The 267,528-nt window shown below is 39.4% G+C and overlaps 4 protein-coding genes across 6 annotated transcripts; 2 read left to right on the forward strand and 2 right to left on the reverse strand.

The window, feature by feature from the left end:
• Positions 1–11,604: 11,604 nt before the first annotated feature.
• Positions 11,605–133,936, reverse strand: VPS50 (VPS50 subunit of EARP/GARPII complex). The gene is made up of 28 exons (XM_037046475.1): positions 133,790–133,936; positions 124,997–125,065; positions 113,001–113,123; positions 111,883–111,954; positions 108,531–108,584; positions 107,635–107,705; positions 106,868–106,985; positions 106,749–106,784; positions 105,322–105,404; positions 92,289–92,331; positions 90,862–90,960; positions 89,246–89,386; positions 69,058–69,190; positions 64,505–64,593; positions 58,909–59,003; positions 58,432–58,530; positions 55,497–55,587; positions 53,746–53,922; positions 50,865–50,983; positions 48,687–48,793; positions 37,599–37,720; positions 29,857–29,937; positions 23,390–23,538; positions 22,371–22,467; positions 21,014–21,172; positions 17,878–17,999; positions 15,231–15,420; positions 11,605–12,338 (listed from the first exon to the last, which is right to left on the reverse strand). Exons 1-28 carry the CDS (start codon positions 133,820–133,822, stop codon positions 12,219–12,221), a joined length of 2,892 nt encoding a protein of 963 aa, XP_036902370.1. The 5' UTR covers positions 133,823–133,936; the 3' UTR covers positions 11,605–12,218.
• Positions 133,937–140,484: 6,548 nt separating this feature from the next.
• On the forward strand, positions 140,485–182,789 carry HEPACAM2 (HEPACAM family member 2). Of its 3 annotated transcripts, none has more exons than XM_037046479.1 (9): positions 140,485–140,650; positions 148,367–148,720; positions 152,736–153,020; positions 161,357–161,653; positions 171,895–172,020; positions 172,103–172,127; positions 172,219–172,256; positions 173,465–173,538; positions 176,843–176,956. In XM_037046479.1, the coding sequence occupies exons 1-9, from the start codon at positions 140,572–140,574 to the stop codon at positions 176,954–176,956; spliced, it is 1,392 nt and encodes a 463-aa protein (XP_036902374.1). In that variant the 5' UTR covers positions 140,485–140,571. The 3 variants fall into 3 exon arrangements, with proteins under 3 accessions (XP_036902374.1, XP_036902372.1, XP_036902373.1); XM_037046477.1 differs by lacking the exon at positions 140,485–140,650 and adding an exon at positions 182,132–182,789 and having other exon boundaries at positions 148,327–148,720; positions 176,843–176,952; XM_037046478.1 differs by lacking the exon at positions 140,485–140,650 and having other exon boundaries at positions 148,327–148,720.
• A 21,662-nt stretch (positions 182,790–204,451) lies between these two features.
• On the forward strand, positions 204,452–229,416 carry LOC118987368 (sterile alpha motif domain-containing protein 9-like). The gene is made up of 3 exons (XM_037046484.1): positions 204,452–204,487; positions 223,837–224,004; positions 225,994–229,416. The coding sequence occupies exon 3, from the start codon at positions 226,015–226,017 to the stop codon at positions 229,414–229,416; it is 3,402 nt and encodes a 1,133-aa protein (XP_036902379.1). The 5' UTR covers positions 204,452–204,487; positions 223,837–224,004; positions 225,994–226,014.
• Positions 229,417–248,838: 19,422 nt separating this feature from the next.
• LOC118987369 (sterile alpha motif domain-containing protein 9-like) lies at positions 248,839–252,263 on the reverse strand. Its single transcript, XM_037046485.1, has one exon. The coding sequence runs from the start codon at positions 252,238–252,240 to the stop codon at positions 248,839–248,841; it is 3,402 nt and encodes a 1,133-aa protein (XP_036902380.1). The 5' UTR covers positions 252,241–252,263.
• Positions 252,264–267,528: the final 15,265 nt, after the last annotated feature.

Raw genomic sequence — 267,528 nt, forward strand, 5'->3', positions numbered from 1 at the left:
CTTCTGTTTGGGCTAGTAATCGGCTACGTTTTTTCCTCAAAAATTAGAAAGTAAAACACATTTAAATACATTCAGTGTAATTACTTATAACTTTCTATTTTTAACTGAAATATGGTATCAACTCTATGATTCTCTCTACCACCAGCTGCCATTTGGATTTGTATCTTCTTTGTATAGTCATACGTCCACTGAGGGGGATCAGCTGGAGACGCTAGTCTTCGAGGGAGCGTCCCCGCAGCACTGTGCCTCGAGTTCAGCGAACTGGACAGCCGCTGTGTATATCACCTGTCGTGGTGGGAGGGGTGGTGAGGAGGGCTGCGAATGAGCTCATCTGTCTTTATCTTTCAGAATTTAGTGTGGGCACATTTTCATTCCAGACTAGTTGAGTGCCTGTTTCAGTCACCTACAAACCCCTCATGGACCAACCCAGCTCTAGCATGAGGGTGTGTATCACAGCATTTTATCTTCTTTTTAAAGGTTTTATTTATTTATTTTTAGAGAGGAGAAAGGAAGGAGGAAGAGAGGGAGGGAGAGAAACAGCAATGTGTGGTTGCCTCTCACACGCCCCTTACTGGGGACCTGGCCTGCAACCCAGGCCTGTGCCTTGAGTGGGAATTGAACCAGAGACACTTTGGTTCGCAGGCTGGCAACTCAATCCACTGAGCCACACCAGCCAGGGCTGGAGGCAGCTTTTTAAAACTATGTTCCTCAAATAGGGAAGAACTGATTAATAAGGTAAAGATGATGAGAATGTTGGAAGAATAAAGCCAAATTCCTAGGATTCACAGTAGCCAGTCAAAAATGGTCACTAGGCCATAATAATGAATATATATTGTGTAATCCTCCAGCATGACATATTCTATGATTCCAATTTTACAGATAAGGAAACTGAGGCACAAGAAGGCTAAGTAATTTGCCCACGTTTACCTAGCACATTAGATTCTGGGGCTGAGTCACTGAATCACTATACACTATGTCCCTCAAGAGAGACTAGATTTTAGAAAACACCCAGGAGAAGAAATCGTCGCCTTGTGTCTGGGGACTGAAAGGGGATTTAGCCCCAGTAGAACACTGAAAGGGAAAGACACTCAGGCTAGGCGTTCTAAGACATCACTCTGAAGGAGGAGAAAGAGCCGTCTCAGGTGTGTACCCGCCCGCCTGAATATTCTGTTCATATCGCTGTAGGAGAGAGAGGCGGGTGTGTGACCAGAGTGACAAGGGGCCTTTCGGAGGTTAGAGTGCAGTGTGGCCTGAGACACGAAAAAACTCAGGACAGCTCTGGGGTTTTCACATGCATGATCGAAGCAGGAAGGAGGAAAACACCTCACTCACTGCGCGAGGTGTGTGGAGTAACATTAGTTAGATTTTCCAAAAAAAAAAAAAAAAAGTTCACCACGATTAGAAAGAGAACAAACACGATTAAGGTGAACGGAGGTCAGAGATGGATACACTCCAGCAGGTGTACAGATCCCTTCACCTGAGCGCAGACCGCCTTCCAGTGGCTATACAGGTGGTGAGAATAGCAGAATTTCAGCACCATTATATGGATGGAGGAAAGGAGCCCAAAGTCTGGAATTAGGTGAGTAACATTCTAATTTATTGGGAGGAGTTAAGCTTACCACACAACCATCTTGGTGAGCTTACTATGGACTTAAAGGATTTCAAGAATAAAATATTAAAAAATAGTGTGGGGACACATTAAAAATCAAAGGTCGTCGTCAAAAGCCAGCATGGATTCAAGTGAGGAAAGGATGCCAAAATCTTTCCACTCCCCATTTTGGGGGTGTTGCTAGTATGTTACTCCCAGCAAAGAATTTCACAAAAGTTCACATTATTTTAGCCAAACTGGGAAGACAGTGGGGAAGTAATGGACTTCAGTGCATTCCTGGTCCTTACGCACCCAGCCAGAGCTCTGATTCCTGGAGTTGCCCGGGCTGGGCCTGAGAGCTCTTTCTTTGGTTCTGTCCCACTTACATTCTTTTCTGTCCCATTTACACTTTTATCCACATGGCTGAGGACGAACAAGAAAAACCTCCCTGTCCTGACTGGGTGGCTCAGCTGGTTGGAGTGTAATTCCGACAGGCTAAGGTGGTGGATCCCTGGTTGGGGCCCATACAAGAATCAAGCAGTGAATGCGTAAGTGAAACAAAAGTGAATCTTTTGCTCTCTCTCTCCCAACCCCTTCTCTTTCTCTAAAAATCAATTTTAAAGAAAAGAAGTATTTCCTTATCACCAGGGCAGCAGAGTAGCAGTCCCCCTAAAGCAGTGGTCCCCAACCTTTTTTGGCACGAGGGATTGTTTTTGTGGAAGACAATTTTTTCACGGTCTGGATGGAGGGCTGGTTTGGGGGTGATTCGAGCTCATTACATTCAAGCTCACCTCCTGCTGTGCAGCCCAGTTCCTAACAGGCCAAGCTGGGCACCAGTCTGCGGCCCAGAGGTTGGGGACCCCTGTTCTAAATGACAGAATCTGGAACCAACAAATTCTAGACAGGCAGCAACAAGGCCAAACGTAAAACAATCATTAAATGAAAATTACATACGCTTGTGAATTAACACTTAAACCTGTATAGATGCCGAAGAGGATAGATTTTAATAGCACCGAGGAAGTTCAAGAGCTTCAGTTGACAACAAGCTCAAAATGAGTTAACATTCTGCATGTGCCCTGGTTATCATCCGTGCAGCCGCAGGCAACATCAGGGTAAGGGAGTTGGTCTCCTCATTGCCCCGCACCCCCATCAGAGGGCAGAACACGGCACAAGGGATGCAGGCCCCCCCAGAAGGCTGTTTCAGATCCAGGAAGATCTCCGACGATCAGGTTGGGAGGAAGCAGCTAGGACTGGCCTGGGAGGAGAGCTGTGAAGGGTACCCTGCCCCATGGATGCCCAGAGGTTGCAGATCCCCGTAACTCACTTAGTGGAAGGTGACCTCCAGGTTTCCTACCAGCTTCAAAATTGTTAGATTTTACTCTGGAAGTCTCCGGGTCCTTGTCATGTTGGCCCCTGGGCTACGTACCATGAGATCCCTGCTGCCAGGCCCACTGGCTGCCTCCTGGGCAGATTCACTGGATCCTGCTCAAACACGATGTCCCTGAACTTCGGGTTCACAAGACTCCTGACAGGACCCGCCTATACATTACTCCCCCGCCTCCAAGCAGATCCACTGTGGATTCTCCCAAAATCGTGGGAAGAGATCAGTGCTTGCCCTTTTTGTTACCTGTTTTTACTACAATCCTTTTCCCCCTCCCACTCACTCTACCTCGCCACATGGACAGCTCCAGTGTGATGCTGTCATTGCTAAATCTTCCCGTTTCTGATGCTACAACTGTTATTTGTGTATCGTCCTGAAGCTTTGGGAGCAGCAGCTCATAGCCTCAGCTGACCGACCCCTGCCCACCCCAAGCCTGCACAGTCACCTGTGGCGCCATCCTGTTTATCACATCGCCGTCTCTTTCCAAACTTCCTCATCATGTTCTCCTGGACATGAAATGCAAGAGCTGAAAGAGCAAAAGGAACAGTCACAGGGAAAAGAGGAGGAGTTGGATCTTTAACAAGAAGACAACAATCCATTTTGGCTTTAAAAAACACAAACAGAAAAAACCCAGATGTCTAACACCATAGAGCCAAGTTCCCATAACAACGTTCAAACACCCACCGAACGCCACTGCAGGTGGTCGGCACACTGAAAGCCCCTCCATTAGGCGGGACGAGGTCAATGGAACTTCACTGATAAAAACCATTTTGCCTTTTCTCTACAAGATGGTTACAAAAGCATTTACACCAGCTTTTAACAAGTGAATTTTAAAGATGAAGACAAAGTACTTACTGGAAAACGTGTACAGGCACTGCCAAATCTCAGTCCCTGGGTGTGTACTCATTATAAACTTGGAACTTTAACCCTGACAGACACTTAAATCTCGGAGGTGACACTGCAGCCAGCCTGCCTGCCATGAGCCTGGCCTCAAAGACTAACGAGTCAGAACAGGTAACTGATGCACCTCAAGGGAAACCAGTTTTCAAACAGACGCCCCGTTATCCCGAGAAACAGACGCCCGGCAGTACTTTTGTTCAGTCTGTGAAGCTGGGGGAGCAGGGAGACGTGTGAGCATTTGGGCAGGGAAGTATCAGGTCCTTGTAACTATACATGTACAAATGACAAAGAATTCTACTAAAAGAACTGAGAGCATTCTCCTAGCAACCTTAGGATATTGGTAACTGGCAGGGTTACAGCTCCATTAACGCTTTTGTTGGTTTTTGATGTAATTCCCTTTTCTTTGCTTCTCACCAGCATCCAAGTGTCAATTTTCCCCCTTTCCATCCTCAAAGAAGATGAATAATAAGTTGAAGAAAACATTAAGTGTAAAAAAAAATGCCCACCTGCAGAAGAACAACTTCTATTCCCAAAACATGAGACTGGAGCCGGTGAAAGGTGCTGCAGTGGGGTCACAGACACGAGACAGGAAGGCACGGGGAGGGCAAAGCAGAGAAAGGGAAAAAGGAGATTCGGGCTCAGGGCGAGATCAGAGTAGCAGGGACTCAGTGCCCCGAGTGTGGACATTTCCGTTACCTGTCAGCCACCTGCCACGCGACAGCCCCAGATTTGGAGACTGGGAAGACTGGACATCTTATTACGGGTAAGATGGTACAGAGGCGCCTTCTCCACCTCCGAGGGGGAACTGAACGGGACCCTGGGAAGGTCCTTAGAAATTCGTAGCGGCATAAACACCGACGCGCACTTCCCCAAGTCGGGACACATCACTCACCTGCAGTAACAGCCTCTGCTGTTGGATCTGGAGGCGCTCAGCACAGGAGTCCCCGTGAGGAGCAGCGCGCTTTCTGCGGAGGGCCAGCTGACCTCTCAGGGAGGGGGTGGGCGTACGGCCAAGGACTCAATACCGGGATGTGATTCAGGCAGGCAGCCTTCAGAAGAAACGTGATGAGGTCCGTCAGTGGCCAACAGACAGATGACAGCCGTGATGGAAAGAGCAGTGGATTCCAGCTCTGGTTCCACCCCTGGCAGTGTGACCTTGGGAATACTGCTCCAGGCTCCTGGGCCGCCACCTCCACAAAACACCGTGAGCACAACCACCACCACATACTGACCTCTTACTCCGTGCTAGGCCCTGGTCTAAGAACTTTCTTCACATATTTTAAGATTCTTTTCTTTCATTGAATCTCTTGGGGTGACACTGGTTCAGAAAACCAGGTTTCAAGTGCACAGCTCCACAGCACATCTGCACACTGCGTTGTGCACCCATTGTCCCCAGCAGTCTCCTTCCTTCCCCACTTTCTCCCCCTTTGCCCTGTTCCATCTACTTCCAACCCCTTTCCCTCTGGCTATCACCACACTGTGGTCTATGTGTTTTTATATATATAAGCAAACTATATACATATATAGTCATATATATATGTATATAGTTTTTTACTTAGTCCCTTCACCTTTGTTCATCCAGCCTCCCAACCCCCTTCTCCTCTGTGGGACATTCGTCAGTCTGTTCCATGTGTCCATGCCTCTGTTTCTGTTTTGTTCATCAGATTACTTTGTTCATTACATTCCACATGTGAGATCATATTGTATTTATCTTTCTCTGAATGGGTTATTACGCTTAGCATAATATTCTCCAGGTCCATCGATGCTGTCCCCAAAGATTTCCTTTTTTTTTTGTCTTTTTGTTTTCCTGCCGAGCAGTTTCATTGTGTACATGCACTACGGCTCTTTTATCCACTCCTCTACTGATGGACACCTGGTCTGCTTCCATATTCTGGTAGTTGTAAATAAAGCTGCAGTGAGCACTGGGATGCATGGGTTCTTTCAAATGAGTGTTTCAGGTTTCTTCAGATTTGTTCCCAGAAGTGGAACTCCTGGGTCAAAAGGCAGTTCCATTGTTAGTTTTTTGAAGGAACTCCATACTGCTTTCCACAGTGGCTGCACCAGTCTGCCTTCCCACCAACAGTGCAAAAGGGTTCCCTTTTCTTCACATTATCACCTACACTTGCTGTTTATTGACTTATAGGTACAATTATTATTCCCATCTTAGAGAAACAGGAATGCTCTTTTAAATTATGGCACAGAAGGGTAACTGGAGACTAAGCTATAGGGAAAATGAACTCTGCAACAGAAACCCAGGCACCAACACACATCCAGTCATACTAAGTCTGACCTAGAAATAAATAGGAGGATAGANTTTTTTGAAGGAACTCCATACTATTTTCCACAGTGGCTGACCAGTCTGCCTTCCCACGAACAGTGCAAAAGGGTTCCCTTTTCTTCACATTATCACCTACACTTGCTGTTCATTGACTTATAGGTACAATTATTATTCCCATCTTAGAGAAACAGGAATGCTCTTTTAAATTATGGCACAGAAGGGTAACTGGAGACTAAGCTATAGGGAAAATGAACTCTGCAACAGAAACCCAGGCACCAACACACATCCAGTCATACTAAGTCTGACCTAGAAATAAATAGGAGGATAGAAGTCCTCTATTTATTAACTCTATATAGAATAAGATTTACTTTTCCTAAATTAATTAAACAAAAAGTATTGGCTTGGGATGGCTTAAAAACTGCTGGCTATTGGAGTAAATGCCACCTCCTCCATGTACTGGCTGAGTGACATCAAGTCCCATGATGTTATTAACCAATGTTACCCCCATACATTTCATTTTTAAAAGCCCTCCCCCGGTACAGTCTCTGCAATGTTAGCCCTATCTCATGATGGTGACAGTATCAGAAGGGTGGGGGACGACGTCTTCTTTCACTGTCCAGACTTGTAAATTCCTCCTCCAAAAGCCTATTCCTTACCCATCCCGTGTGATGTGGAAACTGTACTGAGCCCAACGGCAAGGCAGATGGCAACTCAGAAGGGACCAGACCTGCGTGACCAATATTCCTTATTCACAGGCCTAATATGATTCTTCTGCTCAAGCCCCTAAGGCAAGCTCTGGCTCTATGCTACGTAGTAACAACTCCCACTGTTTCACCTACAGCCCTGCCCTCTTCTCCCGACTCAGGGGTGCAGCTAGGTAGAATTGTGATTAGGACACAGGCATAAGAGAAGTAAGTAGACAACAGGTAGTCAGCAAAAAAGTGTCTTGCAATGGTTACCTAAGGCCGTCATCACACCTTAGTGTAGACTCCAGAGTGACTGCTGTTGGAAACCCTGACTAAATGTCCCCGTTTAAGGCAATGATTAGTATGCTGTTTGTAGTAGTTGGACCAAAATGCCTTCAGTATAGAAATGTTTTTCCTTTATTTATTTTTTTAAATAATTTTATTTATTTATCTTTAGAGGGAAGGGCAGGAGAGAGGGAGAGAAACATCAATGTGTGGTTGCCTCTCATGTGTCCACCGCTGGGAACTGGCCTGCAACCCAGGCATGTGCCCTGACTGGGAATCGAACCATGATCGTGTGGTTCACAGGCCCGTGCTCAATCCACTAAGCTACACCAGCCAGGGCTGTTTTTCCTTCAAAACATAAGTCCTTTGGTTACTGATAGGCAGAATCAAGAGACAAGGAATAGGGAAGAAACAGTAAGATATAGGTTCTTTAGGAAAAGATGCTCAACTTCACTAGCTGTTAGGAAAATGTGAATCAAAACGACTGAGATACCACCTCACACCTGTTAGAATGGCTGTTATTGACAAGACAGGTAATGACAAGTGTCGGACAGGTTGTGGAGAAAAAGGAACCCTCGTTCCCTGCTGGGAATGTGAACTGGTACAACCACATGGAAAACGTATGGAGGTTCCTCAAAAAATTAAGAATAGAGTTACCATAAGACCAGCAACACTTCTTCTGGTATCTGCCTGAAAACTTAAAAACATGTATTCGCAAAGATATATGCACCCGAGGTTCACCGCAACCTTATTTACATACAGTGCCAAGACACGGAGACAAAGTGTCCTTCAATAGAGGACTGGAGAAAGATGATGTGGTACAGATACACTGTGGAATGACACTCAACCGTAAGAAAAGATGAAATACTGCCATTTGTGACAGCATGGATGGACTTGAGAATATTACACTATATGAAATCAGTGAGAAAATGCTAAGAACCATATGAGTTCACTCATGTGGGAATAAAACTGAACCAACAACAGCATGGGGTGGAGAGTATTAAAAGGTAAAGGGGGACAAATACATGGTGATGGAAGGTGATTTGACCTTGGGTGGTAGACACACGATGCAATATACAGATCAAGTATCATAGAAATGTACACTTCAAACTCGTACGATCTTATTAACTGATGCCACCCCATTTAATTTTTTTTAAAGGATTTTATTTATTTTTAGAGAGAGGGGAAGGGGAGGGAGAGAAACATCAATATGTGGTTGCCTCTTGCACACCCCCTACTGGGGACCTGGCCTGCAGCCCAGGCGTGTGCCCTGGCTGGGGATCAGACCAGCAACCCTTTCGTTCACAAGCTGGCACTTAATCAACTGAGCCATACCAGCCAGGGATAATATTTTTTAAAAAGAATAAAATACAGGTTGTTGATCAAGAAAATCCCCGTTGAGGATTACCAGCTCAGTTCTGAATGAAAAAATCTCCTTAAAGAGCAAATTTGGAAATCCTCAGCAGGGCAGAGTCTTCCCAGTCTCGAGACCAAGCACTGATCACTGAAGTAACTTACAAAAACGGTTCTGCATCAAAAACAGAAAGCAAAACAGAAGAGTGCTCAGTAAGTCCTATCTTTAAACAGAAATCCCAGAGGGAGACCAGTTATATCCTTCTTCCCCAACTTCCTGCCTCAACATCCCTAGCAAGTGAAAGAGAATATTGAGTTGTGGTTTTGTTTTCAACTTTTTAAAAAATGATGCCAGTATACTTAGCGACAGTCACAAACAGATGTGCTGATCACGCAAAGCACCACCCGAGCTAATGACCTACTGTCCTCTGTTCATTGTGAACGAGTGAAGAATTCTCATGTGTGAAATCCGACACAGTGTAAGCTGTCCAACTCACCAAGGATAAAACTGTTTTCGTGTCTTAGAAATATGTGGGTGAAAAGAGTTGAGCATATATTTTCTGTAATAATAAAAAAACTCTGTAAAAAGCTGTACAGGTCTTAACATTTACAAAGCTTACATCAGACTCTTAATAATTCCCTCGTCATTGTCAAGAGTTAAAAATAACATTTTGTTAACAACTAAGTCTGCACTAAAATTATTCCAAAGAATAAAGATCAAATATAAACATTTTCCCCCTGGTCCACTTTGTTTCGCTGACCACAACTTATATCTCATCTCTAGGTCCAACTTCTCATTACAAAAGATAATTATGCTTGCAAAGTAAAATGAATTATAATCCTATTTTATGACTACGTTCAAGTGAGTGGGTAATGAAAACACTATTTAATCTAATGTAAAGTTTCACTTGAGCATTTAACTAAATAAAATTTTTCAAAGGAAACTCTGCTTAAAGATAAGTACCACGTGGTCCTGGCTTCAAGAGAGATTCTATTTCATTTTGTAAATTCAGCAGGTGAGCTTACTTGTCCAAATGAACTTATAAGATCTCTACAGGTTTTATATTAATAAACTGAAGCAAACTAGCTCACTCAAATCGCTATGCATTATCTCCTTAGCATTGTTTAATGCAAGACAATGTATTTGTGGCAATAATCATTCTCAGTCAGGGAATAATTTACTGTGCTCTCCTCCTAACTTAACATCTGAAATTCTGCAAGACACTTTCATATAAAATGTCAAAGTTAAGAAAAACTCAGACACACAAAAAAATTTCTTTGTAACAGTAAGGTTTTGGAACATGTATAATTCCACTTACATTTTCAAGCTTTTCAATTATATTTATCTTAAAATTAGTTTCACAAAATGTTATATGGTCATAATTCAATGTAACTTCATAATCTGCTGTTAGGAATTTCATGATTCAAATCTCCTGCTATTGTTTTGATTTTCTTTCTCATACTTACTGAGCTACCTTTTAATGCACAAAGTAATTTTTCAAAAAAGTAGATGTCATTGTTATTCTGAAGATGAAGAAAGCAAAGTGTAGGTAAGTTAAAAGGTCTGACTAGTGCCCTGGCTGGTGTGGCACAGTGGATTGAGCATCAATCAGCCTGTGAACCGAAAGGTCACCAGTTTGATTCCCAGTCAGGGAACATGCCTGGGCTGTGGGCCGGGTCCCCAGTTGGGAGTGTATGAGAGGCAACAGATCCATGTATTTCTCATGCACTGATATTTCTCTCCCTCTTTTCCCTTCTCCAGTTCGATTCCCAGTCAGAGTAGATGACTGGGTTGTGGGCCAGATCCCTGGTAGGGGGTGCATAAGAGGCAACCACACACTGATGTCTCTCTCCTTCTTGTTCTCTTTCCCTTCCCCCCTCTCTAAAAATATATAAATAAAACATTCAAAAATAACAAAAAAAAAGGTCTGACTGTTAATTCCTAATCACCCTGGAAAACATCCTACCTTCCTGGTAGGATGATCTAGACTGAACTAAAGTTAAAAATTAAGGGAAGCAACTATAAAATCCACGTAAAGAAGAAGAAATAAGCACTTGCTAATCAACTGAGAAATAAATGAGACTAATTAGCTCTTCATGTGCTGGCTGAACATGGCATTTAAACACCAGGACCAAGCTTCTCTTGTGTCTGTTCTCTTCAAGTGGCTGAATACAAAATTGCTACCCTCCAAGTTCACAGTCTAGTCCACACACAGACATCCTATCCTCTACCGAGCTGCTTATGGGTATCTGCAGGGGCTGAGGGTAGTGAGTGGCAATCATCTCCTGATCATCTCCATGCTGGGTCACCTTTGCCCACCACATCAGCATCTCAGCTCCCAGAAGACTCACAGGACACAAGGCACCTTTCTGGGGAGATGTTTCGGGAATCAGTGAGCCATTGATATTATAGGTCATGCCCAGTAATCCTGGACCAATGCCACACAAGTTTAGACATCTTCTACTCTCTAGTCAGAAAGAACACGCAAAACATTCCTTACCAAACAGTTGGCCTGGGAAATTGATTTTTGTGTCATATACAGGGTGGGGCAAAAGCAGGTTTACAATTGTTCGTATGGAAAATAATATACAATAATTAATAAACAACAATAAAGGATAAACTGTTTCACATACTTACAACTGTAAATCTACTTTTGGCAACCCTGGTGTGCTGGTAGGAACCCCTGACCCCAAAGCAAAGTTTAGAGGAACAGGACACAGTTCCAAGTCCCAAACACTACTGCCTGCTAACTTCACATTATGACATTTGTCATACAAAGCAAGTATTTGTTTGCCGTGAAAGGCAAACAAATGACCCTATACTCATGTCTGAGTAACAGGCAGTTCTTTCAATGAGCCAGCTAAGACAGGTTTTGCTGTTCTAAGACAAAAGTTGAATTGAAAGAGAACAAAGCTCATATCAAAAATGTCCCATATTTTTAAATAAATCCCACAATCACTATTCTGCATGCTGTTCAGGCACTGAAAAGGTACCCATTATGAAATCCCTTTTTACAATTGGTTTCAAGATGTAAGATGACTAAAATTAGAACATGTAAAGAAAATTCCATTGTACTTTCATGAAATCTGCCTGCCGTGGAAAAGTATGAAAACACAGTCTCACGTACACTGGTCATGTTGGAGTACAGCATTTATTAAATTTTATCACTTATGATCACTGTATTATAGCCAAATGAAACCTGACAAATTTCCACATTTGAAAACACAGAAAAGGTAGTGATTTTTCAACTATTTGCTTACATGTACTTCTCAATTCTCATGCAGTGCTCATAATTAGAAGATATTGTACATTAAACCTCTAATATTATCATAATATTATTATTATTATTAAGAACCAAGTCTGAGGGTAGAAAAATGTCAACATAAATTCATCCTCCAAAAACTGCCTGTGAGCATACTGTCACAGTCCCCTGCAATTAGATACTTCCAGTCCATTCTCCGGTAAAATGTACAACAGTAATCATGTAACAATAGTTGTAACAAGGCAATAGTATCTTTTCAGGAAAGGAACACAATAAATGAGACTTGAAGCTGAGGAGGGAAGACCAGAGCACAGAGAAGTCATTTCAGAACACCACACGGCTCCGGCGGCTCCCACTTGCCAGCTGGGGGGACATGCACCAAGTGTCCTTAGCAGACAGTTGTCAGGAGGGCATGAAGAATTGGCTTTCACGTCACGTATGTTGAGAGAAGACCAGTGGCACTGAGGAGGAATAACTGTGTTCATTATCTTTTGGGTCTGTCTACATCATCTATAGCTGCTAGAAGTCTCTGTCTTGCTTTTTTATTAATATGGGATCCCAGGCAAACATTTACCAGATTGGTCAGCTGCTTCGTCGAGTACTCCTGCTCAAAAAAGAGAAGACCCAAACTCAGTACCCTGCAAGACATGCATCGGATCACCACAATCAGCATCTCAGCTCCCAGAAGACTCACAGGACACAAGGACAGAGGACAAGGACAGAGGACAGACAGACAGACGTTCAGTCTCAGCAGATGACAAACGCAGCACTACAAACCAGGGACGCGCCATGGACATCACAGTGCTGGCACGACAGTGACAAATTGCTGACTGAGCTGTAAGAGCAGGGAGTAAGGACGCGGGGCACACATACTCGACAGGAAGGACTGGAAGCTTTATCACAGGGTCGATAATCAGACACGCCTATGCCTCTGGTTATGCTTAAGATCATACACTTTATACTTATTTCTGTGACAGTCTTTGTTATTATCAATATACACTGGCATTTCAAATTTTCAAAATGCCACTGAGTATTTTCCAATACTCCACATTTTGCAAACACTGTACATAAAAGACAAAAAGTTCCACTCATAGAACCATAACTCTTTTCAGATACAAATGAATAAGGTAACAAAGATCAAAAAGCTACTGGTTTTTGAACTCTCATATTTTCATTGGTAGCTAGTAAGTAAAATTAAGACTACAAATACTTTGTATGCACAAATCTATTTGGTTTCTGAATTTCAGATACCGAGTGACTAGGAAGAGAAAGAACAGGGACTCAACAGAACGATTTGCATATTGATGTGGTTCTGGAGGCTGAACATCAAGAGTTCAAACACGGAGAGAGGGCGACCACCTAATTAGAGAAGAACACGTCTTCACTGGATATAACCACTAAAGACAGTGCAATTTCAAAATATAAGAAAGAGTTCATTGTAAAAACTCAGCAAACTACTCAGGCTGTGTGCCTGACCTCCGAGAGCACCTGCCCACACCTGGTGAACACTCTTAAGTAACCAGCCAGACCGAGTGAGTACAGTTGTCACCCGGCCCCAACTAGACACTGTGGAACTAGAGTTCCCTTTAAGACAGGACAGTCCCCTTGCTGGGAAATTTTCACTGAATTACAAATATCAATTAGTTAAAGCTCTTCCAAAATACCCAACTAAACATTTTAGGAAAACATAAAGTGGGCATCATTCTTGCACCCGATAATGGGCATTGAAGAGCTGATGCTTCTGCTCCTCAGCTCTTTGACACTCTTCCCCAAACTCCTTTCTCAGCGCTAACCTCGAAGTAGTTACAGCTTACTTTGCTAAACGGATCTTAACAACACTCAGCAGTCCATCTGCACCTGGCTTAGCGTTCTGGTTCTCAAAGGTCGGAGGTGAGTGGGACTACAGTGGTGACATTTTCCTCAACTCTAAAATCATTGAAAATAGGATTATGCTAAGTGAAATATGCCAGGTGGTGAAAGATAAATACCATATAATATCACCTTTAAGTGGAAGCTAATCAACAAAACAAATAAGCAAGCAAAATACAACCAGAGACGCTGAAATTAAGAACAATCTGACAGTAACCAGACGGGAGGTGGGAGGGGATAATGGGAGGAAAGGGGGAAAAGGTTTTCAGGAACAACTATAAAGGACATATGTGTCCTTTATAGGACACCACTCCCCACCCCCCAAAATGAAGTGAGGGTGGAATCAGGGGAGGGAGGTGGTGGGGATGGCTGAGGTTTGGGGGTCTGGTGGGGGGTAAATGCAGACAAGTGTATTTGAACAACAATAAAATAATTAATTTAAAAAGAAAATAGCATGTACATTTCTGCTTTGCTCTGAGAGATCCGAAACTGACCTACAAGTGGGCACGTGTAGTATATACAAAAGACTCAGGCTAATGGTCCAGGTTAAGAACCATTTCATTTTTCTAAAATGTTGAAACTAGAAAGGCTGAGCCTAATAAAATAAATATAAGTAATTCCTTCTGTCCATACCCAGTCAAATAAGATAAAACTTACACAGCCTTTACTGATGATGTTTATGGCATTAATAAATGTGAACTCTAGTTACTGAAGAAATAAGATGTGGTGAAAGTGTAACACCTCCCACACTTTCACTAAATTTGTGTTCACATATTGTCTATCTAGTCAAATGCTATAACAATCACACAGAAAAGCCCCCCATATTAGTGCTTTGGTGATATATGTTGATTTGAACTGTATCAAAACTTCAGCAACTTAAATAACACTTAATAAATTATACTTTTCCCTACTTATCTACAGGGTCCAGCAGAAGTAAGGCCTGCTTGAGTGTGATTGGTAGGGTAATCATATGGGTAGTATAATGTATGGTTTTAATTTGAACATTTCACCTACAATGCCATATGGTGTGCTTACATGTGATATTGTTATGTTACAGAATTACATGCTTATGATTTTGTAACAGAGGAGTGTTATTTGTGCTGGACCCTGTATTATATACACATAAAAGAAAAATAATCTCATCTGCACTTAAGGCAAAATCTAATGGAGGATGAAGTTACATTGAGCCATTTAATATTAATATACTCAATCATCACTACTACATGTCAGTGAGTTCAGGATGTCACTAACCCATTCACTGTGGAGCTGTAAGGTTTAAATTACAGCTGTCAATCATCTCAATGTTGTTATATTCAATTTGTCCTGATGTTAACCAACTTCAGCTTTTTTCTACAACAGCTGCAGGATAAATACAGCTAACCTTCAGACTTGGGCTATCTTTCTAGATAATCACTGTTAACAGTTCATGAAGATCTTACAAGATTTCATTAGGCAAAGGGCATTGCGTGGACACAGTGTGAACATGATAAAGACATGACCTAAGTAGTTCATGCTAAAAAAAAAAGCATTTCATTTTATATTTCACTCTCATGACTTTGAATTGTGTAACATACCAGACAGAAACAGAACAAAGGGAAAACCCCATTAACGGCCTTCCGGCTCTCACCCTGTGCTCTTTGATCCAGCGCTCCATGTCATTCTCAGTTAGGTAGTAGGCTTTAATGTAGGTCTCCACAAATTCTTTATCAGGAATGGGTCTAATATCTGTTAGCTTTTCAAGTTTCATTAAAAACTGTTGAAAATCCAACTGCATCAAGGCACGACCCTCATTACTACACTTCTTGACATTGGCATATCTAAGATACACAATAAAAAAACCATAAATGATGGAATGTTAGAAAAAGAAATCTTTAGGTACTTAAACTTTTCTGTAATCCAAACCTGGACAAATTTACCATTTACAAGGGAAAATGCACATAAGCCTTGAATCAGGCCTTGTCACTCAATAGTCATTTTATCGATCTGGACCTCAGTTTCCTCACTTCCAGAGCTAAGAAACCAAACAACTTCTAAGGTTCTTCGCTGTTCTCCATGTTCAATTAATATAATCACTTGCACCCTGGCCGAGTGACTCTGTTTGTTGAAGCACTGTCCTATGCACCAAAAGGCTGTGGGTTCAATTCGCAGGCAGGGCACATACCTACACTGTGGGTTGGATCCACAGGTTGGGGTGCACAGAGGAGGCAACCAATTTGATGTTTCTCTCTCACATCAATGTCCCCCCCATTTGAATCTATAAACATATCCTCAGGTGAGGATTAGAAAAGATAATAATAATATAACCACCTACAAGAAAGTTAAACTGATATTCCAGTTAATCTAGCTGCCAAGAATTATTTCTAAAATTAAGCTATAAATACTTCTAAGTAATCTTAGTTTCATAAAACTGCTCAACATTGTAACTACTCAATACAGAAAAAACAAATGAAATTTTTCTCCCATCAATATTCTTCAAACCTGAAAATATGTGAGCATATAAGCACAGAAAGTATACATACATATCTGACAATAAAACACTTAATGGACTTATTTTGGTATCACACATCACTGAGAAACTGTGTGTTCTAAGGCTGACTATAATAAGAATGAATGCATTAATTCTCCCATATATCACTCATCAGTGTCTCATTCTTTCAGTCAAAAATAAAACACGAAGATTCCAACGCTGAGGAATGAGATACATCCCCTAAGGAAAGTTTCAAGAAGACTAAACTTACACTATTTAAAGTGACCAAATGATCTGTTAAAAATACAAGTGAAAAAAATTAAGTGTTTATACAGAAATATAACATTTACTATTCAGTTTTCTACTTCATTAAACAAATTTATTAAAAGCACTTTTTGCCCTTGCTCAGTTGGTTGGAGCATCGTCCCATACACCAGAGGGCTGTGGGTTTGATCCCTGGTCAGGGCACACACTCTAGGTTGCAGGTTCAATCCCCCATCGGGGAGTGTACGGGATCAGTGTTTCAGTGTTTCTATCTCACATCAAATGTCTGTCTCTCTCCCTGCCTCTCTCTTAAAAAAAAAATCAATGAAAACATACCCTCAGGTGAGATTCTAAAAAATAGCAATAAGCAAGTTTTAAAAAAAACTTTCCAATCAAGATTGTTGACACAGAGCCATCTGTGACTTCTACCACTGCTGACTTCAAACCAGAGTGCCTGACTGTGGTCAGCTTGTCACTGTCAGCTTGTCACTTCCTAATGCATTCTTTTTGTAACTGAGAAGAACTAAAGAGAAATCAGATAAATAATGTGCGAAAATCCAACTGATTTGTACTTCTAGATCACTCTAAATGGGCTCTGAGAAAGTAGTTTGCTGGAAGGGATACTTCGAATGTGTTACTGACCCTCATTTGTGTTCTAGATGTTAGGGACACAAGAAGCAAGTCTCTGAGTAAGCAGAAAATTACTACTGACAGATCTTCAAAACACATGGAAGAGCTATACAGTTTAATATGGCAAAATAAAGATATTATTAACAGTGGTATAGCGGCTTTGAGGACCGACTTTGCCATCAGAAAATCAGGAGTTCGTAAGCCTTCTCTGTATTTAAAGCCTGTGAACTTGTCAGGGGACCACTCGGTAAATTACATAAACGTCCAACCACTACACTGCACACCTGAAACAAACACAATACTGATTGTCAACTGCAACTGAAATAAAATAAAATGGGAATACTCTCAATAAATAAACAATAAAATGAATTAAAATTAAACATTTTATTTAAAAATTTAAAATTTTAATTAAAAATTAGAAATAACAATAACTGTGAACTCGGACAAGTTATCTAACCTGTTCAGCCCCAACCCCGAGGCCAGGCACCCTCGCTGACGTAACAGAGAGAACAGCAGCATTATCAGAGCGAGTTTGTGTCAGGGCTTCATAACATAATCCTGTAGGTCCTTGGTTTAGGAAATGACACAGTGCTCAACAAATGTTATGAATAATCATCATAAAGATAATTATATCATTAGATAATAACAGTGAGTACCAGTTTAACTTTCAGAGAACCATTAGCTGCTGCACCCCTCACTCTCCAGCGGGCTGGCTCCAGGTCACCAGCAAGAAAAGGAAGCGCGGGCAGAGGCGGCACAGGAGGGCTAACCGCACTCCCAGGTCCGACCCAAGGTACTAGGGAGGCACCTGCTATCTGTCGCTCTCTCCACCCGACTCTCTGCACCCGTTAGTGAGAACATGTCACGTTATTCATGTATGAGGAATCAGGGAACGCTTTCACGGAACACTTACCCTTCCACAATGGTTCTATTAGCCAGTCGTATACAGTGCTCCCAAAGTATATTAGACACGGGCAAGGGTATCCGGACTCTCTTAGAAACCTCACTTAGCCTCCTGTTAAACTGCTCAAATTCCTAAGAAGACAAAAGTCATGACCGTACGTGAATATGACTGTAATGCCACATTGCTTTCCATCTTAGTGGCCAAAAAAACCAACAACTCAGAATCAAACCAAGCAAAAAGAGATAATGCTAAATTTATTCAATTTGATGTACTTTTAAAAAACCTTCATTTTGATTAAATTACGCTGTGTATTACAGAGTAGGTACATACGTTTCATCTCCAAGGACCTGTCATCAACTGATTAACGATGCTGACAATGTTCAAATGTCTTTATGTCTCATATTTTTCTGTGACTGTCAGTTACGGATTAATGGACCTGAATAATCTGTTTCTAAACTATCTTCAAGAGACCCAGTTTTAAAAAAATGTTTTTAATAACCTTTCAATTCCAAGTGAACTATTTGTAATTTGTGCTTATCTATATTCCTTAGAGAGCAATCTGGTTCAGTTATTCTCTTTCCTACATATTTTTTTGAATAAATTATTATATAGAACTGATTTGAAAGTCACATAATAGCTGCAAATTTTTAGTAAGATGAACAAAACAAAATATTTTCTATTACCTACAGAAAACTGAACATTTTATTACTTATTAGTAACTTTTATGATCACACTTTACTAAAAATAAAAATATATGTAACTAATTTAGACAATTCAAATTACATTAAAGTGGCAGGTGGTTCACCCCTCAACGAATGTGCTCGTATTTCTGGTTTCCTTGGACTATTAACATCTAAATATGATCATTTACAAAAGTAAATGCTATTGATCCTTGCTTGACATTATATTTCAAAACTTAAGAAGGCTTAAAATGACACTTTTTCCTTCACTGTCCTCCACAGAGCAGGTAAAACAGCGCTTAACAAGTCAAGACTTGACATGTGCTCAAGTTTCCCAACACCACACAGGAAGAAAAAGTCTAATTTGATCATCGCCAGTCAAGCTACCACATAATTATTTTTGTGTTATCCTTTACCACTTCCTAAATTACAATTTTTCATTATTTATTTTTGATAGTAAATTGCTTTCAGTTATTCATGAAAAAGAAGTGCGTCTTCAATCTGCTAAAGCCAGTTTTGAAAATAAAAGCTAAAAAAACAGCTGCTCTCCAGCGCCACTTCTGCCCCTGGTGCAAGCAGCACATGTGCTGCTGTCCGTGTTTCCTGCAGGAAACTCTGCCTCGGGTGTCGAGCGTTTTCATCAACACTTTAAAGATCAAAGTATGTGCTCACTATATAATACGGCATTCTACTCACTGCTAAATTCATGTGCAAGAACGCTTGTTGGTAAATGAATAATAAAACCTTTTCATTTTACTCGGGGTTCTTTTGAGGCAACAGTGCATAGTGGTGCCTTTTACCTACTGGTTTGAACTTGGAAAAGTAATAGAACAAAACTTGTAAAAGTTTATGAAAAGTTTTAAGCTGCTAAAACTGGATTCAGGCTAGTAATCTGAACAGCACTGGTTCTTTCTTAAAATACAGTATTCATGTTTCTTGGAATTAAGAATAACGGAAGCAAGCAGCCTCCCTCTGGTATGAACAGTCGCTGAGTGCAGAAGTCTCTTGTGTCTCTTGCACCCTACGAGGACCATGGTAGCACGTCATAAAAACAGAATCAACTTTCCAAAAACAGAACTGTCCAAAAAAGACAGTGTGTGATTATGTGTGAATTGCATTTATCTTTTACATTCCAAATTAAAGTTCTCACCTGAAATCCCCTGGGTGCTCCAGTAACAAAGGTCTTCCAGGGTGGCAATCACAGACTGCTCCTGCTGTCACTCGCCCCTCAGGTCTCCCAACAGCCCCGAGATGCTGCTGCCTGATCTCGCACCCTCAGACTCTGACCCGGCCCTGGGAAGGGGCCCTACACTGCTGGGAGGGGGCACACGGGATGAATCCCACTGCTCTCTCTGGTTTTGTTTACTGGTCCCAAGTTCCCAGGCTATTATTTTTTGCCTTGGAAGCAAGTAAAATGTTGGTGTAAATAAAATAAACTCAGGAGCTTAAGAAGGGCCAATTTTATTTTCACTGATGAATATGAAAGACAGAATCTTTCTGAAAGCTGGCTTTCATTCTCTCAGATGTTCTTTCCTCGCCTCAGACATCCACGTAGCNCACTGCTCTCTCTGGTTTTGTTTACTGGTCCCAAGTGTTCCAGGCTATTATTTTTTGCCTTGGAAGCAAGTAAAATGTTGGTGTAAATAAAATAAACTCAGGAGCTTAAGAAGGGCCAATTTTATTTTCACTGATGAATATGAAAGACAGAATCTTTCTGAAAGCTGGCTTTCATTCTCTCAGACGTTCTTTCCTCGCCTCAGACATCCACGTAGCTCATTTCCTCACTTCCTTCAGGCCTCTCCTCAATTCTCACATGACGAGTCCTTCTCCGAGCACCAGTAACTACATGATAGTCCCCCTCCACTCAACGCCCTGCCACTCTCTATTCCTCTTCTGGTAATTTATTTTTTCAGAGCACATAAATTCCTTAATTTGAGACTACACTGCCAGCACCTAGATCAGCACTGGGAATGTCGGGCAATCTATAAGCAGCTCATGAGGCACAGATCTTCAAAATGTGACTATAATTCTTTTCAGAAAAACTGATAAATGTAAATCATTAAATGCAAAGGTAATGTGATTTCTGGAAAAAAAAAACAACAACCTAGAACAATCAGGTGTACAGTATGATCTCTTGCCAATGAACAGACACAACTGCAGAACTATCTTCTTGTCTTCACAGTCGTGGCTACTGAGACTACATAGTATGACAGTCAGCCAAGACATGCTCCTCAAACTCCAACCCAAAGGGAAAAACCAGTGAGCAAAACAAAAAGCTACAAAGTATCCTTGAGTCTAAAAGAACACAATTTGGAAAATAAGTGCAGTCCAATGCAGGGACTCTAATTCACGATGCTAACAACGTGGTAACAGTGTAACTACAACCTCACTACTCTAGAGCTACTGCAACTGTGGGAACAGTTCTCAGTAGCATCTTCAGCCGAGATGTTGCCCAGAGTACTCGCCTTCAGCAATGCGTCCACGTAGATGTTGTGCTGCGACATAATTTCCTTTACATCCCATTTCACATTTGTCATCAGGAGCAGCATCTGCTCATAATCGATGGCTTTCCCAGCTACAATCCAGTAAATTGGTTTGCGTAGTTCACTGGCAGTTGACACTGTCTGAAATAAATTTCACAGAAATAAAAAGGAATGTTTTCTAAAAGTACCAGATTTATGAAGAGTATTTTGCTATTCCTAGTACATATGATACCTGAAAATAAAACTATTCCTTTGCAGATTTATATTATGAAAATACTGCAATTCAAGGGCAAAACTCTTACTCAAAACATAATTTTGAGACAGTCAATAAATGTGAGGACCCGGACACCACAACTTTAAAGGAACCACAGATTTTCTTGGAGACTAGCAAACGCTTCTCAAATTCTTTCGCTTCTCTCCATTTTGACCCTTACCCCCCCACCTCAGGGTTCCATCATTCTTGACTGTATTTCTGTAAGGGCCCTCAAGCCAGTCTCCAAGCCTCTAGGCTTGCCATGTGAAGCCTGTTCTTCATGCTGCCTCTAAACCACACCCTCTGAAACACACACCTGGCTCACCTGGTTCAAATCCCCCAGTAGCTTCCCAGCACCCATGGAATAAAGCCCAGCCCCTGGCCCGACAGCACTGCTTACCCCTCCCCTAGCCCCCTGCCCTGCTCTGACAAGCTGGCTTGCTCTCAGCCGCTCAGTGCACTTCGCTCTCCCTCACCGGCTGCTCTCTGTAGAAGTCCTTCCCTTAATTTGAATATACTCCCCACTCAGCTGGCCGGCCAATTTAAACATCACTTCCTCCAGACAAGCCTTTCTAGACAGCCTGCTTCCGACCACACCCCCTCTCCGCCTGCAGCCAAGGTTTCACGCCCTGCCACTGATGCTTTTCCCTTTTCATCCGTTAAATAAATTGGCCTTCTCTCTCAGTGCACCGAAAGTCTCAGTAAGTATTTAACACAGGAATTCAGGAGTGAATAAACAAATATTTTACTCTCCCTCTCCTGGGACTTAGAGACTGATCACTACTTTAAAAAAAGAAAACATCTAGCCCTGGCTGGTGAAGCTCAGTGGATTGAGCATGGGCCTGTGAAGCAAAGGGTCGCTGGTTCGATTCCCAGTCAGGGCACATGCCTGGGTTGCGGGCCGGGTCCCAGTGGGGGACACGTGAGAGGCAACCACACATTGATGTTTCTCTCCCACTCTTACTCCTTCCCTTCCCCTCTCTCTAAAAATAAATAAATAAAATATTTAAAAAGAAAACATCTAAATAACACATGACAGTCTTATCTTGCCCACAGTGAAATGACTCAAGACTGACCACCTCTGACCTGAGAGTAAAACTGCTGGAGGAAGGGCTTTTTGACCGCAGGCATCACGGCATCCAGGTGCGGCTGGAGGAACTCAAACTGTTCGGCCAAGAATACCCTGAAGGGAATAAATAACCCACCTCGTAAACAAAGCACAGAATTTAGAGCCTGCCAATACTTTTGTATAAGTAATCTTTAAGATCTCTAAGCAAAATCTTAACAATTAAAATTATTTTCCACCTTAATGAACTATCTCTTGACACGCTCATCTACACAAAAATTAAAGCTGAGCTTATCCCTGAATGTGAGCCTCGATGGAAGAAGGGTGACCCCCAGAAAGCTAATCAGGAGGCCAAGGTGCAGAGCCACGCTGCTCTGCAAGTTAAGATAGGGCCATGGTTAACACAGAAGATGGCAAAGATTTGAAAGGATTGCTTTTAAAGATCCCATTTAATTCTATACAACAGACCTGTGAATTCACAAATTTAATATTTAGCACTTTTCAGAAGTTGTCCAAACATTCATAAGCGACAGACTACCCTGGCTGAGACACAGACACGTGGGCTGCAGGTCAGGAAGCTCCTGTGCAGGAGTAAGAGTCGTTCAGGTGGAAGACTGCCGGCCCCTGCACTGTTTCCCTCCAGGTATTGTGATTCACATGAAAATTCTTAAGTTGAAATTGGCGGCATTTGATAAAGAAGTTACATGCTTCAATTGTACTAAGAACTGGGGGATTTATAAAGGTCAGGAAGCACTCGTGCTGATGGCAAGGGTCGACTATGTTTAACACTAAACTGACAATGTAACTACGGTTTCTCCAGAATCACAACTCAGTAGGAAAAGAGAAAGTATACTATAACATGATTTTTTAAAGTTTCACTTAAAGCAAGAGAAAACTTTATTTTAGGTTCTACTTTTCAAACATGTAACTAGTACTTAGAAGTGGAATTGGATAGAGCTAGAAGTCTAATTATGCAGTGCTTACTTTAATAACCTTTCCTAAATATTCAACGCCAAAGCAACCGCTTTTCACAACTTACAAGGACTCTGTGGCTACCACTCTTTCCGCCAGCCCGTACAAGGTGTCCCCAGATGTCAAGACCACTAGGTGACTGAGGTGTGGGCTCGGTACCTTCTCCTTCCTCTCTTCTGCTGCTGTGAGTGTGGCGGTAGGATCAGCTGAAACCTCCTGGAAATACAGCACGTGTACAGGCACAGTCTGAAACAGCAGCTCTAACAGCAATAAACCATGTGATTTCACCAAACCGGAGCTGTAATTAACCCATGCTCAGGCACTCAGACATGCATTAATTAATTTGGTTCCTGTTCGTCCCACCACCCCCCGCCCCTTACATTTCCCAACTACAGGAACTTTCCTTTCCATACAAAGTGAAAACGATCCAACTCTATCTGCTGCTGTCTGAGCATGACCGGAAGTAGCTAACCTGAGGAATCCATGACCTGAGAGATATCTCCTAGAGACCACAGTGAGATGCCCTTCCAGAACTTGTAAATGAGGAAAAGGAGACTGCTTCTTGAGAACTAAACTGGTAAATACCCAAAGCATGGTGTGATTAGCCATTTCACACCTGAACCTAATCAAGGTAACTTCGGTATAATCTCAAGGATGCAGGGTTAGAATGAAGTTATAAACTGCAACAGAACCAGCTGTACTACGTCTGTTGGGAACAGATTATTGATGAGAAGGAAGATGGTTAATGGGAATAAGAGAAAGGGATGCCCCCAAAGCAGGGTGTGTTGAGCTTTAAAAGATCCTCAAAGAAAATTAAAGCACAAAAATTAGACACATAAAAAAATCTAAAATGTAAATCTAGATTACCTTTTAAATACACTACACAGTCACAAATCACTGATGATTTCCTTATGAATAAAGAGACATCAAATGCATTGGACTCCGGAGTATAACTTAGGTTTACAAATTTAGCAAAATGAAAATAAAACTTTATAAAACCTCTCGAGTTAGGAAATGGTTTAATTCTTCATTAGTTCTTTTCCATGCCCTATCTTCCTAAAAAATACTGTCCCTTTTCGATCTCTAACTATTCTTTAGTTGCTTGGGGGACAACTGTGCCTCTCTACGGAGGATCGGGGTGAGGGAACCATGCCAGTTAATGAATGTTGCAGTTCCTGTATTTACTTCCTCCTACTAAAAAAAGAAAAACATCACCCCATTCCTGAAAAAAAAATCACAAAACCACATACTGTTTGTTACCAACTGGTTGCTTGTGATACTGAATTCTGGTGGATGTTTACTCATCATCTTCCAGACTGGCCACCACGTCTCAGTATCTCCTCCACTAACTCTTTGGTAGAAGCCACCTCATCTCCCAGTTACACACTGCAGCCAAAGTCATTCTTTCTTTTAAATATTTATGTCGGATCATGTCAATTCTGCTTAAAGCTCTTCAATGGCTTCCTGCCTTCCTCAGAGTAAAGTCCAAAGGCTCCACACGATTCGGGCTCTGGCTTCCTCTATCACTACCACCCTGCTGACTTCCTTCCCACTATACCAGCCTCTTTGCTGTTGCTGGAATAGGCCAATTATCGTCCCACCTCAAACTACTTGCATGTTCCCTCAACTGAAACATTTTTCCCCAAAACATCCCCTCCCTACTAGAAATTAAGCTGCATATGGGTTGAGAGTTTTATCTTATTCCCCTTCCCTACCCAAATTGTCTCCCAAACTCTCAGAAAGTGCCTGGCCTCATGTTTGATCAACAGACACTAAATAAATGTTTGCAGAATAAATAAACTCTCATCCAGGTGGCTCACTTCCCTACTCTTCCCTCAGGGATCTACTTCAATGTCACCTTCTCAGAGAGGCCTTCTCCGATCACCTAAACAAAATCATACACTTCTCCTTTTTCTACCCTTCTTTCCTAGTTCTTTCTCTTCACACAATCTAACACTAAATGAGATATTCATTTATTCTTCACCTGCCTCCCCCACTAGAGGGACCACTGGCCTTCCACAAAGTATTTAGGAATTCAGTATGAACAACAAATGAACAAATGAGAAAAACAAACAAAAATTAATAGACACAGACAACAGTATTGTGGTTACCAGAAGCAAGGGGGATGGAGGGGCAGTCAAATATATGATGATGGAAGAAGATTTGATTTTGGATGGTAAACACACATTGCAATATACAGACGATGTATCACAGAACTGTACACTTGAAACCTATGTAATTTTATTAAGCAATGATACCCAATAAATTTAATTAAAAAAGAATAAAGTGTGAAAGAGAAAAAAAACCAATAAAGATAGCTGTCCAGCCCTGGCTGGTGTGGCTCAGTTGGCTGGAGCATTGTCCTATAAACCAACAGGTCACAGGGTTGATGCCCAGGCATGGCTCACGCCTAGGTCGCAGGTTCAGCCCCAGGTGGAGTGCGTATGAGAGGTCAGCCAAAGATGTTCCTCTCCCTCTCTAAAATCAATAGGCATGTCCTCAGGTGAAAATTAAAAAAAAAGGGATCGCTACCCAACTATTGTGCAACCTGAGTCTCGTCCACTCATCACAGAGCTCTTTGCCTTCTATTTCTAACACCTCCTATAGCACTGTGTATTTTCTTAGTTTTCTTAGTTTGTGAATATCTATCTCACAGCAAGTCAAAGAATGGGGAGGAAAACTACAACTCTGAAACAGGAAAAACTAATAAAGGAATTGGGAGAAGGCTAGGGCACATGGTTACCAAGGTGGCCCCAGTGGGGTAAAAATGCCTGGCAAGCAGTCAGGCAGCAGTGTAAGCACGAAGGGTTGCTGTGGGTGGTTATGAGTTTCCAGTGGAAGGAGAGGTTCAATCAGCAGAGACGGCTACTGAGTCTATACGAATACTCTACAGGTCAGATGAGCACCGATAAACTTCCTTCTATGAAGCATTACATTCTACAAGCACAAGAGTCTCCTTTCAAGCATCAAACACGCACCCTTTTCAAGTATGGTGTAATTAAACTAACAAAAACTGACATGAACTTTCTGCCAACACTGCACAATCTCACACTCAAAATAGCTCCAGGATAACATGAATACCATACATTTATAACAACAGTTACTCTGAATTTCCTTCTTTTAAGATCAAGTATCACCATATTGACACCTATTTATAAAATTAAAAGCTTCTTTGAATTTAGAACTGGTCACTCTGGGACAGAAGAGGGAGATAGAACTGGAAGGAGATGAAGGCAGAGAGAGGCCTTCGTGTGCAGCCTGAGGGGAGTGTAGTTTACGCGCGGGGGGTCGCTGGACACGCCAAAAGCGCGGACCTAACCACCCCCCCACCTGCAAATCAAATGGGCCGAGTGCCCCCTGCTCGCCCAGCTCTTTCACAACATCACTCCTGCAGAGACCACTGGATCGCTGCCCCCATTTCAAAAGGTTTCCATTAGGATGCCTTCCTTTGTTCCCAGTTAACACTGGTATTTAGGCACAAGAATTAGGGTAATCATCTGCTCAAAGGCTAAAATTCAATGTTTACATTTAGGGAAATAATGCTTGAAGAGAGCAAGAGTCACACAAATGTAAAGCTGACAGAAGTCAATGGCATGTGCTTACTGCTCACGTGGATGGACCAGTGTTTTAGTCATACAGTAAACTCAGGGAAGGATATGCAACCTTTTGAAGACACTGAGAAATAAAATCTTAATCCAACTTCATTCTCACAGTGAATATCCTATTTTTTTAGCCTTTCCTGCCACCAGTTATTACTACTAAGAGAATCCATATTTATGAGCTTTTATGGACCAATTTAAAATATATTTTATTATCAAAGATTGAAAGTTGGCCAAAGGTGTTGAGCAAACATGTAGCATCACCAAGTGGATAGTGAAAACTCACAGTTCTGGTGCCATTATCACCTGTACCTGCCCTTTTCCTACTCTTCCCCCCCATCAGATCCTTTTTCTTAGACTTCACTTGATGTGTCAAACAAATTTTCTTAGTTTCCTTGACCTCATATGATAAATGACTTTAGGTGACATCTTTAAGAACATAATGACTCTATTTGCTTTTTACAGCTAAGCAAAACCTAGAAGATAAATATGGAAAAACAAAATAACAAAACATACTGTTAAAATTTTGACTAACACATATGAGAAATAAAAGTAAAAACACTACTTCAATCTAGTTGTTCCAAATTGGTTAAGCTATATATTAATAGCAAACAAATGTACTCAATAACAAGAAATCAATTAACATTCTCTGCCAATCTTGATGCAAATTAACAAGGTGAAGAAAAAGAACACACCAGCTTACCAAAACCTGACATCGAGGTCTAGTATATGACAAATATATTTTCTAAAATTATAAACCAATGCTTATCAGTATGAATAAAACTTAACATGCAGAACACTGAATACGAATGGAAAATTTTAGGACAACGTCTGATGTACAGCTGCAGAGGCTTGTCCTCCACAGGAGTAAAGACTAGGCAGAGAGTCAAAGGCCAGCACACCTGAGAAGCCGGGATCACTGCACAGCCCTCTGCTCCTAAGCGCTGTCTTTAAGAGATGGGAAGAGTAAGGATGTAAAGAAAAGACACCTTTAAGAGACAAGGTACCAAAGAGAAAAACAGACATATTTACTTGGGAATGAAGGTGTAGCTGGTTTTTACAAACACATTTTTAAATCTAACTACTACACCATGGTATTCAGGAAGAAGTTTATCCAGTGAACACAGAACTGGCCAGACAGACACTATCGATACACTGTTACCAGGAGAAGGGTGGCAGCTCATCTCAAAGGGCCCCTGTGTAGTTCCACTATTTACCAGATCATGCTATTTCACTATACTTCAGATGGCAAACTCTGAGGTATTAAATCCACACCCTAAGTAAGGGTCAAATCTGGACCTGTAGTTTGACCGCCATAGCTAATAACCAACAGAGATGACCGTGACATCACAGCGAATAACTCTAGGGATAAGTTACAGCCCGACAATCTAAAGGCATTAGTGAGAAACAAGAAAAACTTTAGCAACAGAGAAAGATCCAATGGTAAAGGTTATACAAAGTATCAAACAAGGATAAGCAAAATCAAAACACAGATAACTGCCAATGAGGATGAAAGCTAAAGGACTTTAGAGACAAAAAAAAAAAAAAAAAGAAAGATGGCTGAGTCAAAGGAGCTTTGAACTCTGAAAATGAAGATCAGGATTAAATGGGTAAGGCTGAGGAAACAAGCCACATTAAGCCAGGAGACACAAAACTCACAGATTGGAGTTATTTATTTATACTACAAAAATGTACTGATGAAATGCTGTGTGCCAAAGTGCTATGAAAAAATATATATATACACTTTCATATGTACATATTTCTAACTATGTGCAAGGCAAAAAGATGTCTAAATGATAAGGGAGATGATGAGATGCACTCAGGTTATTTTCTGTGCTCACCTGAGATATCAGCATGTACCTCTCACTTTATTCACCTCTCTGCTCAAAGATCACCATCTTATCACTCAGCTTCACTTTCTCCTTAGCCCTTATAAGTATCAGATACTATATCACATATTTGTTTATCTGTCTCTCTGCCTCAATAAAATACCAGTTCCAAGAAGACAGGCACCACCTCTTTTGTGCACTGATGAACTCCCAGCACTATAAAAATGCCTGGCACATAACAATTACTTCAAAAAGTATTTCTTAAAAGACTCAGCGATTACATTGCTTCATAAAAACACCATAACAGAAGAATGTACATAATATTGAGCTTATAAGAAAAGAGGAAAATGACTGCTTGTTTAGGTAAGTAAAGGAACAAAGGAAAATTTGGGGAATCCTGGGGTTAATGTAGATGCAGAGAAACATAATGAACAACAAAAATCTCTGGCTACAGTAACCAACCACCAGAAAAAAAAAAAAGTTCTTAAATGCTTATGTCGGCTTAAACACTACAGAGCATCAGCCCTGTTTTACAACCTTAACCTATCTTCTTAAAACATATTTCATCATGTGACATGGTCAAAAGCCCGGACTTCCCACAACATAGCCAACTAAACCCAGACTGGAATTTCAAAGTCGTTTACAAGGAGCCCTCACCACTGTGCAGCGCAGCCCTCCAGCACATACCAGTGCCCGTCACGGAGACCTGCCACCCTCTGGGCCAGGCCTGCTCCACCTCAAGGCCCCTGCTCAGCCTCTGAACCTCAATCTGGATGCCCTTTCTTCTTTTTCCCATGAAGCCCATGCCCGATCACCAAAGTCTAGTGCAAGTCTCACTTGCTTCTTTAGTCATTCTCTGACACAAAATTTGCACACACACCTCTCCTCTCTTGAACTTGCACTGGATACACTGCCAACACAGCACATTCTCCCATGTTTTCTCTCTCCAATTAGACTACAGGAAACTTCCGCTTTACTTCCCCTGAGCACTTGACGTACACTAAGACTCCAGCACTCAGTACACATGCAGACATACACGTGGTTGCGTAGATGGCTAATTCCTATTGTACATAAACCCAAAGAACTGGTTCCAACGGATTACTTACCATGTCAATGAGGCTCTCTTGTATTCTGTTTAGGGTTGTTCTTAGTCTACTACTACTAAGGCCTAGTCCCGTTGATTCCAGCTGAAAAAGAAAACAAAAGACGTGTTATCACTGTGGCGATAACCTTGTGAACGCTGGAACATCTAACTAACCAAAATGAAGAATCTGATGAGTTTTCCCTCACTTAGCCTTTAGAGGGTGACAAACTTTGTTTAAAAATTCCAAACATCAAGCAAAAAAAGTCAAACCTTAGTCAAGGGAACAAAAGAACTATTTACACACGTGCATTTACAGGTCACGCTATTAATCTAATGAAGTATCAGGAGAGAGTTCACCAGAATTTCTTTCCTACAAATTATTATTTTTAGTTAAAAAGACTTCATTCCACAGTATAGAATTCTCTTCACTATAACAAAGCCAAAGCATTTATAAAAATCTTCACTCAAGAAATGAAAAGTGAGACTTGACTGTTAAGACATGAAAGGTTGGTTTCTTGAATGATGATTCAATTTATAGTAAAAATTTAATTTAAAGGTAATTGTAGATACACACAGACACCTGGAAAAAATAATATTCTGTGATTCAATAAACTTAAAACTTTATTAATAGTGAACTATAAAATATATAATCTCAGTCACAGAAATTATGTGTATGTGTATATATATATATATATATATATCAAAGCATACACACACATTATTGTTCCCCATTGCTTCCTACCTAATACAAGAATAAGGTATTATTCACACATCATGAGTCAGAAAGCCTCAAGCCAAGACAGTTGTGTGAAGGCATGGTGCAGTTGAAACCTGAACTAATTTTATATGGTAACTTTGTATTCTATTTTACTAGGTTCTTTAACCTCAGCTCATTTCTTTTTTTAATTAGGTATTACAGATCATTAAATTCAACCATTTTAAGGGTAGAGTTGAATCAATTTTGGTTATTGTATACAGCCTGGCAGCCAGCAACCACCGTCAAGACAGAAGCATTTGCTCACTTTAAAAAGTGTCCTCATGCTTGTTGCACTTCAGCTCCTCCACCCCCTTTATTTAACCGCTTATCTGCTTTCTGTCCTTGCAGTTTTGCCTTTTCTAAAATTCCATATAAATGGCCCTTGTTAGTGTGGGTCAGTGGACTGAGTGCCAGCCTGCAAACCAAAAGGTCGCCAGTTCAATTCCCAGTCAGGGCACATGCCCGGGTTGCGGGCCGGGTCCCGGGTAGGGAGTGCACAAGAGGTAACCACACGCTGATGTTTCCCTCCCTTTCTCCTTTCCCCTCTCTAAAGATAAATAAAATCTTTAAAAATAAAATTCCTTACAAATGAAATCATACTGCATGTAGTCTTTTGTGTTTGACTTCTTTCTTGGGTTTAGCATGCTTTTGAGATTCATCCATGTTTTAAGTCTACTGGTATTCCATGATCTTTTATTTCTTAGTAACTAGTATTCTAAAATACGGATACAGCACAGTCTGCTCACTTATTCACCAGTCAGTGAATACTGGGTTCCAGTTTGGGCTATGTGAATAATGGCACCTTGAATATTTATGCATGGTCTTTGTGTGGACATACACTTTGTGTGGTAAACACGTAGAAGTGTTTCCAGTTCATATATATTTAACTTTGTGAGGTAGTGCCATAGTGTTTTCCAAAGTGGCTATACCATTTTGCATTTTAACAAGCAATGTATACAAATTCTATATGCTCCATTTCATGAACCAAGTGTTTGCTGTTCTCCTCCACCCTCAATTCATACGACGAAGACCTAAACCCCAATGCAATGCTACTTGGACACGGAGCCTCTGGGAGATAATTAGGGTTAGTGAGGTCATGAGGGTGTGGGGTTGGTTCCCACATGGGGATTAGTACCCTCATGAGGAGAGACACCAAAGCGTCTGCTCTCCTTCCACGGGAGAACAGAGGAGAGGCCACGTGAAGATATAGCTAGAAGACAGATGACTTTCTATTTATCCTATTAGTTACTGTATGGTGTTAAAATCTCTAGCTATCATTCAATTTTTTTCATTTTTCTCTTGAATTCTGTCAATGATTGCTCCATCTACTTAGAATCTCTGTAACTAGGCACATACACATTTATTATCATTATGTGTTTCTGTTGAATTGACTCTGTCATTACAAATCCATCTATCTGCAATAATACATTATTCAAACTGATTTTATCTGATGTTAACGCAGCCTCCTTCGGACCACTGTTTGCATGGCATATCTTTACAATCCATTTGCTTTCAAGAAAAGTGTGTTTTTGTTAAGTATGGGCTTTGTTCTCACTCCTGACAGAGATGCTGACCATCTCTGCCTGTTGAGTGTTTAGTCCATTAACACTCAGTGTGGTTGCTGGTTGGGTTTACAGCTACTATTATACACTAGCTCTCTTTAGTTCCTTGGCTCCTCCTTTCCTGCCTTTTCTGATTGCACAAGTTTTTTTGAATTATATTTTAACTTTCCTGTTGGCAGAAACAGTTAAAGTTCTTTGTACTATTTCTCACTGTTGTCCCATGGATTACAGTATCCTCTCACAGGCCATTTACTGTTAACAATGTATTGCTTTACATAATATGTGCAAATCTTGCCGTCTTATTAAGTCCATACCCCCTACATATCTTGTTATACTCAATATATGGAGCACTTTTACATTATGAACTCCAGAAAACAGTGTTAGCACTTCAGTTTAAATAACTATATGGTTTATAAAGAAACTAGGTGGAAAAAATTTTAAAAATAATCTTTTGGATTTCTGCAGGTTGTCTCTGTAATCAATGCTCTTCGCTCTGAGGTCTGGTGTTCTCCTCACCCAGCATCTTCTTCCTCCTCAGCCTGAAAAACTTCCTTCATTGTTTCTTGTATTACCTGTCTGTTGGTGACAAATTCTTATTTTTCCTTTCTATCCAAAAATGTCTTAATTTCACCTTCATTTGTAAATTGTGTTTTTGTTGGATATAAAATTCTAGACAGACACTTTTTTCTTTTCTTTCAATTCCTTCAAGGTGTTACTTAGTGCTCCTCTGACCCCCACAGGTTTTCATGAGAAATCAGCTGTTAATCAAATCCTGGTCCCTTCTATGTACAGCCAGAGATCGGTTCCAGGACCCCCTCCGATACCAGACTCCGTGGATGCAAAGCCCCTCATATAAAATGGTGTAGTACTTGCAAATAACCTATGCACACCTTCCTGTACTCTTCAAATCAACTCTAGATTACTTACCAAGCCTAAATCAATGTAAATGTTATATAAATAGTTGTTATACTATATTGTTAAGGAAATAATAAGAAAAAAAATCTGTACATATTCAGTACAGACACAACCATCACAGGCCTAACTATATACTACATAGCAGCAACATCATTTTTTTCCAGAATATTTTCAATCCACAGTTGGTTGGATCTATGGATGCAGAACCCGCAGAGATGGAGGGCTGTAGTAAGTCTGTTGTAGTTTTTAAAACAGTTCCATTAGGAGGTACCCCATTGTACTCCTCTGTGCTTACTCTGCTTGCTGTTTCTTTAGTATCTTGTATCAGCCCATTGTGGCCAATGTTTCTTCAAATATTTTTTTCTACCTCATTCTTTCTCCTGTCTCCATCTGGTATTCCAATTACGTGTATGTTTAACCATTTAATATTACTTAGCATGTTCCTAAGGCTTTGATCATTTTTTTTTTGTTTTACAGTCTTTTTCCTCTATCTTCATTCTGAATAATTTCTATTAGTTTAGCTTTAAGGTCACAAATTCTTTTCTATTATGTCCATTTGGCTGTTAAGTACTTTCAGTATTTTTTTAATTGTGAAGTTGTACTTTTTAGTTGTAGGATTTCACTTTTTTAAATTACTGTTTCTATTAGAACTTCTCATTTCTCTACAAGGATATCCATGCATTTAAAATATGTTTGTTTAGCTTTACTGAAGATACAATAGTCCATTTAAATTCCTTTTCCCTTAGTTCCAACATCTTCAAGTCAGAGTTTCTTTTTACGTAAGGATGTAGTCCACTTTTTTGGTTCTATATAATACATGTTGGGTAAAGTTGGAGAGCATCAACAATCTGATTCTGGAGATTCTGGATTCCGTTCTTTTTCTCTAATGAGTACTCTTTCCTTTGTTTTCAGTGTGTAATTTTCTTGCCTGTGCTTGAATTACAAACTATCTCTTACGCAGCAACTTCAGTCTCTGTTCATACATTCTTTTCTTAGCTTGGCACCAGTCGGTCTGCTGCATATAAACATGGTTCATGGGTTAGTCAGACACAGAGGTAGACAGAATTTGGGATCCTCTCTCTGGCTCGTTATGTTCTGAACTTTCTTTTACTCTGGTTTTACTGTTCTGGTTCCCCAATCCATCGAGACTGCAGGTTTTATTGTGCTTGCCTCCACCTGTGTGTCATGTGGGCATCAGTTAGTCCTGGAGTAAAGGCCATGAAGATGTACTTTATTTTTACAGCGGCCCTTTCCCCAACCTGCATGCTGGCATCAACTCCTCATCAGAGTCTTAAGGCCCCGTTCCTCTCCAGGAACTCCAGGTAGTTGCCCTTTGTATACCATCCACGTTTTATCATCGTTTTCTGCAGGCAGTATCATCCAGAAAGGTCTTCGTGCATCCTACCCATGAGTGTAAGTGAATTCATTCTTAAAAGCTGAGATACTGAATCACAGACTCTTTACAAAGAAGGAGTTCCATTAATGAACTGTAACTTTAAACAAGTCTCACAAATTGCTGTGAAGTAAGAACCCTCATAAGATTTACTTGGATGAGAAACAATCAGGACATCAATCCACATGTCCTAAGAATCTACTTAGTGCTTACTACTGTGCTAAGGTAAGCTACAGAATGGGTTTCTCAAAATAATGTGACTAGGAAGAACCAAAGAAAATGTAACTCAAGAGGTAAGCAATGGAAGGCTGGGGCAAGGCAAGATAAAGCAACCCTATGAGTAACATGCTTATAGATTCAGATGGATTAGATACATAAGTGAGCGTCGGTTACGACCAGGTCAGTGTACAGGAGCTTCAGGAGGAACTGCTATGAAGAGAAGGAATCCCTTAGCTTAATGCACACACACTGGTATTCCAGCCGATGACTTTCTAGAACCCCTGAGAAGCAGATGGTTATTCTTCCACAAGCAGCATCTAATCTAAATTGACTCATATACTTTCTTCTGGGAAAGAAGCAGGAACACCCTGTCTGTTCTTATCATTCTACTAATTACCTGTCTACCCCTCTAATCCCACCCACCTAAGACTCAACAGCTAACAAGGAATTTGGAGTAATTATTTATCTATTTGAAAAAGGAAACTTCTAGAATTTCTAACGGGCTTGAAAAGTTGACTTGCTTAGGAAGTAAAAGCTACCTTTTCAATATTATATTGCTGCATATGCTTATTTATGCCATTTATTCAGACTGTTGTTTCAAAATTTTTCCAAAGTAGCTAATTAAGAATATAACCATGCCCCATTTAAAAAAACTTTAAATGTATATGAAAATTAAGCAAAGTAAATATGGGTAGAATGTAAGATGAAATTTTTATACAAATTTAAAGAAAAATTCCTTTTTATAGAGATACGAAGTCTCTGTTTTGCTTTAAATAGTGTTTCTTCAGTTTTTAAAAATCAAAAACAGTAAGGTCTGAATTACAGATTGTTCTAATTAAACACATATATATATTTTCCATATTCAATACATTGATTATATTCAATATTCAATGCACAGTAACTAAAAGCTACTATTACTAAGCATAATCTAATAATAGAAAAGTCTTTAAAAGTACAGTAAGAGGCAGGGTAAATGCTGTATTTACTCATGTATACTCACTCATATGCACACTTTGTATTGGTTCATTTAATACAAGCTGTCTCTAATACAACATATGGGTAGTCACCCAGGTTAAGATGAGAACATTCTATCTCACAGCTAATTGTTTGAAAATACAGAATTCATATAATACAAACTGTTTCTAATATCACATATAGGTAAACATGCAGGTGAAAGACAGTAACCTTAGAACTGACAGTTAATTGACTATAATGAAATAGCTTTTACTGAGTCTTACAGGATTAAAAATGTTTTTAATAAAACAGTATCAGATTAATGTGTTCTTTGAAACAACAGATTTTAAATTAAATATGCAGCATACTTTATAATCAGCACTATCTACACTGGCTAACTTTCTCAGGATCTAGTGAAGCCCACTGTAAGGAAATCTATGCTAGAATATAATCGACTGGAAAGTCACATCTAAAAACAATTAGTCCCTGAAAGTTTCCAAAGGACTCTATTTTAACACATCTGATCAATGATGTGGTCCAGAACTGTTCTAGCCAATATGATAGTCACTAGCCACATGTGGCTATTTATATATAAAGATGAATTAGATAAAATGAAATACAACCTAAAACTTCAGATCCTCAGTCACACTAGTCAAATTTCAAGTGCTCAACAGCCACATGTGGCTAGTGTTCACCCTCTCTGACGGTGCAAGTGCAGAGCATCCCTTCACTGCAAATTCCTCTCGGCCAGCGCTAGTCTAAAGGCATAGCCCCGGAGACAGGACTCATCTAGAAGGCTGAAAGATTCTGACAATTAGCTAAAACTCTAGAATGCCCTTCATCTTTAACATTTATATCGTGAGTTTCCAAATTTATCATGAGGAATTAGTATACAGGGTCCAGCAGAAGTAAGGCCTTCTTTGAGTGTGGTTCTTAGGATTATAATATGGGTGCAATAATGTACAGTTTTAATTTAAACATTTCACCTAAAACATTATGTGGTGTGGTGAGTGTAATACTGTAATGTTATAGAATTACATGCTTATAATTTTGTAATAAAAAGGGGTGTTATTTGTACTGGGCCCTATATATTTTATAGTAACAAATTCTGCATCAATGCTTTGTTTCTGATTATATTAGAATTCTTTCTAAGGAAACTTTTGGAGAATTAAGAACACAGGAAACTCAGGTCCCATATTAAGAGATCATGTCTTCTATACACTTGTAATCAGAGCAAAAATATGAATATGTACATGATGAATGTAGTGATCCATTAAAACTCACATTTTAAAAGATACAAAATACAGTATATGAACAGTATTATGATATATTTATAGAACAAAGCAGCATGCTTTTGCATAGAAAACTATAAACTATCTAGGTTAACTACATAATAATCCTCAAATATCAGGTCAGTTACCTGCCAAATATTGGCTTGTTCTTCTTAGGAGCAGAAAAAGATAAACTCAGTATGAGCAGAAACACAAAAAGGAGCAGAAACATTAATTCTGTGGCAGGCAGATGGTTCAGCTCAAAGATTTTCAATTATTTTAATAAGTATTTGCCATTATCTTCCAAATGTAGTAGTGTCTGCTAAGGTTGTTAGCCAGTATTTAAACTGTCCCATTTACTGCAGAGTAATTACACACTGGGCCAGACTTAAACAAGGCAACCTGCACGTCTCTCACTGCCAAGACAACAAGGTTAGAAACAGATGCTGCATTTTTTTCTGCCAAAACTTTGAATAACATACAATGTTTATCATATAAAAGCTTAAAATTAACATATAAATAAAGCAATTAGGCAGACAGAAAGCTGGTATCAATAATTTTTTTGGATTTTTGATGGAAATTTTTCAAAATAATGCTATTTGTATGTTTCATACAGAGGGAATGAACTGAACTTTACATTAAAAGAAACATTTTTAAAAGAAATACGTTCTTTCCCCTCAAAGGTTGACTTACTGAATCATTCCGACCAAAAAAGGTATATATGGCATATAAGTAATAATCAAACAGCTGAGACATGAAATGGATGACATCAAAGGCAATTGGCTTCAGAATGTTCATCATCTGCATATATTTACCTAAAAAAGAAAAAATTAAGTAGAACAAAATTAAAACCTATTAGTCTATAATTATAAAGTGACAATAAAATACTTTACCAAAATGTTTTTAAAATAAAATCCTACATTTGTCAGTCACACCAGCCACATTTCAAATGCTCAACAGTCATTTGTGGCTGGTGGCTACCGTCCTGGACAGCAACATACAGAACAGTTCTGTCATCTTGGAAAGTACTACTGGACAGCACTGATGTAAGTAAGACCTACAAAGATTTTTTTATATCCCTATTTTTATTGTTTTTCAAATATTCATGGAAATCCAAACTGTTCTCCAAATGACACTGTACAAGCACACAACACAAGTCCTCGTTTCTTGGAGATTCCACTTACAATAATTTCTTCGAAAATGTTTATGTATAACAAAACAGAAGACAATGTACTCGAAAAAAAGTAGGGCATTTTTCACAAGCATATACACACATAGGAAAAGTAAACAGGTAAGAAGAGAAAAGACACGTGGAAGACACTTCCCATGCCCGTAAATCCCAGTCTTGTGAAACCTTATGTGGAGACCAAGAACCCTGCTTTAGCAACACATAGCTCAAAAGCTTAATACTTTCAAAATGCCAAGAACATCTACTCCACATTCCTTCCTTTGGGAGAGACCATATTCCATTTTCTTTCCTCTAAACACAATACAGTCACACACACACAAATTAAAAACCAAAATTTATGCATTTATGAACAATGTATTTGAAGGCAGCACAGGAGATAGGCTAAATCAAAAACAAACAGTAAGTTCCTAATTATGCATGTGTGTTTTTATTGAAAATAGTAGAAATATGCTCTGCTATAGAAGATGTTAAAACAGGCCATTTGCTTAATTTCCAAATGAGCAAATAATTCAGGTACTGGCTCTACTTTTTATATGGCTCTACCTGCTATCAATTTTAATTGGCGCTGTTGAAGACACCATGACTCAAGAGAAAACACATTAATGGCAGTAGAAAAAAAAAGACAAATTTACTTTAATGGAAATGTCTACTATCTAAAACCATGTCTATATTACCTAAGAACTGAGTGCATCTGTCTTAATTTATATGAGGGATATTAAATAATAGTCAGATGGTCCGGAAGAGAAAGACAAAGCCACACAAACATCAAAAAGTAATAAACATTCAACTCAGATTTTAATTTCCCTCCTATTTATGAGTCTTGTAATTGTTTCATACATCATCCTTGTTTTAAATCACAATTGAAAAATATGCTCCTAGAACATTATAGTTGCAGTTATTAAACTACAACTGTTGACACATAAAATGAGCCGCTATATTAAAAAAATGAAAAAGTAGTGTTACATTATTTTAACCCATAAAAGAAAGATGAATAGGCAGAATAAGGAAGAATGTAAATATCTAGGTGAGGCAGACCCAAAATTTAAAGCTCCTCTGTAGTCCTAAAAATAAGATCAAGCATTGTTCATATGATTAATCTTAAGGAAGGACATAAAAATAATTATTAAGAGGTAAAACTTATTTTAAATGTGCATTCAGAAGAAAAAAATAACTAGATGTTTCCCACGACACTGAAAAAAATTTAACCATTTATTCACTCAATCAATTCATGTAATAATTACTTTTGAAAGCTTACTTGCACTTGGCCTTGTGTTAAGATACAAGGAATTCCAGAGTCTCTGCTCTCACACCTTAAAGGATCACACATGGAAGCAACCATCAGGGAGCAGGTTGCCAGTACATTAGAATGTGTAAGAGAGAGAGAACTCTCTTTTCCAGTTCAAGAAAGCTGAGTAGCCTTGAAAGCCTGAGGAAGCTTATGTGCCTCCCTCAGATTACTGAATTAAAGGAGAATTTTACAATGAATTAAACCTGTATCTATGAAGAGAAGAAAGTGAAGAGATAAAAGTAGGTAGCTATAATCACCAGGAAATGAGAAATCTTGAAAAATTTGCAGACTAGGAGTTGGCCAACCTTTCCTTTAAAGACCAAAGAATAGAAAGTGTAGGCTTTGCATGCCACACAATCTCTGTCTCAACAACTCAACTCTGCCTTTGTACTAGAAAAGCAGCTACAGGTGGACTGCAATAACGAGCTGGATGTATTCCAATAAAATTTTATTGACAAAAACAGGCAGCCAGACAATTTGGCCTGCCAGCTCTAGTTTCCCAACCACTATACTAGACGACAGACAGTAAGTGGCAGCTGGTTGACAGAAAATAAAGCATGAGAGGACCACAACTGAGGTGGAAGATATTAGATAGGGTGGTGACTACTGAGGATCAGCAGGTACAGCAAGAGAGCAAGAGCTGGAAATGGAGCTGAACAATGACAGATTAACTGAAGGTCCACTTACAGAACAAACTGTACCAGTCTGCATGCCCCCCTCTACCACTCTCCTTGTCAGCAGTCAGCAGGGGTGTCCAACCTGCGGCCCACGTGCTGCATGCAGCCCAGGATGGCTATGAATGCAGCCCAACACAAAATCGTACACTTACTTAAAACATTATCAGGTGTTTTTTGTGATTATGTGTCGCACTGTATTTAACGTGTAGCCCAGAGACACCAAAAGGTCAGACGCCCCTGCAGAGTAGGGGCTGCCAGAATTAAGCAAACTAAACCAAAACAAAACTGAGCTAACTTTAAATAATAAATCAGAAAAGCTAAGGTTTCTAGTCTGAATGTGGGCACATGTTAAAATCTACCTCATTATGGGAATTGGGGATCTGTCCCCATTAAGTAAATGCTGCCAGTCAATCCACCCAGCTCTGCCCTACTCTATACAAAGTTCCCAGTCAGAATTCCCTCTGGGGAGAAAAGGCCAGTTTGAACACAGTTCTAATTACTCAGAAAGGGACATCCATAATAGCTATACAGGCCTACTATTTTTAAATAAGAATAGATAACCAAAAATCATCAGGCCCATGAGGAAAACCCAGAAAGCAAAAAGAAAAGCTAATCCCAAAGGAAATATAATAATTCAAGCTAAAGAAGAGAAACATAATAATCATGTACAACAGGAGGCCCTGACCAGGTGGTTCAGTTGGGTAGAGTCTTATCCCAGGACACCAAGGTCGTGGGTTTTATCTCTAGTCAGGGCACAACGAGAAACCACCAATGAATGGATAAATAAGTGAAACAACAAATGGATGCCTCTCTCCCTGTCTCCCTCCCTCCCTCTCCCTTTCGCTCTAAAAATCAATCAATCAATAAAACACAAAAATATATTTTAAAAACCACCATAACAGCCCTGGCTGGCATAGCTCACTGGATTGAGCGCAGGCCTGCGAACCACACAATCGCGGTTCGATGCCCACTCAGGGCACATGCCTGGGTTGCAGGGCAGTTCCCGGCAGGGGACTCACAAGAAGCAACCCTACATTGATATTTCTCTCCTTCACTCCTTCCCTCCCCTTCTACAGATAAATAAAATCTTTAAAAAAAATAAAATAAATAAAAAACACCATAATAGAAGAATATGGAGGAAAAAACAGGAAATACAGAAGGGCTCTTAAAAATAAAAAATATGATTTATAAAATAAATGCAGAAAAGAAAGTATTTCAGATAGTTCAACAAAAAGACAAGAACATAGAAAACAATGACAGACATAAAGGGCCAAGCTAAGAGGCTAAACACTTGAATAATGGAAAAGTAAAGAAAAAGAGAATAGAGGAAATGGAATGGTGAAAATTCCCAAAGAAATGGCAATGTAAGTCACAGCTGAGAAACACACAAACCTCCAGATTGAAAGAGTCACAAACTTACCAACACAAAGTGAAAAAGAACTCACACTTAGATACCACAATAGAGAATTCTGAAACATCAAGAGAGAAGTATTAAAAGCTTTCAGAGAAAGAGAGAAAAGAAATTTACCTACAATAAAATGAGAACATTAGTTTTAACTCTCTAAGAAGTAATTTTCAATTCCTAATTCTATATACAACTGAATTATATTTCAGTAAAAATGGCTGAATAAAAACATATTCAGACTGATATGAATTCCAAAAACTTACCTCTCGTCACCCATTCCTGGGCAATTACAACTAGAAGAAAAACAGAAAAAGACCGCAAACCTCCCCCTTTCCGGTGGCAAGGAGTGGTGGGGTAGGAGACCGCCATGTTTTATTACAAGCTCTTCTTCATTATTTAATGGGTCACTATGGGATGTACCACCTTGATAAAAAAATATAAAGAAGCGTGGCTCTGCGGTCAGCCTTCCCAGTTTAAAAATGCGGTCATTGGTTGAAGTGCTCAGATGCACGCCACCCTCCCGTTCTCCCCTCTAGAATTCCCTACCGGGACACAGTAGGAGGAGTGGACACAGCAAGTAGTGGGGACACGGAGAAGGGCTACCTAACACACAGCCCAGATAACCAAGAAAGCCACCTCTTTCCAAATTATCAACTGTGAGACGTTCCTATTCCTGCCTCCCAACATACAATATATTATAACCCCTTTGAACTCTGTCCAGGGATAAGAATTAATGTTCCCAAGTTCCTCCACTGGCTGTGAAGCATGCTCGTTAAGAGCTTACTGGCTCTGGGATCAGACAACCTAGATTCTACCACTTACCAGCTGTGTGGCCTAAGGCAAGGTATTTATCCCTGGGCTTTAATTATTAGGTACATAAAAAGATACTGTGAAGAATTCATGAGAAAATGCATGTGAAGTGTTTACATAGTATATAATAAGAGAGCAAGAAATCTTAGCTATTGCCATTATTTTAAAACAATTATAATTATGATGAATGCAACATATTTGTATTCTCACTCCAGTGCACTAAACTGAAAGATCAGGGGTGGATACAGGAGCACAGAAAGGCACACCACGCTGGGAATGCCACAAATGACAAATGAGGCACAAAGGAAGGAAGGTTAATTCAGCTCTAGCAATTTAGAAAAAAATGTAGGGAACAAGGAAGTGAGATCAGGGTAAAAAAATGATCAGGTCTGGTACTTAAGTCCCCAGCTACCAGCTTTTATTCTGTTGTTTGAATATTATATTTTAGCCCCTCACCCCCAAATCTCTGACATCATTTTCTTACAACATGTAGTGAGGAATGACCCTTCTTGGATCCTCCTCTCAAAATATGACGTTGTATTAAAAGCTATCAATTCAGAAAGTGTTTTAAAACTGTTTTAAAATGTTAAGTTCATATAAATAATATAAATAAAAGTATTTTTAGAGAACAAATATCAGAATGTAATCCAAATTAAACAATAACAAAATTTTCCTTAAACTTCACATGAAAATATTGTTTCTTGAAAAAAACTTTTAATTTAATTATAAAACAAGATTTTAAAGTTTTAAAACAAATATATTGTTATTTCTACATAAGATTGTATTTATGATTTCGCTGACCCTATAACTGATCCCTAGTATTTGAAATAAGTCTTCTGAAAACAACTGATATGATTACCTACATTCATAAACAAAACTACCATTTAAGCTGACTGTTTTACAATAAAAAATGTTCCTGTTTACATTTCATTTAGGACAACACAGAAAGGAACCAATGATTCTCAAAGTTTGGTCCTTGGAATATGAGCATTAACATCATCTAGAAACTTGTTACAGACCACATTCTGAGGTTACATCCCTGATCTACCGGATTAGGTGTTCTGGGGGGAAGTCCTAGGATATGTGTTTAACAAGCTCTCCGGGTGATTTTGATGCATGCTAAAATTTGAGAATCACTGGCTTAGGTCATCAAAGAAGACCAATAAAGCATAATCTTCTTGATAGGCTTTTATCTCTTGGTTTTCGAGATCTCCTCTTTACTTCCCTATTTTCTCCCACCTCTACCACTCATTCCCACACTCCTTCGCAGGCCTGTCTACCAAGATAATCCACTTCCAGGGTTTAACTTATTAATGACTCCAAAATGTATCCTAACCATGTTTATTCTCCTGATCTCCAAATCTATCTATCCAAATGCCCACAGACTACTTCTACTTAAATGTCCCACAGGTACCTCCATATGTCCAAAACCAAACCTATCCTCATCTCCCAAACTTAGTTTTCCTCTCTTTCCTCTTTTAGTTGTGGTAGTGTAACTGGTCACAGAAATCTCAAACTTAAGAATGATCTGTGGTAACAAATTCACCAATCCCATCCACTACATTTCCAAAATATCTCAAACCTGTCTCCACTATTCTACTGCAATAGCCACTTCTTTATGCAGGCTCAAGTCCTCACCATCTCTTGCCTGGGAGACTTCAACAGTCTCCCATCTAGCCTTGGACCTCTCCCAGCTTCTCCTTTACTCCAAGTCAATCCATTGTCAAATCCATATTTACACTGGCCAGAGTAATCTTTTGAAAAACAACAACAGAAGCAGCAGCCAGCAACAACAATAATAATAACAACAAAAAAAATCTGCTTGTGTTTCTCCCATTTAAAACCCCCAGTAAGTTCATGTCCAGAAGATATTATACAAGACACTCTAAAATCCAGGTCTTGCTTACCTTTCTTGCCACGTCTCCCTTGCCTCTACCTCCCACCTCCCATCATGCTTTTCATAGGCAGCCAACTAAACTGGTGTCTTCTGTGAGTACACCATGTCTTGCGCATGTTGTTTTCTGCAGTTTAGCTAGAATGCCTTTACTAAGGCAATATGGTCTATTCATCTTTCAAAGTCAGCTAGTGTATCAGCCATCCAGTGAGTCAGTCTTTTAATTTGCTACCCAAAAAGAAAGTTGACCATTCTCTGTTTTTGCCTCTTTTCTGGTTATTTACATTTATAACACTATAATGTATTTTTTCTTTTGTATGTTATTTCCCATGTTAGACTCCTTAACTACATGGATTATGTTCTATGCATGACTATCTCCAACAGCTAGCAGAGTAGCACCTGGAACAAAGTAGTAGTAAAAAAAATCTGTTGAATTTAAAATGAGTCAATTAACAGACATGGCAGAATAAAGACTAACTTCCTTAATGTAGAAATTAAAACATAATAATATCCTTATTAAAAATGGGCAATTAATATAAATAGTCCACAAATAAATGGGAATTACCTTTTGAAGCATATGAAAAGATATGCTTAACTCACTCATAATGAATACATTTTGAATCAGATGCCATTTTTTTAGCCCATCTGAAGTTGGACGAAGATACACAGTGTTGCTGAGACTGGGAAAGAGATACTTTCATACACTGTTGGATAAACTAACAGAACCTCTTTAGTAAGTTCTTTGATAAATTGAAAATGTCCATAAAAACTGAAAATGAATAAGCTCTTTGATCTAGCCTAAGAAAACATTTGTAGGGATTTGTCTTACAGCTGTATCTGTATGGGCAAAGATATTTCAAAGATGTTTTCAGTGATGGGTGTTGTTTGTAGTATCAAATGATGTGAAACAAATGTTAAAAAACAGGACTTATACAGCACATCTGCACAATAGGAATATAAAAAAGAATGGGCTTTATGCATACTAATACATGTAATATCTTCAGATATTTTACCTGTAACCTTTAGTGAGCTTAAGTAAAAAAAGCTAAAGAACACTACAGTGTGATCTAATTTTAGAAATGAGCAGAAACAACAACAAAAAAAAAACAAGGAAAGGAGATTCACATATTAAATATACTTGTAAAAGCATGTTAATACTTCCCAAAGAGATACTGAGTAGTTTTCTCTGAGGAAGGAGACCTAGAGGTCAAGGGCTCTGTTTATATCCTGGGGTATTTTAATATTTTCATGCATTGCCTTTTCAATTTAAAACACTCCATGATAAAATAACTGAAATTAATGCCCCACCTAAACGAATGTACTAATGAAGCAAGTGGTGAATCTCCTCCCCACCCCTCCTGTGTTTTCTCCCCCACATGCACTGTGTCTCAGCTATCTCTGCCTCAAATCCCTTGGATACACTGGTGAAATCCTGGTGCCTGTGCTGGTGTGTATTTTTTCCAGCTGCTGAAGTAGTAATTTTGTTGTAAAATCTGTAGTCTTTACAAGCATGAATTTTGGCAACCTATCTCCTGCCCCTCAGCCCTGCCCTACAACCACGCCTGTGAGAGCTTCCTCCAGGAGACAGACCGTGAACCCAAGGCTCTTTCAGTGATGCCAGAGTCCTCCCTAAAATTTCTCTGCCTCTGTCTTCGAGAAACCATCAAGCTGACAGGATTTTCTCTTATACATGCAAGCTTTTGGATCAGTCCTCTGCACTTATGAAACACTCCTAACAGATTTAGGTACCACCCAGGGCTGGGAAGCCCCACCAACACTCTTTTCTTTAATCTCTACCAATTATCTGCCAAATAAACACATTGAAAAGGACATTCTGAATATGCCTTTAACGTTCTAAAATGTGTCTTCCAACTACTGAACAATTAGTTCCTTCTTGTTCCCAGGAACCAAAATTTAATCATCTTATTTATACAACCATATTTCTGACTTTGTAAAGAGACATTACTTGGCCAGTTTATCATCTTTAAGCACTTTATGCAATAACTACAGGGGATGGAATAATGCACTTACTAATCAGAGACCCCTTAGTGAGTGGCCCCCTAAAGTTTTACTTTATAAATATGGACAAACTGAAGATAAAGCCATCCCAGGCACAGAGGAAGTGGCAGTCATAAAAATCTACTGCAGAAATCATGGTAGCACCTAATCCCAATTACAATGGTCAGATTCTCTTCACAGGATAAGGTTTTACTCAGGACTGTTCTGCTTTACAGGCTGACACATCAAAGACCCAGAAGAATGCAGTTTTTCTCAATTTCTACAAACCCACTGTCAGAAAACAGTGTCCACTATGTCCATCAGTAATCCTTATATAAAAACTGGTTGTTACTATCTTCTCAATTTATTACCCAGAATACATTTCTATCATTATTTTATTCCTATTCTGCTAATGAGAATAGCAGAATGCATTCCTTTTTCATTTCCTTATGCCTACCAAGAACCGAAGATGTGAATTTGATGTTTGCATTTAACTGAATGAAACATGATTTTCCCTCCTCAATTTTGCTTTATTTAGCCTTATATTTGATTTGACAACATGATGTCCTCAAGTCAATTTTGAACAGGTAATTAAAAATATATAAACAACCACTTAAAAGTAGCTCGCAGCATTTTATATTTTCTCCAGATATCTATCCTTTCTTGTCCCCAGTCCCTATAAGAGGATTACACATCCTTGTCGACAGCCCTGGAAATGGAGTGCCTTCCAGGAGCAGGAGTATACTTCTCTCTCCCAGGGTGAAGCCTGACTTGCTATGGCCAGTGACACATCAGAGGAAGTCCTGGCACTACGGAGCAAAAGCTTTAAAAGTCACAAAGTCGTGGTTCAGCTCTTGCTCTTCATCCCACGTCCAGGTTGGTGCTATTCTTTCACCTGCATCTCAGAGTGAAGAGGCACATGGAGCAGAACTAAGATGCCTGGGAATCAATACACATCACGGTAAACCTTTGTAGGTGAAAGCCACCGATGTATCAGGGTAGTTAGTTCAACATAACTAAGCAAATGCTGACTTCATTAAACTACATCATCAAGCAGTGTGTTCAGACACTGAAACCCATAGTGAGTCCAGGAGGCTAAGGAAGATGACAAGAATTTTGAGTATCTTTATCAAGGAGTACCACCTAAGGGGATTAAGCACACTGGCCCTTGAAGAATGGGGAGGAAGGCATAGGAAAAGGAAGAACAGTATTACATCCACCACACATCTAACATGTGACCACATGGAAAAACAGGATAAAAAACCAACTTATTCTTTTTGCTTTTACAGAGATTTTTGCTTACCATAAGGAAGAGATTTCTACCAACTAAACCAGCCTAACAGTACAATGAGTAGTCTGGCAAAATAACATGCTTCCAGTGACTGTGAGACATAAAATAAAGGCTAGATGGCCACCATCTATTAGGGGTCTCATGGAAAGAAATCTTTACTTCATGGGCATTTATACCAGATGACCTCTCAGAACCCTTACAATTCTGATTCTATAAAGGCTACAGTAGCCTATGACTCTCTCTTTGATAAAGAAGAAAAGCAAATTTCCCTAGCAATAATCAGCAATAAAATAGTTTTAGAATCTGTCATTTTTCTTTGTCATGAAAATATATATGTATTTTCTCTTCCTCTCAATTCATTATTACTTTTCCACTATTCTCCCTAAAGAAAGTGGGACTTCTAAAACCCATTTCATCTACCTTATCCTACTCATTAAAGAAATTTAGAAATTATCTTTAAGAACACATACCATTTTAGCACACCTAAGTATAATTAAACTAGGTTATAGGAAGTTATCATCTACATTTAAAAAAGGACAGTCAATTTTATAGAAATCCACTATAATTCCTGACTAGTACAAATGAGCTAATTTGAGAAGACATCTCTATAGAGTGTACAGATCTATTTGTGAGACTTAAAGGCTGAGATAGCAAATAAAAAGTTGAAAATATGACATTAAAAATCCACATGATCTTTGAACCTAAGTATTTTAAATACCACATTTCTTCATGTTTTTGCTATCTAAAGGTCTTATCTGTAATACGAACTACTTCGTATGGTGTGAATATGTAGCTTATAAAATACTTGTGTCTGAAAATGCCAGAGAATCACAAGCCCCTCCTCTACCTGACAGGAAGATTGTGAAGATCAATGAAGCAATTAAGTTAAAAAAATATTGTATGGATGTAAAACCGATACTATCATCATCCTACACAGACCTGTACCTCACATAGAGAATTTTTCACTACAAATCAATTGGGTTTTTTAGAAAAAATAAAATATACAAATACTAAGTAGTTAACTGAAAAAGAACAACTGACATTAATACTAATATTGTAAAATTTGGAACAATTAACATAAGAAAACATTAACATACGACGATCTTAAACCCTCCAGTGTGGTGGGCACTGGAGTGAACGATAAAAATTGCAAGAAAAATCACTTGGTAATACGAATACACTAATTTAACTGCTATAATAATTTTCTTAGAAAAGGTGTAGCTACTTACCAACAAGCCTTATTACGTTCAGTGTTGTATTTGTTAAGATGGGTGCATTTACTTTATTTAGACTGTAATCTGATTTCTTCCTGCTCTTTAGAGTTTCTCGAGAAATGCTTAACATAGAAAAACAAAAGAGTTGCAGTTAGGGTTGTCAAGTAGTGAGTCGGTACATTACCAGCATAGGCACTCTCCTTTATTTACTGCTTAGCTATTGACAAGCTTATCACGTCTCAGGTGAGAATACAGATCACCCTCCTGTCTTTTTTTATTTAAGACTTTATTTACTTATTTTTAGAGAGAAAGAGGGGGAGAAGAAGAGGGAGAGAAACATCAATGTGAGAGAGAAACATTAATTGGTTGCCTCTCACAGGTATCCAACTGGGGAGCTGGCCTGCAACCCAGGCATGTACCCTGACTGAGAATCGAACTGGTGGCTTCTTGGTTTGCAGACTGACATCCAATCCACTGTGCCACACCAGTTAAGGGCTAGCCTCCTGTCTTTACAGAGCTTATAGTCCAGAGGGAAAAATAAATTAGTAAGCAAAGTATTTATTTGTTTACTAAGATATTAGTAAGTATTTCTTTGATTGCAAGACCATTCTTGCAATCAACCATTGATAATTTCTTTAATTATCAACCATTAATAGAAGGTATGCCACTTTAAAAAATGTTCTAGGGAAATTACACATGAAATGTAACAAACATCCTAATTTCAGACTTACAAATATTTTAAAAAAAATACCTTCCTTAGGAGATACAATGGTCAAGTCTAGGGTATGGGAGGTGGGATCCAGATTCAAGGGAAAAGTAGAAGTGATACGGTAAGTACATAACAAAGGGGAAACAGCAAATACTAAGGTCAAATGTAAGAAAGAATAAAGCTTGTTCAGAGAAGCACAGAGTTCACAAGGACATCTGCTAGCATGGACAATGAGTGAGCAGAAGAAGAGATAAGATAGGAGGTAAGTAAAGGCCAGGTCACCAAAAACAGTCAAACCTACTGAGTATGACCCTTACGTTGCATGCAATGGTGACTCATTAACATTTTAACCAAATAAATGACATGATCAAATTTGTGTATAAAAGCCCTGACCAGTGTGGCTCAGTAGGGTGTTGTTCCACAAAGCAAAAGGTTGCTGGTTCGATTTCTGGTTAGGGCATATGCCTGGGTTGAAGGTTCAGTCAGGGTAGGTACAGGAGGCAACTGATCGATGTTTCTCTCTCACTTCAATGTTTCTCTCCTTCTCTCCATCTCTTCCCCTCTCTCTAAGTAAATAAACAAACTCTTTTTAACAATTTACATGTAAGAAAAAATCTAAATTTATATCCAAGAATGGATTAGAAGGGTGGCAAAATCAAAGACAGGAAGCCAAGATAAACCAACATCCAAAAGAATAGCTCTACTAAGTTCAAAATAGATCACAGACATAGATATTTAAATATTATACTCATGTGAAAACCAATAAACAAATTTTCCCAATTAAAATATCCACAAATGCATGAGCTGCTCACTTTTGAGGAGATTTCAAATCAATTAACTGTGACTAGGTACTTTGGGAGTAAAGTGTAGAGAAGATATACTTAAATCTGTCATTAAAAATAAAGTATATCTGTCGTTCATGAAATTAATTCACTCACATATCAGAATTAGTCCCACTTCACTGAGAGATGGTGACCAAAAAAAGCTTTAATCTAATTCTCCAAGTTTTTGAAGAGGACGGTTTTATCATAAGACAAAACTCAAGTACAAAATGGGATCCAAACGGAAGGCTCAACTAGGGAACACGAGTAACATGAAAGGAAGGTGGAGAGCCCGTACATTTCCTGGATTGAGGCAGAAACCCCACATATTAACAAAAGTGACTACTTCCCTCCCTGAGGTTTTTCCGATTTATTTGAAGCACAAATTGCCTCCAAAGGCAGCACTCATATAAATTGAAAGTTTGCTTTTTCTGCAAAGCCACTGATCTCTAAATCAAGAGTTCCTTATGTCCAATATTGAAAAACACATTTTTAGACTTTCAAGAACCATTTTTAAAACATATTAACTTCTGTCATGATGCTATAACTAACAGAAAGTTTTAATTTCTGGTTTTTGTTTTTTCTTACCCTTTAAAGGAAATCTTGTATGTTAAGCATGCAACACAGAGTACAAATTACCATACAATCTAAGAGCAACTGTACCTTTTCACAGGGGCATCGCCTGTCTGCTCATCCACATAATCGCGTTTCAGCTCCTCCGGAACATCACTGTCACTGTCATACTCCTGATAGGCACTTTTCTCCTGTTCATCAGACTCGTACTAAAGGAAACACAGAATATTCAACAATGGGTATGAAAAGCCAACTTTTGCTGGAGTCTTTCAACACGATAAAAAGTATCCAGTTTTATAGGAAGTAGTTACAGAAGGAAGTTCTTCATAATTTAGCTTTCATTTTCAATCAAGAATCATATTATCCTCCCATTTTCTTCTTCATTATCCTACCTTAATGAGCTCAGAAAAAAAAAAGAGAAAGAAAATACAAACACTGTACCTACAAAGGCTTGCAAGTGTCAAAAAAAATCTGCACATTAAGAAAATAAACAACAAAAGACCCTGTTAGTCCTCAGGAGAAACAACGAAAGAGGGCTCATGTGGTTTTTTTTTTTAATTTCCCCCTCCAAGTGGTTTCATCCCAATTTCCCAATTGCTAACTCATTGTAAAGAGGTTGAGTACACAATTCAAGCACACTGGAAGTGTTAATGCAGCTTAATAAGCACACAAAACACACATACTAATGTTCTTATCCCATGTACTATGATGAGATTTAATTCAAAAGCAAATTAAAAATTAGGCTTAGCAACTAGGGACCACTGAGACCAAGGACAAATACAGCAGACTTTTTAAAGGAAGGATACCTTCCTAACATTTTCATCTTCGGGGCATCATGGCCACAGCCAGCATGGGAGAGGGGTCAAGTCCATGCACAGCAAAAGGAAGCAGTGGCATCATCATCGTCACCAAACAGTGTAAATTAATATGACTAAATAATGGCTAACATTTATTAAGTTTTAACCAAATACTGTGCTCAGTGCTTCCATGAATTATCTAACTAAATTTTCAAAACAATTCTATAGAAAGTTTTATCCCCAGTTGCCAGTTCAGGAGACCAGTATGATGACAACACAGAAGGAAGTTAACCCAATTCAGCAACTATCTTCGAGACTCTCGTCTGAAGCATTACGACAGGCCACAGTAACACGTGGACCCCGACTCTCAGGGATGTATGCAGTACATGGAAGATCAGATCACACATTAATAACTGTAGACAGTGTTGCCATCTGCTCCCCCCTCCCCGGTATACACAAGTGGTCCTGATGACACTCAGAAAGACCTGGGTCTCCTGGTTATAGCGGCAGGACCGCAGGACTCCAGTACAACAGATCCTCATTTTCAAGGATTCTGTATTCGCAAATTTTCCTACTCACTAAAATTTATTTGTAACCCCAACAGTGATACTTCATGATATTTTCATGGCCACTCATGAATACAGGGTGAGTGGTAAAACTTCCGGGTCACCAACATGCGCAGTCCCAGCTGGGGGCAAACAAGGGGGCTCCCTTCCTTCTTGTAGCATCCCTCCTGCTGCAAACAAGTGCCCTTTTCACAGTCTATGCAGTGCCGTATTTTTAACTTTGGGGGAGGTGTTTTCTGCTGGTAATTTCACTGCTCAGAATGGCCCCTACGCATAATATGAAGAGTTGTCTAGTGTTCCTAAGTGCGAGAGGACTTCAGTGCACCTTACTGCAAAAACAAATGTGTCACATGAGCTTCATTCGGGCATGAGGTACAGTGCTACTGGCCATGAGTTCAATGTTAATGAGTCAACACTGTATATTAAATGAGGTATCTTTAAGAAAAAGCACACCTAAAACAAAAATACATATATTAATCAGGTGATGAAAATTCTGTGACTAGAGGCTCAAGGTACCTATCCCCGCATCTCCCCTAGGAGAGTGGTCCTTGCATTTGTTAATTCAGGGCTCATGGCAACTTTACAGAACAGGACTGTCACAAAAGTGACAATGCTGTGTGGGTTTAAATTTAGAAATCACCAGTAGAGAGGGATATTATTTCAATACTGGAATGAGTTTTAATTCCTTTCCATTTAGTCTACATTACCAAGGCAAATTTTCACAAAGAATCAAAAAACTGTAATTTTAAATAACTTCTACTTTATGATAAAAAGTGATAATGGTGTACTTTCACTACAACATTTAAAAAAACGTTTTCTTTACTAAACAAAAATTAAAATGCCCAAACTAAAATACACAGACAAATTCAACAGACTGTTGTCAAAAGCTGAACAGTTTTCGATTTCAGCTACATCAAACCTAAAACAAAAATCAAGCTGAGTGCTCTGGAAATTATGAAAATGATAGGAACCCACCCAAATGAAATATTGTGAAAACATCCTACAGGTCATGATGACGTAAGCATTCCCTTATTATACTTAAAGTAACCAAGGGTCAAAAGGTAAAATAATTTGCGAAGGGACACAGAGCTAGTAAGTTTGCCTTCAAATACTTTCCATTAACTCACCATCTCTATATTGTTTTTCGAGCAGCTCAAAGTGTTATTAAAACACCGTATTTCTAAATCCTTGACCAACCTTCCCAGGTAACTAAACAAGACATTATCCTCGCTCAGTAAAGGGACGTGGAACAAAATGACACTTAGTTGCCCAAGAGTGCAGATGAGAAAAATGCACAGATGACCTGTCTCTCAGGCATGTATCCAACAAACTAAAAAAAACATGCACTAACGAAACTATACTCCTTCTGATTAATAATCTGTTAAGAACATAAAGTTACCTGGTATAGGCAAAGTTTATCATTCAAAAGGACAATGTCAACAAAGCGTATTGTAAAACCATTACCTGTACCAGCAGCATCACAGGAACGTAAGCATACCGGTAGAAGCCGGGTGGTGAATGGACAAATCAATCTAATCAAACACCTTGATTAATGGGTACAGTACTTTTCAATAATGTCTCATAATATGTTTTTAAAACACCACATACCCCATTAGAAGCCAGGACATCTTCTGTTTCTTCATCTTTGTGGTTGGCCTGAATTTCAAACGGATTCCCACCACTGCAGTACTGCTCAAACAAGGTGACTGTTTTGGAGGAAGTTGAGGCTGGCTGCTTACTAGGTGAAACCGATGGGGAACGAGACTGTTCCATAAATTTAAATTCCTAGACATTGAAAAAGCATTCAGGTATCTTTTAGACACAGCAATAAAATTCAAGTACACAAACATCCCATCAATGTACATGTAGTTGATGGGAAAAAAATTTATTCTGATTCTTTGAATTGTCCACTTTTAAATTGTACAAGTTGTCTAAAAGTAGAAACTCAGAAATACCCTCTAATTAAATACCCATTAAATCAGATCAATTGTACTGCTTAAAAATCACACCATGTTTATTTTTATAATTCTAGGCAAGAAATAGCTATAAATTAATGAGACAATTAAAAAAAACAGATTTACAGAAATATGTATCAAGTGAACACTATCTCATTTGTGAATAGTTTTTAACATAACTAGTTCTTTGTGATTAGAACATTTAAATGAGATTATTCCTTTAAAAAAATTAAAAAGTACAAACAGTACTGTTAACTATGGGCAAAATCTTGTAGAACAGGTCTCTAGAACTTATTCATCTTGCATAACTGAAACTTCAAGATAACTACTTTAAAGAAGATAACGCTCAATGCACCTTGTATAAGTTGTCTTATGATTACACCAAGTATATGTGCACACACACAATTTGATGGTTAAACACAAATTCAAACAAAAGTATTTAAAGAGATTCTCAAATCACTGTTAGAATTTTACATAATGTTAAGGAGTCATCTTAAAATACAAATTCTAAAATAATTTTTAAATTAATGTTAAGTCTGCTGTATTTTAAAGTAATTATGATTAATCAATGTGTTTCAGTTACTTAATATTTCCACATTAGGAAAACAATTAAGATAGAACTGGATAACAAGTAAGCTATTATACAATATAAGCATAAAGACTAACCCTTATTAAATAAAATTTAAGTATTATTCTTTACATTCAGCCAGGATAAGAAAATTGCTTCTAGAAAGTCATTCCTTCCAAAGACAAAACTAAACACACTGGACCTTTGAAACAGAGATCTAAGTTTATACACTGAATCTTAACAGTTAGTATTTGTAGGACGTACTCGGTGGCACACAGAGTATTTATCGACAATATGGTTCAACCTAAGGAAGAAAATCTAATCGATTAAAGATATTTTTACAGATTACATATTCTACAGGGATTCAAGGAATCAATGAACTAATAAAAATAGATATGAGAACTTTTTTTTTATAAGAGCCTCTTATTTCTGAGGCATCTCTTTATAGGTAAATGTATAAATTGCAGCATAAATTAAGAACCCATTTTTAAGAAATGGAAAAGATCCTACAAATATAAGCATTTTCATTAAAGATCATCAAAATATAACTGATTTTCTGTAAAATTTAAATAAGTAGATCCTTTTCTGATATTGTAAGAAAAGTTATTTTAATTATGATTCTTAAGCAAGAGTTTTTCTGTATCTGTAAACTCAATTTCTAAAAATATACAGATTTTGAAATCCAAAGAAGATCACTCTTGTAAAAGAAGCTTGCTATTAATCACTTTTAAGAAAGAAAAACCACTATTCTTTAATTATTTTGTATGTGATCTCACATACGCTTTAAAAGATGACTAAAGAAAAGACAGATTTATTTGTTCTTAAGAAACACTTACATGAAGTTGTAAGATGCTGAAATTTGATTTAACAGGACAAAGTTCCCAGGTCTCATTCTCTAAAAACATTCTCAGTTCATCAAGCCTTGTTCTAAAACAAAAACAAACAAAAAAGAACACTCCAAAAAGTAAGAAGTATACTAGACACAAGAATTTGGAAAATAAAATATGATATAAATAATTATAGGAGATCATCATGATTATAATCAACTTTGAGAACCCACCCAGACTAACACAATAAATGCAGGTATTTACTTTTGTTAGTTACTTTTTGTTATTTACTTTTATCCTTAAAAGAAAAACTCTTGCATTTACAAAAAACTTCAAAATCAGATAGTTACTAAACTTAGCATATTTATACTAAATTACAAAAATAATAAATATATAAAATGACATTTTTATTTAGGGCTAAACTAAAAGCTACTCACCAAATCATATACTTAAAATATCTTCAGCTAATCATATATCAATGCCAAAAAACCCCAGAATGTTTTGGTAATTGCACATTAATGTATAATTCCTGCCACTGCTGTTTAAATTAGATTATTTGCATTTTGGGGAATATAGCAGAGGAATGATAGCTTTGGATGTGTACAAACTTAGGATCTGAACATAAAGGAATAAAACTTATATTCTAAAAGATAAGAATTCACATGAATAGAGACTGTTATTCCCTCAAATACTCACACTATTTTGCCCTAGAAAAAGACAATGGCATGCAAACTTTACTGCAACTGCCACAAGCAACGTGAGTACACTTTATAACAAATGTTCCACCAAAGAGTAAAATGCTTCTATTTTCACCTTTTTATTACACCTGCATCTCTGAACCAATAGCCTAAATGGACTCTAAGTCAGAATAATTTGGTCAAGAATTCCTTCATTCTCAAGACCCCTGACTGACAGTAAAGAACTCTGAAGAGTTTGTAGGCATACTTAAACACTTAGCAAAATTAAACATTTGATCTAGATTTCACCATGTTTCATATTCTCTTTCAGTGTTCATGTATTATGACTTGGTGATGGAGATATTAAAGTGGAATTCAGTAGACTGAAATTCATCGGTAGCTAATGTAATGACTTTTTGTTGTTCAACAGATGTACATTGACATCACTTCTAAACCACCTGTCAAATTTACCTTGCTTCATTTGAAAAACACATATACTTCAGAACATGTTAATAGTTGGAGAAACATTGGGGAAAGAGAAGAATACTAAAAAAAAAATAGATAAAATCTCTACTTTTAGTCTATTCCAATTTTTATAATATACAACACAGCAAGAAAAAAGGGCAAGATCTACAGGCAACACGTATTGAGACCTTTCAGTCGAGCCAACACCTCATCTTACAGCTAATGCAATCAGTGCCCAGGGGCGTTAAGTGGTCTGTCCAATGACAGCACACAGCCTCTTCTATGGGAAAGAAGTTTAACATGTGGTTCTAAGACAAATCCATTACAATGCTTAGTTTTTGGAAACATTCAGTAATTCATTTCTATATTCTCTAATTTCATCAAAGTGAACCCTTGTGAGGAATTTGCACTTGGATCAGAGTCTAGATCTGCTTGCCACAGATGACAGACACATTTTGACAATAAGTGAAGGAGCACACAGAATGAAAGCCAGTCAGTCAGTCAGTTTTTGCACTGCACACATCTGGTGTCTAGGAACACCAAAGGCCTCCCAGTTGTCCTGCTGGATACAAAGCAACCTTCGGAAGATGGACATCCGGCATGCCTGTGCACTAACCAGAGTCAGAGCAGCTCCCGGCTTCTCCCGAGGTCCCTCTCCTTACCCGTGTATGATTAAAAGCCCCGCTTCTTTTCTACAGCACTTTGCGTGGGCCTGGCCCTCTGTTTTAGCGGGGTTCAAGTTTTAACAAAAAAGGAAGTTACGAATTAACAACAGTGTTAGGGTTTCGTGTTGCTCCCTTACCACTGTTTTCCTGAGGTTTAACCAATTAAAAAACTGTTCTTAATTTTTAAATGTTCTCTTCATTAAATTATAAAACTCAAAAGTCCACGCTTTGGTACAGGACTGATTTCAATTTCCTTTCAAAACAAATATTTAGCAGTACAATTAGCACAGAAAACAGAAAACATACTTCATAAATTAGTCAAGGGTTTAATGTCCCATAATTACTCTGCTGACAAGGCAAATATCACTGTGACAAGGTTTTGACTTCAAACAAGGAAAAAAAAGCAGAATTTCAATTCCTAACTCTCCCTGGCACCAAATGAAAACATGAAACTCAAAACTGAACTTTAAAAATGCAGAACAAAAAAAAGACAGAACTCAACTGAAACAATAAAATGTACATAAGGGTTAGAGCACAGCCTCCAGCCAAGGTCTAATCCATGTTAGTTCTCATGGTTTAATGCTGCTTTAAGCATACAACCACATCGCTATGTGAACATTATTTCCCACCTTCCTCCCTTCCCAAAACCTTTCCTAATCCCCTGTATTAAAGCCAGTAGTGATTGTTTTGCAAGCAGCGCAGTACATAATCTCTGTGGCTTCATTCTGAATCTCTTTCTCTTAAAAGGCAGGTATGGTCCAGCACCTGGTCTGAGTGCTGTCTCTGCTGAGTCAACTTTCTTACTAGCTCACACCGTATTTTCAGGCACAGGGCAGTGACCAAACCTTTTGGTGAACCCGGATGGAATCATCATCCTTCACCCTCAAGGAAATCAGCACAGTGTTTTGAGAACCTCAAGATAAAGAATATATTAAAATGGACAACGAATAAGTAATGAGTATTTTATAAAAGTTTCATTAAAAAATCCTGAACCATCCTAAAAAGAATAAAGAACACATACTTTCAAATTCTAAAGTAACTGTTTTAAACCAGGTAATGCTATAAAATTAATAAGCATTAGACAAAAGTATTCTCAACACCTAAGTAAGTTTGTCCATATTTTATTCAAGTTCTTACCTGTGGTAATTCTTAAAATAATTGACACTTTGCTTTCTAATAGACTCTTGCAAAACTTCAGACTTGCTACCACAAAATTCTTCCCCAACTTGCATTAACCTAGTTGGATAAAAAGTTTCATGTAAATTTCAGTAACATCCTTTTTTATAGTAAATAAAAGAAGCCCAGGCCATCTTTTTCAAAGATAACATATTATAAAATTTGGATGTTTGAAGAAATTCTAAAGATCACAAATCCATTACAGCTTATAAACACCCAAAGGGCAGAAATATTTAGAGTCACACACAAACCCAGCAGAAATTAAACTGTGAATGTTCAACTGTCTTCATTTCTATGAAATAGATGAATGTTTAGAAATAGATTGAATGTTCAATGTATTTCTATGAAATAGATTTCAGTTAAATAACTGAAATCATGATTTCTTTATCATGGCTGAATGAATCAAATTAAAGAATAAGACAAGATCTCAAACACTACCTGCTGATTATATCCAAAACAAAGATGAAATCATCATATTTGAATATAGACAAGTCAGTTCCAAGCAAGTAGGTTTTTACTTTTAGCTGAACATCCTGTTAAAAAACAACAACAAAAAACAACTCAAGTAAAGCCAAAACACAGAAAATAAGTTTTTAGAACCATTTATTCTATTGTTATACATCAAAATGAGACACAAATACATACTTAACTTGGTAAAGAGTATCTATTTAGGCCAATAGCCAATATCCTTAGGGTGACATCATAGAAACAATATAATAGAGTAATAGATATGACTATCATTAACACATACACCTGCACATGTGAGATAAGAATTATATCCTCATGCAGGGTATGAAGATAATAATCATTATTTATGTATAACTTAGTAGGCTAAAAATCCCCAAAGAATCAATTCCAAATAATTAGAATAATGACAGCTATTATTTAAAAAAAGATAGTTGTCATGTATACCTGCTGTAGCACCTTAAAATGGAGAGATTCCAATTAAAATATTCAGATATTAAAAAATATAATTAGAAATAACCTGGATAAGAAATAAGACCTGAACAAACCTATAAAAAGAACTAACTACTCTAATGGGATTCAAAAGAAATTTCAATGAATTGCAAGACAGGGAACAGGATGGTAACTAAATAATGTAAAGATGTCAATTTGTCCTAATTAATGTAGAGGTTCAATAAAATCCTAACTAAAATAACCACCAAAACTTTTCTTCCAAGTAACTATTCTAAATTCACCAGAAAAATAATTCACCAGGCAATAATTTCTTTTTAAAACATAAAGCTTTGGGAAGATGCAATGAAGTTACGAGTAATGCTGGATAACTTGTACTCCCTATATTAAATATACTAAAAACATATTTAAAAGAATGCTTGTGGATGATGGTGAAGGCTGGTGTCATACAGCTAGAACCCACAGGGTTAAAAGGAGATAGTTAAATAGTTAACCACAAGCTTCAGCTGAATGGGACTAACTTTTACAGAAGAAATATTTATTATTTAGATAGCCTGTGAACGAGCAGTTATGCCTGCAGTTTTTCCCTTAGCCTGTGAAACGTCCTTGAGCTTTATCTAACTAACCCTTATAAAATAAACATGGAGACCATGTTCAGGGTCATTGTCTTTCCATCAGAGGCTGATGTTCCACCTGGCCCCGGCTTTACCTTAAACTGTTTGTGTCTTAATCTCCCTTTGCGCGCCCCACACCCCCAAGGGACCTCCTCCCTCACAGGTCGCAGCACATGCTGGCAATACACAGAGAAATCAATGTAATAAAACCCATAATTCAGAGACAGTGCTAACATATACACCAGTGCTTAGCAAACAGCAGTATAAACCACTGTTTGATTATTTACTTTGTTTCAATCATTACAAGAACTCTGCACATGTTTAACTGTTAATTCTAAAATAGCCCTGTTGAGCAAGCATATATTATCCACCTAAAAGAAGAGAAACTTCAGTGAATGAAGACGCTAATTCAAGACTTGAATCCAGGTCTGTTTGCTTTCCAAGTCTACTCTTTTCATTGTAGCTGGCTACAAAGAAGAGTCACAAATAAAGAGGGGAGAAAAGGATTATCCAACTAGTAATGAAAAAAAAATAACTAGATTGGAAGGGGGTGGAGGTGCTCTCTTTATATCATATATCAAAAGCAATAAAAATGGATTAAATAAATGTTTTTGTATGTTTTCAAAAGATTAAAAGTTAATACAATAAAAATATTATCTGAGAACCTACTAAGTGTTCTAGGCATGACTCTAGGTATTAGGGACATAGAAAGTATTACAAAGTTTAGATAAATATATTTATAATTACCAGATGAATATTTATCTGAGCTTTACAAAGGAAAGGACATTTTAAGAATAAATGTAACGTAAGTCATAAAAAAACAGATATCTGCATGTTGAAAATATAAGTGAAAATAGACAAATTATATACAAAGTGTAACTCATTTCTCACCTAATTTATTTAGAACCTGAGGAATAACATAAGCAAATAATTCACAAATCAATAGTTAATAGATTTTTAGATATTCAATTTCTCTAAACGTGAGAGAAATGTGAATTAAAACACTAATAAAAGTATAATTGACAAGATTCAATTGCATTAAAAAATAAAGTCTCTATCTTGGGGGAAAAAAGGGTTTTTTATATTTATAGGAGGCACAACTAAAACCTGATCCAAAAACATTTAAAATAAACAGATAGTCAAAGATTTACCAGGAAAATATGAACAAAATAAAACGGCAATGAGAATTCTCAACAAAATGCATTAGGACAAAAGAACTATTGTTTTTTAAATTAACAAAGGGAATTATGTACAAAGAAGGTGAGTAAAGTGGTTTTTAGCATAGGAGCTTTAATCTACATAGCTTCCAAGTATAAAAAAGCAAAAGCTGCGAGAAATAAAACAAAAACCTGTGAAAACTACAGTGATTCTGGAAGATTAAAACTCACTCAAAATTGCAGACCAAGAAAATAAAACAAATAGAGTGGAGAGAATCACAGGGGAAAAGGGGAAGGACTCACATGAACAAGTATAAAGGACACATGGAAAATAAGTAAGGTGGGGGTTGGAAATGGGAGGGAAGTGGGGAGCACTGGGGGGGCAGGCAGGGCTGGGAATATAAGACAGAAAACTGTACTTCAACAAGAATTAAATAAAAAAAACCCAAATAGAATATAGATTAAAATAGTATAATAATAAGCTTTCTTTAAATACATACAGAACCTAGTTCCCCCCCAAAAGAAGTAATGTTTCAAAGGCCCAAAGAAGAATTTTAAAAGTGGGCAGCATACTAAGATATAAAGAATACCTCAAATTCACAAAAAGAAATACTGTAACCCTAATTTTCCACAGTAAAAAGAAAAAAATGTCGTTTCACGCATATCAAATATGCAAAGATGAAAAAAAAGTCTTGGAAGACCAAAACTTTTGCACGATTAGGTTTGCACGCTGCTCCAGGAGGTCAAGGACCATGCATTCACCACCACATTCTCAAACCCACAGTCAGGGCCTTCCACACTATGTGACTGGTACGACCTTCCTTCTTAAAAAAAGTTCTGGTTGAGTCAAAATGCATGGGAAATTTGCCACAATACGCTAAAACTTTTTCATATCAAAAATCAAAATGATTATGATTTTGAGTTCAGCTTTATGTTGGAAAGCTTAAATATCTTTTTATGTTTTTCAATCTATTATTATCTCATAACATTTATTATAAATGTCTAAAAATTGTTACATGCTCACTTCTGCTTTGCAGTTTGGGACGATTTCAGATGTTAAAAATGTGTTATGTTATTAAAAATGTTAATAGCAGCCCTGGCTGGTGTAGCTCAGTGGATTGAGCACTGGCCTGCGAACCAAACGATCACGGTTGGATTCCCAATCAGGGCACATGCCTCGGTTGCAGGCCAGTTCCCAAAAGGGGACTCATACATTGATATTTCTCTCTCCTTCTCTCCTTCCCTTTCCCTCTAAAGATAAATAAATAAAATCTTTTAAAAATCTTAATAGCATATATTACATAACATTCTCAGTGGGGTCTGGGGCAATATCCCAAAATAAAGCACATTGCCCTGACTGGTGCGGCTCAAGGATTGGGTATCATTTCACCAGTTCCACTCCTGGTCCAGACAGGTGCCTGCATTGCCCTTCCCCAGGTGGAGAAGGGCTAGGGGAAACTGACCGATCTTTCTCTGGCACACACATCAATATTTTTCTCCCTCACTCTCCCCCTTCCCTTCTCTCTAGAAATAAATAAATAAAAACTTTAAAAAACAAATTACTATTCCTATAATATATGAATGTTTACTCTAACGGGATAAATAAACATTGTAAAAAGCCTAACGATAAACTGCTCAGGTTCTGTACCAAAGGAACTCAATTTAGGTCAGCTTTTGCCTGCTAAATGTGTTACCAAAAATGTTTGTTTTTCAGAGCTTTTGCTTTTTTCAATTGTATTGAGCCTCATGGTTTCAATTAAACAAATACTCAATGAGTTCCCAAAGTGTGTAAAGTCTTGTTCTGAAACTACTGGAGAACTGGGGCTGGGAATGCAAAAGGCACCTCTGAGTGGCAGAGTTGAAGATATTCTGAAGTTTGAAATCTACAACACAATAATCCATATATTCTCAGAAGGATGAAAACTTTTTCATTAAACTAGCCAAATGCTTAAATAAGTATAGTTTTACCAAACTGTATATTAATAGACTTGCCTATAACAGGAATGATATCAGGTTGCCTGACTGAATGAAAACTAGCTCCATAAAATGCCAGCTCAATATTTCAAAGTACACTGAATTACTAGAAAAATCAATGGATTCTAAATACAATTTCTACAAAGTACATTTAAAGTACTAGACAACTAAATCAGAAAAAACTCCTAGTTGAACCTGAACGCAATTTAAATGAGTATGAGATTCACAGTACTTGTAAAAATGGTAAAATAAAAATTACTTTAGTTTGTTTGGTCACATGAGAAAATACAGAAGTTGAAGCTCTTACAACTATCACATGAGTACATTTGAATTATTAAATTAAAATTCAAATAGCATATCCACTGTAAAGTTATCTAAAGTTAGAAGAAAATTAAATTATTAACTGCTATAACTGCTATACGGTTTTGAGAAAATTTGTTTCAGGATATACAGAATGGGGCCAAATCAGGTTCAGAGTTGTTTGTATGAAAATAACATAATAATTAATAAATACTAATATAAAAATAAACTGTTTCACATACAACTGTAAACTTAAATTTTTCAAAAGAATTCCTATACAACTAAATACTATTGAACTAAAAATCAGTGGGTAGGGCAAGAGAGAGTAATGGAGGAAAAATGGGGACAACTGCAAAAGAACAATAATTTGAACAACAAAGAAAGAAAGTGAAAAATACATTTTAAAAGACCATAACAAAATCAAAGGGTCTATAGCCTTCTAAGCTTCAAAGTCCAAAATCAAGAAAACAAACAAAAAAATGAGTTATCTCCAAAGAAATTACACTTTTACTTAGGAAGTAAGAAATTTTAATAAGTTAACAAATTTAATACCTGATAACAACTAAACTGCTAAACTGCAAAAGAAAAGCTGAAGAAGGTATACATTTAACCAACAAACGTGAGATTCTCTCAAGGCACAAAAATCATTGACTTAGAAAAAAATTCTTTATTCCATATTAGATTCTAACCCAAGTAAGTCACTTAGTTACTCTTTTAATTTAAAATTAATAGAAAAGGAAACACAAATACAGAGTATCTCAATAAGAAAGCAATTGCTTTAGGAAAATATGCATTTGTTTGCACACTAAAGCAAAAATTTAATTTAGGAAAATAGAAATATTTCCAATAGAGGTTTTCAAATTAAAAGACTTTTCCTACTGCCATGTATAATCAAACAGAATTGTCAACTAAATACAGAAATTAAATGACTGAATTATTCCAAAGAAAAATTAAATGATTAAATATGTGAAAATACAAATACAGAAAAAAATGTAAACAATGAATTTCTAAAACAACTTCAACATGATGGATTCTGTTGCATTTGTTTAAAAGAAATTTTTTTAAAAACCAAACCTGCCATATTCGTGTAAGTCCATGTTCTAATTTCTTTTTAATGTAGCCACGATCAAAATTGGTTTCTTCAGTATTCATATTACTCCCTTCTGAAAATAAAAGATGGCATATGTTTTTTGATTTATTTCATAACATTTTTGTTTTCATAAAAAAATCTCATTTGGACTCTCATATATTATAAGCCTATGTAAATATAAAAAATATGCTCAATACTTATACAACCAAAACAATGTCAAAAAATAGGTTGTTAGGATTGGAGCCATTTGCTAAGACAGGCAAACTCAGACCCTGAAATGTTAAGTACTTACACCTAAGACCATTTAGTTCTCGTAGGACTGGAGCTGGGACTGCAAGTTGTGCAGAGTTGCCCCAGAGGGAGGTTCTCACGGACCCGCATGCTCCCGGCCACCAGGGCACTGCAGGACCAATTAACCCCTTTATCAATCAATCTGCATGTTAACAAATTACAGATTGCAGAACTGCTCATGCAGTGAGGTAAGGACACAAACACTGTCTATTTTTCAGAGTATTTTTATCCACTCCAGATAAATAATCTAACAACTCAGAATCTTAATCAGTTCAACAGGTAAGATGGATGACCTGCTTCAAAATATATTTTTCCCTAAAAGCAACCAAAAGTACACATACGCATTTACATTTAAAAGATTCTACCTCTGTGAGAATTAACTGTGTGGAACAACGAAACGGTGAGGATATTATCTCATCTTAGCTAGCCGGGTAACCAAAAAAGGCCCTTGCATAGCCACTCCCAGATGCTCGCCTAATGTACCTCTGACCACTCCTACAGTTTAAGCCTTATTATCTGTACGGTCTGGTTATTAGGAACCCAGCAGCAAAGGGCAATGTGCCTCAACTACAGCTTTAGAATTTCATTTTAAAATGGCAAAGTGTTAGGATACCAACAGTGTCACTAGAGTTACAGCAGACGAACTACTGAGACCCCTTCAGCTCTATGAAGTGCTGTGAAGAATAATTTTCAAATGCTTCTTCCTACAATTTTATTCCTTTAATGTAAATATGAAAGAACTACAGGGTCCAGCACAAGTAATGCCCCTTTTTTATTACAAAATCATTTATTACAAAATCACAAGCATGTAATTCTGTAAAACAACATCACAGTCAAGCACACAGTATGACGTTTTAAGTGAAGTGTTCAAATTGCTGTCCGCCTTGTGCGAGATATTCACGTACCACACCAACCACACTCAAGCAAGGCTTACTTCTGCCAGACCCTGTATTTTCAGGTGAACAAATGACTTTTTAGAGTCCTAGATATTGTCAGCTGACTGCCCCACTAATCAGAGTCCTGATTATTCTTAAAGTATACAGAGTAAGGTCAAGAAATTTTAGCAAGGAGGACTAAGTATTATATATAAGACTATATACAGAGTTTTAAGTTTGACTCTATACCCTAATGAAAATATATGCATGTAAACATACATGTACATACATCTGTATTGTGTACATGTACATAATATAGTTGACAAGTGAACAATGTATGGGCTAGGGGTGCTTACCAGCTTTGCACTGAAAATCCACATATAATTTTTGACCCCCAAATTTCTACTTACTAATAGCCTACTGTTGACCAGAGGCCTTACTGATAACATAAAAGTTGATTAACACATAGTTTGTATGTTACACATATTATATGCAGTATTCTTACACACAGAAAAAAAACTATTAATAAAATAGTTATTAATAGTAACTATTAATAAAATAGTTATTAATAAAATCATAAAAAAGAGAAAATACATTTATAGTATTATATGTATTTATTGAAAAAATTCATACGTAAGTGGGCCCACAGTTCAAACCCATGTTGGTTACAGGTCAACTGTATGTGTAAACTGTTAGCCTGAAGCAAAACACACGCTTCACCATGATAAATACATACATTGTCTCCTAAGCTCTTATCTTACATCTTAGTATATGTTAATTTTGTTCCAAACTTTTCTTTTGGTCTCTCCTTTAAAAAAGTATTAGTAAAGAGAAAAGAGGTGCTAAAATGTCTTAACAATTTCCACATCTAGAAAAAATAAAGATTGCCAAAACAGGATATACTTTGTAGAAAATTGGAATTCCAGTAAACCAAGGAATTCCCTAAGTAAACTGATTAAAAAACAAAAAAAAGGCCTATGCACATTTCATCATCACCAGCATCATTATTTCTTGATCCATTTCTTTTGATGATGTTTAACAACAACCAGTTTAATCACTTTACATTTTCTCTAAATTTTAAAGTAACCCTATAGGACTTTTTGTTCATTTTGTTTTTTAACCTACCACTTTAAGGAGCAAACTGAGACCTGGGGAACATAAAGTAACTTCTTCATGCTCTCATGGCAGTCAAAACTTGAAGAAAAGTATCTGATTACAAAGCTTACTGCTTCCAGACAGACAGCACAGGGATGAGAGTACAGAAATTGNGTTGACCAGAGGCCTTACTGATAACATAAAAGTTGATTAACACATAGTTTGTATGTTACATGTATTATATGCAGTATTCTTACACACAGAAAAAAGAAACTGCTATTAATAAAATCATAAGAGAAAATACATTTATAGTATTATATGTATTTATTGAAAAAATTCATATGTAAGTGGGCCCACAGTTCAAACCCATGTTGGTTAAAGGTCAACTGTATGTGTAAACTATTAGCCTGAAGCAAAACACGCGCTTCACCATGATAAATACATACATTGTCTCCTAAGCTCTTATCTTATATCTTAGTATATGTTAATTTTGTTCCAAACTTTTCTTTTGGTCCTTTAAAAAAGGACCAAAAACTTTTCTTTTTCTCCTTTAAAAAAGTATTAGTAAAGAGAAAAGAGGTGCTAAAATGTCTTAACAATTTCCACATCTAGAAAAAATAAAGATTGCCAAAACAGGATATACTTTGTAGAAAATTGGAATTCCAGTAAACCAAGGAATTCCCTAAGTAAACTGATTAAAAAACAACAAAAAAGGCCTATGCACATTTCATCATCACCAGCATCATTATTTCTTGATCCATTTCTTTTGATGATGTTTAACAACAACCAGTTTAATCACTTTACATTTTCTCTAAATTTTAAAGTAACCCTATAGGACTTTTTGTTCATTTTGTTTTTTAACCTACCACTTTAAGGAGCAAACTGAGACCTGGGGAACATAAAGTAACTTCTTCATGCTCTCATGGCAGTCAAAACTTGAAGAAAAGTATCTGATTACAAAGCTTACTGCTTCCAGACAGACAGCACAGGGATGAGAGTACAGAAATTGACAGTCGGTAAAAACCAACTGATGTAGAGCCCTGTTCAGTACCCACTCATTTTCTCTGTTTTCTCTTTCCCTCCCTTCCTTTATTCTCCCTTCTCCAACAATACTTCTAAAAGGATAGAACTCCTTCCACAGAATATCCCTCTCATATTTTGCTATCTATATGTATAAACTTCTTATGAGTCAAGACAAATATTAGACTTACATTTTATATGTGACCAAAATTATGTTCCTCCACCCACCCAACCATAAAAATCAAACACCTCAGAAATTAGAAATTCCTAAAATAACTTGATTGACTACCTACATTAAACTGTACATAATATAAAAAATTAGTGCACTATGATTTATTTTGCCCAGATTTTTAAAAATGCTGAGCCCTGGCTGGGTGGCTCAGTTAGTTCGAGTGCTGTCCTGCACACTGAAAGTTTTGAATGTTCAATCTCCAGTCAGGGAGCCTGCGAGAGGTGTTTCCCTCTCACATCGATGTTGCTTAACGTCTGTCTGTCTTTCTGTCCCTCTCTTTGTCTCTCTCTCTTTTCTTCTCTTTCTAAAAATCAACAAACATATTCTTGCATGAGGATTTTAAAAAATGCTGATAAAATCATCTATTAATTTTTAAAGTTTATTCAATACTTAACCTTAGCTATTGTTCAGGGTAATCATTAATGACACATAATTATACAAATAAAGTAATTTCAATATAATAATTTCTCAAAGATTTGTTATTAGCTGACTATAGCATAATTTAAAGTTATATCTTTCATTCAAAGACAAATATTTTAAATATCATGTTTAATGAAATTTTTAAGTCCTGCTATATTTTCAGGAGGAAAAGTATCAGTATAATTGTGAATTCTTAGAATCTAGCTTTATTAGTACAACTTGAAAATCAGCAAAATACATTTAAAATTGAACATTTAGCATTCATTTTATAGTAAAATTAGACCAATGTCTTATCTTATTTACAACTAATTTGATACATATGTACATATATATATAAGCCCTTTCTTAAAAACTCAGTCCTATAGCTATTGACACATATTCCTGAAAACTGCTACTGCCTGTCACTTAGAAGTCCTTAGGCCAGGTCAACCCCCAAAGGTAATGGAGCTTTCACAGTAGCTGAATCACTTTCTTTGCTGAACAATTAACTTATGGTCCTCGAAATTCGAAAAGAATAGCTAGCTATTCCCTTTCTTCCACCTTACTCTAGAAATGTGGCATATTTACAATACAATTACAAAAAAAAATACAGGTAATTTCCTACCAGAAGCAGAAGTGGCATCCTCATTGTCATGTTTCTCATGCCACTCCATAGTCCTATAGTAGCTGAGCATAACTTCCCACAGAGCTTTGCACAGGTCGGCAAGGCATGGAATATAGCTGTCTGGTGTAACATGCTGAAGAAAATGAGAAGACCCAACTTGCAAATTATTATCTTTACTGTAACACAAAGTTAGTCAAAATAAAACATTATGTCAATCAAATTCACTCAAGAATTAAAGATAATCAAGAAAAAATCTTCCGTTGACATATCTAAAGAGAAAATTCAATGGCAAGAAAATTTCCTTCAAGTAGTTCTCATTTCAACTTTTAATATTCATTAAGAGTATCAGTTCACATACTATTTATCAAGCTATAGTCAAAGGATCAAATAGTCTACAAAAATTATTGAATTGACAAGTGTTCTCAAAAATGGCAGTGTAAACTTTCCCAAATGTATTTTTCCAAAGACATGCCTCTTAGCATGCAAACATAACTTTATATTCATCCTTACAGCTCAATCACAACTTCAAAAAAATGATCAGATTTACAATTCAATCATTTCTCTTGTGTAAATTAAAAACACCCTTGCCAATTTCTAAAGCATTTAAATAACATGGATATAAAATTCTATATCAAACAATAACATTTTAAAATAATGTTTATATGACATGCCTATGAAACAACATTTGGTCCCAAATGTCCCTAATGTAAATACACAAATTCCGCCCCGCCCTCTGTTCTTTGTAAAGCTATCAATCATTCTGCCCTTCTCCCCTGTAGGTAGAGCAACATCTCTGCTCTATTTTGCAGGTTTCCTATCTACAATGCAGCATTTGCTCCATCACTGGAGATTTCCTAGCATTTCTTCAGTCTGTAATCAATCCACCACCAATCATGCTGACAGAACACACAACTCTGGTGTAAAGAGCCGAATAGCAGAGTCCAAGTGTACCGTGAGTGATGCTCAGGCTATATCACAGCTGGTACTGATCTTCACCCTGTCAAAGTTTTTTTTTTTTTTTAAATTTCCATAATGACTTCTTCCTCCTCTAAACTCATTAACTAAAATATTTATCTAGCAATTAATAAAAAAACAACTCCTTTATTTTACTACTTCCTAGTTGAGATTCAGAGATTTTCTATGCTTACATAAAAGTATATTGAGTCATAGGAGTTAGTAAAGTTCCAGAATCAGAGTGCTCAAGTAGGTTTTATGCCAAGAAGGTGGATAATTCAATTTTATAAAATCTATTGGTGTCATTTACCATATTAATCAGTCTAAGGAGAAGAACAAAATGATTATCCCAGTAGATGCTAAAGAAAACTTCTGAGAAAAGGCAACAGCCATTCCTAACAAAAACTCATTCGAAAATAAAAATAGATATTTCCTTAAATGAGGAAACTCAATGAGGCATACCCACTATGGTCAGTAACAAGACAAGAATGCCGTCTGTCTCCATCGCTATTTAAGTAGCCAGTATATTTAGACTAAAGAGAACAATCAAAAGCAAAGAACGGGAAAAGGAGAAATACAACTACTTCTATATGCAAATGACATAATGATATACTTGAAAACTCCTAGAAACATCGATGATAAAACTAACTCAAACAATAAAAATATTCAGCAAGGTAGCAGGTATAAAGTTAACATGCAAAACACAATAGTGTGCATATACACAAATAATAACCATTTAGAAGATATACTAAATGAGAAAACTCCACTTACAACAACAACAAAAATACAAAATTTTTAGGACTAAACTTAACAAGAAATGCTCCAAAACTCTATGAACAAAATTAAAAGACATGAAGTAGACTTGAAAATAGAAAGATATTATTTCTGGTTGTGATGTCTCAATATCATCGAGATCAGTTCTGCCTAAGATAATGTGTAAGTTAACTAGATACCAATAAAAAAGTCTAGAAATAGCCCCCACCTCATACAAATACACAGTACGTGATAAAGACAGCCCCTCCCCTCACTCAGGTAAAGACAGCTAGGACAACAGGATAGTCAACTAGCCAGAAACAAACTCAGACCCACTCAGCACATCATACATGAGAATTAACTCCAAACAGACAAGATCTACATGTAAAAATGAAACGATGCTAACTCAAGAAGAAAACACAGAGGGAAAGACTTTCTAATTATGACTCAAAATTCAGAAGTAATAAAAGTAAAATTTGATAAATTTTACTACACAAAAAGAAAATAAATAATTTGCATGACTTTGCTTAATACCATAAGCAAAGTCAAAGACAAAGGACAAACTTAACAAGATATTCACAACATATATCTCAATAAAGAGATAATATTCCACAATTATAAGGAACCCTTAAAAGAGCAGAAATCACAGAAATTTGGGAAGAAGGCACAAACACACCATAAATAGAGACATTTAAAGGGCCCTTAAACATATGAAAACATGTTCAACTTCAGTGCAATAAGACAAATGTAAATTAAAGCTATGATTCTAATTCTCATCTACGCATCCAACTGGTAACAATTTTAAAGCTGACCACTGACAAAGATTCTGTCCTTGACTAAACTCTAGCCAGATTTCTCTAAGCCCACTACTTAACTAGACCTCAACCTTGGCCTATAAAGATTTAAACAAAATAATAGTTTTTTAACAGCTCAATATTTCAGAAACATCTCAAAAGACACACAGAAAAGAAGAAATACGCTGTGGCTGATGTGGCTCAGTAGACTGAGCGTTGGCCTAGAAACCCAAAGGCCACTGGTTTGATTCCCAGTCAGAGCACATGCCTGAATTGCAGGCCAGGTCCCCAGTTGCAGGCATATGAGAGGAAACCGATGGATTTATCTCTTGCACATGGCTGTTTCTCTCTCTCCCTTCCCCCTCTCTCTAAAAATATTTTTTTTAAAAAAGGAGAAGTACTATAAGTAACCTAAAATATATACAGGGTATGGGACAAATAATGCCCCTTTATTACAAAATCTTTTATTACAAAATCATAAGAACGTAATTCTGTAACATAACAATATCACACTCAAGCACGCAATATGACATTTTAGGTGAAAAGTTCAAATTGCTGTCCATCGGGTGCGAGACATTCACATACCCTGCCAACCACACTCAAGCAAAACTCACTTCTGCCGGACCCTGGAATTTTAAATCCATACTGTCTACACATATAACATACATGCCTAGTAAACGGTGATTATAAAAGGTAAGAAATATCCTATGGGGCAAGATTTTGAAAAGGTTCGACAAATCTGGATATTATAATACAAAAAAAGCTCAACACAACAATGTTTCACTATTCAAACACCAAAATAGGCTCTTACTCAAATCTTAATTAACATGTTCACGAAGTCTGATTTCCCATCTCATTATTATCAGCAAAGAGTGATATTTTGCACCTTCATTTTCTACTAACAATAATCTCAACCAACCTACCTGGACAAAATAAAAATGATAAAATTTAGCTTATATAACCAGTAACATCTCAGCCTTAGTTACAAATAAGTTTAACAAGACTCTAGAGGCCATTCCCAAAGAGCAGAGTAGACCCAGAAATGAATACGAGCAGCCCTTCCAAATCTGAACCACACAACAGAAAAAGGCCATCTTCTGAAAGTTGTTCAAGGGCAGAGTTAGGTAGTAAACACGAAAAAAAAGGAGTTAGATTTAGTCTTTTTTTACTAATTTACTTTTATACCTACCAGAAATCTCTACTATCAAATACCTACAGAAATTTCAACAAGATGATTTTTATATTAAAACATCAAAATAAAAATTCTTGGGAGTATCCTTAAAGTGTCATTTTGTTCCTGTTTCACTTTGATTTAGCTCTCTTACATCCTGACAAACATAAAGGGAATAGATGCTTTGACTTCCTCACAAAGATCCCAAACTCCCAGTGCTGCCTTCTGCCTCCCCTCACCCCATACACAAACTGATAGGTGGGTTGTAAAAATCAACCAACAGTTATTAAGGCCTCTATCTAGATCAGGGGTGTCAAACTCATCTTCACTGGGGGCCACATCAGCCTCACGGTTGCCTTCAAAGGGCCGAAGGTAATTTTAGGACTGTATAAATGTAACTACTCCTTACCTGTTAAGGAGCTGAAATTCATGGGCACTCAGTTCCAGAATATACTAGAAACACCCAGACCACGATACTGAAAACCAGTTAAAACCTACTGTTAGAAAACTTCCTGTTCCTTTCACCTGCCCTGTGTTGTCTTTCTCGCCTGCTACTATTCGTGGTATTTCCTCTCTATCCCTGATTTGCGCTTGTTGCAAACCGAGACCAAACCCCAAAGTTACAGCCTCCTCTTAACAATAAGATAAGTAAGTTTTCACTTTCTTAGATTCCTTAAAGCACTGTGCTGGTACCACTGAGACTTTACATTAATTAACCTTTTATTATTCTACCTCTCATCATAATTCATGTGATCTTTCTAGGTTACAAACTCTTTAAAGCCTTATTTATTCCTGCTGAGTTGAGCTGATCACTTGATTAATAAAAGCCAAACAATAACAAAGAGACCAGTTTAACTCAGTGAGTCAGAGTGCTAAGAAAACCGAGTCTCCTGTCTTTAACAGCCTCCATAAAGTGGTAAGAGGCTTATTAGTTCACAGCAGGATAACATTTAAGACCCTCCAGGTTCTTCACAATTCAGAAAGGAAAGGGAAGGAAAAAAGTGAAGAGACAGATAAACTTCCCTTACTTATCTTTTGATCATTAAGTTTTGAATATTAAAAATTAAACACCTACTTTAAATGTTCCTTAAATATTGAGAATTCAATACATAATTCATATATAAGAAAATTAGGTGGGGGCTACATATATGTGATAAGAAACCTGACAGCTGAATTCTTAGTATTCTAAAACTCACCTGGCAAAGCACTCAAGTAAATATTATTCCTTTAATTAAAAAGGTTTCTCTCTTTGACCAAATGTTCACATTTGTAGCTTCCAATGAGAAAGAAAGGAAAGGCCCACTCACCTAACCAACCAAATTAACCTCAACAATCAATGAAATGTCTCAGTTGAATTGCTTTCACATCCTACATATGCCTGAATGACACACAAATTATTCTTGATATGCTACTTTCTGGGATCTGAACACAAAATCATCATCATTCATGTGTACTGGGAAAGGGATAAAAGCAGACACAGCCAAAGAGGCATTTAAATTAAAACACATTTTCTCCCTGTCTGGTGTGGCTCAGTGGATTGAGTGCTGGCCTGCAAACCGAAGGGTCGCCGGTTCGATTTGCAGTCAGGGCACACGCCTGGGTTGAGTGAGGGCCAAGTCCCCAGTTTGGGGCATGTGAGAAGAAACCGATCACTGTTTCTCTCCTACGTCAATGATTCTCTCTCTCTCTTTCTCCCTCCTTTCCCCTTTCTCTAAAAATAAATACAACCTTAAAAAAAAAAAACAACCCAACTCCAATGGCTTCCAAGCACACTCAGAATAAAATCCACATTTCTTATTAAAAAGAGGAGAAAATAGCCCTGGCTGGAGTAGCTCAGTGGATTGAGCGTGGGCCTGCGAACCAGACGATCGCGGTTCGATTCCCAGTCAGGGCACATTCCTGGGTTGCAGGCTGGTTCCTTGCAGGCTAACTACCAGCAGGGACGCACAAAAGGCAACCATACATTGATGTTTCTCTCCCTCTCTCCTTCCCCTCTAAAGATAAATAAATAAATAAAATCTTTAAAAAAAAAAAAGAGGAGAAAAGAAACACACTTTCGAGAGTGCAATTTTGGAAATATGAAGCAAAGCCTTCAAAATGCAAAGCCTTTGGCAATGCAATTTTATTTCTTGTCATTTATCCTAAAGAAATAGTAAAAGATGTATGCAAAGATTAAGCTTTAAGAATACTTTCTACAGTGTTGTTTAGAATGAGAAAAGCAGGAAATAACACAAATATTCAAGAATAAGAAATCAGTTAATGAGCCCAGAGAATCGCTTTCACTGAAATACTGTCAAGCTATTAAAAGTTATGTAGGTAGCATTACTTTTTGAAAGGGAAATTGCTTATGATTATAGCAAGTTGGGAAAATGTTATAAAACTGTATGTACAGCATAATCCCCCTTTTAAGGGCTATTTGCATATGTACACATTAGAAAATCCAGCTCTGCATGTAAAAATATTAATTTTACTTTCTTGTTTTTGATTATCTGTATTTTCCTACATTTAACATTTTAGTTGTGTAATTTAAAATATGTATATTTTGAAAGTAAACATTAATTAATGATTAACGAAAACAACCACTTATATAACCTATATCGAACTCTATAAGACTGTGAGTGATGAAAAAAAACAAATAAATAACAGACTAGTTTAAGAAGTCAGAAAACAGAAAAAGGACAAAGAGGCAGTAAATTCTACAGAAAACCCAAAGTAAGATGGTTACTACACGTGAACATGAAATTTAACTCTGAACTCCCTGGCAGCTTCCCATCTGTAGTAAAAAGCAACTATACTACCACACTATCTGATAAGAGAAAATATATTAATTCTTCACAACAGAAAGTGCCCTGAGGATTTAGAAACAGAAACATGTTTTTGACTCAAAAGAGAAATTTGTCTTTAGTTTTCTATATGAACACACAAAAAACTATTATCTGCAATGGAGTTCTTACTAAAGACATTTACTGGCGTTCAAAAAACTGACACTGACTTACAATTCAATATTAAGATACTATTTACAAAAATGAAAATTTAAAGAATGGAACACGAGTCTAGCCGCTACTTTGTCTTCCCATTATGCACACACGTAAAACAACTGTACGTGACACAGAGAAGGTGCTCCATGTGGGTTTCTTTCCCTCCCTCTTAATCAAATTTGAAACATGTTAACGCCATACCACTTAGAGACAAAGAGGACAATTTAATTTGCTCAAGAAACATTTACTTAACACCTCCAATGTGCTAGGCTCTGAGAAAACAACTATTGAAATGATTCCAGAGAGTTTACTCAAAAGAAACCCTACATTTTCCTTCAAAACATTACATTATCAAGTTCATTTCAAAAACAAAACTCAAATCCATTAAGATCTGGAAGTGAATAATTGAAAAATGGCTGTCAGGAAGAAGAAATAAAAGGCAACCAAGTTGGAAAGGCAGAAGTAAAACTGTCTTTATTTGCAGATGACAAGATACTACACATAGAGAACCCCAGAGAGTCCACCAATAAACTACCAGAACTGATAAATGAATTCAGCAAAGTAGTAGGATACAAAGTCAATATCCAGAAATCAGCTGCATTTTTATATGCCATTAATGAACTAACAAAAATGGAAATTAAGAAAATGATCCCATTCACAATTCAAAAAGAATAAAATACCTGGGAACAAATCTAAGAATATAAAAGACCTGTACTCAGAAAATTTTAAGACACTTAAGAAATTGAAGATACAAATAAATAGAAGCACATACTGTGTTCATGGATAGGAAGAATTAACATCATCAAAATGTTCATAACCCAGGAACAATTATAAAGGACACACGGAAAAAATCGAGATGGGGGGCGGTGAAAGCAAGGGAGGGAGGTGGGTTTGGCTGGAGTGGGGGAGGTTGGTGGGGGGAAAATGCAGACACCTATTACTGAACAACAATAAAATATTTTTTCAAAACACTTCATAATCCAAAGCAATCTATACATTCAATGTAACTTCTATCAGGATTCCAATGGTGTATTTCACAGACCTAGAACAAATTATTTCAAATATATATATATGGAACCATACAAGGCCCTGCATAGCACCAGTGATTCTGAGAAATAAGAACAAAGTTGGAGGAATCACATTACCTATTCTCAAACCATACTACAAGGCCGTAGTAATCAAATCAGCAAGGTTTCGGCATAAAAACAGACACATAGATCAATGGAACAGAATGGAGTTCACAAATAAACCTACCCCTTTATATCAATTAATAATCAACAGAGGAAGCGAGCAAATAAAATGGACTAAAGACAGGTTATTCAATGAATGGTGTTAGGAAAACTGGACAGATACATGCAGAAAAATGAAACTAGACCACCTTCTAACACCACACAGAAAAATAAATTAAAAATGGATTAAAGACTTAAATATTAGACCTGAAACCATAAATGTCCTAGAAGAAAACACGGGCAGTAAAATCTTAGACATTGCTCTGTTTTCTGATGTGTCTCCTAAGGCAAGGGAAAAAAGAAAAACAAATGGAACTACATCAAACTAAGAAATGTTTTGGACAGCAAAAGAAAACATCAATTGAATAAAAAGAAAACCTGTGGAATGGGAGAACTTATTTGCCAATAGATCTGATAAGGGATTAATATCCCAAATTCATAAAGAACTCACAAAACTCAATACCAAAAAAACACAAAAAACCCCCAAACAACGCAATTAAAAAATAGGCAAAGGACCTGGATACACACTTCTCCAAAGAGGACACACAGATGGACAGTAGATATATGAAAATATGTCAACATCACTAACTATCAGAAAATGCTAATTAAAACCACAATGAGATATCACCTCACACCTGTTGAAATGGCTATCATCAATAAATCAGCAAACAACTGTTGGCGAGGATGTGGAGAAAGGAGAACCTTTTGCGCTGTTGGTGGGAGTGCAGACTGGTGCAACCACTGTGGAAAGCAGTATGGAGATGCCTCAAAAAATTAAAAATGGATCTGCCTTTTGACTCAGTGATTCCACTTCTGCAAATATATTCGAAGAAACCCAAAACACTAGTTCAACAGAACAAAAAGCACACCTATGTTTATTGCGGTATTATTTACAATCACCAAGAAATGGAAGCAGCCCATCTGTAGATAAGTAGATAAAACAACTCATAGCATATTCACACAATGGACTACTACTTGGCCATAAAAAAGAAGAGGAAAACTTTACCCTTTGCAACAGCATGGATGGACCTGGAGAACATAATATTACGCTAAGTGAAATAAGCCAATCAGAGAAAGACAGATACCATATGCTTTCACTCATATGTGGAATCTAATGAACAAACTGAACTAACAAGGAAAACAGAGACAGACTCATGGAGAGAAAGCAGGTCAACAACTCTGGGTGGGTGAGGTGGGGAGGGTGTTAGGGGCAGAGGGATCAAGCAAAAAGGAAAAAGGACTCATGGACGTGGACAACAGTGTGATGACTGCCGGGGGAGGAGGTATGAGGAGGCTCAATGGTAATGGGAAAAGTACAATAATTGAAAATAAAAAAGAAAAATGGCTAGGAAAAAATTCAGCCAGCTTAGCCAGCTTTGTTATCAACAAATAACCAATAATACCCTCATTAATGTCTTGAAATAATCTACCCAGGGAAATCCATCAGGCTGCAAAGATTTTTGTAAAAAAAAATTTTTAGCTGATGTATACTTCATAAACTTTCAAATAACATACAAAGAGTTTCTCTACAAGATCACTACTTGGTAACCTTAAATCTCTCCATAAACTGGGGTAAACACATAAAGTACGTGGAAATGGAAATGCAATAACAAAAAATACTAAATTTTTTAAGTACATAAAATGACCACTACACCTCTTTTCACTGACCCTCTTCAGAAATGAATGAGGTTTAATTCTCATTTGAAAATTCTGCTGCTTAGTGTTCTTTCTGTCCTTTGCAGTAATGTACTCATTTTTTTAAAAAACTTGAATTACTAATCTAAAAACTGTAAGCCAATACATGCAAGAAAAACAGGAAAACCAGACTGAAGGATAAACTATAAAAAGAAAAACTGTGCTACCAATTAAATTGTTTAGAAAACACTGGTAAAAAAAAGAAAAGTAAGCATATTCCGTTGCAAAAAGACTTCAAAAAGCTCAAAGCCAACTAAATTTTTAGACTCAGTGTGGTGACAGGACACAAATAACAGAAATTTCTAATGGGACAGGATGCTGCTGGCCTTAAGAATTTTGAAGTTCTCAGCTTACCACAGTAAGCAAAACAAATTTAGCCTCAGACTTCTTTATAAAAGGATACTAAAAAATTGGTTCAATTTCACTCTAGCCCATTTAGTAACAGACTGATATACTTTAATGGTTTAAAATTATCATATGAATAGGAGCAAGCAGATGATTATCTCTTTTCTTTTCCAATCTCTCTCCATTTAAAGGTACTCCATCCTGTCAGTAAATGAATGGATCAAAAAACTATGGTACATACACACGATGGAATTCTATGCCACAGAAAGAAAGAAGGAGCTCCTACCTTTTGCAACAACATGGATGGAACTGGAAAGCATTATGCTGAGTGAAATAAGCCAGGTGTTGAAAGACAAATACCATATGATCTCACCTTTAACAGGAAGCTAAACAACAAAACAAACAAGCAAGCAAAATATAACCAAAGACACTGAAACAGAGAACAAGCTGACAGTGACCAGAGGGAAGAGGGGAGGGAATTTCAGGGGAAATAGGGGAGGGATTTAGAGGAACCTATATAAAGGATACATGGACAACAACTGAGAGGGGTGGAAATGGGAGGGAGGGGGGGAGCACGGCGGGGGTGGGTGGGTGGGTGGGTGGGATGGGAGTAACAGAAAACTGTACTTGAAAAATAATTAAATAAATTTTAAAAATCACATGGGGAAAAAAATAAGGTACTCCATCCCTCTCTCAATTCTGATCAGTGTACTTGATTTTACACTGTAAATTTTAATTCATAGTGTTCCTATAAATTAAAGTTCAATTTACAGGAACTCCATCCCTCTCTCAATTCTAATCAGTGTACCATCTATCTCATTCATTTCATTTTTAAATGCTATATTTTAAACTCTATAATTAACAACCTCCTTCAACATATTGCTACTATTGTACACAGAAAACCAACTACCCAAGTGCCTTAGCTGTTTCTTCTCGATTCCAAAATCTGCCAGTCAACAACCCATACCAGTAATTTCAACCAGTGTGCTGCAAGAATTTTTAAAACATGCAATAACTGACTTATTTAGTCAGGGGCTCTGACCTCTTTTCTCTTAGACTGTCAAATAAAACAAAATGACAATAACCAACTCAACAATAGCTGTCTGCTGTGAATGAATCAAAACTACATGTATTTTTCTGTCAGACTGACAAAAAATCCTTTTTTTGTGCCACAGAATTTTAGTAATTAGTCTGTGTGTGCCATGAGATAAAAAGGGGTGAAAATCACTGTGCCATACATATTCGCTAAGGGCTCTGTTGTTCCTTTCTTACCTGACACCCCACTGCCACATATACTCTCATACTAGTACATCCTCAATGATTATTATCAATTACTTCCAATCAGGACTAAAATGACTCCTAATTGCCACATGTCAAAAATTAAGAAACTTACACTCTAATACAAGGCTCTTTCGTGAATTATCTCCCTGACCTGAGTTGTGCCACTTCTAAATCCTGGTATGTGTTCTCATCAGGAAAATATATTTATATTTCTTTTTATCAGCATATTTATTAAAATTCTAAAGGTTCCCTCCATTTTTCTTCTCCTGAGCTAACCACCTTCATTTACAGAACTCAATTGCTAAAAGTTCACATCTTTTCATCAAACTAAGTACATAACTATAATGTGAAATTCTTCCTGATCTTACCTGGTTTAAACATGTAAAAGATGACTCAATATCACAAAATAACTGAAAACTTACTTTGGTCTCAAAGAGATGTCCTCATCCCTGTCTGCCTGTAGCAGCACTGAATTAATTACTCGTAAGAAGCGGGGGACAATTTCTGGGCTTCCTTAAATTTTCGTCAAGATAGTGCCAAAGACAAGGGGCCACCTTGAAATGCATCACATTCTTCATCTCATTATTCAGCTACTGTAAGTCTATTCTTTCAAAATAAAGAATGTGCTAAACATAATTCTGTTAAGTCCTTTCCTCAAAGGAACTTCCTCCATGAAGCCATCATTAACATTTGCTACGATTCTCCCCATTTCACACTGAAACTACTTCAAACAGCTTGAACAGAAACCAAACTACAACTGTGTTGAATGAATAATAATATATTGGTATGTACCTGCTGTTCTGGGGGCAGGTGGTCCATGACTAAGCTCTAAGACACAGATGAATCATTTCTGTAATTAAATTATATATATACGCACATACACACATGCACCCTTCCCTTACTATGTCACACATACATGGATAATTTTATAAAGTACTAGATGTTTCTTGGTAGTAATTTTAATAAGCATTTACTCAAGATGAAATCAAGAAAGATAAGGTTATTTTACAGTAAGCTTTTAGGAAAAAGTGAAAGGAATTCCAAAAAAAAAAAACCTGGTAAGACCATGATAAACACCTTCAGCACATATGTTTGTTCATAAAAATTTATAAACTAAGTATAACTTTGAGCTTTATACTATATAAATGCACAGAGGACTTTCTCAAGAAGCATGAACAAAAATGTGTCTTTGACTTTTAAAAGCATATAAAAATTTAGTGGTAATAAAATATACTATATACATATAAAAATACACACCAAATTTAACCAAAGTCAAAAAGATTGAAAGATAAAAGGCTAATTTGTTTAAAATGCTTATTTTAATATTAGAAGTGACTTTTAGCTGTGGGATTTTCAGGATTTTCGGGATCTTCGGGGCGGGTATACCCGGATTCCACAGCAGCCATCTCTTAAGAAGAGCCAGCCCCTCCCTGGGGAAAAGCCTTGCCCTGTGGCAGACAGCTTGCCCTGCCCAAGAGCAAGCTGAACCATGAACCATGGACCATGAACCATGGAGTCCTGTTCATTCCTCCCTGCCCGTTTTTTGTTCTACTTTCAGTTTGGCTCTGTCTTGGTGGAGTTTTTGGTTTTCTGGCTTGCTTTTTTCTTCTTTCTTTCTTTACTCCCATCCTGCATCATAACCCCTGCTGAGAAGACAGCAACACAAAGAGAGTCAGGGGTGTCAGAGACTGCCTACAGCCAACCCACTCACTGTCCTGGGAGACAGACTGGCACTTGCCCTCACAGGAGAGCCACAGAAAACACCCTACTGGCATCTACCCTACGAGCAGACCCAAAAGCTGGGCTCTGGAGGCCTACTAGGGCACTGTCCTGCCAAGTACAGGGGGGGAATTCTGGACAGGTGCAGACTAGTGGCTCAGGGAAGGGGGAACACACCCACCATCTTCCCTGAAGTCTGAAAGGCACCTGCCATGGGAGATCCAAGTTGCACACCCCGTTTCCACCAGAAGCCCTCTCATTAATAGCTGGGTCTACAACTAGTCTTAAGATTGACAACAGGCTGACAGAAAGAGAGAGGCAGAGGAGGATCCTGTGGGGACACAAGACATTTGCTGACACACCCCTGGATCCAGTGCTGATAAAGGCCAGCTTTGCAGAACAGCTTGGCCTATCCTGGGAGCAGCAAAGCCCGAAGGGAGCAGCCACAAGCTGTGCATCAACTGTCGCTTCAAAAAAGCTGCCAAGGGCCAGACTTGGGCAACACCTGACCTTGACTTACACCAGACTCAGAAGTCAGAGTCACATTCAAAGGAAGAAATCATAAGGCAAGAACCAAACTCTGATAAGACGAATCCACTTGGTTCTTTTTTTCATTATTTTTGCTATTTTTCTTTTTCATAGCCTTTTATTACTTTTTATCTATATTTTTCTTATATTCTTAGTGTCCTATTTTTTTCTTTCATACCTCTTATTTTACTCTCCCCTTTGATTACTCATTATTCCTGTCTCCTTACCTTTTATCATTACTTTTTCTCTTTCTGTGTTCCTTCTCCCTATTTTTCTCTTTTAATTCATCACTAATTAGTCCTCTTCCCTCTTCTCCTATGTTAATCACTTTTCTTTCTTTAGATCTTTTCACATTCTTTTCTTTTTTCCCCCTTTCTCTACTATTCCATTTCTCTTTCTGCTTTTATCATTCTTTGTTCTTTTATAGTTGATATTGCTGTTGTGGTTGGGGTGGGGAGTTTGCTTGTCTTGGTGGTGTTTTGTGTTACTTTGCTTTGTTCTGCTAGCACCTACACAACAGCATTCAAGACGGAGCAGGGGCTGAGCCTCTTAGCCAGCCAGCCGGAGGGGAGTTCCCACCAACGAACAGGCCAAAAACCATCAGGACCCAAATAGGACAGGCAAGTCCACATAGCCCACACAAATAGAGTCCTAGAGCATCCAGATCAGAAGATGAAGGAGTTGGCACCACTGGGCCCCACAGGATTCCTACCTCATTCGGCCAGTCCACAAGATAGAGAGTCAAAGTAAATCAATCTAATACAATGAAACTAACACAAAGAGACAACTAAAATGGGAGACACAGAAACAACCCCCAAACAAAATATGGAGTAATCTCCAGAAAAAGAGCTAAATGAAATCAAAGAAAACAATTTATTAGACATACAGTTTGAAGTAATGTTCATTGATTGTTTATTGATACAAACTGTATCAATCTCCTTGATGCTCAAGGAGCTTAGTGAGAACTACCAGGAATTTACTGGAAACTATATCAGCATGATAAAGGCCATAGAAACTATGAATAAGAACCAGAGAGAAATGAAGAATGCAATATCTGAAATGAATACACTTGAAGGAAATAAAAGCATGTTACTTGAAGCACAGAACTGAATCAGCAAGTTGGAAGACAAGGCAGAGAAAAAACACCCAGTCAGAGCAAACAAGTATAAAAGTCCTAGAAAGAATGAGGACAGTTTAAAGAAGCTTTGGGACAACATGAAGCATTAGAATATTCACATCATAGGGATACCAGAAGGAGAAGAAAGGGAGCAAGGGATAAAAAACCTGCTTGAAAAAATGACAGAAAACTTCCCTAACTTGGTGAAGAAAGGCACACAAGTTCAGGAAGCACAGAGGGTCCCAAACAAGATGAACCCAAACAGGCCCATCCCAAGACACAACATAATTAAAATTGCAAAATTTAAACACAAAGAGAGAATCTTAAAGGCAGCAAAGGAGAATGGCTAGTAACAAACAAAGGAGGTCCAATAAGGCTATCAGCTGATGTCTCAACAGAAACACTATAAGCCAGGAGGGACTGACACGAAATATTCTAAGTAATGAAAAGCAAGGAACTGAAACCAAGAATACTCTATCCACAAGACTCTCATTTAAAATGCAAGGAGAAAGAAAGAGCTTCCTAGATTAAAAAAAAAGGATAAAAGAGTCCATCTCCACCAAACCAACACTGCAAGAAATGCTAAAGGGACTCCTTAAGAAGAAGAAGAATAGAGAGAGAGTAAAACACAAGCACAAGAGAGAAAAAATGCCAATGAATAAGTACCTATCAATAATAACCTTAAATGTAAGTGGAATAAATGCTCCAATCAAAAGACAGAGTAGCTGAATGGATAATAAAACACAACCTGCAAATATGCTGAATACAAAAGACTCACCTGATAACAACAGATCTACACAGACTGAAAGTAAAAGGATGGGAAAAATATCCCATGCAAATAGAAATGAAAAAAAAAAAAAACTGAGGTAGCAATACTTATTTCAGACAAAACAGACTTCAAAACAAAGGCCATGACAAGTGACAAAGGTCACTACATAATAATTAAGGGAGTAGTTCAGTAAGAAGTTACAGCTTTTGCAAATATATATGCACCCAATATAGGAGCTCCTAAATATATGAAAAAAATCTTGGAGGACTTTAAGAAAGAGATTGGCATCAATACAGCCACTGTAGGGGATTTTAACACCCCACTGTCAATAATAGATAGACCTTCCAAAAAAATGAACAAAAATACTGTGGCATTAAACAACACCCTAGATCAAATGGACTTAATTGATATTTATAGAACATTTCATTGCAAAGAAGCAAAATATACATTCTTCTCAAATGCAAATGGATTCTTTTCAAAGACAGACCATGACAAGACACAAATGAAGCCTTAACAATTCAGAAAACTGAAATCATATCAAGCATCTTCCCAGATCACAATGGCTTCAAACTGGAAACTGACCTCAAGAAAAAACTCAAAAGCATTCAGATACATGAAGGCTGAACACCATGTTATTAAATAATGAATAGGTTAACAATGAGATCATGGAAGAAAACAAAAAGTATCTGAAAACAAATGAATATGAACACACAGCAATCCCAAACGTACGGGACACAGTGAAAACAGTTCTGAGAGAGAAGTTTATAGAATGATAGGGCTACCTAATGAAAACAGAAAAGCCTCAAAAAACAATGTAAACAAACATACATCTGAAAGAACTAGAGGAACAACAAACAAAGATCAGAGTGAGCAGAAGGAAGGAAATACTCAAGATCAGAGCAGAATTAAATGAAACAGAGACTAAAAAAAACAATTCAAAGTATCAATTAATCCAGGAGTTGGTTCTTTGAAATGACAAACCTTTCAATCAGGTTCAACAAGAAAAAGAGAGAGGACCCAAATAAGTAAAATCAGAAATGAAAGAGAAGTAACTGATACCACAGAAATACAAAGGATTTTAAGACATTACTATGAACAACTATATACCAAGAAATTGGACAACCTGAGTGAAATGAATCAATTCCTGGAAACAACCAATCTTCCAAACTGAATCAATGAGAAGCAAAAAACCTGAATAGACCAATAACAACTAGTTAATTTGAAGCAGTAATCAAAAAGCTCCTGGCACACAAAAGCCCTGGACCAGATAGCTTCACAGGAGAATTTTACCAAACACTCAAAAGAAGAATTAACACATATCCTTCTCAAACTATTCCAAAAAATTCAAGAAGTGGAATACTCCCAAACTCTTTTTATAAGGCCAGTATTATCTTAATTCCAAAACCAGGTAAAGACAGAACAAAGAAAGAATATTATAGGCCAATATATCTGAAGAACACATAGGTTAAAATCAACAAAATATCAGCAAAGGAAATCTAGCAATACGTTAAAAAGATCATACACCATGATCAAGCTGGATTTAATTCAGGGATGCAAGAATGGTACAATATTCACAAATCAATAAACATAGTACATCATACAAACAAAATGAAAGACAAAAATCACATAATCATATCAATAGAGGCTGAAAAGCATTTGATAAAATCCAACGCCCACTTATGATAGAAACACTCAGCAAAGTGGGAATAGAGGGAACATTCCTCAACATAATAAAGGACATACACAAGAAACCTACTGCCAACATCATGGGCAAAAACCAAAAGCATCACCCTTAAGGTCAGGGACAAGACAAGCTTGTCTGCTTTCACCACTCTTACTTAACATAGTACTAGAAGTACTTACTAGCCACAGTGATCAGACAAGAAGAAGAAATAAAAAGCATCTAACTTAGAAAGCAGGAAGTAAAACTGTCATTATTTGTGGATGACATGATAGAGTCCATAGACAACCCAATGGGCTCCACCTAAAAACTCCATTGGTACTGGCATAAGAACAGACACATTGATCACTGGAACAGAATAGAGAGCCCAGATATAAACAAATGTCTTTATGGTCATTTAATATTTGACAAAATGGGCACAAACATACAATGCAGTAAAGACAGTCTCTTCAATAAATGGTGCTAGGAGAAATTGACGGATACATGCAAAAAAATGAAACTAGACCACCAACTTACACTAAACACCAGAATAAACTCAAAATGGATAAAAGACTTTAAATATAAGTAATGATACCATAAAAGTCCTAACAGAAAACATAGGCACTAAAATTTCAGATATTCCACCTAGTAGTATTTTTGCTAATATATCTCCTAGTGCAAGCAAGGGACATAAAGGGAAGAAAAATAAACAAATGGGACTGTATCATACTATAAAGCCTCCACGTGGCTAAAGAAACCATCATCAAAATGAAATGAAACCATCATCAAAATGAAAATATGTTCTCTGTATCAGAGAACATATTTTCCAACGATACATCACACAAGGGTTTAACCTCCAAAACATATTAAGAACTCATACAACTCAACACCAGGAAGACAAACAATACAATTAAAAAATGGACGAAGGACCTGAACAGACACTTCTCTAAGGAGGACATACAGAGGGCCCACAGACATACAAAAAATGTTCAACATTACTAGCCATCAGAGAGATACAAATTAAAATCACAATGAGATATCATCTCACATCTACCAAATTACTATCTTTAATAAGTCAACAAACAATAAGGGCTGGCGAGGATGTGGAGAAAAGGGAACCCTAATGCACTGTTGGTAGGAATGCAGACAGTGGTATAGCCACTGTGGAAAACAGTATGGAAATTCCCCAAAGAACTAAAAATGTAACTGCCCTTTGACCCAGTGATTCCCCTGCTGGGAATATACCCTAAGAACCCTGAAACACCGATCCCGAAGAACCTGTGCACCCCTATGTTCACAGCAGCACTATTTACAATGGCCCATGTCCCCATTGGCAGCTGAGTGGATCAAAAAACTATGGTTCATTTATACAATGGAATACTACACAACAGAAAAAAAGGAATTTCTAACTTTTGTGACAGCATGGATAGAACTGGAGACTATCATGTTAAGAAGTGAAATAAAACAGTTGGTAAAAAACAAATACCATACGATCTCACTTACAAATGCAATCTAATGAACAAAATAAATGATTGAGCAAAACAGAGCAGAGGCACAGAATCATGGAATAGCCTGACCGCACTAAGAGGGGAGTTGCGGGGGGTGGGCTGTTTGAAAGAAGGTGAAGGGATCAAAGAACATGCATGAAGGACCCACGGTTATGGACAACGGCGGAACAATGAACTACGGAAGCCAGGGCGGGCTGGGTGGAGAGGGGCGAAGAGGGGGAAAAAACTGAGAAAACTTAACAGCATAAACAATAAACCACCCCAAAAATGTAATTATGCACCTATCTCACACTTAAAATTAATCATAAAATTTGTCAAATAAACCTGATTTAGGAAGTGATTTTTAAAAGAATTTTTTAGCTCTATTAACCACCATCCATTGTCATTATCAACTTACTGCTTCATCTATCACATATTATCACATTCTTCTGGAATACTGGTTGTAGCTCAAGCAAGAGTATTTCTCCAGTTCCCAAAGGACATAACACGAACTTTTGGAAAAAAAACCTCATTAAAAAATAAAGATTAGCCTAATTTCACATAGACTCCTGGACATAACTACAGTAGAAAATTGGTATCTACTTCCTAGAACTGTTATTTTCTGAGTTGACGTAAGAGAAAACTCACGAAAGGCTCCAGTGAGAGACCTTGGGCTAGAATCAGAGACTCGCATCAACGATGACCTCCATATTGTCAAATCAAGAAATCAATACTGTGATACCCCTTTATTCAGACTCTCAGAAGCATCCAAGATAGGTTCACAGTCAATTCTTCTTCAGGACACAGTTCCTTCTGTGCACCGTTGTGATACCCTTAGCTCCTACTTCTCCTTCCACCCAGCCAGCTGCTCTTCCTCAACTCTCCCACTGGTCTCTTCTCCTCTGGTAGACCCCTGAATGTCACAAGGCTCAGGGCCCTTGAATCTCCTTTGTCTGCACCCTTTCCCCCAACTGTCTTATCTAGTATCATAGCTTTAAATACAATTCTACACGGATGACTCCCAAATCTAAAACTTCAACCCTGATTTCCTGAGCTTCTTTTATCCAACTGCCTCTTCAACAAGTCCACTTGAATGTGAACAGACATCAAACAGAATTTATGAATTTCTACTACAGACCAGTCTTCCCTGTAAAAGCAAGTAACACCCCCATTCTCCCAGTGTTCCTCATTCTCTTTTCTGCTCACTCTACATCAATCCACAGTAGGACCAATTCTAAAACAGGGGCAACTCCGTTCACTCCTTGCCTATAGACCTACGTTTCTTTCAGAATAAAAGTTAAAAAATGGTAACAGTTGCTGACAGAAACAGCATTTATTCACCCCAAAAGACTGAAAGTGTGTATAAAAACCCAGCAAAGATGACTGCGTAGAAGCACCTCAAATGCAATCACAGAAGAGAATTAAGAACCTGAGAAAGAAGAGTGAAGGAAGCTATGAGAGGGCAGATGTCCATTTGAAGCAGCTGCACTCCACAAATTGGCACTACCTCATCAACCTTTACCATCTGCATGACTGTGACGGAATCTTCCAGTTACTCTATGCAAGGAAAAGAATATGGGAGAAAAACACCTTTCGGCAAACGTATTTCTGTTTTAGTATCATCTTCAAAACATAGCTGTTAATAAAAATGAGGTGTGAATTTAAAAACTAAGAGAGGCATATGAACAGCAATTAAATTACTACATACTGTACAGAGATCCTTATATTGCAGTTTTTGGAATTTTGTATCTGTGTTTCCTGCACATAGTTCCACATAACCAAGAACAACTTGAAACACAGTATTATGAATGGCTTGAGTGAAGTGCATATGAAGTTGATCCATTGCTGTCTATGGAAAGAAAACATACAACATGATTTCATGTTATTAAAGCAAATAAATTTCCACATATTTGACAAACATAGGAAAAAAATTTTACGGACTATAGCTATAGCACAAAGATCACTATTCTTCACAGAATTATAATTGGAATGTTGATTATTTGCAAACAACCCATTAAATAACCACAACGTCATACAATTAAGGATAAATCTGAATCGTGAACACTACTCTGTTGGTCTGTACTTAGGATTGGTACCCACTCTACTCTTTCTCAAACATGTCATACACAGTCTCACCTTTGGACCCCCTCTGCCACCATTCCCTCATATTGTTCAGGATGCTTCTCAATGGTCACCTTGAAGCCTTTCCTGACCACCTTATATAAATCAGGACTTCCCATCACTCTATCCACTCACCCTGATATATATTTCTCCAGGGCATGTGTTACCACCTGACATCATACTCACTTATTTCTTTAATGTCTGTCTCCCTCACTAGAAGGTAAGCTAAGATACATGAGGGCCTACATCCAGGTGCCTGAGAAATGCACGACATAGATACCAATGCATATTTAATGAGTGAAAGGATTCCTCTAATACGAAAAGCTAGAAGTTATAGTCATATTTTCAAAAGTCTTTTAACATGTTCCTCAAAGTTACCAAGTGTCTTTTTTCTTGTATTTTTTTTTGTAGGTAGAGTTTAACACATGAAAACCAGTAAAATACATTAAAAAACAAACTTCTTTACTCAGATTTTAAAATGTAAATAGAGTTTAAGTGATTTGGTAAAGTCTTAAATTTCTTTCTAAGAGGCCACCTGATGGAAGAAACACTTACATCTATCAAGTTTAGATATTAAGATACTGTATAGTCCTATACACACAGAAGGTACAACCAACTTTCAAACCCTAGTCACTTCTTCAAGTTGTTCTAAGGAAGCCACTGCGCAGTAAAAGTAAGTAAAGCCAGGAATTGAGGGAGTACTGAGGACATTCTGGGGATAACAGAAGCCTTTGAAAACTCTGGTAAGTGCAATGTACCTGTTTTACAGACCAAGGTACAGAAGGCAGAGAAGTTTACACACCACTCTGAGGTGGTCATGTGGGCTCGTAGTCACACAGGCCTGTCTAAGAACCATGGAGCTCCACATTAAGTTCTCATTCAGGGCCAAAAGGTGAAGTGAAAGAAACCACATATCCTCTCCCACTGAATTATCTCACAATATACTTGTTTTAAAACATACATAAAATTTCGAAAATATTAAGCCGGACAAACACTTCACAGTTCAAAATAAATTCTGTAATGTTTTAATTGCACGACATACCCTCTGAACCTATATGAACAACCATGTTACTACTATGCATACAGCTAAAAATTCACTTTGTTAAATGAAACTTCAAGGACACATTAATAATATTCAGACTTAAGCAATCATGAATACTGATTTCTGATTTCAAAAAAACCAAACCACCTTTCAAAACTGACCTGCGTTTTTCCAAGAAGTCGATAAGCTTGTTGAACCTTGGTATAATGGTTGATGTCAAAATTCTTGCATATTTTAGAAAGAGCTACATCCAACTGTTCCTACGTAATTAAAAAAGAAGGCAAGAGGCAGTTAAAGAATGATGTTTTCAAGGCAATGAAAAATATCAAGATTAATTTCTCACTTTTAATTAATATCTAAATGCACTTTCTACCACTGGACTTAATAGTAAAAAACAAATTTAAATTAAAATATAAATTAAAATTCTCATTTGTTACCAACTATAATCAAGTTTTACTGAAATGTTATGTTTCTAAAAAGCCATATCTAGTATTTCCAGAGACATAAATTCAGAATATTAACTACCAAAGAAATTTTAGTTTTTCACTTTAACTCTGTTTCTTCAAATACCTACTAAAATCTTACAATTATATAAACTGAATTTGTAGGACTATTAAAAATAATAAAACAATCCTGTTGTAATCACTGAAAAGTAACTCTCAACAAAACTAAATGGACCTTAAAAGTATATACCTAACTTTATATCTAAATACATTTGTTTATAGAAATGATTTCATTTTAAAGTAATGATCTTTCTACATACATACACAAAATATTGCATATTCAGAGTGACTAAACACAGAGCTTTCAAAAGAAAGTTCTCATTAAAATATTCAGGTGAGTATTTACTCAAAGGATTTTCAAAGTATTTATCTTTACGTTTATCAAATAGTCATTCTTACAATTAGTAAATGGCTGCATTTATTATCAAAAACTACTTTCACAAAAAAGGTCATTTGAAAGTTCAGCCTCAATTTTTATAACTATTCTTATCAGAACAATAAAATATAAGAAACCAAATAATTTGTACTAAATTTATAAAAATGAATACCCTGCTTTAAAGATTGCCAAAGAAAGGGATAAACTCAGAAGACATGCAGGAGGAAAAGCAAGGCTTCGTGCTAACAATGACGTTATCTTTTCCTTTCCAGTTCTTTCATTTTCATGAATTGTATGAAACATAAAGGAGGTTAGGAATTGAGGAATTTCATTAGCCAATAATTTATCTTAAATAAATTAACATGCTAAACTAAAATGTAGTAGTTGATAGTCAAAAAAGAATTAACATGTGAGTATTCTGGCTATAAATTACATGAGAATGTATATACCTATGACTAAAAGTTTGGGGATCTTTCTGGATATGTGATATTTTCAAAAGCTGTTTCAGATCCCATAATCCAGAAAGTACTACTGCATTTACAAATAGATCAATGCTGATGACCGTGCACAGATATTGCGATTGAAAACAACAACAACAGTATAACGATCTAGAAACTGGTTATAGCACAAAAGCCAAAACATAAGATGTATCTATGCTATTCAAAAACCTACAAAAATAAAGTTCAACTTCTGATGTAATCCTTCTTACCTCAATTTGTTCTAAAGTATCTTGCAGCTTTGAATTAAGTTCACTATTGAATAAAACAGAGAGTTAGATGTGCCTATCTTTAAAAGAGACAAAATAAATGCTAAATAAATCCATGCTAGCTGAACAATCAATAAATCCACAAATCAACAGTATGAGCAGTAAGTTATGCTGCTGATTCTACAATAAGACAAGAAAGACTAATAAAAGGAGCCCAGGCTGGTGTGGCTCAGCGGATTGAGCACAGACCTGTGAACCAAAGTGTCAGCAGTTCAACTCCCAATCAGGGTACATGTCTGGGTTGCGGGCCAGGTCCCTGGTAAGGGGCATGCGAGGGGCAAGAACATATTGATGCTTCTCTCCCCCTCTTTATTCCTTCCTCCCCCCACCCCGTCTAAAAGTAATTAAAATATTTAAAATAAATGAATGAAAGGAAAAGAATTAGAGGGAGATAAGTATCATTACTAACAGCAACAGGATTGTGTGGGTAGCAAATACTAAAGAATCTACAGACAGAAAGCTAAGAATTTAAGAATGAGAAGTTGATACCAAGTTTTAAAGATAATACATATAATACAGATGAAAAGTACAATTTCAAAAAATACAATTAATTTCCATATATTAAGAACAAGAAGTTAGACAATAAAAAATACCTGAGAAGAAATCTAATAAAAATATGTATTACAAAACTGAGCTAAAAGAAGACTTAAATACATGAAGGTATATACCATGTAAAAGACTAAAACTTTTAATATAGTTATGATACCAGTTCTCACATAATGATTTCCTAGAATAACTGAAATTCTAATCAAAATCCAGCAGCATTTTTTCCATTAAATCTGACAAACTGCTTCTAAAACTTATGTGGAAACTCAGAGGGCTACGAAGAGTCAAGAATATCTTGAAGAGCAATGCAGAAGGCCATATACTAAAACAGGTAAAAGCTTATAAAGTTACAGTAATAAGACAGTGTCAACATAAAGATAAATGAACAGGTCGACAGAATAAAATAAAAATAAAGGGCAAAATGCCTGAACAGATGCTTCAGAAAGGAGATACCCAACTGGCCAATAAATATAAATAGGCACACTACACAGACATTCAGGAAATGCAAATTAAAACTACAATAAGACACCACAACAAACAGAATAGCTAAAATCATTTTAAAAAAATTAAAAATGACATCAACAAATGCTGGCAAAATGGAGAGCAAATGAAACACTCAATTCAAGGCTGGAGGAAGGGGAAATTGATACCGCCTCTTCGAAAACTACCATCTACTGAAACTCAACACATACTCTATACCACAGAAGTCCTAGATACGTATCTAACAGAAATGCATACACAACCCTTGCAGCATTATTTGTAATGGGAAAAAATACTGAAGCAACACAATTATCAATGAGCAATTAAATGGGTAAAGTCTGATAATTACACAATGAAACACTACAGCAATGAAAATGTGTCACCTAAATTTCAAAAACATAACATTGGACAAAAAATGTCAGATTAAAAAAAGTTCATACCACATGACTCCATTCATGTGAAGTTTAAAATAGGTAACTCTAAATTCAGTGACCAGTGCCAGAAGAGTGGGTACCGTGGCAGGAGAATGACTGGGACGGGCCCGAAGGACGTTTCTGGAGTACGAAAAGTGCTCCACTCTGGGAGGTAATTACACAGCCATGTCACTTTGTAAAAATTCTTTAGGTTATACACTTGGGATATGTGACTGAATCACAGTTTGTTCCCTTTAATTCTCCCTAGGTCAGTTAAAAAAAAACAGAACTGCTATTTGAATTATAATATCCCATTACTAAAAAGATCTGTGATGTCTAACAAAATAAATACAATCATAGAGAAAACATTTTAATAAAACAAGAGTAGGCATACGTAAAATAGTAAGAACAGGTGAAAGATGTATTCTGGTACACCAGCATAATACCAGGTTCTTTACAACTGCCATCCGATCGTGAACGTGACTCTCAGAGTCTAGCACAAAAGCGTATGGGGTCACCGTACACAGTTCAGGGTCCAGATCATCGAAACATACCAATAACTCAAGGTGGGGGTGAGGAGGCAAAGACACAAAAAGTCCTTTTTCTGGCATTAAGTTTTGAGAGAAAATTTTGCCAGTCCTGATAAGGGGACAGTGACCTTTTCTCCTAAGGTACAACATCCCTGTCAACACCTTACAAAAAATACAGTAATGGATTCATGGATTCCATGTGCTTCTTAGTACAGCCTTTAATACCAGCTGAGGATATCATGCCAGAGTGACATCACATATATAGACATATATAAAGCAATTTGTCAAAGTAAAAGCAATAATATATAGAGATTCCATTCTCTAGTAAAAACTGAGAGTGAGCAAAACTACATTCTTTGATAATCAACAGTATGGGACTGCTACCTTATTAGAAAAATTAAGGTCTTTGAACAGGCTTTATATATGAAAAACAGCCACAGCCACAGATACAAGTTCAGGGACTTCTTGTAGAGAAGAGTGAGATTTTACTTAAAAATATGATAGTGGAACAATTTCCGCCCAAAAAATAAAAAATGAATAAATGAATGAATAAAAATAAGAATAAGAGGTAAAGGCCCCCAAATAATACCCCTAAAAGAATAGCTATGACAGTGCCTTAGCTTTAGAAAAAAATTAAATAATTCCTCATCCCAACCCCCCAAAGTCAGCATCTTCTCCCAGAGCTGCTCCTTGTCCCATGTTCTCTCTCTGATTCCTATCACCACCACCCACTCAATCAAAGCCAAAAATCTAAAAATTATCTTTAATCCATCCTTCTCTTCATATGTAACGGGTGGTCAAATTTTGATGATTCTACCATTTCAATATTTCTCAAGTCCACCTGTTTTTCTCCTGTCTCCACTTTGTGTCCTAACTCAAGCATTATCACCTTTTGCTCGAATTATCTTAAGAGCCTCCTAGTGAATATCTGCACACAACGCACACAAGGCACACACCGGGCCCTTCAACCCAATGGTGCGTTTACTCAACCAACACCACTGACCTACAGATACCAAACACTATACAACGTCCTCCAAAAAACTTTCCGGGACAGCTCTGAGCAGGGATCTAACTTCAAATTTCATCAGTATTCTGTTTGATTCGGCAGGCTGTGTTCCCAAACAACTGTGTCTCAAAGGCTTTAGGCCAGGCCTTACCAGTCCTGCAGGCCTAACCATTTCCTGCTTCACCTATATGCTACCTGACTGGTCCCTAAGGACATGCAAGTTTGCAGCTCATAAGTAAAGCAGAAATAAAACCACATTAATCCACTGCTTTAAAACCTTTGCTGGCTCCCATTAAATCAAGGATAGGTCCCAAGTTCGTATGACATGGAAGACTCAACAACTGACATGAAGAAATAACATTCACTTTTCAGCACCTGTATTTTAGTCCTATGGGTATGTGCGACACTCCAAACAATCCCGACTTTCATGCCCTTGCACAAGATGTTCACAATAACTAGAACATACCTTCTCTGTCTCACTTGCAAATGTCCAGCTATCTTTCCAGGCCCAATCCAAATGTCTTCTTTTCCGGGAAGTCTTCCCCTGCTAAATAACTGTTCCCTAAGATTCACAATGCTTTGTTAACAGCATCATGTGCTATAGTAAGGCGTATGTGTGACTGCCTCTCTAGGCAGAGACCGTGGCTTGTTGCCCAGTGACCTCCCAGGACTAAAGAAACTCACACCTGACTCATGGCAGGTCATATATACCTGCTGAGTCAAATTTGCAGTTCCAACAAAAATGAAAAAAAATTTCAGGCCCTATCATTCCATTAGCCCCTACTTTCTACTTCAATAAATAAAACTATGGCGATGGGGGAAAAAGGAGAATATTTTAGAAGAAAAAGAACATCACTAGACTCTGAGTCTGCAGGTGCCTCAGCATGAGGGAAAAAGAGGTAAGCGGAGCTAACGCGAGCGCCGCTCCTCCATCACATGGAGCTCAGAAGTCCACCTTAGGCTGAAGACAGACACAGGTATGAAGAGGCAAGAATACCTGGAATAGTAAGTAGGTCAGAACTTGAATATTTTGAGCTTCAAAGAAAAAGAAATAGCCCTGGCTGGTGTGGCTGAGAGGACTGAGTGTCAGCCTGCAAACCAAAGAGTCACTGGTTCAATTCCCAGTCAGGGCGCATGCCTGGGTTTTGGGTCTAGTCCCCAGTTGTGGGTGTGTGAGAGGCAACCACACATCAATGTTTCTCTCCCTCTCTTTCTCTCTTCCTTCCCCCTCTCTAAAAATAAAGAAAATATTGGGGAAAAAAGAAAAATCTCTAAATTTATTAACAGGTGAGAGTAATAAAAGTTTCTTTAGTTTTTCTGTTGAAAATGGGCTTTAGTGCTTATAAAATTATCATAAAACTAGATGTTTTTTGTTGCTTCTATTGTTTATAGTTACAATGACTCTATATACTATGTATTAAGAGTTAGTGCAAGCCCTAGCCCAGTAGCTCAGTTGGTTAGAGCATCATCTTGATATGCCAAGGTCGTGGGTTCCATCGCCAGTCAAGGTACACACAGGGATCAACCAGTGAACACATAAATAAGTAGAACAACAAATTGATGTTTCTCTCTCACTCTCTCACTTTACCCTCTCTAAAGTAAACAAATTCAATTTTTTTTAAAAAGTTAACGCAAGCATGAAAATGAAAATAGTATATAGGTTTTAAATATAAAATATATAACTTACATATTTTTATTTTATTAAAAATGCTTTCAAAAACTACAACTGCAGTTTTACAACAATTTACTACTAATTAAAAATACATATATAACAATTATGTAACTAAGGAGTAGATATATTAGCTGTACAATCTTTAGAAAAACCCTTCACCATCAGTTAGAAACAAATTCAAGTCATTTCAGTCAATTAATGAAAGTATGTTAAAAGGATGTATTCAGAAACATATGGATAAATAAAAGCTACATTATTGTCAAAAATTAGTATGGCAGTTCTAAGATGGAAGGCTAAAAGCTATTAAAGGCTATTTGTGAGCTTAATGGAATGAATCAAACTATTTGAGGGGCGTTTTTACCATCACTACAAAAAATATTAAAGATACTATACTCATAAATAACTGTGTTCTTTTAAATAGCTGATCTATGACACACGCTTGCAAAACAAGTGCCAGAAAGGCTGCATATAAATCCAAATTTTATACATATCTGACCATATAAAGAGAAAAGATGGGCTGGAGACAATTAATTAGCATCGTAGTGATCTCTTCCTGGTCTGTTATCAATGGCCCACGTTACTTAAGTCTGTTCTAACATCTCTGAGCATCAGTTCGCTATGCAGAAGTGGGCTAGATCTAAAGGTTGCTACCATCCTTAAAGCTTCAAGAATCTCCTACATTGGGAACACCGGTTACCCCATTATCACATCTGTGTATATGCTTAGGTAGGATGCTAAAACTGTCAGAATAAACAAGTAAAATTCATACTTCTGAGTTCACAGTGTATGTCCATGGCCTGTGAAAACCGCAGTCTATTTAGATCAGAGGTCTAGTCTAGTCCAGTGGTTTCAATCCACTCACAGCTGGCAGACAGTTTATTCAGAAAAAAACCTGACCTTCAAACACTCTGAAGCCAGATCAACAACCTGAGATAACATGAAGTGTCTGCATGATCCTTCAAACCATGAAGCAGACTGTAAAAGAACCCCTATGATCACTCTGGATCTAGCCAGCAAATCTGTCTGCCCTCTTCGTAAATCGCTGACCTAATCCAGAACACAATCATTCACCACAGGAAAAGCTCAAAGTCCATTACTAAGGATACTAAAGATGTTCGCAACATGTCCAAACTTGATGAATTGTAATTCTAGAGCAAAGATCAAGCCCCGGAGCCAAATCTTGCCAACAGCCTATGTTTCTAAGTAAAGTTTTACTGAAGCACAGCCACAGGAATTGGCTATCTTCTGGCTACAGCGAAGACTGAAGAGTTGCAACCAAGACCTCATGGTCTGAAAAGCTTCCAATATTACTGTGTGTCCCCTTAAAGACAAAAATCTGCCAAACCAGTGCTACAGTTTAGTGGAAGACTTCTTAGTTGGTCAACTGGTCAGAGTTAAAACAGAAATATTCATGTGTGTGTTTACATGCATATTTATTTTAACTATAATTGTGTAAGTGTACCTCATTCACTCATTTCTGATTTAAAGCCAATGTCTTTTCATCTGTGAGTGGAGTTTTAACTTCTTAATCTCCCATAAGCCAAATCACAAACTGCCTGTAATTGCACGCTTCAGTTTCTCTAAGGTGAAGTAGGAACTTAAAGGAAAAACAATCCAAATGCCAAATCATATTCAGTTACTTTATATCCCCCAGTTCTTATTAGTTGTCCCATCTTCAACAAATTAAAAAGTAAATTTATTTTTAACAATGTTTTGTTTTCCCAACACATTCAACTTAACTTTCACCAACGTATCTCAGTTCATTGGTTTACTTAACATAAATAACAACAAACACAACTGACAGAAGCAGGTTTAGGAAAACAATACAATCAACTCTAGAAGCATGTAACTCAACTACAGAAGCAGAATAATAAAAACTGGCTTACTAGCCACGAGCTCCCACCGCATGCAACGGCTCTACATGAGTAGACAGTACAGTGTAGTAGAGATTAAAAGCAACAAGCTCCGCACTCCAACAGACCTAAGTTTAAATGCTGGCTGTGCCACTTATTTTACAAAACATCAATTCCTCATCTGTAAAAGAGAGACAATAACAACAACTCTGAGGAATATTTTATCAATACTAAATATGAAAAGGGAAATGATTAGTACAGGGTTTGACACGTAGTAAAAACCAAACAACTCCAAATATTATTATCATGGCCATCATCACCATCATCATGATTCAATTTTTAAAAGATAATGCTCTGGTGAGGAAGCCTTATCGAACTCTCATTTAGAATTACTGTACAGCCAGTGCTGCCTTCGCTGGCAGTGCCCAGCTCCCACTGCCGCTCCTGTAAATGGCCGTGCTTCCCATTCCTGCAGGGGTACAAGAAGTAAGCCATTCCCAGCATGAACATCGCTGATGGTCTTCTGTTTGTGTACTCTGTGCTCTTAACTGGCATATTATCCCACAGTCCCAGCTGTTAGCTGCCTGTGATTTTAAGCGCCTAGAGAACAAACAAATTTCAAAAGCTCTTGGCACCTCGGGTAACCCAGAACCTCATGCAGATAAGCACTAAATAATACTTCCCTCTTGTCACATTATCCAGGAGTAAAGAGTCTGACGTCGATGACTTTTCTAGGCAACTGGTGAAATTCAGAACATCAAGTAAAAAGAGAAAATACCTAAAGACACCCTTTACAATGACATGAGGAGGAGAATAACACCTGACCCCGTCCTACAAAACAGGAGGCTAGACGACAACTCCAGAACGCCTTCCACTTTCTAACAAGTAATTTCTCTTTCAATCATGTGTGAACAAAATTAAGATCATTTCAAAGTCTAAAAATTTACCTGCCATGTATTTCATTTCGAAAAAAAGTTCTCAGAGGCAACAGTAACAGAACAAGACAAAGCAATATACAAAAAAAGAATTTTATACAAGATGAATGCAGCTGAGTAGGACCAAGAAAAGTAAAAAATGTTCAACCGAAATATAAAAAACAGTAATGAACTTTGATTTTCAAGTAGAGACAAAGGGTTCATTTTCCTTTTTTATAAGTCCAATTACTCTATTTCTGCAGGTAATATTTATATAATCAAAATACAGCATATATGATGTATAATAGGTTAATTCTTTAGATATAACCTACTGAAAAAACACAGATTTCATTACAGTCACAAAAAGAACATAAACTTGACTAGGTAAAAGTAACAGTTTCACTAACAAAACCTGGAAGATGGAGAAGGAAAGAATTACTATCTCTTATAGATATTTTATTACAGGAAGTAAACAACTATTTATAATGATAAACCATAAAAAATATCAAAATGTATTATTTTAAATTATAATTAAATCTACCAGGAAAAATTTAATCGGCTATAACATTAATTAATAAGCTGTAGTTTACTCCAGGGAGTAGAAAAGGGAATGAATGGAGCAGAAATAAAATCCTCTACCTTTTGTTTAACACCCTTTTATTTAAAACATTATGTTTTTGTCATATGATTTTACTTTACATCACTTTTTAAATGGTGTGGTGTGGGGGAAGGAGGCAGAGAACAACCAGTTAATATAAGAAGGAGTGCAGGCAGTGTCAGAAGGGCATGGTACCCATAACTCCTTGAGCAACAAGGACTCCAGATCTGCACGCGGGTCCAGCCAGCAGAGCTGGTGACCCCACAGGTACACTCCCTGCCTGAGGCAAGGTTCCCAGGCTCCCCTTCCTGAGGCTAGAACAGAGCAGGCACACCTGCTAGAAAGGAACCAAGGGCAAGAGGGGACAAACAGCCCCTGATCCTGCTGTATTTGTATCTAAAAGATGCATTCAATATTCTATGATTTAAAGAAGTTGCACAACCTACAATTTTCATTCAACTGCCAAGATAATATGGAAAAATTAACAGTCATCCCTTGGTACCCACATGGGTTTGGGTCAAGGACCCCTGCAGACAACAAAACCTGAGGATCAATTAATTCCCTTATGTAAAATAGGGTGGTATCTGCACATAACCTATATTTGCTATAGGCTATAGCAGGCATATACCTACACGCCACTTCATTTGGGTGAGTTCAGCATGGTGCCTGAATTTGCCACACCATAGTTTGTGTGGCAAATTCAAATTTTGCTTGTTGGAAATTTCTGGAAAATTTTTTTCAAATATCTTTGACCCATGGTGGTTTGAACCCACAGATGTGGAGCCCATGGGAATGGAGGTCTATGGTAACCTACAGCACTCAACAATTTCTGAATGTCTGCCAACTTTTCGGTGCATAATCCACAATACCCCCAGGTCCACTCAAGTAGTTTCTTTCAAGTGAAATGAAAAATAATAAAGAAGTTCTGACTCTTAAAAATAACTTTTCTTGAAACTCATTTAGATAAATTTCAAGAGAAAAAGAAATTAAATGCTTCATTCAGATGTGCTTTAACGTAAACACAAAGATTCTTAAATCCCAACTATATGACTTTCTTTCAGTCAACTCAAAAAATGTCAAATAATGTAAGTGTTCCCTGTCAGTAACAAAAGTGAACAAAACTGGTGTAACAGTATCTTTTATTAAATATGCTGAAACATAGCAATCTCAAGGGAGACACAAGGTACTGAACTGGTACCCATTTTCTTTCCTTTTTCAATCAACTGGGTGCATCATTATTATTTGGTATTTTAGGTATTGAACTATATTGTCATTATCACTTGAGCCTTACTAGGTATGCACTCAATGGCTCTTTTTGAAGAAGCAAATATAAGGGTTCTGTTTCTCCCACTTTCAGAGTCACGAGTCGGCTCCCAGTTGTTCCATGTAATCTACTCTGAAGACCACAGGGTCTCTGCCTTCCACCAAAAATTTTATTTCCAATAAAGGAGCAATGTGACTAGACAAGAGGAACAAAGAATCTATCAAGAAAAAATTAGCAGTGGACAAGCACGTACACTGTACACATGAACTTGCCAGCACCACCACCAAAAAAAAAAAAAAAAAGAAAGAAAGAAAAATCACACCAGAATCTAAAAATGCTCTGAATTATGGTTCTCTTAATGGACATTTCTAAAGGGACTGTATTTCTAGTCATCGACAGGAATGAAAATAAATATAAATGTTAAAGAAAATAAGAGCGCAAGTGAAGTCGGAAAGTGATTACTGTTCCTATTATTACCAGAGTGTCAAGTAATTTCTCACTCTGATTCAGTCAGGTACAAGCAAAGACTAATATATTTTTCAGACCATAAGACGTACCTAGGTTTTAGAGGAGGAATATAGAAAAAGAAATTTGAAGCAAAAAATGTAAAATATTTAATAACATAAATAACATATTTCACCAATATAAATATAAACAGAACTCATCAGCAGCATTAACATCCATTACTCCTCCTAAATTGGGGGGAGTGCGTCTTATAGTCCTAAAATACAGGTAAATCTTGCTTTTTGCTAAACTGCACAGCTCAACTAGAGAACTCATAAACAGGTTCGATATTGTGCTTAGAAGACCAGAAAAAAAAAGAGCAAAAGAAAAATAAATGCACAGAATATGAAAGGTTCATCTAACTAATAAAGACAAAAATAAAAAGAAGTTGGAAAGAAATTCCTCTCACTTTTAAGGACTCCACCTGTCAATACACCAACTGACTATACCCATATACCCCTTGTCACACTATTGTGTCCTCCCAGTCAGAAACAAATGGCGAGACAAGAAGTGAAGGCAACAGTGGACTGGCTTAGGGAGGATGAAGGGTGGCCAGCAAAGGCAAGACTGCTGGTGGTGTGTGGGGCAAAAGACTTGCTGTGAAGGGACTGTCACCTCCACCAAACCATTCCAACAAGCACCTCTGCTGTCCAAGGCTCCCTGGGCCACCCAGACATTGTCACTAACTCACCGAGTTGAAATCACAACTCTAACAGTTTTCCCAAGAAACCCCTTACAACGGATTCCTCTGCCTCCAGTGCATTCATGCACGTTTCAGAGAACATGACAGACCACTCTCATTGGGACTTGGATGACTTGCATATGTACACAGGTTTTTATATACTGTATTTTCTAAAACAAAACTATTATTAATATAAATCATCATTACAAACTTTTCAATTTCAAACTTGACCAGGTCAGATATCTGCAGTCACACTGCCTTCACACACCACTATGTACATTAATGACAAAGTAGCTAGAAGCTACTTCATGCTAACTTGAAAAAGCCCAAGTGAGAATGACTTTCAAAAACATTTTTTATACTTAAATCCCATCCAGTAAAATATTTACTTTACCACAGCTAAAATAAAATTTCTATTTAATGGAAAAACTAAAGTGTCAACACATGTCACCAACTCCGTCAATTTTGTGCCATCAAATTTCCACTCATTCCTCCCAAGTCAATCTCTGCTACAATCCCTGCAAAGCCTTAATATATTATGTTCTCTATTTTCAGCCTCACTCTTTCCCATCAATTTTTCAATTATTCAGGTTTCTCCCTCTCAACTGCACATCTCTCTCCTCTATAAAATTTCCTCATTCTACTCTTCTTTTATGTCAACCAAATCTGTCCCCAGCAGGTCAACTCTGGCTTCTTTGTTGCCATAGAGCCAACAGATAGGTATTTTTAGTCCTCACTTTGCTTGGCATCTCTGCAACAAAGACTTCATCGTGATACCTGTCATCTCCGATCCACAACCCCTCAGATCTTGACTTGGCTGACTCCTCCTGCCCCTCCTTCAGGTCCTCCTTCATCTTGACCCCCAGAGGAGAGGGGAATCTCCATGCTTCCACTCTAAGCTCAACATCCTTCTCCCTAAGGCCCCACACCACTTGGGCCTTCTTCAGTTCAAGTCCTTCTTGACAGATTACATTCTCCAGAAAACCAGAGATCACTGGTTACATTATGTATTGTACAGCTGGTCACTATATGGCCAATTCCAAAGCAAAGCACCTGGCATATAATAAACAGTCAATAAATACATAACTGCCTGAATTATGTTCACTCAACCATAAATGAGATGCTCTCACTTTAACAGATTCATCCACAAAATGAACTAAATGTGTGCTACCCTTTTCCAGGACCCATAAGGCCTCGTTAAAATTTTCAAATACATTTAACTTATTAGAGCTAATTCTCTATTCACTCAAAAAGGACTCATGGACATGGACAACAGTGTGGAGATTGCTGGAGCGGGGGAATATAAGGGGACCAAATGTTAATGGAAAAGAATAATAATAAAGATGAAATTAAAAAATAAATAAAAGTAAACATTTTAAAAAGTGTAAATGACATACAGAATCAAAATTTTAATACTGACAGTTTAATCACTATCAAATGAATAAAGCCAAGATATCACTAGTACCACCCAACGACGTAGTTCCAAATCCAGTAACAAGTATGTTACTTCAATACACAGATTCTAAAGAAAAAATACCACAAATATTTAGAGATCATCTCTAGAGGGGAAATATCTAGCCCTAATCCTTCACTCAGCAGAGACCTATCATGACAGAGTATATTAAAAGAAAAAATTAATTCAAAGCTATATTAATATCTTGGTCTACCCATCTTTCTACTTTTCAGATACTAGCAGTCAACATGGACAGCATCATAAGTTGTGCTCACTGACAACCAGAATTTCTATACAGGAGAGACTAAGGGGCTGTATTCTGTGATAAGTATGAATTTAATTTGAAACTGGGTTTCCTTGGCAAGGACACTCTTTTCCTTAGATTGTATGTTATTTGTGATGGTTTTAGAGGAATGATGGAAATTACGCAGGGGATCAGAGCCTCCCCAAGGTAATACTGTCATCAGGAATACAAAACCTTCTTTTTAAGTCAATGAAAAATCCATTACTAAAGTTCTAACTTTTTTACACTGTGCATTCTATAAATAAACAAAAGATGCAACAGATTAAATATATAGCCACTTAAACATTACAAGCATGACTATTACATAAAGTAAGTTTCCACTTAAATTTTCCAAAAAAAAATTTCTCATCAGGATAATCCAAATACTAGAACCATCTGGATCTGAAAAACAAGCTATAGTAACACTCTCAATACTTATAAGCTGGGCAAAGTTAAGGAATAAGAATTCCCAAAAGATGAAATGGAGACACAAACAGATACATTTCTTCTCTATTACTCTATAAAAATAAAATCAGATTGGAAAGAAATTTTGGTGATATGAAAAGAAAGGGTAGGATTAAAAAGTATTTGATCTTTCACACCTTACAAATTATTATTTATAATTTTATTGAACTGCCCATTTATGAACAGGAATTTCAGTTGCCTGAAAGAACTGAGCACTTACTATTCATCTTTCATGTTTATTAACACTGTTACACAACCCCTACATTTAAAAGAGGCAACGGAAGTCAGCTTTAAAAGGTCTGCATTACCTTACCTTATGCAACTGTAATGTTTAAAAGTGCTGGCAGCTTTCTGGCATTCCAGGCACAGCTGAATAGCGCCTGGATAGTCTTCCTCCTTCGGATAACAAGAGAAGTCATTAGACTGGAAACATTTTTCCTACAACCCCTGAAGAAAATAAATGCCTGTTCATACTCTATCCAAAAGTTACAGAATCAGAAAAGTTTAAATCCTTTCATGTAAGGATTAGAATACCAACAACATATAAACAATAAAAGAGGCAATAAGGTCCAGATCTAAAATGTATGCATAGAAAAAGTATTCTAGGCCCCGGTCAGGTAGTTCAGTTGGTTAGAGAGTCATCCTGGTACTTCAAGGTTGTAGGTTCGATCCCCAGTCAGGGCACATACCAGAATAAATCAATAAATGAATGCATAAATAAGTGGAACAACAAACTGATGTCTTGTCTGTCTCTCTCTCTCTCTCAATAACTAATACTTTAAAAAAGAAAATATATTATGTTCCTTCAAATACACAGAAAAGCAATCTGTAACCATGATGTGGATAAGCCTATAAAGAATTATAAGCAGCTTCACAGAGAGGTATTCTTTAACTTTTAACATTTCTTCTTTCAGTACTGTTTATATGAAGTATCTCAAAACAATCTGCATTCTACTTGTAATCAACATTCAACAGCTGTACCACAATATTCAACATTTCTGAAACCAAGAAATCAATAGATATCATTAAACAAACAAATTTGGAACATAGTAAAATATTCATTAATGGCCTCAGGATATTTTTAACCCCTAAACAGTAATTTAATGCCAAAAGAATCTTTCATATGGATTTCTCAAACCCCAGTTTAGTGGTAACAGTTTAGGATACAGTGATTACACAGAATATCCTAAAAAAATTTTTCCTTGAGCTCGTATCTAAATTCAACAATGCAGTTCAAATCACTGGGGTTGCTGGGATGATAAAGTACCTACCCGAAGGAGCTTGAGTGTTAACAGGGACACAGGTATGTCAATACTCTTTTGTGAACCTTGCAGCAGAAGTAGATTGAGAATGCTGAGAAGCCATCAAAGAGAAACGCATGGCTCACTCAGAAAACCAATTAATATGAGATACCAATCATATCTAATGTCTGAAATATACCTTAAATCACTATGGCAGATGACAAAGGCCATTTTCTTGCTATTTGAGTGAAAATGCAATAAAATATACTACAGTTAACATTCCCACATGCCACAAACTAAACATTTCTCCAAATAAATTTTTCTAAATGAAATATATTATGTCAATAGAAGAATGCTCTGGAGCAAGTACCTTTACATGTCTAAAAAGGCTATTTATACCACATGCCAATTTAAGAAAAATGCTCATCTGAATTTTTTCACTATATTTTTATATTTAATATTATCGGGATTACCAAATTTCCAAGCCTTGTTAACTTACCTCTAGCATTTCACTTAAGCGCACGTCTGTTCTTTGCTGAAAAAACAAATATCGAAGGTGAAAAATCTATTTCAATCATAAAATTAAATTTTAATTTTTAAACAGTAACCTGTATATACCAATGTTTTTATAGTTCTCAGAGATTTCAGAAGTCCAATCAGCAACTGACGTTTCCTTTGATTTGCAAGGAGGCCTAAACTAGCTTGAGTAAAACCTTCTTTTGCAATATTCAAGTGTCTGCAAGAGTAAACAATAAATAGTTAAATTTTTCTAGTATTTTAAGAATCTCTCCACACAGAATACTACTCAACTAATAAGGTAGCATCCTTGATTACCCTTAAAGCCAGGGACATGACCGCCACTGCAGATGTATTGGAGAAGTTCATTCATTACTCGAAGTACGGTGGGTGGGCTAGTGCCAACCCTCCACTGTCGCTGCTCCGGAAGGAAAGCACAGAAACATCTGGACCAAAGGCTGACATCATCATTTCATGTGCCATGAATAAATGATAAAAAATTGGGCCTGTGTTTTGTATGTCTTTGGTTGTTTTTCTTCCATTTCCCTAGTACTTTGTTTTTATTGCTTTTTACAAAAATAATATTCTCTAAAAAGGTAGAAATTAAAAAAAAATAACTGGTCCTTCACCAGTTAGTTTGAGAAGCACTAATCTAAGCAATACAGAACAGTAAGGTTTTTAAGCCATTACTAGATTACAGACATTTCCCACATACCTTAAGGGTGTAGTTTTTAAATCATAATATATGTGGTTACTGAATGGTATTCTAGAAACCATAGTCATAATAAAAAATATCAATTGTCAGTGAGTTTCACAGTTTTTCTCGAAATGTATTCCAGTTGAAGAGCCAACACCGGCGAACGGCGTACCTTCTCCCGTTGGTGCAGATGACGGCGGCCAGCTGCAGGCCCGTCTGCAATGAGGTGACCCTCTCGAGCTCCTGCGGGGACATTGGGCAGAGGTCAGTGTTGGAGGCACTGCACTCGCATTCCTATCCACGCGCACTCTAACAAAAACTCTGTAAGAAAGTGTTTCCAAGAAGAGCTTGCCCGGAAAGTAAAGTGGCAAGAAAATACTTGAACCTGAAAACTGTTGGCATATTTTTCAATGAAATTATTTAAAACGACAACATTCAATTGATTTTCCCAATGGCAGATGAGAACTGTTTAGTAGTATTGCTTATAAGGAAATCTAGACCCAATCTGCTTTATATAAACACAAAGACTAATATATTCATTTAAAGTAATTTTAATGTTTCTACCCAACAAAGTTTCCAAGGTCATCAAGGATAGGACATATATGATTTCTGTTTGCTAAGATGATTTGGCAATGAACGTCTTCATTTGAACCCTAGTAAATATTCCAATAGATTTTGAAGTCTCTGATTTTCTAATGAAAAGACAGATTCAGCCAAACAATTCCAATTTTATCATATTTTAAAGACAGATTGTTACACTGTCATTAAGTGTTCATTATTAATAATCTAAGAGTTATAAAATACACAGAAGCAATTCTCGATGGCTGTTCTACAGTTTGGAAAACCAAAAAGGTTACTTTAGAACTAGTGATAAACACTTTTATTTCTTAAGTTTGGTAAATTTCTCCAAGTGAGAGAAACATACACACACACACACAAACATACCCCCCAAAAAAGTCCATATGTTGCTACAGAACTATACACTAAAGGATAAATTAAAATATTTCAACAGTTTCAGGAGTCACAAACATATTTTACATTTCATGAAAATAGCAAATATTATCCCACCTTTACATACGCAGGCTGCTTCTCAAGGATTAAATCCGCTACTTTTTTAGAAACCTATAGGAACATGTAATCAAACAAAGGAGTTAAGAAAAGTCATCATACTTCCTATTACATTTTATATTTTTCCATAATGTTCCATTGGTCTTCCCTATAAATTCTACAGCTTGCTATGACCAAATATATTTCTCTGGTCTATAAAATTTGTAAAAGAGGTATAATATACATCACAGCGCTTGGTCCTTAATAGAAACTCAATAAATGGTCATTGTAACTATTAATAATGAGTATTGTTACTTGATTTAACTAAGATGCACAAAAGTTTAATCATCTTTATTAAGGATTCAGGATTTGCTTTAAAAGATAAATATGTTAAGTAAATGTTTAATCAACTGAATTTACGAAGACAATATCTGGGAAACAGAGCATGTCCTCGTGCCCTTTTGTACCATGTAGGACAAAAAAATTAGTCCTTTCTTTTTGAAAAATGGAAAACATATGTCTTTTGGAATGCTATGAAGATACCTCAGGTTTTCTTAGCCAACTCCATAAACAATGTTAATGCATGCAAGTTAGAATTATAATGATTGTGAACATGAGGCTCTAATTTCACAATTTCAGGGGCCCCTACCAGACTACACTGTGAGATAACCAAACCCAGCACAAAGCACAGCACACTGAAGGCATTCAGAGAAATGTTCGCTCAAGAAAACACAATAGGCTCTCTTTCCCCAGGCCAGCTGAGAATAAAACATTACACACACATTTACACACTGTGTTACTCCTTTCACATTTTTTTTGTTAAATATTTTTTTATTTATTTTCAGAGAGAGGGGAAAGGAAGGAGAAAGAGTGGGAGAGAAACATCAATGTGTGGTTGCCTCTCATGTGTCCCCCACTGGGGACCCGGCCCGCAACCCAGGCATGTGCCCTGACTGGAATCAAACCGGCAACCTTTTGCTTCATAGGCCCGTGCTCAATTCACTGAGCTACACCAGGCAGGGTCCTTTAACGTTTTCTTAATCTGCTTTCAACGTGTGTGTATGTGTGTGTGTGTGTGTGTGTGTGTGTATACATATATATGTATATAAGTATGAATTTATATAGATGTACTCAGAAACCCATCTAATTTATAAAATTGGGTTTTCTAAAATAAAAATGGACAATGTAGTTAGTTTATGTTAGTCTGCACTGTGCCAGGCAATGTACTAAGTGCTTTTCCTACATTACCTCAATTAGCACTCATCCCAATCTACAGAAATGGGTTACGTGCTTCCTCATTTTCTAGATAAGTAGTCTTAAACATGGTAGTAACTTGCCCACAGTCCCATACTTAGTAATTACAAGGCCAGGATTCAAGCTGAGGTTTATCAAATTCCAAAGGTCACTATGTGATGGGGCAGATTCCCAAAAAAGCACCACCACATAAAGTATACAGGTGGAACAGTACATATTGAAATATGCTGAAACCAAGAGAAGGCAAAAAAGATGCCACCATCCTCTGAAAGCTAATTCAAAAGCACAACATACCTTTACTACGCAACCCTTTAATGCTCAACTTCCCTCCCCACACCAGGCTGCTATCCCAGGGAGACCCCAACATACACTGAGACTTCTGATTGAGATGCAAAAGAAAGAGAAGCAAACACCAGTCACTGCCTAACAGTGAAGTTCTGAGAACTGTGCTGTTAGGCAATTTGGTCATCCTTGTGTGAAAACCCCACAGAGTGCACCTGCACAGACCTAGCTGGTATCATGCAGCCCACCACACACCTAGGCCACAGGATACTATCTACTGCTCCCACGCTACACACCTGTCAGCATTCCACTGCATTGAACACTGCAGGCAATTCTAACACAATCATATCATGGTATTTGTGTATATAAGCATATTTAAACATAGAAAAGGTACAATAAAATGCAGCAGAAAAGATAAAGTATGTGTGCAGCACACAACACTGGTAGGGACAGAGGGAGACTGTGGAGGTAGATGCAGGAGGGAGTGTGTACCAGGAGGAAGGGCGGGGAAAAGAGAAGGGAAAGCAGAGATTGAACGAGACTAAAAGACATAAAGCCTGAGAGGAGAAATTAAAAAAAGAGAGGGGGGAGGGGGGAGAAAGAGGGAGGGAGGGGTAAGTAATAGGATTAGGGAGAAAACAGAGGTAAGGTGCCCAGGCTTCCCTCCGCCCCCTTGTTCCCAACTTGTGTCCCCAACTCCCAGCAGGCAGGCTGGGGAACAGAATGCTCAGCGCCTCCTCTATTTAAACCACCCAAAGGTAGCAATAACTTCAACATCTTAGTCAGGTCCAGCCTTTTCCTTCAACATCACAAAGCTTTTGCTTATAATCCATTATCATTTTGCAGGACAACCACAGTATAGGTGGTCAATCGTTGACCAAACTATTGTTATGTAGTTAGTGCATGACTGCATCTTCCTTTGTCAGCTCTGTTATTAAACCATACCTTAAATCCAAACAGGTAAGTGCATTACTACTGCTGCTTTAGTACTAAAGAGTTTAACAAGACCACATACCACCACTATTTAATGTTCTACAGTATAGTCTGAATTTTTTAAAAGTTCAGCCTAATGTGAGGAAAATACAGAATCAGAGTATGGTTATAGCATTAGAGAAAATGCAGGCCTAAACCATCACTTCAAAAGAGATTTACCAGCCCTGGCTGGTGTAGCTCAGTGGATTGAGCGCGGGCCTGCGAACCACACAATCGCAGTTCAATTCCCAGTCAGGGCACATGCCTGGGTTGCAGACCAGTTCCCAGCAGGGGACTCATGAGAGGCAACCATACATTGATATTTCTCTCCTTCTCTCCTTCCTTTTCCCTCTAAAGATAAATAAATAAATCTTTAAAAAAAGAGAGAGAGATTTACCAAGGCTAAGAGACTTGCCCAATGTCAGACAATTAAATAGTGATTACAATTCAGACTTTCTGAATCCTATTCCTGTTATATTCTCTTTGGACATACTTCAGCTAGAAGTAGGGACAGTTATTCTTAGGCATTAAAAAAAACAACTCTATCACAAAACTGTAAATAGTTTTGCATAACAAGAAGCCTAAAGGTACTCAGTAATCTGAAAAATAAAATTCAAAATTCTTTGATCACCTTTAGGATTTCAGAGAAAGAACTTCAAATTCTAGAGGCAAAGCTATCAAGGTAATACATAAGGGAAACTGAATAGGCATTAAATTTTGATATAAATGTATCATTTGAATCAAAGTCATGTAAATAAGATTTGTTTAGTATGTTCACATATTAGTTAAACCATAAAATCTGAAAACATGACACCCTTCTGCTGTTTCATTTACAGTTACGTCACGAAGAAATGTGTTTACTTACTGCAGCTTGCTGTTGCTTCAATTTATCTCTGTACTCCTCCAATTCTTGCAAATTGAGAACAGGAGGGAGCTTCTAAAACACAAACCCATTAGAGAAAAGTAAAATGAACTGTTTAGTTTGGCATCATCACCCATACAACTCTGACTTACAAAGTGTGCACACAATGTCACATCCCATTTGCGTCCAGTCCTCCTGTCCCGCCCACCTCTCCCACTAGACTCTTGACACGAAAGCCTGTACATCTCCACTACCCCACTCGCTGGTGCTCCTCACCCAGCCCACTGTCTCCACTGCTGCTGCCTCCAGCCTCCAGGAAAGCCCGTTACAATGGGGCGCCTGACTCCTGGGCTGGGAGACACAGCTTCCTTGCCCTGGGACAAGAGAATGTGAGGAAGTCCCTAAACACGTTTCCCCTCTGGAAAAATGAGCAGTAACTAAGCACTACAGTATGGTGGCGAAAGCTGCTGCAGTACATTCTAGATCACGCGCTGGCTCTCAGAGGATAGTGTGGGAAACTAACAAAAATGTGTGCCACTACGTAGACAGGCAACTCCACGTTAGACTACAAGTCTCAGTGAAATGATGGGTGGAACCTCACGACGAGCTGGGGAACGAATCTGTACGTGCTGCGCGAAGTACGTGTACGCACACTGTATTTGGTTTTGTCTAAACCAAATTTTACTATTGCCTTGAACTTCCTATAAATGTGAAATGCTGATGTTGTAAACATTATGTACCCCACAAGTACCCCACAGGGGTACTTATCACAAGTAAACAATTACATAAATATCCATGAATACAAGCCCTAGAGCTTGTCTAAACATATTTAACCAACACAAAATAAAGTCCAGGCAGCTCACTAACATATTATGTTAACAGTTAAAAACCAAAACCACAGAAACGCTTCCTGGATTCTACAGCTGCACTTAATTTTACTTTTTTAAAAGTAATTTCATCTTTAAACAAAGCTGACAGTTCATTTAATCACAATATGGTCATTACAGACCAATCCTGCTACCAAAAAATATATAACATCCCTAAAAAACATTCAAATCTCAAATATAATCACTGAAACGAACAGGCTTTAGATAGATAGGTTTTAATGAAATTTTCTTTACCTCCAGCTCATATTTAACAATATCAAATGAGTCTGTAGAAAAATATATTTGTTCAATACTATTAATCAGTTCTTGTTCAGCTTGAGGGTCACTAGGCTGTTCTCGAAGTTCTCGGAATTCTTCCTTTAAGAGAAAAAGAATCACAATTACAGTACTTGCAGTTTTTTAGTTCCATCTGCATGGAAATAAAATAATCATCTGTCTTAAGAGTCACAAATCTCCTGGGAACCATTCTGATCAAGGAGACAAACTGATAGAAAAAAGGGAAGTTCATGGAAAATTAAGAATAGCCAAATGCTAAAAACTACTCATCTATGGAAGAAAAAACAGCCAGTTTCATAATTCAGATTTTATTTTCAATTCCTTGTGTGCCAACTACTAGTTGAGAGAACTTGGATGTCTAACAAAAGGGAAAAACAAAGTAACCACCTGTATCCGTCATATCTACATATCAGATGCATACACGTTTTCACCATTGAACAACATTCTAAAGTCCGTGTCACCACAGATAAGCCACAGGAAACCGCACCTCCGTCACTTGGGTAACAGTCAGCATCAGAACCCTGAGCAGCAGTCATCCTTCCCTCTGCTGGAAATCCCAATGCTCCAGAAAAGGCTCACAGGTTAGCTCTGTAAGTCCATGAGACTTCCTTCAAAGTGTACTAATGCTGCAATCAGTGATATGGGCGTGAACCTAGTGCCCTGTATTTGATCAAAGGCTTCTTTCTAATGCATGAAATGGGGCTTCTATGACTTCACATAACTAAAAAGATTTAGGCAGACAACCCCCTAATGTCAATATTCTTATCCTATGCAATTTCACTTAATAGGATAAACCTTCAGTTCACAGGGAGATTTCAGTAACCCACATAGCCTCTCTCAATCACACTAATCAATCAAGACATTGTTATAGACATGTAACAATTTAGTAATCTGACTTTTTAATTCATATTAATCTCAAATACATAAGTATACAAAAATAAACTAGTATTTTAAATCATTTTACAGTCATTAAAATAATACTTAATAAAAACTCTTAATGAATTCTAACTAATTACAAAAAATTATATGGTCAACCAGAGGACACTATTTTTCAAATAGAGATACTCTATTATTTTATTGCAAGACATAGTTTCATTTTTTCTAAAAAAGCCTCATATAAGAAAAAGTCTTATACCTTGGTAATATATCTGTTAGACTTTAATTTATATTTTAAACTGGTAAACCTATTAATCATAAAATTATCTCCTCTTAGTAGATCTAAGCTAAAACATTAGAGCAATAAATCTGAGACTCGAGAATATTTAATTGTTTAAATTTAAAATTCTAGTAAATTTAAAAGAGAAGGCAAAATCATATAAAAATCAAGCCTGCATAACTAAAAGTGCATGAAAAAGAAAACGCCTCTTCAGTACCATAACTTATAAAATACACTATCAAAAAAAGACCAAAGGCACAGCCATTACCAATTTAGCATGCAATGGGATACTGTGAGTACAGTAAGAAACCAGTGGAGGCTGTATTCCTGGGGACTGGGGCGGGGGCGCATCTACAACACATTAACTGTGTAGCACCCTGGACAGCGGCTCCGCGTAACAGACCTGGGTTAAACCTATGCCACTTGAAGAAGGGTTTCCAGCTAGCCTATCCACAGGCAACCTCCCTACATCCAATGGAAATGTGAAATGACACTGAGATATAAAATGGGAAGAGAGATCAGAAGTTCCTGGCAATCTCCATCCCTAAAAGTCCACAGGCATTTGAAATAAATACCAGCTTCAAACGCTGCCAGCTGAGGCTGAAAATAAGGCCCAAGAGAGGGGATGGCACCGTTGCCTCCCCAGGAATCCCACTGCATCAGTACCAAACAAATGTACTTGGTACCACACACACACACACACCCAAAACCCTGAAGATTATAAAAATTGCTAAGACTGAAAAACATCAGGGATGGAGCCAAAAATTGAAATAGATTGCAATGAATCTATTGCAATCTATTTCACTGCAATTTTCTTTCTATTTCATTGCAATGAAAGATTGCACTTTCATCTTAAATGTATTTATAAATGCCAGTGACATATTACTACACACTGAGGTTATCCATGTACTACATAAATGATTGATCTAAAGGCAAAGGCACAGGGTTTGATTGCAATTCTGATCTTTATTAACCTTGGGCAACTTACTTGGCCTTTCCATGCCTAGTTTGTGTCACCTATAAAGGACATACATAAACAAACACACACAAACACACTCAAAATCACAATGAAACAAATATACCAAGTTTAAGACTGTTGAAGAGAAAACATGATTTCACTTAGAAATATCTCACAGTGTACGTTTCACAAATGTGATGAATCTGTAAAAAGAGTACAATCTGTATATGTATATAAAAGGTCAAATGTCATTTCTTCCCAGAGAAGTAAGCAATTATTATATCACACAGAGCAGGCAAACTCATATAATGTCAAAGAACTGAGAGTTAGCACTTGACACTCTAAATAATCTGAAATAAAGACAGGAATAAAACCAAGAAAGGCAGAAAAAGAAACAGCACACAAAATAGGATTCAATCCAAAACAAATACCCACCACTATATTCCTATAAAATACGCTCTCCTTTCACAGCTTAATGTCTCCTGTGTGAAAACATAAACCTGAACTCATTCCGACAAACTCCATTCTGTCTAGAACCCCGACCACCCTGGCACCCCTGGCACTCGTAGACTGCAAGACTGTTCCTGTCAGCACTGCCTGCTCGACGGGATCACCCATTTCTCAAGACCTGAGATTTCTCCTCATTACTCCATCACTGTGCTCTGTAGTGTCAAGGCAAAATGCAGATAATAACCACTGATCAAACTAAAATTAACTACACAATGATTTATGCTTTTTAAAAGGAATGTAAGAACAAAAGAAAGAAAAAAACATCAAGTTCTTATTTTGATAGCCAAATTTTTCCACAAACTCTTAATGAAAGATTTATTTCTTTCACCTAGAAATAGCAATAAATGTGAAATGATTTTAGGGATAATTTATGCATGCAAATTAGAAAAAAATAGAAGTATCTATCTAGATTGCATATTCTTATCACAATTACTCCATAATTTTGCCATTACATAAACTGACTGGTTTCCTAAGATTGAAGATACATAAGAGTGCCTAATTCATCACCAAAATCAGAACCAAATTTGCAAACCAATATATATATGTATGAAGCAAAATTTTATGTCAACAAAATGCACAAAAGATTTCCTACAACAAACTGAAAAGGTAAAATCAGGGGAAAAGAATAACAAAACTCCTTAAACCACATTAAAACATGTGACTTTTTAAATCAAGTTACAATAATATTGTAAGTTATAATAATAGATACTTAAGCTAAGTTGGCAATAAAATATTTCAGTCTTATAGACTGCTATTATATTATCACTAACATTTTAAAGGAGCTTATTTTTATAGTAAATTTTATGTTACATAGTAACTAAAAAATAGTATCATTAATAGTGGTAGAAAAATTCTGTAAACCTTACAATATTCAAAAGTAACTTGTCGATAACCACTATCAGCTATACCACAACCTGCCTGCCTGTGGTCATCAACTACACCTAAAATGAAAGAAAAAGTACAGCAATATCACCCCAGAGTCAAATCTGGAGTAAGACTACAACTAAAGTAATAAATTAAACTGTAACGGGATAAAAACAAAAGTTCTTTGGGGGAAAAACAACAAATCAAATCTCTTTCCCACACAATCAAGAGGAAATATCCTGCCTGCTTTCCAAGTTCTATTACCTTACCTTTCCCAGTGAAGTCATATATTTCAATTTAACATTTTTTAAATTCCCACTATGTGAAAATCCTCCACCCTAAGTAACACAGAAACAAAGATGAGTAAAATACAGGGTCTAGCATGAATAATACCCCCTTTTTATTACAAAATCTTTTGTTACAAAATCATAAGCATGTGATTCTATAACATAACAATATCACACTGAAGCACACATTACTTCAAATTATGTTCAAATTAAAACTATACATTATTACACCCATATTACTACCCTACCAACCACACTCAGGCAGGTGTTACTTCTTTCCCCCCAAACAGCTGCTGAATAGGAGGTAAGAAGAATAAACAATAATGATGCAAGGCAGGACACAGGGAGGAGAGACAGACAAAACAAAGGGCATCGAGGGAAAGTCAGTTCACATCTGAGAGAAGGGGTGGCATTCGGAGAATGTGAAAATAGGTAAAATTTCAAATTTGAGAAATTGGGGGGTATAAGGTTACAGAAATAAAGCAAAGCATATGTTAAAACAGTGCAGTAGGGAAGCATACAGTAAGTTAAGCAGCAGAGGGTAGCTTCACAGTGCAGAAAAATGTCATAGGGGAGGGCGTGCGTGTACACCAAGAGGCAATAAAATGCAGCAATTAAAAATTTTTTTAAAAATACAACATATTTTTATATATACTAGAACCATATTTTCCCTTACTAAACATTACAAAAAATAAAATATACTCAACACATATACCACTGTGCCAGGTGCTATAGCAAAATACATAAACATTTAATATTTTCTTAACATAATAAACAAAACAAGATTCTTTACAACAAAAAAGTCATTCAATATTTCAGAGGCTCTATCTTCCAGCAGTTACCATACACTGTAGGGCTGCACATAATATTACCTAGCGCATTTTTCTATTTAGATCATCTCTGAGATGAAGCTACATGAACATACATTAAAAAATGCACACCATTAACATAACTTTACAAAACAAACTGAAAAGCAATCAGAAATTTAAGTCAACATTTTAGCCAAGCAAAATGAGAATGTTTATTCCTCTCAACACAACAAAAGGTTTTGTAACAACCGAGAATCCAAGTCTATAAAACAACTGGAGCCCTCAAGTATATGGTGTTAAAAATATGTCCAGTTATTTAGGTTTTGTAAGGAAGTAGGCTACAACTTTACAAAGCAATTGGTCACTTAAAAGTCTACCTCTTAAGGGAAGGTATTCAAGTTCAGGAAAGAAAAAGAAAAGACTACAAATTTTGCATTTAACCACTACTTTCAAATTAGACAAAATACCACACTAATTATAAACACCAACCCAACTTCAGGACTTTCAATTCTTTTCACTTTTCTAAGTGTAAATACTTAGTTACAAGCAACTTAACAGTTCTAATTGCCTTATTAAAGAAAATCCTCTCTTGAATTTTGAAAAGTAACTTAACCCAATTTTTAAACCCTTAGAACAGCTTAGAAACATACTGTATCTTCAGTAGTAGGTTTTTATTAAAACAAAGAGGTGAATGTAAAATCTTCATTTCACAGGCCAGGTTTCAAAACCCCACAGAAAATTTATGAAATATGAAATGCAAACCAACTTCCATTTCTGAACTTAGCCTACTAGACAGACCTCAGCTCACACTGCACACCTCAGGGGCAGAATGCACTGTGTTGGAGGGAGTGGGGGAGAAAGGAAGAAATTTTACATTATATAGTACGAATTTGGGTTTCCTAAGAAAAATCTTATCAAAGGCTTGCTTTTTTTTTTACTGTTTGCTTTTCTTCATCAGTCAACAGAAAAGGTTTCTCTATTATAATAAATTCTAAAAATGGAAATCAGTCTTATCAGAGTTAGCATAAAGCAAAAAAAAATTTTTAGGAACCACAATCTACACAGACCTAAAAGGAAGAATGAAAGCATGAACTTTTCAATATTCAATCAGCATTATAAAAATTATAAAGTACTGAACAAAAATGGGTTTTCTGTTTCCAAATGAAATAGCATTCAAGATCACAGATACCCTAAAACCATACATACGAGAATACCACATAAATTTATAATGAATTGCCAGATGTCTGATTAGGTGGGGAAACGGCATATTTTCTTAAAGTCCCACTAGAACGACAATAATAATCCATCAAAACAGCCAGTTCATTAGTTTGTATTTGTGTGTTTTAAATAAAACATAGCTTTTAAAGCCTACCCTGTTTTTCTTCAGTCTTTCGGTGCCATCTAGTGGAATATTGGTACAGTTACAATATGAAAGGAAACTTGGCAAAATGCTTTATAGATTTTTATAAAAGGTTATAAAAATAACTAGCATTTTTAAAATCCAGCTATTTAACAGAAATACTAAAAATAATGTATTTTACTTTCTTTACAATAATCACCTTCCAAATGTACAAATACGTTTATAAAATATTTCTTTAAAGTATCTTTAAAAGATATTGATATAGATCATGAAATAAAACTGATTATATTCATAGACTGGTACTAAGTTATTAACATGTACTAAAATACAAAATCAGAAAGCAAAACTTTCATATTTGATGTTCTAGCAAATATTTTTATTTACTTCTCTTATTCAATAATTATATTTTAACAAGTATTTCCTAATTTATTTTTATGAAAGATAATAGCTTTAAAGATGGCAGATTTATTTTAAAGCTATCTTTAAAATTTTCTCAAGTTCAGTGAACACCACGAAACTATCTGCCACATGTCTGTCCCTCTGGAAGGTAATGCAGAAGAAAAGACACATCACAAATTAAAGTACAGAAAGAAAAATCCACTCTGTAATTCTTAATCTTGTTTTTCTTTCAGATTTCAAATATCTTGTCAGAGCCTCTCTCTAAAAGAAGGAATACTATCTATTCTGAGAAAAGACATCACAGCACCTCCAATGCCAGCATCTCAAGACCTCGGTTTTTCCAATTCCTTTACCTTTCGCATCCAATAAAATTCTCAGTACTAAATTCTGCTTTTTAAATGCCTCTCAAATTTAACCGTTCTTTCTCAACTTCATGTTCTTATCTTCTTTTTAATCAGCATCCCAGTGGTTCAAGTTTTCCATTCAAAAATCCACTTGTACCCTTGTTATCTTCATAACACAAATTAATCACCAACTCTAGAACACCCTGCAGTCACCTCTACCTACTCCCCACCCTCTCCCAGCCGGACCACCACGTGAGGACTCTAGTACAGACCTCTACCATCCGTCCCTTCACCATTCTGCAATCAATCTATTTTGGCTTGTCTCTCCCACATAGATTGAGGCAGAAAGTCTTATATCTCTTTGCATCTTCAAAATTTAGTAACTGTGGCTCAATAAATGGCTGCCAAATGCACAGGGTGGATGATCTTTTATCATTTGCTATTAAACAAAGGGTTAAGATATCAAAGCATCTGAAGGCAAGAGGAGCCTAATCTCATTAAGGGTTCAAAGCAACACAGCTAAACACTGTCAGCAGTGAGTGCCTAAGAAAAACTAAGGGAACGTGTGGATGCATGGTTGGATTCCCTCTTGGTACCACCTGCATAAGATACCTGTTTTAAAGGATATATAATTTTAAATTAAAAGCTTTTTATCCCAATCCCTAAAGCTAAAAAAGCCTCCTAGTCATATACTTCAACACTAATTCTGTCTCTAATACAGACACCAATATACCCATCTTCAAAAAAACTGCTCAGTACACTCTCTTGTACATTTTTATCTCTTGTATAAATATTACAATATAGAAAACATAAAATATCAGAGCTAAGAGGGCTCTTGAAAACCATCCAGCCTAACCACATCTTTTCACAGATGAGGAAACTGAATCGAAAAGCCGTTAACATGATTTCCCCATTTAAGGTGAACGTTTTAACTCACTGCTTCAATCTAACTCCCTTGACTCTTATTCCGGCACACTTTACTCATATCGGGGTAAAGTCCTAAAAACAAAGCTCTGTAATTAGTGTCTGCTTTTAGGATTATTTCATAGATGCTAAGAAGTTAAGTCAAATCCATTAACCTCACTTCACAGAAGTAGTTTAAATGCTAGGGAACATTCTGCCCAAACTCCCAGAATGCTACACAATAGAAAAGAGCAGGCAGGTACTAAGTTAATTATCTGTAGGATGGATTAAGTGTACCAACAAAAAAATACTTTCTTATATTTGGACAAATGTATTTTCAAGTTGTAACTGTAAACGGATATTTCTTTTGTCTTCCTGCCCTATATTTTTCTTTAATAAAGAAATCAAAGGCATAACTAAATTAATCAGGTAATATAAACACAGCTAAGTCCTACTTGCATTTATAAGTTAGTGCAATTAAGGCCTCAAAAAAAAAAACCCTTATCTTTACAGAGTAGTATCAGAAGGCAGTATTTCAGTATAAATGCACAAGACAATTATTAATATTAGCTTTTTCACATTTATGACATTAACCGTATGGAAGTATTATAGAAACTATTTAAAGCCTAGATATAGATTTAAAATGTTCTGAATAGTGATATTTTATTTTTTTAATCAGGATTTAACAAATATTCTCAAACACACTCCTAATAAATTCTATAACTACTAACGATGTAGCACTGTGATTATTATATACAATAAATTTTGCTCATAATTCTTGTAACCAATTACGTAAAATACCATTCAAATAATTTAGTAAGTATGTATTTCTTAAATAATTAACAAATTTGGTCAGTAAATACTACATCAATTAATTTCTTATACCCTTACCTCTGCATGAAAATCACATTAACATGAAATAGCAACCAGTTCTCAGAAGTGAAATTTCAGTTCATCACTCTTTATTCTACTTTTTCCCCACAAAAAATATCTGTAAAACTTCCATTTTTTTAAGAATAGTTCCTGTACTTCCCCTCCCTCCATTCTCATCATCAAAGACTCAATTTGGCCAAAGCTTCCTAAATTTGGCTCTACATTTGAATCACCTGGGATTCTGAAACATGGCTGACACCTGGCTCCACCCACACTGTGAATTCACTGGCATGGGGTGTGGTCTGAGTGCAGATAATTCTAACCTGCAGCAAATGCAGGCACCACTGACCTTGGCTAAAATTTTTGAAATCTGTCACAAAGTTTCCTTTCCTATAGCAAGTAAACAATCTGAATTTTTTTCTTTTCTATATTATTCTCTCCACCAAAATTGCAAATCTCCAATGTATAGACTATTATTTGACTCCCATCTTTCCTCTTAAAGTGGGATGCAACGTCATTTCGTCCATGAAAGGCTGAGACTAAGATTTCTTCCCACTTACAATTTATAGAGTTCTCAAAAAATACACCAACAGGACTCTCTGAATTACCGAGCACACCTGACGCCCTTTCGCACTCTCACATACACACACAACACACACGGGGACAGAAGTATTCGGTCACAAGAAACAGGGAAATCCTGCCATTTGCAACAACATGAATGGAGAGCACACTATGCTAAGTGAAGTAAGTCAGAGAGGGAAAGACAAATACTGTATGATCTCACTTATAGGTGGAATCTGAAAAAGTGAAACTCACAGAAACAGAGATCAGAATGGTGGGTACCATGGGCTTGGATCTGGGGCACATGAGGAGAGGTTGGTCAAAAAGCACAAACATCCATTTGTAAGATGAGTAAGTTCACAGGAGAAATTTTAAAAATTTTAAATTAAAATACATGTGTGTGTATGTATATTATGTGTGTGTGTATATCTATCTATTTCTATATATAGATATATCTCCTGACTATAAGGTAACATCTAGGTTGTGAAAAATACTCATCATTCAAGTCATAGCAAAGTATTGAGAGGGAGCCACCCTAAAACATGCCTCTTCGTGATACTGATTATTTTAAGATGGTTATTTTTAAGAAATGAAATAGTTCAGAAACTCTGATGTTCGCCCTAACTGCCTAAAATAATGTAGACAGAACAAATAATGTTCCTCCAGTTTAATATGAACTAAGTGTGATAGGGAGGAACCCAGCAATACCCACCTGACCAAAGGCCTCTGCGAGTCCCATTGTTAAAGATGGCCCAGCAAACATTTGTTTACCAAACATCTGCTTCTCTAGCCCAATGTGAAGTACCTTCGTGCCCTCTGCAGTCCCAAACCACTATGTAGTCCTCCTCCACCCTTAGCTCAGCATGGCACATAAACTCCAAATGCCCCATATGTCCTCCAGTCCCATTGCCTGGTGGAATCCTGTATGACCATGCATAATAAATATGATGGGTTTCTCCTGTTAATCTGTCTCGTGTCATTTTGATTATTAGACCAGCCAGGAGAACTAAGAGGGAAAAGGGGAAATTTTTCCCTAGCCCACACTACGCAGTATAAGAAATTTCTGAGCATGAGTCCTCTAAACTCTTCATTTCAGGACTGACAGCAAATTGTACCCATATCAAACTTAGTCTACTAACTAGAGCTTTGCCACTCAACAACTCCGATGTTCTCAGAACTACCCTGAGTAGAAGGAAGCAGCCCGGCTCACCCTGCAGCACTTGCGAGGTTTCAGAAGAGAACAAACAGCACAGGAGGATTATATAACTTTCTTAGAGTAAGGCTAAATTTCAGCTTAGAGCACTCATACTGATTTTACTATCAACTTTTACAATTTAACTAACTTCACTTGTTAGTATGTGTCAATGAGACTAATGGTCCAGGTTTAACCTTAACCTACCCACTTACATTTGTTGACCTTGTGATCCCAAACTTGTCTCTCTACCCAGAGCCAGTCACCTGAAAAGTACCCAGCATTGGTCACTGATGGGGCTAGGGTGGGAACTCAGTAAGAAGACCCTGTGATCAGAGCATCATAAACTGACTCCTGCCGCTACTGGAAAAACATCATGGCTCATGGTTTAAAGACAACAGAAAGTTCTTATGTAATACCTAAGGCAATCTAATCCAAGGGATGGACATAATACATAATAATCTTTTTTCTTAAGTCAAAGAAATATAGAGAATTATTTGACAATTAGGATTTACAGCTATCTCTAAGTTCCCAATTTTATGACATTCAGTAATTTTTCATAACATTATACAAAACTATTCAAAATGCCTCTATATAAATAAATAAAATCTTTTTTAAAAAATGCCTCTTGCCCTGGCTGGTATGGCTCAGTGGACTGAGTGCCGGCCTGTGAACCAAAAGGCTGCCATGACAGTTGGAATCCCAGTCAGAGCACGTGTCTAGGTTGCAAGGCAGGTCCCCCACCTGGGGGCGTGCAAGAGGCAACTGATAGACATGTCTCTTGTACATGGAGGTTTCACTCTCTTTCTTCCTCCCTTCCCTTCTCTCTAAAAATAAATAAATAAACCTTTAAAAAAATGCCTCTTTAAGGTTTTTGTCTGAACCACTTCAGGGTTGGCTAGAATGTTATATCTGGAGGGTATATTTGGGTCTGACCTCTAAAAAAAGCTAAGCAGTAAATACAAAATTCACTTTAGGGGGTAAGGCACCTCAGGGAAGTGGGAAATTATCCTCCTGAGCAGCTGACACTGGGTGTAACAAGAGGCCTTCTGATTGCCAAGCCGGCCACAGAAAACAGTCATTTCAAATACGATCCTCAGAATGAAAATCACAAGCACATACATTGAGAAGAACAATCTTTAATCAGTTATGGAGCTGCTATTCACAGAGACAGCTTCCAGTGGCAAGGACCCAGAGTGAGAACCAGCAGGGATTTATTTACTTAACAATCGTTAATAATTCTTCTGAGGGGAAGTCAAGCTACCTTTCAAGTAACACCTACTAAATTTGTAAACTGAGAAACTCCTATGAGTACCAAGGGATTAAAACCTAAGATATCTACAACTTAGAGCAAGTTATGCTTGAGCTACTTATTCAAAAATCTCTGCTCCATAAAAAAACATAATTAACTGTGATTTTTGGTTCAGAGTGTGACTGCGTAAAAGTATATTACTTCCCCAAATTACATCAGATAAATTAGTAAGTTTCATATCTACATATATAACTGCTTTCAGGCTAAGAATTTGATGCAATAAAAAACTGAATTTATCAAGCTTGCATTTTCTGCTTAACTATCATAAATTATACTGCATCCCAACAAGTAATAAAAGCAAGAACAAGTCCCAAGCCTCCTGCACTACAAAAATTTATCTATCTTATCATAACAATCATCTGGGTGTGGGAAGAAGTGGAGTCTGTAAGGCAGTGAAAAGTCGTGCTCGCACACGGAGACCAGTACCTTCCCAGGGGCCCGGAGACTCTCAATGGCACCCAGATCGCTGAGGCTCTCCGGGGGGCTTTTCAGACCCTTAAAAAAAGAAAATAAAAAGAACTGTAATTGTGCTGCAGAACTATAATATGATAGAACACACTATTCAAACAGAAATCATTTTAAAAACAGAAATTTTACTGCTTTAAAATATATAGAATATGTGTTCTAAAAAACACATCACTCAATACAAATCAAGTAAAGATGTACTTCTGCTAGATTAGAATAAAAATATCATACGGCACCTGAAAACTAATGAAGACTAACTTAACCATAATTTAAAAATGACCAAAAGAAAAAACTTTTGAGTGACAAAAAGCATTCTACAAAAACACTTATCTATTATTACCAAATTCACCTGGTAAAATGGTCAAAGATGTATGATTTGCAGATTTAATATACCAACCAACCGAGTAAATCAAAGATTTTTAAATAATACTAATTGCTTAAAATGTAATCCCTTGATTTTACCTGACTTAAGTATCACCAATGCACCCAATTTCTACTGCATAATTGAGACTTAGATCTCACGTCCCTCTGCTTTCTACCAAGTCCTAACCTCTTTGGTACTGGGTAATTCCTATATTCATATCAACTGAGGTATTGTCTCATTTGAGCCTGGAAAAATCATCAAGACAGAAGGAAGTTAGCAATTTAAATTTTCTTTAAAAGTTTCTTTTTAAAAATAGACCATTTAAAGCAGACACCTAAGGTTCCTATAATGTTAGTCTGTGAGCAAAAATGGCTGGTACGTGAGTTCGAGGAGAGATTTCAGCTGCAGTCTTCATCCTTCAGGTGTCCTGGACTGGCTCTTGGTTGTCCTCAGCATTCAAAATACATGGTACACTTAAGGTCGACTGAGAGCAGAACTTGCTTATTTTTAAATGTTAGAGATGTGTATTATATCTTCCCTATTGTAAAATACTACCAGTCATAGGTGTGATTTTTACGACAAGGTGCTCTGCCTCCCCCAAATGTCTTACATGACCCCCAGAATGCTCCACCCACACCCAGAGTTCTGTCTCACCTCTACACTCCCCATTTCCCTCATTCTCTCTCCCTCTCTCTCCCTCACTCACGCACGCGCGCGCACACACACACACATACACCACCGCCTAAAGAAACCAGTAACCCCCTTTCAGAATTAAATCCTCTATGCAGTCTTCCTAAATCCCTATGTTTCAAAGAACACACTATTTCTCGGTATTGTCCGTGGATCACCTCAATCAACACCACCTGGGGAACACTTGATAAAAAAGACTCCTGAGGCCCCACCACGGATCTAATGAATAGGTATTTCTGGACTAGGACCAGAAACTTCACTTTAACAAGCAAACCAGGTGATTCATATAACCACTAATATTTTAGAAACCCAGTTAGACATTTTCCAACACAACACTTCTGCCAAAGTGGTTAAGTTTTAATTATTAAATATATCTCTTTCTCTCCCAGACTGATGTCCCCGGAGAATGGAGACACCAAGTGTCATATGCCTCTATAGCACAATGACCAGCAAAGCTCCAGGAACAGAATCAACAGCAAAGAAACGAGTAAATTATTCGGTAGAAGTCCTTGGGCAAGCTCCACTCTCCAACTAATTAGAACACTGTTCCCATGGGAACATGCAATTGACTTTAAAATGAAGTTCCCAGGGCGGTTTCCTGTAATACAGTAACTGAGTTTACTGTATTACAATGAGTGAGGAAATGAAAGTATGTAACTACTCGTGGGTTTGTTTTTCCTTGTCCCAGTTTCTCACCAAAAATCAACCTAAGGGCAGGACAACAATAGTGGCAGAGAAGTCAAGGTTGGTTATAGAACTAAACTACTATATACATTATAAACCTCCATATGTATACTTAACACACATACATGATACAGAGAGATCTGATCAGATCACTGTGGAGAAGCAGGGAGGGGCCGCAGGAGGAGTTTGCCTGGGGCAATGGTAAACAGTCTAGGAAGGACTGGCTGAGAAGCTGAATGCCTCCAGAGCGCAAGGAATCACAGGCAAGCAAATCTGAAATAAAAGGTCTCTCAGAGCAAGGGACATAAAGGAAAGAATAAACAAATGGGATCTCATCAAAATTAAAAGCTTCTGCATGGCTAAGGAAAACAGTATCAAGATAAAAAGGGAAGCAACTGTTTGGGAAAACATATTTGCCAATGATACCTCAGACAAAGGTTTAATCTCCAAAATATACAAAGAACTCCCTCAACTCCACTCAAAGAAGACAAGCAACCCAATTAAAAAATGGGCAAAGGACTTGAACAGACATTTCTCCAAGGAGGACAGAGGATCCAGAGACACATGAAAAGATGCTCGGTATCACTAGCTATCAGAGAGATGCAAATTAAAACCACAATGAGATACCACTTTACACCAGTCAGAATGGCTATCATAAACAAAGAAACAAACAACAAGTGCTGGAGAGGTTGTGGGGAAAAGGGAACCCTAGTTCACTGCTGGTGGGATTGCAGACTGGTACAACCACTATGGAAAACAGTATGGAATTTTCTAAGAAAACTAAAAATGAACGTGCCTTTTGACCCAGCAATTCCACTATTAGGAGCATATCCTAAGAACCCTGAAACACCAATCGAAAAGAACCTATGCACCTGATGTTTATAGCAGCGCAATTTACAATAGCCAAGAGTTGGAAGCAACCTAGATGCCCATCGGTAAATGACTGGATCAAAAAGCTATGGTACATTTACACAATGGAGTTCTATGCTGCAGAAAGGAAGAAGGAGTTCCTACCCTTTGCAACATCATGGATGGAACTGGAAAGCATTATGCTGAGCGAAATAAGCCAGGAGGTGAAAGACAAATACCATATGGTATCACCATTAACAGGAATTTAAACAACAAAATGAACAAGCAAGCAAAATACGACCAATGACACTCAAATACGGAACATGCTGACAGGGTCCAGAGGGGAGAGGGGAGAGAATCACAGTGGAAAAGGGGATGGACTCACATGAACAAGTATAAAGGACACATGGACAATAACTAAGGTGGGGGGTAGAAATGGGAGGGAGGTGGGGAGCATGGGGTGGGGAGCGGGCAGGGTTGGGAATATAAGACAGAAAGCTGTAACTGAACAAGAATTAAATAAAAATTAAAATTAAATTTAAAAAAGAAAAAAAGAAGGGCTCTCAGACAGGTGGGCTCAGGCTTTCTTCTTCGAGGAGCCTGGATGATCCTGCTGCAGCCGCCTGCGTTTCCCAATGGACGGTGTTTTGGATGGGAAGGAACTCAGGGCACAGCCTACCGTCCAGCTGCCTGCCAGAGGGTGGCAAGTTTCTTCTTCTTTGGGTGTTCTAGAGGGGACGCCCTCTGATGCAGTGGCCTGCCATTTTTCGAAAATTGTGTAGCTTTTATATCTTATGTGGTTTTAGTTTCTAAAGTAACCCTATAGAAATAAGATAATTAAAAACTAACAGAGGCATGCTAGAAGAACTCAGGTGTTAATAGTTTAGCCTTAATTGATAGGCCTAAGTGATTAAAGCTGTAACTAAAAAGTTAAAGAGTTTAGCTTTAATTGATAGGCCTAAGTGACTAGTGCAAGTGGAAAGCTGTTATTCTAAAATTGTGAAGCTTTTGAATAAAGACTCCTTCTCTTTATCACCAAACTTTTTCATCTGGAATTTTGCCTAGAGGGTGGAGGCAGGCAAAATTTGCCTAGAAGGTGGAGGGTGGGACCCCAATTGCTATTCAGTAACTTATATACCTATCAATATGTAAGAGAATAAAACTTCCTAATTTGATTCAAAATTACAACGACCCTTAAAATATCTTTTTAAAAATACAATTGCCATGCCTTTTAAACTAACATTGTAAAAGGATAAATTTGTTTAACCAAACTAACAGAAAACCGTGGGGAAATATATTACAAGCAATATCCTTTCCCCAGAACTACTCAGTAAAAAAAAATACCTGAAATATAAACAAGTGGCATATACCAATACCTCAAGAAAGGCCTTACTTCCAAATTAGTCACCACATACAATAATTTGCCACCTATATATGGCAACTTTCCACCAAATGTGCAAAAATAGTAATGAAAACTGGAAACCCTCTGTACACCTTAGGAAGGCGGCGAATGCAGTGATTCCAGGAACGGGTCCCATGGCCTTGTAACCTGCCTGTTATTTTATTCTAATGTTCGTGACAATAACTCCGAGGCTTCTCTTTTATCAAAACAAGAAATTACACCAATATCTCAGAGCACAACATTGACACCTATATTTTAGGATTATAAATCTTGAATCCTTTGATTTGCAGTTTTATAAATTTCTAACAAATGTGATATCATTTCTTTTATCTTCACCTATGAAGGAGGAAGTCATGGTTATAATTGTAATACTCTGCCTTTATTAAATTGAAACTTTCACTATAATCATTAACCATTACTTGACTGTCTTTTATATTTGTTTTGATAATTCCCTCAGGTTAAGTTCATGTAAAATTCAGCACTTCTTTTACCCAAATCAGATTAGATTAACACTTCATACTACTTCTGCTATGTCTACAAATCCTCAATTTCTATATATAAGACCAGCAGCTTATGTCCTAATGATCAAAAGGAGCTTGGGAGATGATCTGTGTTTCCTTCTCTTTTCATCAAAATTCAACAGTCTTTATACTCAGTCCTCAGTTTCTCCTGAACGCACCCTAGTCAGACCTTCTTCCCCACCGCTCCACAGTAAGTGCTATTGTCGAGTCACTGATGACCTGCGCACTGCTCGTCGGCCAAAGGCTGACTCCCGTCTTCGCCTTACGTTGCCCATCTGCAGCATTTCACCCAGCTGATCACTTCCCCGTCTTTTAAACTCTTTACTAGACCTCCAGGACCCGCTCTATTGGGTTGCGCTCTCTATCCACCATTCACCCAAATATTTATTGAGCATCTGTTATGGGACAGGTGCTTGCTGGCATGCTGCAGACTTCTTCCCCACCTGCTCCTTTGCAATCCATGTGCTAGATCCACCTCTTCCCCAGGAGGTTGCAACACTGAATTCTCATTCTCAAAAGCTCAAGTGTGGACTCTTGTTTTATATCTATACTCACTCTGCTGGTGCTCTTGGCCAATTTATATACCCTCTATATGATCATAACTCCTACATTTTTACCTACACCCTGGATTTCTTCTCAGAAATCCAGACTCTTTTAGCCAACTGCTACTTTATCTCTCCACTTAAATATCTAAGAGGCTTTCAAATGAATGAGTCTAAAAACCTCTCTTCCTTCATTCTTTTCCTCCCTCAGCCTTACCCACTTCATTAAATGGCAGTTCCATTCTTCCAATTGCTGGGGCCAAACCATTCAGAGTTAACCTTGAAGCTTCTCTTTCTCTCACAGACAAATCCAATCCGTCAAGAAGTCCTGCCAACTCTACATTGAAAACATACCCTCAATCCAACCTTTTCTCAACACTTCCACCACTCGCACCCGGGGAAGACCCCACCCTCTCTCACTTGGATTACCACAACGGCTCTTTTACCCATATGGATCTACAGGCATATCTCGGATTGTTGTTTCGGCTCCAGACCACCACAAGAAAGTGAGGAGTAATCTTTTTGCTGGTGGAGGGTCTTGCCTTCAATTTGTAAACAACACAACATCTGTGCAATAAAGCACAATAAAAATGAGGTATGCCTAAATACTTAAAGCATAGGCCAGAAGATCTTTCTGAAGTATATGTCTAATTACAATCCTCCTCTGCTTGCTATTTCAAACAGAACCACAAGTGAGGAGAAAAGTAAGAGGAGATGAGGTCAGGATGAGGTTCTCTGTGATCCGGATCACTGCTCTGGGCCTCATCTCCAGCTCCTTTCTCCTCATTCTCAACTCGGCCCTCACTAGCCTCCCGCTGTTCCGCAAACAGGCTCCAGCCTGGGGGCCCCTGCATTTGCTTTTCCTGCCACCTGCCACGGGGAAAGCTGTGTCCCAGACGCCCACATGGTTTACTTCCTCACTTCTCTCAGGTTTTTACTCAAACCTGCCCTCCTCTGGGAGGCTTTCCATAGCACTCTATCTAAAATTGCAAATGACCCAAATTGTCAACTCCCAGGACTTCCCATCCTCTTAACCCTTGTCTGTTTTGTTCACTGCTGCATCCTCCAAACTTAGAACAGTGCCTGGTACCCAGTGCTCAATAAACATTTGTTGAATGAACTGAAAGAACAGAGGCAGGCATAATGGAGAGAGCTGAACGGCAGCTCTTGTCTAAAAAAGAGAGCACACAAAGCCCACTCTCCCACTCTATTCCACACAAAGATCCTAGAAGAGCCAAAATGCCAAAACAAAAACCAAAACAAACCAAAAAAACCCCAAGTTTCATAGATCTTTTTTTAAAGATTTTATTTATTTACTTATCTTTAGAGGAGAAGGAGAGAGGGAGAGAAACATCAATGTATGGTTGCCTTTTGTGCGTCCCCTGCTGGGAGTTGGCCTGCAGGGAACCCGCCTGCAACCCAGGCATGTGCCCTGACTGGGAATCGAACCGCGATCCTCTGGTTCGCAGGCCCGCGCTCAATCCACTGAGCTACACCAGCCAGGGCCAAAGTTTCATAGATCTTAATTTCACATCTCTTTTAATTAACAATATATTACTAGCATGTTCTATAGCCTCACCCACAAGAATCTTTGTGTATATGTAGGTGTACCACTACCTCATTTAATCCAGTAATAAATAGTACTAAACAAAACCCCCAGTGTAACTCTAGGTGGCACACTACTTTTTTATACCTTACGGTTTCACAAATTGTATAGTAATAATGATCAAATTTGTGAAGTCAAGCTTCCACTAAATATAATTAGATGACTTTAAAAATCTGTGTAAAACTCATGTTACCTCACTTTTTACATAGTATAGTTTTAGCTTTTCACACGTGTTCTCTGGCTTTTTCCCCCCTTCATTCTAAGCACAGACTTCACCTGGTCATGTCTAATACGCAGCTGATTGGGGCTGAAGTTACCATTTTCAGCACAATTTCACATTTAGGAGACACAAAGTTATTACTACTGGGACCTGGACTTCTGCATTTTCTCTCCCACTCATTATTACAAAAGATAGTTGAAAAACAATAAAGGACCAAAGTTGCTGTACAACGATAACAATGCTGACCACCCTGACTTGCACAGCAAGCACCATGACAGAGACTGAACTTAGCTGCTGCATGAAAGGCCAAATTCAGCATTCCAAGCCAGTTTAGGGGTATTATCGGTAATAATATATGAAAGTGCAAATTGTTTTAAAAGTTGGATACCAAAGTCAGGCTATTGTTTGAATTACTCAGATTTCCTGCCTTCTCACCATCTGTGCAGCCACCGAGAGGATCTCTACGATCAGACACTTTCTTGACAAGGCCCACAACTCAGTTGAGTCCTTTATTTATCTCTTTACCTCCATCACATCATATAAACATCATCACCAGGCAACCCCATGAGGTTATTTCTACTTTAAAGATGTGGAAACAGACAGTGAAAAAAGTTAGGTGACTTGCTCAAGGTCACACTGCTACTATAGAATGGAGCAGGACCTGAACTCATTCTCAAGTAAGAAATAGCATGAAATGTACCACCAGTATTCAACAAATGTGAAGGGCTGTCAAATGTTACTACCCGCTCACTTAAATCTTTTGTTAATCGTAGAACTTTTTTAGTCTATGCCCATGACATTAGCAATATTATTTGACAGGTAAAACGTCATGAAGGACTCATATATTGTTAGCCAGAAATCTACAAATTGTAACTTGTCCAGATACCTCTCAAATTCTAAATCCCCAAATAAGAATTTAATTTGGAATTTGTACTCTTTTTTTCAAGTATCAACAACAAAATAACACAAATACAAACCTTTCATTAAATGATTATCACCCACCTTTATCAAAGTTCTCAAAACCACATTCATTAAAAACTCTAATCTGAATTATCCTTCTCACATATTAAAATAATAAAGATGGCCATTTATAAGGAAATACTAGAGTTCAACTAAAATATAGCTATCTAAAACCAAGTCATGATTAATTAAAAAAGGGAAATTTCTCCCACTTCTTGCTTGAAGGAAGCTGAGGCATTATTAGGAAGACCCCAACTTTATGAGATGGGATAGAAAACAGTTTTTATTCATGAATAATAACCCTGGCAAAATAATGAAAGACTATTATTTTGCCAGAACAATGATAAACAGTAGCATTTCACAAAGAATTCTCATATACCTTAGCTTAGTGATGACCCTCGGAACTGTGATACGGAATTAACAAAAATAAATCAATCATCCTCATTTGCAGAAACTTAAGCTACAAGGTTTGGGGACTTGTCGAAAGTCATAAGGCAACCAATTCTGTCTGCAAATTATCCGCTCTTTCGAGGTCACCTCTACTGCACAGACCACAGTTCCCTAGCCAGGCCACCCGCTCAAAGACGACAGATAGCTTGGAAAAGGGAACTTCGGAAGGCAGCTGGGGCTGTGGTGGGGAAATGGCACATAGAGGAATAAAGGAGACAAAGCAAGCGCTGATTCCCTCACTAGCCTCTTCTAAAGAAATGTTCCTGGGACGCCACTTCCAGCTCGAGCAAGGCTCTGGGTTGGGGCGCTCAGGTGAGTTTTTCAGGGCGTGCACCAGCTCGCCGGACCCGGGACACCTGCCACCACCTACAACTTCGCTCTCCGCACGCCGCGGCCCAAAAGCAGAGTCTCAGCCTCTCTCCCAGCGGAGATGAAGGAGGCCTTTGCTTCCGCCTCTGCGACTCACCTGTCGGGTCATAAGAGATTTGATTTTTTGCATGTCGAAATCGTGACAGAGGTCCCCTGCCGCAAAGAACTAACAAATCACAACAAACCACCGGCCGGCTAGTCCACACACAGGGAAGCCATAGTGAGTGGTCACGTGAAGCTGCCGACCTTCCTTCCCTTTTCCTGGGCATGCTGGGAACTGTAGTCTTCCGCCAGCCGCCCACACCTCCAGGTATCACATTTCCCAGGAAGCCGAGCAGCGGGCGTCCCGGTGGACTCGGCCGGCTTTCCACTGAGCGACCTAGGCATAGCTGGTCTTGACCTGCTGTAGGTAGCTCTTGCGCAAGGCGAAAAACCAATTCTTACGTGACCTGGCATGGAGAGACGGGAGGGAACACCAAAAAACAGTATATAAACCAGCCTGATGTGATGCCCCCAGGAGAGGGACTGGAGGGGAGGAAGCCCCACCAGGTCTGGAGAGGCGGGGCGGGGAAACGGAGTCTGCAGCAAAGCAGCCGGGGCTCAGGAGAAGGCGCTCTTCAAGGGGTGACTGAGCCCTGGGAAAGGAGAGGTGTAGTCCGAGTTGTACAATGGGCGGCTGGCCAATATTAGCACCGACATTCCTCAGCCTTGACATCCACTGCAAAAACCCCTAAAGATTTAACCCTCATTTATTTTACTACCAGCGTAATCTAAGGCAAGTCAGGAAGGAAAATATAACAATAAGAACAAATGTCAAAATTCAATAAAGATCAAATTTTAAAAATGGAAACAAAAAAGATAATTACAAAGATCACTTTAAAGTCCTCTTTTCAACTTTTAGAAGGTTAGTGAAATTGAGGAAAGTGATACAGAAGTCATTTGAGGCTTAATTTAAGAAAAAACGTTGCAATTATGAGAATACCGGGGGAGGGAAGAAGAAAGCGACCCAAAGCTAACAATAATAGCTAACATTTATTGAAAGCTTTCTACATGTCAAGAAATCTAATAGCTTCACACGTATTATCTGATTTAGCCACACAAGCATCCTATGGGGTTGGTAACTATTACCCCATTTTGAAGATGAGGAAAATGAGGTGTGGAGAAATTAAGCAATTCGCCTAACATTACTGCAGATGTGCATGCAGAAACTGTAGGTCTGTTTAGCCAGATGTTTTAAGTAAAGGTTTTATGTATGAGGGAGAGTGGGTCCTAAAGCACCTGTTGAAGAGAAAGTGGCTATATGCTAAACCTGACAAGATTCTGCCCAGGAGCCTTACAAACTCAGAAGCAAAAGGTAACTGTGGAGGATGGTCTGACCGTAAAAATTCCTAACTAAAAAAAGGATTCTAGTTCAAAGGACGAAGCCAGCACCATTTGCTATTGTGGCACCATTTGCCAAACAGGCCTAAGACCTTGTTAAACGTGACTGCCATTTTACTCTTCTGACCTTATGTCCCCAGCACTGGAAATTACTGGAAGCATGAACAGAACGTGGCTGACTGCCCCCTACAGCCCCAGGCAGAAGGTAACATTGGAATAAACTGCAGCCTCATATTACAACGCCCCAACAGCCTGGGAGTCGCACAACAGCAACACCCCCCGCCCCACCACGCCCCCGACCCTTCTTTTAACCCCTCAGTGCTGGTGTCTCTCCACACCATGCCCCTCTCCTTTCTTGGAGAGTAAATAAAAACTTTATTTTCTACACTTTCTTCTCTTTGTGAATTCTTCCACATCCCGCAACACTAACTACCCTAATAATACTCCTCAGTGAGTTGAGCATTGTCCCGAAAAGCAAAGGTCTCCGGTCAGGTAGTCACACCCCAGGCTTGCAGCTTTCTAGACAAAGGTCAATCTTACCTTAAGTGAGCCTCTGTCTATTGTCTTTCTGCATCAAAAATAACATGCCTTTGGAATGTCAGAGTACCCTTTTCAGACCCCTCAGGGTGCACCCATGCATGAGATCACAGAACCCTTCGTTTTTGTCTCATTCCCTGAATGCCATGTCTATGTGTTGTGAATGTTAATTGTTAACTATCCTGTACCCACCGATGTAAAAGAGGTATGTGTGCCTCCATTTTACTCTTTACCCAGTCTCAGAGATTTTCCTGCTTTGCTTTCTCCCATCGCCTTACTCTGCAACCAATGGATTTCATGTAATCCCCACTAGGTTTCCTCCTTCGATTTCACTGTGCAAAGTAAACTGTAAAACTACCATACTCAGAAGCATTTCCTCAGTTCTTTGAGATTCCACTTCCCAGCAATTGTCAGCTTGGCTCAAATAAACGCATAAAAAAATTCTCCATAGGTTCAGATGTTTCATATGTCAGACCATCGTACCAATATTTTTTTAATTTCATTTATTTATTTTTAGTGTTTATTAGGGGAAAACTCACCAAATCCGTGATTTCAAAAATGTTTCTTAAGACAACTTAAAAAATGTTAAAGTATGACACACAACTGAAAAATATTAGGTAGCCAGTTACAGCAAAAATAATAAAAGTGGTTTGAAAATAACTGATGGTTGGGGAACACTAATATAGTGAATTCCAACTCTGAAATTTCTTTATTTGACCTCTCAGAGTCTTGTCTTCTTAATTTTTACTAATGAAGTTGAAACATTTGACCTAGGGTTTTGTAAGGGTAAAGGAGATAAGGCCAGTGGTTTTTTATAGTGGTTGTACCAGTCTACACTCCCATCAACAGTGCACTAGGGTTCCCTTTTCTCCACATCCTCACCAGCAGTTGTTGTTTGTTGATTTGGTTATGATGGCCATTCTCACCACTGTGAAGTGGTATTGTTATTGTTCTCTTTGGGGCTCTGTGTTTTAAAAAGACTGATTCTTACAGGCAGCCAGCTTTTGCCTTTCAAATCCATTCTTTATAAAATGGGAACATTTACCGACCTAAGCTGTTGAGGCCACACATTTTATTAGAGATTGGTCCAGGACTAGAATGCAGATCCAAATCCAGATCCAAATCCCCCCCAAAAAGTTTTTATTCAGTGTATTTTTTCCCTATCAGCCAGATTTGGGGAAATGGGTATTTTCTGTACCTATTTGACCCTGAAAAAGCAAAAAAGCTTTAAATTTTTGATTTACTCTAATACTATACACTTTATTTTATTTCTTAAAAAAGAAACGAACAATTCAGCCTTCTGAAAGTTCAAAGGCTGTGATTGTAATATTGAAAACATAAAGTAAGCCAGTGCTATTGTCTAAATAAACTATCTTATCTAAATAAACTATATTTTCTAATTGAACATACCCTAACACTATAGAAAATAATTGAGCTATACATGATGCATTTTAATGGCCATAAAGAAACTACAAACTTCAGGAGCACTTTTTAAAAGGTGAAGCACATTATTTCATTTCCATTTTTCAAAAATACATATATAAGACTTATATATGTATAAGTCTTATACATATATAAGACTTATACATATGTACTTATATACATATATAAGACTTATTTAGGACTTGCACACTTGCCTGAAGGCTGTTGGTGGCAGGCCAGGGCACAGTAGTGGGTAGTTTGGATGGCTCGCCCACAAGTCTTGAGGAAAGCTTGCTGGATGGTACTCGTTTTATAAAGGAGTGCTGGCCCTGTTTTTGCAGATTGGAACATCAGGCCTGAGAGCTGAGTGGATCTGATCTGGGGTAGTAGCATTAGCAGTGAAATAGGATAAGGGCATATTTCTGGTGATCCAAACAGGAGGAGACTGTAGAAGCTGAGATAAAAGCTGAGATCTTGGTTTGATTAAGAAGATGTGTTTCTAATCATCCTATGAATATCAAAACAGAGGAAAGATGTGACTGCGCTGCAAGATGATGTCACTGCGCTTCCTGAGCAAGCAGTAGCAGAAAACAGAACACTTGCTGAAGATGAAACAGTGACCTGGAGAGGAACCCAGGAAGCTGCTGCTGCATAGTCATTGAGCAGTCTTACCAGCAGACATCAGCAGACCTAGGTTTCGAGGCCGCAGCCCTGTAGATGTAGCTACGCAGAAGTGCACACCAGCACAAGCACAGGGGTAGCATTGGCCTCCTCCAGCAGCCAGCTCTTCCCCACAAACTGTAAGCTTTCCTAGGATCAGTCTATTCCAACATAAGGCAGTGCTACCTTTCCCAGTTCTTCTTGGTCCCCACTGTTCCACATTAACTTCTCAGTTCACCGTCTCTCCTTTCCAATTGTTCCTCCCATTACAAATTACTCATGTGCTACTCATAAGTAAAGAAGGTGGATGTTTGGAATGAATGTGGCAGATTGTTTGCTTTATAAAGCAAGACCAGACTTACTTACAATTTATTAAAAGTAATAAATTATAGTGTGACTTGAGAGGTGACAAAAAGCCCTCAACCTTCTTGCCAACTCTTTCCTCTCGCTCTCTTGCTCTCTCTCTTTCCACCCCCACCCCTCCCACACACACACTACCCCCAGTGGGTCCTTGCATTGCTTGAAATTTAATCACCACGGATATAAGTTGTTTTAGACTCATCAGCTTTCTCACTGCAAACGCAAATATAACTGAGATCAATAAACAGGCTCCTGGATAGAATGGTAGAGCAGAGCTCCCCAGGGGTTTACAAGTGAAATGTAAGACACTGATGGCGAGAAATTTCCTATAATTATTAAACACTTTAGGCCATCTTAACAATCATGGAAACGTTTATAATAGTTGAAGTTACAGTTTAACATTACCTGTAAAGGCTTCCTGTGTAAACGTCCTGATTTCAGATACTCCAGCAGGTGAAATTTTATACCTGCTGTCTGCCACAAGAGGGCGCTGTGTCATGATCTGCCAAGTAGCACCTTAGGAAGTCGTGTCACGCAAATAATGTTACTTTTTCTGTTTGCCAAGATGTGAAAAGATTACAGCTATGACTAATCTTGGCACTTATTTACCAATTACTTATTTATTGGTAATATTATTTATGTACCAATTATTTATTTATAATTTATTTACATGGCACCTGTTATCACCTATGTCAAAAGAAATTTTAAAATATAACACAAAAGAAACACAATAAATAAATAAATAAATAAAACGTACTCCTTTAGTTGAGTAAATTTAAAATTAGGAAGAAATCACTACATTGCATTTATTTCTCTCATTTTGTATAGGACTCAAAAAACTTCATCATGAGCCAGCACTGGGTTTGACACTGGAAAGAGCTTATTTTAATAAAGGCAATTGGAGGTTAATACTGATTTTTAAAATGTGAGGGCTAGTCCATATGAAATCTACAGAATTTCCATGTTACTTTCCAAATCGTATTTTGTACAACACAATATTAAAATTTACATACATTTCTTAAGCTTGAACTGAGAATTGGAAGACATGGGCTGAAGAGCACGTGGGATTTATTTCTAGGGGAACAACTTAACCAAAATACTAGTCAATCACTACGCATCTGACACTACACAAATGAATAAGTTTGGTCTGTATTCCAGGAGCCCAGAGGTAAAGTAAACATGCGATGAACTCACTGAGGTTAACCAGATGTGTGCCGAAGCAGACACGTGCGCAGCTCCGAGAACGGTGTGGTGCAGCAACGACCTAGGGGAGGCTCTTGCGTTTGTTCCGAAGCACGGAGACATCACCGAGTGCCCTCTGCAGAGGTTTCGGGTTTTCCGACAGTCACTCTCCCTACAGAAGCACTTATGGAAGAGCTGGGAGCCTGAACACAGAAGTGTTTCCAAACTTGGAATCCAAAATAAGTATCATTCTTTTTTTTGTTTCCTTCAATTACACTTGAGGAATAGTCTTCCTTATCTATTATCATTTAATTTCTTCAGTGAGCCTTTATGGTTAAAAATAATTTATGCAAGGAATGTTGCTTGATTTGATATGGGTTTGTTTATATACTTTTTTTTATTTTATAGAGTAGAAGGCTTGGACTAGAGCCTTCTTACAAGAAATGAAATGAAATGAGGGTTAACTTATAACTTAGTAACTGAAGCAGAAATGTTCAGGCCGCCTGCTGCCAGGGCAGTGAAGAGGCCGGGCTGGGACGCGGCGGCCCAGACATCCCAGCAGTGGTGAGACCCTCTCCAGCCCATTGGTTCATTTCCTCTGTGCTTCAGCTGCGGAGATGTGGCCTCAGATATTATCTGCTGGCATAGGCTTTTCATTATAACTCTGCCAGCCCATAATTCAGTGTTACTTAGAAACACACCTGTGGTTTGCTTTAAAAAAACAACCACCATGAAATCGTAGATTCAATAAAATCATAGCAGAAACTTGTAATAGGAAATACTACATAGAAAAATATATTTCTAAAGATATTCCGGTGCTCTGTTTTGATTCTTTGGTATAATTTTTACACGTTCCTTAGTCACTTCATGATGATTTATAACTGCTTAGCAGCTCTATGAAATAGTTCAATTTTGTGGGAAAAAATTAATTTCAAACTAATGGCACAGTTTTGCATGATAGGAAAACAGCCTTTGTCTTTCAGATTATTTCACAATATACTCTCATTATAAAAGCATACTGTTTTTCAGTAAAGTCGCCCAAAAGGATGTTTTTCTTCATGTTATCATTAATAGCTAAGAATTACTCATGAAATATATTGACAGTTACTGATAAATGCTAAGAAGCTGTTCTGAAAGTCATGAGCCCATATTCTTGCAGAACATAAAACAGGTGTTCCCACTCCCTGCCTCCTTTGTATACACATTCATTCTGTATTCAAATCACAGAAGCAAGAGGCAGGATAGGGTCTCTTACCTCACTACTAATTTCCCTGGCAAATAAGCCAACAGCTGCTGGTCCATGAACCAAGGTGTCACTAGGAACAGGACACCGTGTGCATGGGGCAGGATGCTTTCATGGAGCCCTTCGTCAGGGCCAGTGGGGCCTTTTGGTGCAAACTATACCTGCTTCTCGTAGGTAAGACACTGCAGTACTCGCGTTTTAGCTGTTGTTTGTTTGTTTTTGTTTTTAATTGTGGGCTTAAGGTAAATATTTGCTTTAGGCTGTATTTGACTCAGATCATTGAAGAACAGCTCAGAACCTTTTAAACAATAACACACTTTGTTCCAGCAAAGTAGCAGGCACATTTAGGAGAAATAAATTTCAATAAATGGATGGTTATTGTTTTCTGAGGGCTACAATCATCGTCAATAGCACTCACTAGGAAAGTGAAGATGTTCTAAAAACCTAGTAAATTTCTTCTTTTTAGAGAGTTTTTACATGTCGGTTCAATAGTCCCCCCTACATTGCATTTTGGCAAATATTGTTAGAGGCCACAAATCCGTGACGGCTTATAGTGAAACTCAAAACAATTTTTGAACATGTTTACTTGCTGTTTTTATTCAAGATATTGTGGCAAACTATTAGCTGTACTTCATTTTAAATTACCTATCTCATGAAGAATGGAAAAAGGTGGGGTTCCACACTGACAAAGCATATTTTATACCCAGTAGGGACAAATGGGTTTTAAAAGTATTATTTCTCTAAAATGCCTTCAGCCTTCCTCTTTGCCGAATGTCTATTCCTATTAAAAAACCTCTTCCTTCACCTGAATGTTTTTCACCTCGATATCTTCGTCCTCAGAGTTCAAAGGACTCTTTCCCCAACATCCCCACTCTCTCTGTGTCCTCGTCGTTTTCACCAGGCATTCTTTTTTTCAGCTTTCCTATCTGTCAGTTTCAAAGTCAAGGTTAGTTTCTTGTTTACACTTAACCCATAGAAGTTTTTAAAAGATTCTATTTCTTAAATTTGAAGAACAACTTAGTTAAATGAGCAATTTGTGTTAGCCTTCTTCAGTAGTTTAGAGCCTGGCTTTTACTGGTATATTTCATTATAGTAAATGAGATTGTTATTCACGTTTATGCCTGATGTTGTATATATCCCACATATGTGAAATGTACAATTGGTAAAATTTTTGAAAGTGTTTGCATTTTCCATAGTTGCGATTGTCCCAGGGTATATGTTGTCACACTCAAACTGATGCAGATATTATTTTTAGGAAAATCAAACAACTACCATAACTGGCTCCTTCTCTTTGCGCATGTTTCTGTGATTTGAAAGTATCCTGTGTGTCAGCGCCCCACTTACTGCTAATTTATAACAGTAGGACCACTGTCATTTCATAAGTAATCCTTTTGTAACTGGCCTGAAGAAGAACTTAGAGACAGTTCACTTGAGAAATTCAGGGAAACATGCTTTAGAGAAATAGCATGTTCATAAGTAGTTAAAGCAGGGTCTTATCCCTTAAGACCCTCTTACACAAACTTCCTTTCCCATTAGTGGTATGTTGTAAAGACCACAAGGAATGTGGGAATCTTTTTGTTTTTTGGAATATTAAATTATGTTTGAGGTTCTTTTTCTTTTACAATAAAAACTTAAAAATTTGAAGCCCATAATGTAGTTTATAGAGTCTATTCAGAATAAAACTGTGTACTTCCTTGCTATTTTTTTCTAAGTATGCAGGAGTTTATTTTCAGTCAACAATAGCTGTGTTATGCTTGCTAATATCATACATGATGATGGAGAAGTAAGTGCCAACCATTTTGAGCTACAGGTAGAGGTCACTGGGAAAGTTTGATGTTTACGTTCAACACAGGGACAGTGGCCTAAGGAGTGTTGTGTTTATGGAATCTACATACATTTTACAACATGACCTCAGGTGTTCTGTGGCACTGGACCGTCCTTTGAAATGCTACTGCTACACTGTTTAAGGGAGTCTCTGACAGGGAGATCATTGCTGTGATTGTGATGTCAGATTATTCATTGTATTAACAATGTTTCTGCAGATTAGTGTGGTTTATATGCAAAAAGCACACGAGTTTTCCTTTTTTATACTGAAAAAGTCTTAATCGACAATAATAATGAAATAAATTTTCATTGAAGTCAAAATATTTGGAATATCAGAAGGAAGTTAAAGTTTCGTCAATTTTTGTGTCATTTTTGAAGTTTATTTGTTCACACATAGGTTGACCTTCTAAAATCAATAGTTTTAGTCATTTAGGTTTTCTCAGACACCTAGAAAAGAGCACTTGAGAGATGCTCAAAATGAAGCTAATTTTTTAAAAGTTAATTAACTGCTGTTTGACGCATGGACTCATCACACCTGTAGGGGAAATGCAGCAACAGCAGGAGAGTACGAGGTCCTGTGGTGTGGAGGAAGCGTTCAATGATCTGTTCACACCTGTCCACGCTCCAGAGTTCACTGCAAGTGAGGATTGCATCATATCTGTAGAGTCACGTCTTCCCTGCAGAGGGGAAAGGTTGTAGGTGGCTGAAATACAATTTAATTCCTTGATGACATTCTTATAACTTACTACCTATGATTTATCTGATTAAAACTGGTGTAGGCGCCCTCTGCAAACAGCCATTGTCAAGCTGTGCTACACGCTCTTGTATATATTTAAATTGTCACACATATATTTTTAAAATGTCTGATGACATGACTTCATATCACTGATGTGATACCTATTGAATATATGCAGAGGTATTAATGGCAATACGTTATTTAAGGTATTATAATGTGAGGCAGTTTCTAAAATGGTCCAAAGAACTAGCTCACCCTCCATAAACAATATTGTAAGTGCCACATAAAATGCTATCTTCTGCTAAAGTGGTTTCATTTTTACCTGGGCTACAATATTCACATGTAATATCCTATGAAATAAAATTCGCTTCTCACAACTCCAGTCACAGACTTTCTAATCAGGCTTTCATACTGGGATTCAGCATTCCAGAAGTCACCCAAATTTCTGTTCTCCTAAAGCTGACACTCCACAGTACTTAAGCGTTTCCCAACCATTTCAGAGTACTACAATCTCAGTTCATCTTTTTTCAACCGCAACCGCAAAAAATAATGTAGATAAGAAAGGGTTCTTCTCCTTTCCAAAAAGAGCACAAAGGGACCTTTGCAATGACTTCCCCAAAAGACCAGAACAGACTGGCCAGGACTGTGCTCAGGGCATCTAGGGCTACGCCCCAGTCAACAGCCGTCCCCGGGCTGGGCTTCGAAGTATGTTCAATGGACCTGCACATCGATGACCAAACTGCTGACTAACCCAGCCAACTCCTGAGCTCTGTGTCAGTGGCCACGCAGCTTTTCCAGGGCATTCTCAAAGCAGTGGCGTGGATTCCTGCCATCCCCCTTGATTTCATCGGTTACAAACACAGAATTGCCCCTTTATTAAAGGATATCCAGGGATTGGCAATGTATTAAGTGGACTAAAATCTGAGATTCAATACTTCAACATTCTTTGTGCTCTGTCTCAATTAACTAGGGACGCTTCACCTTCAAAAGTAAGGTTCCTGCCGCCCTGAGGAAAGCACCTCAGAATGTGAAGAGCATCAGTGTAAGAGAGGCCTTAGACCTCACCTAATATCACCCCCTCTTTGACCTGGAGAAAACTGAGGTCTAGAGAATAAAAACGATTACTAAGGCCACTGACCCAATCAATCCCCATTTTTTCCCAAGTGTGTGTGCTTTACTAAGTCCTCACATTTGGTGAATTTTTAACTTTATTGAAGTATAAACACAGTAGCCTTTCTCTGAAAATTTACAGAATATATTCCTGAAATCTTTTATTTCAATGCAATTAGCAAGTGATGGATTTAAGACTATATAGTGGGAAGGGAGTTCAAGATAAGGAATGAATGATGAAACCCTCATAAACATTATTATGTGCACCACAGTAAAAAAGAAGACAGCCATGCACACTGCATATGGTGGAAATTACATCTTACATAGGTTAATAACAGGCCCTAGAAACCTAGTTTTTATTATTGCTTACCAGGAACTCGTCAGGAGCTTGCTAGCACCAATGTCAACAACGGGCGTGCAAAGGGATGTTCTTTTGTGCAGACAACACTTACACTGAAATGAGCTTTTTCCCATGCTGGTCTCCCATCCAAATGCCCAATGTCTTTCTAAAATCTATGACTCCAGGAGCCTCGTCCCCTCTGTCAGCCTCGGCTTCACGTGTCTCAGGCGTCACCGCTTCATGTCTCAGATGTCCTCTCATCTTCCTTTCTCTCTGTTATGATTTCCTTACAGAAACCATTACTCCTTTCCTGCAGTCCACTTTATCTCCTCTTTAGAAACCCAGCAACCAGCCCCTCCTTTTTCTTTTTCTTTTTTAAAAGATTTTATTTATTTATCTTTAGAGGGGAAGGGAAGGAGAGAGGGAGAGATGTACAGTTGCCTCTCATGTGTCCCCTGCTGGGAACTGGCCTGCAACCCAGGCAAGTGCCATGACTGGGAATCGAACTGCAGTTGTTTGGTTCATGGGCCCACACTCAATCCAGTGAGCTACACCAGCCAGGGCCCTTCTTTTTCTACAGATTCAAATTTAACATTCTTGCACTTTCCAGAAAGGAAAACAGAAGCAAGTCCGCCTACCTTTGTAACTCTTTTGTTATGGACCAAATCACTAAAATGAATGTGCGGGTACAGCCCATCATCAAAAAAAAAATTCACAAGTCAACCACAAATACACACAGAAGGCAAGGACAGAATGTAAGACACTTGTTTATTTTTCCCACAGAGTCACCTAACTTTCAGTCCATACGGTTGGTTTCTGTTGAGCAACCGGAGTCCCTTCTCCCTCTCACCTCCTCTGATCATCCTCTTTCTTCTTTCTCCTGAGTTCTTTGCTCCAACTTCCCAGCTGGTCCCAGGGTCTTACTCTCTGCTACCAGCTAGCGAAAGACCAAAACCATGAAAATCTGTGTTCCCACCTCTACCCTGGGAAGGAAAAAGGGAAATTTACTGCCAGTAGAACTTGATACCCCCGAGGAGCAGGAAAGTCTTTTACTTTCTCCAAAGAAATCATTGTACAACAGGACTTTATACTGTTCCCTTTCTAAGATTGAGACTGAGATAAAGCTTAAAGATTCCCTTCCTAGTTAGGGATGAAAAGGGGAAGCAATTAAAGATAATAAACATTTTGTATAAGAGGAAATGGAAATTGTGAAACCTGATTTAATGTGTAATTTTGAACTTATATGCAGCCCCAACACAGCATGCCCTGCAAGCCTTGGCTCTCCCTTATAAATTGTTGCCTACCCAAGGCAGCCAGAAGCAATGGCCAGGACTTGACCAAGGGTCACAAGGTATTCCAAGTTAAAGATGATATCTTGACCTAAGGTACGTTTTAGCTCCTGAATCTGAAGGTAGAATGACCCCTTCTCTCCTGTCCCATGAATGAGAGGAATGCCAGAGTGGACCTCAGAGCTGCCTTCAAGACCTGAAGAAATGTTTGATTACCAATCAGCTCCCAACGTGACCCTGAACTTCTAACCCACAGTGTCTGTGATTTTTGCCCTATACAGTCTGTAACCTTATGCCACTGGGGAGTTTGGGCTTCTGAGCATTAGCTTCCAGTTCCTCTGTCAGGTGCCACGTGTAAGAAACTCTTCCCCCCTGCAGTCTTCAGGGTTCAGTGTTCAGCTCTGCTAGCACCAGCTGGGTGAACAGTTTCCTTTTCAATAACAGTTGTAGGATATGTATTTGTGCCCAAATTCCCATCTCTTCTCACCTCAGATTTTATCCCATCTTCATGCATCTGCATTCTGCTTCATCAAGATTTCTTTCAAGTGCATCACTCCAATAGCTACAGACATTTTCCTGACCCCCTTCACAGAAAGACTCCCAGAACTGTTGCCTATACTCAAGGTCTCCAGTTTCCTTTCCATGATCTATTTTTCCCCTTACTCTTCAAAACACTTCACGTGTAAATTCCTCTATTCCCTCCCCCATTATTTCAAATGTTCCAGGTAGCAAATGATTCGGTAGCAAATGATACAGGTACCATATTGCTCCTTCTAAAAATGAGGGTTTTGAAGCAAAAAGATTTTAACTAGGACTTCAGCAACATGGTAGCCTAAACTAAGGAAGACTCTCTTCTCACTTGCAAGTACACAGAAATGCTAAATCAAATAAAACAATGTGTCACGGTTCAAGGTAAAGATAGAGAGATCTCTAAGTGCCAGAAACTTCAAAGAAACCTGCAGACACAGCAGTAAGTACCTGGGCCAAAATGACCCAGGCAACCAGGAGGTCAGGGGTTCAGGAGCCAGGGCTCTGCACTGGGCAGAGGTCCATGGCCCAGGGCCGTCCAGGACCTTCATTCCCTCCTCACGCCACTATAATCAGGCTTTCATGCCTAGTACACCCTTTCAGTATTCTCTCTTAAATGTCTAGTGAGCATCTAAAGTGAGGTTGTCCAAAACTGACTCCAGATCTTCCCCAGGAAAGTTGTTCTCCCCACAGTCTTCCCAATGATTAATTTAAGAGTTCTCCATTAATAAACGACAACTCTATTCCTCCAATTGATCAACAACCTTGGAATCATGGCTGACTCTTCTTGGTTTTATATATCTACCCCCAATGTGTTGTCAGACCTGCTCACCCCACCAGTCTTTTCTCACAGTGTCTTTTACCACCACCCTTGCCTACTTTATTGCAGTCACCTCCTAAGTGGTCTCCTGCTCCTTCTCATGCCCTTATTTCTATCTATTCTCACAGCAACAGGAGTACACCTTAAAAAAAAAGACCGTATCCCTCTGCTCACAAAATTCTAGTTGCATCCCCACTTCACTCAGAGAATAATTGCCAAAGTGTTTTCCACAACTCTAAGAGACATGGGCCGGTCTGGCCCCCACCACCTTGCTGACCTCACGTCTCACCACACTCCTCTTCCTCTCTGCTCCTTCTACCCCTGCCTCTGGATATCTCTCAAACACACCAGCCAGCTTCCTGCCTCTGAGCAGGAATAATTGATCATGTCTGATAATGATTTAATGTCACTCTCCTTGGGATCTTTGCATTCGGCAGGGCTTTGGCTAAAAGGAAAAACTTCCAAAAAGTGGACTACTAATCCATTTTGGAAGACTTTGGAAGAAGATTCTTGGGAGGAAGTAGCCCTTCAAAGTTTCTTGAATCACATAGTTTGATTACAATATGATATGACTCAGGTATTAATGTGGTCACAATTTCAAATGTCTTAAAGGTTTCATGGACTTTAGAACTAATAATCTCTCACAGTTCTCCTTTTCCCATTCTTCTTCAGCAGTTATAGATAATAACTTCTGCTTTTCCTTAAAGCAGTCATGCAAGCAACACAGTGTTTGGGTGGAGTTTTTGAAATGCACACGGTTTCAGAGACAAATATTTGCCTCTACCAGTAACCGGGACTAGAATGGTCAGTGCCTGGAAGCTGCTCTTCTTTGAAAGGCGTTACCGCCCGAACAGCTGCTCTCTGCACTGCCTCTTTAGCCTGTGAGATGCGGCTCAGGGTCTTTACTGCTTTCCTTTCCTTTGTAGTGGGCGCTTGCTCGGGGCTGAAGTTGGTGGTGCCATCACACACCGTCCATGGCATCAGGGGTCAGGCCCTCTACCTCCCCGTGCACTATGGATTCCACACCCCAGCCTCAGACATCCAGATCATATGGCTGTTTGAGAGACACCACACGATGCCCCAGTACTTACTGGGCTCTGTGAACAAGTCTGTGGTTCCCGACCTGGAATACCAACACAAGTTNCTTTGAAAGGCGTTACCGCCTGAACAGCTGCTCTCTGCACTGCCTCTTTAGCCTGTGAGATGCGGCTCAGGGTCTTTACTGCTTTCCTTTCCTTTGTAGTGGGCGCTTGCTCGGGGCTGAAGGTGGTGGTGCCATCACACACCGTCCATGGCATCAGGGGTCAGGCCCTCTACCTCCCCGTGCACTATGGATTCCACACCCCAGCCTCAGACATCCAGATCATATGGCTGTTTGAGAGACACCACACGATGCCCCAGTACTTACTGGGCTCTGTGAACAAGTCTGTGGTTCCCGACCTGGAATACCAACACAAGTTCACCATGATGCCACCCAACGCATCTCTGCGCATCGACCCGCTGCAGTTCACTGATGAAGGCAATTACATCGTGAAGGTCAACATTCAGGGCAATGGAACCCTCTCAGCTAGTCAGAAGATACAAGTCACTGTTGACGGTGAGTCCACTGTAAGTGGCCTGGGCAGCCGGGCAGCATGGTAGTGAGCTGTGACTCAGATTAGAGTGCTGGGCTTCAGGTCCTGGCTCTCCTACTTTGGGCAAATTAATTAACCCGCAAAGCCTCAGTGTCTCAGAGCACAAATGACACTATGCACCTCACAAGGCGTTCTGGGGATGGCGGAAGACATGCATGTAAAGGACATGCATGGTGCCCGGCTCCAGGTGATCCAGCAATAAGTAGAATTCATTTGTTTGCCTGGAAACTATCCAGTATAAAGTTGATAATATAATGAGATGGAGACAATTTTATTTTCTCAGTAGCAGAATGTACCCTGGGAAGAGCTCTAATTATGTCACAGGGAGATTTTATTTTGGCACACTGTGTGAGGGAGGATGAGACCTGCTTAGAGACTGTACTTAAGGAGCAACAAAAGCTGTGAGAAATGTCCCCTGAGAGGAAGCAGGGTCAGCCAACTTTCAGGCGTTCACTTTCCTTATTGAGGTATTTAAGTGGTATAACCTTCAATATACTATGTCCAAAGCCCAACTTTACATTTTTCCTCTCTAAACCCATATTTTTATTTTTTATTTTTTATTTTTTATTTATTTTATTGTATTTTTCCATTACTATTTGTCCCCCTTATAGCCCCCTCCCCACCCCTGCAATCCCCACCCTGTTGCCCATGTCCACGAGTCCCTTTTCCTTCTCATTTGGTCCCTCCACCCACTAGCCCCCTAAACACATTTTTTAACAATATTTCTCCTAAAGCCTCATAAATACCAGCTTCATTCCATCAGTTGCTTAGGCCAAAACCTTGCCATCACCATCATCCCCCTTCCTCTCACATTCCGTATCCAGTTCACGAGTCACTCCTGTCAGGCTCACCTTCAAGTATGCAGAGTCCCACCACTTCTCCCCACCCCCACTTCTCCCCACCCCCACTTCTGCCCCAGTCCCACTGCTGCCCCACCCCCACCACTTCTCCCCACCCCCCTGCTGCCCCCCCACTGTTGCCCCACCCCCACCACTTCTCCCCACCCCCACTACTGCCCCCCACTGCTGCCCCACCCCCACTACTGCCCCACCCCAGCCGCCATCAGCTTTGGCCCGGGCTGCCCTAATAGCCTGCCACCTGGCCTCCCTGCTTTCGCTCCTGCCTCCTGTAGCTTAAAATCATCCCAAAGCCTCTATCTCACTCAGAATAGAAGTCAAAGTGCTAACAATGGCCTACAAGGCCCACCATGGTCTCCCCAACATAGCCAACACCTATGTGACCCCATTTCCTGCCTCCCTTCCCCTCAGTCTGTTCTTCCTAGAACAGGCCAAAGACACTCACACTTAAGACTTTTTTGTATTTGCTGTTCCCTCTACCCAAATGGCTTTTCTCCTGGATAATAGCATGGTTTTCTCCCCTATTTCCCTAAGGGCTCAGCCGAAATGTCACTCTAACTGTGAAGCCTTTCCTGACCACATTACACGAAGTAAAACCTTGCTCCCAAAGAAGGGGAAGGGTCAGGCAAATATCTGTATTGAGTTCCTTTCACAGAACTTATTCCCACACAACATATTCTATGTATAATTTTATTATTTTATTTTTTATTGAATGTCTTGGAGTGACACTGGTTAACAAAATTCTACAGGTTTCAGGTGCACAGTTCTACAACACATCATCTGTACACTGTACTGTGTGTTCAACCCCAAGTCAGGTCTCCATCCATCACCATTTACCCCCTTTATAGCTTCTCCCCTCCCCACACCCGCCCCTTCCACAATCACCACACTGTTGTCTGTGTCCCTGAGTTTTTTTTTTAATTTTTCTTTTTTGGCTCAATCCCTCTACCCTACACCCCAGTTAGCCAACCTGTCAGCCTGCTGTCTATGAGTCTGTCTCTATTTTGCTTTTTACTTCATTTTGTTTATTTTGTTCCACATGTGAATGAAATCAGATAGCACTTGTCTTTCTCTAACTGGCTTAATATTATATATTTTTATTTGTTTATTGTTTCCCTTCCCCACAGAGAATATAAGGTCCATGGGAGCAGGGATTTTGTATTATTTTCCGCTTTGTCCTCGGCACCTAACCCTGTCACAGGCCATTAGCAGCTGCTCGGCATGCACCTGTGGGGTAAACGAGAGGAGACCACAGAGCACACGTGTGGGGGCAAACACACAGGGTGTGGAAGCAGATGCCTGAAGAGCAGACTCCAGGAAAGAAAAGGAGAAAATTTGGGGGGAGGGAATTTTCATGGAATTCTCCTGTGTAGCCCCCTATCTCTGCAAACTTTGAATAAGACATCCATTACTGGTTAATGTGTAGTAAAATTGGATCTGTTTCAAGAAATGCAATCAAAATGCCTTAATGAGGGCCTAGGAAGCATGAAAAAAATCTTCTGGGGAAACTTTCACATGGAGCTACACTATTTGAGGCAAACGGGTGATTACGATAGCAACATCTATTCTGATGACGGGTTCTCCCCATACGAGACCTTCCGTGTGTTGCCTCTTTGACTTATCTCGTACCACGTATGTTTCCACACACAGATTTATTCGGAACATAGGCTTTTTTGATGTAATAAATGTACACAACTCATTTTTCTTTTTAAATCATAGTAATCCAAATAATGCTATTCCAAATCTTTATTCTTGTCAGAAAAGATAAAAGATTAAATTAAACAAGCCAGTTGGTTGCACCCATCTCGAGAAAGGCAGGGGGAGGCTTCAGAACTGGCCAGTCGCCCCGCAGGCTCCGCTTTCAACTCCCTGCTAAGCTTTCCGATTTTCCTATCCCCTCTGGGCCCATGGTTTGGGTCTGTTTGTTTCATAATCAGTTTTCCAGCATAAAAAATTGTGTGAGTGAAGACCAATTTACTTTAGATACATCAACCCCAGTTAAAAGCTTCACGGGAAATTGAAATCTTAATATTGGAGCCAATCACCTGCACTATGTGTCATCTCAGGCTCTCTGTGAGTCATACACAGAAGATTATTAAACCCATATTTCTCCAAAATGCCGGAGAGAAACATTGATAGACTTAATGCCCCCTTTGTCTTGCCATGTCTGCTGTGTACCTCTGGGCAAGTCACCGTCCTTTATCACACAACGTCATGAACCTCAAAATTTAATGAAGGTTGCTGAAAAGGGCTGTGGGTACTTTTATAATTTCCACCCTTATCTAGCCATCTAGAGTTAAAACTCAGGGAAGAAACATACACTCATTCTTGGGAATTTAATCATTTCACAGATCTTATGTGACTACAGTGTATCAGACTTATGGCCTAAAACTGTTTTCTTAGGTCTTGAAGTTCCAGCAAGAATTTCTGTTGGATTTGTCTTTTATATCTCTAATTTGATGTAATCCCAGTAACACGTTTCATCCTACTTTCAGACTGAGTCAGTTTTGAAAGGTAGGTGTTGGTTTGTTAAAGTGGCAAATGTAATGTTGCTACGCAAATGCACAGCAATTAAAACACATAATTAGTTTGCCCACATAAAAGGAATAGTAACTAGTACATACATGATTCTCTAAAACTTTCCCTCAGTTTCCCATAAGTATAATATATATGAGCTTGATATTTTGCAAATGGTAGACAGAAATTTGAATTCACCACACCCACCCCACCAGCTGCTCTTGAGACTTAGGACAAACCCGGAGAGGGGACGAACCAGGTTGATTCTGTCTACGAGAGTAACCCTTTACGGTGTTGGCAAGCACACAGACAGGAAAGAAGGAAGCTGATATTCTCTACCACTAACTGCATTACTGTAAATGTTTTCGTTAGAAAATCCCTGAAGAGTAAGCTCTCAAATGTGGTTATTTCTGCTGCAATTTTTAAAATATGTTATTCTTTTGAATTTTTAAATTCTCTTCCTTAATTATTGCCTAAACTGTCCACAGTGACAAAGTATAAAACTGTAGAATCATTTCCCCAGCATTTAACATTTGAGAGATCTCACAGATTCTTATTATAATGTCATAGCAGTAAAACCCATTTCTCTCGCTCCGTATTGCAGATCCTGTCACAAAACCCGTGGTGCAGACTCAGCCTTCCTCCGGGGCGGTGGAGTACGTAGGAAACATGACCCTGACTTGCCTTGTGGAAGGGGGCACGCGGCCAGTCTACCAGTGGCTAAAAAATGGGAGACCTGTCCATAGCAGCTCCACCAACTCCTTTTCTCCCCAAAACAACATCCTTCATATTGCTCCAGTGACCAAAGAAGACATTGGGAATTACAGTTGCCTGGTGAAGAACCATGTCAGTCAGATGGAAAGTGACATCATTATGCCCACCATATATTGTAAGTTAAAAAAAATCAAGTTTTCCCCTGGGAAGTTCTCACAAGGGTAATCACGGAGACTATCACGGTAGTGCCATTGTAAGCACACTTCCCAGGCACCATTTTATCGTGAAATACAGTTACTCTCACAACCCTCTTTCCTTTTTTAAATTTTATTTATTTTTTAATTGGTCTTCAAATACAGTTGTCTTCATTTCCCCCCTCCTATCCTCTGCACCCCACCCATTTCCGCTTCCACCCTTGATCTTACCCCCTTTGGCTTTGTCCTTGTTATCCTTTATATATATTCCTTGACAACCCTTCCCCGATTCTCCCTTATTATTCCCTCTCCTCCCCTCTGGTTACTGTCAGTTTGTTCTTTATTTCAATGTCTCTGATTATATTTTGCTCGCTTGTTTGTTTTATTGATTAGGTTCCTGTTATAGGTGAAATCGTATAGTATCTGTCCTTCACTGCCTGGTTTATTTCACTCAGCATAATGCTGTCTAGTTCCATCCATGCTGTTGGGAAGGGTAGGAGCTCCTTCTTTCTTTCTGCTGCATAGAATTTCATTGTGTAAATGTACCATAGTTTTTGATCCACTCATTTACTGATGGGCATTTAGGTGGCTTCCAGCACTTGGCCATTGTAAATTGTGCTGCTATGAACACTGGGGTGCATAGATTCTTTTGAATTGGAGTTTCAGAATTCTTAGGGTATAACCCTAGCAGTGGAATTGCCAGGTCAAAAGGCAATTCCATTTTTAGTTTTCTGAGGAAATTCCACACTGTTTTCCACAGTGGCTGCACCAGCCTGCATCTCCACCAACAGTGCACTAGGGTTCCCTTTTCTCCACATCCTCGCCAGTGCTTGTTGTTTGTTGATTTCACTGTGATGGCCATTCTGGTGTGAAGTGGTATCTCATTGTGGTGTGAATTTGCATCTCTCTAATGGCTAGTGATGCTGAGCATCTGCACAACCCTATTTCTTGAAGTTCGAGTTGAGATACTTGCCAAGGACCTTTCAGGATACATTTTGTGACTTAGTGCATTGTATGACCTTACTGCTACTGGAAAATAGGAGCTTTAGTCTGAAGAACCCAGAGCCATGGAGAAGGCACTAAGGTATTCATCCCAAAGAAAGAAAAGTTGGTCATCTTAGACTAGGAGAGGGATGTGCTCTCTGGCTGACCAAAGGGAAAAAGAAGGTTCCTAGGCTGGCTACTCTCCCTGACCATTTTCTCAGCTCCATTCTTGGAGTCAGAGTATAGGGAGAATTATAGGTGGAGAAGACTTAATTATCCCTCAGTAAGGTGTCGAATTTCCCAGGAAACAGTAATTTTTTCAGGCATCAGAAAACCAATTTTCTTTGGTTCTTTTTTTCTGGTGTTGTTTAACCTCCTGTACTGAGTTAAGTTCATGTCATAACATCATGACCAACCCAAATGAGACCCCTCTCTTTATTTAGTATTTTCAACCCACTCATCTCTACTCCATAGCACCACCTCTAACATGTTTAATGTTGCATTCTAACTTTCACTTTGCAGTTTCTCAGCCTCCACAGTAGTGACATTTGGGGCCAAACAACTCATTGTTATGGGATGTTTATAGGATGTTTAACAGCATCCCTTGCTTCTATCCACTACATACCAGTACCACCTCCCTCCAGCTGTGACAACTAAAAATGTCTCTAGATATCACTGTATGTTCCCTGGAGTGGGAGAGAGGGGGCAAAATCTCCCTTAGTTGACAACCAATGGCCAGTCCCACTGGGAAGTCTTCTTATCAGTTGCCCTGTAGCTTCCAGCTTAGCTGCAGCTGCAGTGTGAACAGGAAAAGTGAGCCATGGCTCACAGAGGAAAACTCACCCCTGCGGCATGAGAATAGACGCGTCAGCTGGTTGAGCCATAAGGGTCGAATTAAGCCTGGTAAACTCAGAATTCAGCATCTTACAGATGAACCAGTATCTGGTTTCTTCAGTCAGAAACAGAAAGAGTTTTATTAAAAAGTGCCAAAGAGGCAAATTATAGCTTTTCACCAAGAAATACCAAAATGCCATTCACTACAAGCAAATTATTTGATTTGTTACTATCATTACTGGTAATAATATTAGTAATGGTACTGTTTTTATAGCCAAGCTTTTAGTTTTATTAATATTATTACAGTAGTTTTACATAAGCCTATATTCAGAAAACATTCTAAAAATATTCTGACTGCTGGGAAATAGATCCATATAGAAAGTATAAACTGTTACTACATGCACTATTGGCATTGATTTGGAGCAAAAAAAAATCAGATTTGGTACAGTCTATTTATTATGTAATCATATTCTTGACTAAATAAAGTTATTTTTATATGAATTACAACTTCCATTCAAACACAAGTAGCACAGACCTAAGCATTCAAGTTACTTAAGGTGCAAACAAATGTGAACAATGTGGATCAAATCTAGGGCTCTGTTGGCCCCTCCTTACATTACCCTTTATTGTTTGGTCTAAACTGTTAACATTCACCTAGAAAAGGTACAAAATGCAAAACACGGTGTTAAAACAACCAGATATTAACGACTGAATGTTAATCCCCCAAAGCCATTGTCCAACACAGTGACAGACAATAGGAAGTGAGACTGTGCTGGATCATTCCTTGTTAACCGCAGAAAACCTGACCGTGTTGGGGCCACATGCTCTAACTGGCATCTCGTCATCTGGCGAGTTCTATGGATGGCACAGTGGGTGGGAGCCTCGGCTGTGAAACCAGATGGCCTGGGTTGAAGGCTTGGTTCGACCCCTTCCTGTGCCTCAGTTTCCTCATCTCCCAATCTACACTCTCCCCAGTGTAAGAGGGATGGAGAAGACTTAGTGAAATGTTATGTATAAAGACGTCAGTGAGTGGTATAGAGGAATAACTCAGTAACATTAGCTCTTTTTTCCCTCTTGTTTTTCCATTGAGCCAAAACCATGCCAATATAATTGGCAGAAAGCCTGGATAATTTAGAAGACGCCTGCAAAGAAAAAATTGAAAGAATACCTTTTGAAAAATACTTTTCTTCCCTAAACATTACCACTTTTTAATTTAACATACTTTATTTTTCTGTATGCAAAGATTTTCTTTGCATCTGTTCTTTCTTATATTATCTATCTCTCCATCTACCTGCCTATCTGTAAACTCTGACCACGGATTTAAATAGAATATTCCTGGGGGTAATTGCATAAGAAATTCTAGGCACATGAAAATATCAATTGTGTCTTTACACTTTTGTGTTGCTACATAGTTTATTTTAATTTGGAAAAGTAAAAATATGACTTTTCTTTCAACATGTTCAAGTTCATGTTCCAATGTCATTATTATCACAGAATATGCTGATAGTGCAGAGAGTTTGAAAATGGGGAAAAAACTGATGATCACAACTGTAAATGTTAAATATTATACCTTAAATACTATACCATCTTTCCTTTCCTGTGTTATTTGAAATAATTAAAATATACCAATTTCAATATGTTCAAATTTTCAAATATATCTTCCTTTACAGACTGTACTTTCCTCTTTACATCCTTTTAGGCATACCCCATGGAAATCTCACAGAGAAACAAACTGTCATGAGTATAAACTGACAGTAGAAAGAAGGACATTGGGAAAATTTACAAATGTGGGTTTTGGTTACACATTGTAGAGAAGAATACCTGCACGATTTCAGCTTTTTACTCTTTTCAAGGGGTAATTGTGAATACAGTATTAGTTAATTTTCTTGATTGTTTGTATGTTCAAATGCAAAAGGATTCACTTGGTCAAAAGCACTTAGTGATATTCATTCACTCATTTATGCATTTATTGACTTACTCATTTATGTACTTATTCACTCATATTTTGATTTCATTCAAAAATCAAATATTGTCTTGTTTATTCTAAGCAATTACTGCCTTTAGAAAGATACATAGAATAGACCTGTATGTGACATATGATAGAAACAACTCAGGCTTGTTGATTTATGAATTTTTCTTGCTATTACTATTTTGCCCTATTTTATTTTTTGTTTTTGTCCTCTTTTCTTGGTTTGGGATTGTAAGAATTAAGTAAAATATATAACCTGAAGATTTGTCATTTATCCATTCTGTCGATGTGGCTTCAATGTGTTTGCGATCTTCATCATTCCATGCAAACTGGGAATATATGCCCGAGTTGCTGTCGTTCTCACTTCTCTTTCTTCACCTGCTGACATGCTCCAGGTTGCATCCCCTTCCTTCTCCAGAAGGGCTCCCTGCCCTGATGTTGTCGCTCCTCTTCTTTGCTGCCAGGAGGGTCGCTGTGCTCCTGCCGTGCCCCGTACACACCTCTCACGGCACTGTACTCACTGCACTGTATTTTCCTTGAGTCTCTCCCCTGGTCAGTGCCCCAGCCCCAAAGAGAAGCTCCAGGCTATTCATCTTTGTATCCCTAGGGCAATACTGGACCCAGATTAAGAGCTCAATCCATTCTTGAACGTGACTAAAATGGAACAGACTATCTTTCTTCACATCCCTTTCAAATTCCAGTGTTACTGAAAAATGCTGGGGAGAAGCTGCATTCCCATTACAAGATAACAGCTTCTTGAAGTGTTTTGGCCCTTCTGACCAAAATCTAGTTGGTTTTTTCTGACCTTTAGCAAGTTTCCTCAATAATCTAGTAAATGTCATATTCCAATATTCTCCCAAAGAGATCCATAGAATTAGAATTTCAGAATGAATCGCCTATTCTGTTCCCTTAAGGCACTGTTTCTATGACAGCTTCCTACAAGAAAGCAGGAATTATTTTTTATTCTGGCAGGAAAAAAGGATAACAAAATCTATCAAGATTGACCCTACATCTATGGGGCTATGATGTCACAATCTGGTATTGGTCCGTGTGGAATACAGGGTTAAGCCAGTAATTCAGACAAATCCCTACTTGCAGTTCATGAAATGTATATATGCCTTCCAGCTCCAGGCATAAATAATAACCCAGTAACCTGGCCTTTTGTGTGTAGCATATGGCACCGCTGCGGGGAAGTACTCTTAAGTGATAAAAAATATTAAAGGGAAAAAAAAGGTCATTCACAGTAAATACTTACCATCTGTTCCCAAGCAGGGTGGCAAGCCGCATCATGATGAAAATTTAGGTATTGTTCTCACCCAGCCATAAATTGTTAAAGAGGCAGATGATGTGTGATTTTATCATTCATTTAGTAAACAGCCATTCCTGAGGCAAAGGGTTCATTTCTATTGGGAGTTTTCTGCCAAAGGCAAGAAACTGAACCACAGTTCAAAGTCAGAATTATCCCTCTGCTTTCACCTTCAATGTCAGAGGCCACACTGGTCCAATCACTCCAAATGTATACAATTGGATTGCTTGTTCCCATGAATAATGAACTAGGCTGCATCTCAGGTAAAGGGATGGTCGTCCTGAAGTGCTAATAAAATGCAAATAACATCATAGTGTATTAAGAAGAAAACAGTTTATAAACAATGTGTAGAGTGCAAAAGATAGAACAATGATCGATCTATGTGGGAGGGAGGAAGAAAAAGGGAAGGAGGAAGGGAAGAAGGGAGGGACAGAAAGGGAGAGAGAAAGAACACAAGAAAGATCAATGGAAGATTACACAGTGAAATATGGGTATTCATTGTCTGAATGGTGAAATTACAAAGGAGTTTTCATCTTTGTGTTTCTCTGAATTTTAGGATTTTCTGCAATGCACATATTTGTCTTATATAATTAAATAAAATAGGTTACATTTGAAGAAATCATATCAGAGGCAAGCAACTGAAATGCTTCAGGTGTTAGGTTCTAAGAACTGGGAGCAGTGCCTGTGGGGACCTGGGGGAGTTTGGGGCATCTGAGGCTGACCCTGAAGAGCCAGACCTAGTATGCAGTTCAGACAGGCAGAGGGTGAAAGACAATGCCGATCACAACACAGGACAAATGGGGAAAGAGCAAAATCAAACTAAACATGAGTGTAGGGGAAACGAGGTTGCAATCATCAGATTCTTCTGTTTAGAAGCATATTTTGTTTTAAACTGGAGTGGTGTTATTAAACTAGATGATCCATCTTAATTGATCAATCAATTACGTTAGATGATCGATCAACCAGCCTTCTCTCTAAATGACTGTGGGCTTTGTCTCTACAAATCAAACCCATCCTGCAAAATGGAAGAATTACTGTTTTTGAGAATACTCTTTTATGTGGCAAGGTCCTAAGGCAATTCCAGATGAGAAAAGAAAAGCTTTGAGTAATGTCAGCACAAACAGAGTATTACTCATTTTTATGTTTGTTAAAGTATCAGGTGATTTATTTTTATAGTCACTGTCTATAAATGCTGAAACCAGTGGGAAGGCGGAGGCTTAAACTAAATGGCTATATTTTTATGACCACATTTCTCTTCTTTCTTGACCTCGCTCTGCACTGACTTCACACACAGGCTTGGGTCCCTTGTTGTTCCAAATGCCTGTCCACCCCTCCCACTTTACTGTGTGAACCAGAACCAGTGCCCACCAGCTGGTGGCCTCTATTTCCCTAATGTTCTATCTGTGATGACAGCTTGAAGGGACCATGCCCCTGCACTGGCTCCCGTAGAACCCCACATGGTTCTGAAACAGCGGTGTCCCCTGACACCATCTCACAGCCTGAAATGAGAGAACAGTATGACAGGGCTCCAGTGTAGTCCCAGGAAAGGGACATTGATTTCTCTTCACTTCAATGCTCCATCTCCAGTTCTTGGTTACTCCACACCTCTATGTTTGCTTTCTGAAGGCGGGATCATCTCATATATACGCATTAATCTACGGCTTTCCTTCCGATGTCTGTGTGTCTTTAGAAAGCAAGTATGTGTAAAGTGTATGTTCCCAGCTAAATGTAATTCATTTTTTTTGCATTCTGTTTCTGTTATGTCTCAGGAAGTTTGTTTCCCCAATGGTAGATTGGACAGAAAATGCTGATATAATAGAGAACTGGGAATCTGGGAATCTGCACCTTGAGGCTGGTTCGCCAGTTTCCAAAATAGCTTTAGCACAACGTGAATCATGGTGTTTCAAAGGTGAAAAGAACTTTAACAGCCAGTCACATAGCCAAACTTTTTATAGTACAGGTGAGAAAAATGGGACCCAAAAGTTTAATGACTTCTGATTACTTGATTAACTGAGTACACAACTGATATCTAATTAGACAATAATTTATTGTAGAACTAATAATATTAGACAAAACACTATTGTGATATAGAAGGTTATATCACTTAACATTTTTAGGGAGGCAGTATGAATGATTAAACGCATGTATTTTAAAGTCCCAGCTATGCTATAAAATAGCTATGTGACCAAGGCAAAATTAATCCTTTAAATATCTCTTCTTTCATCTTATAATGGAAAAAATAAGACCTACTTCATATGCCTGCTTTAAAGATTAAATGTGGTTGTTTATATAAATAAAGTGACTTCAGATGGCAATATCCAATACATATAGGTGTGGTCACTGAAAAATGAGCACTATCACGCCTAAAACTTGAAGTATTTGCAATGCTAGCCAGGATTTAGACTGAATGAGAAAAATCTATCTAACTGGGGAAAATTCTTTTAATCCCTCTCTTTATGCTCTAAAGAAAGCAGTGGAGAACGTATCTTCATCTGCAGGCAATCCAATGCTACAGAAATAGCAACATGCTACAGGAATATTGTAGTATAAGGAAAACACCATGGGGTATCCATGATTAAGTGGTGTATTGATGATCAATGAATGTTAATGATAATACAGATGTATTTTTTTCCAAATGGCATTCTAGGCTTACCTTGTGGAGAGGAATTTTAAACATTTGTTAAAATGTAATGAAAACCTGCACCTGTAAAATACTCCTTGTTTCGTGTGTTCCATGGGAAACTCTGTATTTTGTATTTTCATGATATATTCTGCCTAGCACTGAGAGAAAACCACAATACTCAAAGAGTGATGGTCAAAGAGAAAAGAGTGGCCATAATCTATTTTTAAAATACTTTTAAATGCAATTACCTTTTCAGAAAGATTGGATTTGTCTAACAACATTGCATATTTATGACTATATTACTCAAAAGCTTAGCACCATGATTATGACAACAGTATCTATAAATTGTATATGCTAAGTACCAAGGCTTTCATTATTTCCAATAAGTTCAGTCACATCTCAAATAACTATTATTTCCATGCATATCAGAATAAAACATTTTTAGGTCCTTATCATTTATTGAGAGTCTAAATGAAGATCTATTTGCCCACATTTAACATGAAGAATTTCATAGAAAATATAATGCTGCTAAGCTCTTCCAAACTTATAAACTATGTCATGATTATTTATGTTACCCCTTTATTTTTTTTGACTAATGCAGATGGACCTTATGGACTTCGAGTTAATTCTGACAAAGGCCTAAAAGTAGGAGCAGTATTTACTGTTGACATTGGAGAAGCCATCTTGTTTGATTGCTCTGCCGATTCGTACCCTCCCAACACCTACTCCTGGATCCAGAGGACTGACAATGAGACATACGTCATCAAGCAGGGGCCTCACCTGGAAGTCGCATCTGAGAAGGTGGCCCAGAAGACAATGGACTATGTGTGCTTTGCTTACAACAACATGACTGGCAGGCAGGATGAAACTGGTTTCACAGTCATCATCACTTCTGTAGGTGAGTGTGACGTCAAAGGCAGGGATCCCCGTGAGACCCAAATGCATGCTGGCTGCACTCCACCCTGATTTGATAACTATGTGGAAGAGAATATCATTGTGGGATGGTCAATATACTATAAGAAATTCCCTTTCCTGAGTTAACTAAGCTGTGGCTCCTCTGAAAGAAAGAAAACCCAAAACAGAATGAAGAAGGACTCTAATTGCTAACCAAGGGACTGAGAAGAAAAAGAGAACTCAATAAATTATGCATTAGGTCAGAGTTGCTCAAGAAATAAGACAGAAGCAGCAAGCTAAGGAGTAGGGTTTATTAGCAGGGAATAGGAGGAAAAGTGGAGCCAACCCATGGAAGCTGGGGAGCCAACCAAAGAGGTTAAGACTCACTGGGTTGCTCTTAGGGCTGGGTTTTTAAGTGCAAAAACCTGCGAAGGGTAACTGCTTGGGGTATCAGAGTGGGTGCTGTTTCTGCTGACCGTTCTTCTTGATATACCTTGTCAGGCTCAAGTTAAAGCTGCATCCTGTTACGTCGGTAGGCCACCCCCAGACCTCAATCTTAGCTGAGCATCTGTTTGTCCTGGGTAGGGCGGGGCAGGCAGTTTCCCAGGCTGCACTTGCCCACAGTACAGCTTCCCACCTGGTGATTCTCCGTTTCTGCTAGGCCTGCCTAGGTCTGTTACTGTGTGCTCGTCAATATGCATTCTTGCTTTTCGGGTTTTACAAACAAACAGGAATTCAGTAGAAGCAGGCTTCTATCTAGTGTTGCATTAGGTCAGATTAATACATTTCCATGAGTTAATAATCTGGTTTTCCTACTATTTGACTCCCCTTCTCACTATCTTTCATGGGCTTCCCTTCCTGTTTCATGATGTAAACACCCGAAATCTGCAGAAGTTCTCAAAGCAGATCCCTGAAACTTGTTAAGTCTGTGATATCTGACATTCTCTAGAAATCATCTGATTTTTCACGAAGTTCATGAAACCGCAAAAGGTTAAGGATCACTGTCTAAAATAGTTATGTCCACCAAATTCCTATCCTTTTGAGCCTACTCTTCTCTTTCTATTGTATGATTTTATTCCCTTGTATGATTTCATTCACTCCTATGGTTTCATGCAACATTGGTGCATCCCAAGTCTCCACCCGTAAAACTTTAAAACCCAGTTGCCTTCTAGACGTCTTCACCTTGAAGTACCAGAGGCAAGGCACAAGTCCACAAAACAACCATTTCCTTTCCCCTCAAATCACCATTCTTTCTGTATTCCATGATTAAAAGAATGGTCTTGCTAGCTACCAACCTGAGCCAGAAATATAAAAGCCAGCTCAGACTCTTCCCTTGCCTACTGCTCTGCTCAACATACAATCACCAGGTTTACATGTTCTTTTTCCTTCCTGTCCCTCAAACCCAGTCTCTTCTCTCCTTCTCCTTTCTTGTTTCTTTCTTTTCTTTTCCCTCCTTCTCTCTTCCCCACTCCTCTTCCCCCTCCTCCTCTCCCAGCTCTATCTCTTCCACCTTCTCCTCCTTTCATTTCTTCCTTTACTACCACTACTTCTACTCCTACCATCCAGTCCTTCCTGGACTTACCTTTGCAGACAAAGAAGCCACATTCCACGTGGGGACACCTGGAAGCAGGTGCGGGCAGGCAGCAATGCTCAGGGAAGCTATGATTGGAAGAACGAGTTTGCAAAAGGAACAACCATTAATATTTTCTCCACTGAGGTCTTCTCTTTCTCTGTCTTTGTAGCTGTGGTGCCTAGAATAATGCCTATAACACAGAGAGAGCCAATACATTTTGTTGAATAAATGAAGCAAGAATATAGTCTTTGTAATTTATAGGCTACATTTTTCAAAATCACCCAGGGTATGTGCATCACAATCACCCAGGGTGGTCAGATACTGTATTTCCATTAAGATACCACAGAGTTACTGGGTTAGGATCTTGCAGCTAGGATCTGAGAATCTGAATATTTGTACTGTGTGTGTGTGAGACAACCACTTGTTGGCTGTATTTTTTTCTTTCTATTGCCTTTTGAATTTATTAAAAATCTCTTAAAGAGCTATTAAGTATTATAAGACTATCACAACCTACACATTGATAAAGAAATACACAGTGAATGGAGTCTGCCCTGGATTCTTTCAAGTTGAGGGTATTCATAATTGCAAAACTGTCTGAGTATATTGAAATTTATATACTGGCATGGTGAGATTTGGGTTTTTTTATATACCATAGTCTTTTTCATAGAAGGTATGAAAAGTATATATGGTATATACCATACCATTTCATAGAAGAAAATACCATACTCTGCAGAAGAATACTACCCAGTAGAACTTTCTGCAGTAAAGTAAGTGTTCAATATCCATACTAACTAATACGGTAGACACTGGCCCCCTTTCACTTTTAAATACTTAAAATATGGTTATGCAACTAAGGAGCTGAAGTTTTATGTTATAGCATCTTTATTGATTTTAATTTAAATATAAATAGTAATGTGTATCCGGTGGCTACCATATTGGACAATGTAGCTCTAGAATTTTTACCTGAATTATGTTTCTTTGGGGCAGTAGATAATATAGTTTCCTTATTGTTCTCCCAGCTTGTATGTACACAGGGTGATCTAAGTCAGGCACTTGTTCATTCGTTTATTTAGCACCTATCATGGGCCGAATACTGGGGTAGGCCTAGAGAATGCCATTTGAAGAAACAATTCCTGCTTACAAGATGCTCGTTGACTCCATTTGGGTAGTAATCATGTTAGGAGCTAAAGTATACCTTTTGCTTTCTATTTTCTTGGATTTTTAATAGGCTTAACCAGCTTTTTTACCTCAGTGGGTAACCAAAACTTGATTTTGAAGCAAGCCAGAATTGAGTGTATAAAATAGTTTATTGGTAATCTGGATGTCATCTTAGACTTTCTCTTCCTGCTCACTGCAAGTGAGAACATGGTTAGAATATGGAGGTGTATCCTGCCTTTCCCACTGCCTAACCTTTCACCATTAATATTCAGCCACGGTATTTTCATAAGATCAGAAGCCCCCAATATTTGATTAAGGTCTTATTACCAAGGTTCAGAGACAGCTACAGTCTTAATATCAAATGACTGCCTTCTGCAAATTCTAAAAAACCTGTTCAACCTGTACAAAGACCAGGCACGTGTTATTACAGTAAATAAGAAGAGCAGGTGCTTATTTTTCAGAGGGATTCAGGGTTGTCAACATTAGTGACCTCTGTGGTTTTTAGAGCGATATTCAACCCTCAGACGTCCATAGAACTTTAAAACAGCAACGGATGGCAAAGAAAATGAGTAATATTGATGTGTCTTGTTAAGTATTTTATTTTACTTTTAAGTTTTCCAAATGAATGAACCTTTGCAATGCAGATTACCAGTAAGTGTATACCAACCTACAATAAGAAAAATGAACATCGCTTGTAACTGCCAATTGAACACTTACTAGCCACTCTGATGAGCCATCTGTATTGAGATCTGTGGAGAATTTGAAATAATTTTGAGGGGTAACATACCTGCCTTTGAGATATTTTTGGAACCAACTTGTATTTGGTGTCACCAGAATCAACTTACAAGAAATAGATGAATCTCTTTATTTTTAATGAGGCATAGAATATGGGCAACCAAAAAGTCTCAGCAATAAGATGTAGAGGGCAAAGGAAAAAGGAGGCAAAGATGACTCTGATGTCACCAATATAGAAGAAAATAACAAGATCAGAAAATAATCAAAAGTTCTATTGGGGACTTTCAGTTAGGGAGAGGAAGGCTGGAGAATGTCACAATTATCTCTGTGTTTTCCCACCTGTACAAGATGGTGCCTTCCACCACTGTGGGCTATGATTCACATCTAATTTGAGATACTATTTGATCTTTCTGTAGTTCAGTGGAGATATGCTAAAGAACACAGGGCAATGGTTAAGGCCACATGGTTAATAAGTAATAAAATAATATCCAAATTCAAAGCCCTTGTTTTCAACCACTATATAAACTGCTTTGGATTAAGAATATTAATAAGACTGTGGACTTTCTAAAAGATATGTCACGTATACAAGATAAAATGTATTTTCTTATCACCTTAACCAATTTTATGCTATCTACAAAGAGGTACTCTGGTTTGTCCATGACATGTTTATACATTCATGTCAATGAAAAAATTATAAAATATCTGTAACTAGAAATAATATCTAGAGTATAAGTTTTCAGGAAAGAATAATAAACTAGAATAATAAAATAATTTATTTTATAGATTTAAAAATTTAAATAAATTATTTATTTATTATAAAGAATAATAAAATAATAAATTAGAATCTTTATTTTAAAAAACGATAATTTTATTACCCAAGTTAAGGACTTCCTTGAATGCAGGTGTTCCCAATTACCAATTTTAATGGGTCTGAATCACTATTTTGCCATACTGTGTGTGTGTGTACATATATACATACATATAATGGAAATGATTAACATCCAAGTGTTCACATTTAATGAGGGTATTCAAATTATTAGAGTTCCAAAGGTCCATGTGGCTATAGTTTGAGATTTAGACATACCACAAATGTTTTAAATTTGTATGTGATCCTGACAAATCTATCATTTTAAATATTGATTTCTATTGCATACCTTTTTTTTCCTACCTAGTATCAATGTATTTCCATATAGCATAAACAAGGTAAAAGGAGAGAATAGCAAAATGACCCAAGGCAGGAAAATAAATGTACTCATTTCTTCCATCTGCCCAGAGGTTTCTCAGGTTAAGGTGTCCAGGAGCTGTGTTGCACTTTGGGCCACAGGAGAAATCGACTAGGCTAGAACTACATCCCCAACACCCAGACCCTGAGAACTTAGGTGGCACCGCCATTAGCATCTAGCACAGAATAACTGTGTTGTCAGGTGGGGCCATGGTGGAGTGTGAAAATAGCACATCCCTCAACATGGCACCTCCGTTTCTGTGGGGACATGAATCAGCTGCCATAATTAACGAATACACTGGATGGGAGCGAGCTTAGAACTCCGTTCTGATCCAGAAATAGGCATGCTGACTAGTAGCATATGGCCATCCTGTTTTAGGTGCAGTGTCTCCAACAGCCGGGTGGCGATACCATGGATACCACACCTCTTGCCCATATTTGCACTTAATATGTTATTTCATTTTATTTGTTTGCCTAAGGAGGGAGCAAATAGCATTTGCACTAAGGCTTTGGTAAATGAGTCGATCATGTTTAAATAATGGGGAGAATGGCATGCTATGTCCTGAAAAGTAGAAACTTCTCTAAAAGGAAAAAAAAACCACTGAAACTCCTAGAAGTGTCCCAAGCTACAGCCAGGGTCCCTGGACATTCTCTGTGGCAGTTGGGTCTGAATTTCCCTGCTGTATTATTTTCAAGCTGGGCTTCTGGAAGTACATCTCTCCTAAACACACTTACCAACAGCTGAGACCACAGCAACTCTGCCCCTTGAGTTGATCATTGACATGTTTGGCACGTTTTACTTTGTGAAAGGGAGCAAATTCCAAATGCTGGACCTGGTAAATCTCGTATGTTCGAAGACGGAATGAAGCAGTGTGAAGAGCAGAGAGCCAGGATGCGCTCCATTAGAAGGGGGCCCAGTGGGAAAGCTCATTTGTTCTGAGGAAAGAACTAGCCCTATTTCTCATCTCCAGGGCAAGGGATGCCAGGCCTTTGCCACAGCCAAGGATTTGGGCTGACAGGCGCTGCTCCCCACAAGGTGGTTCTCTGATGTAGGGCAAACAGAGGCTAAGGGGAAGAGAGGCAAGAGGACAATGGAAAGGAGTCTAAAGAAATAAGGAAACAATGGAAAAGGAAATAAGATGGATTCTCCGTAGGCCAGAATGTGCGAATTTGGTCATTTTAACACATATATATCAAAGGTGGGAAAAGAGTTTAAAATGGTGGAGATGTATCTTACCTACTGAAGGATATCCATTCATTCTTTGTCATTATATGTTAAACCTACTACCAGGCCTCAGAATCTTGGAAGAGCCTGGCAAAGAGTTGACATTTGCCAGATTGTAACTGTACCATTAGAATGGGAAGTACTCTGAAATAATAACTATTAGCATATTTTCATGTTTCCAAGAGGCAAAAAAGCTGAGACTATACTAAAACGTTTTTCTGCAGTTTTTCTCCAGGTAAAGTGCATTGCAGAAACTTGACTAGAATAAATTAACATTGGATACTTTCTTGAGGGGTCAGGAGTTAGTACATTTTGGTGAAGGCAGTCTTGCCATCAAGAAGACAGTTAAAGCGCACCAAGTCTGGTGTTAGAAAAGGTTAAAGGAAAACTGACTATGTAGGAGACTATCTGCCAATTCTAGAGCCTTTCTTTAACCACAGATTAGCAGGAAAAAACTGAACTTGCAGTAGGAAAAAAAAAACAAACACACCCCGCGCCATGTTCTGGTATCAGTTCTAGAACTTACTGACTGTAGCAAATACTTTAGTTTCTCTAAGACTATTTCTTTAGCTGTGCCTAGAAATGGTGCTTTATTTTTTCTTATTATTTTCATTATTATTAATATGATACACCTATATTAAATAAATGGGGAAAATGAATTGCAATACATTTGGTTTTATACATACATAATGCTCAACAAAAACACCCCGTGAGAATCAATTAGCTATATAGGGAATTAAAAATAAAGAGTATAGACATTTTTATTATTATTTCTAAATTATGTACTACACATCCTTTATACCAGTAAAATTATAACTTTTGTCAGCCTGGCTGGCGTGGCTCAGTGGATTGGGCATGTGAACCAAAGAGTCACAGGTTCGAGTCCCAGTCAGGGCACATCCCTAGATTGCAGATCAGGTCCCCAGTAGGGGGTGTGTTAGAAGCAACCATATATTGATGTTTCTCTCTTCCTCCCTTTCCCTCTCTCTAAAAATAAATAAATAAATAAATAAAATGTTTTTTTATTATAACTTTTGTGTATATATATATATATATATATATGCACACAAGTATTTCAAGACTCATTAATTAGCATGCAAATGGATATAGTGTCCTATTCACATAATGAACTTTATGCCNACTTTTGTCAGCCTGGCTGGCGTGGCTCAGTGGATTGGGCATGTGAACCAAAGAGTCACAGGTTCAAGTCCCAGTCAGGGCACATCCCTAGATTGCAGATCAGGTCCCCAGTAGGGGGTGTTTGAGAAGCAACCATATATTTATGTTTCTCTCTTCCTCCCTTTCCCTCTCTCTAAAAATAAATAAATAAATAAATAAAATGTTTTTTTATTATAACTTTTGTGTATATATATATATATATATGCACACAAGTATTTCGAGACTCAGTAATTAGCATGCAAATGGATATAGTGTCCTATTCACATAATAAACTTTATGCCAAACTCTCTGGCTGCCTGAAATCATATAATAGCAGAGCAACGGTGAACTTAAAACTCAGTCACGCTAACCTCCATTTTACTAATGTGGAAATCCAGAGCCTCAGAGTCAAGCGTCACTTCCACGTTGTCTAGCTCTTTGGAGAGGACACACTGTGAAGCAGGAGCACAATGCCTGGAGAAAGGCTGAGACTTCTCAAGGCGATCACCCAAGTGGCAACGTAGTTCCAGACTAAAAGGTCAGCTTTCTAACAGTGGGAGAATATAAGCTGCTCTACAAATGATTAACAAGGAGAAAATGAAAAACAATCCCAGTAAGTTTTATGAGGCTCTACACTGCGTGTAGAAATGACAAATTGCCATTGTAGTTCATTTTAAACCATCATGCGATTTATTTCTTCCACCCAGAGTTAAAAACAGTTTAACTTAAAATCTATTTAAAAATAGACAGAGGGATGTTAACAATAGTATAAGGAAAGGAGAAGCCAAAAAACTTACATGCACAACCCATGGACATGAACTAAGGGGGGTTGGGGGTTGGCTGAAGGGAAGGAAGGTATTGGGTGGGGGGCGTGCAAAAGGGAAAAAAATTGGGACAACTGTAACGGCATAATCAATAAAATATACTTCAAAAATAAAATCTGTTTAAAGGCAAAAATATTACACAGGTATTATAATCTCATAAAAAGAACATTTTAGTAGAAAAAAGCTGGGACACAATTCCTTGAATTGATATCAGAAATTTACAAACTTCTCATCTGACACGGTAAAGACTTTTAATAATAAAGAACAAGCTGCTTAACTCTCAAAGACTTTAAAGGAATATGTGAACAACATTGTATAGGAACATTAGAAGAGATAGATTGACTTCCATGACCTTTTAATGGAGTTATATATATATATATGATCTATACTATATTACAAAAAGATTCTGGAAGATGAAGAATGACGGTGTTTACGTGGAAAGCTACGGGAGTGCACACAGATCCACGGGGAAAGAAGGGAAAGATTAAGGTTCTTCCGCATCTTGGCTGCTGGAGCCCCCGGCCGAGGCCCCACGGTGAAAGATGACGAAGTGCGGGCCGGATATTTATTGCTGAGCCAAGTGGCTGCCATGCCTTCACCACCCCCACGTTCTCCAGGCTGTTCCCACCACCGCCTCGGAGTAGAAGTGAGGTGCCAGGACTGTCACTCCCACATTAAGATGGAGCGAGACGGGCAACTTCCATGATTCATTTCCACATGGACACCTGATTCCCATGATAAAGTGAAAGAGACCTGTTTACTCCCATTGGTTGGAGGTTAAACTGCTTCCCACTTTATAGATTACAGGAACTCTATGACTAAACATATTACAGTCTGGAACTAGTGTTAGCATTGCCCTGGTTAATAAGTTGTGTTAAAATGACATCCAAGTGAGGCAGCACAAAGTGTCAACAGCCTGGGGTTCCCCTGGACTCTGCCACTTACTACCTGAACTACTATCCTCATCTGTAAGAGGGGATAATAATAATAGCTCCCTAATAAAATTATTGTGAACATTTAGTGGGTGAATATGTATCAGGTACCCTTAGAACAAAGTCTGATATTGTTGCATCCACCAACCACGAGAACAAATGTCAGAGACTTTCAGGGTTTCAAAGATGTTACTTTATTGGCCAAGTTTAACCTGCGCAGGGGCGAACTCTCAGGGTGTCCAGAGACACGGTGCCCGCAAGGGCTGCAAATGAGAGTCGCGCCTAGTGCTTATAGCCAAGTCCTTATATAGGGGCAAGCAAGCAAGCATTGCACAGAAGCAGATGTGGCGGTTAGCTGTTGGCTCACAGAGCCCGCACACGGGAACAGGGTGGGGTCTGACTCAACTGAAAGGAAAATTTTGAAACTAAACAGATGGCAATCAACTTACAGGATGTTTGCTAGGGACGCAGGCTCCTTGGGGCTGAGACTATTTTTCTTGTTCCCAACAATATATTGTAAGTAAGTACTCAGATATTACAGTATGTTTTTTTAAGATTTTATTTATTTACCTTTAGAGGAGGAGGGAAGGAGAGAGGGAGAGAAATATCAATGTGTGGTTGCCTCTCGTGAGTCCCCTGCTGGGAACTGGCCTGCAACCCAGGCACCTGCCCTGATGGGGAATTGAACTGCGGTTGTTTGGTTTGCAGGCCTGTGCTCAATCCACTGAGCTACATCAGCCAGGGGTATTACACTATGTTTTATACAGGAATACTGATGAATACAGGAATGGCTTACAAAAGAAAGGGAATTTTAGTCACAACACGGGACTTTAAATATTTTAACAATCATACACACATTCTATTGTAAGAATGAAATTTCTTTGTTGGTCAAAAATTAGTAAAGTGTATTTAAAACAAACACCTCCCTTTCCACACCTTTAATTACACAGCACCTCTCTAGAGAAAATTCACACACCTGAATTATGCAAGAGTGAGATGGCAGGTGAGGGGGAATAACCTAGCATCTGGGGACGTTGGATACAATAGGATCAAACAGATCCAAGTTAAATGGTGGCAAACGCTGCTGAAAGGTATGACATCAGAAGGAAGAAGAGGAGAAGGAGCGGGAGGGGGACAGGAAGAAGAAGGAGAAAAGTGTGACGTGAGCTATTTGCTGTATCTAGCACGACATACCCGTGTGTCCCGGGGCAGCACGCCACCACAACTGATCATGGATGATCTCAGAGAGTCTACTGGGTGTTCTCCAATAAGTCCATTCCTTTCATTTCATCTCATTCATAGTCCCTCTCATAAATAGATTTGCAGTGGTGTCTCATTTAAAATCAAGTTGAATTATATGGCAATTTATTCTTGATATTCAAGAAAAATATGAAACCTGTGTTTGTCCTTTCACTCAGGACTGGAGAAGCTTGCACAGAAGGGGAAGTCGCTGCCCCCTTTAGCGAGCATAACCGGAATATCGCTCTTTTTGATTCTAGCCGTGTGTTTTCTTCTCCTATGGAAAAAATATCAACCCTCCAAAGGTAGGGTAAAATTAGAAAAAATTTAAATGGCTTTATACATGTACTCTAAAGTATTTACTATGTTTATTTTTCTTGATTTTAGTGATCAAACAGAAGCTAGAAGGCAGGTAATGTATACGTTTCTAGTAAAATAATTTTTTTCCTAAATGTGTTTTCCTCAATTGTGAAGACTGACAGACATGCCAATTTGTCTTTTAGGCCAGAAACAGAATACAGAAAAGCACGAACATTTTCAGGTAATGGCTAGGCCAAAAGGGGCTATTATCAATGTAATGTACATTAATTTGTATATTATATTTTTGATATTCACTATTATATACAATGTAATATTGATGTAATAGAATCCACATAAGCTAATATTGATAAAATACTAAAATCCCTTACCTTTGAATAGTGTCTTGACTTTACAAAGTGCTACCCCCTGCATTGGTTTTATGTGAGTCACCCAAGGCTGCAGAAAAGGTGGAAGGCACTGAGCTCCACTGTAGAGGCAAGAGAACCAAGGCTCAGGGAGATGAAGCCATTTGCTCACCATCACTGAGTTCTGCTGAATCCTATTCTATTGACCCATTATTATTTTGAAAATGCCCAGGGTCCCCCCACTTTGTTCATTCCAAAGGCAGACACGATGCTGGCAGCCTGACAGTTTTGCTGCTTCTTTGTCCCCAGAACGCTCCTCACTGCCATCGCTACTGACTGCCTACTGAGTTGTTACAAGTTAATGATGGGCCTTGGAGTCACAAGGAGCTGGATTTTAGTCCCATATATACCACTTTCCCCCAGCGTCACCTTGGGAAAATTATTTTTCTTGACCTCAACTTCCTCATCTATGTAATAAAGACATTAACTTCCCCTCAGGGTTGCTATGGGCACAAATATGTGATGTGGGTGGAGTGTCTGATATGATGCCTGGACGCTTGGCAAATATGGGACTCCTTCCTCTCATCTAGTCGGAGCTGGGAAAGGCCCCAGGGAGACCATCTGGCTCCTCCTAAGCACCTCACTCCTGTCACCTTTCAGATGAGAGTTTAGTGACCTTGACATTGTACTGTGTTGCATTTTGTAGGTATGGGCAGCTGTAGTTCTCACTAGTCCTGGTGGGCCCTGTTAGGTCTAGCTGAGTGCAGCAGGCTGAAGCCTTGGCGGTTATAGATCTCTGGTATCTGACAGTCACAGAGGACAAGCCAACCCACGTATGTTTATCTGAATATTTAATACACTGTTCCCACATCAGGCTCTGAGAAAATGGTCCCAATTCAGTTTCAGTAGGAGTGATGTCCGACACTGTGTAGAGGCAGTGTGAGCACAGGGGGTGAGGAAGTCTTAAATGGGCTTTATACACACCACTGAAAGGGACAATGAAGATAAGTTTTGCAAATGCTTAAAAACAATGATAAGAAATTGAAGCAGTTGGTTTATACGTAGCATTTGTTTTCCATTTCAGGCCATGAAGATGCTTTGGATGACTTTGGGATATATGAATTTGTTGCTTTTCCGGATGCTTCTGGTGTTCCCAGGGTCAGTTTCCCCAGTGGCTGGTTAGCAAAGAAGCAGGGGTGGAAGTGGCCCTCAGTTAAGCACGGGGCAGTGTGGGCAAGAGGCTGCATCACCGTCAGCAGCGTGTACTCACTCTGAATGGCATGGCTGGATCTTGCTTAGACTTCAGAAATAAGGCCAACATGAATAAGGGGGCTACACTAGTCCATAAACATGCTTTGCCTGGTAAACTCAGTGAAGAGAGAACCAAGTAGAAGGTCAGGGGAACTGAAGACAGAGGGAATGAGGACACGCTGGTTTAAATGTCCACATCATTGCAGTGACTGCAGCCCGCCACTTCACTGGACTCTGTTCCTCACTCCCCCTGCATTTCCCCCTCACATCTCTCGAGGACATTGCAAAGACAGCTGCTCACACCCACATCCCTGAGGGTTCCTTCTGCTCTTCAGAAGAAAGGTACCATGTAAACTCAGAGTATGCAGGCACGCATCTTTATTTTTATCCTAAAGGTACATGAGATGTGAGAGGGGAGATTTAACAGAGTTGAAGCTTTTTTTTTTCAGTCCACAAAGACTGTATCCTTTGTAGACATGCAGAATGTTTCTCTGAGCTATTCAGCTCGGATTTGTGTAGAACCAATCTTTTCTCAGCTTCCATATTCCTCTATGACAGCTCCCTTAAGGAAGGGGCCAGACACAGCCTACTTGCTTCTGGGTGTTTTAAAACTCTCTGTTGTTAGAGATGGTTGCCTTACTTGTTCAGAGAATTCTATCAATGTAAGGTTCACCCAGTAAGTGTCCTGACCATAGATTTTATTTCAAACACACCACATGAGTAATGGGAGGGGGACTGTATGGCTTTCATCCTCCTAAGAGTGAGTCAGTAATGCCAGCACCCACATCATCAGAGTCGAAAGGCAGGACTGCACTGCAAAAGCTTTGCAATGCCCCAGTCCCTGTCGGACAGGATTGGCTCAGCCACCATTCCTACAACCAAAAAGACAAAAACAAATGTTTGGTGAATCTGTTATTCTGAACGCCAGCTTCCCACTGTGGCAGAAAGCACCCCTCACAGATGTAGCTTTTAAATAAATGGGAGAGCAAAAAAGTGAAGAGCTGGTAAGACTTGGAACAGAATTTTTGAAGTCAGGGGTTTATTTTAAATCAGGCACAGTTTTTTATTCCTAGGAATTCATTAGAAAAGATTGAGATATACGTGAGAAACTTTACAGTTAGCCTTGTGATTAGTCAGTACTCAGTTTGAAGACTTTATTTGGGAGGACCTCTATTTGCTGGAAGTGCTACAATATTCAAGAACATGAGGCAGGCATCAGTAAATGAGTGGATGATAAAAAACTGTGGCACATTTACACAGTGGAATACTATGCAGCAGAAAAAAGAAGTAATTCCTACCTTTTGCAACAGCTCCATGGATGGAACTGGAGACTGTTATGCTAAGAGAAATAAGCTACACAGTAAAAGACAAATACCATATGATCTGACATGTAACTAGAATCTAAGGAACAATATGAACTAACCAGCAAAATAGAATCAGAGGCACAGAAACAAGGAATAGACTAAAAGTTGTAAGTGGGAGGAGGTTGGGACTGGTTGAAAGAAAGTGAAGGGATTAGACAAAGAACACGTATGCATCACCCATGGACATGAACAACAGTGTGGGGATTGACTGTGGGAAGGGAGGCTAGGGGATGGGGCGAAGGAGGGAAATTGGGACAACTGTAATAGCATAAACAATTTTTAAAAAAGAACATGAGGCAGAGAAATGAGTGCTTTGATGGCATATCAAAAGCCCGGCTTATGTTTGCCATAAGTAGAATAATTTAATTTGGAGCTATGCCCATCTTCAAAGCTGAAAACTCCTAAGAAATCAGCTGGGGTTTTCCATGGTGCACTTTGGGAAGAAGTGAGAAATCAACACCAGCAAGTGCAAGAGGAGGGTGAGAAGGATTAAGACTGGAACGTGCGCAGGAGGATCTGTGTGAGAAGGAGCCAGAACGGCAATTATACATGAAGATCAGCAGCAAATGCACTGGCTTGGTGAAGGAAATGAGAAATAATAATAAAACCAAGACCTGAAAGTTGAAGTTAAAAAGGGACATAAGTTGCATTATGAACTTTGGGGGTTTTAAAAAATCAGAATCGTCTCCCACATAGTTGTGGCACAGATGAGCTCCTCCTCCTCCCTGTACTTGCTACACAGGTCACTGTCCACCCAGCACCTCTTTCAGAAGCTGGACAGAATGCAGGGGCGTGAAGTGAACAGATTGATTACTACTTGACAGCTCTAATATTAGGTTAGGTGAGTTCGTCATCATCTGTAGGTTGCTTTTATCATAGCCCCTGAACACCTCTGCACCAAAGAAAATCCAGAGTTGATCTCAAGTACAAACTGTAAACCAAAATCACCCTGGCACAAAAATAATAGGACAAATCACATCTCCCAGGGCTGCCCACGACAGCTTTAGCAGGCAGAGTGAAAACAGGCAGCTCCCAGGAAAACATGAAGCTAAGGTGCCCCAGTAGAACCTAGCAAGCCACCCCCCTGGTGGAGCTACATACAGCACAGAAAGTGATCAGAAATAGGATGAAAATGGGAGTTTGGGATAAGGAGGGGAACCAAACTTGAGCTAAATAATTGGAAGGCAGTGTTCACAGGAAGAAAATACCATTAAATACAAGGAATAAGAGTTAACAAAACACAAATTCCAGTTTCAATCAAATATACGTTTGTTGTTACCACACACAAGTACACAATTATACTTTCCACATTCTTCCAAGCCTTTAGGTGGAAGCCCATGACTACATTCACATCAAAATATCTCCCTTTCTGGGTTCTATATGTGTTGGTGCCATCTTTGCTGACTTGCAGTTTGATGAGGACGTTGGTCTTGCTTTCCCACCATCCTTGCACACATAATCCGCAAATGGTGGGAAAAGGCAATTGAGATGTAATATAAAAGACAATAACATACACTCTCTGATTCTAAACTGTCCTGATATCTTCTCTGTTGCCGTCTTTTCTTCCTCTTCTATTTCCTTTACAGTACTGCCAACTCTTTTCTTAAAGGGAGAAAAAAGTGATTGCTGTGTCAACTATTGCCCTTCTGACCTCGCAGCGACGCTGCTACACTCAACACCGTAGAGTAAATGCAGGAACCGTAGCAAAGAGGAAGTGGACATTGTCGGGAAGAGAAATGGTTTTAATTTTCCACCCAACTATTTCACAGTTGTTTTCAACTGTGCAGAATAGTGGGAATACTATTTATACTACTCTGCTAATTTTTCTAATACGCCACCTTTCCTAGGTGCCCAATAGGTCTGTTCCAGCCTCTGATGGTGCCTCGGGGCAAGATTTGCACTACACGATTTATGAAGTTATTCAGCATATCCCTGCTCAACAGCAAGACCATCTAGAGTAAGTATGAACTTGCCTTCATTGGTGCTGCCTTGGAGAGGCTTGGCATTCAGCCCCCACCCCCCACCCCCACTTTCCCCAGAACTTACTGTAAGGCTCAGAAGGAAAATATTAAAATGGGAAAGCATAGCTTCTGTACATAGTTCCCCACCTGAAAATAATCTTAAGAAACAAGATAGGCAAACACACAAGTATCTTCAGGGGCCATGCATTCGGGCCAGTGGGTGAAATGGAGAGCTCCAGACCCCAGCGTTTCCCTGCGGTGAATCCACACCTGGACATCAGAGCCACCTTCTGTCCAGCACTCAAGCCACTTTGGTTATCTTGATGATTTTCCAGCGGCTGTGGTGGTTTTAGAGCCAACCACCTGTTGCTGTACTTAGGACCGGGAAAACAAAACAACGAAATAACCTGCAAAATGTGCTCCACACACTATCACCAGCCAAATGTCACACCTCTTACAGATTCAAAGTAATCTACTCCCAAACTCCCAAGTGAACAGAAGCACAGTGAGGACTGGCCTTGCACCGAGAGCATAAAACCTTAGCTTAGGTCAGTGTCAGGAGACTACTCATCCAGGGAACCTCAGAACTACCACTGAGGAGTCGTCAACCTTCCCAGCACAGAGAATCGAAACCTACAGCCCTCTGAAATAGTGCAGTGAACTTCCCTTTTTCATGGGCCTCAGCTGCCTGCAGGCATAACTGCCACAAATCATCTCCCATCATTTCTTTATGTGTCATTTATTGACTTTGAAAAGAACACCAATAACCACACACAGGAACTTCCCCTCTGGCAAAAGAAACCCAGTCCAGCAAAATAATTCACGCACACCTCTGGGTAAATACCAAAAATAACAGCTGGCCGTGGAGGAATGCCTGGGAAACCACCTTACAGGGCAGGGACTGAGTCCTGGGGAGCAACGCCGCCCTCGAAGGGCTGAGAAAGTGGCAAGAGTGCCTCCGAGGCCCCCGTAAGTGCAGGCCTTCTCCTCCCAGGGAGCCTGGGGAGAAGGGCATCAGGTAAACTAGGAGCAGACCCTGACATGTGTAGAAGCTTTCTAGCTCCTACTTTCAGTTCCAAAAGAAAGTTATTTTAAAGTGTAATTTTCATCTACTAAAAGACCACAGTGGAATTCCATGATCATTTGAAACTCTCTAAAATGATACCTAATCCTTCTTTACTTTCTGGAATAGAAAATTAAGGGATGTTTTTCTTTGTTTACTATAAGGAATAGAAGAGTTTTTGAGAGTCTGTCTGCTTCCTAGTTTTGTTTTTTTTTATCCTCGATAGAGTATGTGCTCACTGATTTTAAGAGAGAGGGGAGGGGTGAGAGAGAGGGAGAGAAACATCCATCTGGTCTCTTGTATGCACTCTGACCCTGGGCAGAACCTGCAACCCAGGCATGTGCTCTGACTGGGAATTGAACCCACAACCTTTGGGTTTATGGGACAATGCTCCAACTAATTGAGCCACACCATCCAGAGCTGTCTGCTTTCTAATTTCAAGATTGTATCCAATTAAACATTATGTCCTATTTAAATTCATCTGTTTTCCTATATGTCCTTTATTCTATGTACCTATTTTTTTCAGTTAGAAGGCAAACAAACAAAATGAAAACTTGAGATTTATGTTTTAAGTCTCCTCACAATGAAATAAATGTTCATTTTATTTTTTAATGTATTTACTGATTTGAGAGAGAGAGAGAGACCAATATGTAAACATTGATTGGTTGCCTTTTCTTACGTGCCCTGACCAGGGATCGAACCTACAACCTACATATGAGCCCTGACCAAGAATCAAACCCCTAACTTTCTGGTTAACAGGACAATGCTCCAACCCACTCACCCACACCAGTCAGGGCGTAAATGCTCATTTTAAACTGTGGAATATGACAGCTGCACCTTCAGAACACAAAATGGTTAAGTAGGTTTTGCGGAAAAAAATTGATCCCTAAATTTAAAAACCATCACCCTCTGAAACTAGAATGCTTTCAGATAACAGCAATATATCTCCACAACTTTTTGGAAATATAAACCTTTATTTCAGAAACAAACTTTAAAGAATGAAAGTAAAGCAGAAATGCTCTTTTTCAAGCATGTAAAGGACTATTCCAAGCTGCTTTTGAGGACAGGCACCCTCCAGGGAGAGTCGACCCAAGAACAGCAACGCACAGGCCGGGCCCTAGTGACCCGCCCATGCCCTCGTCCTCTCTCTTCTCACCAACTTCTTCCCTGCGGAGTCCTTGTTTCCCTTCGGGTGCCTCTGTCTTCCAGTGGTGCTCTCCCTTCCCCTTACCGCCATCCTTTGATGCCGTCCCTCTCTGATTCTGCCCTCCCCTTCTCCCCTCTGGACGACCGTCTCCCTTCTCTCAAATATCTCTTAAAACCTGCCTCCTCTGTCTCTCTTCCAACCCCTATGCAGGGGGAGCCAGTATGTTATAATGTTTTACAGTGCAATTTTCCTTAAATACAGATTTATGTTACCTATTCTAAATTTTAAAAGCAAATGAACAGTGTATTTTCTTTTTACTTCATCACAAACTGTTTTGCACTTATTTTGTTTGCAGTGAATCCACAAGCATTTCCAGGATATTAACTATGTGCTATTCAACGAGACTCCGTCTTCTGAGGATTTCATACTTTAGTGGGTTCCTATTTGCTTATTTTAACTAAAGACTAGTGGTTCTTAGCAGAATAAATATTCCTCGGAAGAATAAACATGGCCTAAACATACCGAGACCATTTCCCTCTCCTGAGTGCCTGTGGTTTCGTGCTCTAGGTCCAATTAAATTTAAAGCTCAACTTCGCGAATAATGCAGTGTTACTTACGGTTAGTGAATCTCTCCCACCCCCATCCCCAAAGTGAATGTGCCCGCTCCGGGTAAAGACTCTCAATTCACTGCTTTCTTTTACCTCTATGTGGCAGTGGCTTCCAAGACAGGTAAGACAGCCAAAAAGTTTTTCTTTAGCTATTCTAGCAGTGTTGTCTTTGTACCGACATGTGTTTATTACCTAATTGGACTGGTGTTTAAGACATTGGTAAGTTGACCCCTGTTCATATCTTAGTACGCAGACTAATTATTTGTTCATTGAACTCATGGCTGCATTTATTTAAATGCTGTCTGTGGACTGGCTGTTAGGATTTAAAAACAGGACATTCCAGAAAGTACACCTTTAGTTTCAAAAGGAAATTACCTACAGAATTTAGTGATTGCTTACTCTTTATGTTCATTAGTTTATAAATGTAATTTACTTTGTTTTTTCTTTTTTTAAATATATTTTATTGATTATACCATTACAGTTGTTCTATTCCCCCCCTTCATTCCCCTCCACCCACACCCTCCCTCCCCCACCATTCTCCCCCCCCCTTAGTTTATAACCACGTGTCTCAAGTTCTTTGGATTCTATATTCCCCCCACTATTCTCGCCCTCCCCCCTATCTATTTTCTACCTACCATCTATGCTATTTTCTGTGCCTTCTCCCCCCTTCTCCCCCTCCCACCCCCCTATTTCTAACCCTCCATGTGTTCTTCATTTCTATGGCTCCACTCCTGATCTAGCTGTCCTCTTGGTTTGCTTTTGTTTTAGGTGTGGTTGTTAATAACTGTGTGTTTGCTGTCCTTTCACTGTTAATATTTTTCATCTTCTTTTTCTTAGATAAGTCCCTTTAGCATTTCATATAATAAGGGCTTGGTGATGATGAACTCCTTGAACTTGACCTTATCTGAGAAGCACTTTATCTGTCCTTCCATTCTAAATGAAAGTTTTGCTGGATAAAGCAATCTTGGCTGTAGGTCTTTGGATTTCATGACTTGGAATACTTCTTTCCAGCCCCTTCTTGCCTGTAAGGTCTCTTTTGAGAAATCCGCTGACAGTCTGATGGGTACTCCTTTGTAGGTGACTGTCCCCTTATCCCTTGCTGCTTCTAGGATTCTCTCCTTCATTTTGGTCTTGGCTAATGTAATTATGATGTGCCTTGGTGTGTTCCTTCTTGGGTCCAACTTCTTTGGCACTCTCTGAGCTTCCTGGATTTCCTGGAAGTCTATTTCCTTTGCCAGACTGGGGAAGTTCTCCTTTATTATTTGTTCAAATACATTTTCCACTCGTGGCTGTTTCTTTCCCCCTTCTGGTACCCCTATAATTCGGATGTTGGAACGTTTAAAGACGTCCTGGAGGTTCCTAAGCCTCTCCTCATTTTTCTGAATTCTCATTTCTTCATTCCTTTCTGGTGGGATGTTTTGTTTTTCCTTCTGATCCATTCCATTGATTTGAGTCCCAGTTTCCTTTCCATCACTATTGGTTTCCTGTGCATCTCCCTTCATTTCAATTAGTTTAGCCTTCATATGTTCCTCTAAATTGTGACTTTGTTCCTCTAATTTGTGACTATAATCTACCAGTTCTGTGAGCATCCTGATAAATAGTGTCTTGAATTGTGCTTCTGAGAGGCTGGCAATTTCTCGGTCGCTTAGAGTTATTGGCTCTGGGACTTTGGGTTCTTCTTGCGCCATCTTTCAGGCTGTTCGTGCCTGTTCCATGGCAGGATCAGAGCCCTAAAGTGTTCACTAGAACAGGGCAACTAAGTCGCTGGGTTGTGACGCTGTATGTGGGGGTGGGGTCAAAGAGGGACTATGGCGTCCTGTCCGCCGCCAGCCGCCACGGCCGTCACCGGGCCCACGCGTTTCGTCCCACTGCACGCGAGTGTGCCACCGCCGTCAGCCCTCGCCCCCTGGGGCCTGCGTGGTCTGTCTCACTGCGCGAATATGCGCCTGCGGTCTGCCCCGCACCCCAACTGGTTCCCGTCTGCCTGCGTGCCTGGGTCGGGGGGCCCTGTCCTGCCCGACCCTGCTCGCTGCTGGCTCCGCCCCTCTTACAGTCCCCGTTGAACGGTTAGATGTAGTCGGACTTCCGTATAATTCAATTTTCTGTTCTTTGGCTGTGTCTTTGTTTCTCCAAACCTTTGTTGTATTCAAACTTGGTTGTGGGAGAAGGCACAGTGTTTCCACCTATGCCTCCATCTTGGCGGAAGTGCTCAATGTAATTTACTTTGAACTAGTTCAAAATAACTCATGTTATTTGCAGCTATGGAAAGGAATTAAAAGTTGTAAGTTTCTTCTGCCTTTATGATCTGAAATCTGTAGAAGAGCAGCATGTCACATATTTTAACATCTCTTTGCCAGGTGAACATTCGTGGGCAAGCAGTACACTAGAGTGAAATGATGAAGGAAGGTTTTGAGGAAAAACAGTGGAAATGTGTATTTATTCGGAATCCATGGAGACATCAAGCCCATCTAGCTCATTACAAAAGTCACTCATACAAACTGGACCGCAGGTTTCCTACCGCACACAGCATGCATTGTGCTACTGGAACGGGAACACAGCTGGGAAGACGCCCCCAGTGGAGAGTCTTTATCGTGCCGACTGAGAGAAGGAAAAGGCTGGGACTTTCCAATTTGTCTTTGTATCAAGTTTCTGTAAAAGGCTCAGTTAGTTCCAACCTATGCTTTCATCTACACGGACACTATTATATCGAACCTACAAATGTGGAAACTTTGTATTTGTAAAATTTTCAGCAGGCTTTGTTTTATGAAATTCTCATTACTGTTAAGATTGCTATATTTATTTTTTTTTACTTTGTTCCCAAATTTCCTTCTTGCTACCTGTACCACAGAATAATGATGGTTGTCACAAAACACGGCTGTACCTTCCCGTCGGCTGTCAATCCCACCCCCCCCCAATGGTATTTTTGGAAAGACATAAAACACGGAAGGAAATGACTCCCTGAAGTCTTATTTCTATTTTTGTTTGAGAAAAGATGGATCCTAATAAATTATTCTGTTTGTGCTTTTATATGGCCTTGATTCTTCGTCTTGTAGAAATTTTACATAAAAGTCAGATTATAGAATTAGATTTCTTTTCCTTATTTCACAATGTGCAATAAAGTGTAGATTATAGAGAAGTACTAAAGCAAGAATCTTGCTCTCTCACAGCTGTGTTTTGTGTTAGACTTGAAATTTTTACTGTATGGAATTGCTGATTCTGGTAAGGTCTTCCTCCTTCTACGTTACAGTATTTTAAAGGATCCATTAGAAACTAAACAGTAGAATTAGTTAACACTATTTCAGAACCCCCAAGTGAAATAAATAATTCTGGTAACAATCATCATTAGGCAAGAATGCTAGATGAAATGTACCAGATAAAACTACGAGGTAACCAAGGGTCAGGCTGCAGAAACTGTGGGAGGAAGGTGGGCTGAGGCCTAGGGAGGAGCAGGTGTACCACGTGGCACTAGCCAGCTGTCCAGGCTGCAGTGAGGTCCAGGGAATGGGGACAGAGCAGGCATCAGAGTCTTGTAGCTCTGAAGACGAAAGGTGAATATTTATATTTAATCACATTAATGTTTATGTTTAAACACATTTATGTTTAAACACATTTATGTTTAATCACAAAACATGCAAACACTGACCTGGCAATGCCACCCTTTAGGGTTTTGTTCTAGCCAAATAAAGGGATAAACAACTCAAATATCCAACTGGGGGATTTTAAAATGGCATTAATAATGTTAGATGCATACAATGGCTCATACTGCAATTATTAAAAAAGAAGATCTGTAACTATATTTTAAATTGACTTTAAAGTATGTCTCATGGCCTATTATTTTATACAGAAAAAAACAAATAAAAAAGAATAGCATTTCTCTTTTAGAGTGTTTCAAGTGAACCACTATATGAACCCTGTACCTCCAATATTTTCATAGAAACACATGGTAAAAAGAAAATTGAGACTAACCCTTTCTGGTCTTCTTTCTCTATCACCCTTATATATTTTCTGCTGAAAAAGTCTCTCACTCCTATCACAAATATTTTCTTCTCCAATTACTAAAAAAATATTTTATCTAATTAGAAAAAGAATTCATGCCCATTGTAAAAAATATACAAGAGGGGCCCCCCAAAAATAGGACTTTATAAAAAATTGTGTATTTAATCTTGGCTGGTGCCTCAGTTGATTGAGTGCCAGCGTGCAAACCAAAAGGTTGCCGGTTCGATTCCCAGTCAGGGCACATGGCTGGGTTGCGGACCAGGTCCCCAGTAGGGGGCGTGTGAGAGGCAACAACACACTGATGTTTATCTCCCTCTCTTTCTCCTTTCCTTCCTCTCTCTCTAAAATACATAAATATTTTTTAAAGTACACGTCTTAATTTAAAATACTTTATTAAAATGTGTATTTATTCTTACATGTTTAAACTTCAGTCACATTCAAATTACTCTCCATTTGATGCAATACACCTATGGAGACATTTTTTCCACTGCTCGAAACAGGTTTTGAACTTGTCAATTTTAATGCCTTTCAGTGTTTCTGCTTTTTTGTTTTGTTTTGTTTCGCCTCCTCCACATCAGCAAAATGTTTCCCTTTGAGGAATTTTTTCATCCGGGAAACAAAAACAAAAGTCTCACAGGGCAAGATCAGGTGAATAGGGAGGGTGGGGCACTAGGGTCACGCTGTTTTTGATCAAAAACTCATGAACACTCAGCCCAGGGTGGGCAGGTGGGCTCGTAAATCAACCATCATGAAGTGGGCACACTCACCTTGTGGGAGACGCCTGTACCACAGGGGGCCTGCCCTCAAGAATATAATTCCAAATGTTTTTGGGGGAGTTCTCCCTCTGTATAGATACTAAGAAATGCAGAAGGCTAACCATAAGACAATTAAAATCACCAGTAGCAGGTAGATCTTAAATATTCTCATAACCAAAAAAATTGCAATTATGTGAGGTAATGAATGTGCTAATAAACTTATTGTGGTAATATACTGTGCAATATATAAATATACCAAATCTTTATGCCTTAAACTTACACAATGTTATATGTCAATTATATCTCAATAAAGCTGAAAAAATATCATTTGTAATCTCCCAAAAATCACCTTTTAACATTTTCCTAGATTAGACATGCATATGTTTATTATATTCATTCCAGTTCCAGGAAGGATTTATGGTAACTCATATACAAAATACACCCTGAAAATGTTGTCAAAGAAAACAGGATGAAGGAACAATGAGTGGTCACAAAGGCAAGGTGAAAGCAACAATGATGTGAATAACCAAGACGGTGAATTCCCCTTCATCTCTGAGCACAGTTTCATGCTGCCGAGATCAGGCAGCTTTCATATAGGTATGTGTCTAAGCCGAAAGCAATTTGTAGCTATCAGAGTCAAAGAAAGGCGGTAATTCTATTGCAGGGCTAGGACAGCACAGGTCAGCTTCTCTGGTCACCCACTTACCCGGGTCCATCCACCTCTCCCTCCTTTCTCAATCTTGAATCTCCACCCACACTGCCCAGGCCCTCACATCTGCAGGTGGAGGGCAGATACTGGCCACAATGAGGGACGGCTGCTTCTCCACATTCCCCTTCCTGGACCCAACCCTGGAACACTTCAAACCACAGACAATCTTGAGCAGCATTTTCTTGAGTAGGTAATAATACCTGCGAATGATTCACAATTCAAAATACTCTAAAAAGTTGCACCAAGACAGCACTTTTTATTAGTTTTCGGTTCGGCTACTTTTGTGTAACACTCCAGAGCTTCATACCACAAGCCAAAGGAAATTCAAACACATATTCTTATTCTTTCAAACTCACTTTCAGTCACTTGTAATTCCTGTCATTTCTGTATCTCCCTCTGTCACACACAAATGCACAGACTGTCCCAGCCAGTGCGTGGTTGCACTCAGGCAGTGAGGACGGATGAAGGGAAACGGGAAAGGATCTGGAATCCTATTAACTTTGCCGTCAGCGCTGCATGACACCGCATGACTCACTGCTTTTTTAGTAAATGGGGTGAAAATCTCATACATAAATCAAGATTTCTAAGGAAAGTGACAAACTGAACCCAGATGTTCACCTAATTAACAAATTAATCTTTAAAAACCAGCCTAACTTCTTTTCTGATTACTAAACATAATCTTAGTTGTTGTTACAGCTTTAACTCTATATGACTGATTCTAACTTGGAACAGAACTATATTCCCAGAGAATATTATTTCTAAAGAGTGTATCTTACTGATAGACTTTTTTTGTTGCTGCTGGCTGTAAGATTGCTTTCCGTTGAGATGAGTGCGGTACAGCGGAGGTGGGGAAGGAAGATACAAAAACAAAGAAGGGCTGAGTCATGTTCAGGGGATTTACTTGAGTTATTTAAGGACAAATGTAGCCCATTAAATATTCTCTTCCATTCTGAAACAAAATTGAACTTTGACCAGCTTAGTCCAGGGAACAAATTGTGATGCAACCATTTAGATTCATGCAGTAAAGTGGTAGGGTGCTCCAATGGAACGATCCCCGTCTCAGAACTGTGTTTTGCAGGGGAAGGCCATGTTTGTATGAACTTTTGAACTTTATTCTTTCATTCAAGTGTCAGCCCCAGGCAAGACAGCCCGCAGACCCCAAATTATAATGTTATTATTAGTTCTCAGAAGGCATACACCACAAAAATGCAAACATGTTCTAAATAAAAGGCAGAGGTTTGTTCATTTCATTCTTGATTCTCGCCCCCCCCCCATGCAAGAAAACAATATAGCTTTTAGGTAGAAAAAATCATAAATTTCTAATATTTATGTAAATGGTTGTGATTTATTTTTATTTTTATTGCTCTTTGCCTTCATATGGAGATGCTACCGTCTTCCTGCTATTTAGAGAGAACAAACTGCCCTCCAGCGTAATTCCACTCAGCGCTTGAGTTCAGTTTCATGCAAGTAAATGCTACATTCTCTAACTTAAAAAAAATGAAACAAATAACCTGCAGGAGTTAGTTTAAGAACACACTAACAAGCAGTGTTTAAGCGTCCACTAACATACTCTGTAATCTAAGAACGAGCAGTGTTTTTATAGAAAACCCAGACCTTTATATTGCAAACTAAACGGGAGGCAATTAGGCTTGTTTTTATTAGGGACTAGTATATCCTGTTAGTTTAGAAAGGTTAAAAAATTAAAGTGTAAATCATAAATATGAGCTCCATTTTAAAATAAAGCAGCCACCACTGCCCTCAACCTCCCTGCCCTGTGCGTAGTAAGCACATCACACATCATTTCAATCACCAGTGTGCATCTGACCTCTGCTGACCGGAGAGGTGAATAAGTTTTTCAAAGGAGTTTATCAAATATCTGCCTAGGTGTGTTTACATACTGTATGACTGTGTATGTTTTAGTTGAAAGCAAAGGTTTCTTTCTCATAGGCAGACAAGACAGACACAGCACTTGGATTTAACACTGTTAAATCCAATCCACTGTTAACACTGTCTCCTTCCTTCTCATCTACCAAACACACTGTTTATTTGGATTACCATGTTAACCTTGAAATTTATATACAGCTTCACATCCATTATCTCAAGAACCTTGTAGGCTAGACAAGCGTGCCCACTTTACAGATGAAAGAACAAAGATTCAGGAAGTTAAAAAGACTTTCCTAAAGTCACCAACCAGTGAGTGGCTGAGCGGACCATAAACACACCTCTGGCTCCAAGTCAATGGTCAATTCCAATGCACCACACAATTTCTCTGGCTAGAGAGTGCACGTCAGGTTTTCTCTCAGCCTTATCTTGAGAACTTCACTAGTGTCAGTTAATATTGGTCACAGGGAAAACATCAATTTATTTGTTTTGGGTTTATCTTGGATCTTTCTCATGCGAACATGCTCTTAGGGAAGATGATGGCTCTATCGTTCACCGCACAATATGGCACAAACTGCCAGAATGCTTCTTCCCTGCAGACGAATTAATTCCTCCTCAGGTTAATGACGGAAGCTCCAGAGAAGCAGCACCTTAAATTCTATAGAACACCAGTTGTCCCAGGAAGTGAGGCCTTCGGAGACCCTCCACATAGCTAGCTCGTCTGAGTGTCCCGAATGGCATCCATCCCATCATACATACCTTGGAACACAGATGATAAATGAATTTTGAATTGTACTGAATTAGATGACCTGCCCTCTGTATATTTAATGAAGACACCATCTATAGGAGGCTGTTTCCAACAACCAAGTTCCTTTGAGACTGACCGTCAGGAGCACTTGATAACTTTGGGTGCTATTTTTCCTTTGGGTGCAGTTCACTAAGACCCTGTCAAACTGTCTTTCAGAAACTAGAGTTGTAACAGTGTGATTAAGTTTTATCCTCATTACTTATAAAATATCTGATACTTTATGACCCATAGGTAACTTGTCAGGATTAATTTAGGATTCCAAATAGAAATGACTGATAGGTAGTTTATATCTAAAATGAGAACTTCAATGAAAGATCTGGGTTTAAGAAATAACTATCAATCATGTTGTTATTTACACCACTTTGGCAGCAAATCACAGAAAACTCTGATTAAAACTGACTAAAATAATAATTTATTATTTTAATTGACAGAAAGTTCAAATGCACAGTGGATTCCAGGACTGGTTGATTTAATTACTCAAAAATATCATCAAGAACCCAAGTTCTTTTTCATCTCTCAGCCCTCCTGTTTACAAGATGGCTGCAGCAATACCAGAAATTACATCCAGACACCACAAAATCCAGAATATGGAAAAAGCCATCTCTTCTTATGTTATTTTCTTAGGTATAAAGAAATCTTTCCCAGCAGCCTCCACCCAAATTCCAGTAGTGTTTCCTTGGCCACACTACATGTTCTTCCCTAAGGAATCACTGGCAGGAGTGGGATTACCTTGACTGATACTCAGAATTTACTCCCCTGGAGATGGAGGTAAAGCCCAACATCCCCAGGATTACATGGCTAGGTGGAAGAAGGGTGAGTGTCTGAATAAAACCAAAATTCTTGTGGAGATGAGAAACAAGTGGAAATGGGTGCGAGAGGATGTGATTGAAAGCAAATAAAGAGGCAAACACCAACTTCAGGAAATCAAAGAGGAGCCAGGGAAGGTTAAAAAGCAGTAGTTAAGGGACTAAAAGAACTTGGAAAGAAGTATTAAGGGTGTTGTGTGTAGATTTAATATGACTTTGAATCCATTTGTTTAGGACTTAAGTGAAGTTGTTTTAATCCACGTTTTTATAAGAAAGACAAATTTAAAGGTTGTTTTGAAGTAAGTATGAAGTCGGTCTTGCCAGCATATGATCACTCTACATCTGTTGTCATTCACAAACAACCAGTACCCAGCTGCTGAGGAGCCACAATGGGGGCTTATTAATAAGAATGTGGAATGAAGCATCTGTGGCAAGGGCATATTTAGACTTTAAATAGTGAGTTTGTGAGGACTATTTGAGAGTTTTTGTTTATAGGAGATAGCTCTTCCCTAACTGAAACACTCTCTGAAGATCTTTGAGGCATTTGCTCCTCTATTGGGAAGACACTCCACAGGCAGTGGTGATAACCACTCAATGGCTTCTTCATAAAAATTAGCCCACCTACCAACACACTGGTATTTTTGTTCCCTAGCAACATGCTCTAGCAACAGGGGACTTTTACTTTTGCATTAGCAACTGGGAATCCAACACTTGGTTGGTCATAGACTCTAGAGGTGCTGTGTGTTACAAAAAGTTACACCTCATATTAAATTTGGGCTTTATTCCTTCACTTCCCCTTGCCTGAAACACTAATGTGATTAATCTGTCATTTGTTTTGTGTATGTTATTTCTTTATTTGACTTAAGAAATATTATTCTGACTGTTATTGGCTTATTATTATAATTCCCACAGTAAACCTATGCTAAATAAATTGCTGGCAAAGACAAAATCAGTGTCTGAGCATAACTTTTGCTGCTTCCTCAAAACAGAAACAAAGGATAATCTGGGCCCACTGAAAAGAAGGCAGGGAGACAGAGAAACTGGACAGGAATTTTACTGTCCTGTGTCCATAAATATCTAAGAAAGAGGGTGTCCCATATATTCTGGCTCCTGATGAGGGAGGTTTCTGAGCTTATAATGACCCCTACTCCAAACCACATTTCCTTAGATAGTCTTATTTCAGTGAAATTGTATTAGTCTAATTAATACACACTTAATACATCATTAATTAAGCTTAATTTTTACTTTATAATTTTTATAGGAAAAAATTACCCACTGGGAGCCCTGATCCTTAGAGTCAAACCCTCAATAGCAGAGACTGACCTGCTAGCAACCATAATTGGATGTTACCAGGCAACTAGATTTGCTTGATTCCATGTCCCTCAGACAACCTCTTTCTTTGATTTAGTCTCCCAAACCAGGAAGGAAATTGCCTATCATCTCCCCACTGTTCTGATGCACACACTCAAAATGCATTCACTTCATGCCTCCTGCTCTCACACATGTCCCAATCTGAACAATAATAGAAAGCTCTGTCTTCCTTGTCCTTCTGGAAAATTCTATTTTATTCCTCCTAACTGCTATTCCTCTTGGTGCAACTTTTTAGAGGATTTTGAATTGTGAATCATTCGCAGGTATTATTACCTACTCAAGAAAATGCTGCTCAAAGTTGTCTGTGGTTTGAAGTGTTCCAGGGTCGGGTCCAGGAAGGGGAATGTGGAGAAGCAGCCGTCCCTCATTGTGGTCAGTATCTGCCCTCCACCTGCAGATGTGAGGGCCTGGGCAGTGTGGGTGGAGATTCAAGATTGAGAAAGGAGGGAGAGGTGGATGGACCAGGGTAAATGGGTGACCAGAGAAGCTGACCTGTGCTGTCCTAGCCCTGCAATAGAATTACCACCTTTCTTTGCCATGCAGACACCCCAGTAATGCGCTCGTACATGGTGCCAAAGTGCTGCCCACAAAACTCTGTTGGAGCCCTGGTCACTGGCCACTTCCCCCTACAAGACAGTGGATGAAGTAATTTTAAGTAAATAAAATAACATTTAGTCCCTAGGTTATAAATGTAGCAATGATATTAGCACAATACTAGTGCATATTTTGCATTACACATGCAAAACCACAATAGTGACAATGCTTGTCATCTAATCTGCAACATGAGAGAATAGGACCAAAGAGGGCCTTTAATTTCTTCAAATACGACCCATATGATTTCATGAATTTACTAAAAATACCTGTATCTTCTTTGCAGACAGATAGATATTTCAAGGTCCAAGTCTTTTAATAAAGTTACTGCCTTTGCTTAAATAAGTGAGCCGGAAATTAGACATAAAAGGTTTTCTCCCCCCTCATTTGGGAACTCACCGTGGCATCTCACTTGCATCCTTACCATTTCTATGGAGCACTGCTTAGTGGAAGCACCAATAAGTAATTACACAGTGTGGTGTTATGTCAGTAAAATGTTCGCACCTTTTCCAGTTAGTGCTTTTGAAGTTTTTTTTTTAATTATCTACTTAAAGGCAGTGAACAAGAAATTCCCGGATAATGCAGGAGAAAACCTGGATGAGTTAAGGTATAATGATGACCCTTTAGATACGACACCAAAGCATGATCCATGAAAAAAAATGAATGGATATGCTGGACTTCATTAAAAACATTTGCTCTGAGAAAAATAGTATCAAGAGAATAAGACCAGCCACGGGCTGGAAGAATGTATTTGCAAAAGACATATCTAGTAAAGGACTGTCACCCAAAATGTACAAAGAGCTCTTAGTACTCAACAAGAAAACAACCTGATTATACCAAATGGACCAAAGGCTTTAACAAACACCTCACTAAAGAAGATATATAAATGGAAAATAAGCATACAAAAAGATGCTACAGCTCTGGCCAGGTGGCTCAGCACCAAAGGTTGCAGATTCAATTCCTGGTCAGGCCATATAACCTAGGTTCTGGGTTTGATTTCAAGTCAGGGTGTGAAGGAAACCAACTGATAATCAATGCTTCTCTCTCACATGAGGTTTCTCTCTCTCTCCCTCTCTCCCTTCTTCTCTCTCTAAAATCAATAAACATACCCTCATCTGGAGATTAAAATTAAAAACATACTCCACATCAAATGTCATCAGGAATATGCAAATTAAAGTGAAATAACACCCACTAGAATGGCCTAAGTCAAGAACAGTGACAGCACCAAATGCTGGCGAGGGTGTGGAGCCACAGGAACTCTCATTTATTGTGGGCGAAAGTGCAAAATGGTACAGCCACTTTGGAAGACAGTCGGGCTTTCTTACAAAAGTGAACATATCATCGCAATTTACTGTGCAAGATATGCAAACCGCTGCTGGGTGCTTAAAATATATTCTCTATTATCCCTCAGAATAACAATATAAAGCATTATCAGTACTTTATAGATGAAGAAACTAAAGTTAACAGGAGTTCGGTCACCCCTCCAATGTCACCAACTCCAACTAAGAAACGCCTGTGTCGCTCTCAGCTCCCTCCTGGCCAATTCGGCAAAGACTGCTTTGGGAAATTATAGGCAGCCTTCAGCAAGCTACACGTTCACTTACACGTCCCCAGCTAAGGCCTCTAGGCTTTCCAGAGTTCAATAGCTGTAGGACACCAACTATTCAATTATTTAGTGCTCAGGTGGGTTCTACTTCACATATGGAAACTACAAAAATGGCTCATCTGGCTATTTAAGCAGAATCAACAAACTAGAATCAAAAGTAGTATGTCGCTCCCAATATGTATATAATATATACTCATATGTACATGTGTGTGTATATATATATATTTTTTCTGTGTGTGTATATTCAGGCAGTGTTTCCACTGCAGTGAGGCAGACGGCAAACTTCTTTATCTGCAGAGAGAAATAGATAAGGTAGTATTCTTGATGTTCCTAGCATTGGTACCCAGAACTGTAACTCATATATCTGATATGAAGCTGGTCCCCGAATGTTGTGTGTGAGACCTTCATTTATGTGGAAACAAAAAGGCCAGGATGAAGGAAGAGTGTGTGTGTGTATGTGTGTGCATGTGTGTGCTTACTGTCTCTCTCAAAGGTCTTTGAAGCCATGGGTACTTGTTTAAACTAGTGTTAACTAGTTTGAACAGTTCGACCTACTTTATATGTCCTCTGCATCTAATGTATTTTTAACCTGAGTGGCAAGCAGTAAGGGTTAGCATTTTGTAACATACCTTTAAACAGGCACTGAAGTGAATGCTTCTCTTCACTTCTCCTCCCTTCCAAATCTCCCCATCATAAATTAGGGGTGATGAAAACATTTTCTACAGCCATTGCTAAAGAATGTTACAGAGGGAAAGCTGATTCCCATATTTTCATTTCAAGCTAAGTCAAGGCAAGCAGTATTTAATGTATGTTTCATCTGTACCAGCAGGGGCTGTTTGGTCTTGCAAGAAAAGCAGGCACCCTGTGAGCCTGTTTGCTTCTGGGTCACTGGCCTATGAAATCTCAGGTGTTGGGTAAGAAGTCACATGAATGGCAAAAATAGCCAGGCAACTCCCGCCAACACTACAGGGGACAGTGGAGGCATGCTGCATGCTAAACTATCTTTACCAGGACTTCTCAGTTTGGCATTTGTAAATTTTTATACACAATTTTCACACTGACAATTTGGAAAAGCATCAAACAAAAGTTCTTTACCTTTCTGACTCATGACTATGTTTCCTTCTTTAAAAAGAAAATTATAGAAGCAGAGTGAAAGGTTCTGCATAAGACAACTGATGTGAAAGAACAATTTGAAAGTGATGTGATGATGTACATTCCACAGCCTAGAGGACAAGATAAATGCAAATGGGCTTGCACTGTTACAGAATCTCAAGTGTGAGGGGCAGTTAAGACTAAAAGTGTAAGGCCCTGGCTGGTGCGGCTTGGTGGACTGAGCGCTGGCCTGAGAACAAAAGGGTCCCCAGTTGGATCCCCAGCCAGGGCACATGCCTGGGTTTCAGGACAGGTCACCAGTTGATGGTGTGCAAGAGGCAACCACACATTGATGTTTCTCTCCCTCTCTTTCTCCTTCCCTTCCCCTCAAAAAATAAATAAATACATTTTTTAAAAAGACTAAAAGCATAAGATTATAATGTGCAAATAAGGTGATTTACACAGAGTGTTAAGAAGAGAAAGGATTATTTTTCTGGAATTGTTTATTGTTTGTCTGCTATAAAAGCAGGTGGCTGAGACGTCCATTGAAAACCCCTTCCCACCTAGGAGTCTGGCTCTGTTCCTTCACCCTCTAGCGCCACCTGTGGTTCCAAATAGGAAAGTGTCCGTTTAAGACAGAAATTCTAGATACTGTGAACAGTGCCCTGGTTTTAAATATTATCATGGTTATCACTCAATTATATTTTGCCTTTGGGGTTTGAATGGAATAGCATTGTGGAGGGATCTGACAATACGCATTAAGAGATTTTAAAGCGTTTGGACTCTGTAACCCAGTCAGTTAGGAAATGATGAGAGACATGAGTAAGAATATTTATTACAGTAATGTTTAAAGGAATTTAATGCTTAAATAATTATAACACATATATGGGATGAATTATGGTACACACAATTATAAATACATAGAAGAAGAAAATTACCTTTAGTCAATTTCTTTTTTTTAAAATATTTTATTTATTTATCTTTAGAGAGGAAGGGAACTAGAGAAACATCAATGTGTGGTTGCCTCTCGTGAGTCCCCTGCCGGGAACCGGCCTGCAACCCAAGCATGTGCCCTGACTGGGAATTGAACCTCGATCGTGTGGTTCGCAGTCCCGCGCTCAATCCACTGAGTTACACCAGCCAGGGCACCTTTAGTCAATTTCTATCATTTTTCTCTTTTTTTAAAAAAATTTTTAGGTCTTTTATAAACTGTCAGAACCCTGAAGAGACATATAACTTTACATTGTGCAATAGCATACTAAAATAACATAATTCATAACCCCAAAAACTAAACAGCTATGTGCCTAGAATATAGAATGTATAAATATGCTGGAAGAGATTATTGTCTTTTGCCTGTTTACCAGTCAAGTCAATGAGATAAAGTTCCTACTTTGCAGGGGCAACAAACCAAAACAAACCATACATCACTAACTAGGCGGAAGCTTCATCTTTCTACAACAAAACACACACACTTCCCTTGGGCTTCTGTCCTGGTCCGCATCTCTCTACTGTCACAAAAGGGCTTGCCTAATCTCTCCGTCTCTGCTCTGGGATCTACCTCATGTCACCTAATCAAGAACTTGCACTATCCAATACCCTTTTTATCTCTTTTATATATACAGCCTTTCTGTTCAACGTGTTCCACCAGCTTTAAACTGTACTCAAGTGTCTATTACCTAAAATAATAATCATGAATAATCCCTCATTCAAACCCATGCCCTCCACCTCCTCCCTTCCAGCCAACTGTAGGCCTATTTCTAGCTCTCACTTCATAGTCAATCTTTTTAATTTTTATGTTTGTTATCACAGTTTTCACACCTGCTGCTCAGTCCTAAACTCATTCCAGTCTGGTACATGCCCCCATCACTCCATTAAAACAGCTCTCTAGCCCTGGCTGGTGCAGCTCAGTGGATTGAGCGCGGGTCTGCGAACCACACGATCTTGGTTCGATTCCCAGTCAGGGCACATGCCTGGGTTGCAGGCCAGTTCCCAGCAGGGGACTCATGAGAGGCAACCATACATTGATATTTCTCTCCTTCTCTCCTTCCTTTCCCCTCTAAAGATAAATAAATAAATCTTTTAAAAAACAGCTCTCTATAAAACCACCAATGACCTCCACATTACTAAATTCATGGATTTTTTCAGTATTCATTGCAGTGTCTCAGCAGTAGTCAACAGCCTAACCTACTTCTCTTGCCCCCGTCTCTAGCCACTCCTCTGTTTCTTTTGCTGCTCCTCCTCCTCTTCTTCACCATTAAATATCATAGCTCAGTCTTTGGACCTCTTCTCATTCCTTAATCTCTTCAGAGGCAATGTCTTATTAGCTATAATTTCAATTACCACCTATACACAAGTGAGTCACAAGCTCTAATTTCTAGCCCAGTGCTTCTCCCAAGCTCCAAGAACACATGTATAGATAGATAGATAAATAGATACATAGATACATAGATACATAGATAGTTTTCTTCACTTGTTAGAGGTCTTGAAGGCATCTCAATCTGTACAATGGTACATTAGATTTCAATGAAAAAAAATAACTAGTTACAGCAATGTGGATGGATCTCAGAAACAATGCTGAATGTCTGACTACATAGAACCCAGTTCCAATATATATAAAAAAACAACTAAGCAATATATGGCTTAGAAAATTGGGAACACTAAACTTATTTATATACTGATGAGAAAAATGCCATTTAAGTGGAAACTGAGAGTATAAAGATAAGAAGGGGGTTAAGTCCCTGAGAGTGAACAAAATGGACTTCAAAAAATTACCTCTCTTTTATTGGGGGTTCAGAGTGTTGTGATGCTGTTATTAACTATGTAATTTTTTTAGATTTATTTATTTATTTATTTTTATTTTTAAAATATATTCTATTGATTATGCCATTATATTTGTCCTTGTACAATACTTCATTTTTTAGTAGGAAGTATTGTACAAGGACAAAATCTTTCACTGAATAGTTTGAGTTTGTTGTCCAATCATCCTCCAATACTTCAGTGTGTATTTTAACAAACAAGGACATTCTAACCACAAGAACTACAACACAATCATCAAAATCAGGAAATTAACATGATATTTGTTAATGTAGATGTTAATGCTGATCAAAGTCTCACACTTCATTCAGGATTCACCCATTGTCTCAATAATGTCTTTTATAACAAAAAGACTCAATTTGGAATCATAAGTTTCCTTTAGTCTCCTGGTCTGGAATAATTCCTCAGTGATGCAATAATATTTTTTACCTCAGCACTTTTTTATGTTAAGGACCAATTATTTTGTAGAATGTCTTTCAATTTAGGTCTAATACCTCAAGATTCTTATGCTTCTTGGCAGGAATGTGTCACAGAAGTGATGCTATGTTATTGCATCCTACCAGGTGGAACAGATCAATACTGATCTGTTGTCCCATACTGATGATGTTCACCTTGATGACTTGAAATATAACTGAAAAGGCATAGTGGCCAGGCTTCTCTACTCTAATACTAGCCTTTCTCCCCTTTGTCACCAGGAAGTATTGTGTAGGGAGGGAATTTGAAAAGTTCTAAAAATATTTCTCATTGCACTTTTCATTTATTCATTTATTTGTTTATATCTGTGTGGACATACAGTTTTCTAATTCATTCAGTGGATTAAAACCTGTTACTTCATTATTTAATTTGATGCTCAAATTACCTAGATTTGGCCAGTAGGGGCCTATCCAAGTCAATCTTTTAGACCTCTAAACATGTCCACCTTTGTTTGTGCCCTTCTTTGCTTTCTGGCACAAACACTCTTCCAACTTTATCTTATACTTTTCCTGACCCGTCCCTGGAATCAGCAGTTTTACCAAGGCTCCCTGGTTCTTTATAGAGAGGAAAAGGCACCATTTAGAAGCCATGATCATTGTGCTAGTGGTGTTCATGGCTATTGAGGTATCTCCTCTCCCCTCTCATTGAACAATCCTAGAAAAGACATTCACAGCTATGCTTATTTCTATGCTTAAATATATTCAGAAGCAAGAGTTCACACTGATAACTCCAATTTTAGTGCTATATCACAAGTTACTCTCTTTCTGTATTTGTAACTCACTTCCCCATTAATGAGAAACTGGCTTTCATTTCTTTATGTAACCCTTTATTGATCAATTCCTCAATGTAATCAATCTTCTACCTCAACACTGTGGTCCCCTGCCCAGTACGGATGCCCCTCCTTCTTTCTTCTCGCTGCTCTGACTCTGGATCAACATGGGCTTAATTATCCCCTCAGCTCGACTAACCTTTGTACAGGCACCTGGCCAAAGGTCTCCCTCCTTCTAGAACACTTACTTTAGAAAATTTGTGATTTCCAATATTTTCTCTGTTTATTTCATTTGCATGTAAATATTCTCCCAGATTGTTGCCAGTTTTACAACCCAGGATTGTCATTCTCAAGCATCAGGAAACCATGTGTTTGAAATGTAAACATCAAAAGAGATAGCACCCCTGTCTCCCAGTCTCTGTGGGAATGTTACAGAACAGACCCAAGGAGAGTGTAAGATAAACTGTTATCAAAAGAACCCTCCACTAGGTTTGCTATGCCCACCACCAGAGGAAAGACGTCTCTCAATGCCAGAGATTTGTGAAAAGGAAAGGAAATATTTATTTAAAAGCTATACAGACTTAGAGTAGTGACTAAATGTCTTCATTAAAATACTAAAGTCCTTTAGAATACCCACAGATGTGCAATCCTTCCTTCTCCCTCTGCCCTAGTCTGGGGTACCATATCTCAGGGAAAAAAAGTAGAAGTCCGTGATTCAGGCTTGCAGCACCATCAGCTGTGTCACCTGCATGATCTCCAGTTAATCCAAAGCCAATGTGGCACCTTCTCATGGCCCACCAGCAAGAGCCCTCCCCTCTCTCCTTCCAGGCAAAGTCTCTCCTGCTTCTTAAGCTCTGGGGCAAAAGGGAGCACCCCAAAGCTGCAGGGTCCCCACTCTGCCAAAGCCTGATGGTTCTCGCCCACCATGGAGCCATGCCTGGATTTAAAACCCCTCGCCAATTTTCCTCTGCAGCCCCATTTTCAGCTCCTCCTACAATCAGTTATACCTGCCAGCATTCCTGTATTCTTCCAGCTTTACAGGGCTGCCATCATAAGTCTGGGCAGGCATGTCCCATGGCATGGAGCCAATCTTCTCCAAACTCTCACTCAGGTGATAGAACCGGGGGAATTTGCCTCCCAGTTACATCTTGGTTGGAGTCACTTTCATCTCCCTGGCTCAAAGCATGGCCACAGCCATTTAACATATCTATGTAACCCGTTAAAGGTAATAGATATGTTAAATGACCATGCCAGAGGATAGCTGCAAAGCTGTTGTTGTACAAAACAGCTCTCAATGGCCCTGCTCCATGTGTCCCTTCCCCCAGCTTAGCCTTGTGGGGGGAGGGGCAGTTAAGGACATCCTGTATATTTTCCTAATATTTCCTGGACACTTGAGTCCTGGACCCCATTACAAAGCCCTATTTGGGGTCCCCCTCTTGGCTGTACCCTGTTACAGAAAAGTGAAACCCTGACTTAAATGGGTGCCAACTAGCAACACCTGATGGCCTAATAATGATGATAAACATTTCCGAACTCAGGAGCTACCCATATTGCTCCACACACCCCACTGACCAGCCCACTCCCTGGTGGGGAGTTTAGTATTTTCCCCTTACTATGTACCGGAGAACTCCGCCCCCCAAAGTGGGGAGGGGCGGAGAAGCTTGTGATGCCCCAGAAATACCCTCCCATCTACTGCCACTGCACAGGGAATTATGGGGAAGTCTTCAAAACCAGAGAGAGGGGAAATGCTGCACCCTTGAGCTCTCCCTCTCCTTGGCTGGCTTTTGGCAGATGGGAGCTCAGGCTCCTGAGCCAACAGGCCTTGCTGGGAACAGGTCCCATGACTTGAGCAGGCCCAGGGTGGCTCCCCAAGGGCTCTAGGACCTGCCCAACCAAGAGCACAGTGGGTTCCATAAGAGGGTACCAGAGGGGAGGAGCCTGGGGCCAGAGGGTTGGGAAATTGGTCTTGCAACCAGGCCCACGCCCCTGCCACACAAAAAAAGTCCACAGCGGCTGTCGCCGACACACAATGCATATATCCAGTGCGGGCCAGGCAATCCCATCCCCTTTCCACAAATGAAGTTATGGGCAACTGCTATCTGCCTGTGGCTGGTGACAGTGCCAGTGTGGATGAAGGACAGGACCGCGTACCGCTCCTACTTTCCTCCAGCGGGAGCCGGGTGAGTTTCTGTGATTTGTGAAAGAGACTGGGTTGAAGCATGGGCTTCCCCATACCCCCAAATTGATCAATCTTTTATTTATTTTTTATTTTTTTAAGATTTTATTTATTTTTCTTTAGAGGGGAAGGGAAGGAGAGAAGGAGAGAAACATCAATGTATGGTTGCCTCTCATGAGTCCCCTGCTGGGAACTGGCCTGCAACCCAGGTATGTGCCCTGACTGGGAATTGAACCGCAATCGTGTGGTTCACAGGCCCGCACTCAATCCACTGAGCTACACCAGCCAGGGCTGATCAATCTTTTAATAAAACCCTTTTTCCTTCCCCACCAATCTTCATGTTATTCTTGTGCATGACAGCAAACAGCCCAATACCACTTTGTTCTGTAAAGCATCAGATGGGCTTTCTTGTGTGTTCCATTTTCCTGACCCTCAAACTCACCTGCATTCCTACACTTACTCCTCCTATTTGTCCCTAATGAGCTGCGGTTCTCAGCCCAGAGTAAACTAAACACCACCTGGGGAATTTTCAAAAGCAGTAGATGCATAGGACCTCTTGGAAAAACATATAGCTTTAGGAAGAGAACCAGGCATTAGTAATTTTAAAGAGTTGTGTAAGCATTTCTAATGTACAGCCAGGGCAAGAACATCTGGAATAAAATAAATGAACTCTTCCTCTTCCCCTTTTGTCCTCTTGCCTTCTCCTTCATTTTCAAACAGTTCAGTCCTAAAACCACTGCATGGGCAGGAAAAGGTAGACATCTGGTGGAAGAGAAGGAAAGTCTTGGCAGCCCAGCCCAGTGAGTCAGGGCCCAGGAAGGTGGCCCCTCAGAGGGGTGATCTTGGATGAGGAGTCAGAAGCTGGACAGTGTGAAAACAATATCCACTTGCAGGGGTGACCCAGTGTGGGGAGTCAGAGCCAGAGGGGGTGAGGAGGCTACACAAGCAGGTGGCAGCCCAGTGTGAGGTGACAGAGCTCAAGGTGTCTGTCTAAATGGAGGGCTGGCCTGGCGTGGGAAATCAGAGCCCAAGCAGAATAAGCAATTGTCCATCTGGGACAGTAGCCTGAAATGAAGAATATCCATACAAAAGTTCACTGGACAAGGTTAAATGGGCAATTAAGACTTTATTCAGGGCCAAGATAGAGGTATAGGCAAACACACTGTGCCTCTTTACACACCCCAAATAAGAACAATTTAGAAACAAAAAACAACCAGTACCAACAGAAAAATGAACTGTATGGAAATCCAACAATGAAGGAGTTAAAGTAGACACATTCATCCACACTGGTAAGAGGGGCAGAGTTGGGCAGTCAGGCAGAGAAGGCTCACAGGAAAATGGCAGCTGGCAGACCCAGCGAGGTGGCGGCTGGTGGACTGGGCAGTCATACATTCGCATGCAGATAAACCAGGCGAAACTGAGGAGTGAGACAGACTGTGCAACCCAGGGTCCCAGTGGGGAAATAAAGCCTCAAAAACTGATTGAAAACACCTATGGGGGTTGAGCTGCTGGGAGAGACTACCAGCCTCACAGGAGAGTTTGTTGGAGAGACCCACACGGGGGTGGTCCAAGAACATACACAAGCCCACCCACATGGGAATCAGCACCAGAAGGGTTCAGTTTGCTTGGGGGAAGCAGCGGAAGGGACTGAAATCTGACAGAGAGTGGAGCAAGCACCATTGTTTCCTCTGGAACCTCTCCCCCACATACAGCATCAGAACCCAGCAACTGGGTTTCCCTGCCCTGGTGAATGCCTAAGGCTCCACCCTCACTATGTAACAGGCGAGTCAAAACAACAAAAAAAAGGCCCAAATGAAAGAACAGATCAAAGTCCCAGAAAAAAATACAACTAAGCAACAAAGAGATAGCCAACCTATCAGATGCACAGTTCAAAATACTGGTGATCAGGATGGTCACAGAATTGGTTGAATATGGTCACAAATTAGATGAAAAAATGAAGTCTGTGCTAAGTGAAATGAAGGAAAATGTACAGGGACCCAATAGAGATGGGAAGGAAAGTGAGACTCAAATCAAGGGAGTGGACCAGAAGGAAAAAAGAAACAACCAATAAAAAAGAATGAAGGGAGAAGAATTCAAAAAAAATGAGGAGAGGCTTAGGAACCTCCAGGACATCTTTAAATGTTCCAACATCTGAATTATAGGAGTACCAGAAGAAGAAGAGAAAGACCAACAAATGGGAAACATTTGAACAAATAATAAAGGAGAACTTCTCCAATTTGTCGAAGGAAATAGACTTTCAGGAAGTCCAGGAAGCTCAGAGAGGCCCAAAGAATTTGGACCCAAGGAGGAACACATGAAGGCACATCAGAATTACATTAGCCAAGATTAAAATGAAGGAGAGAATCCTAGAAGCAGCAAGAGATAAGGAGACAGTTACTTACAAAGAAGTTCCCATCAGACTGACAGCTGATTTCTCAAAAGAGACCTTACAGGCAAGAAGGGGCTGGAAAGAAGTATTCTAACTCACAAAAGGCAAGGACCTACATCCAAGATTGCCCTACCCAGCAAAGCTTTCATTTAGAATAGAAAGGCAGATAAAGTGCTTCTCAGATGAGGTCAAGTTAAAGGAATTCATCATCACCAAGCCCCTGCTATATAAAATGTTAAATGGACTTATCTAAGAAAAAGAAGATAAAAGACATGTACAGTAAAATGACAGCAAACTCACAATTATTAATAACCACACCTAAAAAAAACAAACACAAACTAAGCAAACAACTAGAACAGGACAGAACCACAGAAATGGAGATCAGATGGAAGGTTAGCAACAGGGGAGTGGGAGGAGGACAGAGGGGGAAAAGGTAGAATAAGTAGCATAAATGGTGGGTAGAAAGTAGACAGGGGGAGGATAAAAATAGTATGGGAAATGTATAAGCTAAAGAACATATAAGTATGACACATGGACATGAATTAAAGGGGGCGAATGTGGGTGTGAGGGGGTGTGTAGAGTAGAGGGGAGTGAAGGGGGAAAATGGGACAACTGTAATAGCATAATTAATAAAATGTATTTTAAAAATACTTGATTCAATGCTATGGCAAAAGAGGGGACAGAGATTGAACTCAATTGCACTGAAGCAAAAGGTGGGAAGGTTTTAAAGCCCTGGGGTGAGCTAATGGGAAACCACTGAACTACCAGGGGAAGGCTGGTCAGTGGGAAGAGTGGGGCATGTTAACTCCTCAGTTTGCAAATGTTTTTCTGTGTCATTAGGCCGTTGGGGTTTGCTAGTCGGAACCCATCTAAGGTGGGCTTCCACCTTCCCACAGAGACTGGGAGACCCTGTCTCCAGGGAGCTGGCAGTCCCAGCATCTGCCTTTCTCCTGCTGTGGCATGCCAGGCTGCTGGGTCCCAGAGCAGCCTCCCCTACAGCCCTTCCCTTTTCTGGGGAAGGCAGGCTCTCCCACCCCCATGTGGCTTCAATTTTCAATCCCACCACCTTAGGTGCCGCCTGGTCTCTCCTGGGGGTCCCACTGGGGAGTGCAAGAGCTGGTGATCCTTTCAGGGTTCCCTCCCCTGCTCCCAGTGATCTGGTCAGATCCTCTGTTACATGATGGCTTCAGATTTGTCCTTCAGGTAGAAAGAAATGTCATCAGGTGAGAGTGATGGGGGTCAAAGTTGATAGGGGGTGGGAAGCAGAGCATTATGAATATGCTTATTCAGAGAGGGAGATGAAGCTTAATAAGGAACTATAGACACTGGGCAGTGTGCACGGTCTATTTGAATTTCTAAGCTTCAGGACTTGGTAAAAGTTCTAAATATTAAATAGATACATTTTTAAGGTATGTATAGAAAAAATAAACAATGGAAAATAGTGGTTGTGTTTGAATGGTATGATTTCCCCACCTTGTTTGTATACTTAGTGTGCCTTAAGATTCAAAATGAACTCATTATAATCATAATGGAAAAGTAACTTTTAAATTTCAAAGATCATGAAATAGATGGTGATCCAGTAAAAGAAGAATTTGGGGACACTATATGACTTTGCTAGAGCTAAGTGGTACACAGACTTGCTGGCTTAAAAACAAATTTATTTCCTCACAATTCTAGAGGCTAGAAGTCTGAGATGAAGGTGTGGCGAGGTTGTTTCTTCTGAGGCCTCTCTCCTTGGCTTGTAGACGGCATGTCCCCCCTGTGCCCTCAGCTGGTCTCTCTGTGTGTGTCTGTGTCCTAACCTCCTCTTCTTACAAGGACACGGATCATATTAGATTGGGGTGCACCCTAGAGCTCACCTTACCTTAAAAGATCTTGTCTCCCAACACGGGTACAGGCTGAAGTACTGAGGATTAGGATACCAACAAAGAATTTTGAGGGACACGATTCAGCCCATAGCAGGCACTTATATCTCACTGAGATTTTAATTGCCTCTTGGTATTTCTGATTTCTTTTTTCTGTAGATTTCCCCCACCCCACTCCCTGGCCAGTTTCTTATTCTTATGACTTAAAATTCTGTCTGGTGAACAGTTTCTAAGCAATTGGTCAAATTTGTTGATAATTTTTGAGATGTCAATTTTTAAAAATTTTACATGCGTTTAAATTCAAAGAAATATGGTCTCAAGTAAAACATGAGTTTCCTGTCTTTTGCTTCCCTATTCGTCTTTTGTCCTGAAGTTCTCCCACCCCCTCAGGAAAGATCAAATTATCTTTTCCGGTTCCTCATTCTGCTTCTGCCTTATGGAAGAATCGGGAATCCGGAGACAGGACACTTCCCAGCTCATGACTTAATCTTTAAATCAAGAACTTTACAGTTCTCTGTATTCTATCCATCAGAAAAGGAATAAGAAAACCAAGGTTAAAAGCAACTATTTCAAGTTTTTTATATAAAAGGAAACTTTTCAGGAAAATCCTGGTAAGTTGCTGAATCAAACTTTACGCTTATGAGGTGCAGCCATTTTTTAAAACTCCAGCTGTAGTCTTTATATAAATACATGTGTTTGTACACAAACCATTACTTGTAAAAATACTGAGATTAATTAGAAATAAAATGAACAAAATATATATCACTACATGTATCTGAGGCCAACTTTTTAAGTGGACTTAGGGAAATGAGAGTGTTCGTGACTGTGTATGGCGTGAGAAAGACCATTAGAGAAACAATATCAGTGAGGACGGGAATTTAAGCATAAAAGTGTTACTGGGGAGACCCAAGTTAGGGGCCTCCTGCACTTCAGTACTTGTCTCACTCAAGCCAAGTGAGACAAGTGAGACTGATCAAGATTTCCATGACTAGAAGCTGAACCACGGATCCCAATCCTGCATGGCCTAGGTTTAGAGTGGCCTGGCCTTATCTAGAAAGCCGGGAACAGGATTTTGTACTTGGCCTGTTTGGTTGATCCAAAATCAGCGTTCTCCCTGGAGCGAGATGCAGCCACCTCCTTGATGAGGAGGAAGCATGTCTAGTCCATGCCGGTTTTGAAGAACTACAGGTGCTAAGGAATTAATTATAGACTGCGTGGTAAAAAGGGAAGCATGTAGAGTTATATCTTGTCCTAATGATATCGTCAGGGCTCCTTCTAAAAATAAAGCTGCTGCTGCTATTACCCTAACATCATGTGTCCAGCCTTCAACCACAACATCTAATTCTTTTGAAAAATAACCTACAGGCCTCTTAGTGAGCCCTAGGGTCTGAAACAGGATCCTTCACGGTATGCCAGGTTTTTCAGCAACAGATGGTTGGAAGGGTTTCTCCAAGTCTGGCCAATTTAGGGCTGGTGCCTGCATAAGAGTTTCCTTTAGCTGTTCAAAAGCCCTTTGATGTTCCTTTTCCCAGTTTTTAGTTGGTACCTGCTTACCACCTTCCTTTAATGCTTTGTAGGGACGTCTGGCCTTTTCTCCAAATCCTAAAATCCACAATCTGCAATATCTTTTCAATCTTAAGGATGCTTGGAGAAGTTTCTGAGTGGTAGCTCAAGGAGGCCTAAAATGGCTTTTGAGGATAGCATTCTTTTCCCAGGGATTAGTATAAGGCCTAAATATTCTACTTTTTTGTTGTAGTATTTGAGCCTCAGATATTTATACTCCTGTCCACCATAAAATGTAGGGTCTGTAGTACATGTTTATGGCCCAGTACCTTTGTAGGGGAAGAGATAAGTAGTTCTCTACATTTAGGATCACTAGGCCTCACCCCTCAAGTGACAGGTCCCTTAAGTTCTCTGCTAATGAAACAGTGTGCAGCCAAAAGGGGAGGCCCAAATAGGGATTTGGGATGAGGTCCAGAACTCAAGGTGTCCAAAAAATATTAGGAAAATATATAGGATGTCCTCACACCTTCCTCCTCACAGGTGTGAGCTTGGGGAAGGGACACCGGGAGCAGGGCCATTGAGAGCTGTTTTGTACATCAACAGCTTTGCAGCTAGCCTCTGGCATGGTCATTTAACATATCTTTAACCTTTTAACTGGTTGCATAGATATGTTAAATAGCTGTGGCCAGGCCTTGAGCCAGGGGGATGGAAGTGACTTCCACCCACGGTGTAATTGGGAGGCAGTTCCCCCTGGTTACAGTGCCTGCATGAGAGCTAGGAGAAGATTGGCTCCATGACATGGGGCCACACCTGCCCAGACCCACGCTGGCAGCCCAGTAAACCTGGAAGGATACAAGAATGCTGGCAGGTGTAGCTGATTGTAGGAGGAGTCGGAAATGGGGTAGAGAGGAAGCTTGGTGTGGGGATTTAAACCAAGACACAGCAGCCACTGAGGAAGAACCATGTAGCTGTGGCAAAAGAAGAGGGAGAACCACGCAGCTCTGAGCCAGGGTGGGGACCCACGCAGCTTTGGTGGGGGGACCCCTGCGGCTTTGGTGAGAGCGAGGACCCCACGGCTTTGGGGGTGTACTTGTTGGCCACATGGCTTAGGAAGTAGAAGAGACTCTGCCTGGGATTAAAAGGGTGAAAGGACTTTTGCCAGTAGGCCACGAGAAGATGCCACATGACTTTGGATTAGCTGGGGTCGCAACCTGGAGATCCTGACAGCGACACAGCTGATGGTGCTGGGAGCCTGAATCATGGACTTCTACTTCCTTTCCTGAGATACAATATCCCAAATTAAGGCAGAGGGAGAAGGAAGGACTGTGTGCATCTGTGGATACCCTAAAGGACTTTGATATTTCAATGAAGACATTAGGTCACTACTTTAAGTCTGTATAGCTTTAAATAAACATTTCCTTTCCTTTGCACAAATCCCTGGCATTGACAGACGTCTTTCCTCTGGTGGTGGGTAATGCGAACCTAGCGGGGTGTCCTTTCAGTAACAGCATCTTGTACTCACCTTGGCCCTGTTCTGTAACACTAATGCTTGTCTAAATGAATGAGAGCTGTGCCTAAATGCCTGAGGGAGGACACTCCAGGTTAGCATTTATGTCCCTGTGTCCAGGTTAGGTGTTTATGTCCCTGTGAATCTGTCCATTCAAAAGCAAATACAAACAGAGAAGCTGAATTCCTAGAACACTCATCTAGCTGGGGAGGTCTGTCCTATGAGGGACCCACACTCCAGAAGATAATTCCAGGGTTTTTTTGTTCCTCCCACCTCAGTTCACTTTCTTACCACCTGGCATACACAATCTTTGCAGCTCCTACAAGGGGAATACCGATGCAAATAGAGTTGTCAGAAGCCACCTGGAGCAAAGAGGTGCAACAAACTTGGAACAGGCCAATGATTTACATGTACTTTTCCCCAGGCCATGTTTAGAGGCAGAAAAGACTTGGGGAATTTGTATAGTGGGTGTGAGTGCACTGCCTGTGAGTGGGGCTCCATCCCCAGCTCTCTTATGTGTCTCATTTGCTCCCCTGGCTGTCTAAAATAATCCAGCGGGGCTTGGAGTGTTGGGTTGTTACCAAATGAAAGTCAGGGTTCAGCTGCCTGCCACTACCCATAGCCAAATTCTGAAAGCACAAGTTGGTGAGATAGGAAAGAGGTCTTTATTCAAGAGCTACACAGTCTGGGCAGGTAGCAGACTCCTGCCTCAAAAGCCGATTCCCTCTGGAAACCCAGAGGAAAATCCAATCACCCCTAGCCATCCCAACACCAACATCCAAAGTTCCTTCTTCCATTTAAAAATACTGTCCCTCGAGAATTGCAGGTGGCCGCTGAGGGGTCACCCAAGCAGCTCAACTTCTCTCCCAGCCACTGTGAGGCTCCCAGCCCCTTCCTCAGAATCCACCAGTGTGGCTAGCACCACCACTGTTCATGTGGCTTCTGAGGCCAGGAGCTCCTGTAAACGCACCAGCCAACACATCCATGAGGTGGGTAAAGAAGGACCCATCTCTCTGTTCCCCTGGGTTTGTATAAGTTACCCACATGGGCTTGGGCCAGGAACTTTTCTCCTAGTCCAAACTTCTGCATGCTCCAGGAGGTTCTGGCCCCGACCTATACCATCTTTTCCCCAGGCTAGACCGACAGGTCTTCTCTGGCACAGCACTTCCCCCTGCCACCATCTTGGCCTCTAAGGTACCAGAAGGTTTCCCACCATCTTAACCCCCAACCAGGAACTGGAATGGAGGAGGGTTTTTCCCACAGCCAATTATTTTCATTAGCCTTATGTGTGCCCAGCACAATGTTTCCTCCTGCCACATCTCTCCCAGGGGTGGGGGATTCTGTTGTCAGGAGCAAGATAAATTGGGGTGGAGCGTTCACAAGGCACTAGCTTGGTTACCCGGGCAACACAGCCTCCCAGTGCCTGGGATGGTTTGCTGTAGTTTGTGGTTGCTTCTTGGGCTCCACACAGTTTGGCCGGGCAGGCTATCAGTATCAATTCCCCTCCTCAACACTCTGAACCCTTGTAATCTTACAAGGGCAAATGGACAAAGGTCTCATTCTTCTGTAACTATTTCCTTCTAACAAAGGGTGTAGTCTTATCTATCCTTGGGTCCAGAAAGGGGGCAGTCAAGAATGGTGGGAAACCTTTATGGTGAGAGAAGGGCCTTGCAAAGTCCAGGTCAGCGGGGTGTCCCTGGGAAGTGGTGTACCTGATGTCCAAAGGATGGTGTTGCTGGATACGCAAAGCTAGTAGATAGATGGCTTCACACTTGAAGATGGAGTTCCGCACTGAGACCTACTGTGCAAATAATCAAGTGTTTTGTGAGGGGTCAGAAACCATAGGCAGACTAATGGATCTCCATGGCCTGACCCTGAATGAGGATTTGGGTAGCACCTTCCCTTCACCACAGCAGAATAAATACGCTGAGGAAGACACCACTTGGGAAATGAGAAAGGAAAGGAAAGACTTAGCTTTGGGAGCCACTGTCCCTTCTTGAAAGAGGAATTTTAGACCTCTTTGAGGAGTGCAGGTCCAGCTTTCCCTCTCAGTACCAACCACAGCAGCAAGGTCTGAGTCCTCCTTAGGCACTGCCTGCTTTGTACACATGTGGTGGATCCAAGGCTTGATTCCAATGAACTTTAGGGAAGAGTGTGTTGTCAGTACAACATCATAGGTACCAGTCCTGGTACTTTGCTTGGCTAACTGCTGTTCAGGGCTTTGAGTCTTCCAGGTCTTTAGTACATCTCGGTCTCCCAGATGTGTAAAGGTTTGTCAGACAAATAGAAAGACCTGCAATGAGAAAACCTGTGCAAAATTGTTAGTCTTTACCCTCAATGTTTCCCATAATAGTATTGCCCACTATTGCCCATAATGTTTAATTTTTGACTCATGCTCTAAATCTAAGTGTGCTCCTAGAGCAGAGAATTAGAAGGGTTTCCCACACACTATTTCAGAAGGACTTAATGTTAAGACCACATCAGGGTGCTTTCCTAATTTGGAGCAAGGCAATAGGGAATGCCTGGTCCCATTTCAAATATGTTTTCTGGCATATTTTCATCAGCATCTTTTTAATTGTATAATTCATTTTTCTAAGTCTTTCCCACAGACTGAGATGTCCAAGATGCCTGTAGTTTCCACTGAATCTGTAGTGCCTATCCCACTTCTGAGATATCTCTTAAGTTAATGACAGTCCATCGTCACCTTCAATAATGTGAGGAAGTTTAAACCTAGGGATTGTTTCTTTCATTGGAAGTTTTGCTACCTCAGTTGCCTCCTCAATTCTACTAGGGTATGCCTCTACCCATCCAGAAAAAGTGTCCACAAAAACTAATATTCAAAGTTTTCACAAAAGTGTCCACAAAAGGCAAAAACTCAAAGTTTCCTCTGGTTTTAGTCATCTGTGTAAAGTCAACTTAAGCCTTCAAATATGCATAACCATTTACATTGTACTCCCTTTTCCACTGGGGCACGTTCTGTCTTAGGATTGTTTGTGTCACACCTCTGACAAGCTTGTGTGATCCTCTGTCTGGTCCTTTGCAAATGTGGCCTAATGAGATCCATTAAGCATCCCTTCAGTTTTTTTCCTGATATTTCCCCAAATATAGTCAAGGAATTCTTAAATCCTTGCCACAACACAATCCAACAGTGTTGGAGCATGGCTTTAGTTTCTGGGTCCTGCCATTCAAAGGCAAATAATAATTGAGCATGTTTATCTATTGGGGTGCAGAACAAGGCATCCTTCAAGTCTGGGACTGAAAACCATTTGCTACACCAGGGACTGTGGTCAACAATATATAAGGGTTGAGCATTGTAAGATGAATATCCTGGACATTATCATTTATGACTACTGCTTGAATACCCTCTAAACCTTTTTTTTAAGGGGATATTGTTTCTGCTATGAGATCTGCATTCCTTCTTTTAGATTAGTTTTTATGGGTTGGATACAAATCACACCACCCCAGGTTCCACGGGCCCAAATGGGTTGCTTGACCTACTCACAGATCTTGGGTGGGAAGAGTTTACCTCCAGGTCCTTCTGAGCAAGTTGGGAGCACCTGGAGCTGGCCAGCATGTTTCAGATGGACTTCTACACATACTTGCTGCTTCTTAAGAGAAAAAGTTACCTGTGCATGCAGTTTACAAAGAAAATCTTGGTCCAGCAGTGGAATGGGGCGGTCTGCCATGTAGGGGAAACTACACACAAGTTTTTGATCCCTGAACTGGCAATTCTTTGAAATTTTCTGGTTACTCCAGTAACCTTTACTACAGCTGAACTTTTCTTGCTTAGTTTTATATTTAGCACTGAGTACGTAGCTCCCATACATACTAGGAAATCAATTACCTTGTTTCCCGCCCTTAATTTCCCACCCCCAGGGCACCTGTGGGGAAATAGTAATAGGTCAGGAGACGTCTAGGGGAGCCCCTTGGCTTCCCCATTCATCATCAGATTCTCCTTTCCTCTCTAGCATTTCTCAGAGAGGGTTTCCATTCTATTTTTCCTTTTGAGTTTCAGGCATTCCCTTGTTCTATAACCCTCCTCCTTCTAATAGGCACATTGATTGGCACCTAATGGGTTTTTCTTCCTTTGTTTAAGGCTCCACCTCTCCTTCTGATTTCCACACACCATTCCCTAAGAAAACAGTGGCCTTCTTTAATTTGCTTTAATTTCCTTTATTCCTGGTCATTGTAAACTTTAAAGGCTATGTCGACCAGCTGGGAGGGGCTCATTCCCAAGGCCTCACCTAAACGTTGGAGCTTCCTTTGATATCAGGGGCACTTCGTCCAATAAAAGTCATGTTTACCATCTGGACATTTTCTGGTACCTGTGGGTCTGCATCAGTGTGCTTTCAATAGGTCTGACAGATCCTTTCTAAAAATTCAGAAGGTCTTCACCTGGTTTTTGTTGAATGGCCCGATCATATTCAGGCTCTTATTTACACACCCCTTTCTTAAGCCCTTTCAATATTCACCTTTTGTAATGTTCTAGGAAGTCTAGATCCCCACGATTTGGGTCCAGGTTAGGCTCTGTCAAGAGAATTGCCCTAGCTGCATTGGGCATCCCTTGGGATTCTCTGGGTGGCGGTGTTGAGCCTCTTCCTTTGCCTTATTTATAACTAGATGCTGATCACCTGCCATTAGCGGGATGTTAAGGAGAGCCTGTGCATCTGCCCAGTTGAGATCACAAGTGGCAAAACGGACGTGATGAGGTCCGTAGTTTTCTGAGGACCCTCCCTATCGGAAGAGTTGGAATTTCTCCAATTCAGTAGGTCTGAAGTGTAAAGTGGAATATGGGCCCAGTAGTAGCCAGTGGGCTGGCCTTCCTAACATAGTCCACCTGCAGGGTATTGCCTCAAAAGGAATGGTCTCATTCTGAATAGGGATGCCCCCTGTGTAAGTTAGGTGCTCTGCTGGGTCTTTGATGGGGAGACCATTCCTTCTTCATACGGAGGTGGGGCTGTTGCCTCTCTGGGCCCGATTCCAGGGGTACCTAGCAAAGGGAGGGGTGAGAGGGGGAGTCTTCCTGCTGTTCAAACTGCCTCCGCTGGGCATTGTTCAGGGCATTGATGAGACTTTCCCCTGTCTTTCTATTAGGAAGGGGTTTTGAAGCCACTTCCCTTCTTTGCATCATTAAACGGTTCCCTTTCTTTGCTGAATCCTTATTCTGTAATGGCCTAAACACCTGGACAAAAGGGATTTCACTCCGTTTGCCTGACTGTTGGCAAAATAATTCCAATTGCATGATGTGATAGTAATTAGGGAACCATTTAGGGACCATTTCACCCCACAGTCTAAAATATACACAAGTCATATAGTGTTACAAAGCCAATTCTTTCTTAGGCATTGGATAACGGCTCTACATGGACCAATCTGCTAAATTTGGCCCAGTGGGGTCCCTTCATGAGCCAGAACAGAACAGCCCCCGATGGCCTGGACATGCATACCTGCAATTATAACCACAATAAGACCCTTGGCCAATTGAGAACACATACACAAAACTTGAATCCGTAACTCCATTATTCCAAACGAGTGCGCACAAGCACGTTTTATTGTCTTATCTTCTGCCAACCCGCACCACAAAAGGTGGCCCCGCGCAAAACTCAGGGGATCGTCACTTACTCTTAGAGTCTGTCTCCTTCCTAGCCCATTTGCTCTGTGCCCCCACCCCCAGAGTTCAGGTGGTCCTTACTCATACTCCAGTTCATGACCCTAAAACCTGGGTGATCCTCACCGGCTCTTAGAGTCTGTCTCCTTCTCAGAACCATTCCCTTCCTACCAGCCAGTGATTTCAGGTAGCCAGCGCCTGAGCAGGAGTGCAGAGGAATCCTTTGAGATGGGGAAATCCCCACAGTCCCACTCTTGGGGTCGGCTTGCCACAGGGAGGCGGGACATGAACACAAGCCCTCTGGGCCTTACCAAGATCCACGGTGTACCTTTGTCATCACCAAATCTGTTATGAATGGGAATTGGGGCTCAGCTGCCTGCCACCACCCACAGCCAAATTCTGAAAGTAGAGGCTGCTGAGATAGGAAACATGTCTTTTTCAAGAGCTGCACAATCTGGGAGGGTAGCAGACTCCTGTCTCAAAAGCCCATCCCCTCTGGAAACCCAGGGGAAAGTCTAGCTACCTTAGCCAGCCAACACCAAGGCAGCATCCAGAGTTCCTTATCACACTTAAAAAAATACTGTCCTCTGAGAACTGCAGGTGGCCACTGAGCGGTCATTCAAGCAGCTCAAATCCTCTCCCAGCCACTGTGAGGCCCCACGCCCCCTCCTCAGAATTTACCTATGTGGCCAGCACCACCACTGGCCACACATCTTCTAAGGCAGGAGTTCCTACAAACACACCAGCCAACATGTTCTCAAGGTGGGTAAAAAAGAACTCATCTCTCCCTCCCCCTGTATTTCTATGTTCTCTGTATGGGCTGGAGCTAGGTAGATTTCTCCTAGCCAAAACTTCCATGCACTCTAGGAAGTTCTGACCCGCTAATTAATCCTGTCTTTTCCCTGGGATAGATTTACAGGTCTTCTCTGGCACAGCACCTCCCCCTGCCACCATCTCACCTCTAACGTACATGTGATTGCCTTCCCCAGTCCCACCTCCAACCAGGGACTGGAAAGGGGGTTAGGACGCCTCTTTCCTCAGCCAGTCATTGTTGCCGGACTTGTGCATACTCAGTACGTTTCCCCTGCCACATCTTGCCTGGAGGTGGGGGAATGTATCATGAGGAGCAGGACACATTGGGGCAGAGTATACACAAGGCACTAGCTTGGTTACATGGTCAACATGGCCTCACCTGTGCTGCCTTGGGCAGTTTGTGGTCCCTTCTTTGGCCCTACAGTCTGGCCAGGCAGGCTATGGGTATCATAGAAAACAGCCCTTATTTTTCAAGACCCCAATGAGCCAAATTTATATTACAGCAATGGGGGTTTCCTATAATGTCCTACACATCTTAGGGATTGAACCCCAGACACCTACACGAAGTCCCCAACTCATGTAGGGACAACTGAGAACTTGAACTAGAGGAAGGAGGTGCATCTTCAATCTTTAGAGCCAAGGCAAACCTGAGCATTTGGTGTAGATTTTATCCTTGTTTCTGCCTCTAAACACAGGCCTAGTATGTTTTAATACCCCTCTCCCACAGTGTTGCATCTCCTCTTTAACTCTGAAGATAAAACAGGCGATAAAACATTGCTGGTAGGACTGTACTCACTGTGCTCCAGGTGACTGGAGACAAAGGGTGAGTGGGTGTCTGAGACCCAAGTTACAGCACCAGTAAATATGTTACCAGACAGACCCAAGTTAGGGGACTCCCCCTCCTCAGTTCTTGTCTCACTCAAGAGATGAATTCAGGTGAGAGACAACATGCATGGTGGAAATGAGAGAGCAAGTTTACTTACAAAATACACTTGAGCAAGAAGGTGCAGGCAGGCATCCAGCTAATCTGACTGCCCCCACTATTGGGATTTTAGGGCTTTTGTGCTGTAGTCAACTTGCAGGTTCCCCCTCCTCCTCTCCTCTCTAGACTTTGGGATTGATATACAGTTTCAAAGGCTTTCTTCCCCAGATAGTGGAAACGACACATACAGAATTTCAAGGGCTCCCCTCCTCTTGCACTATCATGGTTTTTCTTATGATTCGCAAAATACCTGGCCATCTTATCTAACCAGGCTCAGGGCTGCTGAGTCAACGAGTGAGACACGTCTCCCCCCCCTCTGCCTTAGTTTCCTATCTATCCTGCCTAAGAGAAGACTGTAAAGAAACCAAGGGTCGTGTACAATTATGCAAAGTTCTGTCTTTTCTAACCTAAGATGTTATTAAAAGTTTTACATCTCATCAAAGATATCCTGCAGAGGCTGTTTCTCTACACAAGTTTCTCTCAAATCCATCTCATATAGCAATCTAGTTAAAAACTTAAATGAAAACAACTTCGGGAAATAAAACTTAACTTGTTTATGTATAGTTTGCTAACCATTAGAGGCCTGTGTGTATAACCCTCCAGGGCAATAGCCAGGATTCTGGATGTGTCTTCCCCTACCACCAACTGCAAGGAGCAGAACAACCGCTCAGGGCATGGATGTCTGGAGTGGGCGAGGACCCTCCCCCAGATGAGGGTGGGTGGGTACTAACGCTAGTCCCTAAGAGCTCTGCTAATTTGGTGTTTTTTGTGCAATATCTAAATATCTAAACACCTAAAGAGAGAAACATAAAATAACTCTCCAGAATGGCATCATGCTGGTCCTTTGTCAGTAATTAATGTTACTACTACCAATAAGATTTATGTTCACAGTGTTTCCAAAACAGGAGGCTGAGGGCCCCTATGAAACCAAGTGTTAATGTCATCTCATTCTCAAAATTTGCCCACACCAGTCATGGTCATTTTGATATTTACTCAGCTCCAACAATATCTATGCAGATTCTCTTACAGTTAATAAAGTACAAATTATTGCAAAAGCACTATTGAATATAGTAGATTCAAATCATTGTTCACAACTGTTACCATGTGCAAGGAAGAGAGTTGAGAAAACTTTCACACTATAAGTTCAAGAGTATTATTCAGGAGTTTAGTATATTATATTGAGCCAAGATATTGTCAATCTTTCCTTCTAACACAAAGAAAGCTCCAGAGTTGGGGGAATAAAGATTAATGACCTTATAGAGAAGAATATTTCTATCTCCCTGGTATCTATTAGCAGAATCTGAACTAAAGGAAATGAGAGAATGCTGTCACCTTGTAGGTGGCACCAGGTTCCCTACATAGCAGCCCCTACATGGGACATGGCATACAATGAGGCCCCAGCTGTGTAGAGGCCAAAGAACTGTAAGAAAAAGGGATGGACTGCAGTGGAAATGTCCTGATGGGCTGCTTCAGCTGTAGAATGTGGAGCCCAGTTTGAACAGTGTAATCACTGGCTGAACTACAAGAGAACATCTGGACTTTTTGTCCTCACAGTCCTCAAGGTATCTTCAGAGAGAGAGGTGAATGGTTAAATTACTGAACGAGAACTCTGGCAAAGGGAAAGTATTGCCTCACCAGACCTGATCAGAGTGTGTCTGCAGAAAGGGGCGAACCCCTCACCAGGGTCAGCCTCCCTGGGCAGAGGCAGCAGATGAAGACAGCAGAGGCGCTGAGGCTCTGACACCAAGGACCTGCAGTAGAGAGGGACGTCCTCTGGGGAAAACCCATCAAGAGTAATGGCCTCATTTAGAGACAGAGCAGAAGATTGAAACGGGATATTATGAAACTGGGGTACCGAGGAGGACTTCAAGAGAAAACATTTAGTAACATTCATTTCCTTCCATAAACTGTCTTTTTATTCTTTGTTACCAGGAGACTGAAGGTAGAGTTAGTTCTGGCCAAACAGGTAGCCCAGTGAAGATTGTTCCAGATTTCTGTCTGGAATTTCAGTGAAATGAAATAACTGCCCTAGTCCTTTGGCCCACAGGCACTGATAACTCAAGGGTTTTCAAAAACTCATTATTTTTAACTACTCTAAGGAAATGTTATTCATCAGATAAATTTTTGGTAAGAAACTCCTATGTTCTGGGCACTGAAAATAGTGAACAAAAAGCACAAAACTTCTCATTCTCAAGAAAAACACAGAATAATGGATGGGAAAGACAATAAACAAGACAAATAGGTAAAAATATATGGAACAGTTGCTTGTAATGAGACATAAGTAGACTTTTTTAAGCAGAAGAGAAATGCGAAATATTGGGAGACAAGATGCAGTTTTCTGTAGGTGGGCCAAGCAGTGCCTCTGTGAGAAGGTGACATTTGATAAGAGACCTAGTGCAGTGCAGCCCTGTACCACGTGGGAATCCAGGGACATTCCAGGGCAAGGAAACAAGCGCAGTGCCAGAGCAGGAGCAGGTACTGCCTGCAAGGAGCAACCAGGAAATCAGGGGGCAGGGCCTGATTAAGAGAGAGAAGTAAAAGTAAGATGGGGTAACAGGGTGCCAGGTCCTGGAAGGTCTTGAGTTCACAATGAGCTTGGCCTTCACTCTGAGTCAAGTGGAAAGCCACTGAGAGGGACTGAACAGAGTATTGTGTTATTTACATTCAAATAGCTCACTCTGGCTGCTGTGTTTAGAAGTCACAAGAGGGAACAAAAACAGCAAGAGGGAAACTAGTGAGGGGGTTCTCCTGCAATCCAGGAAGAGGAGAGGGAGGGTTGGAGCAGGTGGCGGAGGTGGGGATGGTAAACTGTGGTCAGATGTGGGACAAGGTTGGTTTGAAGATACAACTTACAGGATGTGCTCCACATTGAACATGGAATGTAGAAGGAAAAGGAAAGGGAAGGAAAGGGAAGAAAAGAGAGAAAGGGAGGAAGGGAGGGAGGGAAGAAAGAAAGAAAAAGAGTGAATTGGTTACATATTTATGATTATTTATTTTATTAAAATATTTAAATATAGAAGAGATGTGCTAGCTAAAAGATGTTCCTTTTACTATTCTTTCATATCTTCTGCATGTTTGAAAATTTTCATAGCAAACGTTAAGGGGAAAATATGTCCCATAAACAGGTCCTAAGCAACAGGCCAATCAAGTATGTTTTAATTTCCTGTGACACAATTTTGTTCATATAACAGATTCTCAACAAATACATCCTCAGTCAAAACTAGGAAAGACTGGGTATGTTCTACCTACATCTTTACTTCTTTGGAGGTGTTTTCCAGAACACGACTGTTGCAAATTCTTGAAGAAATGGAACTCATCCAACACAACCAAGCACAGCTATGCCACACTCTCTCCTACTACATAATCAAGATGATATCAAAAGTTTACATTTTGTTAAAGATTAAGCCCTCCAAAGTTTAATTATTTTATTTAAGGCTTTCTCCTTCATAACTAGCTGGCACAGAGACTGTGTGAAGAAGAAATACATAATTTTAACGTGCACTTTGTGAAATGAAACCCACTTGCTTTGTAGTTTCAGTTCTGAGTAACATCAGAGCAGGGCGTGGGCCTGCTGGTCTCCAGCCAGGTTTGCAGGAAACCTTTCCTGGAGGTAAGGATGCCTGCAAGCCACTAGGCCCATCCTCCCAGCGAGGGCTGGGCACTTTTGCTCATGCTGCTGCTTTGACTTTCTGATTGCTCCCAGAAAGAAAATTAAAGTCCTTAGGACACAGATCCTGAAATTTAGTACTCATAAGGAGAACTCTGGGGTTCAAAATGTTCCCAGAGCAGAGTAGAGGAGGTAAGGTGGAGGTCTTCTCCCCAGCTCCACCCAGAGCAACACCTTTACCCACAACAAACAAGACAATTCTGGTTCTGGTCCAATGCCCCTATACCGTCAATGGGAAAACAGGTTGGCTGGAAGGAGATACATTTTAATCATGATTTCATTTTCCTAATCACAACTGCTCTTCCTTTATTTATACTAGGTAGCTTATTGACAAATAAAAAGATACCCTGTGTTCAAAAACTATGCCAACACGTCAGGATTTAACTCAAATAGGATAATACCCATAAAAGAACTTTGTAAGCCTCAGGACAGTGAAGTATATTAGACTTCTATATAAACATTAAAAAGTCATCACCCTAGACTAGGTTGAAGACATGGATTATGCCAAGGAATTCTGTCAAAGTATAATTAAAACTTTTTGCCCAAATCATTGTCACCTTGAATTAAATACACGGCTCCCACCAAAATGGATTATAGACCATCTAAGATATTCATACGATCGAGAGAGTAAAAAATTTATGTACAAGCATTACCAAATATATAATAGCCTCAAACCATTATGCATCCTGTCAGCTTCCATTACAGGGGTGGGCAGCGGAGAAATTTTTGATGTTACAAAGGGTCTTCATCTTTCAACAAGGCAGGAATCTATGAGATAAGGTAAAAAGATCAGTTTGGGTAGGACAGATATAACTTACACCCTCTGAGACAAATGCTTTAATCTCCCAGGAGTGTTCCCAGCAGAATCCAAACAATAAAGAAAATAAAGACAGAAAACTGTCTCCCTGTAACTGTAAGTGCATAGGCAAGTCGCCCATGCACCATCTCCAGATCTCTCTCTCTCTCTCTCTCTCTCTCTCTCACACACACACACACACACACAGAGTCTCTGGGCATGTAGTGGCCAATAAGCAGGAAATCCTTCATGTGTTGCTTCATGTAGGATGCTGGAGTGTTCTGGCTAAGATAAGACACTGCCTCAGTTGTGAACAGAATAAGTCTGTGGGGAGTGATAAGAACATCCCCTGAGGAAAGTCTATTTGCACGGAGCAGCAAGAGGAGTGAGTGTAGCAGAGGGTGATCCTGAAGCCCCTACATGTCCAGTTCACTGAGGGCCTAGAATAGAAAACCCTGTATGAGAAACATGCTCATTCAGGGACTGTGAGTGAGACAGCAAAAGCTAAGAAGGGATGTTAGGGATCTGGGGCTGTAATATGCCTGATGGATACAGAACTTAAGTCTAACTTCTTTAAAAAAAATTAAACTCCAGCCCTGGCTGGTGTAGCTCAGTGGATTGAGTGCAGGCCTGTGAACCAGACAATTGCGGTTTGATTCCCAGTTAGGGCACATGCCTGGGTTGCAGGCCAGTTCCCAGCAGGGGACGCACGAGAAGCAACCATACATTGATATTTCTCTCCCTCTCTCCTTCCCCTCCCCTCTGAAGATAAATAAATAAAATCTTCAAAAAAATTAAACTCCTTTCTCACTCATTCTGACCACCTGACTGGAAGCTGGACTTGGTCCTTGTGTAATGGATAAAAAAATAAATATATTTCAAAACCACAATGAGATATCACCTCACACCTGTTAGAATGGCTATTACCAAAAAGAAAAGAAATAACAAGTGCTGGTGAGGATCTGGAGAAAATGGAACCCTTGGGCACTGTTGGTCAAAATTTAAATTGGTGCAGACACCAATGGAAAACAGTAGGAAGCTTCCTCAAAAATTAAAAATGGAACTACCATATGAGCTAGCAATTCCACTTCTCAGTATTTATGTAAAGAAAACAAAAACACTATCTCAAAAAATACCTGAACCCCTATGTTATTGCAGCATTCATTTTTTTCTTTTATTGACTCTAGAAAGAGGGGGATCAGAGGGGAAAGAGAGGGCGAGGAACATTGATTGGTTGCCCCTTGCTCATACCACAGCTGGGTACCGAACCTGCAACTCAAGCATGTGCCCTTACCAGAAATCAAACCTGCGACATTTCAGTTTGTGGGACAACACTCCAACTAACTGAGTCACATCAGCCAGGGCCACTGCAAGATTATTGACAACCACCAAGACACAAAAAGCGCCTTACTATCCAATGAGGGATGAATGGATAAAGAAAATATGGTATATACACACAATGCAATATTATTCAACCATGAGAAAGAAAGAAATCCTGCCATCTGTGACAGCATGGGTAGACCTTGAGGACATTATGCTAAGTTAAATAAGTCAGACATGGAAAGGTATATACTGCATGATCTCACTTATACGTGGAATCTAAAAAGAAAAGGAAAGACAAATTCATACAGAACAGACTAATGATTGCCAAAGGCAGAGGGGGTGTGGGTGGGCAAAACGGGTAAAGGAACGGCTACTACAAAGGCCTGACACAGCAGCGTGCCTGGCGTGTGTGTGGACAGCAAGATGAACTGGTGACTGGAGTGGAGTGGAATGGGTGGAGGTCACGGAAAGACAGTAAAAATCCGTGGAATGGGAATATCATGTAGGATCCCATGAAAGGACTTGGCTTTTACTCCAAATGAGATGAGAAGTCATTGAAAGGTCTGGGGCAGAGTGATGTGATTCCACTTAAATTGAAACAGGATTGTGTTGGCTGCTGTGTTGAAAATAGATTTGAATGGAAGGGGGTGTGAGGACATGATAGGGGGTGAGGAAAAGTGAGAAAGTAATAGGATCAATGGGTTAAAGGTCTTGGTGATAAAGACACATTAGAGTTTGAGCACTAACAGTAGTGAGTATAAGGGGAGGAGACGGCAGTTAAATGTTTGAACCTGAGATGATGGAAACCTCGTACCTATTGGTGATTCTATTAGTCTCCTAGGGCTGCTGTAACAAAGTATAACAAACTGAGTAGCTTAAACAATGAAAATATATTGTTTCACAGTTCTGGAGGCTGGATGTCTTCAACATCAGGGAATTGGTTGGTTCCTTCTGAGGGCCGTGAGGAAAAATGTGTTCCATGCCTCTTCCCCAGCTTCTGGTGGCTTGTAAGCAACCTCTGTCATTCCTTGGCTTAGAGAGGCACCACTGCACTGTCTGGCTCCATGTTCACATGGTGTTTTCCTTATGTATGTGCCTCTGGGTCCAGATTTTCCTTCTTCATAATGATACCAGTCACATTGAACCAGGGCCAACTGTAATGGTGCCAGGTTACCTACTTACCTCTGCACTACCCTTGTCTCCAAAGAAGCTCTCATTCTGAGGAACTGACACTGGAACTTCAACACATGGATTTCACGGGGTGGAAGGTTCATACAAATAAATTAGTAACGGTCATGGTAAGGTCAATAGTGTGACCATGAACGTGGAGATGGGTGGAAGTCAAGATCATTAGATGAGAAGCAGACAAGAAGGTGAAAGTCCAAAGTGCTGAAATGATCATCCACATGTCTGCTGAGCCATCACGAATTATGACAGGAATAGTGTCTGAGGGCATGAGTGCTTCCTCCCTTCAGCTGTCTACAGAACAGAGGTCAAAATGTTGCGCTGGCCAAAAAGTTCATTTGGTTTTTCTTTTATGTAACATGGCTTCTAGTAGCACTTAGTTCTTTTTAACTTCATTCAGAACAATTTGTAAGAATGTTGTGACAGCGTGAATTTAAAAAAACGTATCAAAATTGTTTTGATAAGTTTTTGTGTAGCCATTTTCATATTGAACATGGACGCAAATAAGCAACATTGTTGACATATTATGCTTTATATTTCAAGAAAGGTAAAAACAACTGAAATGCAAAAGAAAACTTGTGCAGTGTATGGAGAAGGTGCTGTGACTGAACGTGTCAAAAGTGGTCTGTGAAGTTTCGTGCTGGAGATTTCTCGTTGGATGATGCTCCATGGTTGGGTAGACCCGTTAAAGTTGTTAGTAATCAAATTGAGACATTACTTGAGAACAATCAACATTATATCATTCAGGAGATAGCTGACATACTCAAAATGTCCAAATTAATAATATTATTGGTGAAAATGAAAAATGTTTCTTTTATTTTATATAAATAACTAAATGGGCTTTCTGGCCAGCCCAATCTTTTAAAATGTATAAAAATCAAATATTCAGAAGATTCTCACAAATGAAATATTTGAACACTAAAGTCTAAAGTAACATGGTAGTCTATTTTTTAATTTTACTTATCTCCCAGTAACTTTAAAAAATCTTTCATTAGGAATCAGTTTACTAATGACTGCTTATACTACTGGCCCCACACAGTGCTTATAAACAGTGAGGCAGAGCCCCTCCCTTCAGTCTCACCTGAGGTGACAGAGACACTGCAGGGGAGACAGGAGGATCAGAGATGAGCCCCCCAGGATCCCAGGGTCAAGGAGACATCTACTGTCTGTAATGCCCTCTGCCCAGAATTCTCTTTGGCAGGAGCAGGCACTAATGCCTGTGGTTGGAGAACCACCTCACCAATACTCCTTAGACCTACCAGGTAGACCTTTGGTAATCTATGATACTATTCCTTATGCCCTAACTTTGTTCCCTCACTCTCTGCCCCAACCTGCCTCACACCCTACTCTAGCAGCCCTCCTTTAACTTCACCTGTACAATGTGCCCACTGTGCTCCAAGTGATACTCCCCTCCTACTCACAGGTCCTGGTTCCCTGGCCTTTACTGTATCTTACACAAAGTATTTATCGTAACTTGTCATTGTGATGAAGTCTTCTGAGTGTGTGTGTGTATGTGTGGCTTTTTCCTCCAAAGGACTATAAGTGCCATGAAGGAATTTCACCATTTCTTCCTGTTATATCTATTTGTCTTAGTGTGATGCCTAACAGGTACTCAATAAATATTTGGTATAATAGGTGCACTATAAATAGTTGGTACATAATAGGTGCTAAGTAAATATTTATTGGACTTCCAGCCATGACAGAGGTATAGGTAACCACAGCTTGCCTCCTTGCACAACCACAGCAAAAATTTCAACTAAATTACAAAACAACTATCACCCAGAATCATCAGAAAATCAAGTTGTATAAAAGTCTGACAACCAAGGAACTGAAGCTACCTTCTTCAGATGGGTAGTGGGGAAGAGACATAGAACAGACAACCAGAATGGGCTGGTCTCGCAAACACATGTGGTGGAAAAATGTCGAGATGGATATCAGGAGCAAGGAATCCCAGCCCCACACCAGATCACCCAGTCCAGGGTTCCAATGCCAGGAATAGAAGTCCCCATAACTTGTGTCTGTAAAAGCCATTGGGGGTTGGGGAGGCAGAAGAAATCACAGGATTCTTAGGCATCCCCTCTTAAAGAAAAAGCACTTAAGAAAAAAGATAAAAACTGTGAACATTAAAATGACAATAAATTCACAACTACCAACAATTGAGTCTAAAAAACAAAATAAGCAAACAAGCAGAACAGTAACAGAATCATAGATATGGAGATCATTTGGATGGTTACTAGTTGGGAGGCAGAAGGGGCAGAATGGGGTCAAAGGTTCAGGGATGACCCATGGACATGAACTAAGGTGGAAGAATTGCCAGGAGGAATGGGGGTGTTGGGTGGAGGGGGACAAAAGGGGAAAATTGGGACAACTATAATGGTATAATCAATAAAATATATTTAAAAATAAAAAATTAAACATTTGTTGAATGAACAAATATACAAGTCAAGGTGAAATAATACTTATCTCTGGTAATAATATATGCACTAGTTTTTGTGGAACCTGTAACATTTCTTCCATCTACCCTGTAAGTAAACAGGATTGATCATCTGAAATACATTTATAATGTTCATTTTTTCCAGGTGCTCAAAGTTCTACTACCTGGCTCAGCACTAGGTGTGCCCTACAGACTGAAGTCAGAGTGACTAATGTGATTCAGCGCACTAAGGCACCAAGACAAGTTTCATCAAGGCAAGTAGCAGCTCCTATGCCCAGTGGATGTGCACCTATAAAAGGGGTAAAGGATTTGGGTAGGCTTATGATAGTCATACCAGAAATGATGAGCATGGGTTTCTTCTCTGGCCAATCATAGGGCTGCAGGTTGAGGCCTCAGTTTAGCTCATTGTTCACATTTGACCTCCAGGAGACCTCACCAGGAACCTTTTGTAAGCAATGTATCCTAACAGATGGATCGCATTTTCAGTCTGGCTAGGTTTTGTGACTTGTTAGGAGTGTCAAACTCATTTTCACCAGGGGCTATATCAGCCTTGCTGTTACCTTTGAAGGGCCAAATGTAACTTTAGGACTGTGTAAATGTAACTACTCCCTAACTAGGGGCAAGGAGCTTGGTGCTGCCGCTGGGTAGAAACAAGGTGCCAAACAGGATAAAACAAGGTGGAGGGCCACATTTGGCCCGCAGGACTTGTGTTTGCCACCTGTGTTATACATTAAATATTTTTAAAACATAGTCTCCTAAATCTTTCACATGAAAAACTTAAAGCTTCCTAAATGTTTATATTTCCTCCTATTTGTTTTGCATGATCTTTAATGCCTTTAGTCTATCCTTATAATACTTTTGTTTATGATACTTATAATACTTTGTTTTCCCTTATTTAAACAACATTATTGATTCATCTTTTAAATTCAGATTTGGGGGTTGGAGGCTGAAAATTTCCTTTCTAGCAAAACTTCCAAATGAGGCTGAGGCTTTATGTTAATCCAGAGATACATTTTGAGAACTGCTCCCAATCTTATCTGCACCATAGAATATTCTAAAAATTTTTTAAAAGTACTAAGGCCTGAACTCCACTCCACTCTCTCTACATATTATTCAGACTCTCCGAATGTGGAGTAACCCACAATACAGTGAAGTGATACAGCAATACAGTGAAGCCACAATCAGTGAACCACAATATAGCGAGGGACGACTGTATACTTCAATGGTGAGTACCCATATAGAATTTTCTAGGTTGTTAAAATTATGTAGGTGTAAGAGTGTAGAAAGTGTTTAAGAGCATATGAAGTGTTTATAAGAGTATGGGAACGGTTAATAAGAGAGTGGGAAAGGTTTATAGGAGTGTGGGAAGGGTTTCTAAAGCTTAAAAATATATATAAATAATAAAATAAATACAATGCCACTATGCGGATTTTCACCTATCACTGGGGTCTCTGGAATGTAACTCCTATGATAGGTGAGGGATTACCGTAATTCTAATGTTGAGCCAGGGTTGAGGACCCTTAATCTAGGGTGTTCAAAGACACTCAGCTTTTGTAATTCAACAAAATGCCTAACTGTAGGACCTTCACTAGTCTCATATCAATAATTTAGGCTAAAATGATTTTAACAAAGTTAAAACTCTACTACTTTCCTTTACTCATTTCACACAAGCCAAGTAACTTTGAACTTCGATGAACTCTACAGAACCTCTGAATACCACAAAAATTAGACAGCCAAATCAATTATATAACATTTTGCTACCACATCCTCCAAAGCTCCATCTTTGGTGGGCCTAACAGCTTGAGTTCCAAAGGAAAATAGATGATGAGTTTACCAACAGCCTTGTTACTGTGTAAGAAAAATGATCAGACTCCTAGCTGTGAATGAAGTTTACTCTTCTCCAAACCGCCTCCACTTAACCCATTTCGTATTTTAAAGTTTATGTGCAACGTTCAGCTTTGGGAACCAATTTCTCTACTACTTAAGATTCTGGTTTTGCCCTACAAAATAAGAAAAAAAAGAAACTTTCACCATATTAAGCTTAAAAGGGGAAAATAAGGATACAGGGGTGTGTCACCCTAGTAGGCAGCTGCTGCTTATTTTGTAATCACATTATAATCATTGAGGAAACAAGAGCACTAATTGGAAATATAAAATAAATAAGTACCAAGCAGTTTCAAAAATCAACCTTGAACCATATTTTATATATGTTGTTTATGTAAAATTTTATATATTTAATTGACTCTGTGACTTCAGTGATAAACTACCACACTAAAATACTTCCTGTCTTACTTTTTCCAAGGAAAGAGGCTGCAGCTCTGCTATGGGTGAACAACTAAATCTACCTGAAATGACCAAAGACTGGAACAAAGAGCACGTGAAACAGTGGGTAACCAAAGACCTTAAGATTGAGGAAAAATACGGACAGATTCTGTTCCATGAAGAAGTGACAGGATTAGTCCTGCAGGAATTAACTGAAAAGGACCTTAGAGACATGGGGCTACCACGGGGCCCAGCACTTCTGATAAAGAGAGCATATGACAAACTGAGTAGTGGTCACCACAATTCTGGACAAGCAGATCACAGACAACCCAACAAAAAAGAACACCAAAAAAAGATGCAACAGCCACAAAAAGAACAGGAAAAATCAATGTCATCCAGTATGGATCATAATCTCAGCAAGACCAGAGATAACAAAGAACAACAATCAGTTCTTATGAAAGAAAATGTATTAAATGAAGTAGCAACCACAGAAGACAAAAAAAATAAGAAGCCAAAACCTGAGCAGTTGACGTGTATGCCACATCCCTTTGATCAGCCCCAGAGCAGCCATTGGTACATAGAACATTACCTTCTACCACCTGAAACAGGACCAGGCAATCTCATAGACCCCATTCATGAGTACAAAGCCCTCACAAACACAGACACAGGCACAGAAAAGGACATTAAGATGAAATTTAGCAATGAAGTCTTCCGATTCACATCAGCTTGTATGAATTCACGTGCCAATGGCACCATCCATTTTGGGGTCAAGGACAAACCCCATGGAGAAATTGTTGGCGTGAAAGTCACCAGTAAAGCTGCCTTCATTGACCACTTCAATCAAATGATCAAAAAATATTTTGAAGATAGTGAGATCAATGTAGCCAGGAAGTGCATTCGGGAGCCAAGGTTTGTGGAAGTCCTCCTCCAGGACAATACACCATCTGACAGGTTTGTCATTGAGGTAGATGTTATTCCAAAACACTCTGTATGTAAAGAAAAGTATTTCTACATTATGATGCAAACCCATGAAAATGAAACATGGAAACAAAGTGAAGAACTTTCACTGTTTGTGAGAGAAGGGGCTAGCACTAAGGATATCCGGGCCAATGTCAAGCAACGGGATGTGGAATTCAAAGCATTTTTTAAAAAGCTAAAGTCACTAGCAGTATCTAGAAAAGAAGCTGAAGAAAAGTATGAGGCCAAGGCAAATAAGAAGGAGAGTGAAGGACAAAAGCTGGTTAAACTTCTCATAGGAAACCGAGAGTCACTGGATAATTCATACTACAATTGGTATATTCTTGTAACAAATAAATGCCATCCAAACCAAACAAAGAACTTAGACTTTCTAAAGGAAATTAAATGGTTTGCTGTGTTGGACTTTGATCCTGAATCTGAGAGCAAGGGGGTGGCCAAAGCTTACCAAAAAACCCGGGTAGCAAATCTTCACTTTCCAAGTCAATATGAGGAAAAGACAGCTGCCATAAGGGAGAAAATATCTCACCTGAATCTTTATGATCAGCCCAGCTGGATCTTCTGCAATGGCAGATCAGACTTGAAAGAGGAGAGCTATAAGCCCCTAGAACCACATTTATGGCAGAGAGAAAGAGCTTCTGGAGTCAGGCAACTGATTTTATTTCTCACAGATGAAAATCTCATGACAAAAGGGAAATTCCTGGTAGTGTTTCTATTGCTGTCTCCAGTGCAAAGCCCAGGAGACCCACTCATTGAAACCTTCTCTGCTTTCTACCAAGCTCTCAAAGGAATGGAAAGTATATTGTGTATCTGTGTAAACTCCCAGATTCATCAACGATGGAAAGATCTACTACAAGCCAGGTTGACAATTGCAGATGAATTAGCAGACCACAGTGTTTCCACTTTAAATTTAGAATTGATAAACAGTACTATCCTTAAACTGAAACCAGTCACTCAGTCATCAAGACGGTTCCTGCCATCCCGTGGATCTTCTTCCGTCATCTTAGACAAAAAAGAGGAGGATATCTTGACCGCACTGGAAATTCTCTGTGAAAATGAGTGTAAAGACACAGATATTGAGAAAAACAAATCTAAGTTCCAAGAATTTAAGAAAACAAAAGAAGAGCACTTTTATCGAGGTGGCAAAGTGTCCTGGTGGAATTTCTATTTTTCTTCTGAAAACTATTCTTCAGCCTTTGTCAAAAGAGACAAGTATGAAAACCTTAAAGATCTGATACAGTGTTGGGCAGAGTCTCCTAAACCATTATTTGTAAAAGTTATCAATCTCTACCATCATCCAGGCTGTGGGGGTACTACATTGGCCATGAATGTCCTCTGGGACCTAAAGAAAAACTTCAGGTGTGCTGTGTTAAAAAACAAAGGAACTGATTTTGCAGAAACTGCAGAACAAGTGTTCAAGTTGCTTACCTACAAGGCTACCAGCCATCAGGATTATATTCCTGTACTTCTCCTGGTGGATGATTTTGAAGAACAGGAAAACGTCTATATTCTACAGGACAGGATCCATTCCATTTTGGTAGCAAATGGTTTGAGATATGAAAAAACACTGGTAATCATCTTAAACTGTATGAGATCTCAGAATCCTGATCAAAGTGCAAAATTAGCAGACAGTATTGCACTAAAACACCAGCTTTCTGCCAAGGAACAAAGAGCTTTTGAGGCCAAACTTGAGGAAATTGAAAAGCAACATAAGAACTGTGAAAACTTTTATTCCTTCATGATCATGAAAGAAAACTTTAATAAATCATATGTAGAAAATGTAGTCAAGAATATCCTAAAAGGACAGAATATCAACAGCAAGGAAGCACAACTCTTTTCTTTCCTGGCTCTACTCAACTCTTACGTTACTGATTTTACAATTTCAATGTCACAGTGTGAAACATTTTTGGGAATCACATGCACTCGTACTCCCTGGAAACCTGAAAGCATAGAAGACAAGATGGGAACCTACTCAACACTTCTAATCAACACAGAAGTCACCGAATATGGCGGGTATGCAGGTGTGCGCATCATTCACCCTCTGGTTGCCAGTTGCTGTCTCAAAGAGCTGGAAAGGAGCTACCACTTGGACAAGTGTCATATTGCATTGACATTATTGAGAGAGAATTTATTCTATGATTCTGGAATAGGAAAAGATAAATTTCAACACTACAGGCAAACCCTTCTGCTTACAAAACAGTGCAAAGAGTATGTAGATGAAACAGACACTTTGTTTTCTCCATTAATTGAAGCTTTACAGAATGATGAAGTCGAAAAGGTCTTGAAACAAAGAATTGTTCCATTCCCCCCAAATGCATACATTTGTCAGGACTTAGAAACACATTTGTACATTAAAGAGGAAGACTTTGACACTGCTCTGCATTGGACAAATGAGACCAAGAAAAAAGCCCCTAAAAATTCCTATGTCTCAGATACACTTTGCTGGGTATACAAATGTATAATGAAGTGTTGCCATCATCCCTTCTGACATCTTCTGGCTTTCCTAGTTCTCTTGTTACTTGAAAAATGTGTTTTTTATATTCTTGTCTGTTATATGTCTTACAGTCTATCAAAAATGGCCTCCAAGTGCCTATCTGATAAGAATATTCCAGTATTCTATACAGAAGGAATATCCTGGACCTCTTATACAGACATGCTTATTGCATATTAGGGGAAAACCTTGCCCTAGCCGCTGAGGCTGGCCTGATTGATTGCCAGTTTGATTCCCAGTCAGGACACATTTCTGGGCTGTTGGCCAGGTCCCCAGTAGGGGGAGGGTGAGAGGCAACCACACATTGATGTTGTTCTTCCTCTCCTCCTCCCTCCCTTCCCTCTCTCTAAAAACAAATAAATAAAATCTTAAAAATAAATAAATATTTTTTAAGAAACTTACCCTCATCAGGCCTACAGCAAAAACAAGTGGTACCATGCCAGAATCAGCTTCCTGGCTCTAATTGTTGTAAAGTAGATACAAAAAAACAGACTTTCAATCTTCAGCATCTCCAAAACATTTGGTGGTGTCACTTGACAGGAGAATGTTAGGCAGGACAGATAGCAACCTAAAGCAGAGAGGGTCAGGGAGACATTTCTCATTAATTCAGCAGTCCTGAGTCTGGTCAGATAAGATCCCAAGGAAAATCATGACAGTGCAGCAGGGTAACCCTTGAAAATCCGTGTGTGTCATTTCCACTATCTGGGAAAGAAAGCCTTTGAAACTGTATATTAATCCCAAGGTCAGTAGAGGAGAGGAAGAGGGGGAACCTAGAATCTGTTTACAAGCATAAAAGCCCTAAAATACCAGTAGTTGGGGCATTCAGACCAGCTGGGTGCATGCTTGCAGCTTCTTCTCAAGTGTATTTCATAAATAAACTTGCTCTTTCATTACTATACAAGTTATGTCTCGGCTCACTTCTTCTCTTGAGTGAGACAAGTACCAAAGTTCAGGAGCCCCCTAACTTGGGTCTCCCCAGTAACACACTTAAATTCCCGAATTTACTGACATTGTTTCTCTAATGGTTATTCCCACTCTGTACACAACCCAAAACACTCTCATTTCCCTAAGTCCACTTAAAAAGTTAGCCTCAGTTACATATATTGATATGTACTTTGTCCATTTGTATTTATAATTCATTTCAGTATGTTCACAAATAATAGTTCATGTACAAACACATGTATTTATTTTAAAGTACAGCTGGAGTATAAAAAATGGCTTCACCTTATAAGCATAAAAATAAAGTTTGATTCAGCAACTTACCAGGATTTTCCTGAAAACTTTCTCTTTTTATATCAAAAACTTGAAACAGTTGTTCTTAACCTTCATTTCTTATTCCTCTTCTGGTGGACAGCAGACACTGTAAAGAGCCTTATTTAAAAAGTAAGTCATGAGTTGTGAAGTTTTCTGTCTCCCGATGCTTGATGCTCTGACTCTGGGAGACCTGCAGGCAAAAGTGAAATGGAGAAGCAGAGACAAGCAGTTTCTCTTTCACTTGAGACCATATTTATTTGAATGTGAAAGAATGTAAAATTCTTGAAAATTGACATCTCAAAAATTATCAACAAATTTGACCAATTGCTTAGAAACTGTTCACCAGACAGAATTTTAAGTCATAAGAATAAGAAACTGGCCAGGGAGTGGGGTGGGGGAAATCTACAGAAAAAAGAAATCAGAAATACCAAGAGGCAATTAAAATCTCAGTGAGATATAAGTGCCTGCTATGGGCTGAATCGTGTCCCTCACAATTCTTTGTTGGTATCCTAATCCTCAGTACTTCAGCATGTACCCGTGTTGGGAGACAAGATTTTTTAAGGTAAGGTGAGCTCTAGGGTGCACCCCAATCTAATATGATCAGTGTCCTTGTAAGAAGAGGAGGTTAGGACACAGCCACACACAGAGAGACCAGCTGAGGGCACAGGGGGACATGCCGTCTACAAGCCAAGGAGAGAGGCCTCAGAAGAAACAACTTCTCCACACCTTCATCTCAGACTTCTAGCCTCTAGAATTGTGAGGAAATAAATTTGTTTTTAAGCCAGCAAGTCTGTGTACCACTTAGCTCTAGCAAAGTCATATAGTGTCCCCAAATTCTTCTTTCACTGGATCACCATCTATTTCATGATCTTTGAAATTAAAAAAATACTTTTTCTATTATGATTATAATGAGTTCATTTTGAATCTTAAGGCACACTAAGTATACAAACAAGGTGGGGAAATCATACCATCCAAACACAACCACTATTTTCCATTGTTTATTTTTTCTATACATACCTTAAAAATGTATCTATTTAATATTTAGAACTTTTGCCAAGTCCTGAAGCTTAGAAGTTCAAATAGACAGTGCACATTGCCCAGTGTCTATAGTTCCTTATTAAGCTTCATCTCCCTCTCTGAATAAGCATATTCATAATTCTCTGCTTCCCACCCCCTATCAACTTTGACCCCCATCACTCTCACCTGATGACATTTCTTTCTACCTGAAGGACAAATCTGAAGCCATCATGTAACAGAGGATGTGACCAGATCACTAGGAGCAGGGGAGGGAACCCTGAAAGGAGCACCAGAGCCTGCACTCCCCAGTGGGACCCCCAGGAGAGACCAGGCGGCACCTCAGGTGGTGGGATTGAAAATTGAAGCCACATGGGGGTGGGAGAGCCTGCCTTCCCCAGAAAAGGGAAGGGCTGTAGGGGAGGCTGCTCTGGAACCCAGCAGCCTGGCATGCCACAACAGGAGAAAGGCAGATGCTGGGACTGCCAGCTCCCTGGAGGCAGGGTCTCCCAGTCTCTGTGGGAAGGTGGAAGCCCACCTTAGATGGGTTCTGACTAGAAACCCACACGGCCTAATGACACAGAAAAAGATTTGCAAACTCAGGAGATAACATGCCCCACTCTTCCCACTGACCAGCCTTCCCCTGGTAGTTCAGTGTTTTCCCATTAGCTCACCCCAGGGCTTTAAAACCTTTCTACCTTTTGCTTCAGCACAATTCAGTTCAACCTTTCTCCTCATTTTTGGCACAGCATTGAATAAAGTCTTAAGTACCCATTTAATGATGTCCAGTGAACTTTTGGTATGGACACTCTTCATTTCAGGCTACTATCCCAGATGGACACTTGCTTATTCTGCTTGGGCTCCGATTTCCCATGCCAGGCCAGCCCTCCATTTAGACACCTTGCTCAGGGTGCTTGAGCTCTGTCACCTCACACTGGGCTGCCACCTGCTTGTGTAGCCTCCTCACCCAGTCTGGCTCTGACTCCCCACACTGGGTCTCCCCTGCAGCTGGATACTGTTTTCACACTGTCCAGCTTCTGCCTCCTCATCCAAGATCACCCCTCTGAGGGGCCACCTTCCTGGGCCCTGAGTTACTGGGCTGGGCTGCCAAGACTTTCCTTCTCTTCCACCAGACGTCTACCTTTTCCTGCCCATGCAGTGGTTTTAGGACTAAACTGTATGAAAATGAAGGAGAAGGCAAGAGGACAAAAGGGGAAGAGGAAGAGTTCATTTATTTTATTCCAGATGTTCTTGCCCTGGCTGGACATTAGAAATGCTTTAGAACTCTTTAAAATTACTGATGCGTGGTTCTTTTCCTAGAGCTAAATGCTTTTCCAAGAGGTCCTATGCATCTGCTTCTTTTGAAAATTCCCCAAGTGATGCTTAGTTTACTCTGGGCTGAGAACTGCTGCTCATTAGGGACAAATAGGAGGAATAAGTGTAAGAATGAAGGTGAGTTTGAGGATCAGAAAAATGGAGCACACAAGAAAGCCCATCTGATGCTTTACAGAAGAAAGAGATACTGGGCTGTTTGCTGCCATGGACAAGAATAACATGAAGACTGGTGGGGGAGGAAAAGGATTTTTATTAAAAGATGGCCCAATTTTGGGGTGTAGGGAAACCCATGCTTCCACCCAATCTCTTCCACAAAACACAAAAACTCGCTAGGCTCTTTCTGGAGGAAAGTGTGAGTGGCAGGCACTCCTGTCCCCCAGCTGCACAGGAACTGCCACCAGCCACAGGCTGGCAGCAGCCCCTGCAGCTTCATCTGCAGAAGGGGCACGGAATTGCCTGGCCTGCACTGGATTCGTGAACTGTGAGTGGGCTACAGCTGCTTTGGCCTTTCTTTGTGTGGGAGGAGCATAGGGCCTGAACCTGACCACGCTTCCTGACCCTATGGCCTAAGTCTACTCTCCTACCCTCTAATGGGAGCTCACTGTGCCCTCGCCAGACCAGTCCCAGAGTACTTGGGGAGCAGCACAGGGCCTGTTCCTCGAAAGGCCTGTTGGCTCATGAGCCTGAGACCCCACCCACTGACAAGCCAGCCGGGGTGGGGGTGTGGGGTGGAGATGAGCAAAAGTGTCCAGCATTTACCCTCGCTCCACCTTTAAAGCCTTGCCCCAAACCCATGAGCAGCAGAAGTAGATGGGACGGTGTGTACGTCCCATTCTATTACCTCACTAGCCTTTGGTGCTAGTCCTACTCGACTCTTTTGCTACATTATGCGTGCATTGTCCCAGTTGCTGAAGTGCACATACATGCCCCACCTTCAGTGCTTCTCCACCTGCCCCCATTTCCAGGGAAGTTCCCCCGTAAAAACGAATGGGAAAATGCTGAACTACTGGGGATAGGGTTGGTCAGTGTGGAGCACATTGGGCAACTCCTGAGTTTGCAAATGTTTTTCTTGGTTATTAGGCTATCAGGGTTTTGTTAGTTGGAACCCCATCTGAGTTAGGCTTCCACCCTCCACAGTGACTTGGGGACAGGGGTGCTAGTTCCTTTGATGTTTACATTTCAAAGACACGGTTTCCTGGTGCTTGAGAATGACAATCTTGGGTTGCAAAACTGGCAACAATCTGGGAGAATATTTACATGCAAATGAAATAAACAGAGAAAATACTGGAAATCACAAATTTTCTAAAGTAAGTGTTTTAGAAGGAGGGAGACCTTTAGCCAGGTGCCTGTACAAAGGTTAGTCGAGCTGAGGGAATAATTAAGCCCATGTTGATCAAGAGTCAGAGCAGCGTGAAGAAAGAAGGAGGGGCATCCGTACTGGGCAGGGGCCGCAGTGTTGAGGTAGAAGATTGATTACATTGAGGAATTGATCAAATAAAGGGTTACATAAAGAAATGAAAGCCAGTTTCTCATTAATGGGGAAGTGAGTTACAAATACAGAAAGAGAGTAACTTGTGATATAGCACTAAAATTGGAGTTATCAGTGTGAACTCTTGCTTCTGAATATATTTAAGCATAGAAATAAGCATAGCTGTGAATGTCTTTTCTAGGATTGTTCAATGAGGGGGAGAGGAGATACCTCAATAGCCATGAATACCACTAGCACGATGATCATGGCTTCTAAATGGTGCCTTTTTCTCTCTATAAAGAACCAGGGAGCCTTGGTAAAACTGCTGATTCCAGGGATGGGTCAGGAAAAGTATAAGAAAAACTTGGAAGAGTATTTGTGCCAGAAAGCAAAGAAGGGCACAAACAAAGGTGGACATGTTTAGAGGTCTAAAAGATTGACTTGGATAGGCCCCTACTGGCCAAATCTAGGTAATTTGAGCATCAAATTAAATAATGAAGTAACAGGTTTTAATCCACTGAATGAATTAGAAAACTGTATGTCCACACAGATATAAACAAATAAATGAATAAATGAAAAGTGCAATGAGAAATATTTTTAGAACTTTTCAAATTCCCTCCCTACACAATACTTACTAGTGACAAAGAGGAGAAAGGCTAATATCAGAGTAGAGAAGCCTGGCCACTATGCCTTTTCAGTTATATTTCAAGTCATCAAGGTGAACATCATCAGTATGGGACAATAAGGACTATTGATCTGTTCCACCTGGTAGGATGCAATAACATAGCATCACTTCTGTGACACATTCCTGCCAAGAAGCATGCTTTAAATTTAAGAACCTTGAGACATTAGATAAACCTATATTGAGAGACATTCTACAAAATAATTGGTCCATAAACATAAAAAGTGCTGAGGTCATAAATATCACAGAATGACTGAAGAATTATTCCAGATGAAGGGGCTGAAGGAAAAACATGATTACACACCTGGGTTATCCATGCTTCTGTTTATGAATATTTGGCATAAACCAGTTATGAACACTCTCATCCACATCTTCTGATACACTTGAGCAGGAGCTATTCAAGGTAAGATTGCATGGAAGGCAGGTGCTGTTTGGTGATCATGCGCATGATCAATGTTCCTAGTAATGCTAAACTACTTCCCAAGTTGTCATTACCAGTGTTCACTGACATGAGCACTGCATTCAGAGTTCTTTGAATCCCTTCCAACTCTTGGTATTATGAGACTTCTAAATTGGGCCATTCTCAGGTGCTATGAAACTGTACCTAGTTGTGCTTTTAATTTCTGTTTTCTTCATTACTAATGAGGTTGAAAATCTTTTCAGATTTTTAGGGTTCTGATTTATGCTTCATCTTGTTTAAAAGTCCTTTTCATTCCTTTTGTATATTTTAAAAATCAGATTGCTCATGCTTTGTTATTTGTTTTAGGGTATTTTTAAAGATTATTGATTTATTTATCTTTAGAGGGAAAGGGAAGGAGAGAGGGAGAAAAGTATCAATGTATGGTTGCCTCTTGTGCGTCCCCTGCTGGGAACTGGCCTGCAACCCGGGCATGTGCCCTGACTGAACATCAAACTGTGATCCTCTGGTTCACAGGCCCATGCTCAATCCACTGAGCTCCACCAGCCAGGGCTGTTTTAGGGTATTTTAATATGCTATGTATCCTAATCCTTTATTCTCTGTATTTGTTGCAAGTGTCCTTTAGTTTGCCTTTTCACTTTGTGGTGATAAGTAGAAGTTCTTCAGTGTGCTTACATTTATGAGGTTTTTTTAAATTTTGTTTTTGCTTTTTGGTCTTAGTTAGAACATGGCTGCTTTGAGGTCATAAGATATTTTTCCATATCGTCTTCCAAATGCTTTCTAGTTTTGCCTTCTATTGAGAGTTGATTTATGTGCAGGCTAGAAGGCTGCCCAACCTGTGGCCTGCAGGCCACATGCAGCCCAGGTTGGCTATAAATGTGGCCCAACTCAAAATCATAAATTTACTTCAAAGATTATGAGACATCTTTAAGATTACATGTCACATTGTATTTAATGTGTGGCCCAAGACAACTCTTCTTCTTCCAGTGAAATCCAGAGATAACAAAAGATTGAACAACCCTGCTAGGATATGAGGTAAGGAGTCCAATATCATTTATTTGTTCATTGTTAACAAATATTCTCAACACCACAATTTCAAAAATATATACTTTTCCTACTGATCTGCAAAACCATACTACATATCAAGTATCGAAATATTCATTGCCCTATTTCCGGGCTTCATAGTGTGTTTCATTGTGTGTTGACTACCCCTGCAGGAAAAAGAACACTGACTACATTATGATAGTTTTATGATTAAGTCAATGTCAGGTAAGGAAAGCGCTGCTGGTTTTTGTTTTTTTATTAAATATATTTTATTGTTTATGCTATTACAGTTGTCCCAATCTGTTTCAACTTTGCAGCCCCCACTTGGAACCCACATTTTCTCCAGCAATTTCCCCTCCCTCTTAGTTCATGTCCATGGGTCATGCATACAAGATCTTTGGCTACTCCATTTGTTTGTTTCTGTGTATTAGGTAGAGCTGCTTTGACTCTCTGTCTTAGTAGTGTGGTCTATTTTAGAAAGGTGCACCAGGAAGTTGCATGGTGCAGAGCCTTAGGTAATCACTGGGGTGGGCAACCCATTCACCATTCTGTGACTCTGTGTGGGAGAGGGCATGCAGAGGGAACAGTGCCATGGCCTGGCCTCTGGAGTTTTGTCTGGGAAGAAGCTGTCTCTTGGCACTCGCATTTCGTTTTCTCCCCACATGCCACTGGTGCCTTTCTAGCTTTTGCCCTGATGCTGGAAGCTAGAGAGGGTGGGTCTGCATGAGTTCTAAGTCTGTTGTGGGCCCTTTAAGAGGTGTCCCTTGAGAATCCTGCAGTTTCTTTGTTGACCCAAAACCACTGGTTTTCACAGCCAGAAGTTATGGGGACTTAACCTCCTAGTGCTGGAACAGGTGACCTAGACTGGGGCTGGGATCCCTTGCTCCCAAAGTATCCCTCCCATTTTTTATCTACCACACATGGACGTGAGACTGTCCATTTCCATCTCCATGCCTCTCTGTACCTCCACAGTTCTCAACCTCTCCCTACCAATCTGTGCCTGTTCACCACCTCTCCATGTCTCTCCACCCCTCTCCGTGCCTCCCTGCATCTCTGCCCCTCCTACCCATCTGGATGAATGTGGCTTCTTTAGAACCTTGAATGTCGAACTTCTACACAGCTTGATTTTCTAATAATTCTGGGTGATATTTGTTTTGTGGTCTAGTTCTATTTTCTGCTATAGTTGTGTGCGGAGGCAAGACATGTTTACCTACTCCTTCATCTTGACCGGCAGTCTGTGTGCGTATTTTTTTAATATTGTCTTGGCTATGCTTGGGCTTTTATTCTTTTGTATTAAACCTAATTAAAGAATTTTCCTTCTCAAAATGTATTAAAATGAGTAAAAGATAAGATAAAGATCAGAAGGAAAAACCTCCAGTCACACTGAAACAAAGAATGGGATACAAGTTTATTCCTTAAACTTAAATAAAGTGTTAATCATGACAAGAGAGACACAAAAATCCAACAAGTAGCATGTGGCACTGACTTTGAAAATTCAAAATGAGGCAAAAATGAATAAACAAAATCTTGGAAATTTTCAAATACTCTTGGCTTGTAGAGAAACCTACCAAATGGGTCACTGGGCAACAAAAAGGAGAGATGCAGGAACCCCTTGAGCATAGAAACTTTTTCCTTTCAACTCAGCGTCTCCATCTGCATCCTAATCAGAGGAAGGTAGTAGAGAGGTGGTAGAAAAAACAGACTTTCCTAATGTCCAATGTCTCAAGCAATGAAGACCAAAAAAGAAGCAGATAGATAAGACCCATGGAGGGGATGATGGGCTAGAGAGTGTGAGACATGGGGGCTTCTGGTTAGGCCTGTCTTTTCACAGTGGTTCAGGTCAGGAACATAACTTACAGGTTTCTCTTCTTTTTCCTTCTCTTTGGGAGAAGGAAATGGGAAAACCTGCTGAAGAGGCAAGTAAAATAAGAATAGACACTTTGAATTATCAGCCCAATTATCTAAAAGAAAAACCCCAGAAATACATATATACTTGTAATACGATAACTACTGGGTTTATCTCAGGATAGAGGGTTGGCAGTGACTGTGGTCTCTCTTGGAATCAGTGGTTCTGGGTTTATCCTGATTGGGACAATGATGTTAATGGCACCTTTTCTACATGGTCTTTGTTACATAGTATGCTCCCTTGTATCAGACCAAGAAATATTAGATGAGTTAAATCTCCTTGTATCTTATACCATATGAATCAATTATTTACATGTAGTAGATTCAGGTATACATTTTTAGGAAACATGACCAAGTTTTAAAAATATTAAAGTGGGGAAGGAAGACATGATAAATATCCCCAAAGACATAAAGAGAAAATGCTAATAAAGTTGAGTTGCATAAGTATGAAAATCCCTTTGCAAAATACATCCTAGAACAGGCCAAAAGAGCACTGATCAACCAGGAAAACTATGAAGAACTAATTTTCTTAACTTATAAATGATCTGTACAAATCAGTGAGGAAAACCCAGAAGCTTGATTTTAAAAAGTAAGCAAAGAATAGATGAAGATTTACAAGAAAAAAATTAACAAACATAGTAAGTTCAACCTCGTTCACAATCAAATGTTTTCATGTATAATACTATAAAATATCATTTTTATATGATGTTTTCAAAATAAAAAAATTAAGTAGCACCTTGGGAATGGGATTAATAATCAAGCCAAGTCAAGAAGTGTAGATAGAGATACTTGAGAACAACCTTTAAAGAAAATCAGTATTATCTATCAAAACTGTAAATACTCAAAGCCAAGACAAAGCTTAAAGAAAAAAATTCTAGGAAAGTATGAAAGTAGATAAAGATATTTTAAACAGGAAAAAAGAGTGCTAACAATAAAGGAAAAAATTGAATAAAAAATATGTGTATTAAGGTTAAGCAACTAGAACTCTCACACACTGATTGTGGGAGTGTGAATGCATATACATCCTCCTGGGAAAACTGTTCAGCTTTATCTACTCAGGCTGAACATTCTCGGGATATCCAAGAAAGATGAATGTGTGTGTTCACCAAAAGACAGGTACATACAAGAATGTTTGTAGGAGCTTTATTCATGATGTGTCCCTCAACAGTACAATGGTGAAATAGTGGGAGAGTTATATGATGAAGTAAGCACTAGATTGCGATTAGAAAGAGTGAACTGTCGTCATCTGAAACAGCATGATGTTGAATGAAAGGACACATACAGGAAAGAATACCTATGCTGTCATTTACTATTTATATAAATGTCAAATACAGACAACTAATCTGTGGTGGGAGAATTCATGATAGTGGTCACCCTTGAGAGATGGTTGGGGACATGGTGGGAGTACAAGGATACATTCTGATGCCGTCAGGGTGCTGTGTATGGACTGTTTGCTGGCTTCATAGCAGTGGTCAAATGACAGACACTCATCACGTCGTATACTTTTCATAATTGCACATTCCATATATGTCATTTTCTTCTATTAAAAGTTTACTTGAAATATTAAATTCACACTAGAAAATATCCAGTGATTTTCCTGCTAAGACTTTATGTTATAAAAAATTTCAAAAGCACTCCAAGATATTCGTGCAAAGCTATTTACTGAAGCACTTTACTAACACCAAAGAAAAGCTGACAGTAGCCTCACTGACCATAAAGAGGAGCTGGCAGTATATTCAGACAACTGAAATACAGCCATTAGAGAGCATTTGAGCACTTCCCCATTGAAATGGGATGATTCCCAGAATACAAGGGAAATAGCTCAGGGGTAGAGTGGGTTATATTGTATAATCCCACTTGTGTAAAAATTTTGAAAATTAAACAAATGTACATAAATATAGATTCTGCATACCCACATGTACACAGAAGCTGGTAGATATTGAAAACTTCTTTGAAAGGTAGCAGGAATGGACATGGTTACTTTTCAGGAAAGACACTGAGGCTTAAGGATAAGGAGGAATATAATTTTAACTGTATTTATTTTACTTCTTTCTGTTCTGTTTGACTTTTCTCATGTCCCTGAATTACTTTTATTTATGTATTTTGTATTCATGGAAAAGTTGTCCTCGTTAGAATGTGTGATGTAGATACAGATGTGTGAGGGAGAGGGAGGAGTTTGGCTCATTCTTAAATTTTTAAATGTGAGAATCAGGCTGAGTGGTGGTCTATCAAATCAAGGAAGGAAATACAGGGGAGAATTAAAAAGATTATGAGTTCAGTTTCAAGACTGATGTAAGCCTTTGTCAATTAATCACTCTGTTCCCAAAGTCAGCACCCTTTCATGTATCCATTAAATTGACTAGTTAACACAATTCTAGAGAAATTATTTAAACTGTTTCTTTTATATGAAATATATTCTCTTTTGGAAAATCTATCCTCAAGTTCATCTTAGCATAGCTGTGGTACCAGGGAAATAAATTGAGGAACTTTTGCGCACTACTCTTTGTGACAGAAAGTGTAGAATTTAATATTAATAGTGCATATTAATGCCAATATCAGATAGAATATCAGCCAATCTGCTCTAACAGTGACCCAAAGTAGCAGTGGATTAATAAGGATAGAAACCTATTATTTTTCCATGTGAAAGTCCAGGTAGATGGACCAGGACTGGTGTGAAGACTCCACAACCATCCTGTCCCAAGCTTCTTCCATGTTGTTGCTCTGTCATCTTCAACACGGCTTCTGTCTTGTGACCCACGATGGCTGCTCTAGCTGTTGCATGACGTCCCTGTTACAGCCGTGGTAGATGAGACAGGGAAAGGACAGACACTCCTTATTTTGAGACCACCACACAGAAGTGCAAAAACAGTGCCATGACTAGCAGTGCAGCTAAACATTCTGTTGCTGCGTATCAGGGGAGGACAGACATTGGGAGGTGTCTAGCCAGCCTGCCACCAATGTCTGTTTGCAATTCTCACTCCTAAAAAGATATATGTATTTCGTCCAGTGAAACTGGGATCTATGAAAATAACTTCTGTAGACTTCAGAGGTCTCAGGTCCAGTATGCTTTCCTGTCAGAGTAAAAAGTAGGGAGAGAAAAGGACATGACAGAGAAAGAGCTGAAACTTACACAATGAAGCCTGTCAAAATATGGGAAGATTTTGGTTCTGAGCTCTCAGCAACAAGTAACAAAAAGGAAACCATTTGTTTGTTATAGGATTGAAGCCACATACATTTATTAACTGTAGGGTGTGTCAGCTTTTCTAGTAATATCTTGCTCCCTTGTTCCTTGTTTTGGAGGAAATCAGACATAAAAACCTAGAATATTGGACAGGAACATATAGTGGCCATAATCTCAAGGACTTCCTGTAGTAATTTGGATCTCTCTCTTTGTCTCCCTGCCTCTGGTTTTACCTTAATCTCTGAGACTCTATGAGGGAGTTTTATTTTCTGGCAGCGTTTTAGTCTCTCTCTCTCTCTTCTTAGAGAGATGGTGGAAGATATCTTTGATTAATGCAAGGCACATCTTTACATTTTCATGATATGTTCTTTCTGAAGATGCTAATGCTTTGGAGGATTTCATCAATAACGTGCCTTTCATTTACAATTCCATCTTTTGTGGAATGTTACAGTTCATGGTTCAAATATGAATCCGACTCCTGCCACAGCAAGAAGTCTAGAAGGCCTAGGCTTAAATATTATTTTTGGTTCTGGGGTATATTACAGTTTTCTAATTGAAAAATAGGTCCCTTTCTACTGAATAAAATACTGCTATAGATAGTAATAATAATATTAGTAACAGATATTGTACTTACCCAGACTGTCTTACAAATTTCTTCTACATAAATGAGGGGAAACCATGTATTTCACCGCAGAAAAGTCTTAACATCTGTGTTTTTCCTCCTATGATTAAGACATTTCCTTTCTTTCAGTTTCCATGAAAGCTTATTTACCCTCTACTTTTACAGCTGAAACAACAGGGTGTGTGTGTCTCAGAAATGGGTGTGTCAGAACTAGCAGGTAGACTGGGATCCTGTGGTCTGCTTTCAGTTTCGTTTTCCCAGATATGAGTTCATAGAAGTGACTTTGCTCTCTAATATGAGTTGTTTTGTTTTGTTTTCTTTTCCTTTTGGTAAGCCTTCACTCTGCCACCTTGTGGTCTGTCTGGTTAAAGTCCAAAGGTGTCAAATCCATTCTCTGCTTCAGAGTGTTCAGGGCCTCAGAGAGCCTGTGGTGGTGGCTACAGACAAACTCTGGGGCAGGCTGAGTGGATCCTCTGAGAACATCCGTTTTCACTGTGGTTGGGAGCCCTGGGGACTCCGGGTAGGAAACAGCTTGTGTTGGTCATCCACCGGCCTTCCAGGGTGGGCTAACTTACATCCAAATGTTTTCCTAAAGTGCAAAGGAATACTAATGAACATTGAAGAGGCAAATTTAAACATTTTATTGAGGTAACTCACATACCATAAAATTCTCCCATTTCAAGTACACAATTCAAAGAACCTACTGAGTGGTAGACACATAACTTACACTGTCCAGTTTAATCCTCATCAGATGCTTGCAAGCCGAGTTTATTTTGCTCATCTTACAAATGAGAAAACCACCACTCTGCCTGACCTGTGTGCACTGACTAGATGAATGACAGTCACCATTAGACTTGCATTGTAAGCCTGTCTGTTTTCTAAGTATGAACTTTTCCCACTGTCTGTCTCGGTTCACCCTGTTTCCACTTTACAAGACCTACTGGGGCAAGCATTGCTCGCGCTGCTGTCAGGTGTGACTTAATGTACCTTCGAGGGTAGAGCTGGTGGTTTTCGGAGTAGGTGGAGATCAGAACAGGCTGTAGATACCCCAAGAGCACAGAGGCCTCATGAGTAGGCAGTTGAGGAAAGGTGTGGTAGCTTTAACACACAGTATCACACAAATAGCCAATGCTACATTTTTTTACTTTTCAATTGGCAATTAAGAAAAGAAAAGAAAAGAAAAGGGAGGGAATTGGAAGGAAAGAATTAGCTAAAAAGTATTGCTTTAATTTTTAATGGCCTTCCCTGAGCAGAAGTTGGCAGCCCATAATTTTGAAATACAGATGGTGAAAATGGGATGAACTGGAATTGAAGGCTAAGTTTTCCTGTAGGTAGAACTCAAGTTCACCTTTGAGGAAAGACTAGGTGTTCTGATTTTTGGAAAAGCACTTTAATGGACTCTTTGATTCTAGAAGAGTAAAGCCCAGAGTACCTTCTGAAATGGGGAGATGAGCTTCTCTGGACAATGATACCTTGTCCTCATTGTGGGTGGGATGACATCCCTGCAGTTTATATTTCTTTTCAGAAGCACAGTTCTTTCTGGGGCCCTTAGAGGGTTGGCCCCCTAGTCTGTGAGTGAAGGATCCCTGTTTAGGGGTTGTCTCATCTGGGAGCATTGAGCCAGGGCCACCCTACATCACGGCTGTTAAAAGGGGGCTGAGGGGAGAGGGGCCCCTTGATAAACTGTGTATGGGAGCTGGGCCTGTAAACTTGGAGGGAAGTCATGGATAACAGGAACATGTAATCATTTTTCTTCCTTCTCTTATAGCTTTGTTTCCTCTAATGTCAAGCCTTTAGGTAATTGTTGCTAATTATCGTTGCCTGGTCTTAACTGAATTCCCATCCTGTTTGAGTCTTTCTGTGGTTCAGAGACTTGTATATGTATTTGCTTCACCAAATTAGGGGAAGTTTACTTTCTTTATTTTTTTCAAATAGATTTCCAACTTCTTGTTCTTTCTCTTCTCCTTCTGGTACATGTATGAAGAGCTCCACATGAATGTTGGAGCTCTTGAAGTTGTCCCAGAGGTTGCTTATACTACTCTCATGTTTTGAGATTATTTTTCCTTCTTGGTGTTTGATTGGTTGATTTTTTGCTTCCTTATGTTCCAAATCATTGATTTGTTTCTTGGCTTCATCAACTCTATTGTTATTTCTCTGAAAATTGTTCTTTATTTTAATTAGTGTATCCTTCATTTTAGACTAGATCTTCTTTATGCAATTAAGGTCCTCAATAACTTTCTTGAGTTCAACTAGTGTTTGAACTCTGTATCTAATAGACTGCTTATCTCCATTTTGTTTAGCTCTTTTTTCTGGAATTTGAACTATTCTTTCCTTTGGGCCATGTTTCTTTGTCTCCTCTTCTTGGCAGCTGCCATGTGCTTATTTCAATGTATAAGGTAGAGCTGCTTTGACTTCATGTCTTGCTAATGTGCCCTAATGTAGTGAATGTCCTATAGGGTTCCGTGGCACAGCCTCCCCTATCACCTAAGCTGAATACTTAAGGCGTGTCCTACATGTGGGCTGAGTACATCCTTCTCTTGTAGTTGAGCCTTAGTTGTTGTTGGCAGGTCATTGGAAGGAATAAACTTAGGCCAATCAGCCACTCATAATTTTTATATACCACTCATGGGTGTGTTACCAGCCCATTATCATCTGTGCTCCTCCTACAAATCTGGGTGGATTTGGTTTCTTTAATATTGAAATTGTCATACTTCCACTCAATTTGATTTCTTTAAGAACATTTTAATTAATTAATTAATTAATTAATTAGCGAGTGAAAGGGAGGGAGAAAAAGAGAAACATCAGTGTGTGGTTGCCTCTCCCACACCCCCTACTAGGGACCTGGACCACAACCCAGGCATGTGCCCTGACTAAGAATCAAACCAGTGACCCTTTTGTTCATAGGCCAGAGCTCAATTCACTGAGCTACACCAGCCAGGGCAGCATTGCTAATGTCTAGCCAGGGTAAGGACATCTGGAATAAAATAAATGAACTCTTCCTCTTCCCCTTTTGTCCTCTTGCCTTCTCCTTCATTTTCAAACAGTTCAGTCCTAAAACCACTGCATGGGCAGGAAAAGGTAGACGTCTGGTGGAAAAGAAGGAAAGTCTTGACTGCCCAGCCCAGTGAGTCAGGACCCAGGAAGGTGGCCCCTCAGAGGAGTGATCTTGGATGAGGAGGCAGAAGCTGGACAGTGTGAAAACAGTATCCAGCTGCAGGGGAGACCCAGTGTGGGGAGTCAGAGCCAGAGCCAGAGGGGGTGAGGAGGCTACACAAGCAGGTGGCAGCCCAGTGTGGGGTGACAGAGCTCAAGCACCCTGAGCAAGGTGTCTAAATGGAGGGCTGGCCTGGCATGGGACATCAGAGCCCAAGCAGAATAAGCAAGTGTCCATCTGGGATAGTAGCCTGAAATGATGAGTGTCCATACCAAAAGTTCACTGGACATCGTTAAATGGGTACTTAAGACTTTATTCAATGCTGTGCCAAAAATGAGGAGAAAGGTTGAACTGAATTGTGCTGAAGCAAAAGGTAGAAAGGTTTTAAAGCCCTGGGGTGAGCTAATGGGAAAACACTGAACTACCAGGGGAAGGCTGGTCAGTGGGAAGAGTGGGGCATGTTATCTCCTGAGTTTGCAAATCTTTTTCTGTGTCATTAGGCCGTTGGGGTTTGCTACTTGGAACCCATCTAAGGTGGGCTTCCACCTTCCCACAGAGACTGGGAGACCCTGCCTCCAGGGAGCTGGCAGTCCCAGCATCTGCCTTTCTCCTGCTGTGGCATGCCAGGCTGCTGGGTTCCAGAGCAGCCTCCCCTACAGCCCTTCCCTTTTCTGGGGAAGGCAGGCTCTCCCACCCCCATGTGGCTTCAATTTTCAATCCCACCACCTGAGGTGCCGCCTGGTCCCTCCTGGGGGTCCCACTGGGGAGTGCAGGCTCTGGTGCTCCTTTCAGGGTTCCCTCCCCTGCTCCCAGTGATCTGGTCAGATCCCTCTGTTACATGATGGCTTCAGATTTGTCCTTCAGGTAGAAAGAAATGTCATCAGGTGAGAGTGATGGGGGTCAAAGTTGATAGGGGGTGGGAAGCAGAGAATTATGAATATGCTTATTCAGAGAGGGAGATGAAGCTTAATAAGGAACTATAGACACTGGGCAGTGTGCACTGTCTATTTGAACTTCTAAGCTTCAGGACTTGGTAAAAGTTCTAAATATTAAATAGATACATTTTTAAGGTATGCATAGAAAAAAAAACAATGGAAAATAGTGGTTGTGTTTGAATGGTATGATTTCCCCACCTTGTTTGTATACTTAGTGTGCCTTAAGATTCAAAATGAACTCATTATAATCATAATGGAAAAGTAACTTTTAAATTTCAAAGATCATGAAATAGATGGTGATCCAGTAAAAGAAGAATTTGGGGACACTATATTACTTTGCTAGAGCTAAGTGGTACACAGACTTGCTGGCTTAAAAACAAATTTATTTCCTCACAATTCTAGAGGCTAGAAGTCTGAGATGAAGGTGTGGAGAAGTTGTTTCTTCTGAGGCCTCTCTCCTTGGCTTATAGACAGCATGTCCCCCTGTGCCCTCAGCTGGTCTCTCTGTGTGTGGCTGTGTCCTAACCTCCTCTTCTTACAAGGACACTGATCATATTAGATTGGGGTGCACCCTAGAGCTCACCTTACCTTAAAAAATCTTGTCTCCCAACACGGGTACATGCTGAAGTACTGAGGATTAGGATACCAACAAAGAATTGTGAGGGACACGATTCAGCCCATAGCAGGCACTTATATCTCACTGAGATTTTAATTGCCTCTTGGTATTTCTGATTTCTTTTTTCTGTAGATTTCCCCCACCCCACTCCCTGGCCAGTTTCTTATTCTTATGACTTAAAATTCTGTCTGGTGAACAGTTTCTAAGCAATTGGTCAAATTTGTTGATAATTTTTGAGATGTCAATTTTCAAGAATTTTACATTCTTTCACATTCAAATAAATATGGTCTCAAGTGAAAGAGAAACTGCTTGTCTCTGCTTCTCCATTTCACTTTTGCCTGCAGGTCTCCCAGAGTCAGAGCATCAAGCATCGGGAGACAGAAAACTTCACAACTCATGACTTACTTTTTAAATAAGGCTCTTTACAGTGTCTGCTGTCCACCAGAAGAGGAATAAGAAATGAAGGTTAAGAACAACTGTTTCAAGTTTTTGATATAAAAAGAGAAAGTTTTCAGGAAAATCCTGGTAAGTTGCTGAATCAAACTTTATTTTTATGCTTATAAGGTGAAGCCATTTTTTATACTCCAGCTGTACTTTAAAATAAATACATGTGTTTGTACATGAACTATTATTTGTGAACATACTGAAATGAATTATAAATACAAATGGACAAAGTACATATCAATATATGTAACTGAGGCTAACTTTTTAAGTGGACTTAGGGAAATGAGAGTGTTTTGGGTTGTGTACAGAGTGGGAATAACCATTAGAGAAACAATGTCAGTAAATTCGGGAATTTAAGTGTGTTACTGGGGAGACCCAAGTTAGGGGGCTCCTGAACTTTGGTACTTGTCTCACTCAAGAGAAGAAGTGAGCCGAGACATAACTTGTATAGTAATGAAAGAGCAAGTTTATTTATGAAATACACTTGAGAAGAAGCTGCAAGCATGCACCCAGCTGGTCTGAATGCCCCAACTACTGGTATTTTAGGGCTTTTATGCTTGTAAACAGATTCTAGGTTCCCCCTCTTCCTCTCCTCTACTGACCTTGGGATTAATATACAGTTTCAAAGGCTTTCTTTCCCAGATAGTGGAAATGACACACACGGATTTTCAAGGGTTACCCTGCTGCACTGTCATGATTTTCCTTGGGATCTTATCTGACCAGACTCAGGACTGCTGAATTAATGAGAAATGTCTCCCTGACCCTCTCTGCTTTAGGTTGCTATCTGTCCTGCCTAACATTCTCCTGTCAAGTGACACCACCAAATGTTTTGGAGATGCTGAAGATTGAAAGTCTGTTTTTTTGTATCTACTTTACAACAATTAGAGCCAGGAAGCTGATTCTGGCATGGTACCACTTGTTTTTGCTGTAGGCCTGATGAGGGTAAGTTTCTTAAAAAATATTTATTTATTTTTAAGATTTTATTTATTTGTTTTTAGAGAGAGGGAAGGGAGGGAGGAGGAGAGGAAGAACAACATCAATGTGTGGTTGCCTCTCACCCTCCCCCTACTGGGGACCTGGCCAACAGCCCAGAAATGTGTCCTGACTGGGAATCAAACTGGCAATCAATCAGGCCAGCCTCAGCGGCTAGGGCAAGGTTTTCCCCTAATATGCAATAAGCATGTCTGTATAAGAGGTCCAGGATATTCCTTCTGTATAGAATACTGGAATATTCTTATCAGATAGGCACTTGGAGGCCATTTTTGATAGACTGTAAGACATATAACAGACAAGAATATAAAAAACACATTTTTCAAGTAACAAGAGAACTAGGAAAGCCAGAAGATGTCAGAAGGGATGATGGCAACACTTCATTATACATTTGTATACCCAGCAAAGTGTATCTGAGACATAGGAATTTTTAGGGGCTTTTTTCTTGGTCTCATTTGTCCAATGCAGAGCAGTGTCAAAGTCTTCCTCTTTAATGTACAAATGTGTTTCTAAGTCCTGACAAATGTATGCATTTGGGGGGAATGGAACAATTCTTTGTTTCAAGACCTTTTCGACTTCATCATTCTGTAAAGCTTCAATTAATGGAGAAAACAAAGTGTCTGTTTCATCTACATACTCTTTGCACTGTTTTGTAAGCAGAAGGGTTTGCCTGTAGTGTTGAAATTTATCTTTTCCTATTCCAGAATCATAGAATAAATTCTCTCTCAATAATGTCAATGCAATATGACACTTGTCCAAGTGGTAGCTCCTTTCCAGCTCTTTGAGACAGCAACTGGCAACCAGAGGGTGAATGATGCGCACACCTGCATACCCGCCATATTCGGTGACTTCTGTGTTGATTAGAAGTGTTGAGTAGGTTCCCATCTTGTCTTCTATGCTTTCAGGTTTCCAGGGAGTACGAGTGCATGTGATTCCCAAAAATGTTTCACACTGTGACACTGAAATTGTAAAATCAGTAACGTAAGAGTTGAGTAGAGCCAGGAAAGAAAAGAGTTGTGCTTCCTTGCTGTTGATATTCTGTCCTTTTAGGATATTCTTGACTACATTTTCTACATATGATTTATTAAAGTTTTCTTTCATGATCATGAAGGAATAAAAGTTTTCACAGTTCTTATGTTGCTTTTCAATTTCCTCAAGTTTGGCCTCAAAAGCTCTTTGTTCCTTGGCAGAAAGCTGGTGTTTTAGTGCAATACTGTCTGCTAATTTTGCACTTTGATCAGGATTCTGAGATCTCATACAGTTTAAGATGATTACCAGTGTTTTTTCATATCTCAAACCATTTGCTACCAAAATGGAATGGATCCTGTCCTGTAGAATATAGACGTTTTCCTGTTCTTCAAAATCATCCACCAGGAGAAGTACAGGAATATAATCCTGATGGCTGGTAGCCTTGTAGGTAAGCAACTTGAACACTTGTTCTGCAGTTTCTGCAAAATCAGTTCCTTTGTTTTTTAACACAGCACACCTGAAGTTTTTCTTTAGGTCCCAGAGGACATTCATGGCCAATGTAGTACCCCCACAGCCTGGATGATGGTAGAGATTGATAACTTTTACAAATAATGGTTTAGGAGACTCTGCCCAACACTGTATCAGATCTTTAAGGTTTTCATACTTGTCTCTTTTGACAAAGGCTGAAGAATAGTTTTCAGAAGAAAAATAGAAATTCCACCAGGACACTTTGCCACCTCGATAAAAGTGCTCTTCTTTTGTTTTCTTAAATTCTTGGAACTTAGATTTGTTTTTCTCAATATCTGTGTCTTTACACTCATTTTCACAGAGAATTTCCAGTGCGGTCAAGATATCCTCCTCTTTTTTGTCTAAGATGACGGAAGAAGATCCACGGGATGGCAGGAACCGTCTTGATGACTGAGTGACTGGTTTCAGTTTAAGGATAGTACTGTTTATCAATTCTAAATTTAAAGTGGAAACACTGTGGTCTGCTAATTCATCTGCAATTGTCAACCTGGCTTGTAGTAGATCTTTCCATCGTTGATGAATCTGGGAGTTTACACAGATACACAATATACTTTCCATTCCTTTGAGAGCTTGGTAGAAAGCAGAGAAGGTTTCAATGAGTGGGTCTCCTGGGCTTTGTACTGGAGACAGCAATAGAAACACTACCAGGAATTTCCCTTTTGTCATGAGATTTTCATCTGTGAGAAATAAAATCAGTTGCCTGACTCCAGAAGCTCTTTCTCTCTGCCATAAATGTGGTTCTAGGGGCTTATAGCTCTCCTCTTTCAAGTCTGATCTGCCATTGCAGAAGATCCAGCTGGGCTGATCATAAAGATTTAGGTGAGATATTTTCTCCCTTATGGCAGCTGTCTTTTCCTCATATTGACTTGGAAAGTGAAGATTTGCTACCCGGGTTTTTTTGTAAGCTTTGGCCACCCCCTTGCTCTCAGATTCAGGATCAAAGTCCAACACAGCAAACCATTTAATTTCCTTTAGAAAGTCTAAGTTCTTTGTTTGGTTTGGATGGCATTTATTTGTTACAAGAATATACCAATTGTAGTATGAATTATCCAGTGACTCTCGGTTTCCTATGAGAAGTTTAACCAGCTTTTGTCCTTCACTCTCCTTCTTATTTGCCTTGGCCTCATACTTTTCTTCAGCTTCTTTTCTAGATACTGCTAGTGACTTTAGCTTTTTAAAAAATGCTTTGAATTCCACATCCCGTTGCTTGACATTGGCCCGGATATCCTTAGTGCTAGCCCCTTCTCTCACAAACAGTGAAAGTTCTTCACTTTGTTTCCATGTTTCATTTTCATGGGTTTGCATCATAATGTAGAAATACTTTTCTTTACATACAGAGTGTTTTGGAATAACATCTACCTCAATGACAAACCTGTCAGATGGTGTATTGTCCTGGAGGAGGACTTCCACAAACCTTGGCTCCCGAATGCACTTCTTGGCTTCATTGATCTCACTATCTTCAAAATATTTTTTGATCATTTGATTGAAGTGGTCAATGAAGGCAGCTTTACTGGTGACTTTCACGCCAACAATTTCTCCATGGGGTTTGTCCTTGACCCCAAAATGGATGGTGCCATTGGCACGTGAATTCATACAAGCTGATGTGAATCGGAAGACTTCATTGCTAAATTTCATCTTAATGTCCTTTTCTGTGCCTGTGTCTGTGTTTGTGAGGGCTTTGTACTCATGAATGGGGTCTATGAGATTGCCTGGTCCTGTTTCAGGTGGTAGAAGGTAATGTTCTATGTACCAATGGCTGCTCTGGGGCTGATCAAAGGGATGTGGCATACACGTCAACTGCTCAGGTTTTGGCTTCTTATTTTTTTTGTCTTCTGTGGTTGCTACTTCATTTAATACATTTTCTTTCATAAGAACTGATTGTTGTTCTTTGTTATCTCTGGTCTTGCTGAGATTATGATCCATACTGGATGACATTGATTTTTCCTGTTCTTTTTGTGGCTGTTGCATCTTTTTTTGGTGTTCTTTTTTGTTGGGTTGTCTGTGATCTGCTTGTCCAGAATTGTGGTGACCACTACTCAGTTTGTCATATGCTCTCTTTATCAGAAGTGCTGGGCCCCGTGGTAGCCCCATGTCTCTAAGGTCCTTTTCAGTTAATTCCTGCAGGACTAATCCTGTCACTTCTTCATGGAACAGAATCTGTCCATATTTTTCCTCAATCTTAAGGTCTTTGGTTACCCACTGTTTCACGTGCTCTTTGTTCCAGTCTTTGGTCATTTCAGGTAGATTTAGTTGTTCACCCATAGCAGAGCTGCAGCTTCTTTCCTTGGAAAAAGTAAGACAGGAAGTATTTTAGTATGGTAGTTTATCATTGAAGGCACAGGGTCAGTTATACCTATAAAAACCCACATAAACAACATTGTTCAAGGTTAATTCTTATACTGCTTGCTACTTATTTTAATTGTTTTATATTTTCAATTAGTGTCCTTATTTTCTGGATGATTATAATGTGATTACAAAATAATTAGCAGTTTTTGTAATTGCGTAGTTGAATGACACACCTGTATCCTTATTTTTTTTCTTTTTTAAAAAAATTATTGTTCAAGTACAATTTTCTGTCTCTTACTCCCATTCCAGCCCACCCATCCCAGTGCTCCCCACCTCCCTCCCATTTCCACCCTAGTTAGTTTTTGTCCATGTGTCCTCCATACTTGTTCCTGTGAATCCCTCCTCTTTTGCCCTGAAATTCCCTGCTCTCTCCCCTCTAGTCCCTGTCAACCTGTTCTTTATTTCAGTGTTGTTGGTTATATTTTGCTTGCATGTTTGTTTTGTTGTTTAGGTTCCTGTTAAAGGTGAGATCATATGGTATTTGTCTTTCAACACCTGGCTTATTTCACTCAGCATAATGCTTTCCAGTTCCATCCATCCTGTTGCAAAGAGTAGGAGCTCCTTCTTTCTTTCTACTGCATAGAATTCCATTGTGTAAATGTATCATAGTTTTTTGATACATTCATTTACCGATGGGTACCTAGGTTGATTCCAACTCTTGGCTATCGTAAATTGTGCTGCTATGAACATTGGGGTGCATAGGTTCTTTTGGATTGGTGTTTCAGGGTTCGTAGGATATAATCCTAGCAGTGGAATTCCTGAATCAAAAGGCATATTCATTTTTAGTTTTTTAAAGAAAATTCCATACTGTTTTTATAGTGGTTGTACCAGTCTATAATCCCACCAGCAGTGAACCAGGATCTCCTTTCCCCACAACCTCTCCAACATTTGTTGTTTGTTGATGATGGCCATTCTGACCTGTGTAAAGTGGTATCTCATTGTGGTTTTAATTTGCATCTCTCTGATAGGTAGCAAAATCTAGACCTAGAGGCACATAGATAAGTATAACACCATGTGAACATGAAGCCAGAGATTGTGGTGGTGCTTCTATAAGCCAAGGAATGACAGAGGTTGCTACCAAGCCACCAGAAGCTGGGGGAGAGGCGTGGAACACATTTTTTCTCACAGCCCTCAGAAGCATCCCACCAATTCCCTGATCTTGAAGACATCCAGCATCCAGAACTCTGAAACAATATATTTTTTCTTGTTTAAGCTACTCAGTGTGGTACTTTGTTACAGGAGTCCTAGGAAACTAATAGAATCATCAATAGTTTACAGTCCTTCCATCATCTTGGATTCAAACATTTAACTTCCGTCTCCTCCCCTTACACTCACTACTGTTAGTGCTCAAACTCTAATGTGTCTTTATCGTCAAGACCTTTAACCCATTGATCCTATTACTTTCTCACTTTTCCTCACCCCCTATTATGTCCTCATACCCCATCCATTCAAATTTATTTTCAATGCAGCAGCCAACATGATCCTGTTTAAATTTGAGTGTGATCATGTCATTCTGCCCCAGACCCTCCAATGACTTCTCATCTCACTTGGAGTAAAAGACAAGTCCTTACGTGAGATCCTACATGATATTCCCATTCCATATTTTTTATTGTTATCTTCATGACCTCCACCTACTCCACTCCCTCCACTCCAGCCACCAGTTTGTCTTGCTGTCCCCCACACATTCCAGGCATGCTGCTGTGTCGAGTCTTTGTAGTAGCCATTCCTTTTACTTGGGATGCTCTTTCTCCAGAAACATAGCTCACAGTCTCACTTACTTCAGCCCTTTACTCAAGTTCAGTAAGGTCTTTCTTGGCTATCCTTCTAAAATTTCAGTCCTTCCTCCAGCACTTTCAATTACCCTTCCCTGCTTCATTTTTTAAAAAATTACACTCTGTGTATTTTATTCAGTTATCTTTCTTATCCTCAGTCCCGGCAACTGGAGCATCCAGAAGAGCAGACATTTTTGCTTTTTGTTGACTGATGAATAACTAAGGAGTGACATAAAATAAGTATTCAGTCAATAGTTGTTGAAGAAATTAAAATTTTTACAGTGGTGGAATGCTTTAACTGTATTTTTAGAAATCCATGAGTTAGCATTACCTATGGAAAAAAAGACTTGAGAAATTTCTTTTTTCCTACTTTTACCCATTTTGCCCATCTACATTTCCCCTGCCTTTGCAATCATCAACCTGTTATCTATGAGTTTGTTGGTTTTTTTTAGATTCCACATATAAGTGAGATCATACAGTATTTGCCTTTCCATGTCTGATTTATTTCACTTAGCATAATGCCTCAAGGTCTACCGATGTTGTCACAAAAGACAGGATTTCTTTCTTTCTCATGGTTGAGTAATACTCCATTATTTGTATGTATCGTATTTTTTATCCATTAATCCCTCAGTGTACACTTAGGTGGTTTCCATGTTTTGGGTGTTTTTAATAATGCTGCAGTGGCCCTGACCGGTGTGGCTCAGTTGGTTGGAGTATCATCCCACGAACCAAAATTTTCCAGTTTGATTCCTGGTCAGGGCACTTGCCTACATCGTGAGTTAGGTCCCAAGTAAGGGCTTGAGCAAGAGGCAACTCATTAATGTTTCTCTCTCACAGTGATGATTCTCTCCCTCTCTTTTTCCTTCCTTTACCCTCTCTCTAGAATCAATAAAAGACAAAATAAATAACATTGCAGTGAACTTTGGGGTGCAGATATCTTTTTGTAAGAGTGTTTTTTATCCTTTGGATAAATATCGAGGAGTAGAACTGCTGTGTCATATAGTAGTTCCATTTTTACTTTATTGAGGAACCTTCCTACAGTTTTCCATTGGTGGCTATACCAATTTAAATTCCTACCAATAGTGTTCAATGGTTCCCTTCTCTCCAAATCCTCACTAACACCTGCTATTACCTGTCTTTTTGATAATAGCCATTCTAATAGATATGAGGTGCTATCTCATTGTGGTTTTGAAATATATTTGTTTTTTCACCCATTACACCAGGACCAAGTCCAGCTTCTGAGTCAGATGATCATAATGGGTGAGAAAGGAGTGTAATTTCTTTTAAAGAAGAGTTAGTAGGCACATGTTTTTCATCCATCAGACACATTACAGCAACCTGAGCCCCAGATCCCTAATATCCCTCCTTAGCTTTTGCTGTCTCACTCACAGTCCCTGAATGAGCATGTTTCTCATACAGGGTTTTCTATTCTAGGCCCTCAGTGAACTGGACATGTAGGGGCTTCAGGATCACCCTCTGCTACACTCACTCCTCTTGCTGCTCCGTGCAAATAGACTTTCCTCGGGGGATGTTCTTATCACTCCCCACAGACTTATTCTGTTCACAACTGAGGCAGTGTCTTATCTTAGCCAGAACACTCCAGCATCCTACATGAAGCAACACATGAAGGATTTCCTGCTTATTGGCCACTACATGCCCAGAGACTCTGTGTGTGTGTGTGTGTGTGTGTGTGTGAGAGAGAGAGAGAGATTGAGAGAGACAGAGACACACACACACACACACACACAGAGAATGAATGTGGAGATGGTAGAAGGGCTTGCCTGTGCCCTCACAGGGAGACAGTTTCCCCTCTTAATTTTCTTTATTATTTAAATTCTGCTGGTAACTACCAGGAAGATGGAAGCACTTTTCTCAGATATGGTTTAAATTATATCTGTCTTACCCAAACTGCTCTTTTTACCTTATTTCATAGATTCCCACATTGTTCAAAGACAAAGGCCCTTCATAACATCAAAAAATTTTTCAGCTGCCCAACCCTATGATGGGAGCTGACAGGATACATAATAGTTTGAAGCTATTATATATTTGGTAATGCTTTTAGATGAATTTTTTACTCTCTCAATCATATGAGCATCTATATGGTCTATGATCCATTTTGGTGGGAGCATGTGTTTAATTCAAAGTGACAATGATTTGGGCAAAAAGGTTTCAGTAATGTTTTAACAGAATTCCCTGGCATAATCCTTGTCTTTAATCTAGTGTAGGGTGATGACTTGTTAATGTTTATATAGAAGTTTAGTATAATTCACCGTCCTGAGGCTTACAAAGTCCTTTTATGGACTTCATCTAATTGGATACAAATCCTGAAGTGTTCGAATAGTTCTTGAACATGAGGGACCTTTTTATTGGTCAATAAGCTACCTAGTGTAAATAAAGGGAGAACAGTTGTGATTAGGAAAAGGAAGTCATGATTAAAATGTGTCTCCTTTCAGCCAACCTGTTTTCCCATTCATGGTATAGGGGATTTAGACCAGAACCAGAATTGTCTTACGTGTTGTTCTGCTTCTTCACATGGGCAAACGTATTGCTCTGGGTGGACCTGAGGAGAAGACCTCCACCTTACCTGCTCTATTCTGCTCTGGAAACATTTTTAATCCCAGAGTTCTCCTTATGAGTACTAAGTTTCAGAATCTGTGTCCTAAGAACTTTAATTTTCTCTCTGGGGCAATCCTGTAGGTCAAAGCAGCAGGGCAAGCAAAGGAGCCCAGGCCTCTCTAGGAGGCCGGGCCTAAAGGCTGGCAGGAATCCTTATCTCCAGGAAGGGGTTCCTGCAAACCTGGCTGGAGACCAGAAGGCCTGCGCCCTGCTCTGATGTTACTCAGAACTGAAGCTACAAAGCTAGTGGGTTTCATTTCACAAAGTGTAGGTTAAAATTATGTATTTCTTCTTCACATAGTCTCTGTGCCAGCTAGTTATGAAGGAAAGCCTTAAATAAAATAATTAAACTTTGGAGAGCTTAATCTTTAACCAGATGTAAACTTTTGACACCATCATGCATTACATAATAGGACAGAGTTTGCCATAGCTGTGCTTGGCTATGATTTTCTACCCAGTTCACTAGGTTTCAATTCCTGATTGTCTCTGATCTGTGTTTTACTTGGATCTTCTAGCCTCATCATTAGAGCCTCCACCCCCCAGAAACACTCTGCCCCTGCTTTGTGGGAATGTTTCTTTTTAAAAGAATTCTGCAGTCAGTGTAAATTACATTTCAAAATGTACGTGAGAGCAGTGATATTTCTCATTCCTTTCATAATTGTTGTGTCAGAAAGACTTTATGTACACTCGAAATTATATTCATTTTTATAGTTCTGATTCGTTTTTCAAAGACAGTTTTTAAAGAAAGTTGAAGAAACATATATGTTTAATGATTAGAAACTTAACAGGGCTTTTATGAAAACTTCCACCTTATTTATCGGCAATTTGAAATAAGTCTTCATGAGGTTCTTTGATCTGGAGCTGTTAGATTAGTTGCCTTTCCTTAAGAATTTGCAAGACGTGTTCTGGAAAGCACCTACAAGGAAGTAGAGATATAGACAGAACATACCCAGTCCTTTTCTAGTTTTGCCTGAGAATGTATATTTTGAGAATCTGTTATATGAAAAAAATTATGTCACGGCAAATTAAAATAGAGTTCATTAGACTGTTGCTTAGGAACACTCTATGGGACACATGTTCCCCAAACTTTCTACTATGAGAATTTTCAGACATGCAGAAGATTTGAAAGAACAGTGAAAGGAACATCCTTCACCTAGCACATTTCTTCTATAATTAAATATTTTAATAAAATAAATAAGCAACCACAAATATATTGCCAACACTCTTTCTTTTTCTCTTCTTCTACATTCCATGTTCAATGTGGAACACATCCTGTAAGTTGTATCTTCAAACCAACCGCGTCCCACATCTGACCACAGTTTACCATCCCCACCTCCGCCACCTGCTCCAACCCTCCCTCTCCTCTTCCTGGGTTGAAGGAGTAGCCCCTCACTAGTTTCCCTCTTGCTGTTTTTGTTCCCTCTTGTGACTTCTAAACACAGCAGCCAGAGTGTGCTATTTGAATGTAAATAACACACAATACTCTGTTCAGTCCCTCTCAGTGGCTTTCCACTTGACTCAGAGTGAAGGCCAAGCTCATTGTGAACTCAAGGCCTTCCAGGACCTGGCACCCTGTTACCCCATCTTACTTTTACTTCTCTCTCTTAATCAGGCCCAGCCCCCTGATTTCCTGGTTGCTCCTTGCAGGCAGTACCTGCTCCTGCTCTGGCACTGCGCTTGTTTCCTTGCCCTGGAATGTCCCTGGATTCCCACGTGGTACATGGCTGCACTGCACTAGGTCTCTTATCAAATGTCACCTTCTCACAGAGGCACTGCTTGGCCCACCTACAGAAAACTGCATCTTGTCTCCCAATATTTCCCATTTCTCTTCTGCTTCAAAAATCTACTTCTGTCTTATTACAAGCAAATGTTCCATATATTTTTACCTATTTGTCTTTATTGTCTTTCCCATCCATTATTCTGTGTTTTTCTTGAGAATGAGAAGTTTTGTGCATTTTGTTCACTATTTTACAGTGCCCAGAACATAGTAGCTTCTTACCAAAAATTTATCTGATAAATAACTTTTCTTAGAGTAGTTAAAACTAATGGGTCTTTGAAAACCCTTGAGTTAGCAATGTCTGTGTGTCAAAGGACTAGGGCGGTTCTTTTTTTTTAGGTTAAAAAAATCTTTATTGCATTTTTCATTACTATTTTTTAAATATTTTATTTATTTATCTTTAGAGGGGAAGGGAAGGAGAGAGGAAGAGAAACATCAATGTATGGTTGCTTCTCGTGCATCCCCTGCTGGGAACTGGCCCCTGCTGGGAACTGGCCTGCAACCCAGGCATGTGCCCGGACTGGGACTCAACCACGATCATCTGGTTCACAGGCCCCCACTCAATCCACTGAGCTACACCAGCCAGGGCATGCATTTTTCATTACTATTTAGCCTCCTGATTCCCTTCTCCCCCAGCAATCACCACACTGGTGTCCATGTCCATGAGTCCTTTTTCCTTTTTGCTTAATCCTTCCACTCCCTAACTAACCCCCCAATAGCTATAATCCTGCTCTTCATTTATGAGTCCATCTCCATTTTTCTTGTTTCATTTGTTCATTAGATTCCATATATGAGTGAAATCATATGGTATTTCTGTCCATCTCTCCCTTTATGTCCATCAATATTTGCTTTACATATTTAGGTGCTCGCCTGTTGCATGTGTAAATGTTTACTAGGGTTATATCTTCTTATTGGATTGTTCCCTTTATCATTATGTAGTGTTCTTTGACTCTTCTTAACTATAGCCTTGGTTTTAGAGTCTCTTTTCTCCGATGTAAGTACTGATACCCCAGCTATTTTTCTTTTCCATTTGTGAAATATCTTACTTTTAGTCTGTATGTATGTTTCTATCTGAGATGAGTCCCTTGGAGGCAGCATATATATGGATTTTGTTTTCTTATCCATTCAGCTACCCTATGTGTTTTGATTGTAGCATTTAAGTCATTAACACTTAAGGAGATTATTGATAGATATGTATGTAGTGTCATTTTATTGTTTGGCTGTTTCCTTCTGTATTTTTTTCCTTTGTCTTTTTCTTCTTCTTAAATCAAGCCCTTTAACATTTGTTGCAGTACTAGTTTGGTGTTAACAAACTCCTTTAGTTTTTTTCTTGTCTGGGAAGCTCTGTATTTCTCCTTTGATTTTAAATGATAGCCTTGCTGGGTAAGTAGCCTTGGTTGTAGGTCCTTGTTTTTCATCTCCTTAAATAGTTCACGCCACTCCATTCTGGCCTGAGTGTTTCTGTTGAGTAATCAGATGGCAGTCTAATTGGTGCTCCCTTGTAGGTTACTGCCTGCTTTTCTCTTGAGGTTTTTAGGTTTCTCTCATTCTCTTTAAGCCTTGTCCTTTTCATTATGATGTGCCTCAGTGTGGGCTTCTTTGGGTCTTACTCTTTTGGGACTCTCTGAGCTTCCTAGACTTGTGTGCCTTTTTCCTTCAGATTAGGGAAGTTTTTGGTCATTATTTCTTCAAATAGGTTCCTGATCCCTTGTTTGCTGTCTTCTCCTTCTGGTATTCCCATGATGCAGATGGCAGATGTTGTTATGCATCATGTTGTCCACAATGTTTCTTAAGCTCTCCTCATTTTTTAAAATTCTTTTATCTTTTTGCTGCTCTGCTTGGGTTTTGTTTTCCTAACTTGTCTTCCAAATCACTGATTGGAACCTTGGCTTCATCTAACCTACTCTTTATTCCTTCCAGTGTATTATTTATTTCAGAGATTGAATTCTTTATTTCTGACTGGTCCTTTTTAATGGCTTCTATGTCTTTTTCATGCTACCAAGTATCCTTATAATCATTACTCTGAATTCTCTATCTGATAAATTGCTTGCCTCCATTTCATCTAGATTTTCTCCTGTGGAATTCTTTTGTTCTTTCATTTGAAGTCTGTTTCTTTGTCGTCTCCTTTTGGCTGCTTATTTATATTTTTTGCCTTAGTTGTTAAACAAATCAGTTATTAAACTAATCAAGATATAATCAGCAGCTCAACTTAAGCTCCACAGGGTGGGAGCTTAATTTCTCCAGGCAGGGCTAATGCTTCCCCTAAGGCTGATGACACTTGGAGAAGAGTGTTCTGCCTGAGAAAGATGGCTTCTGCAGTTCGGCCAATGACTCAGCACAGGGATCCTGGAGGCTGTTCCTTCAGTTCTCTCACCAGAGCCACAAACCCCAGACTCTCCTCAAGTGTCTCTAGCCCACTCTGCCCTCCCTTTGCTGGAGCCCAGAGTATGTAGCTGAAAACAAATTGTGTGCATTGGCTCTTTAAGAGGCTATCTGCATGACCAGTTGTCTCCCACTGGCAAACAGAAACCCTGCTGCTGTTCACAGCTAGAGGTTATCTGGATGCCTTTCTGACTCTGGCATCATAGGCTGGGGAGCCCAGTGTGGGGTTTAGACTCCACACTTCTCAGTGGGACCCCTCTAGCCTTTGAAATATCCCTCCAGAGCTTCAGCCGATGCCCATGGGAGTCCAGCCAGCCCTCTCATGTCTGTCCTGCAGTCCCACTAGTTTTGTTGTGGTAAACTGGTTTCTTCTATCTCTCCTGGTTGTAAGGCTTCTTTCCAGCTAGTGTTTAGTTGGTTATTCAGGATGATTTCTCTACAGTTTACTTATAATTCCAGATTGGTCATGGGGGGAGGTTCGTGTAGCTTCCATTTACTCCTCCTCCATCTTGGATCTCAGTCCAGTTATTTCATTTGGCTGAAATTCCAGACAGAAATCTGGAACAATCTTCACTGGGCTACCTGTTTGGCCAGACTAACTCTACCTTCAGTTTAGTAACAAAGAATAAAAAGACAGTTTATCAAAAGGAAAAGAATGTTAAATGTTTTCTCCTGTAGTTCTTTAGGTACCCCAGTTTTATAATATCCTGTATTAATCTCTGCTCTGTCTCTAAATGAGGCCATTACTCTTGATGGGTTTTCCCCAGAGGATGTCCCTCTCTACTGCAGGTCCTTGGTGTCAGAGCCTCAGCGCCTCTGCTGTCTTCATCTGCTGCCTCTGCCCAGGGAGGCTGACCCTGGTGAGAGGCTCACCCTTTTCTGCAGACACATTCTGATCAGGTCTGATGAGGCAATACTTTCCCTTTGCCAGAGTTCTCATTCAGTAATTTAACCATTCACCTCTCTCTCTGAAGACACCTTGAGGACTGTGAGGACAGAGTCCAGATGTTCTCTTGTAGTTCAGCCAGTGATTACACTGTTCAAACTGGGCTCCACATTCTACAGCTGAAGCAGCCCATCAGGACATTTCCACTGCAGTCCATCCCTTTTTCTTACAGTTCTTTGGCCTCTACACAGCTGGGGCCTCATTGTGTGCCGTGTCCCATGTAGGGGCTGCTATGTAGGGAACCTGGTGCCACCTACAAGGTGACAGCATTCTCTCATTTCCTTTAGTTCAGATTCTGCTAATAGATACCAGGGAGATAGAAATATTCTTCTCCATAAGGTCATCGACATTTATTCCCCCAACTCTGGAGCTTTCTTTGTGTTAGAAGGAAAAATTGACAATATCTTGGTTCAATATAATATACTAAACTCTTCAATAATACCCTGGGACTGATACTATGAAAGGTTTCTCAACTCCCTTCCCTGTGCATGGTAACAGTTGTGAACAATGATTTGAATCTATTATACTCAATAATGCTTTTGAAATAGTTTGTACTTTTTCAGCAGTAAGACAATCTGTATAAATATTGTTGGAGCTGAGTAAATATCAAAATCACCATGACTGGTGTGGACAAATTTTGAAAAGGACTTGACATAACACTTGGCTTTGTAGGGGCCCTCAGCCTTCTGTTTTGAAATAATTGTGAACATAAATCTTATTGGTAATAGTAACAGCAATTACTGGCAAAGGATTGGCATGACACCATTCTGGAGTGATTATTTTATTTTTCTCTTTAGATGTTTTGATATTTAGATATTAAATGTCTAAATTACCACAGTTTGTAGAGACAAGTTCTGGTACCCGCCCACCATCCTCGGGGGGAGGGTCCTTGGTGGCACTCCAGACACCCCTGCCCTGTGGGGTTGTTCTGCCCCGCAGGACGATTGCAGCTGGTAGTAGGGGAAGACACATCCAGAATCCTGGCTCTTGTCCTAGAGGACTATACACACACTTCTCTAATGATCAGTAAACTACACATAAACAAATTAAGTTTCATTTCCTGAAGTGGTTTTCATTTAAGTTTTTAACCAGATTGTTGTATGGAGATGAATTTGAAATAAATACTTGCATAGAAAAATAGCCTCTGCAGGATATCTTTGATGAGATATAAAACTTTTAATAACATCTTAAGTTAGAGCAGACAAAACTTTTCATAACTAGACATGACCCTTGGTTTCTTCACAATCTTTTCATAGGCAGGATAGATAGCAAACTAAGGCAGAGTGGAGAGAGACATGTCTCACTCACTGACTCAGCTATCCTGAGCCTGGTCAGACAACACTGGCAGGTGTTTTGAAAATCACAAAAAACCATGATAGTTCAGGAGGAGGGGAACCCTTGAATTCTGTATGTGCCATTTCTACTATCTGAGAAAGAAATCCTTTGAAACTGTATATTCATCCCAACAATGGGAGAGGGCAGGAGAAAGGGGAACTTAGAAGCTGTTTACAAGCATAAAACCCCTAAATGCCCGGTGGGCATTCAGACCAGGTGGGTGCCCGCCTGCAAATTCTTTCTCAGTGTGTTTCATAAGTAAATGTGCTCTCTCATTTCCACTATCCGGTTACATCTTGGCAGACTTCTTCTCTTGAGTTCTGTATGTGCCATTTCTACTATCTGAGAAAGAAATCCTTTGAAACTGTATATTCATCCCAACAATGGGAGAGGGCAGGAGAAAGGGGAACTTAGAAGCTGTTTACAAGCATAAAACCCCTAAATGCCCGGCGGGCATTCAGACCAGGTGGGTGCCCGCCTGCAAATTCTTTCTCAGTGTGTTTCATAAGTAAATGTGCTCTCTCATTTCCACTATCCGGTTACATCTTGGCAGACTTCTTCTCTTGAGCAAGACAAGTACTGAGGTGTAGGAGGCCCCTAACCTGGGTCTCCCCAGTAACACTTATACTTAAATTCCTGAACTTAACGGCATTGTTTCTCTAATGGTCTTCCCCACTCTGTACACAACCCAAACCACTCTCCTTTCCCTAAGTCCACTTAAAAAGTTAGCCTCAGTTACATATATTGATATGTATTTTGTCCATTTGTATTTCTAATTAATTTCAGTATTTTAATAACAATGGTTTGTGTACAAACACATGTATTTATATAAAACATACAGCTGGAGTTTAACAACATACCTTCGCCTCAAAAGCATAAAAATCAAGTTTGATTCAGCGACTTACCAGGATTTTCCTGAAAACTTTCTCCTTTTATTACCAAAAACTTGAAACAGTTTCTTTTAATCTTGGTTTTCTTATTCCTCTTCTTATGGCTCAGAGACATATAATTGTAAGGATCCTTATTTAAGAATTCAGTCACTGAGGCGTGAAATTTTCTGTTTCCCAATTTTCCAACTCTGAGGGTGTGTGAGAGCCGTGGGCAGAAGCAGAATGAGGAAGGAGGAACTATGTTCTGACTCTTCCTGAGGGTGTGGGAGACCTGCAGGGCAAAAGTTGAATGAGGAAGCAGAAATGCAGGGAGTTTCTGTTTTGCTTGAGATGGTAGTTACTTGGATTCGGAAGTACATAAAATATTTACAAAATATTGACATCTCAAAAATTATCAATACATTTGAACAATTTCTTAGAAACAGTTAGTTTACCAGACAGCATTTTAAGTCATAAGAATAAGAAACCAGCCAGGGGGTGGGGTGAGGGGAAATCTACAGAAAAAAGAAATCAGAAATGCTGAGAGGAAATTAAAATCTCCGTGTGATCTAAGCACCTGTTGGGGCTGAACTCTGTCCCTCAAAGCTCTTACGTTGAAGTCGTCATCCTTAGCACCTCAGCATGTAACTGTATTGGGAGACAGAGACTTTCAAGGCAAAGTGAGCTCTAGAGGTTGGACCCTAATCCAGTGTGATCAGTGTCCTTGTAAGAAGAGGAGGTTAGGACACAGCCACACACAGAAAGACCAGCTGAGGGCACAGGGGGGACATGCTGTCTATAAGCCAAGGAGAGAGGCCTCAGAAGAAACAACTTCTCCACACCTTCATCTCAGACTTCTAGCCTCTAGAATTGTGAGGAAATAAATTTGTTTTTAAGCCAGCAAGTCTGTGTACCACTTAGCTCTAGCAAAGTAATATAGTGTCCCCAGATTCTTCTTTTACTGGATCACCATCTATTTCATTATCTTTTGAAAATGAAAACATTACTTTTTCCATTGTGAATAAATGAGTTCATTTTGAACCTTGAGGTATACTAAATATACAAAGAAGGGGGGAAACCCTACTATCCAAACACAATCTCTGTTTCCCACTGTTTACTTTCTTTAATTTTTTCTATAAATACCTTTAAAATGTATAGCTATTTAATATTTAGAACTTTTGCCAAGTCCTGAAGCTTAGAAGTTCAAATAGACAGTGCACACTGCCCAGTGTCTATAGTTCCTTGTTAAGCTTCATCTCCCTCTCTGAATAAGCATATTCATAATGCTCTGCTTCCCACCCCCTATCAACTTTGACCCCCATCACTCTCACCTGATGACATTTCTTTCTACCTGAAGGACAAATATGAAGCCATCATGTAACAGAGGATGTGACCAGATCACTAGGAGCAGGGGAGGGAACCCTGAAAGGAGCACCAGAGCCTGCACTCCCCAGTGGGACCCCCAGGAGGGACCAGGCGGCACCTCAGGTGGTGGGATTGAAAATTGAAGCCACATGGGGGTGGGAGAGCCTGCCTTCCCCAGAAAAGGGAAGGGCTGTAGGGGAGGCTGCTCTGGAACCCAGCAGCCTGGCATGCCACAGCAGGAGAAAGGCAGATGCTGGGACTGGGTCTGGGACAGGGACAGGGTCTCCCAGTCTCTGTGGGAAGGTGGAAGCCCACCTTAGATGGGTTCCGACTAGCAAACCCCAACGGCCTAATGACACAGAAAAACATTTGCAAACTCAGGAGATAACATGCCCCACTCTTCCCACTGACCAGCCTTCCCCTGGTAGTTCAGTGTTTTCCCATTAGCTCACCCCAGGGCTTTAAAACCTTTCTACCTTTTGCTTCAGCACAATTCAGTTCAACCTTTCTCCTCATTTTTGGCACAGCATTGAATAAAGTCTTAAGTACCCATTTAACGATGTCCAGTGAACTTTTGGTATGGACACTCATCATTTCAGGCTACTATCCCAGATGGACACTTGCTTATTCTGCTTGGGCTCTGATGTCCCATGCCAGGCCAGCCCTCCATTTAGACACCTTGCTCAGGGTGCTTGAGCTCTGTCACCTCACACTGGGCTGCCACCTGCTTGTGTAGCCTCCTCACCCCCTCTGGCTCTGGCTCTGACTCCCCACACTGGGTCTCCCCTGCAGCTGGATACTGTTTTCACACTGTCCAGCTTCTGCCTCCTCATCCAAGATCACTCCTCTGAGGGGCCACCTTCCTGGGTCCTGACTCACTGGGCTGGGCAGTCAAGACTTTCCTTCTTTTCCACCAGACGTCTACCTTTTCCTGCCCATGCAGTGGTTTTAGGACTGAACTGTTTGAAAATGAAGGAGAAGGCAAGAGGACAAAAGGGGAAGAGGAAGAGTTCATTTATTTTATTCCAGATGTTCTTACCCTGGCTAGACATTAGCAATGCTGCCCTGGCTGGTGTAGCTCAGTGAATTGAGCTCTGGCCTATGAACAAAAGGGTCACTGGTTTGATTCTTAGTCAGGGCACATGCCTGGGTTGTGGTCCAGGTCCCTAGTAGGGGGTGTGGGAGAGGCAACCACACACTGATGTTTCTCTTTTTCTCCCTCCCTTTCACTCGCTAATTAATTAATTAATTAATTAATTAAAATGTTCTTAAAGAAATCAAATTGAGTGGAAGTATGACAATTTCAATATTAAAGAAACCAAATCCACCCAGATTTGTAGGAGGAGCACAGATGATAATGGGCTGGTAACACACCCATGAGTGGTATATAAAAATTATGAGTGGCTGATTGGCCTAAGTTTATTCCTTCCAATGACCTGCCAACAACAACTAAGGCTCAACTACAAGAGAAGGATGTACTCAGCCCACATGTAGGACACGCCTTAAGTATTCAGCTTAGGTGATAGGGGAGGCTGTGCCACGGAACCCTATAGGACATTCACTACATTAGGGCACATTAGCAAGACATGAAGTCAAAGCAGCTCTACCTTATACATTGAAATAAGCACATGGCAGCTGCCAAGAAGAGGAGACAAAGAAACATGGCCCAAATGAAAGAATAGTTCAAATTCCAGAAAAAAGAGCTAAACAAAATGGAGATAAGCAGTCTATTAGATACAGAGTTCAAACACTAGTTGAACTCAAGAAAGTTATTGAGGACCTTAATTGCATAAAGAAGATCTAGTCTAAAATGAAGGATACACTAATTAAAATAAAGAACAATTTTCAGAGAAATAACAATAGAGTTGATGAAGCCAAGAAACAAATCAATGATTTGGAACATAAGGAAGCAAAAAATCAACCAATCAAACACCAAGAAGGAAAAATAATCTCAAAACATGAGAGTAGTATAAGCAACCTCTGGGACAACTTCAAGAGCTCCAACATTCATGTGGAGCTCTTCATACATGTACCAGAAGGAGAAGAGAAAGAACAAGAAGTTGGAAATCTATTTGAAAAAAATAAAGAAAGTAAACTTCCCCTAATTTGGTGAAGCAAATACATATACAAGTCTCTGAACCA

Source organism: Sturnira hondurensis, unplaced genomic scaffold (assembly GCF_014824575.4).
Source record: "Sturnira hondurensis isolate 20B ecotype Veracruz unplaced genomic scaffold, ASM1482457v3 Scaffold0005252, whole genome shotgun sequence".
Taxonomy (NCBI): Eukaryota; Metazoa; Chordata; class Mammalia; order Chiroptera; family Phyllostomidae; genus Sturnira; species Sturnira hondurensis.

Coding starts and splice junctions, on each gene's coding strand:
- HEPACAM2 (XM_037046479.1), top strand. CDS start 140,572: ATGGGGCAGGATGCTTTCATGGAGCCCTTCGTCAGGGCCAGTGGGGCC. Junction 172,021..172,102: donor AAAATATCAACCCTCCAAAG/GTAGGGTAAAAT, acceptor TCTTGATTTTAG/TGATCAAACAGAAGCTAGAA. Junction 173,539..176,842: donor ATGCTTCTGGTGTTCCCAGG/GTCAGTTTCCCC, acceptor CACCTTTCCTAG/GTGCCCAATAGGTCTGTTCC.
- VPS50 (XM_037046475.1), bottom strand. CDS start 133,822: ATGCAAAAAATCAAATCTCTTATGACCCGACAG. Junction 53,923..55,496: donor TCAGCATCTTACAACTTCAT/GTAAGTGTTTCT, acceptor TTCAATGTCTAG/GAATTTAAATTTATGGAACA. Junction 29,938..37,598: donor TTTTTGGTCGGAATGATTCA/GTAAGTCAACCT, acceptor TTTCTTTTTCAG/CTGGAATCAACGGGACTAGG.
- LOC118987369 (XM_037046485.1), bottom strand. CDS start 252,240: ATGGGTGAACAACTAAATCTACCTGAAATGACCAAAGACTGGAACAAA.
- LOC118987368 (XM_037046484.1), top strand. CDS start 226,015: ATGGGTGAACAACTAAATCTACCTGAAATGACCAAAGACTGGAACAAA.